The 288,358-nt window shown below is 45.7% G+C and overlaps 7 protein-coding genes and 1 long non-coding RNA gene across 11 annotated transcripts; 5 read left to right on the forward strand and 3 right to left on the reverse strand.

Annotated features, from left to right (window-relative positions):
- Positions 1–2,551: 2,551 nt before the first annotated feature.
- On the reverse strand, positions 2,552–3,564 carry LOC119179602 (zinc finger HIT domain-containing protein 3). Its single transcript, XM_037430718.2, has one exon. It carries the CDS (start codon positions 3,395–3,397, stop codon positions 2,993–2,995), a length of 405 nt encoding a protein of 134 aa, XP_037286615.1. The 5' UTR covers positions 3,398–3,564; the 3' UTR covers positions 2,552–2,992.
- Positions 3,565–5,881: 2,317 nt separating this feature from the next.
- LOC119179212 (uncharacterized) lies at positions 5,882–13,920 on the reverse strand. 3 transcript variants are annotated; one of them, XM_075869197.1, is made up of 3 exons: positions 13,741–13,920; positions 8,480–8,889; positions 5,882–7,386 (listed from the first exon to the last, which is right to left on the reverse strand). In XM_075869197.1, exons 1-3 carry the CDS (start codon positions 13,787–13,789, stop codon positions 6,124–6,126), a joined length of 1,722 nt encoding a protein of 573 aa, XP_075725312.1. In that variant the 5' UTR covers positions 13,790–13,920; the 3' UTR covers positions 5,882–6,123. The 3 variants fall into 3 exon arrangements, with proteins under 3 accessions (XP_075725312.1, XP_075725313.1, XP_075725314.1); XM_075869198.1 differs by lacking the exon at positions 13,741–13,920 and adding an exon at positions 10,904–11,047; XM_075869199.1 differs by lacking the exon at positions 13,741–13,920 and adding an exon at positions 10,867–11,010.
- A 740-nt stretch (positions 13,921–14,660) lies between these two features.
- Positions 14,661–62,197, reverse strand: LOC119180342 (protein HID1). The gene is made up of 19 exons (XM_037431524.2): positions 61,954–62,197; positions 58,418–58,634; positions 56,076–56,206; positions 51,850–51,888; positions 49,299–49,352; positions 46,633–46,801; positions 45,323–45,377; positions 42,627–42,828; positions 41,172–41,381; positions 38,885–38,975; positions 38,593–38,744; positions 37,081–37,159; positions 36,172–36,233; positions 34,791–34,893; positions 33,813–34,076; positions 30,391–30,479; positions 22,994–23,166; positions 21,113–21,271; positions 14,661–16,080 (listed from the first exon to the last, which is right to left on the reverse strand). The coding sequence occupies exons 1-19, from the start codon at positions 62,017–62,019 to the stop codon at positions 16,017–16,019; spliced, it is 2,379 nt and encodes a 792-aa protein (XP_037287421.2). The 5' UTR covers positions 62,020–62,197; the 3' UTR covers positions 14,661–16,016.
- RpS11 (ribosomal protein S11) lies at positions 19,458–65,708 on the forward strand. Of its 2 annotated transcripts, none has more exons than XM_075869201.1 (3): positions 19,458–19,463; positions 62,732–62,922; positions 65,394–65,708. In XM_075869201.1, the coding sequence occupies exons 2-3, from the start codon at positions 62,739–62,741 to the stop codon at positions 65,678–65,680; spliced, it is 471 nt and encodes a 156-aa protein (XP_075725316.1). In that variant the 5' UTR covers positions 19,458–19,463; positions 62,732–62,738; the 3' UTR covers positions 65,681–65,708. The 2 variants fall into 2 exon arrangements, with proteins under 2 accessions (XP_075725316.1, XP_037287420.1); XM_037431523.2 differs by lacking the exon at positions 19,458–19,463 and adding an exon at positions 62,368–62,510 and having other exon boundaries at positions 62,734–62,922.
- Positions 65,709–80,766: 15,058 nt separating this feature from the next.
- Positions 80,767–99,554, forward strand: LOC142767767 (uncharacterized). The gene is made up of 3 exons (XM_075870002.1): positions 80,767–80,809; positions 97,509–97,652; positions 99,144–99,554. The coding sequence occupies exons 1-3, from the start codon at positions 80,767–80,769 to the stop codon at positions 99,467–99,469; spliced, it is 513 nt and encodes a 170-aa protein (XP_075726117.1). The 3' UTR covers positions 99,470–99,554.
- A 7,670-nt stretch (positions 99,555–107,224) lies between these two features.
- On the forward strand, positions 107,225–131,031 carry LOC142767768 (lysosomal alpha-glucosidase-like). The gene is made up of 17 exons (XM_075870003.1): positions 107,225–107,437; positions 108,752–108,894; positions 109,803–109,968; positions 111,261–111,357; positions 112,302–112,672; positions 114,642–114,752; positions 116,283–116,399; positions 116,532–116,734; positions 118,528–118,661; positions 121,714–121,865; positions 122,616–122,764; positions 123,726–123,810; positions 125,381–125,562; positions 126,870–126,958; positions 128,135–128,184; positions 129,516–129,662; positions 130,899–131,031. The coding sequence occupies exons 2-17, from the start codon at positions 108,827–108,829 to the stop codon at positions 130,962–130,964; spliced, it is 2,187 nt and encodes a 728-aa protein (XP_075726118.1). The 5' UTR covers positions 107,225–107,437; positions 108,752–108,826; the 3' UTR covers positions 130,965–131,031.
- A 5,199-nt stretch (positions 131,032–136,230) lies between these two features.
- Positions 136,231–186,688, forward strand: LOC119179211 (lysosomal alpha-glucosidase-like). The gene is made up of 21 exons (XM_075869202.1): positions 136,231–136,481; positions 147,211–147,325; positions 151,916–152,212; positions 159,081–159,387; positions 160,106–160,349; positions 161,724–161,866; positions 163,026–163,191; positions 165,633–165,729; positions 166,673–167,043; positions 170,049–170,159; positions 171,689–171,805; positions 171,938–172,140; positions 173,934–174,067; positions 177,125–177,276; positions 178,293–178,441; positions 179,387–179,471; positions 181,049–181,230; positions 182,539–182,627; positions 183,804–183,853; positions 185,178–185,324; positions 186,556–186,688. The coding sequence occupies exons 2-21, from the start codon at positions 147,217–147,219 to the stop codon at positions 186,619–186,621; spliced, it is 3,219 nt and encodes a 1,072-aa protein (XP_075725317.1). The 5' UTR covers positions 136,231–136,481; positions 147,211–147,216; the 3' UTR covers positions 186,622–186,688.
- A 4,879-nt stretch (positions 186,689–191,567) lies between these two features.
- Positions 191,568–215,069, forward strand: LOC142766934 (uncharacterized). The gene is made up of 2 exons (XR_012884670.1): positions 191,568–191,785; positions 213,736–215,069. It is a non-coding gene; the product is annotated as an uncharacterized LOC142766934 (long non-coding RNA).
- Positions 215,070–288,358: the final 73,289 nt, after the last annotated feature.

A 288,358-nucleotide genomic window follows, 5' to 3' on the forward strand; every position in this document is an offset into this window, starting at 1 on the left:
TCACGAACTCTCAACGACGCCGATCGCGACCTGAAGTCGTCCATGTCGCGCGCCTCAAGCCGTTTCATGCACGTTAACAAACTGAAACAGTGTTTTTTGTATTATTGTTGTATTGTAATTTATTCATTGTACTTTCTTGCATTATTATTGTACCTTCATCTTTATTTAAAGCATCGGGACGATGCCTTTTTTCAGAGGGGGGCAATGCCACGTTCTATTTCACTAGTTCTTGTTATCGTTCCGAAACAACACACGATTCTCGGCGCAAACCGCGCCTGCAGGTTTCGAGAAGGTTCCGGACTGTAGTAGATCATTTGGATAAGATCACGCCCACTGTGCGAACGGTACAGATCGTTCTGGAACCTACACCACCGCCAGCGATAACGCTAGAACATTCGACGGCAAGGGTATAAATGCCGACGCGCTTCGCCGCTGGTCAGTTGTTGATCGAAGGCCGACGCTGCGTTCGCCGCTATCAGTCCGAGACTGCTATCTGTGCAAGACTGCTGCTGTAATTAGACTTCCCTTTACCGGGCACAGGTTCGCCCAAATAAACAGTTAAATCCCGACACGAAGTTTTCTGTCTTTGGCCACGTCACGACCCCGTGACAATATGTAGGGTTTAACGTCCCGAAACCACCATATGATTATGAGAGACGCCGTAGTGGAGGGCTCCGGAAATTTCGACCACCTGGGGTTCTTTAACAAGCACCCAAATCTGGGCACACGGGCCTACAACATTTCCGCCTTCATAGGAAATGCAGCCGCCGCAGCCGGGATTTAAACCCGCGACTTGCGGTACCTCACTGGGTACCTACAGCAGTTTGCGTGCTGCAGCGCGGTTTGTTGAGGGCTCGTCATCTGTTGCTGTGCGCGATGTTTGAAGAGAAGCCGTGCGGTTTTTCGTTGTCATGCTTTAACGAGCTCATCTGGTCAAGAAGGCCTCGCTTGTTCACTCGATACAAGACCGGAAAATCAAAACGTGTGACACGTGTACTAGCCACTGCGTACACCGGCTGCCCACCACGATCTACGAAAGCCCATTATCTCGCTTTCACTACAAATTGCATGGTCTAAGAACAAGTGAAAGCTCAAAGTCTCTCGAGCAGCAATTTTAAAAGTGGATGAGCAAAGCGCACAGCTCCCGTCAAAAACGAGTCATCGTGCAGAGCTAGGCAAGTTTACAGGAGATATATAATTAATACAAATTTTAACATATTGCTGCGGCCCACACCACCAAAGTGGCAGTGCGGCTCCCCGAGTGTTTTAAACAGTGCTGATGCTGAGCATCCTTGATTGGAATTTGTGGAAACAGCCAAGGCATATATTATGCAAGGTAGAGACTTTGCGTGGTGCATGCCGCGGTGATGTTGGTCACTTCTTTTTTGCGAATGTTTTAACTCATTTTTTACCTTGTATATTACTTTTGTTGTGCGCTAATGTACAATATTGTCCCTGAAAATTATGCAGACTGTTTTAGGGAATCAATCGACAAATTCTTAAAAAAGCTGACCCCCCAACCTGAATCGATCGGCTACACTTCAAATCCCGAGTGAACGAATATTGTTTCACATCCATTTTTACACTTTGTTTGAATGCAATACCCGAATTTCCGTGATAGCCTTCACAATTTCAACCGCCTCCCTGCCACGCTGATTGCGCAGGCAGCGGTCGCGGACAAGTTTGTATATACAGCACGTATCTCTGTTTGCAGGTACGTGCTTCAGGTGTAACATCATTATTTACCCGTAATGAAGTTACACCTGAAGACTCAAATATTACCAGTTCTTCAAGTCGTTTTTGTTAATCTGTGCCAGCCAAACATGCCGGTGCTTTTCTTTTCAAAAAATCGCAGTGTGCGTTCTCAATTTTAGGTAATAACTTCCGGCAAAGAGAACACCCCGAAGCTCTGCTCGCTCTTCGTGGACTGTTATATCAACTTGCCTCACCAGCAGCTGATAATTGCTCCAACTTGCATCGTTAGGCAAAACTGAACGGGTGCATGCACGAGGAAACAACACAGCAGCGGTTGGCCACGCAGTCAGTAGGTACCCAGGCATGTCGGTGGCACATTTCGGAAGTGACGAATCGGCGCTGCGTGACGCACGTGCACACTATGTATAGGTGCCAAATGGAGTGTATGGCATAGTGGACACTTATCAACTATACTTTCAGCAGCCATCCTAGGATACTTTGAAGTAGCCAATGTTGCAAAAACAGTCGATCGCTTTCGCACAGCATGCTTGAGGCAACCATAGAGAATCGAAGCAAGTTAGCAGTTCAGAATATGATGCATACGTGACCCAATTGTGCTATTGCTACCTTCTCTTAAAGGCAAAGCTCAAGCATCCTGCAATTTTTATGTATTATGACTCACAGGTCTAAGAAAGGGCGGGTACTATGTACGGTGTGTCAAGTTTGCAGATAACAGTGACGGTAAAAATAAATTGGCCATACAAATGGCAGAACAACACATGTACACGTCATGTGAACAGTAAAAAAGTGATAAAACTTTGAGATACTGAAATAACACAATAGAAAGCGAACAGGCTCTAAGTGACAGATATTTATGTAGTAGCCATACAATGTGCGTAACTGATCGCCAACAACATCGCACTAACATAACGCCGTGATACAATCGCGAAAGCACTTCCACAGAGCGACGACGCCTTGAAAACTCGATGAATCGAACGCTTTTGATTCAACAGAAAACACGAACCGAAGTGAATATTATGAAGGCGTTTAGACGCCTGTTTGAGCGGTAAAGGGGCAGATAGTACGATGTGCCATAGTAATCACAACGCGCACTGTCAGAGGAGAACCACCAAGGAATGGGAAGAAGCGGGTGACAAGAACACACACGCTGAGCAGTGGGTGCCGTAGCCAGGGGTGGCACATTGGCCCCTCCCCGGAAAAAATTCTGCCTACGCCTCCCCACGCTGAGCAACGGCCGGGTGCTGGATCCGTCGGTGAAATGCAGAGCTCCAAAAGGCTACTCTTCCTGGACACCAACTGCGTCTAGGCAAGCGTTCGCGAATTCCAGGAAGATCGGCTCTCGCATCAACGAGTCGAGCATGCTTTCGGGGTCCTTGCTACGGTCCAGGTCTCGTAGCAGCTTCCGCACGTGCACGTTGCGAAGGGTCTCCATGACGGCTTCGGATTCGCGCAAGCGGCGCAGCGCCTCCGGCGGTACCGTGTGTGGTGTCGGGTACCGGTACCCGGGCTCTTCTTCGCCGTTCCGTGCGGGTGCAGACGCCTCGGGCTCGCGGCAACGGCCCTCCTCTTGCTTGTGATTGCGGTAGCAGTTGCACGAGCAGTACCGCGTGAGGCAGCGCGGACAACGATACCGCGGCTCGCCGCTACTGCACACGCCGCAGACCAGCTGTTCGCCAGCCATTATCAGCGGCGTTTGCAACTTTACCGAATTCTACTTGCAGACCGGGCGACAACCCAAAGGCGACAAGCAGTGGATGTCTCAACGCGCTCGTTCTAACTACCACGACGCATTAAACCACGCATTTAACCTTAACTGACTCGGCACCGCCATGTTGGATACGTTTCGACCTTCCCTGTTGCTGGCTCGTACTCGGCTTTGAGGTATGTTCGGCTTCCTGAGTATCCCTAGTGCCAAATTTGAACGTGAGAGACTGAGCAGTGATGAATTTGGTTAATTATTGAACAAACTAAAGCAGTCTGCATGTAACCTGGCGTCCGCCATAGCCAGAGGGCAAAAATAAACCTATACAAAGTCACCTTAAAAGTTAAAAAGAAAACAATTTGACTTCATTAAGTTATACAAATGCACACTTCGGCGCACTTCCATTTACCAATGGTGCGAGTACCACTACCTACCTGTGCAGTCAAGTGTGAATGTAAACAAGCACCATTTATATTCATTTTGCTGTGGCATGTAAACATACAACTACAACTCTATGCAAGATCTAAGCATCTACGACTGAAGTGAGCTTCAGTGAGCTTTTGGTTGGCAGCCCATATCCCTGAGCGTAGCCGTGTCATGTTGTTAACGGTGCTTCGCAACATCGCGTGTAAATTGTTGTGTCGTAAACTGTGCCTATAAATAGAACTACGCACCTTGAAGAAATTTCAGTTTTCCGCAGTGGCCATATGCGTTAGACACCGACGGAAGCACTGGATTAGTGCGGGCCTCGTGAATCAAGTGATCCCGCAGGCACGATTATGAAGTACACTGTCGTCCTTTATGAAAGGGAACACGTGAACGCTTGGCCTGCGCTCTGCGGCGGCTGCCTACAGGACCATCATAAACCGACAGCAAAAGACGTCGGCTTTTGGCGTCATCTATTGGCAAACAAAACAACGAGTTATGGCCGCTGGACAAGCGCTGCGAGATAATGTGAGCAGGTCACGTGATCGCATGTTCCCTTTCACAAAGAACGACAGTGTACATGCTTGCTGTTGCTAGTTGACTTTTTACACTCCACGCAAGTTTAACCGATATTTTTTTACTGTGCTGTAGGAACCGAGGGGCAGTCGGCAAAGCGATCTAGAGATTGCGACAGATCCAAAAATCTTCCTCATACGCTGCTGAAGCTTTTTCCGCCGCATCGCAGTTCGTCCTGCATGCCCAGAAAAAATGCCTCTAGGACCGCGAGAATTTAAATATATTCCCCGTGTACTGCCAGCAACACTGTAAAAAGTCTTGATACGCCCTTTTATTTTCATTTTTGTTAACTTTCAGCAATCACGTGATTGATGAGAGAGAGTAAGGGGGAGAGTCCACAGGTGTGCCGGCGCAACCGTTGCTGTGCAAGTTGAGCCATCACGTGATTGCCGAGACCACAGCTCGCACCATTGTAGGGCACAGACAGAGAGGCGTTTATGCGAGCATGAGACATTAAAGGCCTTAGAAAACTATTACTGTAAATGCTCCTTCATACCGCATTGGTCACAAAGTGATTGCTTTGGCTCAATCGGTCAATTTTTCAGTTGTGTGACTGCAGTTGCACACCACTTAATCACTAGCACAGGAACATGAAGTCTGCTTATTTGCGGGACAGTGGTAATGCCAGACATTATCAGCCATGGTTACAAGGCTGCTGTTGGTGGTGTGAATGAGGCTTTAGTCTTTGCCTAGCTTTATTCTATAGCTTAAATTTCCACAACGCCTACCTGCATGATAATTTTATGATCACTAATTACATTTAATGTCACATGGATCATATTCATATGAATGGAACAATACACTGCCTCACCAGAAGCTGTCACGAATAGCTTATTCTCCAGGACTTGTTGGAAATGGAACCACCTTCCCAGTAAGGTTGTCGCTACCAAGCACAACTCTGTCATTTACGGCCACTACAGGTGTCATCACTCGCGGGTTTGGCTAATCAATCAGTTTATACATTAACTAGCCACTTTTGCTGTTTTGGTATGCTTCCTTATGTATTTTTACCCAATCCCTTCAGCAACAGTGTGGTACTGAGGTTACAAGAAAATCGTATGGAAAATGCTAGTAACTAGCGATAATAATGCAACACCAAGTAAAACCTTTAATTCAAACTGCACAGTGGTGGTAAGCCATATGTTTCTGCTCGCATCATCCGACTCACAGGTGAGGTAGTGAAACTTCGACTCCTGCGTACAATACAAATGTAGACCAAGCAAGTTAATGTGAACTGTAACTTCTGTGTTCACTGGATAAAGTAGGCTACTGATAAACCATGTAAGCAGAGAGCCTGGGTCCTGAATTAGCTTGAAGAAATAAGCTGTTAAGTGAATGACAGTTCATCGAAGAAAAAGCAAACTCTCAAGACTTGAAACATATGTTTGTGGCTTGCTTGTACTCTATCCTTGGTTGATGTAAGTAGTCTTCAGGGACGACAATGTAAGGAAGAGGAAAAAATAACCATTCCAGTTAATTTTATTTGGGTAATAAACATAATCCTGTACATAGCATAAAAGTATAAAATAGATAAAACAGACAATATGCAACACTTCATGCTGACATATCAAGCCCTTTGTACAAAAGCTGCAGTATGCTTATTTAGCATTAAAATAAAATGCACTCAAAGATGACAGGAAAAGGCTTGACTATGTGACATGCACTGAAGAGCGGCACTGCCAATCCTCGTTAACGCAGATACTTCAGGATGCATTTCCTGGCTTACCCAGGATGCCGCTCAAGTCCGCAGAAAGAGAGTCCTCAATGCAAGCGTGCTCATCAAATGACGCACCCTCATTGCGAGTCTGGGTCACTCTCCGCAGCGGATTGTCACACGCGTCGAGCTCGAGCCGTTGAATGAGGTCTTCCAGAGAGTTGTCCTGGCCCGAATTTTCCGGCAATTTCGGCGACGAACAGCGGCGTTCCTGTAGCATCGCTTCAGGAAACGCTTTGTCCACCAGCGACGGACTGCACAGGAGAGCCTTGGATTTTGACTCGCACAACTCGTTGTAGAGTGACAATAAGTAAGCACTCGTGTCCAACTGCTCTTGCCCGGCGGAATCGGCCGTGTTTTCCCGAGCACCACTGGAGTGTTGTTTCTCTATTATCTGCTGGTACAGCATTTCCATGCGTGCACTCAGATCCAATTCAAAGGTGTCATTCTGCGCAAGGCCGCTTTCTTCAACGATACAAATTGCATCGTTCAAATTGGCCGAATCCTTGGCCGAATCCTTGGCCTCGACCTTCAAGCTGTCTTCAAATGCCGCACTTCTAGGCTCCAAGCTGTCCTCAAACGTAGCATTGACAGTCGCCTGAAGATGCGAATTGGCTCCTGTGCAAGGCATATCTCCTTGAATCTTTGAGTCACCAGATTCATTTGGAAGAAACCTGTCAACGAGGGCTCCGGCGGTTGGCAAGGGCTGCTGAGCTTGGACGGCCTCGACGCGACTGTGGCTGCCCTCAGACGAGGGGCTCATGGTTTCCAGAATATCGAAGCCACCACTGAACGTTTCTCTTCTGATTCCTTCTGATGAAACGGCCTCAGTTGGAGGTTTCTCTTCCTCAGGTTTAGGAGTGGGATCTGACGCGAGAGAAACTCCAGCCTGAGCAGCACGGTTCCTGGGACAAGCGTTGCTTGTGGGTTTGTTTTGAGCGGTTCGACGAGGTGGGCAATAGCGCTGGCTGTTGGCTTTCGGGCGGGCGCCACATGCAGATGAGCTCGAGGAAGCCTGCCTGACGGGTGCAGTCGGCTGCGTGGTTGTGTTGCGTGTGTTCTCACAACCGGTGCGCTTCTTCGGACGCGTCTTGAATTCTACTGGGACAGTGATCCTTGGGGGACCAGTAGGCTTCCTGGTGGGCTGCGCTGCGTTCGGTGCTACTTTTTTGGGCATATCCTTTTTGGCAGGCCCAGGGGTCTGGTTAGGCTTCTGAGAAGTTGTGAGTATACTCGACCGTGGTACTCCTTTCTGCAAAGAAGCATAGGGTTTAACTAAAGTAGTGCTGTGCAAATAACACACGAGTGCCTCGATGATAATGCGGCAATAGCCTGCACGCAACCAAGCCCACCCCACACACACACACACAAAGTTTTTTTTAAGTTGGACTAATTTCTTGTCTGCTGCAATTAAAGCGATCTTTATATATAACAAAAAAAAGATTGTTGATATCTCTGTCATAGGAACTTGTATAACATGAAAATCAACGTCTTCACAGGAGTAGTTGACTTGATTGTACATTGATGTATGCACACACAATGATGTATGCCTGCATTGATGTATGCCTGCACAATGCGTATTGGTGTTTGGCAGCTATAGGACTGTTTGATGTGAATGAACTAGCATTGACGCCTAGTGGCACATCTCCATCCCATTGACTAACACCCGTGATCTTGACTAAACCCTTGCGGTAGCTATAGTAGTTAACGTACACCCCAGCACAACATCGGGTGAATGCCACGCAAAGATGGCATCAACAAGCATGCGATGAATGGTGGTACTCGATATGCACCGATCGAAAATGTCATCTGATGCCACAAATGCCAGGCTAACGCTCCCCAGTACCTACACCTGGGTCAAGAGGTCGTGGGTTTGATTCCGAAGTCATTGAAATTAACGACTTTTTTTCTGTTTTATCATAATCACATGCTCGTGTATATTTTACTGATGTCACTTTTGTGACAGAAATAATGTCAATGAAGACATGAGGACCCTGGCATGAAACACTTTTGTCTTATGACACAACCAATTAATCAATCAAATCTTCATTACCACTGGATACCTTACAAATAGAGGACAATGAAAAAAAAAACGAAGCTGCGTAAAGGTGGCTTTTTGAATGACCTTATTTTTTTATTTGTTTCTTGTCTTTTGTCTACTTCTTAACCATCAATCCTTTAAACAACTCTTACATATTTTTACAATAGATCCATTTACAATTACATTTTCGTCGCTAGGACCCAACGCTTCATGAAGGCCCGTGCACAAACATACGCTCTGGTGCGTACATCCACATTAAATTACAGCACGTCCGCCGCACCCTTAGCCTTCCCACAGCATGTACCTTGTTGATTCGCAGATGAACCTCCTGTCTGACTGTCCCGAGCAAGACAAACTGGCTCCTGACCCCTTTGTCCGTGGACACCGAGACGGCCACTCGGGCAGCTGTGGCCTTCTCGTCTGGTTTCCAGGTGAAGGTGACCATTTGCGACTGTCCGGGACGCACCGTGAATGTCTCGGTGTCGGAGGTGAAACCTTTGCCACGTGGAACGCCCAGCATTACACGCTGCTCGGCGCTGGTTGTGTTCAAGATGCGCAGCTGGCGTACGGCGTCGCGGTTTGCGACGACATTTTCGAAGGTGACCTGTGGTGGCTTGGCGAAAGGCTGAAGGAGCAGCGTCTCCACTACCGCTTCGCCTTCGACGGGCTTGGTCGGTGGTGAAAAAGTGAGCACCTGCTTGGCCATCATCTTGTCTGCGGAGTTAAGACAGAACACAATAAGCATTGTTAATTCTTGACTATCCTCTTTCCATGTTGCTGCGATTCAGAGTTCTTGGTATACTAATGTTGATCGGGCTTTTTTAACAATTTCATTGGGTCCCTAATGCACTTTGCAAAAGACTGCAATAAACTTTGAAAGCAGCGAATTGTGTGGCTTAGATAAGGTGGTCATCTTAATGATATCCAACTACACGGAGCATTGTTTTAAATCAGATGGATTAACAAAAACTTGCATAATGACGTTGCTGGAAACAGTGAAGAAGAGTAGAACAGCAGCAAGTAGAGCTACGCTAAAAGACTGGACGTGCAAGCACATGAGAAGCCAACACACCGCTGTATACAGGCCAGCGGTGAGCAGATTACGGAGTTTCCACTCTGGAATTGGAATGACAACAGAATCGCTCCACATTTTCACGATCCCGGAATGAATGGGGACAAGGTTTGGAGGAATAAAATGAGAATTAAATTACGCTTGTCCAGAAAATAAAGCATGATTTTGTCTAGGGGCTATTTTTCAGACTTGAAACATTACTAACTCAGAGCCTCAAATTTAACAATAAAGCATCATTTTAAGAATTCCTGGCGCCGCCCCTGGGTGCATACCAGGGGCGTAGCTAGGGGGTGGCACACCAAGCCCGTGCCCTCCTCTTAATTTTTTTTTTTTTTGTTTGCTAGGGCATAGACAACAAAATGATACGACTATATCTGCCTGTCCAGCCCCCCCCCCCCCTCCTTCAATTAAAGAGGTCCCCCCTCCCCCGCTTCTCCCAAAACAAATATGCCTACGCCCTGGTCTTCCCGGAGTTCGTGGCGTCCGGAATTTCTCGTGAGGGCCATGTTTGCAGGGCCAGTCTTTCAGCATGAATACGTACCAGCCAGTCCAGCTCTGTTATTCAAATTTGAGCCAATCAGTGATTTGGTAATCACCGCGAAGCAGGGTGTGCGCGAACACCGACATAAAAACGGAACAGGACCACACAAACACCGACTCCTCGAGTCGGTGTGCAGGGACAGAAGTATAGGGAAGACAGAGGCTTTGAGATGATAAATTTGTAAGCGCGGGTTGTCACTTGAGCCGACGTTTCTACAAGCGGACTATATCTTCAAAGCTCCAAGTGCTTGTCGCAACGTCGGCTCCGGCACAACCACTCTTCGTAAATGTTTTCATCACAAAGACGGACTCCTCGAATCGTCGTTTGCGTGGTGTCTTTTTCACGTGTCAGCGTTCGCGCGCCTCCGTGTTCCAAAATGGACGAACCAGGCATGTTGAGGCGGCAGCTAAGCGCTGGATGGCACTGGCGAAGACGCTGGACACACGGGCGCTGTCTCTCTTCCTTTCATCGTCCTCGTCTCTAACGGGCCTAAACCATCACCTTTCGTGATGCAGCAACAAGCTCACATCGCCTCGCGTGACGCGTTAGTCCATTGATTGATTGATATGTGTGGTTTAACCTCCCCAAACCACCATGATTATGAGAGACGCCGTAGTGGAGGACTCCGGAAATTTAGACCACGTAGGGTTCTTTGACGTGCACCCAAATATGAGCACACGGGCATACAGCGTTTTCGCCTCCACAGAAAATGGACGCGTGAGCCCAGGATAGCCCCTTCCAAAACCAATTATCCTGGATAAACTCCAGCGTGCTCGAGATTCGAGTGGTGCACGCAACTGTCCGAACGTAAATATTTCGAGGGAACTGTGCTCACGGGAGCTCTTGTCAAGATTTCATGCTGTGAACGCTACGGTATATCGGGGAACTTGAACATCCTACTGCAAATATATCCTACTAGTTCACAAATGCCGCGCTTGTTAGCTCGACGAACGCCGCCGCTCAGACGGGAGCGGGTGGTTGCCGCTGCCTGTGGCACACTGGCATCGAGCAAACGCCCACTAAAAATACTTCGCGCTACCTCCATTACAACGTCAGATTGAAAGTACTGACTGCTCACCGCACAAATTCGGGAGTTTCAAGTAGTCGGTACCCACCAGATTTCTCGGTTCACAGTCCGTGGCAGAACACACCGACGTTGAGCACACCGACGCCAGATTTCAAACCGAGCGCACCCGCAAATGCGCTGCGGCTGGTCCAATCAAATGACACGTCAAACGTTGCGTCAAAAAACACTGTCACGTGACTAAACAATCATTGATGCCTACACCGATGCGACAGGGTGCATTTCGTGAGAACCCGCTATTATCCCCTGCGTTTTACTACTACTATTAATATTTCTTTAACCTGGCTTTCATGTTAGTAAAAGCAATTTGTAACAGTTTTGACCACACGCCAAAAAAGCCCTATTTAGGTGAACTTAGCACAGTTTTATGGAACCTCTGGAGTGGCAATCCTGGTCGCCGTTAACGGGAGCAAGTGAAGCCGTCGGCAGCCATATTGCTAGAGGAAAAACAGGGCGGAGCCGCTTTAGACCGCGATAGAATACGCGCCTAGGCAACACGGCTCCCGACCTGGTGTATTCTACGTAGATATAGCAGGGCCTTCGCCCACGGGATTTTACACGGCCTCTGTAGTTCACCGGGAAAAGCATGTCAATGGGCTCTCGTTCCGAGCACAAAATCCAGAGCGCGCTGAGGAAGTCGCGATAGCGCTTGCTGCTGCGGACCCCAACTCGAAAGTTATCATCACGGACTCCAGGAAAGCATGTACTCATTACTTGGTAGGAGAGATATCCCCCCTAGCCAGCCAAATTCTAAAACGGGCTCTCGCTGATCCAGCCCCGAAACGCATCGTATGGGCTCCTGGCCATCAGGGCCTACGAGGTAATGAGGCCACTGACGCGGCCGCCCGAGCGCTTACCCACCAGGCTCCTCACCTTGGCTCTTATGACTCGGAGGCCAATACACCGCTGCTGCGGTTCAAAGAAATTCTCACCTATTATCGTGACACTCACCGTCTTTACCCGGCTCCTGCAAAGGGGCTGAGTAAGGCGGAAGAGCGAACTCTAAGGCGCCTGCAGACAGGTACTCTACTCTGTCCTGCAATCCTAAAGCATTTCGATGCGAACACAGATGGGCGGTGCCCACACTGTGGGGAGACGTGTGATATCTTCCACATGGTATGGGCATGTACGAAAAATCCCCACCTACTTCCTTCCCCTACCCCTTCCCGAGAGGCATGGGAGACTGCCCTCCTCAACTGCTCATCACTAGAGTCTCAACGGGCTCTGGTGAGACGGGCGCGAGTAGGGGCCTCGTCATGCGGTGTCCCGGACTAAGGACGCCGACCATGTAGCAGGGTCATGCTTTGGCCCCGTACCTCTCTCTTTTGTAATAAATGTTTTTCATCATCATCAATACGCGCCTGACGATAGTTATAGCGCGAGAACAAAACGACGACACAGAGACAAGAGGGACACGAAGCTCCTTCTTGTCTCTGTGTCGTCGTTTTGTTCTCGTGCTATAACTATTGTCATGACATACCAACTAGCCCAAGCTGCCACACTTCTAAGGAATACGCGCGTTGCACGTGTCGGTTTGCAGTTCCACCAAGAAAAAGTGAGATGGAAACCACTTTTAAGTTACACCATGCAACGAACAAATGCCTCTTCTTGTTTATGAAACAAATCATTTTGTCCACCCACTGTGAGCTGCAAGCTTTCAGATCAATCTGTTGTCGAGGGATGCTCCGCATATCGAGCTTGCTGGTTATAGTATATATTGGGTGTTTTAAGAAATGCGCCTGCAGATACCCAAGATCCAGGGGAATGCGACTTGTGTGTGTGTCGACAGATTACCAGAGAATATTCATAAGGAAGTTGAAAGAATTAGAGGTAAAATTATAAAAAAGAGGTAATTAAGTGAACTGGGAGTCACCAGTAATGTTTCTAGAGTTATCGAATTCTAATCATTTTACAGGTGGAACCAAAACCGAAGCACCGATGTCGCGTGCAACTGACAAAGTCCAGGAGACGTACCCCAAATGAACCGTTTATAAGAACGATTGCAGTGGCGTTAGTTATGCATAATATTTATCAACTTCCGTTGGCGACGTGCGTTGTCATGGCAAGCGCAGCCTTCAGAGCCCAGAAACGAGGTAGCTCGATGTTTGATATAACGCCACTCCCTCATTTTGACAACTTCGACTATCGGCGTTTTGGTTTCGGTTTCGTCGGCAAGATAAAACAGCTGGATTTCAAAGGTGTCTCATCTTGTTTAAGATGCAATTGCTTATTTTTGTGACTAAATTATATTGAAGCTTCGTCAAGGAGGTAGAAACTAACAGGTTTTTGCAGATGCGCTCGGAAAGCAGAAAAAATCGAAGGTGCACTGCTAGGCCGCAGTCTGGTCTGCCCCGTTCTGTCGAAGCAGCATTCTTCGAAGTGAATAGAACAGAGGTGGTCACCGTCCGTAGCCCTCGAACTATTTCTTCGGACAGCACGTTCCCAGGCAGAACTCAGTGCACTGTATTTCGGAAACAACTGTCATTCGGACTTATTCTCTAAGTTTGCGAATTCCTCAATAAACATTCACCGAATTCGATATTCACTCGCCAAAAAAAAAAAAAAAATATGCACGGTCGCCGTCAATTTTGCCTTGTAAGACAACACCAGAAAACTTGGAATTCAAAGGGAATCGTTCCAATGTTTGATACGTGCAGCCACAGGCGGCAAACGCTTCGTCCATAAACTCAAAACTCATAGACAACGTCGTGTCAGCGAGCATTTAAAGCATGTTTGAAGCTTCACGTTACCTTCCATAAAGCTATACGCATGCATTACATGCATGCGCACCTTTGAGGTTGTTTCTAATTTAACAGAATACGCGAAAAAAAACAGGCGATCGTCAACGAACGAAAAGAGAATCCTTACACGTGAAAAGTGATCCCAGGAGTCTTCTTGATGCGATTTGTGCACCCATAAGCGACGCACGAAGTCACCATGGCATTGTAAACTACTTAACTGCTTTACAAGAGCATGTCACAGTCTCCAAAGCACGGCTCCAAAGGCTACTGCGAGGGCGGAGCTACGAAGCGCACTTTGTCGTCTGCTTCCGAGCCTTTCCTTTTCCAATATGACGTCGACCGGCACCACTCACTTATCGGGGCGCACATTCACTCCAGGAGACGTAGTATAGAACCTCCTTGACTTAGCATGACCTCTGAGAGCTTCATGCGCAATGGACATCTCGGAGGGCTTACTCCAAGCAACCGGGGCGCCGCCATGCTTGATATTCTTCGATTCCTCCCGCCTCCGTCACTGGCTCGTAGTCGGCTTCCAGAGAATTCATGGTGCCAAATTTGAACTCGAAAAGCTGACGCGTATGGGACGTTTAAGACGAGAAACTGGTACATGATGATAGTACAGGCATCGTATATTGCGCCCATCCCTAGTAGAGGTCAGTGATATATTAGGTCGCTTTATTAGGCTTAAAGTAAATGTGTTTAATTTATTTAACAGCTTTAACATAATATAATGTAAGTATGAGCCTGAAGCACAGGTTTTCCCATTCCAAAGGGGAGGTGGGGATGCCACATGATGGAGCGTTGAGGTTGGGAAGATGAGATTCAAAATTGATCTCTCATCTTTGTGGACAAAATTTGATCTCTTGAGGCACGTTCGTGCAGGCCTCTGTACCTTCATATATATACATACAAAATGCAAATATGTAAAAAATGCGGAGGGGCCCAAACAATTTGGCCACAGAGCAATGCGTGTCCCACAGTGTAAAGTACCATGCATTCCTTTTCTTGTACGCCCTGCTGATGAATGAATTAACAAGTCATACAAGCTTTTGCATGTTTCCATGCTTACGCCTTGGTAAATCTTTATTCATTCATTTATATTAACATGAGTTCTGCAGCCATACCTTACCATTCACACGTTAAATTAGATTTGATACAGTCCATTTCATAGGTGGAATGTCAACACACACTAACAACTGGAACTTATGTTAGTAGCTCGTTCATATAGTAGTAAAATCGGTGGTCTAGAGCAGACGAAGAAAACAGCCATGTTATTCACCACATATTCATTTATAGCTCGATTCTCATTTGTTCAGCGGTGTCTACCGTATTGACCGCGCATTGTCACTGCGAGTCTTTTGCCGCCAGCAGTTGTGGTTGCCGTTATTCCTGCAGTGTCCATAGATTGTAAGGCATGTAAACACAGTTCTACAGTGCCATCTTTTGAAGAAGCACAGCACCACCACACCAATTGTAAAAACGAGAATCAAAACTCCCCACAGCTCAGCCTAAGCGAAACTGAAGTGCCACCACCTAACAAGCCGATGTCTGGTGAGATTGCATTTATGATCTCAGCAAATGCGGAAAAATTTTAAGCTTTCTCATCATCAAGATTGCTGGAACCTGTTCCATCATTTGTCAAGCCTGTTCTTGCGTCCCCTGCCAGTGCTGTACATGGCCATACACATTCGAGGTGAACGCCTCTTTATTACTCAAGGCCTCGTAGAAAGTGGCGCTCATTACATGAATAGGAAAACTAGTATCGTGTTAGTCAAAACCAAGATTTGACATCTCATAATAGGCATTCCACTCGCGAAGTATAACAAATGTTCCTAGTTTTACCAATTCGAATACGGATGGGGTGTTCACCCCACATGCTGTCTACCCAGTACATTGAAGCTTACTGAAAGAAGTAGACCGATTGGTACTCTAAACAAATGACGCAAAAAAGTCGTTGCATTGACTAATCGTTAATGCTGCCTGTTTGATGACTCTCACAGCATATGCAGTTGCGCAAACGCATGTGCGTTGAGCAGCTTGGCAAGAACATAGACCAGCCGCATTTAACAGCTTCAAAACCGGAAGCGCATGAGTAGAACAAACTGTTCCGCTTGTGAAACATGCAGGTCATGCAAAACAGGAGTCCGGAACACAGCGTCATCTGCATTCGACAGTGCTGAAACCAGACGATGCGGGCATGAAAATTTTCCAGCTCGCCAAGCGACACTGCATCCGAAGAAATCGTCACTTGTAGGAACACCATCCATCATTGGTGAGCCTGTCGAGTGTCCTACGGTCACTGATGTCGAACACGTGGACCACTGTTTTACGCGCTACGCTCGCACAGATTCTCTGATTCCCTATCGGTCTTGAGGCTGTCGATGAGGTCAAGCACTGACATGACTAGAGTCGCTGAATCTCGAACAGCCGTACTTCTGTGTCATACCAGATGGGGGGGTCCACATTCCTGGAAAAGATGAAACAAGGAGCCCTTCACTCAGTTCTGACATAATGAGGCACAGCAAGCTTATTACAGCTGAGCTGCATATGTTACACCTCCATGATTTCTTTGCATCTCTATCCATGAGCGAGAACTCCTAGTTCCCTCTAAGAACCAGTGGAAGAACTAAGTTCAATGCATTAGTCCTTCCTGGAGGGTCTTAGGGGCTTTACCACTTCAATGCATCATGTGTGTATTTGAAGCACTGAATTGGTGAAATCCCCAGTGCCTTCTAAGGAGCAGAGGAAGAACTAACGCAATAAGGTAATCAGAACCAGTTGGTATGGTATGAAGAATGGCAAGAGACAGAGGTACACCCGTCAACTCTGCTGGTCATCCGCCTTCTTAGAGTATTATGGTCTGAACGTTTACAGCGATAGCACTTATATGAACACTCCCCGCTCGTTTTAACTGTGTGTAAATGTATATAAAAGTGACAAAAAGAATAATTTGGAAAAAATATTTTCCAAAGCCCGAATTTGAACAGGTGCTTTCTCACTTTGCAGCGCGCTGTGTTAGACGACTTGACCATGAAAGCACATGTCCTTCAGTGTACTGACGGCTAGCTATTTATATACACTATTTATTGAAGATGGTAAGCCAATCCAGGGAGCTTTTCAGCATGTTCTCTGCATTAACAGCGAGATGATACAAAGGGGGTGCTTTAGAAGTTGGTGCCATGCTCGTTGCGACGCGTGCGCTTGTATAACGTGTACTTAGCCCTATGAGACATGCTCAACAGTGAGCATGCGCGATTCTATCATGGTGGGGATGGTTTTTACGTCTTGTGCTTTCAGCAGACAAATTGCTGTTACAGAGCGCACAAAGGACACTTCATCCACTGAGGTGGCCCTTTTGTCACAGTTTCACTGTGACGAAGGGGCCACTTTCCTATTAACAAAACACCTCCAGCAGGTTGTTGAAATGAAAGAAATTCTGGCTTGATGTTTGTTTATTGCACTCTAATTTCATTCTGGATCATTTGTAATATGGTGAAATAACATTTCAAAGGGTTTGTAAACCAATTTGCAGCACTATACTGGTTTGAGCACTGGTGCAACAAATTATACAAACTTCATGTTCCCTATGATGACAGGTTGCACAGTGCCATGCACTGTCGCTCATAACACATGCACAAGTTTTCTAAAAAAAGAAAAAAAAAACACAAGGAAAAAAGAAGAGAGAAAAACCCTCTGCACACAAAAGACGAGCGATTCACACCCGCACATAAATATAAGCGAAGTTTACACCAGGTTGCTGGTACAGCATATATTTGTGCTCTTGTGACACATAACCAAACAACTTAGCAACACGTAAACAAAGTTTAATGTTATTTAGCTGCAGTAGGTGCGCTCACAAATACTGGCAACTCAGGCAGTATACTGAAAGAGTGTGAAGACAGCAGCATGGCTCTTCGATGAGTCTATTATTACGCTCTATTTTTTCCACCTTTATTATTATTCATATTCATACTGAGTACAGAAAAACTACGAGCACTTATATATTACTTATTATTACAAGTGTGTATATATTACTTATGCAATATATACAATCTTGAGCATATTCAAAGAAAAGCTGCTAGATTTATATTCAACAAGTACTCCAAGTTAGACTCACCCTCAGATTTAATGCTAGCCAACAACATTCCCTTAGTGCAGACTCGAAGATAAAAAGCTAGATTAGAATTCCTTGATCAACTTTTGAACAAAAAACTAGCTCTAGACCCATCCCCGTATTTGACACCCCAGAGTAGCCGGCCCACCCAACACCACCACCCAAAGGCCTTGATCCCATATTTCGCTCACACAGACCTACTGAAGTATTCGTACTTTCCAAGAACCATATGTGAATGGAACTGTCTTACTAATACATGTGATGAATGAATTACCCTATCAGACAACCTTCTTCACTTTTTATTGTTTTGTTCTGCAATTATTTTATTTATATTTGTACATCTATTACCATCCTGCTTGGACCATGAGTCTGTGGTATTGAATGAATAAATAAATAAATAAATAAATAAGTAAAGGTGTTTGAGTGACAGAGTTTGAACAGTAAGGAAAGGAACAGTAGCTCTAGAGGAACTGGGTCAAAGATTAGTCACGCTGTTTTAGCTGTTTTCATGGCTTAAGCAGAGGTGTATCAACAAGGCTTTAGTGTACAGTCAACTCTTGTTAATTCAAACTCAGAGGGACCTCTGAACTATGTTTGAATTATCAGAAAGTTTGAATTATCAGAAGTTCTCAGATAGATGACACCACACATTATGATTAGGCATTGAGTTTATCATATTTGAAAATTTTTTACTGTTTCCAAGCCCCAACTGCACGCAGTGAACAGGAAGCAGAGGTGTAAAGTCCACAAGTTTATTGGCCACTTACTGCTGATTTACTGTTGATCAGACCTTTTAAAGAAATTGTGAATTGCCAACAGCTTCATTGCTGTAGGTATATGTCTTCAGCACAAAGACTTTTATGCCAGTTGAAAAGCATCAATGTTTACCTTGCGCGTGCTTCGTTTGAAACATTTGTTTACTTGCAAAGCCATTTTCCTTGGAGGTTTCAGGTGCTTATTTTTCATTTTTAGACTGTCAGGGTTATATAAGCACACAAATTTCTAAATAGTACCAAGAAAACACTCGATGTCCTGAGGTCGTCCTCATATGGTACAATCGTCCTGGCAAAGTTCTCATTGACCTAAGTACTTACTGAGGACGACACAAGCTGGTTTGACCCAGAAACGTCTTTTCGAGTGCTTTCTGAGGACAACGATTGGTCCGGAAAAGGTCCTGTCAAAGATCTTTTGGGGATGACAAAAGCATTGCACTGAGCACTTAGATATAATTCCTCAAAACCTTTGTGCACCAAGTAGATGCATTTCATATGTGAAAACTTTCTCCACACGTTCGTTTAATACAGTCATAAAGATATTGTATATTTTTTCCTCGCTTGTTTCTTATTTGGCAGAAAATTTTCAAAATACGTGTTCCGCTTAATGAGACATGCATAATTAATCGGCTTGGGTACCGAACCTGGTATTGCAAAATGTCCATTTGAAACAGTGTGTTCTTAAATGTCACAGCCTTAAATTAGTCATTATACGCCGCCGTAGCACGTAATAACAAACTAGCAGCTGGCAACCACTGACCATTCTGAATAGTCACGTAGCCAAGCCATTCCAAATCAATTGACTGTCAAAATGGGGTCTGTCAGGAAAGGTGCTGTGTATTAGTGAAGGTTCGTGTCCTTTGTTGTTTGTGTGCATGGTTAAAAGCGAGATATGTATGAGAGTTTAAGTCGTAGCTGACGACAGGAGGTAAATTGCCGTGTTGATGGGTGCACTGAGCTGCTCATTGTTCAGGCTGATCATGGATGTACTGTCACCAGCCGACCGCGGCGAGGTGTGGTACGAAGCAGCCTGGAACACCAGTGAATCGCGATTAACTGTGCTTCGAAGCAGCCTGGTCCCAACGTGAAACGATCGACTTCTGCATCTGACACACGACCCGACCTCGGGCAAGTCAAGTCAAAGCCCATGTAGAGTGTACTGGTAGGCTGTCATAGCGGAGCCTCTAACACTAGTGAGTGCATTGGGCATGATACATGTGGTGATGAGTACACTGTGTCACACTTTTGAGGAAGGTTACAAACGTGATTGATTGAGCTGTGTTGAATGCCTTGATACTACTTTTCTTTTTTCAGACTATACCTGGACTCGAATGCCTGACAAAACTGTCAGTTGTGATTAATTACTGTTACATAAATTTCAGTCAACAAACTTTGTTTGTTTTGTCACCTCTCTGTTGATTGATACAGTATATATACACGAGACCTCGCAGGTGTTTTTCTTTTGATGTATAAAAATATCATGAAAACAAGTAAATCCTAAGTAGTACCGCTGCCCACAGTACCGAACCGGCAATGCAATCGTTGTTCTGAAAAGATACCGAAAAAGTCCTGACGTGTTGTTTTGAGGATGTGCTGAGGTTGTTATGTGTATGGACAAGGGGATGGGATTAGTGCCATTCTAGTACCATAAGAGGACATTCTGAGGGCGTCGTATTGTCCTCACAGAGGCATACTGAAGACGTCCTGAGGTTGTGTTTGTGTTGTCTAAGAAGTGGGAAAGCAGCTTCAAAAAGCAGGAAGGAACTAGAAATGGAAGGCGGGGGTGGGGGCATTGTTATGAACTTTGGGTGTGATTACTGGCACTCACGCTAATTCGGCAGGCATTAAAGACGGCTGTTATGCCTTTCTAGCTTTTACTCTCAATGCAAACAGACTGTTGGTATTGCATTCATTGCTAAGATCCTAATTGAAACTAAGAAATAGTATCTCTTGGACACGACGTCGCATAACTCAGATGAACGCTGGCTAAAGGGAGAATGATCACTCCAATCGCCGAAGTGGTTTTTGCACTGTCAGTTATCTAAACTCGAAGCATGTGCTACAATAGCACAGAAAGTTTACGAGCATGTCTCATAAGGCCTCGAAATAGCGCGGACTTACACAACAAAATTTGCGTCGGCACCAAATATCAGGGATAACTTGGGATGCACGCGCGACCACTGTTAATTCAGCGCAATAACTTTAGGCACGCAATTGTGGCTCTGGTGGCCCCGAGAACAAGATGCACGTGTTTCGATGCGCCGGAGTGGCTATTGCCGCTGATAGACTCTCCCAAATCCGACTTTGGCACAATTTTTGTTGATTTTATCAGGATGGCGCAGTAAATCTGATTTGGTGCAATTTGGTGTAGTTAGTGCATGAGTGGGATCCCTGAGCTGTTATTCCCTGGTACAGACCCGCAAAAGGTATGAATTAACCGAATGACGGAGTTCGACTTAAGAGGCTTCCAAATACATTGAAAGAATAGAGGGCCAACCAAAAAAATTGAATTTTGTTTGAAATAACTGATAGTATGAATTGTCAGAGTTTTAATTATCGCAAGTCTACTGCATTAAAAAGGTGATGAGATCATAAAGAACATGACAGTGCACCTAAGGTAGATGAGTCCCCACATGTAGGTACGGAACCACATTGTGGTGCCTGCGTTGGACTGGTACTTGCGTATCAGTATCGGATGCGGCACAGGCAGGAGTCCGACAAGTGTTCCATGCTGCAGGAACTTGAGGATCTCGCTCTCATCCGTCAGACCTCTGCACAGCACAACACATATAGAAGTAACAGTGAGGGAAATGCAGGGAGGTCAACTGCAACTGAAACTCCTGGTTTGCTACTCTGCACCAGAAGCATGAATAAAGACTAAAGGCAGTTTCACAGTGTGCTTTTCTGGGCCAGTTGGTACATGATGACAAAGTGATGAGTACGTCGCGAGTACATGATGACAAAGTGACCAGTCTTGTCCTGTGCGTTTTCCTTCTTCTTGTGCTCTCGTAACGTGCTGGAACCAATCACTTTGAAAGAAAAGCAGGCATATAAAAATAAGAAGCACTATGGCATGTTCAATCAGGTCTCCAGTAACTGATACTCTAATGGATGTTAAAAAGAGAAAATGAAAAGGTAATGTTATGAGAAGGACAGACAAAAACAGATGGTCAGTTAGAACATGGGAATGGATACCACGAAATGGGGAGTTTAGATGGGAAAGGCCAAGGGCTAAGAGTAGTGATGAAAGTAGAAAATTCAGCGGCATAAAATAAAGCTAGAGATCATTAAAAAATGCCTTTGTCCTGCAGTAGTCGTAAGCCAGGCTGATGATCATGTCAAAAATTCTATGGCATTGGCTGAGCCGTTCCTGTGTGAACGCAGAGTGGACAGAGCAGAAAGGATATAGTTATCACTTGCGCAGGCTTGGAACGGTAGACTTATTTTACATCATGTCTATTTTAATTATCATTTGATGCTGTATTGGGCTCCTTCAAGGCGGTGTCTTCCGTCAGTGTTTTATGTTTGATGTACTTAGTGAAATTCTGAACAGCCTGAGACAATAAAACTAAAAGGTACAGTGCAGCCATTAGCTGATTTGAAATTACATAAAGGACTAAAAGCAGCCTATGACCAATTTGTCAAACTTGCCTCCTAATTTTTATGGCTCTTATAAAAATTTGTAGAGATTTTGTGGCTCTGCCATAAAAACATCCAAATAAAGTCCCACAGAGCCAATTCACATGAACATTTTATATATTTAACTTCTATACTTTGAAATCCTTCACCATCCATCTTTTCAGGCTTTTTGTCATAAATACAGACAGATATTCTATTGCTGTGACTGAATAATTTAATCCTGTTGGCTCTAAGCTTGTATGCCTCGAATCACTAAATCGCACACCCATTTGCCTTGTTTTAACCTGCCATATTTTTCGCTCTACATTTGTTATTAAGCGTACTATTAATATTTTTTTGTGGGGGCTTAATGTCATATAATCACAATATGACTATTAGAGATGCCGTAGTGGTGAGCTCCTGAAATTTCGATCACTTGGGGTGTTTTAACATGCACCATAATCAACGTACATAAGCCTCGAGCATTTCAGACTCCACTGAAAATGTGGCCGCCATGCCCGGGATCGCATCTCATGACGTGCAGGTCAGCAGTCGAGCATTATAGCCGCATGACCAGTGCGGCAGGTTTGTTGCCAAGTTACTCGCGGTATTCATTGCTAAGGCGAGAACCATATTAGCCAGGTAAGTAGGTAGGTAGGCAGGATGGTGAGTAGTCAGTTACTCACGGTATTCATTGCTAAGGCGAGAACCATATTAGCCAGGTAGGTAGGTAGGTAGGTAGGTAGGTAGGTAGGCAGGCAGGCAGGAAGGTGGGTGAGTGGGTAGGCAGACAAGTGATCAGGTAGGTAGGCAGGATGGTGAGTAGTCAGGTAAAGTAAGCAGGAAGGAAGGTAGGTAGAGAGTAAAGCACTGACTTGTCGATGCAGATCTTTTCGACCTGGGGCACCAGGACTTGCAGTAGACGCATGATGGTCTGCAGAGGCAGCTTCTGCTTCCACGATGCCACCCACTCAGGCGTCGGGCCTCGCCATTCCTCGTCGCTGCTCCCAGCACGCACAAGCCCTCCACCGCTACCCTTGGAAATACTCTGTGCAAGAGTAGTCGATGACAATAAAAAAGTTGGGGACATCCTAGTTTCATTGCATAATGACCGATGCCTTTCTAAAACAACTAAGATATAGTGCTGTAGCTTCACCCGAATATTGCATTATTTTAATGAATTAAGCTTCCTGGCACTGCAAGCTGATACCACCGTTCCAGCAAGTGCCACGCTGCGGTGTATATGTCGGGACTACCTTCGACCACCTTGGACGTGCACTTATCAAACACACGGGTGTTCTTGCATTTTGCCCCCATCAAAGTGCAACTGGTGCTGCTGCAATCGAACCCACGGCCTGGCGTTTAGTAGAGAAACACTATCGCTACTTGAGATATCACAGTAGACTTCTAATGTAGTGGGTACTACGGTCAGCTAAGCACAGCAGAAATAGTGTATGTCATGGTATAACACTTGCATGACACCACTAGGCTCTAGAACTGAAGAAGCAAGTTCTCAGACTTTTTGGAAGTACCAAAGACATGGCTACTGTCGAGGTTTCACGACACAAGTCTAAAACTATAGTGCAAACATCAGTTTTGAACTAAATGGCCAATAAGCACACGGCAGTGTAACTGGAACTGGCATGCTCTAGCGTGTTGTGCTACGATGGAATCTTGTTATTACGTAGCTGCCATGAATGTGGCACAACTACACACCAAATGCTAAAATGCACTAGCCACCAGTACATGTTTGCATCTTCTGGTGAATTCCAATGCCATCAAGAATAAATTAACTGCAATGCCACGTCAAACATCACGTGGAATGCATTTGCATTGTTGCTCGACAGAATTGCACAGTACGCTTAAATCTTCGCTACGCTTGGTGTACCACGCGTACATGCGTTTGACGCGACAGCCGATGATTGTCAGTGTAGCGAAATTTCACCAGCCACACAATTGGAAGTGTTCCCACATGAGGTGGTGGCAGTGTGGCCCACTCGAGTTGTTGCCTATTGAAAGCTTGCAGTATGTGTTCAGAATGGCGCCATGCGACATAAGCAGAAAAGCAGACAGCTTGATTACAAAAGCAGACAGATGATTAGTGTAACCCGACTGTCCGTGATAAGTCATACAGGCTATTTTCGTCGGTGGTTGCTGTTACACCTTCATCCTTTTCTTGCGCTGAACTATAAGGGCACCGCCACAGTCATGTGGAAGTCAGAATCGTTGATCGGCTAGTCTTTGCAGTCACGAAAAAAGTGGAAGACCATTTGCGACCCACTGTGATGTGGGCGAGTTGGCGGGGGGGGGGGGCACATTGAACTTTAATGCAACAAAAAATTATCCTAGTACACACTAACTAACCGGCATAAGACGAGGCACTATGGCTTGAGCAGTCAGCCAATACATTCGTTTCCACGTGACTCAGTAGTGAGTTAATCGCAACTGCATTTTAATCATTACTACACTTAAAATGTGTACGTATCAACGAGGTTTTCCTGTACGCATCATGCACTGCCATGATAATGTGAAACACAGTACAAATGGTACTTCTTGCTGAAATGATTTTCATGCTGGAAAGTACTCAGTCAATCCAAATTAATCTTACTGCGTTAGATTCAGGAACATATTTTTTCAGCTTTGACACATTATCATCATCATCAGCCTGACTACGTCCACTGCAGGACAAAGGCCTCTCCCATGTTCGGCCAGTTAACCCGGTCCTGTGCTTGCTGCTGCCAATTTATACCTGCAAACTTCTTAATCTCATCTGCCCACTTAACCTTCTGTCTCCCCCTAACTCGCTTGCCTTCTCTGGCAACCCAGTCAGTTACCCTTAATGACCAGCGGTTATCCTGTCTACGCGCTACATGCCAGGCCCATGTCCATTTTCTTTTCTTGATTTCAACTGTGATATCCTTAACCCCCATTTGTTCCGTAATCCACTCTGCTCTCTTCTTGTCTCTTAAAGTTACACCTACCATTTTTCTTTCCATTGCTCGCTGCGTCATCCTCAATTTGAACTGAACCCTCTTTGTAAGTCTCCAGGTTTCTGCTCCGTAGCTAAGTACCGGCAAGATACAGCTGTTATATACCTTTCTCTTGAGGGATAGTGGCAATCTACCTGTCATATTTTGAGAGTGCTTGCCAAATGTGCTCCACCCCATTCTTATTCTTCTAGTTACTTCAATCTCGTGGTTAGGCTCCGCGGTTATTACCTGCCCTAAGTAGACATAGTCTTTTACAACTTGAAGTGCACTATTACCTATATCGAAGCGCTGCTCTTTTCCGAGGTTGTTGTACATTACTTTCGTTTTCTGCAGATTAATTTTACGACCCACCTTTCTGCTCTCCTTGTCTAACTCCGTAATCATGAGTTGCAATTCGTCCCCTGAGTTACTCAGAAATGCAATGTCATCGGCGAAGCGCAGGTTACTAAGGTACTCTCCATTAACTTTTACCCTAACTGTTCCCATTCAAGGCTTCTGAAAACCCCTGTAAGCACGCAGTAAATAGCATTGGGGAGATTGTGTTTCCCTGCCTTACACCCTTCTTGATTGGTATTCTGTTGCTTTCTTTATGAAGCACTATGGTAGTAGTTGATCCCTGTAGATTTCTTCCATGATGTTTATATATACTTCATCGACCCCCTGATTCCGCAGTGTGTGCATGACAGCTGATATTTCTACTGAATCAAACGCCTTCTCGTAATCTATGAAGGCTATGTATAGTGGTTGGTTATATTCTGAGCATTTCTCTATTACCTGATTGATAGTACGAATGTGGTCGATTGTTGAGTAGCCTGTTTGAAATCCTGCTTGTTCCTTTGGTTGATTGAATTCTAATGTTTTCTTTACTCTGTTAGCAATTACCTTTGTAAATAGCTTGTATACTACAGAGAGCAAGCTGATCGGCCTGTAATTTTTCAAGTCCTTGTCATCTCCTTTCTTATGTATTAAGGGGGGACGTGCCTTTGAGAATGAACTTTCTTGTTTCTGGTCGGATAATGACGAAAATTGCCACAGACACTAAGAATGGCCTCACTGTGCATCCACAAAAATTTCGAGGCGATAGAACAAATACCTAATGAGAGACAAATTATTTTTCAATTGAACCTCGTGGAGGGGTTGGAGGATTTATAAAATGAGAAAAATGGTTGGTAATTGCTGTACCCACAGCCAAATGTATGTTGAAGGGGGCTGCGTTCTCAAGATAATATATTTGCAACACTAAAACTTGTAGTTATTGTTTTCTCTAGCGACATTGCAATGAGCACACTTGTACTACAAACAAGAAACTCTATAAAAAATTCTTTAAGGAGTAAAATGAAAAACTAAGATCGCAGCACCCTGAAGCACAGTTCAAGGAGCATTACAAAATAAACGGAATCAAAATCCGTACAGTGGTTGCCCAGATATCTGCTCCATGAGCTGAGTATAATGCCAAAAGAACAGTATTGAGAAAACTGCGTTTAAAGTTTCAACTTCTTTTTACGTCTCTAAAACACCTAAAGATTGTGATCTTAGGTTTGTCTTGTGATATTTGACTTTTCAGGTATCCGGTCTATGACCAGTGTGCCTTGGTTGCCCTTTTTTTTTCCCCCATAATTTCCTTTTCATGTTTTACAAAGAACAAGTATGGATTTCAAACCAAGTTCTTTGTATGAAGGAGTGATGTGATAGGTATCACAGAGAAGATTGTAATTGAATAAAACCATATACTAAAATTATTACACATACTTTTTTGTGCTGATGTTGTAATTAGCATAATTAAGTACTTGATTACAAATATTCACTGAACTTTTTTTATTTGGAGAGAGGTTTATTGCATCAGAAAAGTGGATCACACCATGACGGCCTATGCCTTCTTTCTAAATAACAAAGTTATGGGCGGAAGACGGGTGGCACGGGAATTTATAGCAGTATAATTAATGACACGAAACGGGCATATAAAATTTCGTGCCCCTGATTCACACATGCTCTTTCGCCGCTCTAGCCGTGAAACGCATCATCATACAGCCGGTCGCGGAAAACTCTAATCTACAGCAATTCATTAACCTCGGAACATTCATAGCCGTTCGTGGCGATACCAAGCACGGCTCCCAAACACGTCTGAATCGCATCACAAAAGCTCACTGACAGCACTCCATATGACAGTGGGGTGCGCGGCCGGCGCGTAATGCACTTGCCGGCGGCGTTCTATGACGATGCGCGAAATGTGTAACTACGAAGACAAAAAATCGGCACGCACTGCAGTTGACATCGCATTTTCGAATGACGACGCGCGGAACTGCTAGCCGCTGTTCCGAGCGATCCTTGGCAGTGAAGGGGGGGGGGGGGGGAGGGGTGTGACGAGCTTGACTGTGTTGTCTGCTGCCGATGCGTAAAATGCCCGTACGAGATTCAGAGGAGCTAGCGAGTGATGTGGTACATTCTTTGCGAAGAAGCACGTCGCCAAGAGTGCGCTTGCGCGTCGTTCCTGCCCGCAGTCTCGCTGTCAGCGGAGTTAGGCCTAAAGCCGACTCCGATGACGTGCCGCTCTCGTAGACCGCCACGCGCCCGCTCGTAGTAATCTGATCGAGCATCCAGTGCGGCCACTCGTAGTAATCAGATCGTGCCGCCGCTTACAGCTTCGTTGCTTGCGAAGAAGCACGTCGCCACGAATGCGCTAGCACGTCGTTCCTGCCCGCAGTCTCGCTGTCGGCGGAGTTAGGGCTAAAGATGACTCCGATGACGCGCGGCGCTCGTAGACTGCGCTCCCGCTCGTAGTAAGCTAATCGCGCATCCGCTTACTGCTCGTAACTAAAGCGTAGTTATATCTTAAGTGATTATCACGCCGTGAACACGTCACGAAGTGGCGATTTTCGAGAGCCATGTCCTCGCGACGCACAAGCAGCAGACGACGATCTCCCGGAGCGAGCATCGGGCCAATGGCGAGGCGAGCTGAGGCAACATGGCGGCCACGGCCAATCAAGGGCCTCAAAACGACCTTCAAACATTTGCTTTTTGCTCGCTTGTTGTTAAAGGGAGGAGCCAGCTGAGGCGGGAAAGTTAAACACGGAAAAACGCTCTTTCCGATGAGCCCAAGAAGCCGGCTCCCGGCCCAAGCATCGCGAAGCTATAATTTTTTGAAAATCGCCGTTTTCTTGCCATTTCCAGAAAAAGTTTTGCTACCTAGGTGGGTGAAACGAATTTTCCGAAGCACTTCTGCACGGTTTTCAGTGTAGATATTCTGGAACCAGATAGAAAAAGGGTTCCACAAACTGAAAACTTGAGTTTCAAAAAATCGATTTTTTTGCCATTTCTCGCGATCCCAAAGCCGCGTCCCCCCTCAAGATGATGTTAGCGTTCTTCCAAGACTCTAATACTCTCCCCGTCAGGAGACACTTCGTAAACAGGGTGGCTAGTTTTTCTAATTCAATCTGTCCTCCATCTTTCAGCAGATCTGATGTTACATGATCCTCACCAGCAGCTTTGCCTCTTTGCATGCTTTCCAAAGCTTTTCTTACTCCTTCTATAATTACTGGTGGGGTGTCATGTGGGTTACTGCCAATTCTTACAGTATTAAGGTCGTGGTTGTCTCGGCTACTGTACAGATTTCTGTGAAACTCCTCCGCTATTTTAACTATCCTATCCATATTGGTAGTTATTTTGCCTTCTTTATTCCTTAGGGCATACATCCGATTTTTGCCTATCCCAAGTTTCCTCTTCACTGCTTTGACGCTTCCTCCGTTTTTCAGAGCGTATTCAATTCTCTTCATGTTATACCTTCTTATCTCGCATACCTTACGCCTATTAATCAACTTCGAAAGCTTTGCCAGTTCTATTTTGTCTATTGTACTTGAGACTTTCATGCTTTGACGCTTCCTAATGAGATTCTTTATTTCCTGGGAAAGCTTGCCAGTGTCCTGCCTAACTACCCTGTCTCCAACTTCCACTGCACACTCCAAAATGATACTTGTCATATTATAATTCATTGTATCTACGCTAAGGTTGGTTTCCTAACTAAGAGCCGAGAACCCGTTCTGAAGTGAGACTCTGAATTCCTCTGCTTTCCCTCTCAGTGCTAGCTCATTGATTGGCTTCTTGCGTATCAGTTTCTGTCGTTCCTTTTCAAGTCTAGGCGAATTCGAAACCGTACCATTCTACGGTCACTGCATTGTACCTTGCCAAGCACTTCCACATCCTGCACGATGCCTGAGTGTGCACTCATTAAAAAGTCTATTTCGTTCTCATTTTCGCCATTAGGGCTCCTCCATGTCCACTTGCGGTTTCCTCATTTTCGGTAGAAGGTATTCAAAATCCGTAAATTATTGCGTTTTGCGAATTCTACTAGTAGGTCTCCTCTGGCATTTCTAGTACCGATGCCATAATCTCTTACTGCATGGTCTCCAGCCTGCTTCTTCCCTACCTTTGCATTAAAGTCTCCCATCAGTATAGTATACTGTGTTTTTACATTACTCATTGCCGATTCCACGCCTTCATAGAAGCTTTCAACTGAAGTGTCATCATGGCTGGATGTAGGCGCACAAGCCTGTACCACCTTCATGTTGTATCTTTTATTCAGTTTAATTACAATACCTACCACTTTCTATGTTGCCGGCTATGTTTCTGTGAATTAGGAACCCCACTCCCAGTTCTCTTTTGTCAGCCAAGCCCCAATAGCAAAGGACGTGTCCATTCTGTAGCACCGTATAGGCCTCATCTGTTCTCCTAACGTCACTGAGCCCTATTATATCCCATTTAGCACCCTCTAGCTCTTCGAATAGTACAGCTAGACTTCCCTCACTAGATAAGGTTCTAGCGTTAAACTTTGCCAAGTTAAGGATCCAACGGCGGCCTGTCCGGATCCAGAGATTCTTAGCACCCTCTGCTGCGTTGCAGATCTGACCGCCGCCGTGGTCAGTTGCTTCGCAGCTACTGGGGACTGAGGGCCGTGAGTTATTTGACGTATGCATGTGAGAGGTAGTGCCCAGATACTGCACCAGGGTGGCCAATCCTTCTCTGGTGAGGGAGTGCGTTCCCGGCGATGGTTACCGGTGAGGCCGCACTCCAGGCCTCTTAATGCAGTTCCATCACCACGCGGATTTTTTTTATCCGGTTGGGAACTGAGCGGCACCGGGATTTGAACCACGGACCTTTTGCATGCGAGGCGGATGCTCGAACCACTACGCCATCGCCGCTTTGACACAGTTGTGGAAAAAAACATGGTGTGAGATGTACCACACATATACTGATGGTTGCCCCAAGCTGGGTATGTAACACTCACTCACCCGAGGCGGAGACTTTTCCACGGGACTTGTGGCTGTGCTGCCTGTTGGCGAAGAGGCCGGATGTGCCTGCTCGGTCATTTTATCTAGACCTGCACAGAGTCACACATCTTGGTGAGTCACTGGTAAACTATCCAAGCAAGCGAGCCACTGTTCTACAAGGTGGTGCTAGGCTAGCAGGGACATCTTAAGAGGCCAGGATAGCGCAAAACATGCCATACAGGTGCCGAGACAGAAAAACAAAACAAAGGTGGCACGACCAGTTTCATCTTGGTATTTTATGCACACATTTACAGGGACTATCCTGCAGACTCTTTTCTGTTCACCAAAATGCGCCTCTATAAAAGGACTCGACCCTTTGATGATACAGTAAACCCTCGTTAACTCGAACTCGCATATCTCGAAATCTCGGTTAAGTCTAAACTTTTTTTTGCCGTGCATTAACCTCCCATAGGTGCTATGTATTTGCCCCCTCTTATCACGAAATATTTTCCGGAGGGAACAGTGGATATCTCGAAATCTTGACAGGGAGGGCAGAAGGCAAAGTCTACTCCCAACAGGAAACGAGGGCTCTGTGCGAACGCTTAGCTCTTACTATACGTGTCGAACGCAGTCGTGAAGGGCGAATTTGAAATTCCCGCGGACGCAGCCATTTCCTATCAGCCCTGTCAGGCAACTGTGGGAGTGATCACGTGTGCGCACCTGCGCGCGACTTATGCGCGGTGGGCGGCATGTGCAGCATGCGCCCGTTAGTACGCAACCTAGCCCTTGCATGTGCGAGCTGGTATTCTTTGTTTTCCTCGCGATCTGTGCACGACGCATCTTGAGCTCAGTTTTGCTGAGTAGTGAGTGGTCTGTGCAACAGACGCTTCCGAATATCGACCAAGATGTCCCGCCCAAAGCAGTGCAAATCTCTGACGTTGGAGAGAAAAGTCGCGCTAATCAAGGAAGTGGAAAAAGCAAGTCGAAGCAAGTCGTGCATCGCCAAAGAATTCGGCATCCCTTTGTCAACCCTCTCGACAGTGCTTAAGAACAAACAAAAGGTTTTGGAAGGCTTCGAGCAAAGTTTCTCAAGCAAGCAGAAGCGCATTCGAACGTCCAAATTCCCGGACGTCGAAGCAGCACTTCTGTTGTGGCTCCAAAACGTTCGAGCAGCCAATCTTCCCGTGACAACCCAAATGATGATGGAGAAAGCAGACGCTTTGGCACTGCAGATGGGTCACGCGGATTTCAGTTGCAGCAATGGCTGGTTCGAGCGGTTTAAGACGCGAAATAACGTGTCATCGAAGCCTATCCACGGCGAAAGCGGCATTGTTGACGAACAGGCTGCAGACGCATGGCGCAAGCTACGCCTAGCCGAGCTGCAAAAGGAGTACGCGGACAAGGACATCTTTAACCTAGACGAAGCCGCTCTCTTTTACAAGATGCTGCCTAACCGCACATACACACCAAAAGGCGAAGCGTGCTCAGGCGCTAAGCAACGAAAAGACAGGATAACAATTCTTTTTGGTGCCAACGCTACCGGCGATGAAAAGCTGCCCCTCCTCATCATTGGCAAGTCGCTGAATCCCAGGTGTTTCCGAAATGCACGGCTCCCGAGGGATGTGAGCTACCGCGCAAATAAAACAGCCTGGATGACGGCGGCGCTTTTCGAAGAGCATGTCCGTGCGCTTGATCAGAAGATGGCAAAGGACGGTCGGAAAGTGTTGTTTGTTGTGGATAACTGCCCCGGCCACGGAAAAATCGACAACTTGGCGGCTGTTACGCTGGAGTTCCTGCCGGCGAACATGACGTCCGTTCTCCAGCCAATGGATCAGGGAGTCATTGAGATGGCCCGCAAGTATTATAGGAAAAGCCTGCTGCACCGAATTCTGCTGTCATACGACAATGGGAAAAAGTATGAAATCGTTCTGCTGGGTGCAGTCAATCTGATGGCCGCAGCCTGGCGCCAACTACGCCCGCTGGCGATTGCTAACTGCTTCGCACATGCAGGGTTTTCTCGCGCTCCGGAATCGATCGCAGAAGACATTGGCGCAGAATTCAGCGGCTGTGATGAGCTGTGCAATGAAGTGCGCAAGGCAACTGGCTGCGTGAGCGATACTGAAGACGGCGAGATCGCCTTTGAGGAGTATGCGCTCTACGAGGCCGACGTCCCCGTTACCGGAATGCTGTCGGACGCCGATATCGTTGAGATGGCCGTGAACGACGCAGATGACCATGCAGACGAGGAAGAGCCTCGAGAAGTGCCTACGACGACAGAAACACGTAACATGCTGTGCTTGCTCCGCAACAAGGTCGAATGCAGCGGTGGCGACCAACGGCTCATGCGATGTGTTGAGCAACTGGAGAACGCCTTTCTCGGACCGAACGCTAAAGCGAAACAGGCGAGCATTACGCAATTTTTTGGTCCTCGGTAATAAATTTTTTTCCCCTCCGAATTCTTGTGCCTTTACTACGGTAGCTGTTTTGTGCAGTGGAGCTTTTCCTAGCAGCACTGGCGTTTCTTTTACAGCGACCTGGGCGAACATTTTCGGCGTTTTGCTAAACTCGAAATACCGCCTATCTCGAAATTTTCCCCGGATTTGATGGCTTCGAGTTAACGAGGGATTACTGTATAAGCTTGGAGTTCTGGCAGGGGTAAACTTTGCTCGCGCATTATTCTGCTGTGCTGAGTCGAACATCGTCGTTTTTGCAGCTTGTTGCACTGGCATGCTGTCAACTGAATTATTCAGAAAGAGGTCTTTCTATGTAAAGAAAGGCGCCAACAAGTGCCATTTTGTTTGTTTGCATTAGACGTATACTGTCACCTTTGTTCCTTGAGCTCAAGAGACCCCACAAGTGAGAAGCGAACGACAGAGCTGAAGTTAGGAGTTCAGTGGACGTCTGATTTCTTAGACTTCCTAGGGCCGGCAAAATAAAGAGGTAAAATTGCCATAGCCACGCCCAAAATAGCTCTGAAGGCCTACCAGACATGAAACACATTACAAAGAAGCGGATTCTCAGTATGTTTCACCCCTTCATATTGGGGCAGAGCTGACTAGTGGAATCGGTGACAGTTGCAAATGGACCGACTCACAGATGTGCTGGCTTTCATGTCAGACATGGAGTTTCATCAGAAAGTCCAAAAAATCAGACATTAAATAGTTCTAGACGCAATGTGGAAATATATGAGCGCATAAAGTAGAAGGAAAAGCACTTGACAGGAAAGACGCTGTCGCCACTGTCAAGTGCTTTTCCTTCTACCTTGTGCGCTCATATATTCCCACTTTATGTTGTACCAACTGGCCCCGCATTCCACTTAATTGTTCTAGACGCTCTCCTACATTGACTTGATGGGGCTTCTGGCAACAACTCAAGACTGTCATATTTTTCAGGCAAGTCCAAAAAATTTGGCACCACGAAAATTCGCAGTTGATTGTACGTACGTGGGGTCGCGGCTAGAGTGGCATTGAGGTTTGACGAGGGCGGTGCTTCCTCTGGCGGTGGTTGGGTTTCGGACTCTGCAGTGGGTGTGGCCGGAGGAGGGACGGCCTCCTCGGAAGGCGTGGTGGGGACGCTGGGAGTGGGGCCCTTGCTGCGGGAGCGCCGGCTCAGGGAGCGTTCGATTGTGCCTTGCTCGGTGGGCAGGTTTGCGAGTGCGTGAAACACGTGCCGTTTCCGAATGACGGTGTACACGAGGTTTGAGTTGCCTGCATGGGAGAAAGAATCCACTAAACATGTAAAACGAAAGCGCAAACACGTTCCAAGCTGCCCCACTTGAAATGGTTACCACCACATGACGAACTGCACCAAAATGTCCCCACTATTGCCGAAGCAAGAGGAATGACTGATTGTTAAAACTAATTTCAATAGAGTAAGATTAGCCGAATCCCACTGCACAGATACTCTAATAATGGTCTCGCAACTACATTAACTGCTTAACGAGGTAACATTTATGCAGCTGCACCTGGAAAAGTAATTGCTAAAGTGAAGCGAAATAATGACTTTCATTAAAAAGTACGTGTAATGACGTTCTGTTTGCATTCCTCAACGTTGTAGCTCTTACACAAGCTTTTGGTAATTAACATATTATTGGAGAATGATTATGGCCTACGCTCGATCACTTCAGCGACACGACATTTATTGTCTTAAAGTATACAGGTAGCAGCAACTTTCCAAATATTAACGACATTGAATAAAATTATCTCAGTCACATCACCAGGAGGAAGGTAAGCGAGCTTTGTGCCTCTCTTCAACCGATTCTTTTTCTTGTTTTAAAACATGTTCTCTATTACTGGGATTTCGTCAATACAAACATTTAAATGCTCATTCTAGCCATACTTGTGTGCCTCTCAAGTATTTCACATTTAAAAAATTAAGAAGAACAACAAGCAGCATAGAGGCTTCTGTTGCGCTGCGCTCACCGTCAAACTGGTACTGGATGATGTTGTTGAAGATCTCGAGCAGAAAGAACACCAGGTGGTGGTTGGTTGGGTTTGAGTAGAGGAACCACGGTGTGCTGAACGCCTGCACAATGCCGTTTGACACCAGCGTCAATCGATTAGGCCTACTAGCTCCCTTCATTCGTTTATTTAGCTTACTCTCAATTACTAAAGCATCAAGGGTACCAATGTGGGATTGTTGGTTTATTGTTCATTATGAAAATAAAATTTTCATTCGTGAAAGTTAGTGCTTCCATTTTCTTCCTGTAATTCTTCTTTGTCGTTCTTTGTTGCTGTGCTATGCTACAAGCCAGTTCACTGAAGCATTGCAGGGAGGAGCGGGCGATGTCACATATAACCAAAAAAAAGAAAGGTTAGAAAACGAAATGTGTGATGCATTATTAGTGACAAACTAGATATGTAAAATGAAATGTAAATAGAATGAAACACAAGAATACGAGACAAAATAAACATACGTTGTACAATATCTTTGGCAAGTTATAAACACAACAGGAATATTCAAAATGGGGATAAGGAACCTGTGGGCATCAGCACACATCTTTACCGATTAAGTCTCTAAAAAAAAAGAATACAAACAGATTAACGATGCAGAAACATGAAGGCACAAGCAGGAGAGATCACAGCTTTGAAGATAAAGATAGAGAAAAAGTAAAGACCGAGTAAAGTTAGAACGATAAAAAGTATTTGTTAACAATGGTGCTTTCAGAAATTTCATACACTAGCATTGGTACATTAATGCAACGCCACAAGTTTTAATGCACCCCTTCACGAGTTTGAGCCACTGAGGTGAATTAAGTTCTTCAAATTTGCCAGATTTATATTCGGGCTCTCTTTCAATGCAACGAGCCACTGAGGTGAATTAAGTTCTTCAAACTTGCCAGATTTATATTCGGGCTCCCTTTCAATGCAACTTGATAGATCTCAATCAATAAAGCTGAACTACATACGAAGAGATGGCGTTATCATTTTCTGTTTATATTATTGAATAACTACCCATTGAGCTACTATCAAATTTGGCATTGGGGAGCTTTAATTAGCTGAGGCATCTCAGCTAGTTGGTACTGACTGAATGCTTCCATATTAGTTTCAATTGAAGAGTCAGTGATCCGGTTTTTATGGAAGGCTTAAATCTCGTTATATTGAACCAGGGTATAGCGAAATATCGATTATGACAAAGAAAATAGAAAATATTGTTGCAATAACTATAGTGTTCAAAACAAAATTTTATAACGATTTTTTGGATATAAAAACGTATTTTTTTGTGCAGGATGCATTTTTGTTATAATGAGGTTTGAGTGTAGATTCATTAAAGATCCGGATCCCTTTAGTTCCATGTACTTACCTCAAGTAGATGAAGCAGCTTGGTGCTGGCCACCATGGACAAAGTCTTGAGATAAGGTGAAACTACAAGAAAACAAAATTAATAGAAATACGAAGCAACAATGAGAATTGTCAGGCACAGAAGCTTGCAGTGACTTTAACCTCCCAGCTTTTTAAATGTTTTTTTTTTTTTACCGTCATTCACATTTTCCCCGCAGTAATGTCTTTATTAGTGCTCTGAGATTAAATATCGCCAAAGCTACACAGTGCTTAAAGATAAACAAGGCTACAGTGAGTAAATATTGTAAATATCGCTAGGACAATACCACGACTGAAAATCACCGAGGTTACACCAAGGCTACCCCGGGTGAATTACTGAGGCTACGTTGTGATTAATGATCAGCAAGTAGACATCAAGATTAAATATCACCAAGGCTACACTGTGAATGAACATCACCCCGACTACGCTGTGTAAATCACCGTGGCCACATCGTGATAAAATGTCACCATGACTATATTGTAATTAAGGATCAATAAAACTACGCTGCATAGGAATAGTAATCAGTTCAGTGATACCACAGTTCATACCCTAGTTAGAAAATTTCTTTAACAAATTTCATTCATAAAAACACAAACAAATTTAGTTCAGTCTGACACCTACAGAGCAAAGAGTATATCACAGCCAAACCTTATCACGACAAAGTCACGTGTTGCACTAACGCATGTTCGTTAAATATGAAAGTTTATTACAAATGTGCATTTTCAGCACTGATTCAAGGACACGACTATTTCCTGTCCCTTCATTATAATCAGTAAATCATCATAACGAGGTTCGCCTGTACTTGAATTCAGAAACTGTGGTTCGCCAGAAGCTAGACTCTGCTTTTGCACACTTCAGTGAGACACAATTAACTAATTAACCGGCTCTTACCATTTACAATGATGGTGAGAAGGCAATCAAAGAGGGGCTGCAGTCGCTGGTGACCGGTGGTGATTATCTTGTGGAAAACCTGTAAACAATAACGACAGTAGCTATGATTTTGTGCGTAAACTCAGCCAATTAAATTATGTTCCCTGGCCATTAAATATGAGTGCTGTTTGTAGTAATAGTTTACCTAATTAAAAAAAGGCAGCAATGAGGAAGGTAGCAATAGTACAGGGGCATCGTAAGTTTCTCACTTGTGGGAGATCGCTAAACCCTATACTGTTCCGTGCTTGTGAGAAAGGCAAAAGGTGTAAGAACTGACTGAATGCACTGAACCTGCAAATTCATGGCATCAAATGCCATGCAAGAAATGCTTCAAATGCCATTTGCCACAGAAGGCACAGAGGGGTTACCCACACATAACAGTGTTCCACAAGGAGGTGCTGGCATAGTCAACACTTGCAGCACAATGATCAAACACGAAGTAACAACAATGACAATTGTTAGTTCTCGTGGGTCCAGTGTATACTAGGTTTGCGCGAATATTCGTAAGCTTCGAATATTCGAGTGAATATCGCAGTATTTGAACTTGCTTCGATTTGAATTTAAATTATTGAAAAATTGAAAGTATTCAAAATGAATTAATAGATGTATATTGTCTAGCATGTAACCCCGTAAAGGCGGTTTCACTGCAGTGAACGGGCACTAAACAGTGAAAGCAATTATTTAAATGTATGTTAATGCGAGTGTAACTTTGTAAAGGTGGTTTCACTGCAGTAGAGGGATGCTAAGCCATGAAAACATCTACTTATTGATAATCTACACTGTCGCGAAGTCCCATTTTACGATTAAATGAACATACCAATCTCACATCGATTCATCGTTTTTGATGTTTGAAAGCTTGTTATACCGGCTTACATGCTCCATGTATAGTAAATATTGAAATGTGACACATTTTACACGTAATCATTTGCATTGTACCAAGAGTCAAATCCTGCTACTGTTCAAAGTTGTTTCCACATTGTTTGAATAAAAAATTGGCGTTCCCACAGGCCTTGTATTATATATACTATCTGAACCCAATTAGAAAATATTCGACGAAAATTGCTATTCCCTTCGGGTTCACTTCAAATCTAAAATTTGCTATTTGCAAAAGCCTAACGTATAGGTACTTGTGCACTGTTTTCGAACATTCTCCTTTGTCTTTGAGCAGCATGGTGCAGGTGTCGAGTTGTGGCAGTTGATTGTTTGCGCTCATCTTGAGTGTTTTCTTTTCGTGTGTCCTCTACGTAGGACGGATGTTCCGCAAGTATCAGGTTCCTCCCTGTTCATTGTGCGAGTCTAATTTGTTGTCATCGCATTCACTGATTCCCACCTGCGGTGAAACTATGGCTTATTTTGCCAGCCAGCATAGTTGCGAGGTATCGGCAGTTCCGAAGCTGCGCAATGTGAAGTAAGATGCTGTGAATTTCCGCAACATTCTAAAGCTTGACGGAAAGAGAGGATGAATAAGCGTACAATGATGAGCAGGTCGGCGTGGGTGCCCGTGAAGATTGGAATGTCCATGGGTACACTCGCACAGTACGGCTTGTTGAGCCGCACGCCAAAGTTTCGTTCCCCGCTCAGCAGCAGCAGGATGAACACGCCAATGTGCACCAGGCCAACACGGGCTGCATGAAGATGGCAGAGAGGGAGGAGGTTCGGCATTGATTACATCAACAAATAAGGCTCAACTAAATAACCAATTCAGCAGATTGAGCCCCTCAGCAAAGAATGTGTGTTCCACAATGTGCACCTAAACACTACTCACACTGATCAGCGCGGGCGTCGTTCAAGTGGTACAGCGTGGGCACCAGGATGTCCAGCACTTCGGAGCTCTTCAGCACGTAGAACAAAAATTTCTGTGTATGCAGACAGTGAACCAATACAGATAATTAGTGTACATAAAAATTACCCAGCAGAAATGTCAGCATAAAGTGCAAAACACCGGAAACGATCTACTATTTCACATTCTGCTAATAACCAGAGATGGTACCACAGCTTTCCTCCCCAGAAATGCAACGCAGCTTTTGGTAGGCATGACGCACTGTCACTAAAATTCTGCCTACAATACCGTATTTACTTGCGTAATCCTCGTACTCACATAATTCTCGCACCCCCCAGGTCGCCCAACAAAAATACGATTTCTTTTTTTTTTTTCTCGAGTAATTATCGCACCCCCGAAAACTGCTGCAATAATGTCGTCTGCTCTTTCCAGCCACTGATGATGATAGCACATGCCATTTGGCGCCACCTCTTAAGCATCAAGCGTACTATTGCATGGAGATTCAATCCAATTCAAGCCAAGTCGAAGTGGCCAGTGCGCGTTGCGGTGTGTTTTGTATGTTGTGTCGGTAACCTTGTCAAGTTATGAGGTGATACTGAAGCTGTACGGCAGCTTTCAAGTTGCAAGTGATAGATCATGCACTAAAGAATGGCAACAGGGCTGTCGGTAGGCCCTTTGGAGTCTACGAGTTTTGTGTTCGCTACTGGTGATGGCTGCTGAAAGCCATACAGACCTGTTGGGCCTGTCGTATGCCTAAAACTGGGATTGATGGTAAACTTTATTTTTTAAGAAAAATGCGGACAATTCTGTTAAATAGCCATCAGCCCAACACTGACGTCCCACGCTTACCTTTTGAGGGCTCCGGTTAGCAAACTTATGACTTCATGCTTAACAGCAGGACTCATCCGCTACAGCAGGCCCTTCATGGGTTTTTTCTTCCAACTTTGCAACGTGATCACAATAACAGTGAAACTTGAAAAGAGGATATAGTGATATGAGGGTCGAATTTCAGAGATTTAGTTTGCTACAAAACCATACGAAAGTGGCTGACCCTTCTTGCAAAAGAAACAATGAAAGAAACCAGCATGAGTTTAGTGGCAAATGCAAAACAACTGCACAAGCACTATGTACATGGTGGCGCAGTAGTAGGACTTACTTAGTTTCACGGACATTTTGCATCGTTCACTTCAAGCTTTGCTATACCACTTGATGTCCCCCAGACTTCCCTGACGTGATTTTTGTCATCCTAAGCTTGGCACACACTTAAACGCAGCCAATGGTGGGAAGGGCCACAACAATGCCTCTGACGCATAGCACTAGCACCTCATGAAGAGCAACGACTGGTCACCGCGATCACCTAAATGAAACACACCACTTAGGAGGCTACACATTTTAAGTCAGTGGCAGAAAAAAAATTAAAATAACAACACGCTTGATCTCTTCAGCCCTTCTTTCTCAATAGTTTTTATTAGCAGGCGTATCTGCAGCTGCCCATGAAAGCCGAGAAAAAAGGCCATTTCTGCATTACTGCCCTTTTTTTCTCTTTAACGATTCTGTAGTGTCAAGCCGTTGCATGCACCTCTTACTGACTTTCCAGTTCTACCAATAGCACACTACTGTGAGACCCGAGGATGTGCGCAGCACAGGCATCCAGCGATTCCCATTCGTAAAGCTACCACTGCTTCGTTTACCAAGGCGTCAATGACTCCAATGTTTGAAGTAAGCATGCAGGGTTTCTATGACACGAGCAGATTCTAGCTAGGCAGATTGAATTACTCAAAGCACGACATGCGCGCTACTTCTTCCGGCGCATCGACTACCTGTTTGTTGCGGTAATCGAGATACCCGTAGTCCGCAGCGAATTCTGTCAGGTTGTGCAGCGCCGACGTCGAGGCGGCGCCAAGGTGCAGGCACTCGCTCACTTGGTAAGGCATTGGTGCCCTCTCTCACGTTCCCTCGAGTCAACCTCATCTTTGTGAAAAGGCTTAGCATTTTTAGTTTATTTACTGCAATTAATGCTTTATTTCGGTTAAATGTATCATTTTAGACCTTGTTTGTTCCTTTTAACCGCGTTTAGAGCATCGCTAGCATTGTTATGGCCTGTAGTGAGCACTTTGCTGTGAGTGCAATCACACCACGCGAGATACATGGGCGACAAGCTGAGCTCCTCCTCCCCGCACTTAAAAAACATGACGAATTGTTAGAACTCTGCTGTGCTGTCCTTGACTCGACCATCTCCAGATTTTGCCGACACGGGTTTCTTTTAGCTTGCCTTGTTGTAGTCGCACATCTTCCAGAAGAAAACGAGCAGCTCCTGGTGGCAGGCGATGCGCTTGGCCGAGTGGGGCAGGTAGGTGCGCATCAGCGGGTTGTTCAGAAGCCGCGTGAAGCCCTTCAGCACGAATGCGAAATCTTCCTCTCGGTGGATGCGCGACAGGTAGTTGATGAACAGGTTCTCGCACCAGGCCTCGCCTTCGGGACCCTGCATCGGCAGAATAGCTAAGCTTAGCTGCACAGCTCACGTATCAAAACTGCGATTTGGCCTGATTGGAACATATTCATCTTGAAGGTTTTGCGCCCATTTGGGTTTCTCATCTTTGCCTCGTGTGGTTGCACAAGAACTTCAAGAACTCCGTGTATGCTTCATAAGCATGCACAAAAGACTTAACAAAGAAACGCCTCAATGCATCTACAGTGACAGGGCCCGCAACAGACACTAGGGATTGACAAAGGTATGCTTGAAGTACGAAATCGCAATGTTCGAAATTAGCATTTTTATTATATAGGTACACAATTCATCATTATTATAATCAATCTCTGCCTCCTTTTTATGTTCCCTGCATCAAAAAGGCCTCTACCAGTAATCTTGTAGCCCCGCCGTGGTGGTCTAGTGGCTAAGGTACTCGGCTGCTGACCCGCAGGTCGCGGGTTCGATTCCCGGCTGCGGCGGCTGCATTTCCGATGGAGGCGGAAATGTTGTAGGCCCGTGTGCTCAGATTTGGGCGCACGTTAAAGAACCCCAGGTGGTCGAAATTTCCGGAGCCCTCCACTACGGTGTCTCTCATAATCATATGGTGGTTTTGGGACGTTAAACCCCACAAATCAATCAATCAATCAATCATCAGTAATCTTGTAATTTACCCCCTCTAGCAAAGGTTGATTCTGTTTCATTCCTAAAATCTACCTAATTTCATTGCTTGATACACTTAGCTGTCTTCATCGAATGCGTTTCCGATTTTTTAACTATTCTGTTGCTTTAACTGACGACCAGTTTTTGTCTTATGTGAACGGGCCAGGTACACCTATACACCTGGCCTGCCACATAATCACACTGTAATCTAAACTCTAATCTAATCTACCTCTGTTTGTTCTCCAACTTGCTTTGCCACCTTCTGATGTCTTAATATTATGTTTATCATTTACCGCTCAATTGTGAGCTACACATTAATTTTTCGTTGAGTTGTTGTCCCCCACCAGGGGCAGAGCCAGAAATTTTTTTTTTCAGGAGAGGGTTCAACCGTGCTTTATGTATATTAGTGTGTACATATGTACCGGCTCGTATATTTACGCAAGCAATATTGAAACACTTCGAGGAAGGTGGTTGAGTCGCACCCCCTCTGGCTACGCCCATGTCCCCCCCATTTCAACCTTGTTAGAACTGGACGAGCATAAAGTTGCTGACTCCTAATTCAGGCTTGACAGAAACCGCCTGACACTGGATACGCACTGCGCCGTTGCTGCCGGCATTGTTCTGCTGCTGGGGTGGCCGGAAGTCGTGGTCCAGGGTGACCACAAGTAGCTGCAGAGCCACTTCGACCAGGGGCTCCCGATGGTCGGCAAAGAGGAGGTGGTTGAAGGGAAGGCCGTAGCCGACGGGATCGTAACCGCACACGATGTTCAGCAGCGAGGTGAACAGTGGCAGCGCATGCCTGCAAGTCAATCCAGAGCAATGTATTTTTCGCTAGAAAGCATTTGCCCATTTCCAAGATGTTAACACATGATTTTATCCATACAAGTAATTGTGCTTTGTTCTCGATCGCATAGCTAAGGAAGTCGATGAAATGGCAGGAAGACCGCTCGTGCGTCATTACACCAATGAATGAATTAACAAAGTACGCAAGTACCTATCATATCTTGAAGCCGACGCCATCCTGCTCGGAAGTGCACCGATTCGATGAGCTATCTGACCGATGTGAAGTAACCCGTGAAACCTCATCATTAACCTCTGAAACCGCATCGGAAATTTCTCCACATGCAACTAAACTATCAATATGGAAGAAGCAGAAAATAACCTTTCAATTTCTAGTCTACCCTATGGTGACTTACAGGGGCAGTTTTTCCACTCTACACAGAGCAAAGCTGTCCTAATGACAGATTGAGTAAGTTTCGTAAGCAGATGTGGAGCAGCTCCTTCGCCACATGCACTCCAAGGAGCAGCTCTCTCTACTTCGCGAAAAGTGGCAGGATCTAGAGGGAGTTGCAAGCGCACTGTGTGTGCGCAAAGTGTGGCGTAACACGTCAAAAACACAATGTGTTGCCTGGCCCGCCGGTTCTATCCGCCCGTGGTCGCTGAGGCGAGCCATGACTCGAAAGCGACGAGTGGTGCATTGCTGCATTAACTTGCACATTCACTGCTTCATAGCTCTCTTTTTGAATCAACCAGCGAGGGCTCAAGTGATATAGAAGCTAGCGTGTTGTCGTTCACAGCGTAACTTTCATCAAAACAAAGGAGACAAAAATTTTAATGTGTTTAACTTCAAATACAGCTCACATGCGAGTTCAAGCTGAAAAGATTGAAAACTAAAAATGGCACAAGATACGAGAAATGCTGGGCACTTCCAGAAGCGGATTTGTGCTAATGGCCCTTGCCATTTGCTCTGGCAAAAGCCCGCCCGCGGAGACCTCATCAGCCACTTCGAATATGCGATTGGAACTCACCATTACACACCCTCTACAGGCATAAAACTATATGACCGGATAGCCCAGACAGAATTCCCTAAGATTTAAATTTCATGAGTTATTCAAGCCTAACCGGTAGAGCAAGAGTAGAGTGTTTAACCAGCACAGTGTTGCCACTAGAGCGCTGCCATTAGAGTGTTACCGTACAGTGAGAGTGCTACTAGCAAAGATGGTGAAACAACTTATGAGATCCGAGTTTCTTAATCTCGTTTATTTTTAAGGACCTAACTGAATGGGTGCCTTAGTTATTCAGCACCAGCACAGGATGCAGATCTACTCCTAGGCTGATTCAGGTACGGGCTGTGAAAATACTAAGCTTCTTCTAAGGTCTTGCACCCTTTTGGCTTAAGGTCCCTACACTGCTTCTTATAACGTTGTTTCGAGAAAGACAGCTAGTTTCATGTCATTAGGCAATCACCAATCGATGACGATTAAGATGAACACAGAGACGTCACGTGTTCTGACGTTGTTCTAATCTCATGCCTTTGGCATGTTGTATCGTATTTTTTTTTTCTTCTATTATCTGCCCCTGCGTAAAACAAGCATCCCCAACTACAAACCATGGAAAAATGAAAATGTGAAAAAACGTTCCAGGATGCAATACAATGCAATGGTGAGAAGTCAAGCTTTAGAATCGGCATATAATGTGCATTCCTCCTCTATCTCTGAATTCTCTGTATATAAACGCAACAGGGTTAAAGAGCTCATGATCTTATGCGTGACCTAAAAATCGAGAACGATGCAAATAAAATAAATAAATGATGAAAATCCCTGGAGTGAAGTGGGGATCGAACCCAGGTCGTTTGTGTGGCAAGCGGATGTTCTACCAAACAGCCACACCTCCGCTTGTGAAAACAGAGAAAAGAGCTCCCTCTGCCTGGAAATTCAGTGAAAGTAGCTTTCATGCTTCACAAACAGACGTGTCCTGTATATATGCTTCACAATGAAACATGAAATATTGTAGTTGTAATGCGTGGTACAAGCGTCCGTTGCCAACGGGGCGTCAGAATGTGTGATTATCATAATGGCTCCGTGGCTGAAAGCCGGTACTCCACTACAAAAGGAACACATGCTACTGCTCCTATTCCCCTAGGGCCACGAAGAGAGTGCATAGTAAATTCAAAAAGGTTTCATGCACTAAGTGTTTGAAGTACGCACTACGAACAAGATGTCGCAATCGCGTTAGACTCCTAAAGGCGAAGCTTTAGGATCATTTAATTTTTCTACATAGCACGCATAACAGACAAGCCCAAGAACACGCAACCAGGACTTCGTCTCCATTTAAGGCACCGCTACTAGTCGGGCGAATGTGCAGCGTAGGAAAGCACACTTGTGTATTTTGAAAACAGTCTATTGCAGGATAAATTAAATTGTTTACGCATCGTGAGTGCCTATGCCACATAAGCAGTTGTCGTGATAGACTTCTGGACCTATGTAACAAAATAAAGAAACTTTTCTATGCACCTGTTGTCGGCTGATGTGAAGAAATGAATCCACTTGTTGGGCTGCTGGTGGGCCTCTGGGCAGACATAAACAATGAGGTGCAATCACTTACCAAGGTGTGTGCAAACAGACGTAAAGGTTGAATTCTAAGAATTGCACATAAGCTGGCACTGTGAAATTTTTTCAGTTAGCTTGTACTACAGAAGTTTCACGAGAACCTCATATTCTCAAAGTTTTACACAAGTTTTGGATAGGTTCACTGCGAAGTTATACAATAAAAAATTTTCTCGTAAAGTTCACATTTAAATATTTCTGTGTCAAGTTTGCATTAGACAGTTCATGCCACATTTTAAACTATGTTTCTTGTACTGAAACATCAATACAACAAACCCGGATATAACGAAATACCAGTTATAAGGAAGTAATTGAAAAATAGTCTTGCAATTGATACAGTGTCTGGAATGAACTTTTTTAACAAATTTTTGGGTATGGCAAACTTATTTTCATTTAAGATGCAATTTTGTTATAATAAGATTCGAATGTATCATAGTATACAATTATTACCGATGTAACAGGGACATTTTGATCGTGATCACGACCAATCTGCATTAGATTTCTTGACAGCGATCAGCAACGGTCACTGCAAAATGGCCCAATCTATTATGCACTGAGTTTTGTGTAAAATCGACTCAATCGAAATCTCGGGGCCAGAGTATGCACATCTCAATTTTCTTTATTCTGATCAGGCCTGATTATAATTATGATATACCTGCTCAAAATCGAGCTTAATGAAGATAGCCCGTAATCGCAATCAAAGGTGCCCATGAGACACCAGTAAAACAAATTGCAATTTGCCATGAAAACAAAAATTTTTTGCTTGATAAGCAGAAACCATAAAAAGTCTACTTTGCTGAAACTTTTAGCTGTAGAGAATAGCTATTAGCATACTAGAAGGTGTTCATTAATCATTAAAGTTGTACTAAGTAGACACTGCACAGACGAAGAAACACAAGACAACATGTCGAGCACAAACTACCGACTGGTTTATTCTCTAGAAAAGATGCAACTTTTACACAGCACCCTTTCACCAAGCCCCCATCTCAATCTCTGCTCTGAGCATCCGCTTATGTTTGTTTGATACAAGCCCGCATAACCGTTGTGTTCTTTTAAAAGAATAAACCAGTTTTTGTTTGCACTCAGCATCTTCTAGTTTTTTGTATTGCCGTGCAACTTTAACAGTGTTGCAACTGTAACAGGGTTACTTCCTCACTTCAGGTCACTGAAATGGAGTTACTTTTTTTTGTCGGTAATGTGCCCACGACTGCTCTCACCCTGCGAAGTGAGGTACATGGTCTGCGAGAAGCAGGTGAGTAGCAGCTTGAGTAGCTCAAGCCGGTTCTGGTCGTGCTGTGGCACGCAGGGCGGCGAGTGGGCGAAGCCGACGCCCGACGCCCAGATGTACTCACAGCTGTCCAGGGACCACGGCTCCTCCGGTTGCTCCTGCACCAATCAAACAGTGGGTGCCAGTCGTTCGTGCAATGACTGTCGAACCGCTCGCTGCAAGCCAGTGTACTGGCTAACGTACCATGGTGGCGCAAATGTCATCGAGATAACTGGAGCGTACAACAGTGGACGTACGGAAAGGTCCATGTATATTCAACGGGATGCTTTGTAACTTTGTGGCATGAAACAAACAAAAAAGAAACGAACCTGTAGTAAGCAAAGATGAGAAAGTGTTGGTCTGATGTCCCAAGGCGACTCGGGCTATGACAGATTCCGTAATGGAGAACTACAGGTAACTTTAACCACCCAGGGTTCTTTGACAAGCAACGACATTCACACTACACGGGACTCAAAAGCACTGCCAGTGCTTAAGTACACGCCACAAGCCTGAACGAAACATTGTAAATAGCCTAGTTCACGTGTGTGACTGTATGTGTTACGTGTTTATCGCTGTATATATCACATTAACTGGAGTAGCATGTCAGGCAAAAAAGCCAGACAAACAGCTCCAGCTCCCTATTAAAAGAATCCTCTCTCTCTCTAGCGTTTCGACTCCATTGAAGTGCAGCCACAATGGATGGGATCGAACTGTGTTCTGGCTCAGCAGCCGAGCACCACAACCACTGAGCCAACGCAGTGCACATTGCGAGGACACCCAATTTTTGCTCTCAATCGGTGTTATGTACAATCCTTGGGTGTTTGCGAACAAGCTGGTGAAATTTCAGCGCATTTGGCGGCAAACTTAGTTTATGACAAGCATTTTTATAAATGCGCGAACAGCCCGAGAGCCCGACAGAACATCCTATGGGCAGTGGCCCTTTCAGATTTTCAATATGCTTCACCCCCACGACACTCTCGTATTACGGCAGAGCTGCCTTTCAGGCTTTGCTACAGTCACAAATGTATTGACTCGAGAAAATGCAGGTTTCAACATGAAGGTGATAGATGCGGCAAACGTGGGGGCCCAATCAAGGCTGTTTTATAGCTGAAATATTGGCAGAAAGTTCAAAAAATTGGATGACGAACATTTTTAGCACCCAAAATTTCAGATGTTCTTATATATTGACATCTACGAGGCAGATTCGGAACTACAGACTCTGTGGGAGCCACCATGTGGTGTCTGCCACACCAGTTTGGCTTTCACAGAAGTTGGAAGAAGAGAAGAGGCCGAAGAAATAGAATTTGTGCCTTTCACTTGCAAAGTGTTGTTGGCAACACTTTGGCTGCAGCAAAGCATGTACATAATATAGGTCGGCCTCTGCACTGTGTCATTCTTGATAAGACAACTATGAAACGCCTCCCTGCCAGCGCTTCATCAACCTAGGCGAAGAAATACTTTCATATTGCTAAGTCATAAGAATATGCTTAAGAATCCTCTGCAACTTTTTTTTCAATGCAATTTCCCTATGAAGTATTCAAAAGATATTTTGTAACTATTCCAAACTTATTCGATTTACTCTCACACTTTAATATGCAAATTTCCCTCGCACCCAAAGTTTTGCTATTTGCACAGCTTTATTCATAACGCATTTTATTGATTTCAAAGGTGGATTTAATGAATCTACAGTATCACCAAAAGCAATGCAGCCTCGATAAACATACATCCCATGTAAACATACTGTAACTATGCAATGAACGGAATGGTGTACTTTTTCGTCAGTAGAAGTTTGCATCTCTTCGCAATCGAAGCAAGAAATCAAACTCACACAGAAATGCTGCCTAAAGTATGCATTACGTTTTTTTTTTACAGCCATGAAAACCAACTTCACCTCTCTAGCAAGACGATAAAAGCAGTGTTAAATGAAGCTTCCAGAGGATGTACAGTGGGAAAAAGAACAATGTGCTGGCTGGTTGTGCTTTTTTCTCAGTGCAGGTATGTTTGCGTTTTGAGACTTGATGTTTCTTGTATGAGACATTATACCGGTTACGAATGAACCGGTACAATTTGCATGCATCGCGTTGACTACTACAGTTTAACCCCCTTTATAAGAGACGTGCACTGGGGAGCAAATCTTGTCTTTCATGCAAGGTGTCTCTTATGAACAGAGCACCATGTATGCATTTTCTTATCAATACCAATTTCAATGTAGGCACACTGGTGTTCCTTATACCCTACTGTCTTTTACATCAGTGTCTCTTACAAAAGGGTTCGACTGTACGTGCGGTCTATTTTGAGGCACAGATGCTTGCTATTCAGATGAACGTTTGCTGACTGGCTGCACACGTATTTCGTGTGAGAGCCAACGCAGTGAGCTGCTGTCTTTGTGGTTTCACTGTTGTTTTGCTGCGAGTGGAGAATGCAGAGAGTTAAGGCAATGCAGGCTACAAACAACGAACACTTCTATAGGCTATGTTTCGATTATTGCCCATAACAAATGTGCAGAACAGTTCCTATGCCGCCATGCAGGTTACAATAATGGCAGTGAAAGGTTTGCGTCCTGTCACCGTGGTTTCGGACCTACAGGTGTGAAGAGGCTAAAGTTTAGTTACTTACAGGGCCAGACTTCTTCGAACAGGACACTGTGAAATCTGGGCAGAACAGCAAATCCTGCAAAATATATAAAGAAAAGTCCATAAGCAACTGCATCCACGAATAGAAACAAACAAAAAAAAACATAATTCCTCGAACCCTTTATCACGGCAAAAGTATAAGGTTCGAGTCTGAGTTTTTGAAGAACACGGCACATGCTACGAAAAATCATTGCATCTCTCAAGAGGATAGACTGGTGGGATAGTTGGGAGAGCATAATTCAGAAGAGTAGCGCAAAGCAGCACACGAACGACAACAGATGACGGCTATGTGTTCGTTGTAGACTTGTGCACAACTGCAACACCACAACCAAATTTTGACTTCTTTTTGGTATAGGGGCCCTATAACTGACATAAGCTTACATGGCGGAAATTTCGACTTGCAGCAGGCATAACACCGTGTGAATAATGTAGGCTAGTGTGAATATTTGAGCATTTGGAATACTCGAACAAGTATAACAGTATGAAAATTCACTTTAAAAAAATTATAGACCATCTCCTTGAAGAGAACCCTGATGGAATGCGAAGAAGCAGTGGTGCGCAAGGCGTTGACCCGACTGAAATGGGCATCGACACGGTGCTGGAAGATTGATTTGAAGCAAAACTTGGCGTATTGTTTACTCGAGTGAACATTTGTTTGAAATGCAAAGACACGAGAGGCGGGTTAGGTTTCCTGTAAGTTTCATCACAGAAAGACTGTTCGCTTCATGTGCGCTCGAATGTTGCGAGTGGTGGAGAGGTTAAAGCGAGATGGGATGACATGCGGCGAGCGGCGACAGGATCGAAATGTGCAGTGCGCTGCTCACGAAAAGAACACACACAGGACGAGAGCTAACAACGTTTACAGCTTAACACTTAATGCGCTGTTGAAGCAAAAACAATGCATAAAACGTAATCACAGATATGAGTGCAATCTAACAAGTGTCCCAGTTTTTACTTTGCTGGGTTTGAAAAACGTGCTCTTTCCACAAACCGGACATGTGCAGCGAGGGAAGTGAATTTCGTGTGACCGGCGACTAAATGCAATTGTTCCAGTGAAAGCCGAAGGCACGCGATTCTCCCCTACCACAGGATAAGTGTGCAAGATATGGCCTCTCTCTTTCCACAGCGCAAAGCACTCGTGAAAGATGAGCGTGCATCAGCGCATCGCAACGAACTGGGCGCCAAGCTTTACGCCAAGTGTGCTCACCACCCCATCTCTCTGGTAATGCTGAAAACACGCTATTTCCTCCGAGATAGGCGCCATCAGTGCTAAGTGGCAGATATAAATAGCTTGGGGTTTCGACGTTGAAGGAGGTGCTGCTTCATGGCTCGTGGCTGACGTTGCGCACTCAGGAACGAAAGATTAGACCTTCGATTCTGAGTGCCGGAGTGTTTTTTTTTTGGATTATTATTCTTTCTTGCCTATTCATATATATAGATACGTATACATAGAGGGTAAACAACGACGGTCATCAACGTCGATGCCAGCGGCAAAATCCAGCCGAGAGTGCCCATATAGTAATTTCTATCATAATAACATCAATATTTCTGCATGCCTTGTTTAAACGAAAAATTATAGTGTAGGTTAACTGGACCATGGCAAATATGCCCATGTTCAGTAATAGTATACAATATGTGCAATTCAACTTTGATTTGAATTTATTAGACCAAATCACTATTCGATTTGAACCTAAAATTGATTATTCCTACGATCCTAGCATTGCATAACGAGTGAATGGTGTAAAGCTTCCAACCCAATACAAAGTGCTAATGCATCACTCATAGGTATGAAAATCAGCGACACTATCCTCAAAGAGTGAAGCTACATGGGCATCTGTACCATGCAATATTACTGCGATATTAGAAGTTGTATTGTGAAGCCTGTACTCAGGACTCATGAGTTTGCAAAGCACGCATTATTTTCACAGCATTTCTAAGCAGAGGAAGTTATTTTAACTGCATTTCCAAGCAGGCGGGTGGCTGTGTAACAGAACACCTGCTTGCCACGCAAATGGCCTGCGGGGTTCGATCTTCACTCGAACATGAAAATATTTATTTTATTTGCATCGTTTCCCATTTTTTAGTCATGCACAAGATGATGATTTCTCACTCAAAACCAATGACACAGACGCCAGAATTTCGACAAAACAAGCTTTTTAATGTTACTGTGTTAAAACATATGAATTTGGTGAATGCAGCTCATTTGTCTACTATGAGCGCAGCCATGCTTTCCCGTTTACGTGTTGCGAGAGTGTAACACCTGCCAAATTTTTTTTTTTAGATGTACTAGGTTTATGGCACAATATTCAGCGGGTGTTCTCTTTCATAAACACACCACACCACACACCAGCAATACGAATGAATGTCACCAAGAACTTAAAAAAGAAACAGAGACTGATTAATGAAAGTGGACACAGATCAGCATTATTTCAAAAGGCAATAATCATGCTAATAATTTCCACAGAAATAAACTTTGTTGCCCAGGTAAGGTAATGCACAAATTATTAACAATGATGAAACTGGTCTGTACTCACACATAGTGCTGTGATAAGTGACTGGGCCAGCGACTCGGTCTGAAACAGCACAAGAGACAGCACAGCTGCTGTAAGCAATAGAAATTTGAATCGCCAGTAAATTATGACTCTGCCGTGAGTCATTGAAGCTTGTGTGAGATTTGGATAATCACACACGCCCAATGCACTAATTAACTGCGTGTATGATGTCTCATTCTACATCATTAAGCTGCAATGACGATCCCACCTAAGGTACTGCAGTGGGTGACTTAAACACCGAATTTCGTAGGACCGAGAAAAAATTTTATGCTGCGCCTATTTCATATCTGTTAGCAGCAACGGGGCAGGATTCGTAACCCTGTACTACAAGCTCGTAGCCAGGAATTTTTTTTTAAAAAGGGGGGGGGGAAAGGGTTTACTTTTTGAAGGCTTCGACTATTTATAAAAATTGCCCTTTTTTACTAATTATTTTCCATAAAACGCCCCCCTCACAGAATGTTGGAGGGGGGGGGGGGCTGGGCCCTTGGTGCACCTTCTATCTATTTTTATTTTATTTTTTATTTATAAAATACTGCAGGCCCAAACAGGGGCCCAAGCAGGAAGGGCAAAAGGACACAAACAAAGCAAATAAAGGCAAAGAAATCGCATACTCAGCAAAAAAAAATGACACTGGGATGTGTACAAAAAATACTGCAGCAAAAAATATGGCAAAAACTACATAATTTTTTTAAAAGTGGTACATCAAGGTGAAGCAACAAAAGTAGAAGCATCAAACAAAAAGTTTTCACACACTAAAATAAGACCATGAGGTAAAAGCACGTCAGACATATATACACAAAGAGGCATGAGATAAGGCAAGCGACATTGGCTTTTTAAACTAAGGATCAAGGAACAGAAGGATAACATATAATGAAGCTATAAAAATTGGTACATAATGGTCAGAAGTTCAAATAGCAACATGTTCTAAGAAATCGTCGTTATGTAAGGGGGGAAATGGTAGGTTGTTCCAGTCGGTGATAGTTCTTGGGTAGAAGGAATATTTGAAAAGATTAGTGCGTGTCCGATAGGGTGTTAGAGAGTCAGCATGACGATGCCGTGTTGTTTGAGCAGTAAGCGACAATAAATAAGGATTTGGGTTTATGGCAAAGAGTTTATTTTTCAGTGCAAACAGGAATTTTAGTCTCGGTATTTTTCTACCCAGGAGTAGTGTTTGAATACTATTCTGCATCATTAAACTAGAGAGAGAGTCACTATCACGATATTTAAAATAAATGAACCTGACAGCTTTACGCTGAATGATTTCCAGTCTATCAATATTAATTTTTGTATACGAATCCCAGACAATGCTGGCGTATTCGAGTTTAGGCCGAATTAGTGATGTATAAGCCGTTAACCTTGTACTAGAGGGTGCATCCTTTAGTTTATGTCCGAGAAAACGAAGTTTTCTGAACGAAGAGTTGCATATGTTGGTACTGTGTATATCCCAATTAAGGTTATTAGTTATTGTGATTCCCAGGTACTTGTACTCCTTCACTTTTGCAAGCATTACGGAACCCAGCTTGTACCCAAAAGAAAGTTTTTTAGATTTCTTTCTAGTTATTGACTTATACACTGTTTTACTGAAATTTAACTGCATGCTCGACCGATCACACCAAGAAAGAATACTTTGGAGATTATTGTTGAGCGATACTTGATCTTCATGGCTTTTAATTTTATTATAATGTACACAATCATCTGCAAATTATCTAATTTTAATAGGGGAATGAATTTCGTTGGTTATGTCATTAATGAATATCAAGAATAATAAGGGGCCAAGGACACTGCCCTGAGGCACACCAGATGAGACTGGTAGCTTCTCAGATGAGTGGCCATTAATAGAAACGACCTGACTGCGGTTGGTCAGATAGGCAGCCACCCAATTAACTAAATAAGCAGGAAGATTAATCCACTCTAGTTTAGTAATAAGCTTGCTATGTAATACAAGATCGAACGCTTTCTTGAAATCTAGAAATATTACATCAACCTGGCCTGACCCATCAAGAACACTAGCAAAATCACGAACAACTGTTGTTAACTGTGTGATAGTAGAGAAACCTTTGCGAAAGTCATGTTGACAGGACGACAGTATGCAGTTGTCCTCTAAATACTTATTAATTTCCTTAGCTATGATATGTTCAAGTAGTTTGCAACATGACGAGGTTAGTGATATAGGGCGATAATTTGTTACTAGTGTGGAATCACCTTTTTTTAGTACGGGTACAACACATGCCAAAAGCCAATCATGAGGCAGTGTAGCTCAAGACAGGGACATTTGAAATATACGAGCTATGAAAGGTGCTAACGCTTCTGCATATCTTTTCAGAAAAACATAAGGTATATCATCTGGACCTGAGAAAGATTTAGTTTTAAGGTTAAGTAGCATAGAAACGACATTTGGCATTGATACAACATCGGGAGCAGGGAAGTATGGTCTATGGTTATGAAGTGTAGCAGCATCAAAACTCGAAAAAACACAGTGGAAGTATTCATTAAAATATTGCACAATGTTGTGCCTTTCGTTAATGATGATTCCCTTGTGTACAATGTGGCTAATTTCCTGGTTCTTTTTTCTTAGAAAGCCTCAAAATTTTTGTGGTGCGGAGCGAACAAACTCTGGTAGCGTATAAACTCTGGTAGCGTATGCTGGAAATACCAACGCTTAGCATGGCTCACTTTTAGATTTAACTGCACTATAGCTGTACTTATCGACAGAAAACGCGACCCTAATTCCAAAGTCAACCTGTATTGCACTTGAGTGTATTTTGTGTCATACTTCTGCTCCCATCAGTCATCAAGTCACTGTTCCTGCTTCATTCATACTATATCAAAATAATGAGGCACTCAATGCTCGTTTCCGAGCACTGATATTGTACAGAACTTGTGCCTCTTCAAGCGCTGAGTCATATCGGACGCCAAAGCCATTCACTCTGCACCACACTGTTTGTGCGAGATGTCGCTGCACCAGTTATAACAAATATGTCGTCTGCAGTCCGCAGTGCCACTCATGTGTACTCATCTAGACCGCGTGCCACAACAACTGCGCTGACGACCTCATTCTTAGCACTGTGCCAAATTTTATCGAGAAGCTTCATGCACACGCATCCCAAAAGCTCAATGTGAGGGCATACGCGCCCACACGTAATTAACCTTCTGAGTTATACAGTACGCAGCATGCTAAAGTTTGCAGCCAGCAAACGTCAAAGAGTACTTGCGGTGCACAAGTCTACTCATCATCCGACAACTCCAACCACCCAAATAAAATGTCATATCACAGGGCAACTATTAAGAAGTGATATTTCAGAAGAGAAGTGCTTAAAACAGAAGTGTGTACTTGAATTACTTGAATGAAATATCTGTACCGAGTGTTAAATTTTAGTTTCATTTTTTCTCTCCTTAGCAAAATGTTTTTGACCCGGCACACACATTATGTAAAGTTAGAGTCTCTATATCATGATCTGCACAAAAAACAGCGTATTAAGAAACGCTGAATTTCAGAGCGGTTTGCAACTGTAGCCAGCAAATATAGCCCTGCAACATTTTTCATATATGAACATACAAACATAAATATAACAGGCTCTATACTTAAGCATAACAATAATAAGCTTTCACTCAGACTCTGTGGTCTGCAAATCTTTGATGGTGACTGCGTGCTCTCTCGTTCACTTAGCAAGCTACATTTGTAAGCCAAACACGAGGCGCTACAGCAACCTTTTGTTCCTAACGATCAATCCTGTATCTAGAGCTCAGAGGCCTTAATTGTTATAAATGAGTCACAATAATTTTTTCGCATTAATACTGCCCCGCCTGTTCCTTGCTTCAGTTTTTCACCCACAAAAGTTTTCAGCAACGTTCGGTGCACATCATGTCACAATGTTTGGGCGGCTTCGTGAGTGCCTGAGATCATTTTGTTAAAACTACGTGCAGGACTCGAATGTCAGAGTTTATTGGTGAGCTCACGCAAACGCCAATTACAACTCTTGAACCTTCAATGTCATATATAAATGCAGGCGCGCCTTGGCGCAAATCAGATTATTGATGACCGGCGCTCCGTTCACCGCAACCTCTGTGCATAGTTTGCCTGCGGTTTGACCTTCCGTATTTCAGCCCCAAGCCCAGTAAAATAGTCTCATTTTGGACATGCCGACTGCCACCTTCGTAAACGGCGCGACCCCATGACAGTACTCTGGCACTGACGCTCCTGCTAGTACCTGTGCTCCCCCATTGGCGGCTGTGTCGTCCTCGGCTGATCCTGGAAGGCTGGACCAAAAGAAGCCTCTCCAGTCCGAGTCCTCGAAGATGTACGGCAGGATGCGTGTCAGCAGCCGCACACAGTTGAGCACTGCATGTGATAACTGACTATATAATTTAAAAACACACATGAATGAATAGCCAATTCTACCCTTAATTTAGTCTTTGTGTAAAATACAAGCCCACAGTGTTACGCTCTCACTGTCGTGATAATTCTCGATTAATTGAGTGTTTATTCTGAATAAGTCTACTCTCAACTTATTCTCGATCGATTTTACCTTATTCTTATGCATAACAATGTGACAAAGATTTCATTGTATGTTTCCAGTATACATTACGCTTCTTCCGCCATTGTGTTCAGCTAGTACATTGTGTACACCTTTAGTTCTTGTTCAACTGTAATATCTTTGTGTTCTTAACGTTCACCTGATCCATTTAAACACATTTTTAAATAACAGCCTGTGCTTGGTTGCTCAACTATGTGGTTGCAAACTGCTTTTGCACACATTTATCTAAACTGAACATGCACATGCCTTTGACAAATGCCCGTGCAGGCTGTCAGTGTATTAGGCCTATAAATTTTTTGAAGCACATCAGTTATCTTAATATAAATTTTATATCCTGCTATAAACTAATGAACCAATATCCTATAAGGTCTATCACATGCCAGAGTATACTAATACGAGCATTATTAGTGTACATCGTGTCTCTAGTTTTATAACCCAGATGAATGAAAGTAATTATATGGAGCAAAATATTCCTGTAGTAATTTTCTCGATATGAGGTATGTTTATTCAATATTGTGTACATTCATTATGTACTTTGCCGTTACCTCAACATGATCATCATAATATGCTTCCTCTGCTTCATCAATGGTTGTGGATACACTTCTTTGACATTGCTCATCACAGCGACTTTTGTTGCACCCCCGTACCTCAGTAAAGGCTGGCCTAACTTCTACATCAAACGTGGCGGAAGCGTAGGGTTTACAATCTCATACAATACAATATCTTACACGAGATGCACTTAAAAAGATTTTGAAGCAATAGTCCAGCATGCTAATGTGGCAACCAATAACAATGCTTCCTAAATCCACCTTGAAGCATGACCCCTGCAAGCTGACACACTTGCTTTACGGATGTTCTACTGCTTGGAGCGCAGCAATAGAAGGCTTTTTTCTGAATACGCCAGAGTTTAGCTGTCCCGTAAGTACTTGTAATGCGCCAACCCTTACATCGCTTGTGCAGCAATTCCCCGCAGAGAGCAACATTCCAGTTGTCATTCTGAAAGACAGGGCATGCAAACACGAACAGAAGAAGGAAGCACTAACTATTCTGACGCTGTCTTGTGGTGTCTTGCTTTCTGTCTTGTGTCTGTGTTTGTATGCCCTGTCTTTTCGAATGAATACTTACCAACTGGCTGCGCTCTCTGCTATAATAAAGTTCCAGTCATCCCTCAACCACCGCATTCTTCGGGTCTCGCTCAAAGTTGCACTTGGCTGCTCCCTGCTCTAGAAATCGGCCTCCAGGAAATGGATTCTGCGGCCACGGCAGACGACAAAGCGAATGAAACGGCTAAGCTCCAACAGATTCTCAGAAATAACTTCAACCCTCGCATCCAGCAAAGGCGGGAGCCACAAAGCAAGTCTGCGAGCACAAGAACCCTGCTTCAACGGTGATTAGGTTAGCATTGCCATAGAGCGTATGACTAGCACAACGAAACATAATTCCAGGGACCTCTTGAGTGGCCCTGGCATTTATTTACACTGTTTTGGTGGTGACACTGTTTGGAAGTGACACTAGAATTGCGTGATGAGTTAGGCATTGCAATTGCCACAGAAAAAACAAACATTCAATTATGAGGAGTGATGCTAAATATGACTCGCAATGCTGGAGCGCTTGGCCATAAATGTTCCAAGACCAGCTGTGGCTTAAGATTCCCTTCGTTAACACAGATAAACTACATTTTCTTATTTGAGATAATCCCCAAATGAGACAACTGTGTTTGTAAACCGAAACTGGGACTAGTCATGACTGCGGGCAACCTCTCATTTCGTGCGACCCCGCCGCGCTCCAGTGTTTAAGGTCATATTGAGTTTGAGTGTAGGTATAAAGTGTAAACTTTTCGCGCACCGCAGTGAAAGCAAATGGGACAACACAAGCATGATTTCTTTTACCAATTTTCTTTCATTGTAGCGCACAATAAGTTTACACTATGTACAGCCAACTGGCCCCTATCCTGGCTCATGTAGGACTACATCTAAAGCACAATTAAGGCTAAGAAGTTAGAAGGTTGAGGATACCGGCTGTTTGCTGGGCGGCCGTGTTGCAGAGGGAGTCGGCGGCACGCACTAGCCTTTCGACCGCCTTGTAGCACAGGGTGGCCAGGTTCGAGGGGGCCTCCTCGCGCAACGACCGGATCTCAGCCGCGGGCACCAGGGCGAACACATCCTGGACGCTCTGCAGCCCGGACTCACCCCAGAACTGCTCCCAGAATGCCTCGTCACGGGCCTCGATTGGCTGAACCCACAAAATATGTTTCAGTGCGATACAACAATATCAAGATTGTGGAAAAACTTGAAAATATCAAGGTAAATAATGTCCTATTCAGATCAGTCTTTGGTACAGTCAATGCAGGTACATATGCTTAGAATGCATCACTTACATTTCCCAATGTCAACTACACACGAGTAAACACAAGATTGATGTGTAAGTATGACAAATTTCACGCCCAAGTGTGCAGTATGTGTACACCAGGCTAGAAGACTCTCAGAAGTGGATCTATCGCCTGTGCCACAGGTCCGTTTTCAACATTACAAATGAAACAAAACTGCAAAATTATGTACAGAGTGTATTGATGACATAGGGCAGAATAGACGAAAATTAATTGATGTGTAATTCGCTTCAAACATACGTTTTCAATAATAACTATTCATGTACTGTTAATATCATGAATCACTTGTATAAATTGGTGCTAATTTTGACGTTCCTGCATTTTTCCGAGTGAATGGCACGTACACATAGATACACTTTTTTTTTATATCTCTTATTCACAGACCACATAACATATCTGTGATAAAAGTTTTTGGACTGTTGGGAGCAACACCGTATTTGCAGTGCTAATGCAATTTTTCTAAATTTTTCGTATTTTCTTTTGATATGCTACACAGTGCAAAACTGCCATGACATTTCATCCCATTGAGGGAACAGTAACATTTCGAGATGTAGAAAAAAAAAACCGTTGAGAAAGGTTTACGTTTCCATTGCTGTAAAACTGAAATTTCAAAACGTCATCTAAAATACAGACAAGTTCAGTGAAATATCTATTGCATGCAGAAAATGTAGCTGCTTAACTTAAGCACTCTGGCTGTAGTATTTTTTTGAGGGGGGGGGGGGGGGAATTTTGCTGCACAACTTGAAAAATTACATCTGCACATCCGCGATCAACACAAGTGAGTGAGTGTATATTTGCTAAAAACTTTGTGCATCAGGAGTCAATTACAAGAACAATAACATAATCATAGTAGTTGTGTTTTTACATCCAAAAACCACAATATAATCAAGGAGGATGCATAGTGAAGCTCCAGAAATTTTGACCACCAGGCGTTCTTTAATGTGCCTCCTTCGAAATGTGGCTCGAATTCGATCCCACAATTTGCAGGTCAGCTGCCAAAAACCATAACCCACAGACAGCGGGTAATAACATCGATGTTTTCCTCTCGGCACCGATCTCCCACTGCATATATATTCTCAAAAGCATGTGCTATCACCATCTGTGGCAGTTGATAGCACAGACTAGTCTTACGCTACATAACCTCTTTTCATGGTATCGTGTTTCACTTATCTAAGCAGCTTTATCATTGTGCCTGGGGTGGGTGTGTTATGATGGGCGTGAACTGCAAACACAACTATGTAATTAGATTCAGTCTCACGGTAAAGAACCCAAGTGGTCGAAACTGTTCTATACTCTGCCACTATGGCATACTGTGGTTCTGACATGTATAATTGTTAGAGTTCAATGTTCCAAAACCACCATAAGAATATGAAGGAAAGTGGAAATTCTATGGGCCAATTTTTTTTTCAAGTTCTCATACATATGATTCAGAGAGAGGCCATAGTGGACGGCTCTAGCAATTTTGACAGGGTTCTTTAACGTGCACCTAAATCTATGTACACAGACCTCTAGCATGGTTTTGACATGTAAGACCCTGGAAATTAACTTTTAAATTCAGTCTTGGGTTCCCTAAAACAAAGATCTAAGCAAGGAGCTTCATGACAATAGATAGCGCAAGAACAGAACGACGACAAAGACACAAGAAGGACACGAGCGAGTTCGTGTCCTTCTTGTTTCTTTGTCGTCATTCTGTTCTCACGCTATAACTATCGTCGTGTCATACCAACTAGCCCAAGCTGCCACACTGCCAAGGAGCTCCAATGTAAGAAGTTTGTAAATCTTTACAACTCTGTCATTTTGCTTTGAAGAGAGTGCATTGTGTCTCTGTACAACAATATATGCTTCTGATGTTTGATGATTGAATGCTCAGAAGGTTTGAAACCTCGAACGTCATCAGTGATCTTTCGGTATTTACAACTGTCGCCTATGTTTTTCCCAAAAAGAATTAAGAATACAAAAACAATTATTCAGCTGTCACTGTGAAACTCTTAGAAAGGTAATTTAAACAATATAAAAAACAAAAGAAAAACTATTTAAGCCCAATGCAATTTTTGTTTCCAGTTCTTGGGAACATGAAAACGATTATGACTATATACCTCTAATTCACAAGCCTTTGGACACATTTCCAGGTGTGACATTACCAGTGAAACTCCTAATTAGCGAAATCAACTTTTTCATTTATTGAGAAGTTTTCAAGTAACGCCTCTCTCTGAAGCATAAATGAATGAATGATGCTGACAATTTCGGAATCTAGATATCATATAAGTTCCACTAGTCCATTCATTTGGCCAGCCTAATACCAAAGCACACTCAAATACTGACACACGGCTACGACGTACAATTTTCGAAATTAACGTACGCCTAAATTTCTTGTGACTGAGTCGGTTTTATATATTCGAGATCAAAATACCACGATGTTAAGAGCCTTCCATATATGCATGTGTACACGCATGTGCGCACGTATACACTGTACGTAGATATACAGAGATATGCACAAAGTGTGAACGCCATGTGCGTCTTGCTTGGTTAATCATCGTCGATACTAACTACAACGTGGAATTTTCTGCAATACCATTTCGAACTCTGCCGGAGGTCTACGTACGCATGCTGCAGTCGGTTAATTGTTTATGTAATATTAGTCACATCCCAAGCGCACTACACAAACCAAGCATACTACTGCATCGTCCGGATCATCACAAACCCTCGACAATACGCATACCACAAAGCAGTCCTATGCTTCGCTACAGGGATCGATTTTTCTTTCTTTCAAAGGCCGAGCGCGAACATGCTGCTATCTCCTGTCCGAGTACGCACGCGATTCTTGGCGAGCCCGCTGTGCTACCATTCATAGACAAAAACCCCGGCGAAAGCAAGACCATGAAGTCGCGAAAACGGGCGAGAGCCAGCGAGCGATCTAACAAATTACGCGAGCAGTGGGTCACAGGCGCGCCCCCTTACTTTCGGGTGCCGTCACGATCTGTCGCGCGCGGCTAGATCCGATTGTTTTTTCGGAAGCACCTGCTTTGACTCAAAAGAGACGGTGCAGCTGGCTCGTACAACCGATGAATAACGGAACGGCTAACGACGATCAAAATCGGCGACGGCCGCGCGATATGGCCGCGTCTTCACGCGCCGTGCCGCAGCATATGCCGACTTCCAACGCACCTGCGTCTTCGTCGTCAGCTGTATCACGGCCTTCCTGAAGTTGAGCTTGGAGTCGGTGTTGCCCATGGCGCCGGCCGCCGCACAGTTAGCGGTGCCTGGACGAAAGGCACCACGGCGTCGTCAAATCACCAACCCGCACGCGGTGAGCCGCCAACCACCACCCGAAAATCGGAAACCAACTCCGGTACGGCGCGCCGAGAGATGCGCGGACGACTTCGGTGTGATTTACGGCGCTTGAGATAATAAATTTAACACCTCACCATAACCTCAACTTGGCTCGGCTTGAGTAGACTTGATACAACTTTTTAAACAAGGCAGTCATTTACGTCAGAAGTGTAGCACTTGCTTTAGAAAATTTGTGAACTAAAGAACCGCAACTGTAAAGCTCAATTAGCGCTTCAACCAACAAAAACTTTGCAGCGTGTTTGTTTTTTAACGTATTTGTTTATTTTGTAATTACAACAACTTAGTAGTTGGCTTTGTGGATTTGTTTCAGAATGTACTGTAGCCGATCCAGGACAATCCTTCCTTTCTCCGGTCTTCGTCTGAGCTGCGAGGTAAGCTACCACGTGTGTCGTCGATGTAGGCTAGTTTAGTAAGCTTTTCGTCGTTTCTTCCTCCTTAATCTACTGTAAGAGCGCCATTGAACCAACCCACCGAGCGAACTGACCTTGTCGATCCGCTTAGCTACTCGGCAAACGCCAGATGTTGGCGGTCCCGGCGAGCGGTTAGGCCTCGCGTCACGATCGCCTGTCCAGACGTGTCGTTCTGTCCGTGCAGGCACCATGGCCGAGCAAGTAGAGCGAGCCTTCCAGAAACAGCCGACGGTGTTCCTCAACCGCAAGGCGGGCCTGCCCAAGGGGAACCCCAAGCGCGTGCTGCGGTACTACAAGAGCGTCGGCCTGGGCTTCAAGACGCCGCGCGAGGCCATTCACGGCACCTACATCGACAAGAAGTGCCCCTTCACAGGTGCGCCCTCCATTCCGATGTGTTGAGCGATCGTTTAGGTTGTTTGGCGCCAGTTTGTTTAGTATGTCGAAATTGACGGAAGTGGCTGTGTACGGCTTTACATTGCTTAAAGGGACACTAAAGAGCAGAACGCTCTTTTTCGCGTATAGGTAAAGTACGATTTCACAATACCGAAAACACCGTTCTTACCGTGACACGTTCTGTAAGCGAGAAAACACGCTTGAAGAAACTGCCGATGAAGATGCCACCTTGAGATTCCCATATCAAACACTGACGTCATCAATTTTTGAAGGCGTCTGCTGGGTCCTACGTAGATTGAAGTGCAGTGTAATCTGTTCATGTCATAGATGTCTCAGAAAAAGGTCATCGAGCTAATGTCGCGAAATAGCGAAAAATACACTTTGGGATTTCTTCACGCGCGGAGATACGGCGCGAAATTTAAAATGAAACTTTGACATTAATAATAAATCTATGACAGTAGAGTTTTATCAATCTAAAAGAACTAATTGTTTCTCTTTAGTGTCCCTGCAAGTGTCGCTCATTTGTCACTGTCAATAGTTGGATTGTGTCACTGGGAAGCCGGTACCTGTGCCGTGCCACTTCGTCGTTCTCCCTGGCTTTGCCAGAGCCAGGTATGATTCCAACGGGCCCCTGACGCCAGTGTGATTATATTATAAAGCTACCTGACATTTATGGATGGTTAGACCAAGCAGGGCTTGGCCTGAAAAGGTAGTTGCTACTTTTTATAGTGCGTGAATGTTCTAGGCCTTCACTGCTACCGTGTCTAGGAGGTGGCCATGTCAAAACTTCCTGCTACTCAGTAGTGACTTGAACTCTTCCATGCTGATCTTTGTAACAGCAGGTTGTGTGGTGCAATAAGATCCACGTCGATGGCTGTTTAGAAAGATGTTTGGTTTCTAAAATGCATCGTTGCATGCATTGCAGTTTCTGGGCTTTGGCGAACTGACTTGCGGTGCGCCAATGACGAGAAAAAAAAGGGGGGGGGGGGGGTAGTGTTACCATAAGTTTGACAAAGATTTAGATGTGATGCCTGTGAGCTGTTAGTGTAATCTGAACTCAACGCTGTCGACAGGGGAAGATAGCGATGGCGGCTTGCAAATGGGAGCAGTTATTGTGCATGTTAGGAATAGTTAAATTTTATTTGTCAGTTAAAAAGGCTTTTACTAAGTAATATTACTAAACTCTGCAGCTACGCAACCAGGCTATGGAACGAGCTAAAAGAGTCTTGGTTTGAGAAAGCTGCTGACTCGTGCGAGCCTGTGTACTTCATAGCCAAGCAAATGTGAACATGTGAAGGCCAGAGGACAATGAGGATTACTGTATTTTTTTATTTGAAAACGCATTTAAGAAAGCATTTGATTCGTGGCTTGGTGAGTTGAGATCCTTATTGCATTTACACTTTAGCACCCTCGCACGAACCAGTAAATGTAGTGGAGCATGTGGCCTTCAGGATGTGACAACAATCACTTGCCTAACACCATCTTGAGACCCGCTTCCTGGTTGCACACTCCAGCAAATAATTAAAACAAAGCTGCAACGCCGCTTTTATTTATGCGCTACAAATCAGCTACCATGTCTTTTGCTTTTGTCTCACCTCATTTTTACAGTTCGCAAGGGGCTAAATTAATAGTGTCTAGATCTAGTGGAGTGCATGTCATTTGCCCCGATGCAGGGTTTGAATAGCTGCACCATTGTACGCCAAGCTTTCGTGCGTGTGCCGAACCAACTTTGTTGTGCAAAACTCCTTTATCGGCGCCGTACTATGCTGCAGCACCCGAATTTCGCCTCTAGGTGCAGCAGCCATCAAGCCCTGTGCCCGAAAGCATGGCTGAAGCTGTGTTTTTGGTTTTGTTATAAGTGTTGTACTTGCGGTTTTGTCAAGGTGACTTGTCCATTTGTACGCACGCAATCGACTGAAAAAGCTGTGTATTCAAAGAAAGAAAAAGTGCTCAAAGGTCACAAGGCGCATGTGACGTATTTGCTTTCCCCGTGCCATCTTTCCCTGCTTGGCTTCCAGCGCTTTTGTCGGGACGAGAGAAGAGAGAAAGCAAATGCACCGTGCAGCAATTGGCAACTACGCTCGTACTGGATGGATTCGAAAAATTTTGCTGTGGCAGATTTGTGAGGCAATAAGCTCCTTTAGAGAACTTATTCCATGGCTACTTGAAAGAGTTGCAGGGCCCCTTTAAAGAACACCAGTAATCAAAATTTCTGGAGCCCTCCACCTCAGCCACCGTCAGGATCATATGGTGTTATTCTGGTGTAAAGCCCTCACAGTTATTGTGCTGTGGCATGCAAGCACATATTACTGGTTCACTTTTTTGTTGCTTAGCTTTGTTGTTTCAGTCCAAGCATGTTTGGAGGGGTGTTACGTTAATCGTTGATAGAGAGGTTCATGCCCTTATTTCTAAGTGTGCCAAACTCAGCATTTCTCACTCCTCACTGTGCAGGTAACGTGAGCATCCGGGGTCGCATTCTTCGCGGCGTGGTTGTGAAGATGAAGATGCAGCGCACCATTGTTATCCGGCGGGACTACCTGCACTACGTGCGCAAGTACAACCGTTTTGAGAAGAGGCACCGCAACATGTCCGTGCACTTGTCGCCAGCCTTTCGGGACGTGGCCGTGGGCGACGTGGTCACGGTAGGCGAGTGCCGGCCCCTCTCCAAGACTGTGCGCTTCAACGTGCTCAAAGTCACCAAGGCGGCAGGCTCCAAGAAGCAGTTCTTGAAGGCATAAAACATCATTAAAATTCGTCAGCCAAAAATGACAGTATTCCCGTCTGCTTGCCTCGCCTGTGCGTGAAACCAGCAAGCCAGCCAGTCTGTTTCTGATCCGCTTAATTGCAATTTTTATCAGGTCAGGTGTCATGCGAGTTCCGGACAGTTGCCTTATTTGCATATTCTTGTCTCTTCCGAGAAGCTCACATAATGACATTATAGCGAAAGCTCTAGTTCTAGGGCATTGTTTAGGAAACATTTTATGAAAAGCGAATATGAAAATTTCACCAACGCTTGCATTGAGCTTATTTGCTATAATCTTCAGCGTCAGTAGTAGACTTTGCATCCAAAACACAACTAAAACAATACATAGACTAAAAGGGCACTCACCACCACTGTTTTTGAAAGTGTACACATGCTGTGTTAGTGTCTTTTCGGGCTCGTGCTTTTGGCACTAAGTATATTGTTGCCACCGCAAGCACACTTTCAGAATTTTGATGGATGTGTGCTGTTCCGCTGGAAAGAAAAGCTCAACGCATTGGCAAATGGCACTTGCAGAGTTTTTAACACGAAAGTGTTTTATGCCGGGGTCCACCATGACTCCGCAATGTATTTTCGTCATGGATATGACGTAAGATATTTGCTAACAAACGCAGTGAAAAAAACGAAAAAACTTCCTAGCAGCGTTTCGAAACTGCGATATCTCGCTCCTCAACGCATGACGCTAACCACTAAGCCACCGAGCGACCCTTCTCCAACATGCTAACGGCAAGCCATTTATGTACTCAAATGTACTCCATGTATCGCTGACGGTTCACAGAGCTCGGCATTTGAGCGCGTTTTCATCATTGGTAGCAAGATGGCACGAGTGCGCATTGTGTGCATGCTTTCTAAAGGTCGTTTTATCGCGAACCCCTCACGTCATCTTGCTTGCGTGCCTCCACATGGCTAGTCAAAGTGCGCATAGATGTTATCTAGCGTGGTAGCTCATTCATGCACACACTTATCTCAGGATTTGGGGGCTATGTACCTCTTGTGCATCCACCGCAAGTTTGCTTGGAAGTTGCAGTAGTTAAAGAGAGCACAAACGTCGTTTCGCTTGCTGTCATGGCCGCATTTACCAAGGAGTGCGTTGCTCACACACGAAGTAAGAATTGTAACCTTTGTTCACGCTCGTCCAGGTGTATTGAGCACGAGCACATACCGTGGCGCTACCATGCGGAGGCATCCCTGTGACGAACGTGGTTGAATTGCCCCACCGCCCTCTTGTGCACAGCCACTTTCGTGTCTCCTCCTTTTATTATTTTCTTGTACTTCACTTTCGAAATCAGTAAAACACTGCTGCAGCTTCTTCCTTGACTTTACTAAGTGCTAAGTAATTGCCCTGAAAAAGTTTTGCGCTTCTCATAATGCCTGACTGCGGGCGTCGTCTGCTATGGCCACCTGAATAAAAACTAAAGGGCTTAGCGCGTCGCCTTTGTAAAAAATGGCGACTCGTTCCGTGTCGAATTCAAGTATCAAATGGGTAATAACGGTAAAGAAACTTATTTTTGCTGCAAGAAATGCACGCAACTATGCTACTTCATTCCTTGCAAGTTTTCGTTTAAAGAGAGATCGTGGTTGACATGACAACCATTCGCAAATTACGTTTTCGTTTAGCGCACATAGCCGTATATAAAGCACAGTGCAAGCGGATTCTGCGCTTTGTGGAAAGTATTACAGCATTCTTACAGTCACATACAACCGCAACCTTTCTGTTATTATAGCGGGCAAATAGGAGAATCACGCATGCACGTGCCTCATATATATATATATATGCAGCACGATTATAATATATATTGCGCTAAATTTTTATGGTGGTCACACGTTGCACATTCAATCATTATCGAGCCACACTTTGGTAAAATGAAAATTATGAATGATTGGTTCAGTTTCACAGGGTCTATAAAGGGGTAAATCATGATAAAGAATGGGATCAGCCAGACGTATCATTTCGTGCCCTTGATTTTGCATGCTGCAAGGTCTTGTGTACCGTGATACAAGCGGCAATTTCATGTTTCTGTCAGATGGCCAATGTCCATTTTTAACACGGCTTCATTCATAAGCTGTGTTATATTTCATGGCAGCTCTTAGAAGATCAATCAGTTCTTGAAGCTGACCACGTTTTCGCCTGTAGGTCAAAACAACATTGATAGGAAGTGGCAGTGGCTATGGGCCCTTTCTACAATATATAAGCAAAAAATTAAATCTGTGAGCTGAAGTCACGGACTACCTTGATTACAGTTGAGTGCGGGCAGGCAGAGGTGGTAAACCATTATATTTTGTGCCATATACCATGAGAAATAATTTAGAGGAAGCGGAGGGGGCATGGGCTGGTGTGCCAGACCCTGGCTACGTCACTGGAGGATGGAAACCTGTGTAGTATGTTACACGCACCGGGACGGACACCCGAGGAGGAGTGTTGGGGGGGTGGCGCAGACTGCGGTAAAGGTTACCTTGGCGAGAGAAGTAAGCTTTAGCAAAGACTAGAGCGGCACATGAATGATGTAAGAAGGAAGGGTTCGTCGAACGCACTCGCCCAACACGCAGAAGCAACTGGCTGAAAATAAAGGAATTTAACTTTGGCGCTAACTTGACTGTCTGACAATTCAGACAATGGCGCACATTTTTTTTAATGTAGTAACGACAACTTCCCCCACATGTACACTACTGCGTCATATTTTAAAAATAAAGATAATTGGATTGTTGGCACATTAATTTTTCTTTGTGAACAAGGCTCCCATGCAAAAACTGAAATGATCTGATTTTACGTGAACGTTCATGATCTGTGCTCATATTAACCCCATGGGCTCGAAACAACAACCACAACAAAAAACAGAGAGGTGACAGTAGCATTGCATACGCAGTGAACTGTGGCACGCTGCTGGTAACTTTTACTGCGACTCTTCGCATCGTGTGGTCTGCATAATTCTGTGCACATGAAGTCAAAGCAATAGAATGTTGTCCAAAATGTAAACACCGCTAGTCGCGGTTAAAAATAACTCATCCAACTGCCAGCTGTCCTTCGCCAGAGCAAGGTGAGACCACGGAATCCAACCCTGCACATCACAGCGATTGCAGCGCTCACGCCTCTAGTGGTAGGCCTTGTTCCCAATAGTTGTGCATTTGTTTCGTATGTCTTTCTTTTTGTTTGAACATTGTGCTATAAGTGTCGAGTTTTGACACTTGTTTGTCCGCACTCGTCCTGTGTATGCGCTCCTTTCGTGCGTGCTTTCTGCTTTAGGTGTGCACTGCAAGTTTTGAGCTGCTCGTCATTCTTTGCGTGACATTGCAATTTGTCACTGCAGCACTCATTCGTTCGCCCTTGTGGTGAAACGATGCACAATCAATGCTCAACCCTCTGCGAGGACACGTTTCACTTTCGTGTTATACCAATTCCAAAAAGGGGGTCACCACGATTTTCTACATTGGTGCGCTGCGTGTTCATGTGCATGCCCTGGGCTCTTCAAGTGCACAGTTGTTCCTATAGGATGAAAGTTATAGGCTCATATGGACTGAAAGCTGTAAAAGGCTAGTCAGATACCAATCGGGCAAAAACGTTTTGCTTATGCACTTCACATCTTTGTACAATCGTTCATTGAATAGTTTGTGGTTGCTATTGTTCTTGCAGCAAGCATGGTTGTCCGCAGGATTTTCTTTCTTTGGGGGGATGGGGTGTTTGCAAATTAGTGTTACATTAGGGCTGGGGTAGGGGGAGTACTGATGTAGCTTGGGGGAGGAAAGTGCTGGAGAGGCCTGCGGGGACAGGTTCCCCTTTTGCACCCTCTTGCAGGCGCCCATGGCAACAAGCTTGAAGTGTACCGGGAGCTAAAAATGCCGATAGTTTGGCCACACTGAACACGCCCTTCACAGCTTCGCATATGCGTGAACACCGCCGTGGTCACTTGCTTGGCAGCTGCTAGGGACTGTGAGCTAATTCGTGTGGAAGGTAGCATCAAGATGGCCAATACTTTGGTGAGGGAGTGCATAACCGGCTGTCGTCGCCTGTGAGGCCGCACCTGAGGCCCCTTTTACACAATTTCACCATCAAGCGGATTTTTAAAAGAAGTACAGTCGGGCACAGAGACGCAAGCTGTCAAGCTCACAATGCAAGCTGACGTAAGCTATTTCTCTCATGTCGCCCCACCCCGAGTGGCATCCTGTGTCCTCGTGAGCCCCCTACTGAGAGAACTTGGGGGGGCTGAGCCGCCCAACTTTCGACAGTGGTCACTCTTGGCTGAACGCCGGGGAAATCAACAAGTAAGGCGTAGTTTTCCATCGCAACAGTAATCACTCCATTATGTTCTTAGGGGAGAATGAAATTGTTACGGGGCTATGTTACAACATAGTAGAATTTCGCCAACATTGCTGCAGTGATGATCTTTCTTGCATATATATATATATATATATATATATATATATATATATATATATATATATATATATATATATATATATATATATATATATATACATATATATATGTGATATGGCACAACGGGAGCATTGTCAACAAGGATAAATATATTTATTTCCCAACAGTTTCGGGAGGGGTCTTCCCTTCATCAGGGGATGAGAATTATTACTCCCACTGACAATATATATATATATATATATATATATATATATATATATATATATATATATATATATATATATATATATATATATATATATATATATATATATATATATATATATATATATATATATATATATATTGGTACGCCACTGAACAAACAAACAACAAAGCAAACAAATGATAAACAGCAAGGTGCAACAAAGTTACACAGTAGAAAAATGCAACGAAACCAGGTTATCACGAAAAGATTGATGGTTAGAGCTGCCAGTGTGTGACCATTAATGCGCATGAAACTATACTTGCATGTGAATGCGTCGAGATGTGCGCAAAGAGGCATGAAGTAACAAACAGTGGCATTAGTTACTGTAGATGTACCTATGAAATGAACATAAAAGGGCAATTACGTGGAATTGATCCAGTGACATTATTGCAGGTCTTGTTTTACTAGGGTGATGCTTGAATGATAGTCGCAGCTACCAGCTATAAATCTCGCTGCATCATTTTGGACGGCTTTTACGTTTCTGTGAATCGTAATAAAATCACGTGCTACGTGACGCCAGAACACGCATAAGTGTTTCACACTCGCCGTCATAGTTACAGGCGGCGCTGACAGACGCTCCCACGTTTAATTCGTATATATACCCAATAAAATAGACAGCGGGATAGCCGCCATGGTAGCAGTTGGTAGATCATCGGACGCGTTATCCGAAGGTCGCAGATTCGGTCCGTGCCCACGACACGTTATATTTTAAACTTATCTCTCTTCACATTTACATTACAATTGGTCAATAACTTCTCTATACTTTCCTTGGCGTGACTGTCTGTTAGATCTCATTAATATTGGGTCTAACAAAGCAAAACGAGCCATTAAAGGGAGGCTAAAGTCAAGTAAGAATTTACATCATAGTGAAAGCTCAATGTATGACAACGTCTGAAACGACAATATTGTCAACAGCAGTGCCATATATACTGAGAAATTAAGGTAAATGCACAAGATTACTTGCGCTGCAGCAGGACATCTTCAAAATCGTCCCGATGACGTCGGACGAACCACATACAATTAATCGCTAGTAATAGAACTAGCTGCACTAAATAAGGGACCTTCCGTGAATCAAAAGACGTAGTAAAAAAAAAAGGCTGCTTGTTCGTTTATGTTTGATTCATGGAAACAACCGCCGGACGTTACCATGAGGAATGACGAGAATGGTTGAAAAATTCAATTTTCGCCTGGTAAAACTAGGCAGGTCGTGACATCTAGTGGGGCCCAGCTAAACCAATAACGTTTGCGTATGGCCTCCGAGGTGGCGGGCACGCGGCAGGTTTCTCGCCGGCCGTTCCAATCGCACGGAGAGAGCGTGTTTCCAAAGGTGGGCATGACCCGCTCTTCACACGGCGGCGCTGTTTCGTATGGTGAAAAGGCTGCCACACTGTTGGCGAAGCTTGCATGTGGAGAGGAAAAAATTGCGCCGGCCATTTTAGAGCACTTATAATTGCGACGTCTCTGCAAGAGATCCGCATGTGATGGAAACTTACTGTGCTTCGAAATTTGCAGCCTGTACAGTATGGAAGGGGAAGGCCCTGGTAAAGAAAAAAAAAATGACAGCCCGATGAACAAGCGAAGTCATAAGTGTCCCGCGTTCTGCGCTCATGGTTTACACTCGATTAAAAGGGTTGCTTTTTCTTTCCTTCCATGAAACTAGCACTGCTTTTTATTTTAGTGCCGTTTCAAGAATCTTCCCATCGAGCTGCAGAAGCAGGATACAGGGAGGGCAATGCAGGCGGTCGTCATGCGTCTAGACTATGTCTAGGCTGAACGTAACCAGTTCCGCGACGACCACGGGCTGGTTGCAGGCACATTTTGGTCACTTATGGCCACCAATTCGCAGTGTGAATTTTACGGTGTTCAATGGATACGTTGGGCTATGTAAGATTGAATATCGCAATGTTTTGCTTGTTCAGCGAGAACGCAACACGCATTCACTTTGATGTACCTGATATGAAACACTGCGGTGTTACATAGCAGTGACAATTGGCAATTTAACTGCGCTTCGGTCGACCACCTCACAAATTTAAATATCAGTACGCGATATAATAGTAAAATTATGAGTCAAGATAGGGAAGAAATATGATTCAATGACAATCATTAGTCTACTTTCCCCCCCATACAAGTGTCCAGAAGTATGGAGGAATACTAGAATGCCTCTATATTTCTAAAATTGAGGTATTTAGCACAGAGACAAAATGGACGGTAACGAAAAAAAAGTAGTATGAATTCATACCTCTTTACAATAACCTATCAGGAAAATGCAGCAGTTGCCACGCTTTTCTTCGCAAATTGAACCAAAAGAAATGAAGTAAGAGAAAAAAATAACATTCCTTCAGTTCAGCCAGAAGATTCTGGCTGAATCTTGCTTGTAGGGAAAAAAAAAAAAAAAAGGCCATGCGCACACCGGAATCTCATGAGCTCTGCTGTATGCCATGCTCTGAGCCGCCGCTGGAACCCTCACTCAATGCGCCCTCTCGCGGTAGCCAGGCGCGTGAGGAGGTGCTTGTTGGTTTTGTTTGGAAGCGTGGCGATTGGGACGGCCGGAGAGACGATAGTTATAGCGCGAGAACAAAACGACGACACAGAGACAAGAAGGACACGAGCGCTTCTTGTCTCTGTGTCGTCGTTTTGTTCTCGCGCTATAAATATCGTCATGCCATACCAACTAGCCCAAGCTGCCACACTTCTAAAGCCGGAAAAAAACACGCTGCGCGCTCATCATCTCGGAGGCCATGGTCTGCTCACGGCTGCCTGGATCAGGCGCGTACACCGCTGCGCCGCGCCCGCCCGATCCAGGCGGTCGTGGTCTGCGATCTCTGAGCGAATGACAGGAAATTGTTTGATTGCCGTTGTTGCTGCTGTGGCTCCCGCTGCTTTCGTTCTGCTGCTACTAGAGTCGGCGGCCGCTCAGTAAAGCCGGTCAACGTTGCGCACTGCAACAGTGACGTGAAACGTTCCGTTTGGGCGGATAATTTGAAGTGCGCTAACCCGATGTGGATCACTAAAAAGAGATTTTATTTCGAAATAAGCTGTTTCTTGGCACAAAAGCAACGCTACAAGGTTTCTGAACCGCCATTTCAACAATCAACGCCAACAAAATGGCAGAATTTAGTGTCACTTCAAGTATACACTTTTTTCCTCCAGGTATACGCTTGTCGTTTCAAAAAATTAATTGAGTGCAAACGTGAAACATTCACGCACACACACACACACCCAGGCATCAAACATGAACATTCACGCGCGAACGAGTTATTTTACAATACGCTTGTCGGGTTGCCTCGCACTAAATATTTTCCGTGTTTATTCACAAATACACCACCATGCTGCCTCCGTGGAACTGTATCTATTGTTTTTTTCGTTCCATTCAGCGAAGAAAGCACACTAAGCACTGGTGCGTGTGATATGCATGGTTATCCAGTGTATTAGCGACAATCGAAATCAGTATGCTGAGAGACGAAGAAAACAACAAAACGTAAGAAAGAAAAAAAAGGACAGAAAGAAAGAATGAAACGAAACAAAAAAAGAAGAAAGGAAAGCCTAAAAGCAAAGGAAAGAAAAAAAAAAGCACAGAAACGTTATGATTGACTGTCATCCCAGTGTGTCATATGCGGATGTAGTGGCGCTCCATTTCCGCGATGAGAATGCCTATAAAGAAGCCCGATCTCGCAGCGAATGCTTTTTGAAACTCGCACGTATACGCTTAGCGCTTCGGAACGCTATCGAGAGAGCTGAAAGAAAGGCGTTAAGTGCACAACGATGTCATGTTTTGTTGTTGTCGACGTGTTTCGCTGCATTTTCTCCGAGTTCCGAAACACGGTGGTTTGAAGAAGATCGAAGAACGCGTTACAATGCGTATTGTAAAAAAATAAAAAAAAGTACGTCTGCAGGACGGTGGGAACAGAAAGGAATTGACAGGAAAGCCGGTATAACAGTCCCGCTTATCTTGTCGACGATGGAATGATGTTGCCGCACTCGACGCTGCGCTCCCGGTGAGAAAGGTTGTGTGGGATGGAGCTGGTTGTCGAAGAAATGAAGTTCTCTTCCTGCCATCTTCCGTTCGTACTTTACGGTGATTCTACGAGAGATCGAACATGCGTGTTGGCGGACGATATATTCTGTTTTGTCTGTTTTTTACACATGTTATGTGGCTATATTTAAGATGCACGGAACCGAAAATTTTATTTTAAAAAATGGACTCCCAGCGCGCGCTCCACAAAAATAAAAAATAAAAAAATGAAGGTGTTATGGCACTCATGCCCCGATTTCACAGGCGAATCAGGTGCACACTGTTAACGTTGTGCCGAATTTTTTTCTTCTTGTTTTAATGCGCATCGCAGGGAATTACATCCATGCTTTTCTTAAGTTTCTGCAGAACCAAAAGATTCTGAAAAAAAAAAAAGGCAAACAGAGATCGGCGGTGAAAAGGCGTTTTCACCCCCGTACCTCAGGAAGCGGATCAATGCTGAGGCGAGGCCAACAAAACATTTTGCTCACAGCAGTGGTAATGCAAGGCGCAGATGTGAGACTGATTATAAAGATGATTACAAAGATGAATTTTTATAATTACAAGGCGCAGATGTGACACTGAAACAGAGGATGTAATATGCCACTTATCTGAGCCGATGGGTGATATTACTATTAGTCGAGAAGGAGTATTGAATAGTCTATTGTCTCTTGATTCCAAAAAAAGCATGCGGACCTGATGAAATACCCACCCCTTTTTCACAGCATTATGCGGAGTGAATATCTTACTACTTAGAAGTTATCTCTCAAAAATCTATTTGTACTAGTTCAGTGCCATCGGACTGGCGCACAGCTGTAGTTGTCCCCGTGTTTAAGAGTGGTTATCGGTTGTCCGCCAATAATTACCGTCCCGTATCGCTCACATCTATCTGCTGCAAAATATTGGAACATGCCATTGTCAAGCATGTCATCACATTTCTAGAAAATAAAAATTACTTTTATCCTTATCAGCATGGCTTTAGGAGTAAAGTTTCGACTACAACACAGCTTATCGAAACTATTCCTGCCTTTGCGACAGCTTTAGATATGAATGAACAAATTGATGTCATCTGCATAGATTTCGCTAAGGACTTCGATAAGGTACCTCGTGATAGATTACTGTATAAGCTTCACTGCGCTGGACTAAGTCAACTTTTACTTAATTGGATTAAAGCCTACCTAAATGACGGGAAGCAATTCGTGAAAATTGATAACTCTATGTCTAGCTCACTAGAAGTGTTTTCTAGGGTTCCACAAGGCTCGGTTCTTGGGCCCTTATTGTTTCTGATATATGTCAATGACATCGCAGATATCGCAAAACCCCATGTTAAGCTCAAACTGTTTGCTGATGATTGTTTAATTTACGCGCGAGTGACTGGTAGGAAGGACCAATTGAACATTGCCGAATGTCTAAAGGAATTACACTCATGGTGTGAAGCTTCGGGAATGGAAATCAAATATTCGAAATCTACCGTCACCCACATTTCTTGAAAAAAAAACAATAATTCCATTTGAATACTGTATCGGGTATCACACCTTGTTGACAGTTAATGCGTTTAGGTACCTAGGCCTCACAATAACGCATAACTTAAAGTGGCACACACATATTGATTATGTTTGCTCTAGGGCCTCACAAAAAAAAAATTGTACACGTTAAGAAAAAAAAAGAAAAAAAAACTGCAAGGTGCTAGTATGGACGTAAAACTTCTTGCTTTTTTAAAACTTTCATACGGCCGATACTGGAATATGCCAGTATTGTCTGGAGTCCCCACCAAAAAGTGCTTGTAAATAAACTTTTGGGACGTTAAACTCCACAAATGCTTGTAAATAAACTTGAACGCATACAACGGCACGCGGCTCGCTTTATATGCTCGAGATATAAGCAGAACGACTCAGTAACAGAAATGCTACAACTATGTAATCTGGAGACGCTCCACAAGCGCAGAGGCAAAAATAGATTAAAGTTTCTTTTTCAATTATTAGAAGGTGAGTTTAAAATTAACAGAAATGACTACATAGAACAACCTGGGAAACGAAGCGAGAGGGCAAACCATACACGAGTACTGCCCCCTTATTTTGCACGAACGAAGGCATACCGTCATACTTTTTTCCCCGATGTCATTGAAGATTGGAATGGGTTACCGAGTAACATAGTCAATGCGGATGATGTTAATGAATTTGTGCATTTACTTGATTTACATTTATGCGATTTATTGTAAATATTATTGCGATTGTTATTTGTTGCATTGCGAATCAGGGTGTGTGTTTTTCGTTTGAAATGAAGAGCTTTCACGGATTTGTATATATGTATACCTGGTTTATCATTGGGAGATGTATAGTTATATCCCCAATTCGTTTGTACAGTGTGTCGTACTTTTCTTGTAATGAGCCTCAAGAGAGGGTTGACAGTATTTCTAAATAAATAAATAAATAAATAATAATAAAAATAATCATCAGCATGACTACGCCCGATGCAGGGCGAATGCTTCTCCGATGTTCCACCTTAATTTTTTAACTTAATAAGTGATGGTTAGTCCAATGAGTTGATTGGTTCTTGTATTATGTATTGTTAGCAGGGTTCCTTCAATAAATCTGTGAGCTCGAAACCCGGTATTTGGGCACTCGAGTTGGATAGCGAAAAAGATTCTCGACGAGAAAAAGATTGTAACAGGCAAGCAAAAAAAAAAAAAAAGCGACAATGGTACAGTTGTTTTTGCCTGCAAACACACTTGCTCACCGCAAAGCAAGCTTTACAGCGTTCTACCCATTTCATGGTCGTCTGAGCACATCGCGAACCATTCTTAGGCTAGGTGATAAAGTTACGAAAATCCTCCTATTGCGAAAATAAGTAGCGAAGCTTGGCGTGCGCTTGGCTGACGTACCAAATTTTTGTCCTATCACATTCCACAATGCCCTCTCATAACGTTTTCGTCCTTCCGGTCCAAGAACGGGACCCCCATCCACGTGATTAGCAACGTTTCTTTTGTTACACGCAACAGTGACTGGCATGCTTTAATATTCAGTGAATCGTGACGCTTTCATTTTCTGAGACAGCCTTCTCAGGGGGAAACAAAGTTATTCAGTCAGTCATCCAGCCTATTTAAAGAAGCCTGTGTTCACTCTCTTCTCATCTGCCAGTGCCTGCTCTGCAGAGTCACCCAATACAGATATGGCAGGCTATTTGCGAAGAGCTTGCGCTTGGATCTGGTGTGCATATTACTGCAGATTACTGCCAAATGATGTCGCCGTGCCTCATAGTGTGTTGAAATTACACAGTAACCGCACTAGCGCAGACAGAAATAAAAATAGCGTAGCGCGATCACATTGTGAATCACGTGCACTTAAAGCCATGACAAGTGCGGGCGTGATACTTTAGCCTCGTTTCATTTCTTCCTGCGTCATTTGAGCTAGTCATGACGAGAGAAAAAAGAAAGCGCTCAGACTAATCCTCGTAATTTCGAAATAACTTAAACGCCTGTTTAGGTAAATAAAAAGAAAACCTTTCGCTTTCACTAGAGGTGTAGCAATGTACATCTTCCTGCACATTACTGGTGTTTACAGTTTCTGTACAGTTCGTTATTATTCGACATCAATAATATTTTTTCAGATGGGTGCTTGTCGGTTGACCTGTAAACTAAAATCTTCAGAGGTCCTTCGCGAAGACTTCGTGAAGTGTCGCTTCGATGGAACTGTATCTTGCGCGTTTTGTCATCGCATTTGACGAAGGGAACACATGAGACATTAAATACAGTAGAAAAGCGATGCTAGGGGTACTCCACCCAAACGCGTTTGATATGCAGAATTTTAAACGATCAACGTCCGCATGTTTAACGCGAAATCAAATGTAAAAAGGAAGAAAGAAAGAAAGAGAGAGAGAATGGATGTTTCCACCGGCTGTCATCGGCTGTTGGTCACCTATCGCATGCCGATGTAGAGGCGTTCCATTTTCGTGGTGAAAAATGTCGACGTGCATGTCTGTTCCCGGTGCATACATTTATTGTAACTCGCACGCAGGCTTATCTTCTCGGAACGCTATCGATAGAGCTGAAAGAAGGGCATAGCGATGTAATGCTTTGTTTTTCTCGACGTATTTTGAGGAATGTTTTGACAGCTCTGAAACGCAGCCGTTTGAAGCATATCGAAAATAAGAATCATTGAGGCATTTTAAGGTTAATTGATCCTGACATGTTCTAGAACGTAAACATACCAATGAATTGATTGATATGTGGGGTTTAACGTCTCAAAACTACCATATGATTATGAGAGATGCCGTAGTGGTGGGCTCCGGAAATTTCGACCACCTGGGGTTCTTTAACGTGCACGCAAATCTGAGCACACGGGCTTACAACATTTCCGCCTCCATCTGAAAGGCAGCCGCAGCTGCCGGGATTTGATCCCGCGACCTGCGGGTCAGCAGCCGAGTACCTTGGCCACTAGACCACCGTGGCGGGGCAAACATACCAATGGAAGGCAGTAGTAACGAAAAAAAAAAAAAAACTGACAGAGCAGGAGCACAACTTTTCCGAGCATATCGCCGATGCGATGAAGTTGCCACGCGCAAAGATGCTCTCACGTGGACGGCAATAGTTGAAGAGGAAGTGGCGCCAGAAGAAGCTTAGAATAACCGCGAGCTGATTTATACTTGGTAGGTATTCATTGTCATGCACCAGAGTCATGCCACATTTATCTGTACATATATACACAGAGAAATACGAAAAAAAAAATAGTAAATCAACCGTTTCCCTCACGTACCTAAATGCGAGCAATATAGTCCAAGATATAGTCACTTCGAACTAACGCTTTGTAGAAATAAATACGAAACTAATCAACCTTAAATACGTGATACCTTCTTTTTCTAAATCAACATTCCGAAGTTATAAATAATGATATTGAAACCATGTCAACTTCGCTGTTTAAGCGTGTCGTAAAGTCATATTGGTTGTCCTGTGTGCCTTCAAAGCATGAGCAAGACCTTAAACACTATGTCATGTCGGTATTTAAAATATACTTTTGTTTAAAATATTTTATGTGTGTCATGAGCTGTTGCTGATAGTGCTATGTCATTTTTTACAGTGTTTCCGCCTTCTATTTCATTGTATATTTTAATCAGATGTTCAAAACCCTGTTGAACAGTGCTTGGTTTGTGGGGTCATTGTCAAGCAGTTAATCTGCCTTTGACCGTGTCATCCTTTGACACGTAACATGTTAAGATGGAACAAGTTGAAATAAGCAATATTCTATTCTATTCTATTCTATTCTTATTTCCGCCACAGGGGGTAGGTAACGAAGGCGTTTGTGGCGTCTCAACTACCTTCTTGCGTGTTTCCACGCCCTGTCTTTTAGAATCTATCGACATGAATTTCATTTCATGCTGTGTTATGCTCATAGCTTTTAAATATGTTTCATTCTATAGGCTTCGCAGATTACCATCAAGGTCTTGGGCATTTATCAACGCGACTTCTACTCTAAGACAAATATGAAAGGTGCGCAGTGGTCTCCACCCATTCTATCCGACTCGTCCTGCTTTGACTTTGCCCATTCATTTTACCTCGTTTTATTACCATATAGACGTAAGGGGTGGGTTAACAAAAGAGGGTTACAGAGAGTGACCTTCATGAAGAACGATATCCTGTTACGTTGTCCCCCAAAAGTTGATGAACACACGATGGCGGTAATTCCACGAGGGTGGCCATTGCAGTCCACTGCTGTGCGAAGAAAAAATGTATAGTGGTGGCAGTGCGAGCACGCGCGTGTGAAATTTAATAAAGATTGGTCGTGCACCCTTATATATGCACCCTTATAAGATGAGGTAACTGTGGAAAAAAAATTGAGGTAACTGTAATTGAGGTAACTGTAACTGTAATTGAGGTAACTGTAACTGTAATTGAGGTAACTTGATTGAGGTAACTGTGGAAAAAAAATCCGAAGCAAACAGACGCTGGAGATGGGGTGATGCACAGAAAGATTAGCAATAATAATTTCACGTTTTAGGGATGATACGATTTTGTTGAGTATGAAGTATGACTAAACGTAGGGACATGATTTTGTACAGATTTTGTAGAGATTCTAGCATACTGGAAAGAATTGTTGCCACGTATTAACAAAAACGCCTTACGCTGAACTTTTCCGTGAAAGTATACCGCAGGCAATCAATATGCGAAACACACCATTAATGAAGCCGGCTGACCAATGGGCTAGTGCACTTACGAAAGAGAAACTGTGAATTTGTGCTTTGGGGGGAGTAACTCGGAAACTTGAAAAGTCATGAGCGGCCCAGCGCTCGATCGATAGAAAAGTATATGAAGTAACTCTAGAAGATAGGATAACGGCACAGTGGATCAGTTAGCAAGGGTATACGATGTCCTAGCTGATGTTAAAAAGAAAAAAAAAAGAGACCTGGGCATGTTCTGGACAGATAACAGATGGTCACATCGGAATGGACACCAGGAAAGCACGGCTGGCTGACGGCAAAGCGTTAGGTGAGTTTGCGGGCATAAAATGAAATAAGCTCGCGTAAAACCAGGTGGATTGGATAATATTTGGAGAATTCTTCGCACCGCAGTGGACATAAGACAGACTGATCACGATGATGATGACGACAGCGACGGTGGTGACCCGTGTGACTTAGTAACATTATTCTAAATAGCGATATCAGTGTTGCCAGATGCTACCGAGCAAACAAGCAGACTCAACACAAAAGAAGCTCAAAATAATTGAAAACACTAAAAATTTTCCCATTTTAAAAATATCTTTAATTATAGGTAAAAAAATCTCCACCAAGTACAAAAGAAACATTGAATAACGATCACCTCAGTGTTTCGTACAGGAACGAACAAAAACATATAACTACTTTTTAACACTGTCTCCATGGTAGCCTCTATTCGGTTGAAGACACGTTTGCCAGTTCATGATTTATGTTGCCTACTTGTTGATTCGACCAACGCACGTTGGACTTTAGCAGTCTACAATAGGCGTGTGTATTGGAAGCCCTGTCAGGGCGGGGGGGGGGGGGGGTGGCTCTCCCTTTCCCCAGTCACCCAAAGCGGGGGAGGCACTAATTCTGCCCCGTAGATTGACTAAGTAGGACGGGGAGGAGGGGGGGGGGGCACTGCGATCAACCTTCACCCCACTTGATGGGGAACCCCTGCGCACTCCCATGCACTCAACTACTCAAAGTTTATTTTTATTTATTTATTTATTCAATTATTCACCACAAAGTTGTCACGATTTGTCATGGGGGACACGACAAAATTCAGAGTAAACGCCTGACTAGGTCGTGCCACCCTGGCAGCCACCCTGGCAAGCCATCGCCACCCTGACAAGGGCCATCCTGGCAAGTCATGGACAAACATTTTGTTAGTGAACGACTAACGCTCATTGGTAGACGCGATGATCCCTAAATAACTTCATTTGCCAAAAAAATGCAAGCAAGCTCCCTCAAAAACGCCACAAGCGACTGAGAAATTGCACAATTGACTCGGCGTAAAAATAAGCACAAATCCGCCTAATATAAGCAGGACTCGTAACTCTGAGCGATATTTATCTTCATTATTGACTCGGAGAATTCATTTATTTCAAAGGAGGGTTCTATTATCTATTACTATTTATTTATATCACTTGGCGGCTCAGAATAGAAGGCTTAAGAGAAGCAGAAGGAATTAAGCGTGTATTGATAAAACAAGGGATTTGCAAATTGCAAGAAATGGCTGCAATGTACCAATTTCGGCCCTATACTTTCGAAACAAGTTAAGTTGGTGATGCAGTTAATGCAGAATGATTAAGGTGTCCAGGTTAAAAAATAAGTGGAAAGTGACCCGCGACATACAATCCAGAGTACGCAGTGCATTAGGCTCAGTGAGTTTAAGTATATTTACTACAATGATGATTGTTAAGTAGCGTCGTAAGAAAGCACGCTTGAGCATATCATTTTATGCATAACGCCGTTGGCGTGACGCCACAGTCTGACGCTGTTCAATGGCGCACCTGGTTCCGTTCTGATTTACATGATTAAAGAAACACAAAGAGGTGGCAGCTCTCGGTAACAGCAAGTGCATGCTGTGATCCTTGACATGTTCTGAATTTTTGCCGTTGGTGTTGTCATCGTGGTGTCATTATTACGCCGCCAATTGCTTCACGCGTTATTTAGTTAACTCATTCAGCCTTGAAATTTTCGTTTTGTCAGGAAAACTTTTTTCTATTTGTTTTTATAGTTAGAAGCTCACGAGCGTGCAGACAAACAATGGAGCTATCTGTAGTGGTGGAATTATTGAAGGACTTACATACACGTGTCATTATGGCCATCATGGCTCAGCGATTGTGAAATGAGAAAAATGCCTTCTTTATTCCTGCTACTCGCTATGAAGTGCACAAAAACAGAACCAACGACTTGTTCGGCAATGTGAAAGTCCCGAAAAAAAAAAAAAAACTTTAGGTCTTCGTTTCTAAAACGGTGCTTATCTACCTCAGCTTACCCACCTCGGCGTCTCCCTTGCCTTTGGTCAGGCGTCATCTTTTATTTATTTTGTTTTTTTTGGCTCCCAGCTCCGCCAAAATATCCCAATGACAATGTGTATCGCCGCGGGGATCATTAAACAAATGCTCTCCTGGAATGATACTTTTGATCTTGTTTCCGATTTGCCAAGAGAAATGTTGTGTGATAGCGCCAACCAACACCATCACACGCAATTATCACACACAACCTCAAAATAAAATTCTTTTCCCAATTAGTCAACTCAATTCTGAAGTGCAGACACATCCCCCCGAAAAGAGTATAGTGGTTTTGGGACGTTAAACCTCACATATCAATCAATCAATCACATCCCCCGAATGTAACCACTAATATTCGCACAAAAGTGATAAATTTCGCATGGGTTAGCTAACACGGCCTGACGCTCTGAGGCGCTTATTTCGCAGGACGGGACGCGAGTGCCGTTCTTCAGGAGCACAACAGATTTCTTATTTTTGCTACTGACAGTCCATAACTCAGCTTTTCAGGTGCCCTGATTAACGCAGACACTGGCTTGATTCACTTACGTTGCATTCGATTCGACCAAGGCATAACGCGATGCGAAACAGAATGACAAAAGAAAAATCAGACGAATTTTCAATGCTAGTTAGGTGGTTGGTGTGTTTTATGTTCGGCTATCTTATCAATGACTAGTTCACGCTTTGAATTTGGACTGCCGCTCACGTAAGGAAGAACGATCGTACAGTGATTTAGGTTTTTTTTTTTTGCCTCAATGTACTGAGGGAAGGAAATTACACGCGAAGGAGCGATTGCAACGGCGTGCTGTGTGTTTAGAAAAAAAAGTGAGACGATTCAGAGAAGGACGTACGCTATATATACTATGGGAGAGCACAATGGCTCACTGCGTCTGCGCTTAGCCCTGAGTGGTTTGTAGAGGGGACATGTGAGGCGTCCATTGCATGCTGCTATTCTCTACATGGCAAGAAATCTCACACAATGCGCAGTGTTACGTCAGCTTTGCTAGAGCTTGGCGCTTTCAGTGGTTGCATTCACCCGCGCAGCTCAACAAAACTGTTTTTCTTACTGTATTGGAGAGAAACATTGCGTTGAATGTATGGACCACGTATGCAAGAGAACACCGACTGCAGGTACAAGACCATGCATGCAAATCAACGCAGCGACATTGTGAAGGGTGCCTCAAAGCAATGATTTGAGCAAAATGTTTAGGTTTCACATTGTGGGTGGGTTTAGTGTGCTAAAAAAGCTACAAAAACGACAGGCTGACGTAACGAAGCGACCCTGCGAAACATACATCGCCGTACCATATAAAAAGCAAGCAGGAAATATAGTTTTGGCTGGGTACAGAATACCGACGGAAGATTGCAGGGTATTTCGCGAAGTAAGCAATGTTCTCACCAGACACCGTGTGTTGTTCACCTTTCAAACTATCGTGTGACACACACGCGCACATAGAAAAGAGTAGTAGCATTATAGGTTCAGTAGAAATACCACGTTACGATGCTTAGCAATGTGCGAATAAACGCAGTGATGCATGCTTCGTCGCCGTAAGAAAAGTGAAAAAAAGTTGCGTGAAAGACGTTCGTGTACGGAGGCATAGTATTGTATAACATGCTTTTTCCTTACGCGTACGTTATATAAAACTTTTTTACACCCATCGTGTTTGTTTTGCATATAGAAGAGGTGACGATGCGCTACGGGGCGCTTTTTATACAACATCGCCTTGCTTGTAAACAGAACGCCATCCCTGACGCCGCAAAAAAACGAAAATAAAAGGCGACGGAAAGGCCCAATTGATGTTTTGGTAAACCCCTGGATTGGACGTGTTGCGGCAACAAAGCCAGGTTTATGGAAAACAGGGAAGCGTATTGCAGCGAAACAGGGAAGTTACAAAACAGGGAAGCGTTTTTTGTTCGTCGTATGTTATGCAATGTTTTTTCTGTTTTTTTTTCGCATTGTGCCAACGTCAACAGAACTGCAACGTGTCACTGCATGTAATTTATTGCGTACAGTCTTACTTGCCATGGGCGTCTGCAGACTCTAATGAAAGAAAATGGAGGACAAGGTGACGCGCTAAGGCTTTTATCATTTTGAATGCGTGCTGGTTCTCAGATCCTTATTTTTTGTCTCATGATATTGGATACAAACGACTGAAGCACATACCGTCATTTGCTCACCCTGACAAATACAATGTCATTGCAAAGTGATATTGTAAACGCTGTCAAGTGTGCGCATAAACTATTGCATCAATCGGGGCCGTAAACAGGGGTGGTGGTGGTTATAGTGTTCTTGACACCCCCGATATTTTTTTGTGCTTCAAACTTTCGGGGTATAGTAAAGTGGTTGCGCACATTCACAAAGCCCACGAGTTTCCAAAGTTAGTCTTATACCTATGAACGCCCCCCGAAAAAAAAAAAATACCGGGTAAGGCGCTGGAATCAAAAATTCGTATTCCCACGAATGCCTAACGGTAATATGTTCGTATATAAGAGGATATTTACGTTTGCCAGGACTAGGAACGTGTCATCAGAGAGGCCGATCAAACAATGACAATAAATAATTTGGTAAAAAAGTTTTTTAAGGAGTGGGCGAAGCTCCTCTTAGTCAAACGTTGTCGCACGGACTTACAGAATGATGGACGAACGGACGGACGGACAGACCGACCGACCGACCACCGACCGACCGACCGACCGACCGACCGACCGACCGACCGACCGACCGACCAACCGACAGACCGACCGACAGACAGACAGACAGACAGACAGACAGACAGACAGACAGACAGACAGACAGACAGACAGACAGACAGACAGACAGACAGACAGACAGAATGATAGAAGTTTCGCCCCATTCATCATCATTCACTCCATGGATGTCGTGTGCTTTTTTTTTAAATTTTGCCCATCACGATTAGACAGGTGTGCATTCTCAGCGGCAGTACTCAGCTTTCTCTCCTTTTAGTTTTCTGTTCGTGCTTTGTGTAATTGTTTGATGCCCGCCGCGGTGGAGCAGTGGTTCTGGTGCTTGGCTGCTGAGCCGAAAGTCACCGGTTCGATACCGGCGGCGGCGGTCGCATTTCAATGGAGACAAAATCATTGAGGCTCGTGTACTGTGTGATGTCAGAGCACGTTAAAGAACACCAGATGGCCTAAAATGTGGAAGCCCACCACTGGAGCGTCTCTTCATCATAATCATATCATGGCTTTAAGAAGGAAAACCCCAGATAATATGACGATGATGATGAATGAAACTTTATTTTAATCCAGAGAGGGTGCATTATTGTTATAATTCTGTCTGAGTATAAGTAGAAAAAAATGACGATGTTCCAGAGAAGATGAATTACTGTTGCTATTCTATCTGACCATAAATAGAGAAAATAACGGTGGTAATATTCATACAGAGAAGTTTTGTTGAGCAGCTCCTTGGATAGAGGGAAAACTATTTCTATCGAGAGCGATTATATGAACGGTCCAGGCATATTTCTGCCATCGCCGTGGGTGGTGGCGTGAGATTCCGTATAAAATCCACGGACCATAACGATTGCCGCAAGATCGTCATAATTTCTATGAGCGAAAGCGTGCAAGGGCAGGCGACGATCGTGGCTCAAGTGGATAGAAAGCACACCGGCCCGTCATCCATCATGCGAAAGGCCAGGGAAAGGGTTCGAAGGAAAGGGGGGGGGATTCGAGGTTCCGCAGGAGCCCAACATTTATAAGCAGACATCTTAAGTCCTAACTACACGTGCGCGTCACAACGCGTCAGTGGGAGGCACGGAGGAAGGAAGTTTTCCTTCCTCCGTGGTGGGAGGCGTGTAGACTGGGCGCCACGTCGCGTCGGAAGGAGAAGGCGCGCAACTATAGGTGCATGCCCTCTACCTCCACAGGAAGAGGGCACGCCACGTGCTGAGGATTTGCAGCGCGTGCATGTGGTTAGGGCTTAACACTATTCTACGTTCTCCGTTCTCACCAACCAGTTTGCGTGTGGACGGGTCTCGTTGCATCGATGTTTGGTTGATGTTACCGTGTCCTTGTGGTGAAACTGTGGCTCTTTGTTGAGTTCAAATACGTCGTTCCTATTCGAATGATAAATCCAGTCTAGGTCAGTCAAGTCGATCAAATTAAGGTATTTTCAGGATAAAAAGAAACGCAAGACATGCCCGAAACGTAAGGTGGGGTAATCCTCACGATCAAGAACTTTACCTTGCTGAAGCATCATGTGTAGCAGCTGGCCGGTATCGAAGATATATACAACAAAAGTAGTGCAGTGACTAATACATGAAAGCATGAAAACGTGACCACAATCAATCAATCAATCAATCAATCAATCAATCAATCAATCAATCAATCAATCAATCAATCAATCAATCAATCAATCAATCGAGCTGAGCATACGTGATGGGAGAAAGCCGCGCACAGCTGCTTGAGTACCATACCTGCCTTTCGATGACTTTTGAATAACTTTTCGAAGAATGACAGTCTGTGAGATCAAACATGTAGTTCTTTTCGCAAAAATAAAAATAAATATGTGATCGATGACCCAAACTCATTCGAAATCTATGGCAACAGCATCACAAGAGTGAAAACGTCAGCTTAGGCGCCGCTGCTCCAATGTCAAAGAGGCGTGTGTGAAATCTGGGAACTGCTCGAGCACGCGTATGATTTCATCGCTCCGCAGAGGCCAAGGCTAAGCCGGAAGTGAAAGCTGAGGTCTTGGGGTGGCTTGTCTCTGCAGTGGTAATTACGACGCTCCGGGGCCACGGCTGTTTATACTTGAAGCTTACGGTGCAGAGTGGTAGCGTACGGATGACAAACAAGAAAGCAATATTCCCGTCGTGCCCTCAGGCACGACGGGAATGCTTTGACCTTTTCGGCGTTCTGGTCTGCCGCGGCGAGCAATTTTATCGAACGACAACCTCTCGCCATTGGTGCCATAGTATGTGTGCACTGGACCAATGATGATGGGAAAACACAGGAGGACTTCCACGCCGAAATGCCCCAGCTTGTAAGGTGAGCACTTCACTTCTGCCTTACGGCTTCGGCTCTACGTGCTCTCGTTCGCGTTAGATCGTGACTTGCATTTAGATCTCAATGTTGCTCACACTTTTGTGAATATGACGATTCTTAGCGTTGAATTGTGTTCGATCATGTGTCACAACGTGTTCAGTCGTTTTCTGTTTTTTGAAAGCCGTACGAAGGAATATAATGCCCTGGAGTTTCATAGATGTTTCATATTTAACTTGCATATATATATATATATATATATATATATATATATATATATATATATATATATATATATATATATATATATATATATATATATATATATATATATATATATATATATATATATATATATATATATATGACGCTATGCTGAATGGGCGACGTGGCCTGGCGCATACCCCATGTTTATTCCTTTCTGCACTTCTTCCTCATATACTTCTACAAACCATCACTACCTTCATACGTCACATGACTCCCTCTCCCCCCGAAAGAATGCGCGAGCTACAAAGTATGAAGCATGAACAAGTGGTGTGTCATCATAGGAAAAAATATCACAAAATAGAGTGGTTCCATGTACCATGGCAGTTCCATGCACTTGCACAAAAACATTCACAGGGAAGGCAGTCCAGTGACATCTAGGAGACCTCAGGTGGGCGAGGTTGGCTGTTGCGTTCTGGAGAGCATAACCATGCATTCGACGTGGAAAATGATGATGACACAGCCTGGATAGTAGCGAAAAACGAGCAAGGTTGGGAGTCCTTGTAGAGTTGGAAGGTTGGATGTCAAATGCGTTGGATGCTGAGTTGTGGCTGCGACAGATGCATTGTATCTAGTATGCGTGCTTTTTGAGAGATGGTGACGGCTAAGTGTCTGTGTGCTGGCGGCGTGCAAGAAGTTGCCCCGCGTATTATTGGGTGTTTTCCATGGTGTTGTCGTCTGTGCAACTGCTGGCACAGACAGCGTCTTTGACGATGTTCCTTCATTCGGAAACGTCTTTTTTTTTTAAGTGACCCTTGGATCAAAGTCCGTAATTTTTTAAGTCGTTCAAGTTGGGAGCGTGCTTCCGCTGAAATTTTCATTCGTCGTCGTCTTTTCTTGGTTTGGTGATGGTGTTGAGAAAATTGCGGGTGGTCATCGTCGTCGACAAAGGAGACGCGGTCGGTAGTACCAGCATTATTTACGAGTGGGATGCAAGCATGATTTGTGTAAAGGAAAGCAGTAGATACATTTTCGTTTTTATCGGCGAGACTTGCATACAATAGTGACTCCGTACTGCTTCGACTTTCAGTTGTTCCGGTTTCTGAGTACAACATCACCGCAAACATGGCTTGACGTGGTTCCGATTTCGTATGTTTGTTTTTCTTTGCGGGAGAATTGGGCCAAGCGTTCCTGAAGTACAACCGCTTTCGGAATGGCAGTGGCTTGAAAAGTTATTTGGCCGATATTTCAGGTGGTCTGTTGCGTATGTGGCTATATCTTGAGGGGTGCGATGAGAGTGGCGAGCACCAGACGAGCTACTTGGCACAGAACCAAATGATGGCTTACGTAAGCAAGATGAAGAGTCAAGTACTTTGGGTGCTTGAATATTGTCTTGATTTATGTTTTGCAGGGAAGAGGTTAGCGTTGGCGATATTTGTACAGATGCGAAACGAGGTGGAAGGTTGGGCCTTGCAGAAAAACGGCTCGGATGTCTTTCTATCAGCAGATGACTGACTTCGCCTGACGGGAATTGTTAACTTCTGCTCTGTGCTCGAATGCGTGAAGGCTGCGTATGAATGTGATTACTGAATTTGAATGCATCGATATGGCTGGTTGTAACCGAATCTTGATTATAGTCTTGAAACCAGATGGTCATTTCTTCTTTTATCTTTTGCCAAGACTCATCGTTTTCGAAGATGTGGGTGAGGTAAAACTTGAATGCCTCACCTTAGATGTAGTCAGTGAAGTTTATGATCATCTCCCGTTCCGACCAGGATGCAGCGGCGGCGTGGAGCTCGAAAAGGTTGAACCAGTCCTGTACTGGTCCGTCGTCCGCTGATCCGGTGTACTTGGGGGTGTCAAAGTCGTCTGATGGCGCTGTCATGATGATGGTTTTGGTGTAGTGTTGGGATGTACTTTCGTGGTCCACGTTCGGTCACTGCGTCTTGCTGAGACGTTCGAAGATGGTGGCTGGTTGATGAAGTGGCCGCCAGGTCTTCATCCTGCCGACTCGTGTGACGCTATGCTGAATGGGCGACGTGGCCTGGCGCATACCCCATGTCTTGTTCTGCCTCCTAGGAGATCTTGGCTCATACCCACATGGGGGATTGGCCACACTGTACCTCATAATAGATCATTTTTTACAACGCTTGCTAAAAAAATAAAGAGAAGTTAGATAGAAACAATAATAATGTTCCTTTGAAAAAACGTGAAAAATTGCAGAAGAATGCGATAAACCAGAATATATAAAACAAATTAACAAGAATGAAGAAAGGGGGAGAAAGAATTGGATATATTTGGCAGTACCACTAGCGCGTATCCTTCCGGTTGCCTGAATGAATTTATGTAGCGCTGACAGAATAGCACTGCGGCGCACACCCAACTGACTGGCTCCAAACGATAATAGGGTGGATGTATTGACTGGCGATCCGAGCATACCAATCAGTCTTTCAAGAATTATTCAGCGCAGTGAGGCGAAGCGGCGGCATGTGAGAAGAAAGTGATCTATTGTTTCCGGTTGATTGCAAACTAGAGATAGGTTAGTAAATGAAAATCCTGAGTTGTTGAGATAAAAATTTAACAGAGGAACTCTACAGCGAAAGCTTGTGAGGGTCACCTCACATTGACGGGAAAGGCATTTTGCGGTGTTCCATGTGAATTGCAAGTGCCGAAATTCTTCAGATTGTATAAGCGACGTTTCGTTGATTTTTAAGATTAACAGGCGTTTGAATCGTTTGGCAGTAATAAAAGGAAACTGTGGAGCTACTAGCACCACCGGGAAATTTAAAGATGCCGAAGCGAGCGAATCAGCTATTTCATTTAGTTCAATTCCAGCATGCCCGGGGACCCAAATAAACCGAACTTCTGATAGGCTATGCGGTACGAGACCCCATGTTTATTCCTTTCTGCACTTCTTCCTCATCTACTTCTACAAACCATCGCTACCTTCATACGTCACACACACGCACACACACACACACACACACACACACACACACACACACACACACACACACACACACACACACACACACACACACACACACACACACACACACACACACACACACACACTCACACACACACACACACACACACACACATATATATATATATATATATATATATATATATATATATATATATATATATATATATATATATATATCTATATATATATATACTGTTAAACTCGCTATAACGAAATCACCGAGGAAACCGAAAAACTTCGTTTTTGCTAGAATTTCGTTGCCGCGAGTGCGAGACATAAAAACGTTGATACGGCCAGCAGAACAAAAATTCATGCCTCATCGAAGCGACCGAAACATCCGCTTTTTGGCTGGCGGGGGTCTCTTAGCAAGAACCGATGTGCCGGTAGCCACCCACAGCACTTTCACGCAAACAGGCACGCACAACACAACTCGCGGTGCTCACGTGTGTGAGGCTGCGGAAGTGACAAAATGACGGAAGCAATGCAGGAGGGGATTGTGTCCCCCCTAATGGTGTCGCTGCAAAGCTGCTTAACATGGCGATGACATTGTTGCCGTTCTTTTCTTTTTCCGCAATCAACGGAGAATCCGCTTGCGGCGTCAACCTTTTCTCAGGCGCCATTGTAACTTTTCTCTCAGGCACCATTGTAACAAGTTCCAGTCTTCTCTTCGTCGTTTTGATTGATTCAAACTGTTGGTGTTGCTTCGGCCTGTTGGGCTCGTCCGACGGCGCCATCTGCACTCCAGCATAATCATTTGCCATTGTTGCCTGCTGCAGTGTGGCCAGGCATGTTGCCGGACACAGACCCCATCGCCGATTTAAGTAAACAAAAATGGCGGTACCCACGCTAGCGTGGCAAAAGCAGACGCTTACAAATTTTGAGTGCGCATAACACGCATACGAGCGTATTTTTGACAGTTAACTTTTGGCGGGAGGGTAAAATAAGGCCCGCACCGTGGTAGAAAATTTGTTAATGTGGGATCGCTGTCCAAAAACATTTCGTTGCTGTGAGAACGTTCTCCGGTGATCCGGAAATATTGCGTTGCCGTGGGGTTTCGACTATATATATATATATATATATATATATATATATATATATATATATATATATATATATATATAACACTATCATGATTACAACTCACTAGTCATGAACGATTCTTGGCGAATTTGCCAGTGGGAGTGGGAGTTTTTATGGTGACGACGATAATGACACCTCAAATATGGCTTATACCCATTCACAGAGATCGGCCAAGAAATGATGGAAAGGAAATCATAAACAGCGTCATTTTCTATTGGATTATGTGGCTGTGTATATGGGACAGAGACCGGAAGAAAGCCACTGACATCATTGGAAAAATACTGCTGAAAGAGTACGTTGTATATGTAGATCCTTAAGGTGTCGTGGCATTGTTCCAGATGCTAAGTTGAGGATGATGCAACTGTCCAGGCTAGCGCGAGGTCGGAACGTACTAGATCTATTGTCTTAAAGGGTAAAAATGTCCAGCACCTCACATTTCCGTGGAGTAGCAACTAGTTTGAGGCATAAAGATTACATATGTACTCCTTTGATACAGCTGTCACGTCGGGTTAACTTCAATTGTGGTTAGTTGTCGTGCGTCGAAGTTGATTTATCTAGCAGTGTCCAGAACCAGGATCCTCGCGAGCATCAGCGCTTTATATCACCTTCTGGTGTTGCTAATACGCACGTTCCAGTTGGCATCGTTGCGCAAGTGCAACCAATCGGTTATATAAACATTTGCAACTATTCAACATATGTCTGTGCGTGCAACATTTGTACATATATTTAGCGTCATTTCATGACGTGCCGTGCAATAAAAAAATTACAACACGGTCACTTTCTCTCCGCATGATTCGCACAACGTCGATTTCCAGGTACGTGGGATCTGCCAAATTTTTTTTTTATTTGCACATGCCTAGTTTTGTAGTTTTGTTACTTCCCCTCAATACAATTATTGCGATCAAACAGAAACAAGAGAGCGTAACTTCAATGAATGTCGCAGATACAAAAATATCAGGCACAGATTGCTGAAACCACTTTTTAAAAGCATGACCTTGAACTACTTGGTGATTTGATTTTATTGATATTTGGCGTTTAACGTCCCAAAACCACCATATGATTATCAGGGACGCCGTAGTGGAGGGCTCCGGAAATTGACCACCTGGGGCACCTTGAACTACTGCCTAAGCTCATTTACCATATGCTTCGGAGCTGATCCCCCATAGTGGGCTGTGCCAGTCTTCTAGGACGCAACGAGCCAACCAATTCGCTGGTGCGTGGTTCGTGGTTAAAGGAAGAAGAAGCCGTCCAGTTTAGAACCGTTCACACAGACTGAGGTATCCAACGTGATTAAACATTTACCCTGTGCATCTCCTGGCCCAGATGGAATCACAGTACCCATGATTAAAATTCTGTTCAATTTATCGCCTCGAGACGTCGCCAATGTTATTAACTACTCCTTAAAAAACTCATGGGTGCCGCAGGATTGGAGGATAGCAAAGGTGATTCCTATACTAAAAAAGCCGGGTGGAGGATTAACAGTCGATAATATCAGGCCAATCTCTTTAACATCTAACATGGTCAAACTAGTAGAGAGGGTCCTACATAGCCGAGTAAGTATCTGGATGGCAGACAATTTAGTAATAAAACCGAACCAAATCGGCTTTCGTAGTGATTTCTCAATTTGGTGTGCCCATGCTGATTTAGAGAGCCGAATACAGCTCGCGCGTAAAAGAAGGCAATACGCTGCTTTAGTAACGCTTGACATAGCCAAGGCGTATGACAGTGTGGAGCACTTCATATTGTTAAATACGCTAGAGAGATTGAACTTCCCACAATATTTTATTGAGTGGGTGGCAGAATTCTTAAAATCAAGAGAATTCTACTGCGTCAAGGATGGATGTTCCTCATCTAGATTTAAACAAACGCGCGGAGTTCCCCAAGGAGCAGTCTTATCTCCAGTATTATTTAATGCTTTAATGAGCACAATTCCAACAGATCAAGAAGTTACTGTCTACATTTATGCTGATGACATCGCACTCTTTGCTGCTGACTGTGGTATTTACTCATTACAACTTAAATTACAAAGATATATTAACATGTTGGAAATTTGGTTGCAGTCGATTTCGTTATCGTTAAATGTCAACAAAAGCGCGCTCATGGCGTTTCCGCTTGCAGAACCATTTTCAATTTCAATTCTATATAAACAGGAACCCATCCAGCAAGTAGACTCTATAAAATATTTGGGAATCATTTATAATGACAAACTTGACTGGAGTCCACACATAGAGTATATAACTACCAAAGCACAGCGGGCTTCAGGCTTACTACACAAGCTAAGTAACCGGAAATATGGGTTACGGAGGCACACCTTGATAACGTTGTACAAGATGTACATGCGCCCCATCATGGAATTCGGCTGCATATTATTCTCGGGTGGCCCTGCTTATAAAACGAAACCTCTAGTTGTCTTGGAGCGAGAAGCACTGCGAATGTGTCTGGGACTCCCTAGATTTGTGGCTATCAACGTACTGTACCAGGAAGCGCGCCTGCCTACACTACTTTGTCGATTTCGAATTTTGACCGTACAAGCATTTTTAAAATTTTATAGCTTACCGGCAAGAAGATCTCAATATGCTTTTATCGCAAACCCAGACGCCTTCTTCCTTGCTCATTGGCCACGGTTTCACACACCTCAGATAATGTTTGTACAAAAAAATCTACAAAGTATAAATGTGAACATTAGAAATGTAATTGAGACTAATGACTCGAATTGTCATGTTATTATTGAGTATGATGATATATTCCCGCAAAACGCCAAATTACAATCCCTCAAATTTTTAAATAGCATATTATTAGATTACTTAGAGCATGCAAAAACTAAAAATATAATAGCCACAGATGCTTCCGTAAATAATCAAAAGGCAGGTGTAGGCATTGCCTCTGATTTGCTTGACTGGTCCTTTTCAGTGAGACTGCCTGATTTTACTCCAGTTTTTGAAGCGGAGCTCTTGGCGATTATTTTAGCTCTTCGAAAACTTCCATCAAATCAAAACAATGCAGTAATAATGACGGATTCTCTTTCAGTTTGTGCAGCTCTGACAGCTTCAGAGAACTCTCGAATTCTAAGCACATTCAAAACATTAGTACCGCCGCAGTTGAGACTCCTGAGATTACTATGGGTTCCGGGTCACTGTGGATTAAGATTAAATGAATTGGCCGATTCCTTGGCTCGAGCCGCACTTGATGGGCCAGTTTTGCCCATACTGCCAGATGTAGAATATATCACGGCTATAAGATATCGAAAATCGGCAATCTCCACTGATACGATAGAAAAAGTAATTACATGGACAGACTATAACCACCTCATGTTTCCATGGCAACCCCACTGGAGTCAGTCCAGAAAGATCGAAGTCTTAATCACTAAATTTCGATGTCGTGTCCCCCCCCTAAACCTATATCTACACAGAGCTGGTCAGACAACATCACCCCTCTGCGCATTCTGCGGAGAAATGGAATCACTAGATCATTATTTTTTGTATTGTCGCCGCTACGAAATACTTAGAAAAAGGTTACTAGTTATGCCATTTCGGAAAATAGGTCTTACATTGACGGCGGAAACGGCGCTAAGCTTTGGCGCCTCAACTTTGGGACATTGCCACAGGGATGCTTTCAATGCCGTTTGCGATTATATTCAGGCAACCAAGCGTATACCTTTGTGATCTTCAATCAAAAACAAAAAAAAAATTATTTATTACTCCCAAGGGCAGAGTGAAGTAAACGCAGCTAAGTGGTAAACATAACACCTCAAATCTCAAAATTGCTCAACTTGATTTTTTTTTTTCGTTTGCTCTTTTTATGTTGTTTTTATTTTTACATTAGTCTTATTATAATACCAATTCATTACACATAGTTAAAACGATTATAGATAAACTGCACTACACTTTCTTGGCCAATCCCCCTAAGTGGGTATGAGCCAACCTCCCAGGGAAACAAAACAAAACAAAAACCGTTCATCGGTCGGCCCCCGCATTGAATAGGTGAGCATTTACAGCGATAAATCCGCTGTGGAACAGTTTTGTGGAACTCAGTTCAGTTACTATTGTCGGAAGTGCAGATGTGGTGGAAGAAAAAATTCGCGGATTGTGTAGAGTCGCGCAATGTTGGGGTAGAGCAGAGCTGGTCGACCCTTTACTGGTCCTGCCTTAACTGGGCACATGTGCACTCACATGCCGATGCACGAAGTGCTCACGTGATCACACAGTCAGTGAAGAATGTCGCCTAAGTATCGATCGAGTTTGATTGCGTAATGTATGACAATAGCCGCACTAAGCAGCCTAATTAGCCTAAGCCAATTAGCCGTAATAGTCTAATTTGCTTATGCGAAGCGCGCTGTTGATGAGCTCGCATCCCAAGTTGGCCTAGCTAGTATATATAGTCTAATTAGTTCAATTTTGGTGTTACTGTATTTGTTTTCACTTGGCACAATAGCAGAGCTCCGAATAACTAGGCATGCCAAAATATCAGCTCTGGGTAATTGGAACTAATTCCGTCTTAATTCAATAACTTGAATGATGTTACTTAGCTTTTACATGCTTACGTGGTTTATTTACGCTACGCTATAATGAGCATGTGTTAACTAGGTGGAGCTATGCTCAGTGCGCATAACTCCACCTGGTTAACACATGCTCTCTCTCTCTCTTTCTCTCTCTCTCTATATATATATACATGTGTGTGTGTGTGTGTGTGTGTGTGTGTGTGTGTGTGTGTAATGAGCATGTGAGCTGCATATATATAATCAGCCTATTTTTGTCCTTTTTGGGAGTCGCACAAACAGCGGGCGTAGAAGCTCTGCTCTAAAAACCTCTTTCAGGATAGTTAGGCTCGTCTGACAGCAAGCCTGACTGAGTCCTGTTAGAGACGTCTAGGTGAATAAATGAATCGGTCTATATCGGCAAATCGCACTCTTGAGAGTTGTAATGTTGGCAATATCCGCATAATTGGTTTTTTAACCTCACACAAAATGCAGGTCAAACACTAATTTTTAAAGTTAACGACGAAATCACGCGTGACATCCCGAATTTTAAAGTGGATTTCTCTTATGTCTGCGGTAGTCACTCGACCAAGTTTCTTGAAACTTGGTAATGTGGAGTATATGGCCCCCTGAAACGAGAATGTACGCACTTCACTTTTTGCCATATAAGAACTTGGTAAAACGCGGTAGATGCCGTGAATATTGTAGCGTGGTTGTGACGTGGACCAAGACAGCAGCCGGTGTGTCTGAGATGAGCCTCTTTTTGTTTGACCGAACTTGTGGCCGAGAAATCCAAAGTCAGACTACAGCAAAAGCACTGCACAGTGAAAGCGGCAAATGGGGCATCGGTCATCGATAATCTGATCAGCGGCAAAGCATGGCGGCATTTATACATGAGTCAAACGTTAGAGCATCTTCACTAGTGGCCACGTTTGTTCCATAGAATCAGCTCAGCTGTTCGCGTTTGCGCAGGAGCAGATGGAGCTCAGGGCGTCTCGACGAAACGTTGAGGACGCCAACGAAGGCGAGATCTTCCAGGAGGTACGCCTGGATGACAATGGCAACATGGAGGAGACACCCATCACTGGTAACGCTGGCGTTGCGTCTGCTGCAATATTGGATGCTCGGCGAGTCTGCTGAAGTCCCGTTCCCCAAAGCACTATTTCCATCAAGTAATATCCTTACGCGAGGGCCACCAGCCCTTCTTTCCCTCAAAGAGCTTCTCGACGTTGAGGTAGTTATATACGAAACTACCCAAAGAGGAGGATTAGTTGCTTCCCTCTTCCTTAGTCCAAATTAATGTCTGTAGCCGGTGGATGGAAGCACGATGTGATACAGACATTGGGCGCGATAAGCTAGTGCGTTTCGAACTGCTACGGAACATGCTTGAATGCGCTAGAGGGCGACGGCCGCGGAGCTCAGCTTAATGACGATGGGGCACGAAATTGTTACATAGTGAATGTTACGTTGCTTACACTGTAGGAACGAATGGGGAAGAACACACTCGTCGGAGGAGAGGGTCAGAAACACGCCATTCAGTCGCAAACACGTCCCAGGGCGAGCTCTCGCACCGGCCTTCATGCACTGTCTTAGGGCTGGAGCGTGTAGAGTTGCGCTTTGTAATTCACGTGCATGTTGAATTGTAATTGAAATTTATTCGAAATTGAAATAGAAGTGGTGAATCGCATGTGCTAGTTGATTGGAAATACATAAGGAGGTCGCACCGGAAGTCGCTTTGCAACAGTTAGGTTTACAAGAGCGCGCTGTAACTCAACGCGCCCATTGCACGAACCGAAATTGGGCGCCCACACATGCCGACGTTTGGAAATGCGAGCCTACCTTTGTCATATGCGACTTGTAGTTCTCGGCGTCGGTCTTTCTTGCAGGTAGAAAGGATTGTAAGGGACACCAATTAGGTTACGTCCACGGCTACGTACTGCACCTGAAGGAAAAAAAAAATGCCCTAGAGGCACTGCCATGCTTGTATAAACAGGGCTACACATAAGCAGGCGCTTGAGTCTTTAATGTATCTGCGCTAAGGATGTCGCTTCCAAGTTGTTTTAACGATGATAAAAGAGATCCCGAGCCGAGTCATTATGTCCGGCTTAAGGCGAAAACCTTCACAATAGTAATCTTTATTTTTAATAATGTATTATTTATTAATTATAGTTATAATAAGTATAAACAAATCGATAATTAGCGATTTGCTATACTCGGGTCTGACCATCCGTCCGTCGGTTTCTCGGAATAGTGTCAGCTGTGCCATCACACTCTCACAGCAATCACGAGATGACACTGCGGCGCATAGCAACAGTTACACCTCCACAGCTGTGGCCTCTCCCTCCTACACTACTTTACCAATCACGTGATTGCTTAGTGCAAAAACAAAAAAAATAATATGAAAAGACATGACCTCGTCAGCCGAATGGACAGACGCTTTCGCCGAACGCACGTTCGAATTTCTGAAGTGTAATTTTTATGGAGAGAACTCGTCATGCAGAAATCCATTGCAGACACGATAAGAACACGACAACTTAGACCGATCAAGGCACTTCTGAAGTAATCTCGTTCCATCCAGGCAAGCTGATTTCCGGCGACGACAAAGCGGGCGGGGCGCTGCGCATTCCGACGGCGGTGATGTACTCGTTCGGCGTCGTCATGCTGCTGTCGTCGTGCGTCATTCTCGTGTCGCTCTTCTACATCATGTCGGCAGGCCGGCCCTTCTCCCCACGCGACAAGCCGCTGCCCAAGCCGGAACCCACGATGACCATCAAGCTGCGCGTGGCCGACCTGCCCGAGAGCTTCCTGGGAGTGCTGCGTCAGAGGGGTGCCGGACCGGGTGCAGCCAATGGGTCAGCGGCCGCCATGGCACCAGGTGGGTGCAGCTATAGGGGTACGCAGTGAGATAGTAAAGAGCGTAGGGGGCACTGCAACTCAGGGGGGTGGGAGGCGCGAAGTCCACCCCATACATTGACAAAATAGTGAAGGAGCCCGCTGCGACGAACCTTCGCCCATCCCCCCCCTGAAGGGGAAAAGTGCGCACGCAAACGGGTACAGTTTTTTTTTATTTACATGACCTTCCGCAGCCCCTCAGAGGCATGTGTAAGAGGGGCGGTAAGGATTATACGTGATAATGCTACACACCCAAACACCTCCACTCGGCTGTACTGCATGAACTTCCCGACGTTCCTACTACCGGTCACCTCGGCGTGTCCCGCACATACGACCGGATTCGCCGTCGCGTCTATTGACCAGGTCTCGCATGCTCCGTTAGAAGATACGTCACCGCGTGTGAAGAATGTCAGCGCCGCAAAACACCGTCGACGCTTCCGGCTGGGTGCCTTCAACCGCTCCACATTTCTTCTGAACCTTACTTTTGCGTCGGCTTGGACTTACTCGGCCCCTTTCCCCTGTCTTCTGCTGGCAACAGGTGAATAGCTGTGGCCACAGACTACGTCACAAGCTATGCCATCACAGGAGCCCTTCCAACAAGTTGCGCCACAGACGTCGCCGATTTCTTCTACGCGACGTGATCTTGCAACTTGGTACTCCATGCCAGCTGCTTACGGACCGAGGCCGCACATTTCTATCGAGAGTTATAGCGGAAATCTTACGCTAATGTGAAAAGCGCCAAAAGCTCACTACCTCGTACCATCCGCATACAAATGTCCTCACGGAGCCTCTGAAACGAACCCTAACCGACATGCTTTGAAAGTACGTTTCCTCAGACCAATCTGACAGGGACCTCACTCTACCATACTGACATTTGCGTGCAATTCTTCGCGCCATGACACAGCTGGTTATTCCCCATTTTCCCTGTTGTTCAGCCGCGAGCCCACATTGTCCCTCGATACAGTCATTCCGTTGCCAGCAGCTTCGACAACAGAATATACTACAAATGAATGTACAGAAGCAAAAAAAAAGCACGAGGAAAAAAAAACATTGCTAACAGTCCTATAGGCACAGATGATTACGAAAATGTGGCACAGCACTTTTAGGTGCATAAATAATTTGTAAGAGTGGGGCAGAACTTTGAGTTGTCTTGCTCTGACTCATCGTAGTAGTTACGTTTATGCGTAAGTACTTGTAATGCTCAGTTCGTTCTACAGTGCTATTATCAATTATGTATTGACCATTAAAGTTATTACATTAGCGACTAATGGTGATTAGTTTGCATATGGAAACATTTATTGTCATTTGCCATGTTTTGCTCCACCCATTAATACGCTCGAGGTCTTTTTGAATGGTGAGGTGATTGCTATTGTTGCGGATGGGACGATAGATAATGTCATCAGCAAATATACGCATACGTGAGTATAAGTTGTCGGGCAGGTAATTATACTGTAGGCGAGGAAAAGTAGGGGCCAAGAACACTGCCTGGTGGAACACCAGAGAAAAGGTAACAAAGTAATGAAGAGCTCGCGATAGTCTGTTCTTGCCAAAGACGAGTGTTGAATTGGCCATGTTGGGATATCGCTATAGCGAATTCTTAACAGCGCAAAAGACTGGAAAATTTGGCCGAAGAGAAAACACAGATCGTTGCTTGGAATTGAATGTTTGTTTCTAAGCACTGTACATTAAATGCAGTTGCATAATCGCCCGACAACCACGCGTGACACACAAGCAATTGCCACTCAACACATGACTACTCCCGATGTGTTATCACGGAAAGCAACAGAACGCATGCTGACCCCTTTATTAAAAAAACAAACAAACAAAAACTGTTTTCCGCTTCGATGACATCGCTTATAGAGCCATCTGGCCATGCACTTCGCGACATTGTTGCGTTCTGAAAACTTCGATTCCCGCTCTATTTGCTCTCATCTGCCCCCTCGGGTTTTTGCGGTGTTTAGAATTGGTAATCTTGTCAAAGAAAACATATCCCCCCCCCCCCCCCATGACAGTTTAGCGGCTAAGGTGCCACACCGCTTAGCTGGAGGACAGGAGTTCGATGCCCGCCAAGTAGCCAGGGCCGAATTAACATTGCGGAGGGCACGGTTAAAAAAAAAATAAGGTAGGCCCCTCCCATCTCACCCCACCCGCCCTCTTTCTTTCCAGCTTTGTCATCTGGTCATGCTTGAGACTTGAAACTTTTTAGAGTTAGCTGCAAAGAACACAAGCAATATATTTTTTGCGACTCTCCGGAGTGTTTTATATTACCTAGGCGTTTTCTTACATGCGGATCACGTGGATGGATTGTCATCGTAACGATTAAGTATATCAGGAGACGAACACACAAGAACCGCATAAACATTTGCCTGGTTAATTGGATCGTACTGAAAGAGGACTAAACTTTGCAAGAATTAAGACTAAAATAAGGAGTGCATACTGCTTGTAGAAGTGCAGTCCAAGCATCGTTTGTGTTTCTTCTATTCGTCTTAACCTATAGCGTTGTTTACCCTTATCGGGGAGTGCCTTTGTCAAAAATAGCTTCCTCTATCTGCTACAGCTTCATTGATTATGTTGCCTGCATGCGAGTACTGCCTAAGTTGACTGGTGGGCTATTTTCAGAAATGGTTCGCACGTACTTACAGTCAATACGCTGCCAATCGTCTAGCTACTTTTGATTTCATACAAGAACACCTATTTAAGCTTTTCTAAGGCAGCATTGAACCCGGCAGCGGTGTTGGCTGGTCTCGGACAAGCTGCGCGCCTCCGCTCGGCTCAGAGAATAAAGCATCATGTTCACATGAGACGCCCGTGGTTGCTTGATATGCAGGGCATTTCGTAAAAGCTCATAAGTGATGGTCGGTTTAACACCATCACCAGAACGCTGAAGCAACTGCGGTGAGAGTCTGCTGGCGGCCAGATACTGGATACACGTTGTAGACGTTTCCTGTACACAACCTCTATCAAGCGATGGTCTCTTGAGGTTTCCTATATGACCACCAATCAGGAATTAGGACACAACAGCACTGCCAGAATCGAAAAATCAAACCATTACTCCTTCGGAGTCCTGGCATAATCAGGAAGTTAGTTCTGTACCAATACATAGTCCATTGTTTAATATAGAATGAAAGCATACTACAGCATACCTATGCGTCAGCTTCATACCGGTTATTTTCATTCAGTGCATTAAGCGATGTTTCGAACAGGAACCACCCTTAATGCGCCTTCGCATTGCTTGTTGGACCGTAGCTGCTAAAATCCTGGTCAGGCAGCGCTATGCGTCTATCCGCTGGATCAGCTTCTTTCATCTGGGAGGAAAAGGGTTCTTACCACAGACTGCAGAAATATAAGCTAACTTCAAGATTATGCACGTTATGCAACGAACGACCTCTTGGAAGTGTGTATATTGATTATTGAATTAGGTGGTCGGTTTCTATCAGGGGAATTCAGCAGGAGAGATAAACTTTTTCGAACAAAACAACGAAATCGGCAATTTTTTTTCTGGCCGTTTGGGGGGGGGGGCTAAAACTGGAAGGCCTGGTTCATTGGAACCCTTTGAATCAAGGATAATCTGCCGCAGTACGCGGCGGCCGCGTTTAAAAGGGGGTGGAAGAAAAAAAAGACGCTGTCATTTACTATCGGGAGTAATATGATTGGGAAGACGCGAGCGAATGGCTAGTACTTTCGAGTATCGATTCAATGATGCTCAGATGGCGTTGTTAGATATTCAGTGTAGAATAAGACACAACGGCCTTACTACCAACACGCGTCTTTTTTAACTGCACGCGGAACGTATACCAGATACCTGCACTTCGGGAAATACGCAACTCATCTCCGCGAGTGGCTGATGGCACGCAAGCAGTTGCCGTTTTACAGAGTGCCAACAGTTAGCAGGAATACGGCTTTCTTTGAACTTTGGCTCAGGAATCACTCCACATCGCGCCTGATGCGATTGGCCATGCAGTCACTCGTTCCCGCTAAAATCGCTCGAAATAGTACTTGCACGCAAAGAGTGTCCTCTGAATGCACTAGCAAGAACTGTGATATCAGTGTATATGGGAGCTGCAATGTACAACGCCTCAGACAGCATGACAATGATGGACAGTACACGGATTTTTCTATCTTCGTTCTCTTGGCTCCTTTTGGATTGCATGGCCTGAATCTGCTTGTCGCAAAACGAAGTTCAGCAAAAGTTCAACAGTTACGCTTCATCATCTTGACCTTTCTAGACTAGCGATTTCAAATAAGCTCACAAAGTTCGGAGAAATTCGTTCTCTTCCTTGAAACAAAACGAAAACACAGCAATAAACGAAGCCGCAAGTGAGCTCGAAGCCCGCAAGAACGAAGACCGGGGCAGATCCGTGTACTGCCGTTCATTCCCATGGTAGCCCAACAAGTGCAGCGCCAGAGTTCCCTCTTGTAAATATTGTAGGAACATGACTCTATGCTTGCACGCCGGTTTGATCACTCCCAGGAAATTCCGCAAGGTGGTGGCCAAGTATGATAGAAAAAAGTTGTCCCACTTTCTTAATAATAATAATAATAATAATAATAATAATAATAATAATAATAATAATAATAATAATAATAATAATAATAATAATAATAATAATAATAATAATAATAATAATAATAATAAAGCCACAGCTTTGCCGCAAAGGCGAAGCAATGAACGCGATAGCAACAATTTCAAAGGTCACGGTGCAGAATCGAAACCCGATCGAAGCGTGTCCCACGTTTCTCGCGCACAAGTTACGCACGAAAACGTACTCACAGGTACGAATGCACGCGAAGAAGCGTCCCATTTGTTACTTCGCTGAGTCTGAAAAGCGTGCACTTTTCGCCAACGGAGACTGCAATGAGTGCAATGACCTTTTCGTGCCCGGTAACTACAGCAGAATCGTTCCACGTAAAGCGCGAGGCCAGCGAAGGCGTACGATCCTCCCCTCCTCGCCACAGCGAGATAAGGGCGCGCGAGGAGCGTAGCTTCCCTTTAAGCCGGGCAGACTACGCGTAGGAGATTTGAGCGGGCGCCGCTGCGCGATGTGGCGACGTGCGCCCATTGCGCCATCTTTCTGGTAATGCCGAAAACATAGCAGCGGTAAGTGGTAGATATAAACAGCTTGCCGTTTCGAAGGTAAAGAACGTTCTTCGGGGTGGCTCAGTGGTTAACCCCTCGCTTTCACGACGCAAAGGTCCCACGTTCGAATCCGTGCGCCGGAGTATTTTTTCTGGACTGTGTTCTTTCTCGCATTTTCACATATATAGACACGTATACATATACGGTGCATGACATCGACGTCGACACCGGCGGCAAAATCCAGCCGAGAGTGTCCATATAATTGCTATCGCAGTAATATTGTCGGGGTTTAATGTCCCAGAACACCCATATAATTTGTCCCCCTTTCGTTTGTAGCGAAAATTGACGGTGACATTAATCCTTGCTGGGAGCTCTGACCCTGGGGTGGGAGTGCCCCTACCAGACGCCTAAGTTAAGGATTTGGGTTGCCTCTACCTTTTAAACGTTTTAAGTGCAGAGTATTTTAGGGCCCGGGCCGTCGTATGTTGTCGTGCGCTGTGATCACTTGGCGTAACGCAGGCAAAATCACCCATAAAAATAGAAAGAAAGGAAGTGAGAAACAGAGTGAGAAAGAAAAGGGAAAAAGAGGAAGAAAAATAGAAATAGAGAAAGCACGAAAAGAAAAAGGAAAAAATAGCACTGTATCTCCACGTTACACTGCAAATGTCGTCGAAAGATCTTGCGTCTGGAGAAAGTGAACAAACCGTTTATTTGATGTGCTGCGCAAGAAAATCGGTGAATGATATTCTGGAGGCGCTGTGTTAGAGTGCCTCGAGCGTGCAGCGATGGCGAACGAGCGCATCCAGTCACGTCACACGTGAGACATGAGCGCTATCTGGCAGTTATCTTGGAAAACGGGGCTCGCGGCGTGCGCGCCCGTCTCTGAGGTGATAAGGTGTAGAACGGAAGGCGACGGATAGGTACCACCACAGTGTCGTCTTATCAAAGCGTTGGAAACATTTTCCTTTTCGTGCAAGCGTTGCATGGTCAGCGCAGCGTGATAAACACTATGGTCCTTAGAATTACTTATGTATACCTTTTCAATTGAAAATACTCACAAAGAAAATATTGACAGGTTGTTATGGTGCCTCAGATATGCGCAATAATTGCTTTTTAATTGACAATCGCACAAGCATGAACGCTGAATCGCGATCAATATCGGTGGGCGCTGTGGGTAGGGTCGGCCGTTTGGGGTATCGTCTGGTGCCTTTTAGGGTACCGTTAAGGGTGGACAAATAGACAATCGTACAGACAGACAGACAAAAATTTTGCGTCGAAGATCCCTAAGAAAGACTATTGTCCTTAAAAGGCAGAGAGCAGGAAAGAAAGAGAGAACAGAGAAGAAACGAAGAAGGCTGGCCAGCTCGCATCGACTTCAGGCTTGTCATCACTTGTGCAAAGCTCCCTTAACTTTGAATATGGAATATGATAGCTGCAGTGTATATGTGGCGCACTTGAAGGTAAAACGCTGTGAGTATAAGGACACGGTCACATGGAAGGGTACGGGAAAGGCACATCTCCGTGAAATTGTCCCCGTACCCTTCGATGTGATGTTTTCTTTGCCACGCAGCTTAGCCTTTTACGTCCTCCAACGTTTAACACTATATAGCAAATAACAAGTTTTACCACGCGTGACGCTTATTTTCAATGTGACTACAGGCAGTGACCTCAGCCGTCGTCAAGGCGACGGTCGGCGCCATTCGCCAGCAGCGCCCCCATTGCTTGCCGGGAACGACCGTCGGGCCACGCTGCAGCGCCCGGGCGAACCGAAGATGTCGGCCCAGATATACGGCGACAGCTCCTTGGCTGAAGAAGGCAACTTTCACGTGGGAAGAGTCGTCCCTGGGTCTTTTAGCAGTGGCGCCAAGGAGATCGTCGTCATCCAGAGCCCAATTTGCAGCGAAGTGTGGGAAAGCCAACGCGTCGACTGCCATCCCGAGGCGGCACCGACTCTCGAGTCGTGCCGGTCAGTAAGACTCTTCAAGACGTTCTGTTACGACTGCTGTGGTACAGGTTGTCGCTGTAGAAACGATGCTCAAGACACATGTTTTGGAATTGCTAAGACTGAAGCACACATAGCTTTGTTATATATCAACTGTGACTCACTTCATACTCCTACCATAAACAACCTATGGCAGTATTGGTTAAGTAGTTATTACTACGGCTCCGGCGCTTGCATGTGGGCAGGACATTCAAAAGTTTGTGGTCATGTAAATGTAGCGTGCATCGGAACGCCCTACTCTGAATTTGGATCTCAAACTTGTGGGTGCCTGGATTGTGTGTAGCTGTCACTCTTTTCCTGCAACATATAGTACGTTGTACTGTATAGGAAAGCAGGAAGCCATTTACGATGGCCACGCGTTACAGAGGTTGTGGATTGACGGTGCCATAAACTGAGGCCAAAGTGCAAACAAAAAACACTTAGTGAAATCTGGGTAATTTAAGTAGATTAAGGGTAGTTTGTGGAGTTAACCTAACCTAACCTAATCTAATGCTGTGGTGTCTTCTTATCACCTGTAGTTAACTCTTTTGTGTGTTACGTTACCTCTTGAGTGTGGTCGTTACCTCTGGAGTCTAGGGAACAGTATCCACGAGTCGGACAAAACGAGATCTCCGAATTAGTTAGTACCTTTGATTTCACGGAATCGTGTGGTCACAGAGTGCGTGGCTGCTGCTTCGAACCCGTGAACGCGTCCTCCGAGAACTTGGAGCCCGGCTTCCAGTTGCCGCCAGCCTGCTTTTACCCGGCCAACTACCTGGGCTACAAGGTGGACTCCATTCAGCGGTCCCCGACGAAAATCGTGGCGCGTGCCGTGCGTGTCACTCCGTCCGGCCTTCCGGATGAAATTCGCGCCATCCAGGTGGAAGTCACCAACTACAATGACAACACTGCCCGCATTAGGGTACGCACATACGCGAGCACGTATGCACACTGGAGCATGAAACTGCGAGCAAAGACACAGAAAACGTCGAGTTGAACACAAAAGCTTATTCGTAAACTAATTCGTAAATGGGGACTCTGCAGCGAGCGAAGTGACCTTCGTGTGCTATGTAACTACGACGCATTCTTTCCGGCGAAAGCACATGGCATACAAACCTCCCCTAACACAATTATATATGGTTATGTCGAAATAGTGGTTTTATTATTCTAGTAAACATTAAATTGAATTGATTGATTGATTGATTGATTGATATGTGAGGTTTAATGCCCCAAGACCACCATATGATTACGAGACACGCCGTAGTAGAGGGCTCCGGAAATTTAGAGCACCTGGGGTTGTTTAACGTGCACACAAATCTGAGCACACAGGCCTACGGCATTCTCGCCTCTATCGAAATTGCAGCTGCCACAGTCGGGATTTGATCCCGCAATCTGCAGGTCAGCAGCTGAGTACCTTAACCACTGGACGACAGTGGCGGGGCAGTATAGACTAAAATGGAAGACAGGAGAAGATACCCACAAAAGCCTATAGTGGAATAGTGCAGCGTGACTCTCGTTTAATAACACTTGAGAAAAAAAAAGAAAACAGCGAGCAGTGAACCAAAAACCACGAAACGCATAAAACAGCACTAATATGCAATAGTTATGGTAGCCCATCTGACAGGAAACGTTAGAAACATAATATTACAAATGTTCTCTCATTAAGGCAGTAATCAAGCTTTCCACGTAATTGACCTAACCGAAGAATGATTTACAACGGAAACTTTATTTTATTTCAAAAATATTTCCTTTGATGCTTCTGTATAGTATAGTAGTAAGCCTACTTCATCAACGCTAGCATACACGGGTAGTATATAGTAAAAAAAATATGCGTTATGTACGCCAAAGTAAATTAGCTTGTCGTAAGCCTGACCTATCGTGACGTTTCCTGCATTTAGCATTCAATTTGAGTAAACTATGACCGCTTGAATGTAGATTAATGCTTTCGCGAACACATCGGTCAAGTATGCTGACTCGAAGCAAAATAGTAGGCTACAAGGAGTATCTTTCAATCGTGCGTTAATTGTAACAGTTCTGTTAACTTTTAATCTGTTTTAACCAAGACAGCGTCGTTCAAAATCACTGGCCAGTGGAGCCGACGTCCCGGCAAGGAAACTGGCTTTAGACAAGTGCCTGTGGCAAAGTATTTAGACTTGGTCCTAAATATTTTAACTGTGTTGCATGTGACATGGCTTGGGACGCACACCTTCTTTTGATTCCGTGGCTCGTGTCACAGGTGTACGACCCGAGCGCTGCGCGGTATGAAGTGCCGCTGCCTAACGTGCCTCAGAAGGACCACTACTTTCCCGTGATGTACGAGACTTCGGTCAGCCCGGCAGGAGACGTTGAGATCATCCGGCCAGTGTCTAGGAAAGTTGTGTACGTATCACGCTTTCAATTGCAACGATTTGAAACGCGAAGTGCACGAAAGAGAGAGAGAGAGAGAGAGAGAGAAAGGACATGCGCTGTACGTAGACTTCATCCCTTTCAATCACTGACCTTATATCACTGACCTTGTATTGACTGATCTTACAAGAATACGCACTCGTGTACTTAGTAATGAACACTTAATAAAAAATGTGTGCAGAAACACGTCGATGCTGAATGCCGCTGTCACATCAATACACCTTCCCTGTATTCTAGTTGTTAATTAGCTTAAAACACCTTCTCATAAAGCGCTGCTTTGTACAAACTTATTAGGAATTGTTATGTACTAGTAATATTAGATACTATGAGAACGATTGAAGGTTGAGTTAACAAACGTTTTGTTCAGTGCACACGAGTTCGCCGTATCACCCTCTGTACCTTGGCAGTGAGCGGAAGGCTTATAGAATCTTTAAAAAATTGATTGATTGATTGATTGATTGATTGATTGATATGTAGAGTTTAACGTCGCAAAACCACCATATGTTTTATGAGAGACGACGTAGTGAAGGGTTACGGAAATTTCGACGACCTGTGGTTTTTTAACGTACACCCAAATTGAGCACACGGGCGTACACAGCATTTTCGCCTCCATCGAAAATGCAGCCGCCGCAGCCGGGATTCGATTCCGCGACCTGCGGGTGAACATCTTAAAAATGGTGCAGAAGGTTGGAATGTGTACGGGGAATAGAAGTAAAGTTTATGTAAAGGGCGGTTTCTAAGGTGTAAGTTTTTAACTTCTTAGCCGACGGGATTCTGCTTATGTCAAGCAAGAGTACTGTCCCTTGAGACGTCTGTGACTGCACTGTGTAGGAGCATGTGAAGAACATCATGGGAATGTAAACACTTAAGTGTTTCCGCAGGTTCCACACAAACATCTCGACACTGGTGTTCGCAGACCAGTTTCTTCAGATGTCAACGTACATACCGTCACGTTACGTGTACGGAGTCGGAGATGTCAAGTCACCGTTACTGCGAAGCACGGACTGGCAGAAGATAACCCTCTTCAACGCCGGAAGGTCACCCACGGTGAGATTATTTATTACGGGGCGCCATTCAGTGCACGGTCTGCATGCTGTAAATCTTGGTGAGATGGTCCAGAGGTGTGACGGTCTACGGTACTTGCGAAGAGCGCCAAAGAGCTCGTTTCGTGGAAATTCTGGCGTCAGCGGCGTCGTAGGTTGTGAGCGAGAAATCGTGATCGTGTGCGTGACCAAAAATTGAAAAAAGAAGCAAATAAAGTAAATAATAAAATAATTTTGACCTAATTGAGGTTGGAACCAGCGTCCTTCGCGTGGCAAGCGTGTGTACAGAGCCAAGCGCCTGCTTTAAAATAGAGTCAAAATAACTTAATGTGCTCGGAAATGCAGTGAAAGTAACTTGCATGTTTTACAAACACGCGCGTCTTGTATCCATGCTTCACAATGCAACATGTAATGTCGCATTGATAACGCGTGGTACAAGTGTACTTCGTGAATGGGCGTCAGAGCATGTGATTACCACGACTTCGTGGTTTAAATTGAGCCATCCACTACAAAAAGCGCACACGTTACTGCACCTTTTCTCTTAGGGCCAGGTAAAGGGTGAATAGCAAGCTCAAAAACATTTCACGCGTACAACTGCCCGTGATTTAAAGCATGCTACCCATTACACAGAACGCAGCCGTATGTGAAAGCTTCGTTAACTCAAGTCATTTTGAACTGATGACAGGACAGGATATCGCCGTCGCGTTCAACTCTTGAGGGTGAATATTAAAGGTGCCCCAGTTTTTTGTGGATTTTTGTGGGGCTGTGAGCTACTCAAGCTTTTTTATACACGGTTTTTTTACACTCCCTTGTATGTGTACGAGAGAAAAAGAAAACTTGACTTCATTTTGCTTTAAGTTGTAGTTTGAAACACGCACCGCAGCTGCACGTGCATGAAAAAGTGTCGAATATGGCGAGTTCTTTTGTGGCCTCTACAAACGCTGCATAGGTATACTGCTGCGATACATCTATGAGAAGTTTCGAAGTTCGATTTCAAACTCGAGGTGATTGATCTTGTATAAAGCCAAATACACCTGAGATCTTTCTGAACAACAGATTCATGGCTACCGATTGAAATGTTGATACTCTTCACGGCTTTGGAATGTCTACGTTGTAACTTATACTCAATTATCCCAGTAATGATAGAAAATTAGACGGCGAAAAGACAATGCACTTCATTTAGGCATTGTATTGGGTGTAGGAATCTAACTCGGCCATATCAGTCCAAACTCTTGCTTTAAGATGTCCCTCTAGTATTTGCTCATGCCGGTGCGAATGAGTCTCTTGTGTTCACAGGAGGGCAAGAACTCGTACAGCAGCCATCCTTTCGTGTTGGTCCACGAGGAAACCGGCGAGAGTTGCGGCATCTTTCTGCTCAACAGTAACGCCATGGGTGAGTGCCAAGTTGGCAGAATGGCGAGGCGCCATCGTCACAACAGCAAAAAGCATCCTTGAAAATCTGTTACCGCTATACTTAGTAAGCACAATCATAATTATGTTCATAACGCAGTGCGTGAATTAACCAGTATGGAAAGGAATTAGAAGATGGTTCACATGGGCATAGCAGACGTGTTGAAGGTAACTTGAGTTAAGCACCTTGTAAACAAGCCTGGAAGAGGTTAGCCTGCGAAGAATTGTAGGCTGGTGCTACAGTTCTTTTTGTTTTTGTTACTGTGAACCTTTTCGATTGAAAGGCTGGTGATTTGATTAAAAGATTTATACAGATATGTATGCATGTATGCATCTGTATGTTTCAAACATACAGGTACAGAGAAGAAGAAAACTTGACTTGATTTTACTTTAAGTTGTAGTTTGAAACATGCACCACAGCCAAACGTGCATGAAAAGGTTTCGAGTATAGCGAGTTCTTTTGTGACTTCTACAAATGCTGCATGTATCTGTATGTTTCAAACATACAGATACATACTGTTTCATATAAAACACCTATTGACTTTTTGCTTTATAAACTGCTGAGAAATGTTTTTTTTTCGTTTTTTTTGGCAGAAAATGGCCCATAATGACAACGTTCCTCTTAACAACGAACTATTCGGTAACTATTCTCCTAGTAGGCTGCAAGTTGATGGCCTGGGGCAGAAATGGAATGAACGAGTGGAGTGGCTTGATTTACTCTTCTTCCATTACAATGGGTTGAGTTTTAAGACACCTGGTCTATAGAAGACGATGAATAAAAACAACGTTAACGCATCCCGCCTTTATCCGCTAATGTCGTCAAAATTGCCCACATATTTAGAAGTGGAATGCTCCAGTTTTCGAGCTTACCAGAGCTCTAAGAAGAGTAATTCCCGCGAGTAACATCTCGATACTTTTGCCTTGCAGACATCCTGCTCAAGCCGAGTCCCTCGGTCACCTTCCGCACGACCGGTGGGATTCTGGACCTCTTCGTGTTCCTGGGTCCCACGCCGTCCGATGTGGTGCAGCAGTACACGTCGCTGGTGGGACGGCCAGCGATGCCTCCGTACTGGGCGCTCGGTTTCCACCTGAGCCGTTGGGGCTACGCCAGCATCGATGAGGTCAAAGAGACCCGTCGTCGGAACCTGCGGATCGGAATCCCTGTGGAGGCCGTGTGGCTGGACGCTGACTACATGGAGGCTCTACGGCCCTTCACGTACGACAAGGTCCGCTTCGCCGGGCTGCCCGAGTTCGCTCAGGACCTGCACAAGCGTGACATGAAATTTGTCCTGACGCTGGTTAGTATGGCGCCCCTGACTTGATGTGCCTGGGCGAGCTTCACGTCGATATTAGAAGCATTGTAAGATTTTATCACGTGCTTCACGTGAACGTTAGAAGCAATAGAACACAGAGTTTTTTAAAGTAAACTAGAGCGACCATGGGAATGATGAGTGGTACGCGAATTCGCCTAGTCTTCGTACTTGTGGGTGGCGAGTCGCACTTGTGGCCTCGTTTATTGCTGTGTTTTGGTTTCGTTTCGAAGGGAATAACGAACCCTTTTGAACATTGTGACCAGATTCAAAATGGTAAGCCTAAAAGAACAAGATGGTGAAGTGCAACCGCTGAACATTTGCTAATCTTTCTTTAGTGAGAAAAGAACTTCAAGCCACACGAACACACACGGAGCCAGAAGTATGAAGATAAGACAAATCCGTATACCCACCATTCCCATGCTCGCTGAAGCGCCGTGCGTTGCAGCTCCCGTAGACACTATAGCCAGAGTTTCCTCTAGGGCATATTTAGGAAACTCTATGCATTGTAAAATATTATCACGTGGACGAAGGCCGCAGTAGGCTTCTTTGAGGTGAAACTCTTTATTTGAGTGAACTTGTGGCCGCGTAACGTACAAATTACAACAAACAATGCACACTGTACCCCAATATCGGTCCACATTGCGTCAGTCACCGATAAACCGATCATCGTTGGAACGCATCGTCTTGTGCGCAATGCGCGTAGAATTTACCAGCCTTATCAGTGGTGGGCCCGCAAGGTTCGGGAATAATCTTGAGTGTTCGCATCCTGTGCACTGTTTGAACAAAACGATCTACCACAAAATAGAAGCTTCTCGAACACCAAGGTGCGATCTGCGACGAGTATCACTCACAGTCCTTGTTGATGTACACCGAGCACATAGTTATGACACGCATGGCAATATGTTTAGCGACAGAAAGCATTTCAGTAATAGCTTATCGTGTATTGGCGCGTGCTCATGTTTTATTCCCCTAATGGTCCCTTGGTTCTATATTCTATAGTTTGATCAAGATGGACAGCGAAGCTAGTTGGTATGATTCCACATTTAAAACAGCGCAAACTACAGGACAAAAAAAAAGAGAAAACAAAGAACGAATGTGTTCAATTCTTCGTCCCGTAGTTTGCGCCGCTTTAAACAAAATGGAACCATACCAACTAGCCCAGTCGTCAACCTTGCTTCAATATATTTTTTTATTTTACATCGGGCTCTCTTCTAAGCATAAGTCGAGTCTGCCTCCTCGTGTAGCTTGCTCTGTTTTAAATAACATGGAGCCATACCAACTAGCCAGGCCGCCGAACATGCTACAATATATTTCTTCATCGGGCTTCCTTTTAAGCGTTTGTTGTGTCCGCTTCGTCCTGTAGTTTGCGCTGCTTTAAATAATGTGAAATCATACTTTGACTCTTACGTGCTGTCACTCGGTGCGGGCTGAACCTTGGTGGTTAACACGCGTACAAGTGCGTATGTTTCTTTCATTTGCATAAGTTGACGGAAGCTTGGTTACTTCTTACTGAAGTAAAATTTATATAAAAGAACCTGTCGAATGACTTTAACACCGAGATATGTGGAATGCCGTATAGTAAAGACAAATTAACCTTGACGACATGACACTTCTTTTTTCCTTTTTCGCGCTTTATTTTTCTGAGCATCCTTCTGTCTTGCATTTCGAGACACTCTCACTTTTTCTTCCAAGAAGGGCCAATAAAGCACGTAAAGCAACAATCAAGCTTTCTTCTGTTGAGTTTTTTTTACCAAAATAACAGCACAGGCCCGTTGGTGTGCTATCCGAAATTTGACATCGTGGCCCGCATCCTCCCGTTGCAGCAGTTTTGGGGCATCAGATCTGGAAAGTTGGTACTGGCCAGACTCCTTCACAAAATGGCTCTCATAGCTGTATATTGTAAATGGATGAATTGGCCGTGTCAATAAGAGACGAGTGCGTTTTTCTCCTCCAGCATCCCGGAATAGACGCGAACATGGAAAATGGCTCGTACCTTCCCTTCGACGAGGGTCACAGGGCAGCCGTGTTCGTGAGATCGGAAGCAGGTGACTACAACTACGGCATGGTAAGTGGCCGCGGAAGTAAAATTCTGCAATGTTCATTCATTATGGTTAAAACTGAAATACGTGGCAGACACTGCTCTGCCGCTGTTAAAGCGTGATTTTCACCGTAATTACCCCCGTCAGTCACGAAGTACGATGTACGGTCAGAAACTAGTCAAATTTGCGTAGCACGATTCCAAGGCACTCAGTATTACATTCTAAGTAAAAAAAAATATGAAAAACGTTGTTCTGATTGAGTTTTAGTAATTAGTACAATGAGAGTTTAACTAATTATCTAATTATCCAGCCATGAGGCAGATTCAGTACTTGACATAAAAAGCATCTGCTATTAGGCCCGAAATGCATGCACAGTTTAGTTTTTTGGTTGTATTTCTTTCGAGCGAAGAAAAAAATATGTTTCACGTTGTCTTGGAATGCGCATTCCAAGACAACGTGAAACATTCCAAGACAACGTGAAACGATTGTTTAACGAGACACGCGTCTCGTTAAACAATCGTCGAACACAGCAATGCAGCCAAATAATCCTCTGCAGCAATACGCACCAAAATGAGGGTAATTGATCACCAGTTGTCCGCTCAGGAGGCCTGCACGAATCAAGCCATTCGATGAAACACGTGCTGTGTGACCTTCCATTGAATTTGACTTCTTCATTTGTACACACCGTCACTGAAAAGGGTTAATTGAGGTTGCTGGTATCAATCGTGTAGGTCATGTGTTTCGCAAGTGGGTTTTTCATACTGTCGCTTGAGGCGGGGATGCTTGTTAACGATGAAATATATTCAACAACTTTTTGTGCTTTCATACCTCGTCAGTGTAAGACAATGCAACGTGAGGTCGCATTCCTGCGAACGAGCAGCAGGCATTGCACACCGAGTGAAGCCGTTGCAGAGGTAAATATAAGACGCCGTGGGTTACGGGGTGTAGAATCACAACGCATGCATAGTGTGGCCTCTTTAATGTCCTCGTGCAGTAGAAAACCCCTGAAGCCTAGATTCTCCAAAGGGTGCGAGAGCTCGTTCATGTAGCTTAACCACGTCGTTAACTTAGCTAGTTGGTAATTCATGCTAAATAGGCAACAGCACGAAACTAGTCTGATAGGGAAGAACAATAGACTGTAAAAGCGATGGCGTCGTGCAAACAAGTTTGTCATACATAAATAGGATGCGTATGCTCCAGCGAAGAAAGAAATATTAAATAATCACAAAAGTTCACCTCCCGTGCTCCCATTAAAAAAAGTTGCTTCATCCTGCTTTCGTCCACTGGATTTGATGTCCATGAGCACTTCGAGTGTATGATCCCTTGTTATTTGTTCGAGCATTAGTTTGACGCATTCAGGAGATTCTACGGCAGACATTTTACTGTTTGGTTTACTCGAGTTCTCGTACACTGGCGACCGGTGAACCTTCTGAACAGGCGCAGACACAAAAACATTGCGTTTCTATTCAAAGAGAGTTCTGTAATGCGTCAAAGGCGTAGGAAGCGAGGTTCTTACCCATTTGTCGCCCCGCAATGAAATTTTTTCGAACTGGCAGGTGGGAAATCGTAGCCAGCTCGTCTATCCGGACTTCACACACCCGGCGAGCGGGGAGTACTGGACGAAGATGCTGTCTTACTTCCATGACGTGATGCCGTTCGATGGACTGTGGCTGGTAAGAGATTTAGCGTTTACTTATTCGAGGCGTTGTTGAAAACATGTCGTGAAGCTAGGAGTGGCGCTGGTGTCATAGGCGAGTTGTCTGCCGTTCAACAGCATGCTGTGACCATTGCTGTTTTATTGGCAGGACCTGAACGAGCCGTCGAGCCTATACAACGGTTCCGAGCGTGGATGCCCGGCGTCTACACTGGAAGAACCACCGTACCTACCCGGCGAAGGAAAGGAGGCGCTGCGAACCAAGACACTGTGCATGACGGGTCGCCACTACCTGTCCAGGCACTATAACCTGCACAACCTGTATGGGCTGACGGAGGCACTACGCACATATGAGTAAGCCAAGCGATTTCGACTAACTCTGTTCCACGAGGAATATTCTCGTTTGCCCATGTCCTTCAGTTCATCTTCACGGTCATCTTGAGTCTTTGTCCTTGTGTTATATTATAGCCATCAACGTAGCGTGTATTAGCACAGTACATGAAGAAAGGGACACGACACAGACGTAGAGATAGGTAGGCGCTTTCTTTTATGTACTGCGCTAATACACGCTACGTTCATGGATGACCAACTGGCCCGATCAGCAACCCTTCTTAGCATACCTATCTCTACGTCTGTGTCGTGTCCCTTTCTTTTATGTACTGCGCTAATACACGCTACGTTCATGGATGACCGACTCGCCCGATCAGCAACCCTTCTGAACTTCTATTATAGCATTTGTATAGACACTCCAGGCGCTTTTACAGCGAAAAATGTTATGAGATCACAACAAGGGTCAAACGCACTGCAGTTGTCCACCACCGCCGCTACCGCCATTCATAACTACCATCGCGCTCCGTAATGGGATTTGAACGCGGATCTCTTGCGTGTGAACTCAGTATTCTACCACTGAGCCACGCCGATGCTGGGAACTCCACGGTGAAATCGCCTTAGGCAGGCTTGATGTCGGGATAAAAAATGCGTTATTATGAACAATAAAGTGTTTTGGAACAGCAAAAGAACAACCAGGTGTCACACACTGCGAATTGCGCAACGAGTGGGTTGTCGAATGCTCATACCCATTACATAAGCTTGATATAGTTCACCTATTAACTGTGGCACATACCAATGTGAGTGGGATTGGGGGGGATTACAAAAGCTTCTGGCATAATTATCCATTGCCGTCAGTCACGGCACAAAAATTTGCCCAGTGTTCCTTACAAGTGTGCAGCGGGTACCACGCTTCCCCTAGAATGGTGAAGGATGGCGCAGTGAATGTCTGCCGACTACACAATGATCTATGGCGTAGTGGGTACCCTGCAAGTGTACTTGCAGCAGCTACCCAAAGTGTCTTAAAAAAATCGCCAGGCCTGCTCGGAACGTGGAGCACTGTCACAGCGAAAGCTCGAAGAGCGGCCTTTCAGAGCCTTTTCTTAACACTCTTTGAATAACTGCTACAAGCACACTTGCTGGGTACCCACTACGCCATAAATAATCATGTGTTGTGCAGTAGGCTGGCATTTATTATGCTATCCTTCATCGTTCTTCAGAGAAGGGTGGTATTCTCTACACACTTGCTAGGAATATTTCGCATTATTTTTATGCATGCAGTGGCTGACTACGATGAAGGATGGTGGAGGGGTTCCTTTGTGACTACGGCGGAAACTGCCTACTTTGCTGGTTCGTCTATTACACGCCTGAGAACCAGATTTATATTTCACGGGATTTTTCTTGTAACGCGCCGAAGTAAGCGTACGTAGGGTGCACCATATAAAAAATTGACTAGTTTTTTTTCGAAGGTGCTCTATAAATCCGCGTTCATACTTTGGACCTTCAGGCAATAATCAGAGATTTGAATAATTTGATACATTCGAGTCATGTAAAGACACATGAAATAAAGCTAGAACAACTTTATAGGCTAGTGTGAATAGTATTGTGTTCGATTTTGTTCAATTTTGACGCACCTTTAATTTTTTAAAGAAACCTGGCTACAATTACGGAGGGCACCCTGCAGATCCAGCGAAGTTGTAATGGAGACGACTATGTGTTTGCAGCGTTCTGCGTTCGTTACATTTTATGGCCTGCTGATTGGCCTGTACCATGTTTTTCTAAGGGCCAAAAATTATATTACCTGGTGCCTGATTTCTCAGCTCCCTGCGCCAGATTCTTCTGCGGAGACCATTCATCATATCGCGGTCCACGTTCTCGGGTCAGGGCCGGTACTCGGGCCACTGGAGCGGTGACATCGAGTCCGACTGGGACGCCATGCGATCATCAATTTCCTGTACGTGAAAACATAGTTGTTCAATCATACCAGTTCCGAAAGTGCGTTCCGAAACCCGAATACACCCATGTCCTTCTTATTCGGATGGGGGGAGAGGGGTTTGCCAATGATAGCGTCATCTAGGAGCAGCAATACAGAACACTGTTGCGGCGCGACACCACCTTTGTGTGCGCTCCTCGCACGCTGCTCAACGCATCAGGCAAGACTGACTTCATTGTGAGCCTTTTAATTTCTTTAGTCGACAGATGACGCCATACTCAGAAAAACCCCCTTCCCCCTCGATCGCGATCAGTGGAGAGTTCAGATTACAGTACATGTGGTCTATGAGGAGCTTCGCAACTCGAAATATTGAAAAACTCTGCATGAGGGAGACAGTGCTTGCACACTCAGGTATACATTACGCATATTGACCACTTGTTTGCATGCAGTTAGCGTGTCAAGGTAACCATATTAATTATACCAGTCTAATATGCAAGCGCCATCTTCGCACATGTCTAATATACTCGGGGCAGATCTCCGCCTCGGCTTAATCCAGGTGTGTTTTGTCTCGCACGTTTATGGCGGTATTTCTTCCCGTTCACGATACACTGCGAGACGCAAACAGGGGCAAAGAAACAGGGTACACGCACAGTGGCGTAGACATTAACCTGTATCGGTGGGGGTGTAGAGTTTGCTATAATACACTAGCGGGAATTCTGGCGCTAGTGCCTGTGGGAGCTGCAACGCACGGCTCAACAGCCAGCATGGGAATGATAGGCAGTACACAGATTTTTCTAAGCTTCGTTCTTTCCGTGTGGCTAAGTGTGGTCAAAATTCACTTTGTTGCAAGGGGAAGTTCAGTAAATGTTCAGCTGTACCACTCGACCAACTTGACCTTTTTGGGCCCACCAGTTCAAATAAGCTTACGAAGTTCACAACAAACCATTGTTTTACCCGAAACAAAACCGAAACACAACAATAAACAAAACCACCAGTGCGTTTGAGAAGAAAAAAAAAACGTGTGGTCTGTGCTTGTTGTTGCCCTGCTCTTTGTACCGGGTGATCACCAGCGATTGTTGCTGCTGCAGCTGTTGGCTCTTCCCGTTAAGCAAGGAAGTCAACGCCGCGGCCGCAGCAGATGGAGCGACGGCGAAGGCCTTCGGCTTCAGTGCGGGGCATTGTAGTAGAATATGCTCTACGGTTTTCTCCTCCAGGTTGCATAGAGATTTGGCAGGTACTTCGCCTTCAGCGATCATGTTTACAACATGCCGCATCCAGTTTCTAATAGAAGGCCGCTTTCCCTTGAATTATCATACAGCAATCTTTTGTCAATAGATTGTTTGGCTTAGCGTATAGAATCAAAGTGGGCTTCCCTGCTGTCGTCGTCCGCCAGCTTGCATTTTGGGCCTCTTGAGCAGGTTCGCGGGTCTTGCTCTTCTTATCCTGTTGAGGCTTCACTGTGAGTCGGCATAGCACAACACCGTACCACTCGGACAAGTGTTTGGTGGTAGCACCGACATTGTACTGATGCACTCGAGGTAGATGTACTGATACACCTCACGCGCCCAACGCACGTCTCGAAGTTAGCTCATCCGCCTCTCATTGGCGAGTTTTGCAACTGCCTCCCGAGCCTCGAAGGAGCACCATCCCACATGGCCCTACAGCACCTCGTTTGGTACGCCTTTGTGAACCGAGAGCGCTGCCCTATCATTCCCAGTGGCGCGCTATCATTGCTGAGTAGTACCCATTACTCCCATGGTTTCTGAAGGATCTCAGTGGCAGAGTTGCCTTTAGTAAATATTGTAGGAAATGCTACGGGTAGGGCACAACCTTCATATGAACTGGATGCCGGCCAGGCCAGTGATACCAGTTCTCATTTTGTGCAGTATCTCACATAGAATAAGTAAATTACGGGAGGAGTCCATGCCCGGTATGTCACACCCTGGATGCTCAGTCACACGAGCATAAGCAGTCAAAAAGTGCAGAAGGCCAAAGCATGTGCAACAATGTATTAGAGAAGCAGCACATACTCAAGGTATAAAGTCAGCATGAAAATTACATGTACGGAACTACTCATTGTAAGCAATTCTAGGTGTTAGTATGCTTTCAGAGGAAAAAACGGCGAGATAAGGAACTATTAGTACTGCTCAGTATCAGTATTGGTATGAAACTGTCACCAAAGAAACAGTTCTGCTTTTGAAAAGCAGGTATATCACAAGGGGATGTGTGCTGACACTATTTTGGGGCGGTGCAGTACGTGCTTGTTAACATCTAATACGTGGAATACTGTATAAGTGAAATTTAGTCATTCGTGGAAGAGGCGTTCCCACCACTCCCAGGAATGTCATCGTTGATGGCGTTTGAATCCCCGGCGTTTAAATGGAGCTACTGCGCTAAAACGACAATGCAGCCATGTGATTTGGACCAACGTAAAACTTGTACGTGTGGTAGAGATTTACATAATAAAGGTGTAAGACGTGCACAAAATGACGCAAGTACAGAATCAAACAATACTAGTGTTGCCTCTGTTCTCATGGACATTGCTACAATATTTACGAGAAAAACTCTGGCAATGCGATCACTAATCACAATCGGAACGATGGGTAGCACACGGATTTGCCTAGTTTTCGTGCTCGCGGGCTTCGAACACACTTGTTGCGTTGTTAATTGTTCGATTTTGGTTTTGTTTTGAGTAAAAGAACGGATTGTTTTTAAGTTTGGAATTTCATTTGAATTAGTGAGCCTAAAACGTTCAAGGTGGTGGTGCGTAACTGCTGAACTTTTGCTGAACTTAGTCTCGTGACAAAGTGGATTCAGGCCACATGGAAGCAAACGGAGGCGAAAGAAGATCGGACGTGTCTGCGTACTACCCATCATTCCCATGGTGGTTGAAGCATCGTGCGTTGCAGCTACCGTAGACATAGTGACAGAGTTTGTTCGAGTGTTTTTATAGAAAACCCAATGCCTGTTCCAACACTGTGTCAAAATTTACGCGTGTACTCCTCTTCCGCAGTATTGTTTTCTCAGTGAATTAACGTGCAAACAAACGTCACATTTTCCGGGCTGCTCTCAGCGATGCTGACGTTCAACATCCTCGGCATTCCCTTGACTGGCTCGGACATCTGCGGCTTCTGGGACAACACAACCAGCGAACTGTGCAACCGTTGGCACGCTCTTGGCGCCTTCTACCCGTTCGCGAGGAACCACAACGCGAAGGGGAACATCGTGAGTTCTTAGCGGGAGCCCCTTCTTCCCCGAGAAGGGCTGCTTTAGAATATCCCGATTAGAAATGTGTAATGTTCATCAACGTGGATGGCTTCGTAGATAAATGGGCGAACAGTGGTTGCCATAACTCTTTCATGCCCGAAATAGTTATGTTGAATTTAAGCTACGGAGCAGAAACGTCAAGGCTTACAAAGAGGGTTCAGCTGAAATTGAGGACGATTCAGCGAGCGATGGGGAGGAAAATCCTGTGTAACCTTAAGAAACAAGAAAAGAGCAGAGTGGGCAAGGGAACAAACGGGGGTTAAGGATATAATAGTTGAAATAATAAGAAATGGACATGGGTCGGGCCCGTAGCGCGTAGGCAGGATAACCGCTGATCATTAAGGGTAACTGATCGGATCCCGAGGGAGGACAAAGACGCGAAGGGGAGACAGAAAGGAAGGTACCAATGAGAATAAAAAGTTCGCAAGTATAACGTGGTAGCTCTGTGTGTGAGCAGCGCGCTTTATGCGCCGAGCTGTGGCAGTTATTCGCGCTAGTCCTGTATGTATTCTCTTCATGCGTCCTTTGTGCTGGATGAGAACGCTGCACGTTTCGATCTGCTTGTCGTCCTTCGCGTGACATTCCAATCGGTCGATAATGCATTCGTTGCTTCTCCCTTGCGGTGAAACTGACTTTTATATTAACGTGTTTGCATAGCTAAGCTTTGACTGTGCGAGGAGGTTAACCACGATTGGCTTTCCGTTTCAGGATCAAGATCCCGCAGCCATGGGAGGGGCCGTAGCGGCCACCGCCAAGAAGACCCTCAAGATCCGTTACTGCTTCCTGCCGTACCTATACACCTTGTTCTATCGAAGCCACGTGTTCGGCGAGACTGTCGCTCGGCCTTTGTTCTTCGAGTGCGTAGCGACTTGTTTTCTTGCTTTTCTTGGGTAAATTAAGGGTGCAGTGCAGTATTTACTTATGAGGAACCTCCAGACATCAACCTTCCCTCGTAACCACAAGTTCATAACAGGTTCGCACATTTTCAGAAGTGCTTACACATCTCCCGAAAATCCACGGTAGAGACCTGTACAAAGGTTCTCGGTGAAAGGCAATAAGTGTGCAACAGGTATCGGAATTCTTATCGTCAATAAAAGATTAACGTCTTAAAGAGCAGCGCAATCGACTTAAGCAGGTCTTCAGGTTTCTTACAGTAAATAGCTGTGTGTGTCAACGACCACTTTTCGAACTATTCGAAGGACATATCTTTACCTAGGAGGTTTCAGCGATGACCTTTCACTCTAGTTTAGTTACTGAGCCTTTTCATGCTCGTGGTAACGCGTGCGGGAAGGGACCATGAAAATCATTGCTGCAGAGGTGACACACAATAGAGCTACGTACAGAAGAGAGGAGCGAGATTGTTATGCCCGAATATTATTGCAATAGCAACATGTATATAAATTCCTAGACAACTTGTAGCCCTGATGAAGTTGAGACGGTTAGATTATCGCATTGTACGGAAAAGTATTAAGGGGTAACGTGTCGCGATGCCAAACTACAATAAGTATTGTGATGGAAGCTATTTAAGGTTTTAAAATGGCCGATACCCTTGTTATGGTTCTCTAGCGTGCTGAGTATAGGCACACAACCTTTACTGCAATTTACGCAGTTTCAGATGAAGCATAACATTGCGCCTCAGTAGTCGGAGTGCTTGTCCGAGAACTAAAGTTTCGCCCAAATTTGGCGACACGTGGTACATTCTAAGGCCTCGTTATGGCAACTTAAACTGATCATTTTTTTTTGTCTGGTGTAATTCGCGATGCCCAGTGGTTATAAGAACGACCTGTCTATTCTGGTCCACTTTTGTGCCGCACTCAGGTTTCCTAAGGATGTCAACACCTACGCCGTGGATACGCAGTTCCTGTGGGGCAGCGCTCTGCTGGTGCTTCCTATCCTGGAGCCGGTTAGTTGCGTGCATGGAACTTGACATGCGTGGTTAAGGCCAAACGGCGAAGAGCGATGAGCATGCGCATGCCTTACCGAGCAGCCGCATTTGTTGCGTAGATCTATTTTCAAGGACGCTTCCGTACAGGGAGTTTTGTGCTTCGGTATGGATTCCACCCTTACACTGGGGTCATATTTTGAAACAATTGCAAAAGGCGGCAGTCGCGAATGTGTCGCTCTTTGTGTGCGCCGATTGACGATTGAGCAAAACCGGAAAATTCCGTGCGCCCTCTAGTATTTCCGTAAGCATGACGATGTTCTATGGGGCTCCTGACATGCCTGGAAAAAGTTAATGCGCTTTATCAGTGCCTGGAAATTCCGTGACCTAGACGGCAGATTCTAGTATTCAATCCTGATTGGATGGGCGCAGCATTTTTACTCCGGAGTTTTCAGCGACCATTACCTCTGTGTTTTCGGTACGCGTTTTTTTGTAGCCAGTGCGTGTTTTCGGGTAGTTTGAACGTTGAAGTTTAGTGAAACGTTCATTGCTCGAGTGCTGGGCTTATCGTGCGCCGGCAACATGCGGAGATGTTGGTGCGATGTCACTGTGGTGGCAGACTACAGCTGACCTCTCCGAGTAGGCTTGGCTGAAACAGTAAAAAAATATTTAACACAAAGCGACTGCATTCAACTGCTGTACTGCACTTCAAACAATCGCACAAAACACGTTCAAAGAACCTTGAACACGTTTGGTATTTCAAGTAGCCGCTGCCAATCCTAGCTGCTGCGTAGAAGCCAGCATACGCTCGAAAAGGCCACCCTCTGTCATTCTGGGCTCGTACAGTATACGCTTACTCCTGTGTTTTCGGTGATTCGTAGACTAACGGTGAGCGCAACAATGACATCGCACCGGCTGGTATTGAACACATCAGACTCTACGTCAACAAACGTGATGCTGTCGCCTTTCGCGACCGCTTCTGCATACGGGTTCTGTAAAATCGATGGGCTCATCAGCAATGACTTAATCGATGATTCTAGAACAGCAATGTAAGAAAGATGTCGTTACAGCTACCTGCACATAGGATAGCTAACACTGTATTTGCGTGCTGTAGCATATCAGGTAGGAGGTTACACCATAGTTGGTGTTCGTGCCTGGGAGGAATGTAAACGTTGGGTATCTCGGAAATTTTGGCTATAAACTGTATCCAACCTACACAGCTGGAACAAGCTTGGCTGTAAGAGCGATGAAACTCCACATAGCCAGAGCAATAATGGCTAATGCATGTGGCCGTGCTTAATCAGCTAAAACCAGAAAGAAGCCAGTCTTTAGCTTGTGCACCTGCTAGCCGTTACCTCTCGTGCTGCTTGCAGTATGTGAACTGCGTGTCGATTTGCAAGACGCTCTAACGCATCGTGGGACTTCCCACTTTTGAATTCAGGCAAAGCACAAAAATTTCGTAGGGTTTGCGCTTGGACTAAGGGAAAGAAGGCTTGCGTTATGTGCGTTTGTAACATGTCTGCGTCATCTACAAGCACTCATTTTACCGTATTTTCAACAGATATTGCCCGAACTTGTTGCACCTTTGCAGAACGCGACGAGTGTGAAGCCGTACCTTCCCCGCGGCATCTGGTACGACGTGATGCTGGGTCTGCCCTACCACAGCGCCGGCGAGGACTTCCAGATGTCGCCGCTCAATGACTCCATCTGCCTGCTCATTCGCGGAGGACACGTTGTGCCCTCCCAAGAACCGGCGCAGACCACCGCTGCCAGGTGGGCCCTTCTTAGTGACCTCTCAAAAGATTTCCGTGCTTGCTGTGAAAAAACCGAGGAAATGACGAAGCATATATTTCATTGAATTTGGAGCTATCTCCGTGTTAGTTTATGTCTCGAAAAAGGACATGAAGTCCTGCATTTTAGGGACCGTGCAGGGAAGAATTGAGAGCTGGAACGCAAGAACTGTGCGGACAAATTCACTGTCCATAATTTACCTGGAAAGAAGATAAGCAGTCGTTTCTCAAGTCGTACGTCCCTCGTGTTCATTTCTCTTGTTTATGTTTTTTTGCATTGGTACCTGTTCTGTCTATAAGGTGCTTGAAATGTACCTAAAAGAGTTTTTCGTTGGGCGAGCTGGTGTAGGTGAATAATTGTTTTTTAAGGCTCAAAAAATACACTCCCAAGAACAGACATTGGATCGTTGTTAGTGGCGATCTGTCGCGTGCCTTTTCTTGTGAATGTGTTATTTAGCGCTTTTCAAAGCAATGAACGATCAAGTTTACAATTTATACTCTACAAGATTTCCGCTGTAGCAGAGTCAGTGGGCCCGGCTGCTAGGCCACACGCACAGTATGTAGCTTAGATAATTATAGTGATTGTCATTGCCAGTGGAAGCAAACAAAAGTGGGAGTCTTCTCGTCACTGCATTGCGCAGCAAGAATCTCTCGAAGTGGTTAGGGAAGGGTTCTGTATTTTTTGCTATGCGTGTACCTAGCTAAAGCAAAATGAACAAATGTGTTCTATTTCCACCCTCGTTAGAATGCAAAGTTGAAATTAGCCCAACCTAATGCTCATCCTAATAAAATTAGCTCAACTTAATGCTCACCCTAATGAAATCAGCTCAGCCTAATGCTTACACTAATGCTCAGCCTCACAATACTGGGATAATGATAAAGGCTACTACACGTTAGATGGTGTAAAAATTCTAGAGATCCGCCCGGGAGGTCATGTGTAAAAAAACTAAACGGTGTAGGCCGTGAAGAGTTGATTGATTGATATGTGGGGTTTAACGTCCCAAAACCACCATATGATTATGAGAGACGCCGTAGTGGAGGGCTCCGGACATTTCGACCACCAGGGGTTCTTTAACGTGCACCCAAATCTGAGCACACGGGCCTATAGCATTTCCGCCTCCATCGGAAATGCGGCCGCGGCAGCCGGGATTCCATCCCACGACGTGCGGGTCAGCAGCCGGGTACCTTAGCCACTAGACCACCGCGGCGAGGCTAGGCCGTGAAGAGTGTTTACCTTTAAAGCTGGTCTTTATGTGTCGGCAACCTAACCCGATCCAAGCGTACTTGCAGTCGACTCAAGCCATTCAACCTGCTGGTGGCTCAAAACCATGACGGGCTGGCCATGGGTGAGCTCTACTGGGACGACGGCGAGTATATCGGTAAGCACTGCACTTGCGCAAGGGCACCAGGGACCACGACCCCGGTCCCGCAAATTATGATGGTAAAACTGAACCGGAGTACATTCTGGCTATTGTGTCGTGTTGTACAGCTCCATAGAGAATAGAGATGGCGCGAACAGCAAAGAAAGAGAGAGACGGACTAAGTGCTGTCTTACACTGAGTGCCTTATTGCGTACAAGGCAGTACTATACCAATACGAAAGCATATTAAGAGAGGAACAACGATTGTTAGTCGGAACGCCTCAAAACGTATCTGCGTACAAGGTATCTGCAAGAAGTTCTGACAAGAACTGTGGAACAAGTTTTTCCTCTTCAACTGTGTGTTGCATTCTGCAGGGCTTTTACTTTATAACTGCTAGAACGGTAAAAACGAACAATAACTTACGTGAATAAAGCATCGAGTGGAAATCATAGTTCATATTGATAGCAGTTTGCAACCGTGACGTCGGTAATTTAAAAGCAATTGCTGCATATAATTCCATAGACAACACTGCTGATGCTGACGAGAATCATTCGCAATCTCAATGTAAAGGCTAAAGGACACTTTCGGACGTGTTTATGTCGTCACATCGTACACAGTTTAAGCCAGTGGCATTAAGGAAGAAAAGCTATCTTGTTCGCATTCTTGTCAACCTTGCGTGCGAGGGTGCCATCAACCCTGAGTGCGTTGAAAACATCGAAGAGTTCTAACCCAGCGCACCACATTCGCTTAAAATTGCCAATTGTTGGAAACTTGTTCGCAATTGTGCACAAGGGTAGTAGTTGCAAGTATTCTGTATCTCTAGAGCCTGCACACGTAGCAGAATAGGTTGAAAACCACCTCGATGTCCGCTCTATTCGTGTCTGATATACCTCTCGCGATTCAATGAACAAAAGCAAAGCAGGCTTGGTTAATGTAATCGATTCAGCAACTCATCTGGTCAATAACTTAGAAGAAAGAAGTACACTTGTCGATTTGATTCAGTAAATCCATGACAAACAAAGCGCGATGTCTTTGCGCCCTGCACCTCACTTTTTCTTCACAATGAAGATGAGATGAATACAGTGCAATTCGTTGAATTATCCACGTTTCAAGTCTTTGCTTCATATGTCTAAGAAATATTGATTTCGTTACAGTGCATATTCAAGAACTATTCAACTTTGGATTACGTTACAGGTTCCTATGAAAAGGGCGAGTACAGCCTCATCAAGTTCGTCGCAGTCAAGGTAAGAACATTGTTGTTTGGGCCCCCAGGATGGTCGCGAAACTCTGTCGGCACCACACAGCCCGAAACCGCGAATTTCAAATGGTGTCGTGGTGATTCCAAGCATCTGCGATGTTGAGACACCCGCATCGCTATTAATCCGCACCCTGTAGTGTGTTCGAGACCAGGAAAGTACATTTGTTGTGGCGCAGTGGCTACATCATCCGTAATTACTTTAATCATTTATTTATTTATTCATTTATTCATTCATTCATTCAGATACCTACAGCGCCCAAGGGGATCATTGTGCTTGTTTGCCTAAGGGCCGTATTTGGGCTTGTTGGTATGACATCGATAAAGCCTCAGCGCGAAATGAGGAAGTTAAAGGTATACACGTAGGGCGTGCAGGCATGCATTCGCATACATTTGATTTTGCGATCGTGCGCGTCAAGTAGCTTTTTTGTGTTTTTGTTTTTGTCCTGTTCATGCGTCATTTAGTGACACCATTTCCGTGACGGAAATGACGGCAGTCAATTCTTTGGTGACTGCAGCGTAGTGGACATTCTTCTTAAAAATTGTGGGTGCATAGTGAGTGCATGGTCTCACGCACTGGAACCCATGAGAACTCTCCTCGTTGGTACCTGGGAAGCTATTCTCGATATGTCTCCTTTGCGCACATGTCCACTTTTGTAAAAAAAAAAAAAGAAAGCGGACGAAGTGTAGAGTAACAAGACATCTTACAAACTTGTCAAGACTAAATTTGCATATGATCGTGTCCACATGTTTGCAACAGATGCAGCGGATGCACGCCAACCTTCCAGGTACGTTTGGCGAGCGGCTGTGTTCAAGCTAACTTAAGGGCTAACGTGATGAGAGTTTACACGAGGCCTCCGAGATGTATATTTAAATGCGGATCTTTAGGCATGCACTCGTTGTGGTGAAGCGTATTCCGTCCTTCTCATTTATGTCGAGAGTTGCGAAAACTTCGCGATGTCAAAGATACGTCACGGATTAGCCACAAACAAGGAACGCGCTTCTCGCCGAGTTCAAGCTAATCGATGGTGGACGAAGTGGACAGCCCACAAGGTTGACATACTCAGAATAGATCCCTTGCTGAGACAGCTTTAAAAAAAAAAAACATCCTTTTGCACCTTCTCTTGCATAGTCCTGAATAGACTTAACTGCATGCGGTCATACACTACAGATATGCTCGATCGTGTTGAAAGCGAATAGAGGCAGTAGTGATTAGAACACTTACACGCTGTAGATTACACCTTCGCTAGCACGTAGCGCATTGACGCACATATGCTTCGTTTATTTGTAAACGCTATCTGCGTCCTCTTTCGAATGCAGAACACGGTGTCGAGCATGTGTGTGCATTGTGGCTACGACAGTATTATGTTGCTGAACGCCGTCACTGTTTACGGTGTCACGGACAAGCCGCGGGAGGTGCTCTTCAACCGGCTACCCACCAACTTTACCTACAACCCGGCCGGACAGGTGGGTGGGCGTTGCGTTTGGACATAAGTGCCAGCTAAGCGCATTGCGTGATGGACCTCAGTCCGCCAAATATCTGTGGACTCACATATGAGGGGCCAGGGAGCACTTTGAACGGTCCTGAGAGCGCTTTGAACTGTTCTCTTCTAGTTTATTTTGCACCACAAAATTTCATTGAACCTGCGCCACTAACTTAATCAGACTAATGTTCTGTTTAGAGGAATAACACTACTACATACATAGCGGAGTCGCCACGTGATTGGCACCAGTGACGGTGGTAGAATTGTGCTACAGAATCATGAGAATGTGACGGAAATCGTTCAGAGAGTCAATTTCGCGGGCCGCACACTGATCTTGCTGCAATTCGCACAGTTCGTTAAGAACGTCTACATAGATACATGGGTACATACATGCTTTCGATGTCGAATGAAACGCGAACCACGGCAAGCATTTGCTCTGGTACAGTTGGCCCAATGCAGGCACGCATGTGCACAGTTTCTTCCGAGCCAGATGTGCGCGTCTTTCCGTGGTGATGAGTGGGTGGCACCCACTAACATTATGAATTCGTGTTTTTTTTTTGACGCAAACAGTACATACTATGAGGTCCTAGGCGATCTTTATTTGGGCTGAGAGCGCGATGACCAACAGCTATGATCCGCCCAGAATGATGATGATCATACACGACAACGATGAGAATGCATTACGGCCGCATTATGATGGTGATGCCCTGATGAAAAAGATTGGCCTTATAAATGCCCACAAAACACGCACATGAACATACATATAAAAGTTTTGGTTGGTTAGCATTTACCTCTTACCATTTTCTATTTCATTTACTCAATAATGTAAGTAGAATCGAAACGTAAGATTGCGAAGATTGAATGATTGCAGCTGTAGACCAGTGGGCGCCAATTATTCATAACGTAAGCTGGAGAGCGCACTTAAGGCGAAAAAAAACATAGCTTCTTTTGAACTTAGTTTAATTGTCACCAAGACCAATTGGTTGGCGCCTGGTTTTTCCACCTGAAACTTTCCCTACCAGACAGGTTTCTATCGAACCCTAGATTTTAGTGTGAATATGTCTTGGCTGCGCATCCAGGTGCGAGCGTGTGTGCTCTCGGAAACTTTTGCTGGTGCACTCTTCAGCAATGCAATTTGTCACGTGAATGTCGACAAAATGCTTCCCGGGTACATTCGAGCAACACTGAAAAAAGTTACGGTTGTTCGTTTCCATTACAGTTCATGAAAGTGTCGAGCCTGCATTACCAACTGACGAAGCCGTTCGTGCTGACATGGAACCGCTGAAGATACGTTGCGTGCGGCACTGTTGGTCCTTTAATAAAGTTCAGTGGGCACCACTGACAATGTCAAAGATATGTTCAGAATGGTTGAGACACATACAAGACATTCTATTTCGCCATGTAGTGGGCACATCAATTGTGATGTAGCGATTTTGGTTACTCGAGAAAGCAGCTGGTCATGACATCTACGATCTTTTGACCAGGTCGACGCATCGAACTCACGTAACACGTTTCCTACGTAAGAAGAACCAGCTAGACGAAATGTACAGGTACAGAATAATGCAATATACATATCATATACATGCGAACAGGGCTGAGAATAAATACCGACCGTCCCTGGTCCACTAAACGGGAGGTCTCATGACACCTAACTAGAAGACTAAATGATCAAAGAATTGGAGGTAATGCACAGTCTTGGCGAGTACAGCAGTCAAACTTCGGCAGATCGCACGTACCTTGGGAATCGATGTTATGCGGAGCATGCGGAGGGAAGGTGACTGCGTTGTATTTTTTTAAGGGGCGAAGCTCCTAAGGCCGTGGGTCATCCCTCCTCTGTAGTAGTAGTAGTAGTAGTAGTAGTAGTAGTAGTAGTAGTAGTAGTAGTAGTAGTAGTAGTAGTAGTAGTAGTAGTAGTAGTAGTAGTATGTCCCCACTTCCATTTTATGAATTAGCCAATAGATAGCATGTCTGTATATGCCCTTGAGAATAATATAACTGGATGACGTTAGTGGTTTTCACAGCATATCTACGGAGTGAATGTTGATAAGTGGGTTGAAGCGTCCATCCGTGTGTGCATCCGTCTATTCGCTCGTCCATCGCCCCGCCGCGGTGGTCTAGTGGCTAAGGTACTCGGCTACTGACCCGCAGGGCGCGGGTTCGAATCCCGGCTGCGGCGGCTGCATTTCCGATGGAGGCGGAAATGTTGTAGGCCCGTGTGCTCAGATTTGGGTGCACGTTAAAGAACCCCAGGTGGTCTAAATTTCCGGAGCCCTCCACTACGGCGTCTCTCATAATCATATAGTGGTTTTGGGACGTTAAACCCCACATATCAATCAATCGTCCATCCATCCGTCCATTCATCTGTCCGTGCTTCCATCCGTCCGTCCGGACGCACGGGCGGATGGATGGACGGACGCATGGACAGATTGACACACGGATGAATGGATAGACGCTTTGTCCCACTCATCATCGTTCCCTCCGTGGGTACGCTGTGATTTTTTTTATTGAGCGAAGCGTTAGGAAATGACGCTGAAAATATGCCAGAATGTTGTAGGCTCAGGGATATTTTGAACACTCGAATATGTTTTATACAACACGTTCTTTACAGTTGCGGTGACAATACCAACAGCAACATGGCTATTAGCATCACCAGAAGCGATAAGCTGATATGTAGCACTTTTGCTCGTGATGATTGCGGTTCTTTACAAGACTGCATAAATCGACTACAGTTGCTGGCACTTAACTGCAACTGGCACTAACTTGATGTGATGGTCGTATACTACAGAATCGCATCATAACCGAAGAAAATGCCAGACCACTCCGTCAGAGTCCGTACAGGGTTTCGACGCGAGAACGTGAGGCCATGAAGAGACAAGTTGATGAAATGCTGCGGGATGACATTATCCAGCCGTCCAAGAGTCCATGGGCATCCCCCGTGGTGTTAGTGAAGAAAAAGGATGGGACCCTACGTTTCTGCGTCGATTATCGCCGCCTGAACAAAATCACAAGAAAGGACGTGTATCCTCTCCCACGAATAGACGACGCACTTGATTGGCTCCATAACGCCAAGTACTTTTCGTCAATGGACCTCAAGACTGGCTATTGGCAAATCAAAGTCGACGAAAGAGACCGAGAGAAGACAGCGTTTATAACACCGGACGGCCTCTTCAAGTTTAAGGTGATGCCCTTCGGCCTTTGCTCAGCGCCTGCAACTTTTCAACGCGTTATAAATACAGTACTGGCAGGATTGAAGTGGCAGACTTGCCTTGTGTTCTTGGACGACGTCGTCGTGTTTTCCACGAGTTTCGACGAGCATCTTCGGCGCCTTGAAGCTGTACTTCAAGCCATCAAGACTTCCGGACTCACACTGAAGCCAGAAAAGTGCAGATATGCGTATGAGGAGCTCTTGTTTCTGGGGCACGTTATCAGCAAGTCTGGAGTTCGTCCCGATCCACGGAAAACAGCCGCCATCGCCGACTTCCCGCAGCCCACTGACAAGAAGGCCATGCGCCGATTTCTGGGCCTGTGTGCCTATTATAGGCGGTTCGTGAAAAACTTCGCCCGCATCGCCGATCCTCTCACTAACCTTACCAAGGCCGACATGGAGTTCAAGTGGGAAACGCCACAGGAACACGCTTTCCAGGAGCTTAACATCGCCTCCAGACGCCGCCGTTACTTGCCCATTTCGACGAATTCGCCGAGACAGAAATACATACTGACGCAAGCAGCGTAGGTCTTGGCGCCGTTCTTGTGCAGAGGGCTGACGGATTTGAAAGGGTTATTAGTTACGCCAGCCGACCGCTATCCAAAGCAGAAGCAAATTATTCCACAACAGAAAAGGAGTGCCTCGCCATAATCTGGGCTACGTCGAAATTTCGCCCCTACCTCTACGGCAGGCCCTTCAAAGTTGTGAGCGACCACCACGCCTTGTGTTGGCTAGCCACCTTGAAGGACCCTTCAGGTCGCCTCGCATGATGGAGCCTGAGACTTCAAGAATATGACATTACTGTCATTTACAAGTCCGGCAAAAAACACTCCGACGCCGACTGTCTCTCTCGTGCGCCTGTCGACCAACCGCTACCCGACGACCCGGATGACGACTACTTCTTGGGAACGATAACTACCGATGACGTTGCTGAACGACAGCGGGCCGACCCGGAACTTAAGGCCCTAATAGAATACCTCGAAGGCAGGACCGCCGAAGTCCCGAAGGTATTCAAGCGCGCACTTGCGTCGTTCTTTCTACGAAACGGTCTTCTACAAAAGAAAAACTTTTCACCGCTTCGAGCTAAGTACCTCCTTGTGGTGCCTTCAGCTCTGCGACCAGAACTCCTGCAGGCCCTGCACGACGATCCGACGGCAGGGCACCTCGGTGTTTCTCGCACGCTCGCGAGGATACAAGAAAGGTACTACTGGCCAGGTCTTACCACCGACGTCACTCGTTATGTGAGGACATGCCGGGACTGTCAGCGACGCAAGACACCGCCGACAAGGCCAGTGGGACTTCTGCAGCCAATTGATCCACCTTGCCGACCTTTCCAGCAGATTGGTATGGACGTACTGGGGCCGTTCCCGACGTCGGCTTTCGGAAACAAGTGGATCGTGGTAGCTACCGACTACCTCACCCGCTACGCCGAGACAAAAGCCCTGCCAAAAGGTAGTGCATCCGAGGTAGCTAAGTTCTTCGTCGAAAATATCGTCCTACGTCACGGCGCCCCGGAGGTCCTTATCACCGACAGAGGAACGGCATTCACTGCCGACTTAACTCAAGCGATCTTGGCATACAGCCAAACCAACCACCGCCGGACGACAGCGTACCACCCACAGACCAACGGCCTCACCAAGCGTCTTAACAAGACGATCGCCGACATGCTGTCAATGTACGTCGATGTCGAACACAAGACGTGGGACGCCATTCTTCCGTACGTGACCTTCGCATACAACACGGCGGTGCAGGAGACGACGCAGATATCTCCATACAAATTGGTCTACGAAAGGAGCCCGGCAACGACGCTCGATGCCATGTTACCCAACCTCACCGATGAAGAAAACCTCGATGTGAGCGAGTACCTTCAACGCGCCGAAGAAGCCCGACTACTTGCGCGTCTCCGTATCAAGAATCAACAGATGACCGACTGCCACCGTTACAATCTTCGACGGCGCTTCGTGGAATACCAGCCCGGTGAACGTGTTTGGGTGTGGACGCCGATACGCCGACGTGGACTAAGTGAAAAGCTTCTGCGACGGTACTTCGGACCGTACAGGGTGGTTCGACGTCTCGGCCCACTTGATTACGAGGTTGTCCCCGACGCCATCACGAACTCTCAACGACGCCGATCGCGACCTGAAGTCGTCCATGTCGCGCGCCTCATGCCGTTTCATGCGCGTTAACAAACTGAAACAGTGTTTTTTGTATTATTGTTGTATCGTAATTTATTCATTGTACTTTCTTGCATTATTGTTGTACCTTCATCTTTAGTTAAAGCATCGGGACGATGCCTTTTTTCAGAGGGGGGCAATGCCACGTTTCATTTCCCAAGTTTTTGTTATCGTCCCAAAACACCACACGATTCTCAGCGCAAACCGCCCCTGCAGTTTTCGAGAAGGTTCCGGACTGTAGTAGATCATTTCGATAAGATCACGCCCACTGTGCGAACGGTACACATTGTTCTGGAACCTACGCCACCGCCAGCGATAACGCTAGAACATTCGACGGCAAGAGTATAAATGCCGACGCGCTTCGCCGCTTGTCAGTTGTTGATCGAAGGCCGACGCTCCGTTCGCCGCTATCAGTCCGAGACTGCTATCTGTGCAAGACTGCTGCTGTAATTGGACTTTCCGTTTACCGGGCACAGGTTCGCCCAAATAAACAGTTAAATCCCAACACGAAGTCTCCTGTCTTCGGCCACGTCACGACCCCGTGACAATATGTAATGTTTATAGTCAGCACTGCTTCCACAATTGATGTTTTACGAACATTAGGGTCTATTTGAAAAGCAGTTCTGAAAAGTGGCGTGACTTTGTGCTAGAATACTTGATTGCCACGCAGAATGCTGGTGTTTCATTCATTCCGGCACCCAGGCATAATCGTCTGCTGCACATACCAGCTAACCTGTGGCACACATACACCCGCGGTATATGGGTTGTGCCACGATTGTCTGGCGGAAAGGGTTTGACGACATGCGCGATGAGATCGCCACATTACTGATGTTATGAACAGTAAGTCATATTCGTCATGCCATCTTACCCTCGCATACTAATTTTGGTTTATCCCAAGTTAAAGGGGGGGGAGGATCACGGGGGCACCCAGTGTAGGTGGCTAAATGGATAGATAGATAGATAGATAGACAGATAGATAGATAGATAGATAGATAGATAGATAGATAGATAGATAGGGGAGCCTCTCACGCTGCCGGAGGGGGGGGGGGTGCTCCCCGATGAGCTGCGCTCGGAGGAAGCTTTTGCAGCTGCAGTGACTTCTGTGCCAGTTGTCACGTGATAATAGAGGGCGGTGGCGAGCTTTAGGCTGAGCTCGGCGTGCCCGCCGCTACTTCAGTACAGCTTCGTTTCGGTTCCGGCACAACGCGACTTCAGTTTCGTACGTGAGTTACCTGTGGAACCGCATAAGTTGGTCAGCAGCCGCAAAATGTGTGTGGGCAAGACAACAAGGACGCATTTGGTGTGCTGCGCGGCCTTCGCAATGAACCGAATAGCCCATTCTTTCCTTTCCCAAGAGTAACAAACATAGTGTGTTACATCGTTCGCAGTTGATGCTGAAGACAGGAGTAAATCTGACCTACAAGTAAGCAATATTCTACCTTTAACATTTTAATTGTGTGAGTGAACCTTTGTGCCGTGTGCAATTTCCAGAATTCCTGCTCATGCTTACCTTACTCTTCAGACGTGGGTGGCTTCAGAATAAGAGATTGCAAGTTTATCTTTGTTGGTACACATTAAAGCTTAAGTATGCCTTCCTACATACGTGGCATTACAGGTACTGTTGCCTTTTGCATTATGCTGTTTGCGGGACGGCTGCTTTATACTGATGCTTATCAGGCATCCATGAAAATCAGCATTATGATTCGCATCTATGTGGAAAGCGAGGCAAGGAATGCTATTAAGTGTTCATGCAATCGCATTCATGGCCCCGCGAACAAGCTTGACAATGGCTAAAATTACTGTATACGATACGGTGACGTGTGAAGGGTGATGCGATGCCTGGAGCCAACACATTTTCCGTCTAGGTTCTTGCATGCAGCTAGCACTTTATCCGGGACCTGATTACAAATGTATTATCAGCGACAGTAAGGGAATAAGACAGACGGCATGTCTTTATTAGGTCGCAGCCAGTTAGTATGTGAGTCTGCCACGGCGGCGAGTATTTGTTCAGTGAGTTGCCGTTGCCGTTCTCTTAGCTCTGGATAGAAACTGTCGCTGGTGCGAAGAGTACCTTACGAAAGCGCGGAATGTGGCGCGTTACTCTTCGATGTGGTACACAACCAAACGCTCAGATATAATAACCAAGGTTCAGCGTCCCAAAAACATGAAATGATTATAAGAGCCCCGCCGCAGTGGTCTAGTGGCTAAGGTACTCGGCTGCTGACCCGCAGGTCGCGGGTTCAAATCCCGGCTGCGGCGGCTGCATTTCCGATGGAGGCGGAAATGTTGTAGGCCCGTGTGCTCAGATTTGGGTGCACGTTAAAGAACCCCAGGTGGTCAAAATTTCCGGAGCCCTCCAATACGGCGTCTCTCATAATCATATGGTGGTTTTGGGACGTTAAACCCCACATATCAATCGAAATGATTATAAGAGACGCCGTATAGCGGGGTGCTTTGGAAACTTCGACCACCTGGGGTTTTTAACATGCACCTAAATGTAAACACACAGGCCTCAAATACTTTTGCTTCCATCTATGCGGCCTCTGGTGACAGCCTTCGCGCGCGCTGGGAAGCCGCAATGCTCAGCCCCGTTCTAGAAGACCAAATGTGGGCCGTCCAGCGGGCCGAGGAAGCCGCCAGGATCCAGGGACTCCTGGCAGTAACCTAGGCGGGGCCATTCGCCCACCCCATCTACTCGCCGAACTCTGAATAAAGTTCTTTCCTCCTCCTCCATCTAAATGCAGCCGCCGCAGCTGGAATCCGATCCCGCGACCTCGGGGGTATATCTGTCGAGTGCCGTAGACACTAGACCACCGCGGCGGGACAACCAGAGACTAAGAGAGAAGCCGAATCGCTACAGCGGCGTGTGTGATGAACTGTCGGTGGTGAAAGGGGCGTGGGATGCTTCAGCTAGGGGGCGCAGATAACACCTGCTCTTCCTTAATTATTATTTACAATATGAATTTCGCCATAAACTGTTCGGTTCATTCAGCCAAGCCCATAAAGTGGGTGAGTGTGCCACTAGTAGAGAAAGCTCCATCATCATCAGGCTCATAATAATTTTTATTATCGTGATAATCAGTGTACAGTCTCACACGGACATGCTGATGTGGGCCTTTAGTGGGGGTCTAAGATTACGTGAAATGAAATGAAAGTTCATAAATTTAGAGACGCTTCTCGTTCTTCAAACACATGTGGCTAAACGTGACACAACCTTACGTGTTGCGCAATCACGGCGTTTATCACTAGTGCTGTCAAGTGTGATAAGTGGGACGAATGAAGGAGGCAGAGACATGCAATATTTCTATTCTACACAGTCCCTCTGGCATCCAGAGAGATTACTGGCTGTTCAACATTAAGCGTTTTGTCAAGATTAGCAGCGACTAATTCCGAAAGAGTGCTGTCGCTGCAGCCAACCACCTGCAACGTCGATGTAATGGTGGTTAGCCCGCCCCCCTCCCATTCCCTCTTTCAGCTTCTGGTCGAGTCGCAAAGAAAACATGCTTCGCAATGAATGTAAAAATTACAATGAAGTCACGCCATGCTTCGCGCTGCAGTGTGCCTTTGGTTTTCGCATTTCGAGTGGTAAAGGTGTGGAGTGAACAATCTTTGCAAAGCATAGTTAGTGGTTCTCGACTGCCGTAATTGCCAAAAACATGCATGGTTATAACACTACACAATAGACAATGGAGGGAGGGTTCGTCTAATGAAAGGTATGACTAGGCGCCCCCATGAAGTGAATAAAGGCTGAACACTACCTCCCTTCATACTCATGCAGTGCGAGCGCCTATGGCTGTTGGAAGAATAGGTTCCTGCAGTACTCAAGTTTGAAAACGACAAAAATTTAAAGGTCATTTTAAGGACCCTTCAGCTAACGCATGTACATTTGATAAAAGTTCCTGAACGTAAACCTTCTCGTGAAACTCCTGAAGTGAGAAAAAAAGACTCCTTTTGAACGTCAGTGAGTGTGATTCTTAGGTTTATGTCTTTCAAGTTTCGACGATCAAGTGCTCGTTCACTACGACCACCGTAGTAAGCAGTTAGACAGTGTCAACATATTCATCGACAAATATCCATAACTGCACTCGACTTTCGTCATCAAGCTTCAAAGAGGAGTTCATATCTTTCCACACAGCTTGACTAATCGCACTGAAGCTTGGGATGTGGGGTCATCAATTACGCATGCGCGGAAGCAATCACGGTGGCAACCTTTATTCAGTGTGGTCCATGGCCTCAGTGGTCCCACTAACCCTCTTGCAACGACCTCGGTCGCAGCTGAATCCCTCCAGTACGAAGGGATTTCGAGATTAACGTTCCTTTTCCGGGGTGATGCAGAGACCAACCGGAGCTCTAATCTCATGCTTTACGCCACTCTACCATAATCCATGCAGCGAGTGCAAAGATTACAGTCTTTTGCGACAGTGTACGCAGTTCCACCTCCTATCTTGTGAAATACGCGTCGCTGCACAGCGGGAAATGTTATGGGTCACTGCTATCGGAGACCACCGGTGTCTTAGCTATTCTTCTCGCTAGAGGCCTATACACCACCGCGCTGTGTTCCAGCTTGACATTTTCAAATGCTTTATGCTATTTCATTTGAATAGCAAGAACTTATATTAATCGCCGAGGTGAAAAATCCTTGGAACCGGGGTGTCGCTGGAGCCGTCCTTGAATGCAAGCTGTCACTGGCTGCTAGTCGCAAATATTTGAGCATTTTTGAGTGAGGACTTTCACAGAAGGTAAGAAACAGACGTTGGCCAGTTTTAAACGTTACCGTCAAATAATACTGCTGGGGCTGTTCAAGAATCTGAGAAGAAAGCGTTGCAACAAAAGATCCTATGGCATGGACGGCATTTCGACTCCTTGTTTGTTTCGTACTGCAGAGATTGAATGTTCCAGTGTCTGCCGTAGTGAACTGCTCTTGAAGGATCATTTTGGACAAATCCTGCGTTTAGCAATTCCCTTTCTGTGATGGCGTGCTTAACGTTACAGTGCTTTCGAGTCATTCAACTTATTTGCCACCACGCATAAGCACGTGCAGAGTAAACAAGATATATTCATTCAAGGTGTTCATTCTGCAAGCCTGACAGGAGACCATGATCAGAGCAAGGGGTCTTTCAGCTCCACTGACAAGAAACCCGGGGGTGGGGGACGAAACAGGCAGTGTTTTGAGAGATGTCCCAGCTGAGGCACTAGTGGTGGCAAGCTGAAAACCATGGCATGCAGGAAATTGTGTTTCCGCTCTTGTAATGTCGTCGAAAAACTTTCTCAGAATGTGGCTTTTACCCTGAGGTGGTGCTTCTTCTTCTTCTTCTTGTTCCCTAAATGCCCAGTTTAGTTCCCTATGGTGTATAGGGAAGGTTGTTTATGCTCCACTAATGACGCTGACTTTTCATTGGGTGAACTGTCGTCTTTTTGCATTTTTAGTGGGCTGGTAGTGAGTAGCGACATTTATCAATTTTGGCACATACACACTTTTATGATGCCCTGTAACTACATGGAAAACCATGACAACAGAAGACGCCGACAAGATGAGAACCTAAGGTGCTTAAAATCTAAAATGCAGGCTTGAGGAAGAGAGAGAAATAAACGTTTATTTCAAAACAGTGTTCCGACCGATGCCCGGTATTTCACTATGTGGGAGGGTTCTCCAGTCCAGGAACCCTCTGGCTTCGATTGCCCTCTTGGCCCGGGTGATGAGTGGTCGCTGGATAAAAGATTCTTGAAGAGATGTCTGTTGCGGCTTGGAGGGGGAGAATGCCACTTGAAACTAAAAGGCTGCGCAAAAAAAGACACGTTATCAAGCCAGGGTTCAGGGACAATGTACAACATCGCGCTTGTCCTTGTACCCTCGCTTGCAGGGGCATCGCCAGAAATTTTTGTCGGGGGAGGGGACTTCTATAATTTCCGTGAAGGCACCGGCTAAGAGGGCCATTTTTCTTTTTGTATGTCATGACAAAAAATTTCGGTGTAGGGGGAGGCGCATGGGCCCGGTATGCTATTTCCTGGCTGCGCCCCTGCTCGCTAATAAACGTGTCTTTTTCTCTCGTAACTTTTCAATTTGAAGCATGTCGAACGCACTAGGCCAAGCACAGCTTCCACTAGAACTAGAAGACCACTTGTCGAAACGGCGGCTGCGGTGATACCTCATGTTGCCGCATTTTTTCATCGCACTTGCAGCATGACTGACATGAAGGCGAGCGGCTGCGTTTCGGTGGACGCCGAAAAGCGAAGCGCTTACGTACAGTGACGGACTGGGTGTGATAGAGAACTCGAAGTGGCAAAACAGTCAAGCACTCTCTACTCGCAATGAGATTCTCGTTTGTGTATGGACGTACAAAGAAATAAAAATAGTGGCAAAAAACTCTATTCCCCGGTGTTCATATTCATCGTGCTTTTCTGGTGCTTTACCTAGGTGGAAAATGCTGAATTAAGGAATGCAGAAAATGTAGAAACTCTTCGAGATTCTCGGGATTAGCGCTAATTACGCTATGATTCTTTCTCTACTCCCAGTCAATCGGGAATAGCTTTTGGTCTTCCAATTCCGGAGATAGACTAACAAATTTTCTACGCGCAATCATAACAGAAGTCGAGTGGTGACATTGGTTACAAATACATCTGGAATGACTACACAAAATGATAGATCATGTAGAGGATACACCACCTCAAACACCCCACACTCTTCTCCAAACCTATAAACACAAAAGACAATGACTGCACACCCGCGCATCAAACGCGAAAACTGCAGACAATCTCGTTACTCGAATTTAATGCTCACTAGAAAATCTAACAGTTGCAAGTTGAACGGTAACGGTATGAATATGCTTCAACAGGTGTTAGACGATGCTGCACTGTGGTATGTTGCCACTTTCGTACTATATTAGACAGTCAACGCTCGATCATAGTTTGCCGTAATATTTTATTTGAACGTGCCGCTTCACGATCATAAGCGCTGTAAACTCGAGGAATCTGATTAACACATATTGCCGAGGCGTCTTTTCTTTAGCCAAGAAAGTATTGATAATAATATCTGGGGTTTTACGTCCCAAAACCAAGATAGGAATATGAGCGACGCCTTAGACAAGAAACGAGCAGAACGTTTCAAGAGGTTTTTTGTAGGCGGGGTGTTATCCCTGTGAAAGGTTGGGCTAATTAGGCGTTATCTGCAACAGCTGCAATCAATGTCTGTTGCCTCGCTTGGTTAGCCTGTTCCGTGTATAGCGACGTTGTCACTGTTCACCAGCTCAGCTATGCATCGTCTCTCCCTTTTTAATTACTCCCTTTTCGCATACCTTCGTTTCACCGCACTTCGTCAACTTACTTTCTGCCTTCTTCCTTTTACTTCATTACCACCGTAGCGCTTGTATGAAGCAACGCCGGTACCACACGAACAAGTTTCTAAAGCATCTTAACAAAAGCGTACTTTGTGACGAGTGAACTGTGACAAAGTCAGTACAAAATTTGTGAACAGTTTCTTTGTGAAAAGTTGCTAACTCTTTCGAGCCTTTGTAATTATTTGGTTATGACCCGCTTTAGTTTTGCACAGAGGAGGCTGTTTCATCTGATACATGGAGAGAGTCTGGTCAATAACTTGGATTGAACAGCCTGTTTATTACAGGTTTTATATTCATTTAATTTTTTTTTGGCTGCAGGGGATCTTGTTCACACGAGAGAAGTGAAAGTACTGTAAAGATTCCAAATAGGGGATATTAAAGGAAGTTACATTTTCTTAGTCTCGCACGCGAATGAGCGAAGTGGTGAAATATGCCCCGCTCTCCTTTCTCATGGCTACAGAAGTAGTTGCCTATTTATTTACTAGATATTTTGTCGAGCTCACTTACATTGTCGACCAACACAATTATAGTAATATACGCGAAGAGCTTTCATGAGCTTTTCAAATTCGCGAGCTTCGTCAGGCGACCTCTTGGCCCGACAGAGGTGCAAGACGCGAAATGAAGCAATGAAAAAAATGCAAACTAACCAGGAAACCAAACGAAACGTGCAAGACTAAAGCAATTAGCTATGCCTCAATAGCGCCCTTCCACCGCAAATTTGCAATAACAAAGATGTTTCCTCGGGCATTCCTTCGACTTACATGTGTAAAGCGCGGAAGGAGGTAAGTTCCTCCTTTGAGCGAAGCCGATGCTTCTTTTCATAAGAAACGTGTGGTGTAATCGCAACGTTCGTTTGAGTGCTCGGATATTTAATATTGAACGATTAATCGCCATTCATCGCTCGGTGCTGTTTTGAAAAGGCTTCTTATATGGAAAACACTCCAAGTTCTTGCTCGAGGTGAAATTGCATTTCGTTGTTGTTGATCCATGTTCTTCAATTCATTCACTTACTGATTATATACAGTTGAAACTCGCTATAACGAAATCACCGAGGAAACAAAAAAATTCGTTGCCGCGTGTACGAGACATAAAAACGTTGATACGGCCAGCAGAACAAAAATTAAAGCCTTATCGTGAAGCGACAGAAACATCCGCTTTTTGGCTAGCGGGGGTATCTTAGCAAGAACCGGTGTGCCGGTATTCGCCCACAGCATTTTTACGCAAACAGCCACGCACAACACAACTCGTGGTGCTCACGTGTGTGAGGCTACGGAAGTGACGTAATGACGGAAGCAACGCTGGATGGGATTGTGTCGCCCCCTAATGGTGTCGCTGCAAGGCTGCTTAACATGACGATGACATTGTTGCCGTTCTTTTTTTTTTCCGCGATCAGCGGAGAATCCGCTTCCGGCGTCAACCTTTTCTCAGGCGCCATTTTAACTTCATCTAGATTTCGCCACCAGTTCCAGTCTTCTCTTCCTCGTTTTGATTGACTCCAACTGTTGAGCACGTCCGACAGTGCCATCTGCAATCCAGCATAATCATTTGCCATCGCCTGCTGCAGTGTGGCCAGGCGTGTTGCCGGACACAGACCCCATCGCCGATTTAAGTAAACAAAAATGGCGGTACCCACGCTAGCGCGGCAAAAGCAGACGTTTACAAATTTTGAGTGCGCATAACACGCATACGAGCATATTTTCGACGGTTAAACTTTGGCGGGAGGCTAAAATAAGGCCCGCACCGTGGTATAAAATTCGTTGATGCGGGGTCGCTGTCCAAAAACATTTCGTGGCTGCGAGATTCGTAATACATGGGCTTCTATGAACGTTCGCCGGTGATCCGGAAATCGGAAATATTTCGTTGCCGCGGGGTTTCGACTATATATATATATATATATATATATATATATATATATATATATATATATATATATATATATATATATATATATATATATATATATATATATATATATATAAACTATCTAAATTACAACTCACTAGTCATGAACGATTCTTGGCGAACCTGCCAGTGGGAGTGGGAGGAGTCAGTTTTTATGGTGACGACGATAATGGCACCTCAAATATGGCTTATACCCATTCACAGAGATCGGCCAAGAGATGATGGAAAGGAAATCATAAACATCGTCCTTTTCTATTGGATTATGTGGCTGTGTATATGGGACAAAGACCGGAAGAAAGCCACTGACATCATTGGAAAAATACTGCTGAAACAGTACGCTGTAGATGTAGATCCTTAAGGTGTCGTGGCATTGTTCCAGATGCTAAGTTGAGGATGATGCAACTGGCCAGGCTAGCGCGAGGTCGGAACGTACTAGACCTATTGTCTTAAAGGGTAAAAATGTCCAGCACCTCAGATTTCCGTGGAGTAGCACATAGTGTGAGGCATAAAGATTACATATGTACTCCTTTGATACAGCTATCCCGTCGGGTTAACTTCAATTGTGGTTAGTTGTCGTGCGTCGAAGTTAATTTCTCTAGCAGTGTCCAGAACCAGGATCCTCGCGAGCATCAGCGCTTCATATCGCCTTCTGGGTGTTGCTAATACGCACGTTCCAGTTGGCATCGTTGCGCAAGTGCAACCGGTCGGTTATATAAACATTTGCAACTATTCAACATATGTCTGTGCGTGCAACATTTGTACATATATTTAGCGTCATTTCATGACGTGCCGCGCAATAAAAAAATTACAACACGCTCACCTTGTCTTCGCATGCTTCGCACAACGTCGATTTCCAGGTACGTGGGATCTGCCGAATTTTTTTTTATTTGCACATGCCTAGTTTTGTAGTTTTGTTACTTCCCCTCAATACAATTATTGCGATCGAACAGAAACAAGAGAGCGTAACTTCAGTGAACGTCGCAGATACAAAAATATCTGGCACAGATTGCTGAAACCACTTTTTAAAAGCATGACCTTGAACTACTTGGTGATTTGATTTGATTGATATTTGGCGTTTAACGTCGCAAAACCACCATATGATTATGAGAGACGCCGTAGTGGAGGGCTCCGGAAATTTTGACCATCTGGGGCACCTTGAACTACTGCCTAAGCTCATTTACCATATGCTTCGGAGCTGATACCTCATAGTGGGCTGCGCCAGTCTTCTAGGACGCAACCAGCCAACCAATTCGCTGGTGCGTGGCTCGTGGTTAAAGGAAGAAGAAGCCGTCCAGTTTAGAACCGTTCATCGGTGGGCCCCCGCATTGAATAGGTGAGCATTTACGGCGATAACTCCGCTGTGGAACAGTTTTGTGGAACTCAGTTCAGTTACTATTGTCGGAAGTGCAGATGTGGTGGAAGAAAAAATTCGCGGATTGTGTAGAGTCGCGCAATGATGGAATGGAGCAGAGCTGGTCGACCTTTTACTGGTCCTGCCTAAACTGGGCACATGTGCACTCACATGCCGATGCACGAATTGTTCACGTGATCACACAGTCAGTGGAGAATATCACCTAAGTATCGATCGAGTTCGATTGCGTAATGTATGACAGTAGCCGCACTAAGCAGCCTAATTAGCCTAAGCCAATTAGCCGTAATTGTCTAATTTGCTTATGCGAAGCTCGCTGTTGATGAGCTTGCATCCCAAGTTGGCCTAGCTAGTATATATAGTCTAATTAGTTCAATTTTGGTGTTACTATATTTGTTTTCACTTGGCACAATAGCAGAGCTCCGAATAACTAGGCATGCCAAAATATCAGCTCTGTGTAATTAGAACATATTCCGTCTTAATTCAATAACTTGAATGATGTTAACTTAGCTTTTACATGCTTACGTGGTTTATTTACGCTACGCTATAATGAGCATGTGTTAACTAGGTGGAGCTATGCTCAGTGCGCATAACTCCACCTGGTTAACACATGCTCTCTCTCTCTCTCTCTCTCTCTCTCTCTATATATATATATATATATATATATATATATATATAGAGAGAGAGAGAGAGAGAGAGAGAGAGAGAGACACACACACACACACACACACATATATATATATATATATATATATATATATATATATATATATGTGTGTGTGTGTGTGTGTGTGTGTTTGTGTGTGTGTGTGTGTAATGAGCATGTGAGCAGCATATATATAATGAGCCTATTTTTGTCTTTATTGGGAGTCGCACAAACAGCGGGCGTAGAAGCTCTGCTCTAAAAACCTCTTTCAGAATAGTTAAGCTCGTCTGACAGCAAGCCTGACTGAGTCCTGTTAGAGACGTCTAGGTGAATAAATGAATCGGTCTATATCGGCAAATCGCACTCTTGAGAGTTGTAATGTTGGCAATATCCGCATAATTGGTTTTTTAACCTCGCACAAAATGCAGGTCAAACACTAATTTTTAAAGTTAACGACGAAATCACGCGCGATGTCCCGAATTTCAAAGTGTATTTTTCTTATGTCTGCGGTAGTCACTCGATTAAGTTTCTTGAAACTCGGTAATGTGGAGTACATGACCCCTGAAACGAGAATGTGCGCACTTCACTTTTGCCATATAAGAACTTGGTAAAACGCGGTAGATGCCGTGAATATCGTAGCGTGGTTGTGACGTGGACCCAGACAGCAGCCGGTATGTCCGAGATGAGCCTCTTTATTTGACCGAACTTGGGGCCGAGAAACCCAAAGTCAGACTACAGCAAAAGCACTGCACAGTGAAAGCGGCAAACGGGGCATCGGCCGTCGATAAAGTGATCCTCGGCAAGGCATGGCGGCATTTATACATGAGTCAAACGTTAGAGCATCTTCACTAGTGGCCACGTTTGTTCTATAGAATCAACTCAGGTGTTCGCGTTTGCGCAGGAGCAGATGGAGCTTAGGGCGTCTAGAGGAAACATTGAGGACGCCAACGAAGGCGAGATCTTCCAGGAGGTACGCCTGGATGACAATGGCAACATGGAGGAGACACCCATCACTGGTAACGCTGGCGTTGCATCTGCAGTAATATTGGACGCTCAGCGAGTTTGCTGAAGTACCGTTCCCCAAAGCCTTATTTCCATCAAGTAAAATCCTTACGCGAGGGCCACCAGCCCTTCTTTCCCTCAGAGAGCTTTTTGACGTTGAGATAGCCAAATACGAAGTCACCCGAAGAGGATGATTAGTTGCTTCCGTCTTCCTTAATCTAAAGTAATGTCTGTAGCCGTTGGATGGAAGCATGAAGTGATTCAGACATCGGGCGCGATAAGCTAGTGCGTTTTGAACTGCCAAGGAACACGCTCGAATGTGCTAGATCAACACCCCCTAGACTAGAATCTAGGTGGTGTTGGCTAGATTCGACGACTGCGGAGCTTGGCTTAAGGGCGATTTCCGCCGACTGATTTGTGGGCCACGAAATTGTTACATAGTGAATGTTACGTTGCTTACACTGTAGGAACGAATGGGGAAGAACGCACTCTCGGAGGAGAGGGTCGGAAACTCGCCATTCAGTCGCAAACACGTCCCGGGGCGAGCTCTCGCGCCGGTCTTCATGCACTGTCTTAGGGCTGGAGCGTGTAGAGTTGCGCTTCGTAATTCACGTGCATTTTGAATTGTAATTGAAATTTATTCGAAATTGAAATACAAGTGGTGAATCGCATGTGCTAGTTGATTGGAAATACAAAAGGAGGTCGCACCGGAAGTCGCTTTGCAACTGTTAGGTTTACAAGAGCGCGCTGTAACTCAGCGTGCCCATTGCACGAACAGAAATTGAGTGCCCACACATGCTAGCCGTATAGGCCTCATCTGTCCTCCTAACCTCACTGAGCCCTATTATATCCCATTTAACACCCTCTAGCTCCTCGAATAGTACAGCTAGACTTCCCTCACTAGATAAGGTTCTAGCGTTAAACGTTGCCAAGTTCAGGTTCCAATGGCAGCCTGTAGTGCAGAGATTCTTAGCACCCTCTGCTGCGTTGCAGATCTGACCACCGCCGTAGTCAGTTGCTTCGCAGCTGCTGGGGACTGAGGGCCGTGAGTTATTTGACGTATGCATGTGGGAGGTAGTGGCCAGATACTGCACCAGGGTGGCCTATCCTTCTCTGGTGAGGGAGTGCGTTCCCGGCGGTGGTTACCGGTGAGGCCGCGCCCCAGGCCTCACGATCTCGTGTGGCTCGGGCGCCACACGTTTATTAGCGGTTCTCGTTATATTCTTTCTAACTCTGTATCTTCCGGTTACCTTAAGCTATCAAAATTATTCTTACACGGAAAAACTGGACTGTTGTGTTCTAAAATAAGATATTAGCTATTTGTCGGTGGCGTTTGTAGCTACTTCAGTTGAAAGCTTCTATGAAGACGTGGAATCGGCAATGAGTAAGGTAAAAACACAGTATACTATAGTGATGGGCGACTTTAATGCAAAGGTAGGGAAGAAGCAGGCTGGAGACCAGGCAGTAGGAGATTATGGCATCGGCACTAGAAATGCCAGAGGAGAGCTACTAGTAGAATTCGCAGAACGCAATAACTTGCAGATTTTGAATACCTTCTACCGAAAACGAGAAAACCGCAAGTGGACATGGAGGAGCCCTAATGGCGAAAATAAGAACGAAATAGACTTTATAATGACTGCACACCCAGGAATCTTGCAGGATGTGGAAGTGGTTTGCAAGGTACGATGCAGTGACCATAGAATGGTACGGTCTCGAATTCGCCTAGACCTGAAGAAGGAACGACAGAAACTGATACGCAAGAAGCCAATCAATGAGCTAGCACTGAGAGGGAAAGTACAGGAATTCAGAGTGTCGCTGCAGAACAGGTACTCGGCTCTTAGTGAGGAAACCAACCTTAGCGTAGATACAATGAATGATAATCTGACGAGTATCATTACGGAGTGTGCATTGGAAGTTGGAGGCAGGGTAGTTAGACAGGACACTGGCAAGCTTTCCCAGGAAACGAAGAACCTAATTAGGAAGTGTCAAATCATGAAAGTGTCAAGTACAACAGACAAAATAGAACTGGCAGTGCTTTCGAAGTTGATTAATAGACGTAAAGTATGCGATGTAAGAAGGTATAACATGGAGAGAATTGAACACGCTCTAAAAAACGGAGGAAGCTTCAAAGCAGTGAAGAGGAAACTTGGGATAGGCAAAAGTCGGATGTATGCACTAAGGGACAAACAAGGAAAAATAACTACCAATATGGATAGGATAGCTAAAATAGCGGAGGAGTTTTACAGAGATCTGTACAGTAGCCAAGACAACCATGACCTTAATACTATAAGAACTAGCAGTAACCCAGATGACACCCCACTAGTAATGATAGAAGAAGTCAGGAAAGCTTTGGAGAGCATGCAAAGAGGCAAAGCTGCTGGTGAGGATCAGGTAACATCAGATCTGCTGAGAGATGGAGGACAGATTGTGTTAGAAAAACTAGCCACCCTGTTTACGAGGTGTCTCCTGACGGGAAGGGTACCAGAATCTTGGAAGAACGCTAACATCATCTTAATACATAAGAAAGGAGATGACAAGGACTTGAAGAATTACAGGCCGATCAGCCTGCTCTCTGTAGTGTACAAGCTATTTACAAAGGTAATTGCTAACAGAGTTAAGAAAGCATTAGAATTCAATCAACCAAAGGAACAAGCAGGATTTCGAACAGGCTACTCAACAATTGACCACATTCATACTATCAATCAGGTAATAGAGAAATGCTCAGAGTATAACCAACCACTATATATAGCCTTCATAGATTACGAGAAGGCGTTTGATTCAGTAGAAATATCAGCCGTCATGCAGACACTGCGGAATCAGGGCGTAGATGAAGTATATATAAACATTCTGAAAGAAATATACAGGGGATCAACTGCTACCATAGTGCTTCATAAAGAAAGCAACAGGATACCAATCGAGAAGGGTGTAAGGCAGGGGGACACAATCTCCCCAATGCTATTTACCGTGTGCTTACAGGAGCTTTTTAGAAGCCTAGAATGGGAACAGTTAGGGATAAGAGTTAATGGAGAATACCTTAGTAACCTGCGCTTCACCGATGACATTGCATTGCTGAGTAACTCAGGGGACGAATTGCAACTCATGATTACGGAGTTACACAAGGAGAACAGAAAGATGGGTCTCAAAATGAATCTGCAGAAAACGAAAGTAATGTACAACAACCTCGGAAAGGAGCAGCGCTTCGAGATAGGTAATAGTGCACCTGAAGTTGTAAAAGACTATGTCTACTTAGGGCAGGTAATAACCGCAGAGCCTAACCACGAGATTGAAGTAACTAGAAGAATAAGAATGGGGTGGAGCACATTCGGCAAGCACTCTCAAATCCCTTAAGAGGAAGGTATATAACAGCTGTATCTTGCCGGTACTTAGCTACGGAGCAGAAACATGGAGACTCACAAAGAGGGTTCAGCTTAAATTGAGGACGACGCAGCGAGCAATGGAAAGAAAAATGGTAGGTGTAACCTTAACAGACAAGAAGAGAACGGAGTGGATTAGGGGACAAACGGGGGTTAAGGATATCATAGTTGAAATAAAGAAGAGGAAATGGACATGGGCCGGGCATGTAGCACGTAGACAGGATAACCGCTGGTCATTAAGGGTAACTAACTGGATTCCCAGAGAAGGAAAGCGGGTTAGGGGGAGACAGAAGGTTAGGTGGGCAGATGAGATTAAGAAGTTTGCGGGCATAAATTGGCAGCAGCAAGCACAGGACCGGGTTAACTGGCGGAACATGGGAGAGGCCTTTGTCCTGCAGTGGACGTAGTCAGGCTGATGATGATGATGATGATGATGATGATGATGATGATGACATGCTAGCCGACGTTTAGAAATGCGAACCTACCTATGTCATATGCGACTTGTAGTTCTCGGCGTGGGTTTTTCTTGCAGGTGGAAAACATTGTAAGTGACACCAACTGAAGTGACGTCCACGGCTACGTACTGCGCCTGAAGGAAAAAAAATGCCCTAAAGGCACCACCATGCTTGTATAAACAGGGCTACACATAAGCAGGCGCTTGAGTCTTTAATGTATCTGCGCTAAGGATGTCACTTCCAAGTTGTTTTAACGAAGATAAAAGAGATCCCGAGCCGAGCCCTTATGTCCGAGTTAAGGCGAAAACCTTAACATTAGTGATCTTTATATTTAATAATGTATTATTTAGTAATTATAGATATAATAAATATAAACAAATCAATAACTAGCGATGTACCATACCCGGGTCTGACCATCCGTCCGTCGGTTTCTTGGAATGGTGTCAGCTGTGACCTTTACCCTTCACACTTTCACCGCAATCACGAGATGACACGGCGGCGCATAGCAACAGTTACACCTCCACAGCTGTGGCCTCTCCCTCCTACACTACTTTGCCAATCACGTGATTTATGAGTGAAAAAACAAAAAAATAATATGAAAAGACAAGGCCTAGTCAGCCAAATGGACCGACGCTTTCGCCGAACGCACTTTCGAATTTCTGAAGTGTAATCTTTATGGAGAGAACTCGCCATGCAGAAATCCGTTGCAAACATGATAAGAACACGACAACTTAGACCGATCAAGGCACCTCTGAAGTAATCTCATTCCATGCAGGCAAGCTGATTTCCGGCGACGACAAAGCGGGCGGGGCACTGCGCATTCCGACGGCGGTGATGTACTCGTTCGGCGTCGTCATGCTGCTGTCGTCGTGCGTCATCCTCGTGTCGCTCTTCTACATCATGTCGGCGGGCCGGCCCTTCTCCCCGCGCGACAAGCCGCTGCCCAAGCCTGAACCCACGATGACCATCAAGCTGCGCGTGGCTGACCTGCCCGAGAGCTTCCTGGGAGCGCTGCGTCAGCGGGGCGCCGGACCGGGTGCAGCCAACGGGTCGGCGGCCGCCACGGCACCAGGTGGGTGCAGCCGTAGGGGTACGCAAGCGCAATACCGCCGCCCCAACGTCATGCGTACGCAAGCCGCTTGGGTACCCAGCACCAAATCTCCCTAATAAGGAGCGTAGGGGGTGCTGCGACTAAGGGGGGGGGGGAGGTGCGATGTCCACCTCATACATTGACAAAATAGTGAAGGAGCCCGCTGCGACGAACGTTCGCCCATCTCCCCGGAAGGGGAAAAGTGCGCACGCAAATGGGTACAGTCTTTTTTTATTTATTTACATGACCTTCCACAGTCCCCGAGAGGCATGTGTAAGAGGGGCGGTAAAGATTATACGTGATAATGCTACACACCCAAACAACTCAGACAAGTGGCTTTGAACCGAGGAAAAAGGAATATCGAGAGTTATAGCGAAAATCTTACGCTAATGTGAAACGCGCCAAAAGCTCACTACGCCGTACCATCCGCATACAAATGGCCTCACGGAGCCTCTGAAACGAACCCTAACCGACATGTTTTGAAAGTACGCTTCCTCAGACCAATCTGACAGGCACCTCGCTCTACCATACGAGACATTTGCGTGCAATTCTTCGCGCCATGGCACTGCTGGTTATTCCCCATTTTTCCTGTTGTTCAGCCGCGAGCCCCCATTGTCCCTCGATACAGTCATTCCGTTGCCAGCAGCTTCGACCACAGGATATATTACAAATGAATGTACAGAAGCAAAAAAAAAAGCACGAGGAAGAAAAAAAAAACATTGCTAACAGTCCAATAGGCACAGATGATTATAAAAATGCGGCACAGCACTCTTCGGTGCATAAATACTTTGTAAGAGTGAGGCAGAACTTTGAGTTGTCTTGCTCTGACTCAAGATCTTGGAAGAGCCGACTTGTTGAAAGTGTCAGTGTTACCCTATATGCGTGATAAGCTAAAATATGAAGTTGGCTTGAAGTTTGATGTGCTAGTTTAAGGTGAACGGATGACATCATGCTGGTGTGGATGAGTTTGTGGAATAGTGATCAAAGTGAAATGTCGCAGTGGCTCGACTGCAAGACTCTGTTTAATCCGTGTTGCGCTGGATGGCTGGCTGTAACTAGTACGCGCTATGAATCGACTAGCTCTGTTCTGTATAGATTCTAACTTCTCTATGAGGTGTTATTAATATTGTGACCAAATGGAGGAGGCGAACTCGAGTTGAGGATGAATTAGACCAAGATAAGCAGGTTTACGTACACCGGTGGGAGCACTGTATAGGTTACGGCACAGAAAATCTAATGATCATGAAGTGTTAGCACAGGTGGAAGGAATATGTGTGGACCAAGATAGTGTGGGAGTTACGTTTATGCGTAAGTACTTGTAATGCTCAGTTCTTTCTACGCTGCTATTAGCAATTATGTATTCACCATTAAAGTTATTACATTTGCAACTATTGGTGATTAGTTTGCATATGGAAACATTTATTGTCATCTGCCATGTTTTGCTCCACCCATTAATACGCTCGAGGTCTTTTTGAACAGTGAGGTGATCGCTATTGTTGCGGATGGGACGGTAGATAATGTTGTCATCAGCAAATGTACGCATACATGAGGATAAATTGTCGGGCAGGTGATTATAATGTAAACGAGAAAAGTAGTGGTCAAGAACACTACCTTGTGGAACACCAGAGAAAAGGTAACAAAGTAATGAAGAGCTCGCGATAGTTTGTGTTTAACACTCGCCAAAGACGAGTGTTAAATAGGCCTTGTTGGGATATCGCTACAGCGAATTCTTAACAGCGCAAAAGACTGGAAAATTCGACCGAAGAGAGGACACAGATCGTTGCTTGGAAGTGAATATTTCTTTGTAAACACTGTACATTAAATGCAGTTGCATAATCGCCCAACAACCACGCGTGACACACAAGCAATTGCCACTCAACACATGACTACTCCCGATGTGTTATCAGGGTAAGCAACAGAACGCATGCTGACCCTTTCATTAAAAAACAAACAAACAAAAACTGTTCTCTGCTTCGATGACATCGCTTATAGAGCCATCTGGCCATGCACTTTGCGACATTGTTACGTTCTGAAAACTTCGATTCCCGCTTTATTTGCTCTCATCTGTCCCCTCGTGTTTTCGCGGTGTTTAGAATTGGTAATCTTGTCAAAGAGAACATATTTGCCCCCACCATGACAGTTTAGCAGCTAAGGTGCCACACCGCTTAGCTGGAGGACAGGAGTTCGATGCCCGCCAAGTGGCCAGGGCCGGATTAACATTGCGGAGAGCATGGTTAAAAAAAATAAGGTGGGCCTCTCCCATCTCACCCCGCCCGCCCTCTTTCTTTCCAGCTTTGTCATCTGGTCATCCTTGAGACTTGAAACTTTTTAGAGTTAGCTTCAAAAAACACAAGCAATATATTTTTTGCGACTCTCCGAAGTGTTTTATATCACCTTGGCGTTTTCTGACATGCGGATCACGTGGATAGATTGTGATCGTAACGATTAAGTATACCAGAAGACGAACACACAAGAACCGCATAAACATTTGGCTGGTTAATTGGATCGTACCGAAAGAGGACTAAACTGCGCAAGAATTAGGACGAAAAGAAGGAGTTCATACTGCTTGTAGAAGTGCAGTCCAAGCATCGTGTGTGTTTCTTCCATTCGTCCTAACCTATAGCGTTGTTTACACTCATCGGGGAGCGCCTTTGTCAAAAATAGCTTCCTCTATCTGCTACAGCTTCATTGATTATGTTGCCTGCATGCGAGTACTGCCTAAGTTGACTGGTGGGCTATTTTCAGAAATGGTTCGCACGTACTTACAGTCAATACGCTGCCAATCGTCTAGCTACTTTTGATTTCATACAAGAACACCTATTTAAGCTTTTCTAAGGCAGCATTGGACCCGGCAGTGCTGTTAGCTGTATTCGAACAAACTGCGTGCCTCCGGTAACCTCGGAGAAGCATCATGTTCACGGGAGACGCCCGTGGTTTCTTGTGATATGCAGGACATTGCGTAAAAGTTCAAAAGTGATAGTCGGTTATACACCCGCACCACAACGCTGAACCAATTGCGGCGAGGGTCTGCTGGCGGCCAGATACAGGATATACGTTGTAGATATTTCGTGTACACAACCTGGAGCAAGTGATGGTCTCTTGAGGTTTCCTATATGACCACCAAGCAGGAATCGGGACACAACGGCACTGCAGCCAGAAGCGAATAATCAAACCATTACTCCTTCGGAGTCCTCGCATAATCGGGAAGTTAGTTCTGTACCATTTCATGTTCCATTGTTTAAACTATAATGAAAGCATACTACAGCATACCTATGCGTCAGCTTCATACCGGTTATTTTCATTCAGCGCATTAAACGATATTTCAAACAGGAACCACCCTTAATGCGCCTTCGCATTGCGTGTCGGACCGTAGCTGCTAAAATCTTTGTGAGGCTGCACTATGTGTCCATCCGCTGGATCAGCTTCTTTCATCTGGGAGAAAAAGGGTTCTTACCACAGACTGCAGAAATATAAGCTGACTTCAAGATTATGCACGTTATGCAACGAACGACCTCTTGGAAGCGTGTATATTGATTATTGAATTAGATGGTCTGATTCTATCAGGGGAATTCAGCAGGAGGGATAAACTTTTTCAAACAAAACAACGAAGTCGGCAATTTTTTTTTCTGGCCGTATGGGGGGGGGGGGGAGCTCAAACTGGAAGGCCCGGTTCATTTGAACCCTTTGAATCCTGGACAATTTGCCCCTGTACGCGGTGGCCGCATTTCGAATGGGGTGGAAGGAAAAAAGAAAAACGCTCTCATTTACTATCGGGAGTATTATGATTGGGAAGACGCGAGCGAATGGCTAGTACTTTCGAATATCGATTCAATGATGCTCGGATGGCGTTGTTAGATATTCAGTGTAGAATAAGACACAACGACTGTCACTACCAACACGCATCTTTTTTAACGGCACGCGTAACGTATACCAAGATACCTGCACTTCGGGAAATACGAAACTCATCTCCGCGAGCGGCTGATGGCACGCAAGCAGTTGCCGTTTTACAGAGTGCCAACAGTTAGCAGGAGTACGGCTTTCTTTGAACTTTGGCTCAAGAATCACTCCACATCGCGCCTGATGCGATTGGCCATGCAGTCACTCATTCCCGCTAAAATCGCTCAAAATAGTACTTGCACGCAAAGAGTGTCCTCTAAATACACTGGCAAGAACTCTGATGCCAGTGTATATGGGAGCTGCAATGTACAGCACCTCAGACAGCATGGCAATGATGGACAGTACACGAATTTTTCTATCTTAGTTCTCTTGGCTCCATTTGGATTGCATGGCCTGAATCTGCTTGTCGCAAGACGAAGTTCAGCAAAAGTTCAGCAGTTACGCTTCATCATCTTGACCTTTCTAGACTAGCGATTTCAAATAAGCTCACAAAGTTCGGAGCAATTTGTTGTCTTCCTTGAAACAAAACTAAAACACAGCAATAAACGAAGCCGCAAGTGAGCTCGAAGCCCGCCAGCACGAAGACCGGGGCAGATCCGTGTACTGCCGTTCATTCTCATGGTAGCCGAACGAGTGCAGCGCCAGAATTCCCTCTTGTAAATATTGTAGGAACATGACTCTATGCTTGCACGTCGGTTTGATCCCTCCCAGGGAATTCTGCAAGGTGGTGGCCAAGTATGAGAGAAAAAAGTTGTCCCCATTTCGTAATATAATAATAATAATAATAATAATAATAATAATAATAATAATAATAATAATAATAATAATAATAATAATAATAATAATAATAATAATAAAGCCACAGCTTTGCCGCAAAGGCGAAGCAATGAATGTGATAGCAACAATTTGAAAAGTCACGGTGCAGAATGGAAACCCTATCGAAACGTGTCCCACGTTTCTCGCGCACAAATTACGCACGAAACGTACTCACAGGTACGGATGCACGCGAACAAGCGTCCCATTTGTTACTTCGCTGAGTCTGAAAAGCGTGCACGTTTCGCCAACGGAGACTGCAATAAGTGCAATGACCTTTGCGTGCCCGGTAACTACAGCAGAATCGTTCCACGTAAAGCCCGAGGCCTGCCAAGGCGTACGATCCTCCCCTCCTCGCCACCGCGCGATAAGGGCGCACGAAGAGCGTAGCTTCTTTTCTCTAAGCCGGGCAAACTACGCGTAGGAGATTTGAGCGGGCGCCGCTGCGCGATGTGGCGACGTGCGCCCATTGCGCCATCTTTCTGGTAATGCCGAAAACACAGCAGCGGTAAGTGGTAGATATAAATAGCTTGCCGTTTCAAAGGTAAAGAACGTTCTTCGGGGTGGCTCAGTGGTTAACCCCTCGCTTTCACGACGCAAAGGTCCCACGCTCGAATCCGCGCGCCGGAGTGTTTTTTCTGGATTGTTTGTTCTTTCTCGCATTTTCGCATATATAGACACGTATACATATACGGTGCATGACATCGACGTCGGCACCGGCGGCAAAATCCAGCTGAGAGTGTCCTTATAATTGCTATCGCAGTAATATTGTCGGGGTTTAATGTCCCAGAACCCCCATATGGTTTGTCCCCCTTTCGTTTGTAGCGAAAATTGACGGTGACATTCATCCTTGCTGGGAGCTCTGACCCTGGGGTGGGAGTTCCCCTACCAGACGCCTAAGTTAAGGATTTGGGTTGCCTCTACCTTTTAAACGTTTTAAGTGCAGAGTACTTTAGGGCCCGGGCTGTCGTATGTTGTCGTACGCTGTGATCACTTGGTGTAACGCAGGCAAAATCACCCATAAAAATATAAAAAAAGAAAGTGAGAAACAGAGCGAGAAAGAAAAGGGAAAAACAGGAAGAAAAATTAAGAATAGAGAAAGCACGAAAAAAAAAGAAAAATAGCACTGTATCTGCACGTTACACTGCAAATGTCGTCGAAAGATCTTGGGTCTGGAGAAAGTGAACAAACCGTTTATTTGATGTTCTGCGCAAGAAAATCGGTGAATGGTATTCTGGAGGTGCTGTGTTAGAGTGCCTCGAGTGTGCTGCGCAAGCGAACGGGCGCATCCAGTCACGTCACACGTGAGACATGAGCGCTATCTGGCAGTTATCTTGGAAAACGAGGCGCGCGGCGTGCGCGCCCGTCTCTGAGGTGAAAAGGTGTAGAACGGAAGGCGACGGGTAGGTGCCACCACCGTGTCGTCTTAGCAAAGCGTTGGAAACATTTGCCTTTTCGTGCAAGCGTTGCATGGTCAGCGCAGCGTGATAAACACTACGGTCCTTAGAATTACTTATGTATACCTTTTCAATTGAAAAGACACACAAAGAAAATATTGACGTGTTGTTATGGTGCCTTAGATATGCGCAATAATTGCTTTTTAATTGACAATCGCACAAGCATGAACGCTGAATATCGACCAATATTGGTGGGCGCTGTGAATAGGGTCGGCCGTTTGGGGTATCGTCTGGTGCCTTTTAGGGTACCGTTAAGGGTGGACAATTAGACAATTGTACAGACAGACAAACAAAAGTTTTGCGTTGAAGATCCCTAAGAAGGACTATCGTCTTTAAAATGTATAGAGCAGGAAAGAAAGAGAGAACAGAAAAGAAGCGAAGAAGGCTGGCCAGCTCCACATCGACTTCAGGCTTGTCATCACTTGTGCAAAGCTCCCTTAACTTTGAATATGATAACTGCAGTGTATATGTGGTGCACTTGAGGGTAAATTGCTGTGAGTATAAGGACACGGTCACATGGAAGGGTACGGGAAAGGCAAATCCCCATGAAATGGTCCCCGTACCCTTCGATGTGATGTTTCCTTTGCCGCGCAGCTTAGCCTTTTACGTCCTCCACCGTTTAACACTATATAGCAAATAACGAGTTTCACCACGCGTGACGCTTATTTTCAATGTGACTACAGGTAGTTACCCCAGCCGTGGTCAAGGCGATGGTCGGCGCCACTCGCCAGCAGCGCCCCCACTGCTTGCCGGGAACGACCGTCGCGCCACGCTGCAGCGGCCGGGCGAACCGAAGATGTCAGCCCAGATGTACGCCGACAGCTCGTTGGCCGAAGAAGGCAACTCGCACATGGGGAGAGTCGTCCCTGGGTCTTTTAGCAGTGGCGCCAAGGAGATCGTCGTCATCCACAGCCCAATTTGCAGCCAAGTGTGGGAGAGCCAACGCGTCGACTGCCATCCCGAGGCGGCACCGAGTCTCGAGTCATGCCGGTCAGTTAGACTCTTCAAGACATTCTGTTACGACAGCTGTGGTACAGATTGTCACTGTAGAAACGATGCTCAAGACACATGTTTTGGAATTGCTAAGACTGAAGCACACTTATCTTTGTTATATATCAACGGTGACTCTCTTCATACTCCTACCATAAACAGCCTATGGCAGCATCGGCGAAGTAGCTATTACCGCCGCTCCGGCACTTGCATGTGGGCAGGACAATCAAAAGTTTGTGGTCACATAAATGTGGCGTGCGTCAGAGCGTCCTGCTCTGAATTTTGATCTTAAACTTGTAGGTGCCCGGATTGTGAGTAGCTGTCACTCTTTTCCTGCAACTTATAGTACGCTGTACAGTATAGGAAAACAGGAAGCCATTTACGATGGCCACACGTTACAGAGGTTGTCGATTGACGGTGCCATAAACTGACGCCAAAGTGCAAACAAAGAACACTCAGTGAAATCTGGGTAATTAAAGTGAATTGAGGATAACTGGTTGAGATAACCTAACCTAACCTAACCTAACCTAACCTAACCTAACCTAACCTAACCTAATTCTTTGGTGTCTTCTTATCACCCGTAGTTAACTCTTTTGTGTGTTACCTCTTGAGTGTAGTCGTAACCTCTCGAGTCTAGCGAACAGTATCCACCAGCCGGACAATACGAGATCTCAGAATTAGTTAGTACCTTTGATTTCACGGAATCGTGTGGTCACAGAGGGCGCGGCTGCTGCTTCGAACCCGTGAACGCGTCCTCCGAGAACTTGGAGCCCGGCTTCCAGCTGCCACCAGCCTGCTTTTACCCGGCCAACTACCTGGGCTACAAGGTGGACTCCATTCAGCGGTCCCCGACGAAAATCGTGGCGCGTGCCGTGCGTGTCACTCCGTCCGGCCTTCCGGACGAAATTCGCGCCATCCAGGTGGAAGTAACCAACTACAATGACAACACTGCCCGCATTAGGGTACGTACATACGTGAGCACGTATGCGCACTGGAGCATGAAACTGCGAGCAAAGACACGAGAAATGTCGAATTGAACACAAAAGCTTACTAAGATTTTGTGTTACTAAGCTTTTGTGAACACAAAAGCTTACTAAGTTTACGAAGTTCGTAACCTAATTCGTAAATGAAGACTCCGCAGCGAGCGAAGTGACCTTCGTGTGCTATGTAACTACGACGCATTCTTCCCGGCGAAAGCACATGGCATACAAACCTCCCCTATCACAATTATATATGGTTATGTAGAAATAGTTGTTTTATTATTCTAGTAAACATTAAATTGAATTGATTGATTGATTGATTGATATGTGAGGTTTAATGCCCCAAAACCACCATATGATTACGAGACACGCCGTAGTAGAGGGCTCCGGAAATTTAGACCACCTGGGGTTCTTTAACGTGCACACAAATCTGAGCACACAGGCCTACGGCATTCTCACCTCTATCGAAATTGCAGCTGCCACAGTCGGCATTTGATCCCGCAATCTGCAGGTCAGCAGCCGAGTACCTTAACCACTGGACGACAGTGGCGGGGCAGTATAGACTAAAATGGAAGACAGGAAAAGATACCCACAAAAGCCCATAGTGGAATACTGCAGCGGGACCCTCGTTTAATAACACTTGAGAAAAAGAAAAAAAGAAAACAGTGAGCAGTGAACCAAAAACCACGAAACGCATAAAACAGCACTAATATGCAATAGTTATGGTAGCCCATCTGACAGGAAACGTTGGAAACATTATATCACAAATGTTCTCTCATTAAGGCAGGAATCAAGCTTTCCATGTGATTGACGTAATCGAAGAATGATTTACAACAAAAACTTTATTTTATTTCAAGAATATTTCCTTTGATGCTTCTGTATAGTGTAGTAGTAAGCCTACTTTATCAACGCTAGCATACACGGGTAGTAGATAGTAAAAAAAAAAATATGCATTATGTACGCCAAAGTAAATTACCTTGTCGTAAGCCTGACCTATCGTGACGTTTCCTGCATTTAGCATTCAATTTGAGTAAACTATGACCGCTTGAATGTAAAATAATGCTTTCGCAAACACATTGGTCAAGTATGCTGACCCGAAGCAATACAGTAGACTACAAGTAGTCTCTTTCAATCGCGCGTTAACCATAACAGTTCTGTTAAATTTTAATTTGTTTTCACCAAGACAGCGTCGTTCGACGTCGCTGGCCAGTGGAGCCGACGTTCCGGCAAGGAAGCTGGCTTCAGACAAGTGCCTGTGGCAAAGTATTTAGACTTGGTCCTAAATATTTTAACTTTGTTGCATGTGACATAACTTGGAACGCACACCTTCTTTTGATTCCGCGGCTCGTGTCGCAGGTGTACGACCCGAGGGCTGCGCGGTATGAAGTGCCGCTGCCTAACGTGCCTCAGAAGGACCACTACTTTCCTGTGATGTACGAGACATCGGTCAGCCCGGCAGGAGACGTTGAGATCGTCCGGCCAGTGTCTAGGAAAGTTGTGTACGTATCACGCTTTCAGTTGCAACGATTTGAAACGCGAAGCGCACAAGAGAGAGAGATAGAGAGAGAGAGAGAGAGAGAGAGAGAGAGAGAGAGAGAGAAAGAGAGAGAAAAGGACATGCGCTGTACATGCGCTTCACGCCTTTAAATCACTTGACCACTGACCTTAGAAGGATGCGCACTCGTGTACTTAGCAACGAAGACTTAAAAAAAAATTTGTGGAGAAACACGTCGATGCTGAGTGTCGCTGTCGCATCAATACACCTTCCATGTATTGATTGATATGTGGGGTTTAACGTACCAAAACCACCATATGATTATGAGAGACGCCGTAGTGGAAGGCTCCAGAAATTTCGACCACCTGGGGTTCCTTAACGGGCACCGAAATCTGAGCACACGGACCTACAACATTTTCGCCTGCATCGGAAATGCATTGCCGCAGCCGGGATTCGAACCCGCGACCTGCGAGTCAGCAGCCGAGTACCTTAGCCACTAGACCACCGCGGCGAGGCCGCCCTTTACTGTAATCTAGTTGTTAATTAGCTTTGAACACCTCCAGATAAAGCGATGCTTCGCATAAACTTATTAGGAATGGTTATGTACGAGTAATATTAGATAGAATGAAAACGATCGAGGGTAGAATTAACACACTTTTTGTTCAGTGCACACGAGCTCGTCGCCTCACACTCTATACCTTGGCAGCAAGTGGAAGGCTTACAGAATCTTAAGAAATTGATTGATTGATTGATATATGGAGTTTAAAATACCAAAACCACCATATGACTATGAGAGACGACGTAGTGGAGGGCTCCGTAAATTTCGATGACCTGAGGTTTTTTAACGTACGCCCAAATTGAGTACATGGGCGTACACATCATTTTCGCCTCTATCGAAAATGCAGCCGCCTCAGCCGGGATTCGATCCCGTGGCCTGCGGGTGAGCATCTTAAGAAAGGTGCAGAAGATTGGAATGTGTACGGAGAATGGAAGTAAATTTTATGTAAAGGGCGGTTTCTAAGATGTAAGTTTTTAACTTCTTTAGCCGACGGGATTCTGCTTATGTCAAGCAGGAGTACTGTCCCTTGAGACGTCTGTCGCTGCACTGTGTAGGAGCATGTGAAGAACACCATGGGAATGTAAACACTTAAATGTTTCCGCAGGTTCCACACAAACCTTTCGACACTGGTGTTCGCAGACCAGTTTCTTCAGATGTCAACGTACATACCGTCACGTTACGTGTACGGAGTTGGAGATGTCAAGTCACCGTTACTGCGAAGCACGGACTGGCAGAAGATAACCCTCTTCAACGCCGGAAGGTCACCCACGGTGAGATATATTTATTAGGGGGCGCCACTCAGTGCACCGTCTGCTGTAAATCTTGGTGAGATGGTGCACCAGATAATTTCTGAAGTTATCTTGAAAGCAATTACTGTAGTGGCTATATTGAGACTATGATGAAACAGTTCCACATGTTCTGCGATCTGTACTGACTACACACGGACGACACTGCGGCATCTTTTTATACCCTAAAGAGCACGATATCAAGATTGCCTAAAAATAAAAGCAGAGCGCAAATAAACACGTGACACAGGAAACAAGTAGACACAATAGAACGCTCACTACCAGCTGATTTATTTACGAAAGAATTGTGGGGAGAAATGCAGAACATACGTCACAAACGCGGCTGCGCACATCGCAAAGCATGCGGCTCATATCAAAAGTAAAGCATAGTACCATGGCAACTGAAATTCGTGCTGCCGCAAATACACTGACGTCTGGATGACGCAATCATCGCCCTTCAATTTTATATGAAACGCCTCTAACAGTTCACGTGAAACCATTTCCGTACTGCGTCCCAGCACCTTCAGTTTATCAAACTGAAGGTGCTGGATGCAGTAGGGAAGTTTTCTCTCCACAATTTTTTCGTAAATAAATCAGTTGGTAGTGAGCGTTATATTCTGTCTACTTGTTTTCTGTGTCCCGTCTTTATTTGCGTTCTATATTAATTTTTATACATGCACGAACTCACTCGGCAACGCATTATATAAGCATTGCCCTTCGCCACGTCATGGCCCCATAGTTGACGTGACGTCACGAATGATGTCATAGCACTACCGTAAAACTCGACTCACAGGAAAAGGTGGGACCTGGAGTGGCGCAAGTATAAGCCCTTTTCCTGGCCAACTGAGAGGGTCTGTAGCTTACACTGTGCATCGTCGTTGTTCTGGCTATATTGCCAGCTTAACTATACTGCCGGAAGCCGAGTCGACAGAGACCAGCTTCTCTGCCAATGTTGTCAAAGAGGACGTTCGTTCTCATCTCACGTGACTCGCGCATGTGACTGTTACAGTGGCCTGTTCTATATGCAGTGTATTCTGTCCAATATCGTTGTTTCAACAGGTGTCAGGTCATCATTTTTCTTAATTTCTTTTGTCACTCAAGATAATTTTGTACTGAATCTTCTATACGTATGCACGAGAATTAGATTTACTGTGTAGGCCCTGTTGTAGCACACTGCCCATGAAATAACATGTTTTTACCGCACTGGAGTTACCGCTCTGGCTTTTTAACGCTAAAGCTTTAAAGAGCTCGTTTCACAGAAATTCTAGCGTCAACGGCGTCGTAGGTTGTGAGCGAGAAATCGTCATCTTGTGCGTGACCGAAAATGGAGAAAGATGCAAATAAAGTAAATATATAAAAAAGTTCAGCCTAATTGAGGCTCGAACCTGCGTCTTTTGCGTGACAAGCGTGTGTACAGAGCCAGGCGCCTGCTCTGAAACAGAGTCAAAATAACTTCACCCTGCTTGGAAATGCGCTGAAAGTAACTTGCGCGGTTTACAAACACACGCATCTTGTATACATGTTTCACAATGCAACATGTAATGTCGCATTGGTAACGCGTGGTACAAGCGTACATCGTGAACGGGCGTCAGAACATGTGATTACCACGACTTCGTGGTTTAAATTGAGCCATCCACTACAAAAAGCGCACACGTTACTGCACATTTTCTCTTAGGGCCACGTAAAGGGTGTATAGCAAGCTCAAAAACATTTCACGTGTACAATTGCCCGTGATTTAAAGCATGCTACCCATTACACAGAACGCAGCCGTATGCGAAATCTTCGTTAACTCAAGTCATTTTGAACTGATGACAGGACAGGATATCGCCGTCGCGTTGAACTCTTCAGGGTGAATATTAAGGGTTCCCCAGTTTTTTGTGGTTTTTTGTGGGGCTGTGAGCTACTCAAGCTTTTTTATACACAGTTTTTTTACACTCCCTTGTATTCCTACGAGAGAAAAAGAAATTTTGACTTCATTTTGCTTTAAGTTGTAGTTTGAAACACGCACCGCAGTCACACGTGCATGAAAAGGTGTCGAATATAGCGAGTTCTTTTGTGACCTCTACAAACGCTGCATAGGTATACTGCTGCGATACATCTATGAAAAGTTTCGAAGTTCGATTTCAAACTCGAGGTGATTGATCTTGTATAAAGCCAAATACACCAGAGATCTCTCTGAACAACAGATTTGTGGCTACCGGTTCAAATGTTGATACTCTTCACGGCTTTGGCATGTCTACGTTGTAACTTGAACTCAATTATCCGAGTAATGATGAAAAACTAGATGGTGAAGAGACGAACCATTTCATTTAGGCATTGTATTGGGTGTAAAAATCTAACTCGGCCATATCAGTCCAAACTCTTGCTTTAAGATGTCCCTCTAGTATTTACTCATGCCGATGCGAATGAGCCTTTTGTGTTCACAGGAGGGCAAGAACTCGTACAGCAGCCATCCTTTCGTGTTGGTCCACGAGGAAACCGGGGAGAGCTGCGGCATCTTTTTGCTCAACAGTAACGCCATGGGTGAGTGCCAAGTTGGCAGAATGGCGAGGTGTGCCATCGTCACAACAGCAAAAAGCACCCTTGATAATGAGTTACCGCTATACTTTGTAAGTACAATTGTAATTATAATCATAACGTAGTGCGTGAATTAACCAGTATAGTAAGGAATTAGACGATGGTTCACATGGGCATAGCACACATGGTTGAAGGTAACTTGAGTCAAGCACCTTGTAAACAAGCCAGGAAGAGGTTAGCCTGTGAGGAAATGTAGGCTGGGGCTACAGTTTTTTTTGTTACTGTGAACCCTTTCGATTGAAAGGCTGGTGCTTTGATTAAAAGATATATACAGATATGTATGCATGTATGTATCTGTATGTTTCAAACATACAGATACAGAGAAGAAGAAAACTTGACTTGATTTTACTTTAAGTTGTAGTTTGAAACATGCACCACAGCCAAACGTGCATGAAGAGGTTTCGAGTATAGCGAGTTCTTTTGTGACCTCTACAAATGCTGCATGTATCTGCATGTTTCAAACATACAGATACATACTGTTTCATATAAAACACCTAGTGAGTTTTCGCTGCATAAACTGCTGAGCAATTTGATTTTTTTTCGTTTTTTTTGGCAGAAAAGGGCCGTTAATGACAACGTTCCTCTTAAAAACGAATCATTCGGTGACTATTCTCCTGGTAGGCTGCAAATTTATGGCCTGGGGCAGAAATGGAATGAACGAGTGGAGTGGGTTGATTTGCTCTTCTTCCATTACAATGCGTCGAATTTTAAGACACCTGGTCTATAGAAGACGATGAATAAAAACGACGTTAACGCGTCCCGCCTTTATCCGCTAATATCGTCGAAAATGCCCACATATTTAGAAGTGGAACGCTCCAGTTTTCGAGCTTACCAGAGCTCTCGACAGAGTAATTCCCGCGAGTAACATCTCGATCTTTTCGCCTCGCAGACATCCTGCTCAAGCCGAGTCCCTCGGTCACCTTCCGCACGACCGGTGGGATTCTGGACCTCTTCGTGTTCCTGGGTCCCACGCCGTCCGATGTGGTTCAGCAGTACACGGCTCTGGTGGGGCGGCCGGCGATGCCTCCGTACTGGGCGCTCGGTTTCCACCTGAGCCGTTGGGGCTACGCCAGCATCGATGAGGTCAAGGAGACACGTCGTCGCAACCTGCGGGTCGGAATTCCCGTGGAGGCCGTGTGGCTGGACGCTGACTACATGGAGGCTCTACGGCCCTTCACGTACGACAAGGTCCGCTTCGCCGGGCTGCCCGAGTTCGCCCAGGACCTGCACAAGCGCGACATGAAATTCGTCCTGACGCTGGTTAGTATGGCGCCCCTGAATTGATGTGCCTGGGAGAGCTTCACGTGGATATTGGAAGCATTGCAAGATTTTATCACGTGTTTCACGTGAACGTTAGAAGCATTAGAACACAGAGTTTCTTAAAATAAACTAGAGAGGACTCTGGCGCTGCGATCGTTCAGCGACCATGGGAATGATGGGTGGTACACGGATTTGCCTATAGTCTTCATACTTGCGGGTGGCGAGTCGCACTTGTGGCTTCGTTTATTGCTGTGTTTTGGTTTTGTTTTGAAGGAGAGAACGAACACTTTTGAACTTTGTGACCCGATTTGAAATGGTAAGCCTAAAAGAAGAAGGTGGTGAAGTGCAACCACTCAACATTTGCTGATTTTCGTTTCGTGAGAAAGGAACTTCAAGCCACACGAACACACACGGAGCCAGAAGTATGAAGTTCAGAGAAATCCGTGTACTACCCACCATTCCCATGCTCGCTGAAGTGCCGTGCGTTGCAGCTCCCATGCACTATCGTCAGAGTTTCCTCTAGTGTATGTTTGGGAAACTCTATGCATTAGAAAATATTATCACGTGGACGAAGGCAGCAGTAGGCTTCTTTAAGTTGAAACTCTTTATTTAAGTAAACTTGTGGCCACGTAATGGACAAATTACAGTAAACAACGCACACTGTACCCCGATATCGGTCCACATTGCGTCAGTCACCGATAAACCGATCATCGTTGGAACGCGTCGTCTTGTGCGCAATGCGCGTAGAATTTACCAGCCTTATCAGTGGTGGGCCCGCAAGTTCTGGAATAATCTTGAGTGTTCGCATCCTGTGCACTGTTTGAACAAAACGATCTACCACAAAATAGAAGCTTCTCGAACACCAAGGTGCGACCTGCGACGAGTATCGCTCACAGTCCTTGTTGGTATACACCGAGCACATAGTTATGACACGCGTGACACGCGTTGGTATGATTCCACATTTAAAACAGTGCAAACTACAGAACGAAGAAAAGGAAACAACGAACGCTTGGGTTAATTTCTTCGTCCCATAGTTTGCACTGCTTTAAACGATGAGGATCCATATAAACTAGCCGAGTGTTGCCTTGCTTCAATTATTTTTTTTATTTTACATCGTGCTCTCTTCTAAACATAAGTCGAGTCCGCCTCGTCCTGTAGCTTGCGCTGTTTTAAATAACATGGAACCATACAAACTAGCCAAGCCGTCGAACATGCTAACAACTAATGGCTATAACTCACCTCTTTCTAAAGTAACATCTGGCGTACCCCAAGGTTCCGTATTAGGCCCTTTACTCTTTCTTATATATATTAATGATCTCCCAGACAGCATTAACTCCGCTATAAGGTTATTTGCAGATGATTGTGTAATTTACCGCGAAATAAACAATGAATATGATAACCAATTTCTACAGTCAGACCTCGACACTGTCTCAACCTGGTGCAATAAATGGCTTATGACTCTCAACTCTAACAAATCTAAATGCATGTCAATAACCCGGCGATCTATTTCTCCCCCCTGTACCTACAGAATTAACGCCGTTCCCCTCCAGCATGTCTCTTCATATAAGTACCTCGGCGTTTACATTACCAACAATCTATCTTGGCACACGCATGTTACCTACATCTGTAATAACGCTAACCGAACGCTAGGATACTTACGCCGCAACTTTTCTCGCGCTCCGCTGTCCCTCAAACTTCTATTATACCGATCACTAATTCGCCCAAAGCTTGAGTACGCGTCCGCTATATGGGATCCCGTGCAGCAAAATTTAATTAACGCGTTAGAATCTGTTCAGAACCGCTCAGTTCGGTTCATTTGTTCTAATTATTCCCGTACTGCTAGCATATCAGAAATGAAATCTAACCTTGACCTACCCAATTTAACTGTCCGGAGGAAACTGGCGCGACTGCAGTTTTTTCATAAGATATTTTTTCACAATCCATCAATGAAGCGAGACCTCATTTCACAACCGTCATACCACTCATCGCGCATTGATCATCAGCATAAGGTTGCCATTCCGTTTTGCCGCACCAAATTCTTTTCAGCAGCCTTCTTACCGAAAACAGCCGCCGATTGGAACCACCTTCCCTCTTCCGTTGTATCAATAACAGACCCTTTGTTATTCAAGACTGCAATTTCTCAGCAATGCTTGTAACTATACGCAGTTTCCATTATCTCTCTTTGTCTTGTATGTGCTTGAATTCTTATACATTTTTAGTTGACTTATGTTGCCTTCCTGATTTGCGCATCTGATACTTGTTTCTTTATTTTGTCTTTTTTTCTTGTGTGTTATATATGTTGTACCCACCCCCTCTGTAATGCCCTACGGGCCCTGAGGGTATTCTAATAAATAAATAAATAAATATATTTATTGTACCTCGGGCTCCCTTCTAAGCGTTCGTTGTGTACACTTTGTGCTGTAGTTTGTGCTGCTTTAAATAATGTGAAATCATACTTTGAGTCTTATGTGCTTTCACTCTGTGCGGGCTGCACCTTGGTGGTTAACGCGCGTACGAGTGCGTATGTTTCTTTCATTTGCATAAGTTGACGGAAGCTTGGTTACTTCTTACTGAAGTAAAATTTATATAAAAGAACCTGCTGAATGACTTCTGCATCGGAATATGCGGAACGCCATATTGCAAAGACAGGTTAACCTTGACGGCATGACACTTTCCTTTTTTCCTCTTTTTTTTTCTGGGCATAGTTCCGTCTTGAATTTCGACACCCTCTCAACTTTTCTTCCAAGAAGGGCCCATCATACGTGAAGCAACAATCAAGCTTCGCTCTGTTGACTTTTCTACCAAAATAACAGCACAGGCCCGTTCCTGTGCTGTCCCAAATTTGACATCCTGGCCCGCACCTTCCCGTTGCAGCAGTTTTGGGCCATCAGCTCTGGAAAGTTGGTACTGGCCAGACTCCTTCACGAAATGGCTTTCATAGCTGTATATTGTAAAGGGATGAATTTGCCGTGTCAATAAGAGACGAGTGCGTCTTTCTCCGCCAGCATCCCGGAATAGACGCGAACATGGAAAATGGCTCGTACCTTCCCTTCGACGAGGGCCACAGGGCCGCCGTGTTCGTGAGATCGGAAGCCGGTGACTACAACTACGGCATGGTAAGTGGCTGCGGAAGTAAAATTCTGCAATGTTCATTTATTATGGTTAAAACTGAAATACGTGGCAGACACTGCTCTATCCGCTGTTAAAGCGTTATTTTCACTGTAATTACCCCCGTCAGTCACGAAGTACGATGTACGGTCAGAAACTAGTCAAATTTGCGTAGTATAATTTCAAGGCACTCAGTATTACATTCCAAGAACAAAGTTATGAAAAGCGTTGTTTCGTATGAGTTTTAGCAATCAGTAATAATGCGCATTTAACTAGTAATCTAATTATCCATCCAAGAGGCAGGTTCAGTACTTGCATAAAAAGAATCCGCTATTAGGCCCAAAATGAATGCACAGTTTTGATTTTTGTTTGTATTTGTTTCGAGCGAAGAAAAAAAATATGTTTCACGTTGTCTTGGAATGCGCATTCCAAGACAACGTGAAACATTCCAAGACAACGTGAAACGATTGTTTAACGAGACACGCGTCTCGTTAAACAATCGTCGAACACAGCAATGCAGCCAAATAATCCTCTGCAGCAATACGCACCAAAATGAGGGTAATTGATCACCAGTTGTCCGCTCAGGAGGCCTGCACGAATCAAGCCATTCGATGAAACACGTGCTGTGTGACCTTCCATTGAATTTGACTTCTTCATTTGTACACACCGTCACTGAAAAGGGTTAATTGAGGTTGCTGGTATCAATCGTGTAGGTCATGTGTTTCGCAAGTGGGTTTTTCATACTGTCGCTTGAGGCGGGGATGCTTGTTAACGATGAAATATATTCAACAACTTTTTGTGCTTTCATACCTCGTCAGTGTAGGACAATGCAACGTGAGGTCGCATTCTTGCGAACGAGCAGCAGGCATTACACACACAGTGAAGCCGTTGCAGAGGTAAATATAAGATGCCGTGGGTTACGGGGTGTAGAATTACAATGCATGTATAGTGGGGCATTTTTAATGTCTTCGTGCAGTGAAAAATCCCGGAACCCTAGGTGCTCCAAAGGGTGCGAGAGCTCGTTCATGTAGCTTAACCATGTCGTTCACTGAGCTTGTTGGCAATCCATGCTAAATAGGCAACAGCACGAAACTAGTGCAATAAGGATGAACAATAGACTGTAAAAGCGATGGCGTCATGCAAACAAGTTTGTCATACAGAAATAGGGTGCGTATGCTCCAGCGAGGGAAGAAGTATCGAATAATCACAAATGTTCACCTCCCGTGCACCCATTAAAAAAAGTTGCTTCATCCTTGTTTCGACCACTGGATTTGATGTCCACGAGCACTTCGAGTGTATGATCCCTTGTTATTTGTTCAAGCATTAGTTTGAAGCATTCAGAAGATTCTACCACAGACATTTTACTGTTTGGTTTACTCGAGTTCTCGTACACTGGCGACCGGTGAACCTTCTGAACAGGCGCAGACAATAAAACATTGCGTTTCTATTCAAAGAGAGTTCTGCAATGCGTCAAAGGCGTAGGAAGGGAGGTTCTTACCCATTTGTCGCCCCGCAATGAAATTTTTCGAACCGGCAGGTGGGAAATCGGAGCCAGCTCGTCTATCCGGACTTCACGCACCCGGCGAGCGGGGAGTACTGGACGAAGATGCTGTCTTACTTCCATGACGTGATGCCGTTCGATGGACTGTGGCTGGTAAGAGATCTAGCGTTTACTTATTCGAGGCGTTGTTGAAAACATGTCGTGAAGCTAGGAGTGGTGCTGGTGGCATAGACGAGTTGTGTGCCTTTCAACAGCACGCTGTGACCATTGCTGTTTCATTGGCAGGACCTGAACGAGCCGTCGAGCCTGTACAACGGTTCCGAGCGTGGATGCCCGGCGTCTACACTGGAAGAACCACCGTACCTACCCGGCGAAGGAAAGGAGGCGCTGCGAACCAAGACACTGTGCATGACGGGTCGCCACTACCTGTCCACGCACTATAACCTGCACAACCTGTATGGGCTGACGGAGGCACTACGCACATATGAGTAAGCCAAGCGATTTCGACTAACTCTGTTCCACGAGGAATATTCTCGTTTTTCCATGTCCTTCAGTTCGTCTTCGCGGTCATCTTGAGTCTTTGTCCTTGTGTTCTATTATAGCCATCAACGTAGCGTGTATTAGCACAGTACATGAAGAAAGGGACACGACACAGACGTAGAGATAGGTAGGCGCTTTCTTTTATGTACTGCGCTAATACACGGTATACGTTCATGGATGACCAACTGGCCCGATCAGCAACCCTTCTTAGCGCCTACCTATCTCTACGTCTGTGTCGTGTCCCTTTCTTTTATGTACTGCGCTAATACACGCTACGTTCATGGATGACCAACTCGCCCGATCAGCAACCCTTCTGAACTTCTATTATAGCATTTATATAGACACTCCAGGCGCTTTTACAGCGAAAGATGTTATGAGATCACAACAAGGGTCGAACGCACTGCAGTTGTCCACCACCGCCGCTACCACCATCCATAACTACCATCGCGCTCCGTAATGAGATTTGAACGCGGATCTCTTGCGTGCCAACTCAGTATTCTACCACTGAGCCACGCCGATGCTGGGAACTCCACGGCAAAATGGCCTTAGGCAGGATTGATGTCGGGATAAAAAATGCGTTATTATGAACAATAAAGTGTTTTGGAACAGCAAAAGAACAACCAGGTGTCACACACTGCGAATTGCGCAACGAGGGGGTCGTCGAATGCTCATACCCATTACATAAGCTTGATATAGTTCACCTATTAACTGTGGCACATACCAATGTGTGTGGGATTGGGGGGGATTACAAAAGCTTCTGGCATAATTATCCATTGCCGTCAGTCACGGCACAAAAATTTGCCCAGTGTTACTTGCAAGTGGGCAGCGGGTAACACGCTTCTCCGTAGAATGGCGAAGGACGGGGTAGTGAATGTCTGCCGACTACACAATGATTTATGGCGTAGTGGGTTCCCTGCAAGTGTACTTGCAGCAGCTACCCAAATTGTCTTAAAAAATCGCCAGGCCTGCGCAGAACGTGCAGCACTGTCACAGCGAAAGCTCGAAGAGCGGCCTTTCTGAGCCTTGTCTTAACACTCTTTGAGTAACTGCTACAAGCACACTTGCTGGGTACCCACTACGCCACAATTAATCATGTGTTTTGTGTAGTAGGCTGGCATTCATTATGATATCCTTCATCGTTCTTTGTAGAAACGTGGTATGTTAAAAATATTGTGCATTATTTTTATGCATGTAGTGGCTGACAACGATGAAGGATGACGGAGGGGTTCCTTTGTGACTACGGCGGAAACTGCGTAATTTGCTGGTTCGTCTATTACACGCCTGAGAACCGGATTCATATTTCGCGGGATTTTTCTTGTAAGGCGCCAAAATAAGTGTACGCAGGGTGCACCATATAAAAAATAACTCGGTTTTTTCGAAGGTGCTCTATAAATGCGCGTTCATACTTTGGACCTTCAAAGAATAATCAGAGATTTGAATAATTTGATACATTCGAGTCATGTAAAGGCACATGAAATAAAGCTAGAGCAACTTTATAGGCTAGTGTGAATAGTAATGTGTTCGCTTTTGTTCGATTTTGACGCACCTTTAATTTTTTAAAGAAACCTGGCTACAATTACGGAGGGCACCCTGTAGATCCAGCGAAGTTGTAATGGAGACGACTATATATATGTGTGTTTGCAGCGTTCTGCATTCGTTGCATTTTATGGCCTGCTGATTGGCCTGTACCATGTTTTTCTAAGGGCCAAAAAATTATGTTACCCGGTGCCTGATTTCTCAGCTCCCTGCGCCAGATTCTTCTGCGGAGACCATTCATCATATCGCGGTCCACGTTCTCGGGTCAGGGCCGGTACTCGGGCCACTGGAGCGGTGACATCGAGTCCGACTGGGACGCCATGCGATCATCGATTTCCTGTACGTGAAAACTTAGTTGTTCAATCATACTAGTTGCGAAACTGCGTCCCGAAATTCGAATATACCCATGTCCTTCTTATTCGGATGGGGGGAGAGGGGTTTGCCAATGATAGCGTCATCTAGGAGCAGCAATACAGAACACTGTTGCGGCGCGACACCACCTTTGTGTGCGCTCCTCGCACGCTGCTCAACGCTTCAGGCAGGACTGACTTCATTGTGAGCCTTTTAGTTTTTTTAGTCGACAGATGACGCCATACTCAGAAGAACCCCCTTTCCCCTCGATCGCGATCAGTGGAGAGTTTAGATTACAGTACATGTGGTCTATGAGGAGCTTCGCAACTCGAATTATTGAAAAACTCTGCACGAGGGAGACAGTGCTTGCACACTCTGGTGTAAATTACGAATATTGACCACTTGTTTGCATGCAGTTAGCGTGTCAAGGTAACCATAATAATTATACCAGTCTCAAGCGCCATCTTCGCGCTTGCCTAATATACTCGGGCAGATCTCCGCATCAGCTTAATCCAGGTGTGTTTTGTCTCCCCTGTTTATGGCGGTATTTCTTCCCGTTCATGATACACTGCGAGACGCAAACAGGGGCAAAGAAACAGGGTACACGCACAGTGGCGCAAACATAACCCTGATTCAGGAGAGGGGAATGGTAGAGTTGGCTATAAATACACTAGAGGGAACTCTGGCGCTAGTGTCTATGGAGGCTGCAACACATGGCACAACAGGCAGCATGGGATTGATGGGCAGTACACATATTTCTCTAAGCTTTGTTCTTTCGGCTCCGTTTGGCTCCGCGTGGTCTGAATTCACTTTGTTGCAACATGAAGTTCAGTAAATCTTCAGCTGTACCACTCGACCAACTTGAACTTTTTGGGCCCACCAGTTCAAATAAGCTCACGAAGTTCACAACGAACCATTCCTTTACCCGAAACAAAACCGAAACACAACAATAAACAAAACCACCAGTGCGTTTGACAACAACAAAAAAAACGTGTGGTCTGTGCTTGTTGTCGCCCTGCTCTTTGTACCAGGTGATCACCAGCGATTGTTCCTGCTGCAGCTGTTGGCTCTTCCTGTTAAGCAAGGAAGTCAACGCCGCGGCCGCAGCAGATGGAGCGACGGCGAAGGCCTTCGGCTTCAGTGCAGGGCACTGTAGTAGAATTTGCTCTACGGTTTCCTCCTCCAGGTTGCATAGAGATTTGGCAGGTACTTTGCCTTCAGCGATCGTGTTTACATCATGCCACATCCAGTTTCTAATAGAAGGCCGCTTTCCCTTGACTTATCATACAGCATCCTTTTGTCAATAGATTGTTTGGCTTAGTGTATAGAATCAAAGTGGGCTTCTCTGCTGTCGTCGTCCGCCAGCTCGCATTTTGGGCCTCTTGAGCAGGTTCGCGGGTCTTGCTCTTCCTATCCTGTTGAGGCTTCTCTGTGAGTCGGCATAGTGCAACACCGTACCACTCGGAAAAGTGTTTGGTGGTAGCACCAACATTGCACTGATGCACTCGAGGTAGATGTACTGATACACCTCATGCACCCAACGCCCGTCTGGCAAATGGCTCATTCGCCTCTCATTGGTGAGTTTTGCAACTGCCTCCAGAGCCTCGAAGGAGCACCATCCCACCTAGCTCTACAGCACCTCGTTTGGTACGCCCCTGTGAACCCATAGTGCAGCCCTATCATTCCCAGTGGCGCGCTATCATTGCTGAGTAGTACCCATTACTCCCATGGTTTCTGAAGGATCTCAGTGGCAGAGTTGCCTTTAGTAAATATTGTAAGAAATGCTACGGGTGGGGCACAACCTTCATATGAACTGTATGCCGGCCAGGCCAGTAAGACCAGTTCTCATTTTGTGCAGTATCTCACATAGAATAAGTAAATTTCGGGAGGAGTCCATGCCCGGTATGTCACACCCTGGATGCTCAGTCACACGAGCATAAGCAGTCAAAAATGCAAAAGGCCAAAGCATGTGCAACAATGTATTAGAGAAGCAGCACATACTCAAGGAATAAAGTCAGCATGAAAATTACATGTACGGAACTACTCATTGTAAGCAATTCTAGGTGTTAGTATGCTTTCAGAGGAAAAAACGGCGAGATAAGAAACTATTAGTACTGCTCAGTATCAGTATTGGTATGAAACTGCCAGCAAGGAAACAGTTCTGCTTTTGAAAAGCAGGTATTTCACAAGGGGATGCGTGCTGACACTATTTTGGGGCAGTGTAGTACGTGCTTGTTAACATCTAATACGCAGAATACTGTATAAGTGAAATTTCGTCATTCGCGGAAGAAGCGTTCCCACCACTCCCAGGAATGTCATCGTTGATGGCGTTTGAATCCCCGGCGTTTAAATGGAGCTACTGCGCTAAAACGACAATGCAGCCATGTGATTTGGACCAACGTAAAACTTGTACACGTGGTAGAGATTTATATTATAAACGTGTAAGACGTGCACAAAAAGACGCAAATACCGAATCAGACAATACTAGTGTTGCCTCTGTTCTCATGGGCATTGCTACAATATTTACGAAAAAGAACTCTGGAAATGCGATCACTAATCACAATCGGAACGATGGGTAGTACACGAATTTGCCTAGTTTTCGTGCTCGCGGGCTTCTAACACACTTGTAGCGTTGTTAATTGTTCGATTTTGGTTTTGTTTTGAGTAAAAGAACGGATTGTTTTTAAGTTTGGAATTTAATTTGAATTAGTGAGCCTAAAAAGGTCAAGGTGGTGGTGCGTAACTGCTCAACTTCCGCTGAACTTAGTCTCGCGGCAAAGCGGATTCAGGCCACATGGAAGCAAACGGAGGCGAAACAAGAACGGACGAGTCCGCGTACTACCCATCATTCTCATGCTGGTTGAAGCATCGCGCGTTGCAGCTTCCGTAGACATAGTGACAGAGTTCGTTCGAGTGTATTTATAGGAAACTCAATGCCTGTCCCAACACTGTGTCAAAATTTACGCGTGTACTCCTCTTCCGCAGTATTGTTTTCTCAGTGTATTAACGTGCAAACAAACGTCACATTTTCCGGGCTGCTCTCAGCGATGCTGACGTTCAACATCCTCGGCATTCCCTTGACTGGCTCGGACATCTGCGGCTTCTGGGACAACACAACCAGCGAACTGTGCAACCGTTGGCACGCTCTTGGCGCCTTCTACCCGTTCGCGAGGAACCACAACGCGAAGGGAAACATCGTGAGTTCTTAGGGGGAGCCCCTTCTTCCCCGAGAAGGGCTGCTTTAGAATATCCCGATTAGGAATGTGTTATGTTCATCAACGTGGATGGCTTCGTAGATAGATGGGTGAATGGTGGTTGCAATAACTCTTTCAAGGCCGAAGTAGTTATGTTGAATTTAAGCTACGGAGCAGAAACGTGAAGGCTTACAAAGAGGGTTCAGCTGAAATTGAGGACGATTCAGCGGCCCCGCCACGGTGGTCTAGTGGCTAAGGTACTCGGCTGCTGACCCGCAGGTCGCGGGATCAAATCCCGGCTGTGGCGGCTGCATTTCCGATGGAGGCGGGAATGTTGTAGGCCCGTGTACTCAGCTTTGGGTGCACGTTAAAGAACCCCAGGTGGTCAAAATTTCCGGAGCCCTCCACTACGGCGTCTCTCATAATCATATGGTGGTTTTGGGACGTTAAATCCCACAAATCAATCAGGACGATTCAGCGAGTGATGGAAAGGAAAACCATAGGTGTATCCTTAAAAAAACAAGAAAAGAGCAGAGTGGGTAAGGGAACCAACCGGGGTTAAGGATAACATACTTGAGAAAAAGAAGAAATGAACATGGGCCGGGCCTCTATAGTGCGTAGGCATGCAGGATAACCAGTGGTCATTAAGGGTAACTGATTGTATTCTGAGGTAGGGCAAAAACACGAAGGGGAGACAGAAAGTTAGGTACCGATGAGAATAAAAAGTTCGTAGGTATAACGTGGCAGCTTTATTTGTGTGTGAGCAGTGCGCTTTACGTGCCAAGCTGTTGCAGTTATTCGCACTCGTCCTGTATGTATTCTCTTCATGCCTCATTTGTGCTGGATGAGAACGCTGTATGTTTCGAACTGCTTGTCGTCCTTCGCGTGACATTCCAATTGGTTGATAATGCATTCGTTGCTTCTCTTTGGCGGTAAAACTGACTCCTATTCTGACGCGCTTGCATAGCTCAGCTTTGACTCTGCGAGGAGGTTAATGTTATGCGGCTATTCCGTTTCAGGATCAAGATCCTGCAGCCATGGGAGGGGCCGTAGCGGCCACTGCCAAGAAGACCCTCAAGATCCGTTACTGCTTCCTGCCGTACCTATACACGTTGTTCTATCGAAGCCACGTGTTCGGCGAGACTGTCGCCCGGCCTTTGTTCTTCGAGTGCGTACCGACTTGTTTTCTTGCTTCTCTTGGGTAAATTAAGGGTGCAGTGCAGTATTTATTTATTAGGAACCTCCAGACATCAACCTTCCCTCGTACAGGTTCGCACATTTCCAGAAGTGCTTACTCATCTCCCGAAAGTTGACGGTAAAGCCATATACAAAGGTTCTCGGTAAAAGGCAATAAGTGTCCAACAGGTATCGGAATTCTTATCGACAATAAAAGATTAACGTCTTAAAGAGCAGCGCAATCGACTTAAGCAGGTCTTCAGGTTTCTTACAGTAAATAGCTGTGTGTGTCAACCACCACCTTTCGAACTATTCGAAGGACGTATCTTTACCTAGGAGGTTTCAGCGATGGCCCTTCACTCTAGTTTAGCTATTTAGCCAATTCATGCTCGTGGTAACGCGTGCGGGATGGGACCATGAAAATATTGCTGCAGAGGTGACACACAATAGAGCTACGTACGAAACACAGGAGCGAGATCGTTATGCTCAAATCTTAATGCAATAGCAACATGTATATGAATTCCTGGACAACTTGTAGCCCTGATGAAGTTGAGACGTTTAGATTATCGCATTGTACGGAAAAGTATTGCGGGGTAACGTTTCGCGATGCCAAACTACCATCAGTATTGTGATGGAAGCTATTTAAATTTTTTAAATGGCCGATGCCCTTGTTTTGGTTCTCTAGCTGGCTGAGTATAGGCACACAACCTTCACTGCAATTTACGCAGTTTCAGATGAAGCATAACATTACGCCTCAGTAATCAGAGTGCTTGTCCGTGAACTATAGTTTCGCCCAAATTTGGCGACACGTGGTACATTCTAAGGCCTCGTTATGTCAACTTAAACTGATCATTTTTTTTTGTCTGGAGTAATTCGCGATGATCAGTGGTTATAAGGACGACCTGTCTATTCTGGTCCATTTTTGTGCCACACTCAGGTTTCCCAAGGACGTCAACACCTACGCCGTGGACACGCAGTTTCTGTGGGGCAGCGCTTTGCTGGTGCTTCCTATCCTGGAGCCGGTTAGTTGCGTGCATGGAACTTGACATGCGTGGCTAAGGCCAAACGGGGAATAGCGATGAGCATGCGCATGCCTTACCGAGCAGCCGCATTTGTTGCGTAGATCTATTTTCAAGGACGCTTCCATACAGGGAGTTTTGTGCTCCGGTATGGATTCCACCCTTACACTGGGGTCATATTTTGAAACCATTGCAAAAGGCGGCAGTCGCGAATGTGTCGCCCTTTGTGTGCGCTGATTGACGATTGAGCTAAAGCGGGAAATCACGTGCGCCCTCTAGTATTTCTGTAAGCATGACGATGTTCTATGGGGCTCCTGACATGCCTGGAAAAAGTTAATGCGCTTTATCAGTGCCTGGAAATTCCGTGACCTAGACGGCAGATTCTAGTATTCAATCCTGATTGGATGGGCGCAGCATTTTTACTCCGGAGTTTTCAGCGAGCATTACCTCTGTGTTTTCGGTACGCGTTTTTTTGTAGCCAGTGCGTGTTTTCGGGTAGTTTGAACGTTGAAGTTTAGTGAAACGTGCATTGCTCGAGTGCCGGGCTTATCGTGCGCCGGCAACACGTGGAGATGTTGGCGCGATGTAACTGTGGTGCCAGACTACAGCTGACCTCTCCGAGTAGGCTTGGCTGAAACAGTAAAAAAATATTTAACACAAAGCGACTGCATTCAACTGTTGTACTGCACTTCAAACAATCGCACAAAACACGTTCAAAGAACCTTGAACACGTTTGGTATTTCAAGTAGCCGCTGCCAATCCTAGCTGCTGCGTAGAAGCCAGCATACGCTCGAAAAGGCCACCTTCTGTCATTCTGGGCTCGTACAGTAAAGGCTTACTCCTGTGTTTTCAGTGATTCGTAGACTAACGGTGAGCGCAACAATGACATCTTACCGGCTGGTATTGAACACATCAGACTCTAGGTCAACGAACGTGATGCTGTCGCCTTTCGCGACCGCTTCTGCATACTGGCCCTGTAAAATCGATGGGCTCATGAGCAATGACTTAATCGATGATTCTAGAACAGGAATGTAAGAAAGATGTCGTTACAGCTACATGAACAAAGGATAGCTAACACTGTGTCTGCCATTTTCGTGCTGTAGCATATTAAGTAGGAGGTTACACCGAAGTTGTTGTTCTTGCCTGGGGAAGAATGTGGGCGTTGGGTATCTCTGGAATTTGTGCTATAGACTGTATTTTACCTATACAGATGGAACAAGCTTGACTGTAAGAGCAATGAAACTACACATAGCCAGAGCATTATGGCTAAAGCATGTAGCCGTGCTTAATCAGCTAAAACCAGAAAGAAGCCAGTCTTTAGCTTGTGCACCTGCCAGCCGTTACCTCTCGTGCTGCATGCAGTTTGTGAACTGCGTGTCAATTTGCAAGACGCTCTAGCGCGTCGCGGGACTTCCCACTTTTGAATTCAGGCAAAGCGGAAAAACTTCGTAGGGTTTGCGCTTGGACTAAGGGAAAGAAGGCTTGCGTTATGTGCGTTTGTAACATGTCTGCGTCATCTACAGGCACTCATATTGCCGTATTTCGAACAAATATTGCCCGAACTTGTTGCACCTTTGCAGAACGCGACGAGTGTGAAGCCATACCTTCCCCGCGGCATCTGGTACGACGTGATGCTTGGTCTTCCCTACCACAGCGCCGGCGAGGACTTCCAGATGTCGCCGCTCAATGACTCCATCTGCCTGCTCATTCGCGGAGGACACGTTGTGCCCTCGCAAGAACCGGCGCAGACCACCGCTGCCAGGTAGGCCCTTCTTAGTGACCTCTCAAAAGATTTCCGTGCTTGCTGTGAGAAAACCGAGGAAATGACGAAGCATATATTTCATTGAATTTGGAGCTATCTCCGTGTTAGTGTATTTCTCGAAAAAGGACATGAAGTCCTGCATTTTAGGGACCATACAGGGAAGAATTAAGAGCTGGAACGCAAGAATTGTGCTGACAAATTCACTGTCCATAATTTACCTGTTAAGAAGATAAGCAGTCGTTTCTCAAGTCGTGTGTCCCTCGTGTTCATTTCTGTTGTTTGTTTTTTTTCATTGGTACCTGTTCTGTCTATAATGTGCTTGAAATGCACCTAAAACAGTTTTTAGTCGGGCGAGTTGGTGTAGGTGAATAATTGTTTTTTTTAGGGCTCGAAAAAATACACTCCCAAGAACGGACATTGAACCGTTGTTAGTGGCGACCTGTCGCGTGCCTTATCTTGTGAATGTGTTATTTAGCGCTTTTCAAAGCAATGAACGATCAAGTTTACAATTTACACTGTACAAGATTTCCGCTGTAGCAGAGTCAGTGGGCCCGGCTGATATGCCACACGCACAGTATGTAGCTTAGATAATTATAGTGATTGTCATTGCCAGTGGAAGCAAACAAAAGTGGGAGTCTTCTCGTCACTGCATTGCGCAGCAAGAATCTCTCGAAGTGGTTAGGGAAGGGTTCTGTATTTTTTGCTATGCGTGTACCTAGCTAAATCAAAATGGACAAATTTGTTCTATTTCCACCCTCGTCATAATGCAAAGTTGAAATTAGCTCAACCTAATGCTCACCCTAATGAAATTAGCTCAACTTAGTGCTCACACTAATGAAATCTGCTCAGCCTAATGCTAACACTATAGCTCAGCCTCACAATACTGGGATAATGATAAAGGCTACTACACGTTAGATGGTGTAAAAACTCTAGAGATCCGCGCGGGAGGTCATATGTAAAAAAACTAAACGGTGTAGGCCGTGGAGAGTTGATTGATTGATATGTGGGGTTTAACGTCCCAAAACCACCATATGATTATGAGAGACGCCGTAGTGGAGGGCTCCGGACATTTCGACCACCAGGGGTTCTTTAACGTGCACCCAAATCTGAGCACACGGGCCTATAGCATTTCCGCCTCCATCGGAAAGGCAGCCGCCACAGCCGGGATTCGATCCCGCGCCCTGCGGGTCAGCAGTCGAGTACCTTAGCCACTAGACCACCGCGGCGGGGCTAGGCCGTGAAGAGTGTTTACATTTAAAGCTGGTCTTTATGTGTCGGCAACCTAACCCGACCCAAGCGTACTTGCAGTCGACTCAAGCCATTCAACCTGCTGGTGGCTCAAAACCATGACGGGCTGGCCATGGGTGAGCTCTACTGGGACGACGGCGAGTATATCGGTAAGCACTGCACTTGCGCAAGGGCACCAGTGACCACGACCCCGGTCCCGCAAATTATGATGGTAAAACTGAACCGGAGTACATTCTGGCTATTGTGTCGTGTTGTACAGCTCCATAGAGAATAGAGATGGCGCGAACAGCAAAGAAAGAGAGAGACGGACTAAGTGCTGTCTTACATTGAGTGCCTTATTGCGTACAAGGCAGTACTATACCAATACGAAAGCATATTAAGAGAGGAACAACGATTGTTAGTCGGAACGCCTCAAAACGTATCTGCGTACAAGGTATCTGCAAGAAGTTCTGACAAGAACTGTGGAACAAGTTTTTCCTCTTCAACTGTGTGTTGCATTCTGCAGGGCTTTTACTTTATAACTGCTCGAACGGTAAAAACGAACAATAACTTACGTGAATAAAGCATCTAGTGGAAATCATAGTTCATATTGATAGCAGTTTGCAACCGTGACGTCGGTAATTTAAAAGCAACTGCTGCATATTATTCCATAGACAACACTGCTGATGCTGACGAGAATCATTCGCAATCTCAATGTAAAGGCTAAAGGACATTTTCGGACGTGTTTATGTCGTCACATCGTACACAGTTTAAGCCAGTGGCATTAAGGAAGAAAAGCTATCTTGTTCGCATTCTTGTCAACCTTGCGTGCGAGGGTGCCATCAACCCTGAGTGCGTTGAAAACATCGAAGAGTTCTAACCCAGCGCACCACATTCGCTTAAAATTGCCAATTGTTGGAAACTTGTTCGCAATTGTGCAGAAGGGTAGTAGTTGCAAGTATTCTGTATCTCTAGAGCCTGCACACGTAGCAGAATAGGTTGAAAACCACCTCGATGTCCGCTCTATTCGTGTCTGATATACCTCTCGCGATTCAATGAACAAAAGCAAAGCAGGCTTGGTTAATGTAATCGATTCAGCAACTCATCTGGTCAATAACTTAGAAGAAAGAAGTACACTTGTCGATTTGATTCAGTAAATCCATGACAGACAAAGCGCGATGTCTTTGCGCCCTGCACCTCACTTTTTCTTCACAATGAAGATGAGATGAATACAGTGCAATTCGTTGAATTATCCACGTTTCAAGTCTTTGCTTCATATGTCTAAGAAATATTGATTTCGTTACAGTGCATATTCAAGAACTATTCAACTTTGGATTACGTTACAGGTTCCTATGAAAAGGGCGAGTACAGCCTCATCAAGTTTGTCGCAGTCAAGGTAAGAACATTGTTGTTTGGGCCCCCAGGACGGTCGCGAAACTCTGTCGGCACCACACAGCCCGAAACCGCGAATTTCAAATGGTGTCGTGGTGATTCCAAGCATCTGCGATGTTGAGACACCCGCATCGCTATTAATCCGCACCCTGTAGTGTGTTCGAGACCAGGAAAGTACATTTGTTGTGGCGCAGTGGCTACATCATCCGTGATTACTTTAATCATTTATTTATTTATTCATTTATTCATTCATTCATTCAGATACCTACAGCGCCCAAGAGGATCATTGTGCTTGTTTGCCTAAGGGCCGTATTTGGGCTTGTTGGTATGACATCGATAAAGCCTCAGCGCGAAATGAGGAAGTTAAAGGTATACACGTAGGGCGTGCAGGCATGCATTCGCATACATTTGATTTTGCGATCGTGCGCGTCAAGTAGCTTTTTCGTGTTTTTGTTTTTGTCCTGTTCATGCGTCATTTAGTGACACCATTTCCGTGACGGAAATGACGGCAGTCAATTCTTTGGTGACTGCAGCGTAGTGGACATTCTTCTTAAAAATTGTGGGTGCATAGTGAGTGCATGGTCTCACGCACTGGAACCCATGAGAACTCTCCTCGTTGGTACCTGGGAAGCTATTCTCGATATGTCTCCTTTGCGCACATGTCCACTTTTGTAAAAAAAAAAGAAAGCGGACGAAGTGTAGAGTAACAAGACATCTTACAAACTTGTCAAGGCTAAATTTGCATATGATCGTGTCCACATGTTTGGAACAGATGCAGCGGATGCACGCCAACCTTCCAGGTACGTTTGGCGAGCGGCTGCGTTCAAGCTAACTTAAGGGCTAACGTGATGAGAGTTTACACGAGGCCTCCGAGATGTATATTTAAATGCGGATCTTTAGGCTTGCACTCGTTGTGGTGAAGCGTATTCCGTCCTTCTCATTTATGTTGAGAGTTGCGAAAACTTCGCGATGTCAAAGATACGTCACGGATTAGCCACAAACAAGGAACGCGCTTCTCGCCGAGTTCAAGCTAATCGATGGTGGACGAAGTGGACAGCCCACAAGGTTGACATACTCAGAATAGATCCCTTGCTGAGACAGCTTTAAAAAAAACATCCTTTTGCACCTTCTCTTGCATAGTCCTGAATAGACTTAACTGCATGTGGTCATACACTACAGGTATGCTCGATCGTGTTGAAAGCGAAGAGAGGCAGTAGTGATTAGAACACTTACACGCTGTAGATTACACCTTCGCTAGCACGTAGCGCATTGACGCACATATGCTTCGTTTATTTGTAAACGCTATCTGCGTCCTCTTTCGAATGCAGAACACGGTGTCGAGCATGTGTGTGCATTGTGGCTACGACAGTATTATGCTGCTGAACGCCGTCACCGTTTATGGTGTCACGGACAAGCCGCGGGAGGTGCACTTCAACCGGCTACCCACCAACTTCACCTACAACCCGGCCGGACAGGTGGGTGGGCGTTGCGTTTGGACATAAATGCCAGCTACGCGCATTGTGTGATGGACCTCAGTCCGCCAAATATCTGTGGACTCAAATATAAGTGGCCTGGGAGCGCTTTGAACGGTCCTGGGAGCGCTTTGAACTGTTCTCTTCTAGTTTATTTTGCACCACAAAATTTCATTGAACCTGCGCCACTAACTTAATCAGACTAATGTTCTGTTTAGAGGAATAACACTACTACATACATAGCGGAGTCGCCACGTGATTGGCACCAGTGACGGTGGTAGAATTGTGCTATGGAATCATAAGAATGTGACGGAAATGGTTCAGCGAGTCAATTTCGCGGGCCGCACTCTGATCTTGCAGCAATTTGCACAGTTCATCAAGCACGTCTCTATAAATACATGGGTACATACATGCTTTCGATGTCAAATGAAACGCGAACCACGGCAAGCATTTGCTCTGGTACAGTTGGCCCAATGCAGACACGCATGTGCACAATTTCTTCCGAACCGGATGTGCATGTCTTTCCATGGTGATGACCCACTAAAATTACGAATTCGTATTTTATTTGACGCCAACAGTACATACTATGAGGTCCTATTTGAGGCAATCTTTATTTGGGCCGAGAGCACGATGACCAACAGCTATGATCCGCCCAGGATTATGATGATCACACACGACAACGATGAGAATGCATTACGGCCGCATTATGATGGTAATGCCCTGATGAAAAAGATTGGCCTTATAAATGCCCACAATACACGCACATGAACATACATATAAAAGTTTTGGTTGGTTAGCATTTACCTCTTACCATTTTCTATTTCATTTACTCAATAATGTAAGTAGAATCGAAAGGTAAGATTGCGAAGGTTGAATGATTGCAGCTGTAGACCAGTGGGCGCCAATTATTCATAACGTAAGCTGGAGAGCGCACTTAAGGCAAAAAAAAAAACATAGCTTCTTTTGAACTTAGTTTAATTGTCACCAAGACCAATTGGTTGGCGCCTGGTTTTTCCACCTGAAACTTTCCCTACCAGACAGGTTTCTATCGAACCCTAGATTTTAGTGTGAATATGTCTTGGCTGCGCATCCAGGTGCGAGCGTGTGTGCTCTCGGAAACTTTTGCTGGTGCACTCTTCAGCAATGCAATTTGTCACGTGAATGTCTACAAAATGCTCCCCGGGTACATTAGAGCAACACTGAAAGAAGTTACGGTTGTTCGTTTCCATTACAGTTCATGAAAGTGTCGAGCCTGCATTACCAACTGACGAAGCCGTTCGTGCTGACATGGAACCGCTGAAGATACGTTGCGTGCGGCACTGTTGGTCCTTTAATAAAGTTCAGTGGGCACCACTGACAATGTCAAAGATATGTTCAGAATGGTTGAGACACATACAAGACATTCTATTTCGCCATGTAGTGGGCACATCAATTGTGATGTAGCGATTTTAGTTACTCGAGAAAGCAGCTGGTCATAACATCTACGATCTTTTGACCAGGTCGACGCATCGAACTCACGTAACTCGTTTCCTACGTAAGAAGAACCAGCTAGACGAAATGTACAGGTACAGAATAATGCAATATACATATCATATACATGCGAACAGGGCTGAGAATAAATGCCGACCGTCCCTGGTCCACTAAACGGGAGGTCTCAAGACACCTAACTAGAAGACTAAATGGTCAAAGAATTGGAGGTAATGCACAGTCTTGGCGAGTACAGCAGTCAAACTTAGGCAGATCGCACGTATCTTGGGAATCGATGTTATGCGAAGCATGCGGAGGGAAGGTGACTGCGTTGTATTTTTTAAGGGGCGAAGCTCCTAAGGCCGTGGGTCATCCCTCCTCTGTAGTAGTAGTAGTAGTAGTAGTAGTAGTATGTCCCCACTTCCATTTTATGAATTAGTCAATGGATAGCATGTCTGTATATGCCCTTGAGAATAATATAACTGGATGACGTTAGTGTTTTTCACAGAATATCTAAGAAGTGAATGTTGATAAGTGGGTTGAAGCGTCCATCCGTGCGTGCATCCGTCTATTCGCTCGTCCATCCATCCGTCCATTCATCTGTCCGTGCTTCCATCCGTCCGTCCGGACGCACGGGCGGATGGATGGACGGACGCATGGACAGATTGACACACGGATGAATGGATAGACGCTTTGTCCCACTCATCATCGTTCCCTCCGTGGGTACGCTGTGATTTTTTTTATTGAGCGAAGCGTTAGGAAATGACGCTGAAAATATGCCAGAATTTTGTAGGCTCAGGGATATTTTGAACACTCGAATATGTTTTATACAACACGTTCTTTACAGTTGCGGTGACAGTACCAACAGCAACATGGCTATTAGCATCACCAGAAGCGATAAGCTGATATGTAGCACTTGTGCTCGTGAGGATTACGGTTCTTTACAAGACTGCATAAATCGACTACAGTTGCTGGCACTTAACTGCAACTGGCACTAACTTGATGTGATGGTCGTATACTACAGCATCGCATCATAACCGAAGAAAATGCCAGACCACTCCGTCAGAGTCCGTACAGGGTTTCGACGCGAGAACGTGAGGCCATGAAGAGACAAGTTGATGAAATGCTGCGGGATGACATTATCCAGCCGTCCAAGAGTCCATGGGCATCCCCCGTGGTGTTAGTGAAGAAAAAGAATGGGACCCTACGTTTCTGCGTCGATTATCACCGCCTGAACAAAATCACAAGAAAGGACGTGTATCCTCTCCCACGAATAGACGACGCACTTGATCGGCTCCATAACGCCAAGTACTTTTCGTCAATGGACCTCAAGACTGGCTATTAGCAAATCGAAGTCGACGAAAGAGACCGAGAGAAGACAGCGTTTATAACACCGGACGGCCTCTTCGAGTTTAAGGTGATGCCCTTTGGCCTTTGCTCAGCGCCTGCAACTTTTCAACGCGTTATGGATACAGTACTGGCAGGATTGAAGTGGAAGACTTGCCTTGTGTTCTTGGACGACGTCATCGTGTTTTCTTCGAGTTTCGACGAGCATCTTCGGCGCCTTGAAGCTGTACTTCAAGCCATCAAAACGTCCGGACTCACACTGAAGCCAGAAAAGTGCAGATTTGCGTATGAGGAGCTCTTGTTTCTGGGGCACGTTATCAGCAAGTCTGGAGTTCGTCCCGATCCACGGAAAACAGCCGCCATCGCCGACTTCCCGCCACCCACTGACAAGAAGGCCGTGCGCCGATTTCTGGGCCTGTGCGCCTATTATAGGCGGTTCGTGAAAAACTTCGCCCGCATCGCCGATCCTCTCACTAACCTTACCAAGGCCGACATGGAGTTCAAGTGGGAAACGCCACAGGAACACGCTTTCCAGGAGCTTAAACATCGCCTCTAGACGCCTCCGTTACTTGCCCATTTCGACGACTTCGCTGAGACAGGATACATACTGACGCAAGCAGCGTAGGTCTTGGCGCCGTTCTTGTGCAGAGGGCTGACGGATTTGAAAGGGTTATTAGTTACGCCAGCCGATCGCTATCCAAAGCAGAAGCAAATTATTCCACAGCAGAAAAGGAGTGCCTCGCCATCATCTGGGCTACGTCGAAATTTCGCCCCTACCTCTACGGCAGGCCCTTCAAAGTTGTGAGCGACCACCACACCTTGTGTTGGCTAGCCACCTTGAAGGACCCTTCAGGTCGCCTCGCACGATGGAGCCTGAGACTTCAAGAATATGACATTACTGTCATTTACAAGTCCGGCAAAAAACACTCCGACGCCGACTGTCTCTCTCGTGTGCCTGTCGACCAACAGCTACCCGACGACCCGGATGACGACTACTTCTTGGGAACGATAACTACCGACGACTTTGCTGAACGACAGCGGGCCAAGCCGGAACTTAAGGCCCTAATAGAATACCTCGAAGGCAGGACCGCCGAAGTCCCGAAGATATTCAAGCGCGCACTTGCGTCGTTCTTTCTACGAAACGGTCTTCTACAAAAGAAAAACTTTTCACCGCTTCGAGCTAAGTGCCTCCTTATGGTGCCTTCAGCTCTGCGACCAGAACTCCTGCAGGCCCTGCACAACGATCCGACGGCAGGGCACCTCGGTGTTTCTCGCACGCTCGCGAGGATACAAGAAAGGTACTACTGGCCAGGTCTTACCACCGACGTCACTCGTTATGTGAGGACATGCCGGGACTGTCAGCGACGCAAGACACCGCCGACAAGGCCAGCGGGACTTCTGCAGCCAATTGATCCACCTTGCCGACCTTTCCAGCAGATTGGTATGGACGTACTGGGGCCGTTCCCGACGTCGGCTTTCGGAAACAAGTGGATCGTGGTAGCTACTGACTACCTCACCCGCTACGCCGAGACAAAAGCCCTGCCAAAAGGTAGTGCATCCGAGGTAGCTAAGTTCTTCGTCGAAAATATCGTCCTACGTCACGGCGCCCCGGAGGTCCTTATCACCGACAGAGGTACGGCATTCACTGTCGACTTAACTCAAGCGATCTTGGCATACAGCCAAACAAACCACCGCCGGACGACAGCGTACCACCCACAGACCAACGGCCTCACCGAGCGTCTTAACAAGACGATCGCCGACATGCTGTCAATGTACGTCGATGTCGAACACAAGACGTGGGACGCCATTCTTCCGTATGTGACCTTCGCATACAACACGGCGGTGCAGGAGACGACGCAGATATCTCCATACAAATTGGTCTACGGAAGGAGCCCAGCAACGAAGCTCGATGCTATGTTACCCAACGTCACCGACGAAGAAAACCTCGATGTGAGCGAGTACCTTCAACGCGCCGAAGACGCCCGACAACTTGCGCGTCTCCGTATCAAGAATCAACAGACGACCGGCAGCCACCGTTACAATCTTCGACGACGCTTCGTGGAATACCAGCCCGGTGAACGTGTTTGGGTGTGGACGCCGATACGCCGACGTGGACTAAGTGAAAAGCTTCTGCGACGGTACTTCGGACCGTACAGGGTGGTTCGACGTCTCGGCCCACTTGATTACGAGGTTGTCCCCGACACCAGCACGAACTCTCAACGACGCCGATCGCGACCTGAAGTCGTCCATGTCGCGCGCCTCATGCCGTTTCATGCGCGTTAACAAACTGAAACAGTGTTTTTTGTATTATTGTTGTATCGTAATTTATTCATTGTACTTTCTTGCATTATTGTTGTACCTTCATCTTTAGTTAAAGCATCGGGACGATGCCTTTTTTCAGAGGGTGGCAATGCCACGTTCCATTTCCCAAGTTTTTGTTATCGTCCCAAAACACCACACGATTCTCAGCGCAAACCGCGCCTGCAGTTTTCGAGAAGGTTCCGGACTGTAGTAGATCATTTCGATAAGATCACGCCCACTGTGCGAACGGTACAGATTGTTCTGGAACCTATGCCACCGCCAGCGATAACGCTAGAACATTCGACAGCAAGAGTATAAATGCCGACGCGCTTCGCCGCTTGTCAGTTGTTGATCGAAGGCCGACGCTCCGTTCGCCGCTATCAGTCCGAGACTGCTGTCTGTGCAAGACTGCTGCTGTAATTGGACTTTCCGTTTACTGGGCACAGGTTCGCCCAAATGAACAGTTAAATCCCAACACGAAGTTTCCGGTCTTCGGCCACGTCACGACCCCGTGACAATATGTAATGTTTATAGTTAGCACTGCTTCCACAATTGATGTTTTACGAACATTAGGGTCTATTTGAAAAGCAGTTCTGGAAAGTGGCGTGACTTTGTGCTAGAATACTTGATTGCCACGCAGAATGCTGGTGTTTCATTCATTCCGGCACCCTGGCATAATCGTCTGCTGCACATGCCAGCTAACCTGTGGCACACATACACCCGCGGTATATGGGTTGTGCCACGATTGTCTGGCGGAAAGGGTTTGACGACATACGCGATGAGATCGCCACATTACTGATGTTATGAACAGTAAGTCATATTCGTCATCCCATCTTACCCTCGCATACTAATTTTGGTTTATCCCAAGTTAAGGGGGGGGGATCACGGGGGCACCCAGTGTAGGTGGCTAAATGGATAGATAGATAGATAGATAGATAGATAGGCGAGCCTCTCACGCTGCCGGAGGGGGGGGGGTGCTCCCCGATGAGCTGCGCTCGGAGGAAGCTTTTGCAGCTGCAGTGACTTCTGTGCCAGTTGTCACGTGATAATAGAGGGCGGTGGCGAGCTTTAGGCTGGGCTCGGCGTGCCCGCCGCTACTTCAGTACAGCTTCGTTTCGGTTCCGGCACAACGCGACTTCAGTTTCGTACGTGAGTTACCTGTGGAACCGCATAAGTTGGTCAGCAGCCGCAAAATGTGCGTGGGCAAGACAACAAGAACGCATTCGGTGTGCTGCGCGGCCTTCGCAATGAACCGAATAGCCCATTCTTTCCTTTCCCAAGAGTAACAAACATAGCGTGTTACATCGTTCGCAGTTGATGCTGAAGACAGGAGTAAATCTGACCTACAAGTAAGCAATATTCTACCTTTAACATTTTAATTGTGTGAGTGAACCTTTGTGCCGTGCAATTTCCAGAATTTCTGCTCATGCTTACCTTAATCTTCAGACGTGGGTGGATTCAGAATAAGAGATTGCAAGTTTATCTTTGTTGGTACACATTAAAGCTTAAGTATGCCTTCCTACATACGTGGCATTACAGGTACTGTTGCCTTTTGCATTATGCTGTTTGCGGGACGGCTGCTTTATACTGATGCTTATCAGGCATCCACGAAAATCAGCATTATGATTCGCATCTATGTGGAAAGCGAGGCAAAGAATGCTACTAAGTGTTCATGCAATCGCATTCATGGCCCCACGAACAAGCTTTACAATGGCTAAAATTACTGTATACGATACGGTGACGTGTGAAGGGTGATGCGATGCCTGGAGCCTACAGATTTTCCGTCTAGGTTCTTGCATGCAGCTAGCACTTTATCCGGGACCTGATTACAAATGTATTATCAGCGACAGTAAGGGAATAAGACAGACGGCATGTCTTTATTAGGTCGCACCCAGTTAGTATGTGAGTCTGCCACGGCGGCGAGTATTTGTTCAGTGAGTTGCCGTTGCCGTTCTCTTAGCTCTGGATAGAAACTCTCGCTGGTGCGAAGAGTACCTTACGAAAGCGCGGAATGTGTGCGTTACTCTTCGATGTGGTATACAACCAAACGCTGAGATATAATAACCAAAGTTCAGCGTCCCCAAAACATGAAATGATTAGAAGAGACGCCGTATAGCGGGGTGCTCCGGAAACTTCGACCACCTGGGGGTTTTTAACATGCACCTAAATGTAAGCACACAGGCCTCAAATATTTTTGCTTCCATCTATGCGCCCTCTGGTGAGAGCCTTCGCGCGCGCTGGGAAGCCGTAATGCTCAGCCCCGTTTTCGAAGACCAAATGTGGGCTGTCCAGCGGGCCGAGGACGCCGCCAGGATTCAAGGACTCCTGGCCGTAACCTAGGCGGGGCCATTCGCCCACCCCATCTACTCGCCGGACTCTGAATGAAGTTTTTTCCTCTTCCTCCATCTAAATGCAGCCGGCGCAGCTGGGATCCGATCCCGCGACCTCAGTCGAATGCCGTAAACACTACACCACCGCGGCGGGACAACCAGAGACTAAGAGAGAAGCCGCACTGCTACAGCGGCGTGTGTGATGAACTGTCGGTGGTGAAAGGGGCGTGGGATATGGGGCGCAGATAACACCTGCTCTTCTTTATTTATTATTTACAATATGAATTTTGCCATAAACTGTCCGGTTCATTCAAGCCCATACAGTGGGTGAGTGTGCCACTAGTAGAGAAAGCACCATCATCATCAGGCTCATAATCGTTTTTAATATCGTGATAATCAGTATGCAGTCTCGCACGGACATGCTGATATGGGCCTTTAGTGGGGGTCTAACACTACATGAGATGAAATGAAAGTTCAGCAATTTAGAGACGCTTCTCGTTTTTCAAACACATGTGGCTAAACGTGACACAACCTTACGTGTTGCGCAAACACGGCGTTTATCACAAGCGCTGTCAAGTGTGATAAGTGGGACGAATGAAGGAGGCAAAGACACGCAATATTTCTATTCCACACAGTTCCTCTGGCATCCAGCGAGATTACTGGCTGTTCAGCATTAAGAGTTTTGTCACGATTAGCAGCGGCTAATTCCGAAAGAGTGCTGTCGCTGCAGCCAACCACCTGCAACGTCGATGTAATGGTGGTTAGCCCGCCCCCCTCCCATTCCCTCTTTCAGCTTCTGGTCGAGTCGCAAAGAAAACATGCTTTGCAATGAATGTAAAAATTACAATGAAGTCACGCCGTGCTTCGCGCTGTAGTGTGCCTTTGGTCTTCGCATTTCGAGTGGTAAAGGTGTGGAGTGAACAATCTTTGCAAAGCATAGTTAGTGGTTCTCGACTGCCGTAATTGCCAAAAACATGCATGGTTATAACACTGCACAATAGACAATGGCGGGAGGGTTCGTCTAATGAAAGGTATGACTAGGCGCCCCCATGAAGTGATTAAAGGCTGAACCGTACCTCCCTTCATACTCATGCAGTGCGAGCGCCTATGGCTGTTGGAAGAATAGGTTCCTGCAGTACTCCAGTTTGAAAATGACAAAACTTTAAAGGTCGTTTTAGGGACCCTTCAGCTAACGCATGTACATTTGATAAAAGTTCCTGAACGTAAACCTTCTCCTGAAACTCCTGAAGTGAGAAAAAAAGACTCCTTTGGAACGTCAGTGAGTGTGATTCTTAGGTTTATATCTTTCAAGTTTCGACGATCAAGTGCTCGTTCACAACGATCATCGTATTAAGCAGTTAGGCAGTGTCAACATATTTCTCGACAAATATCTTATAGCTGCACTCAACTTCCGTCATCAAGCAGGCTATGGGCTTAAGCTTCAAAAAGGAGTTCATATCTTTCCACACAGCTTGACTAATCGCACTGAAGCTTGTGATATGCGGTCATCAATAACGCATGCGCGGAAGCAATCACGGTGGCAACCTTTAATCAGTGTGGTCCATGGCCTCAGTGGTCCCACTAACCCTCTTGCAACGACTTCGGTCGCAGCTGAATCCCTCCAGTACGAAGGGATTTCGAGATTAACGTTCCTTTTCCGGGGTGATGCAGAGACCAATCAGAGCTCTAATCTCATGCTTTACGGCACTCTGCCATAATCCATGCAGCGAGTGCAAAGATTACAGTCTTGTGCGGCAGTGTACGCAGTTCCACCTCCTATCTTGTGAAATGCACGTCGCTGCACAGCAGGAAATGTTATGGGTTACTGCTATCGGAGGCCACCGGTGTCTTAGCTATTCTTCTCGCTAGAGGCCTATACACCCCCGCGCTGTGTTCCAGCTTGACATTTTCAAATGCTTTATGCTATTTCATTTGAATAGCAAGAACTTATATTAATCGCCGAGGTGAAAAATCCTTGGAACCGGGGTGTCGCTGGAGCCGTCCTTGAATGTAAGCTGTCACTGGCTGCTAGTCGCAAACATTTGAGCATTTTTAAGTGACGACTTTCACAGAAGGTAAGGAACAGACGTTTGCCAGTTTTTAACGCTACCGTCAAATAATACTGCTGGCGCTGTTCAGGAATCTGAGCAGAAAGCGTTGCAACAAAAGTTCCTGCGGCATGAACGGCATCTGGACTCTTTGTTTGTTTCGTACTGCAGAGATTGAATATTCCAGTGTCTGCCGTATTGAACTGCTCTTGAAGGATCATTTTGGGCAAATCCTGCGTTTAGCAATTCACTTTCTGTGATGGCGTGCTTAACGTTACAGTGCTTTCGAGTCTTTCAACTTCTTTGCCACCGCGCATAAGCACGTGCAGAGTAAACAAGATATATTCATTCAAGGTGTTCATTCTGCAAGCCTGACAGGAGACCATGAGTAGAGCAAAGGGCCTTCCACCTCCACTGACAAGAAACCCGGGGGTTGGGGACGAAACAAGCAGTGTTTTGAGAGATGTCCCAGCTGAGGCACTAGTGGTGGCAAGCTGGAAACCATGGCATGCAGGAAATTGTGTTTCCTCTCTTGTAATGTCGTCAAAAAACTTTATCAAAATGTGGCTTTTAACCTGAGGTGGTGCTTCTTCTTTTTGTACTTCCCTAAATGCCCTGTTTCAGTTCCCTATGGTGTACAGGGAAGGTTGTTCATGCTCTACTAATGTCGTTGGATTTTCATTGGGCGAACTGTTGTCTTTTTTCATTATTAGTGGGCTGGTAGTGAATAGTGACATTTATCAATTTTGGCACATACACACTTTTATGGTGCACCGTAACTACACGGAACACCATGACAACAGAACACGCAGACAAACTGAGAACCTAAGGTGCTTCAAATCTAAAATGCAGGCTTGAGGAAGAGAGTTTACTTCAAAAACAGTGTTCCGAGCGATTCGCGGTATTCCCCTAAGTGGGAGGGTTCCCTACTCCAGGAACCCTCTGGCTTCGATTGCCCTCTTGACCCGGGCGATGAGTTGTCGCTGGATGAAAGGTTCTTGAAGAGATGTCTGTTGCTGCCTGGAGGAGGAGAATGTCACTTGAAACTAAAAGGCTGTTATAAAAAAAAGACACGTGCTCAAGCAAGGAACAATGTGCAATGTTGCGCTTGTCTTTGTACCACCGCCTGCAGGGGCATCGCCAGAATTTTTTTCAGGGGGGGGGTGGCACCTCTATGATTTCAGGGAGGGCACCCCCTAAGAGGGCCATTCTTTGCGCTTTGTATGTCATGACAAAAAATTCGAGGGGGGGGGCAAGGGCCCAGTATGTCATTCCCTAGCTGCGCCTCTACTCGCTAATGAACGTGTCTCTTTCTCTCGTAACTTTTCAATTTGAAGCATGTCGAACGCACTAGGCCAAGCACAGCTTCCACTTGAACTAGAAGACCACTTGTCGAAACGGCGGCTGCGACGATACCTCAAGTTGCCGCATTTCTTCATCGCACTTGTAGCATGACTGACATGAGGGCGAGCGGCTGCGTTTCGGTGGACGCCGAAAAGCGAAGCGCTTACGTACAGTGACGGACTGGGTGTGATTTAGAGAACTCGAAGCGGCAAAACAGTCAAGCACTCTCTACTTGCAATGAGATTCTCGTTTCTGTATGGACATACAAAGAAATAAAAATAGTGGCAAAAACTCTATTCCCCTGTGTTCATATTCATCGTGCTTTTCTGCTGCTTTACCTAGGTGAAAATTGCTGAAATAAGGAATGCAGAAAATGTAGAAACTCTTCGAGCTTCTCGGGAGTAGCGCTAATTACGCCATGATTCTTTCTCTACTCCCAGTCAATCGGGAATAGCTTTTGGTCTTCCGATTCTGGAGATATACTAACAAATTTTCTACGTGCAATCATAACAGAAGCCGAGTGGTGACATTGGTTACAAATACATCTGGAATGACTACACAAAATGATTGATCATGTAGAGGATACCACCTGAAACACCCCGCACTCTTCTTCAAACCTATAAACACAAAAGGCAATGACTGCATACCCGCGCTTCAAACACGAAAACTGCAGACAATCTTGTTACACGAATTTAATGCCCACTAGAAAATCTAACAGTGGCAAGTTTAACGGTAACGGTATGGATATGCTTCAACAGGTGTTAAACGATGCTGCACTGTGGTATGTGGCCACTTTCGTACCATATAGACAGTCTACGCTATATCAGTATCAGTATATCATTTCAACGTGCTGCTTCACAATTATAAGCGCTGTAAACTCGAGGAATCTGGTTAACACATCTTGCCGAGGCGAGGCGTCTTTTCTTTAGACAAGAAAGTATTGATAATAATATCTGGGGTTTCACGTCCCAAAACCAAGATATGAATATGAAAGACGCCTTAGACAAGAAACGAGCGGAACGTTTCAAGAGGTTCTTTGTAGGCGATGTCTTATCCCTGTGAAAAGTAGGGCTAATTAAGCGTTATCTGCAACAGCTGCAATCAATGTCTGTTGCCTCGCTTGGTTTGCCCGTTCCGTGTATAGCGACGTTGCCACTGTTCACCAGCTCAGCTATGCATCGTCTCTCCCTTTTTAATTACTTTCTTTTCGCATACTTTCGTTTCACCGCACTTTGTCAACTTACTTTCTGCCTTCTTCCTTTTACTTCATTACCACCGCAGTGCTTCTATGAAGCAACGCCGGTACCACATGAACAAGTTTCTAAAGCATCTTAACAAAAACGTACTTCGTGACGAGTGAACTGTGACAAAGTCAGTACAAAATTTGTGAACAGTTTCTTTGTGGAAAGTTGTTAACTATTTCAAGCCTTTGTAATTATTTGGTTATGACCCGTTTAAGTTTTTCGCAGAGGAGGCTGTTTCATCTGATACATGGAGAGAATCTGGTCGATTACTTGGATTGAATAGCCTGTTTATTTACATGTTTTATATTCATTTATTTTTTTGACAGCTGGGAATCTTGTTCACACGAGAGAAGTGAAAGTACTGTAAAGATTCAAAATAGGGGATAGTAAAGGAAATTACGTTTTCTTAGTCTCGCATGCGAATGAAGGAAGCGGTGAAATACGCCCCGCTCTCCTTTCTCATGGCTACAGAAGTAGTTGCCTATTTATTTACTAGATACTTTGTCGAGCTCACTTACATGGTCGACCAACTTAATTATAATGATATACGCGAAAAGCTTTCGTGAGCTTTTCAATATCGCGAGCTTCGTCAGGCGACCTTTTGGCCCGACGGAGGTGGAAGACGCGAAATGAGGCAATGAAAAAATGCAAACTAACCAGGAAACCAAATGAAACGCGCAAGGCTAAAGCAATTAGCTATACATCAATAGCGCCCTTCCACCGCGAATTTGCAATATCGAAAATGTTTCCTCGGGCATTCCTTCAGCTTACGTGTGTAAAGCGCGGAAGGAGGTAAGTTCCTCCTTTGAGCGAAGCCGACGCTTCTTTTCATAAGAAACGTGTGGTGTAATCGCTACGGTCATTCGAGTGCTCGGATATTTAATATTGAACGATTCATCGCCATCCATCGCTCGGTGCTGTTTTGAAAAGGCTTCTTATATGGAAAACACTTCAAGTTCTTGCTCGAGGTGAAATTGCATTTCTTTGTTGTTGATCCACTTTCTTCAATTTATTCGCTTATTTTCTGCAATTTTCTTCGAGTCCACGAACCGATCAAAACACTGGCAAAAATTGCGTCGTTATTTTTCACTGTAGATGGAAAAACTAATATTCTGTGAGATTGGAAGAACATGCTTCTGTATGTTAAGTTAAAACGTGCAATGGGAGAACACTTGTAAGTGCAATATATGTTTACAGCAAAGCACCCTATCTGGTGTAATTGCCGAAGCTAGGCATAATTTTCGGAAGGGGGGAATAAATTTCACCATTCTTCATGCATGTTAGTGCGTCCACTTATATGTGTATACTTGTATATGGGTATGTGTGCATATAGAATCCGCACGAATAACAAAAAAGTTATTGAACCCCTGTAAGCAGGCTACGCCAGTGCGAGCTCCCATAGAGAGACACAAATATTGAAACATCAAAGGTCAAGTGTCTCCGCACACCTCCTCCTCTCATCTCAGTCAAGTTAAAAAAAAAAGAGATTACTACTGCGAGTAGGAACGGAAATTAAGTGGTGACGTGCTTCTGACAACCACGTATCTTCTGTTCAACACTTTCTGGGCATAAAAGGGAGAGGTAAAGGGAGGTAAAGGGAGAGTGATTCGTCCGCAACATCAAAAGCACTAGGCACAACATCAAAAGCACATCATGCACAAGTGTGTGTCCCTGCCACACACTTGTGCATGAATTTCAAGAAAAAAAAGAAAAAGGAACGGCAGGACACGTTTGAGTGAGTAATGATATGAGGTGGGGGTGGGGGGGGGGGCGTCTACATTTCCCTGTTACCCTGTTCACAAACCTACGGCAGGTCTCATACAAAGCAGTCTGGTGAGCGTCTAGTTTCCTTCAAAGCCGATAGTAAGACGGCTAGGTGGGCCTGTTTGCTAAGGTTCATTTTGAACTCCGTTACAACCGCGCCAGCATCTGCAGTCGCTCGAGGCGCAGTTACTTGCCCTGCCTTTGGTTTCGTGTTCGTGGATGACGGCTAGTTGTCGGAGCATTGCGACTTCCACATGCACCGACGGTGACTATCCACGCTACCACTACTTCGAGTGTGATAGTTCGAGTGTGAAAACTGCACGAAAAGGCAATGATGTGGACGGGCGAATGTGTTGTCTTCGTGGAGCGAGAGAGAGGCCTGCGAGACGTGGAAAGCCTGCGCACGTTCGCAGCTCAAGCTGCGAATCTCTGCCGCCCGTGTTGCTGAAGCGGAGCGTGATAGTGTGTGCAAGATAGTGATGCAGAACTATCAATAATTATACTATCGATAGTATCGATAGTAAAAAAGCTATCAATACTATCGATAGTTCATTTACCGATAGTTCTGGGGAGAACAGTCACAATAAGCTACTATTCGCAGTACTCGGTTCGTTTAATTTACGAGCAATTTTTTTTTTATTGCGATAGCAATTTATTGGACATTCTCGGCTCGAGTTTCGGCGTGGGCGTCGGCGTGGGCGTGAATGTCATGCATCGTGTATATATATATATATATATATATATATATATATATATATATATATATATATATATATATATATATATATATATATATATATATATATATATATATATATGTTAGATCTAACAGACAGTAATGCCAAGGAATGTACAGGGGAAGTTATTAGAACCAATGGAATGTAAATAAGAAGGAAGAAAAGTGGATGAAAAAATAACCAGCCGTGAGCAGGAATCGAACCTACGACCTTCGAATAACGCGTTCGATGCTCTAATCACTGAGCTACCACAGCGGCCTTCCCTCCATCCACTTTTTTTGGTCTATATGTGAATTTAGAAGTAGGAGTGATAGTCAGCGCCATCTATAAGCCAAACGACGAGTGTGAAAACACTCTTATACGCATGTTTGGCGTCACGTAGCACGTGAACTTATTATGAGCGGGCAGCTGATTAATTGTCCCTCTTATACAACCTAAACACACCAAGTCTGCCAGTACGAGACCCTCGTTCAATGAAATAAGGGAAAGAAGTGTATACCTAAGGGCTCGTTTTTTCGTGTTTTAACACAATATTATTTAGATCTAACAGAATGTAATGCCAAGGAATGTACAGGGGAAGTTATTAGAACCAATGGAATGTAAATAAGAAGGAAGAAAAGTGGATGAAAAAATAACCAGCCGTGAGCAGGAATCGAACCTACGACCTTCGAATAACGCGTTCGATGCTCTAATCACTGAGCTACCACAGCGGCCTTCCCTCCATCCACTTTTTTGGGTCTATATGTGAATTTAGAAGTAGGAGTGATAGTCAGCGCCATCTATAAGCCAAACGACGAGTGTGAAAACACTCTTATACGCATGTTTGGCGTCACGTAGCACGTGAACTTATTATGAGCGGGCAGCTGATTAATTGTCCCTCTTATACAACCTAAAGACACCAAGTCTGCCAGTACGGGACCCTCGTTCAATGAAATAAGGGAAAGAAGTGTATACCTAAGGGCTCGTTTTTCCGTGTTTTTTTTTAACACAATATTAATTAGATCTAACAGACAGTAATGCCAAGGAATGTACAGGGGAAGTTATTAGAACCAATGGAATGTAAATAAGAAGGAAGAAAAGTGGATGAAAAAATAACCAGCCGTGAGCAGGAATCGAACCTACGACCTTCGAATAGCTCAGTGGTAGCTCAGTGGTTAGAGCATCGAACGCGTTATTCGAAGGTCGTAGGTTCGATTTCTGCTCACGGCTGGTTATTTTTTCATCCACTTTTCTTCCTTCTTATTTACATTCCATTGGTTCTAATAACTTCCCCTGTACATTATTTGGCATTACTGTCTGTTAGATCTAATTAATATTGTGTTAAAACACGGAAAAACGAGCCCTCAGGTATACACTTCTTTCCCTTATTTCATTGAACGAGGGTCTCGTACTGGCGTACTTGGTGTGTTTAGGTTGTATAAGAGGGACAATTAATCAGCTGCCCGCTCATAATAAGTTCACGTGCTACGTGACGCTAAACATGCGTATAAGAGTGTTTTCACACTCGTCGTTTGGCTTATAGATGGCGCTGACTATCACTCCTACTTCTAAATTCACATATAGACCCAAAAAAGTGGATGGAGGGAAGGCCGCTGTGGTAGCGCAGTGGTTAGAGCATCGAACGCGTTATTCGAAGGTCGTAGGTTCGATTCCTGCTCATGGCTGGTTATTTTTTCATCCAGTTTTCTTCCTTCTTATTTACATTCCATTGGTTCTAATAACTTTCCCTGTACATTCCTTGGCATTACTGTCTGTTAGATCTAATTAATATTGTGTTAAAACACGGAAAAACGAGCCCTTAGGTATACACTTCTTTCCCTTATTATATATATGTGACGTATGAAGCGATGATTGGTAGAAGCCGAGAAGGAAGAAGTCAGAACAGAATAAACATGGCGTATGAGCCAGGCCACGTCGCCCATTCCTCATAGCGTCACACGAGTCGACAGGATGAAGACCTCGTAACCACTTCATCACCCGGTCATCATCATCGAAGACGTCAGCGAGACGCAGTGACCGAACGCAGACCATCAAGACCACCAAGCATCATGACAGCAGCATCAGACGACCTTGACATCCCTAAGTACACCGGATCAGCGGACGACGGACCCGTACAGGACTGGTTCAACCTGTTCGAGCTCCAAGCCGCCGCTGCATCTTGGTCGGAACGGGAGATGGTTACGAACTTCAGCGACTATGTCACCGGTGAGGCATTTAAGTTTTACGTCACCCACATATTCGACAACGACGAGTCTTGGCAAAAGATAAAAGAAGGAATGATCATCTGGTTTCAAGACTATAATGAAGATTCGATTAGCCCACGCACTCTCAGTGCATTCAAACTCAGTCATCGCAGTCATAAGCAGCCTTCACGCACTCGAGTACAGAGCATGAATGTACAATTCCCGTCAGGTGAAGTTAGCCACATGCTCACGGAAAGACCACGTGGTCGTGTTCCCAACCTTCCACCTGGTTCCTCATCCGCGGATATATCACCAATGCTCAACTCACTGCTGCATAAAAGAATTGAATCCGCTATTGATGACCGAGATGCATTTAATACCTCATGCCGCATGCGTACTTTGCAAACTGACTTGGCATTCAGCTCAGCAGTGCCACAAAGACAGAAGCATTCACAATCAGCATCTTGTGAAGGAAAGTCTTCTGCAGAAGCGTCTAGTGTTAATCAATTACAAGATCGAAGTGACGTGAATCCAGTATGCAACCTCACTGCCAACAATGAAAACAAAAGCACAGGTGCGACTTCTGATGACACAAGTAATCTTCAGGCAACCACCAACAATGAACGATTTATGAATACAGAAGATTCAAGTGCACGAAACCCCGTACATTGTTTTGTGCCGGAAACATCTGCATTGGTTCACGTCGTAGAAGCCTGCGAAGGACTTGCTAAGAATCCTGACACAGCACGATCAATGTCACACCACAAGCAAGTCGACGAAACCAAGAAACTACAACGTCAACGTATACTTCAACATTGTCAACGACGAAAGGAAACCTCATCGAAACCACTTTTAAGGCTCAAAGAACATTGCAAAAAGACCCATCGTCGTGGATACATTCTCCACCAAAGATCAAGAATGTGCCTTCCATCAAACCATCTGCGACATCGCCATAGGAAAATCTCCAAAAGCCACAAAAGCACCCCTTGTACTCGGCAGAAACACAGGCAGCACCCAATCAACCTCGATCAACGCGCACGCAAGCTGCCTGCACGACCTGTGCCAAGACGAAGAATTCCATGCCTACGATATCCGAACTGTCCATTCTGCAAGGCGTTCGAACCTCGTTTGTTCTTCACAAGAATGCCAGCTGCGATTTTCGCTATCTCCACGTCCAAAGCATTCTTGTGTTATCCAGGACGCAACCATCAGCCTCGCCCACCTGAACTCCTGCGTTAACCGGACTGCTGCACTCTTTCCTGAAGTTTTGCGAGTTTACGGAACACCACGGGGCCATGAAACCAATTGTGCATTTTGACATTTGTGACTTCTCAACCTCTCCTTGTGTACTTTTCCTTGTTCGTAATCCATGCCTTCTTTCGGGGGGAGGGGGAATCGTGTGACGTATGAAGCGATGATTGGTAGAAGCCGAGAAGGAAGAAGTCAGAACAGAATAAACATGGCGTATGAGCCAGGCCACGTCGCCCATTCCTCATAGCGTCACACGATCGTGTGACGTATGAAGCGATGGTTGGTAGAAGCCGAGAAGGAAGAAGTCAGAACAGAATAAACATGGCGTATGAGCCAGGCCACGTCGCCCATTCCTCATAGCGTCACATATATATATGTATATATATATATATATATATATATATATATATATGAAAACGCAAGAAAGAAAAAAAAATCCAGAAAGGAGACTCTGGTTTGCGGAATCAAACGTGGGATCTCCGCGTCGGGGGGGGGGGGGGGGAGGGCTATCATGTTTTAGCATTATCAGCAAGATGGCGCAATGAGCGCACGTGGGCTTGCACTGGAACAATTCTGTTGTACGTACGGGGCGCACAAAGGTCCCTGCAATTGTGGCACAGCCTCCGTTTTCGAAAAGGCATGCTTTTCAGACACGGCAAAGTAAAAACTGAGACGCTTATTCACGTTCATCTGTACCTGTGAGTACCTTTCGTGCGTCATTTGGGCGTGAGAAACGCAGGGCACGTTTCTATCTGCTTGCCATTCTGCGCGTGACCTTTCAAATCGTTCCTATCGCGTTCCTTGCTTCGCCTTTGCGGCAAAGCTGCGATTTTTTTGTTCGAAATTATTTCTGTTAAAATGCCGGAATATATCCACTAAGAAAGTAATGCTCAAAACAATGCAGTTAGACCTTATACCGACAGCAAGTTTGTGATTTTTGAAATTTTAAACGAGAAAACAAAACATAAATTTGACGTCTTGCAGTCTCTAGACATGTACGGGTTTCTTGCCGCTACAACCGAACCGTTAAATTTAGTTATCATTAGTAAGCCAAGCATTTTGGTGAAGGAGCACAAGCAAGTCAACCTCCTTTCCCTTCAGCCGGCTTCTTCCTGAAATGAACTGTTCAGCAGCGGAGAACACCTTTTCTACAGATGGGACGTTGCTGGGATGCACAAGTACTTCCTAGCCGTTTGAGAGAGCTGCGTTGTTGCGCACTACTAAGAGTGCCAGAATTCTAAAGGTTTGCTCTTCCTTTCCTCTGGAAACAACTACAAGTTCCGGCGAATCATTAGTTCTGCGTTTAAAGTGGTAGTCGAAGGGTGCAGTTGTTGCCTTCCAAAGAACCGCAGAATTCGGATTCCTGTTGGAGCTTCGTTATGAACCACATGATCTCTATAGTTATTCAGCTGCAGGACCAACTGGCTTTGTAGACAATCATACACTTAGTTCACCAATAAAACAAGCTATGGCGCGTCCTTCATTGGTTCGATTTGAAGGCGCCCGCTCCTTTAGTAGTGGGCCCAGTAGCATTGCCATAGATGTTAGCTACCTTTCTTTACGAGTGTACATTCGATTGGGAAACGAGGAGTAGCATTCTCGAAGAACGTCTTCCGGTTGACGAGCAAAGTTAGCTAGCCCCCCCCCCCCCCCGCCCCTCTCATGAAAGAGTTGGTACTTCACTGTCAGCAACCTTATCTTACCTTCACTTTCAAGTTTCTCGTCCTTAAAACACAAGATTTCTTTTAGAGCACTTAATTTTTCGTATATTTTCATTTGCCTCATTGTGGGCTAATACTTCGCTTATTATTAGCGCAGAAGATATTGTTAATACCACATTTTCATGTCACCTGCTCACTCATTTCTAAGATTACTGATCGTGGGTCTCCCTATAGTGGGACCATAGCTTGATAACTAACCCTACTTGTGTATCGCTACTTTGCTAAGTACTTCAAATGGATACTTCAAACATTATGCATATAGAAGATGCTGAGAAGTTTTCATTTAATGGGACACTCAAAGCATCGCTCATAAAAAGAAATATTGACAAAAAAAGAAATGCAGTGACGCCATTTCGAACGTACTCGTGGGAAGAATATGAACGTTCACAATACCTATATGTCCACTATGTACTTCTGCACCATCACATCTTGATCACAAGTTCTTCCTTGCTCGACGTCCGTCTTAAAAGCTGTGTTGAAGTCGCATTTGCAAGCGCGGATGTTTCAGCATCAGACGTAAGACGGCACTTCATGTATGATGAACACAACAGCAACATCAAGCACGATAACAAGGACTACTGCTAACCCAACAACTACAACAACAAGGACAACAATAAGAGCAACAAACGCTCAAAGGGTCCCGTATGCATTCGCCTAAAGTCAATTTCATTGATTCCAGACGCTCCCCCCACCCTGGCCAAGCAATATCTTTTTGCACCCAACACGGCTTTTCCGCACTTCTGCATCCTCGGCATTGCAAGCATTCAACACATCCCATGTTTTCCATGCCCATATATATGATACAGCGACGATAAGATGTCATTACGAGGCATCACTATGATGTCATGTTGACGTGAGATGATGTCATGACACGATGCCTTTCTTCTTTAGGCATGTTGAGACAGACGTCGATGGTCTTTTCTCGTACTTGGTGGTGCATCTAGGGTTTTTCCTCTAAAACAACAACCTCCACAATAAGCAATAGAAATCCATTGTTCCAGAGGCTTTGGTTGTTAAATGATGCTCGTAGTTTCAGAATGCGCCGGGCGTTGTCGCCTCGATCGCTTTCTCAGTAAGGTCCCTATATAGTAAGGTCCCTAGATAGAGGGACTTTATTTCTCAGGACGGCGCGTCGGGACAGGTCGATTGTTCGCGCACACCCTGATCTGTAGAAGTGCGCGTGGGCGCGGATGCGAGCATCGGCAGGCGACGATGACGACAGCAAGCATGGCAGCCGCCGCCGTTGCAGTATCTTCTCTAGGAAACATACGGTGAAGAGAGCGAGAGGTGTGAGACACGGGGATTGACGCTACAACTGAAGTGCGCATATGATGGGTGCCCTCGTTCCGGCACGTATTTGAAAGTGCAGCCCCGCACGGACACCAGAGATCGACGAGTCCGCTCTGCTTTCTCGCTGAACCGCTTGACAGATGATTGACCTCTGCGCCGACATCTGGCAGTGCGCATGCGGAAATTTCATGGCTTCCGAAAACGAACGAATCGCATGGGATGGCTTCGCAGTAACCAGTCGCACTCTGTTGGAGGAGAATCGTGACCTTTTCACAATGTTGCATATATTGTTGATGTTAATCTAGTTCTCGAACATTAGATTACCACGTCTATGTAGGAACTTTTTGGAGTAACTTCGATAATAGTTATCTTTGATTATATTCTAAAATTGTATGATGAGTGCTAAACTAGACCAAGCGTAACCGGCACCACATTTTTGTGCCCCCTCTAGCTTCACAGATATACCGAAAGAATACATCGATGCAGCCTGAATTCCTATTTGCTTGTATCGTCTTTTTAACTTTCAGGGGCCGCTGACAAACCTTATTTCACTGAAGTTTATTGTCCGGTATGAATTGCTAAAGTATTCAGTTACGATGTTTCGCATCGCATGTCGTCATCACATTACACGCCATGCGTACAAAACTCTCGGGTCTCCGATGGAATGGCGACAAATAAACAAGGTTAAACAATGAATTAAACAATGCACCCTATTGTGCATTAAGATAAAGCGTTTGCCAAATCGCCAAAAAGCGTGCTCGTGGGAGCATGTTCATTAAAACTTGTAGTGCTGGAGATAATGCTACCGAAAGTGCCCAACAAACACAAGACAGTGTCTCCAAATGCCCCGCCGTGGTGGCCTAGTGGCTAAGGTACTCGGCTGCTGACCCGCAGGTCGCGGGTTCGAATACCGGCTGCGGCGGCTGCATTTCCGATGGAGGCGAAAATGTTGTAGGCCTGTGTGCTCAGATTTGGGTGCACGTTAAAAAAACCCAGGTGGTCGAAATTTCCGGAGCCCTCCACTACGGCGTCTCTCATAATCATATGGTGGTTTTGGGACGTAAAACATCACATATCAATCAAATCAATCAATAGTATCTCCAAAAGAAAAGCTTCGTAAATACGGGCTGTGCAGTTCTCTGGGTGGCAACGCGGCCGACCGTGATGACGTGGTTAATTTATCGCTGTCAGTGATCACTGGCCAGCCACTAAGGTAGCTTACTCAGAAACTGCTATAGATCGTGCAAAAATTGTCTTTTTTAAAGACGATAGTCTTTCTTGAGGAACTTCGATAAAAAAAAATTTGGTCTGTCTGTCTGTCTGTCTGCCTGTCTGTCTGTCCGCCCTAACGATACCTCAAACGGCACCAAACGGCCAACCCCATTCGCAGCACCCACCAATATTGCTCAAGGTTTAGCGTTCATAGTTGTGTGATTGTGTATTAAAAAGCAATTATTGCGCATATATAAGGCGCCATAACAACATCTAGAAGTTTTGTATGTCTACCTTTATACTAGAAGAGGCACACACAAGTAACTCTAAGGAATGTAGCATTTAATCACGCTGCGCTGACAGTGCAACGCGATGCTCGAAAATGTGTTTCCAATGCTTTGCTACGACATCACAGTGGTGGCACCTGCCCGTCGCCTTGCGTTTTACACCTTATCACCTCCGACACTGGCACGCATCTTTTTCCGCAGGCTGCACGCCTTCGTTTTCGAAGATAACTGCCAGATGGCGCTTGTGTCTAACGTGTCTAACGTGTCTCGATGCGTTCGTTCGCCTCCGCTGCACGCTTGAGGCACTCTAACGCAGCGCCTCCAGAATACCATTCCACGATTTTCTTGCGCAGAACATCAAATAAACGTTTTGTTCACCCTCTCCAGACGCAAGACTATTGTCTTGCGACTACATTTGCGGTGTAACATGCAGATTTGGAACCAATTTTTTTTGTACACAGCAGTAACCATCATCTCTATTTAGTGCTTTTCCTTGCATTATTGCCGCGCGCCCATGACTTTCACGCCGCGAATGGTATGCGCGTTATCAACATGACATTACATTTTTGATAAAAAAGTAACGAGTGCTGACCTTTAGGAAACAGAAGCAAAACGGATGACGGTTATTGTCACGAAAGAGAAAAATGCCCCTTTTGATGTATAAATGTTTCCAGAGGTGAATACTCGATAAGGAACAGGCTGGAAGGCACCAACACAAGGGGTTAAATGCCTCTTCATAATTCCCGAATGAGTGGGTATAACGATAGAAATGAAAGGTGCACATACATGGATGATTTAAAGGGTCAAGTTGTTGGCTAGTTAAATCGTTGAACACATTTTAGGGAAACCACACGAAAAACGAGGACATAAAAGACACACAGACAACCACACAGAGCTTCATGTGGTTATGTGTGTGCACCTTTCGCGCTGTTTCTCTAAGATGAAGATGATATAAAAAATGAATAAGAGAGAAATAACTCGTGCAGCACACACACTGCACACAACTGGATCGTGAGTGTCGGAAGCGGTCAGCCACGGATGGAAGAACACAGAATCGCCTGCTGGGCCGTGATACAGAAGAACTATTGGGTCTCTGAGGGGTCGTCGAGTTGTTCGTATGGACAGCATAGATGTTCTAAGGCTTTTTATTTCATTAGGGCAGCGGAATGCTCGGAAATTCGGAGAAAAATTGGGGCACCCTCAAGCCTGTCATTAAACTGTTAAACGTGATAGCGATATTCTTTCCCTGTGCATACTTCGAAAACTTAGCGTATGAAATCTTTTCCAACTTGCTAGGCACCCACTACGTGGCCATAAGGGTGCAGTAGCGTCTGTGTTTTTTGTAGTGGGTGGCTGGCTTTAAAATGTGAAGTCATTATAATTCCATGTTCTTACACCCGATGGCAACATACGCTTGTCCCACGCATTTTCATGGCACTATCTCATGTTTCATTGTGTACATATACACAAGATGCGCGTGTTTGTAAAGTATCGAAGTTACTTTCACTGCATTTCCAGGCAGAGGAAGATATTGTTACGTAAGAATGACACGAGGCGTGTCTATTCAGAATCTATATTCACACTGATGCGTATGGCATCGACTAAGATGGAGGACAGCACACACAACCGACAGACCACTTCCTTGTTGTCGTCTTCTGACCGCTCATATGTCAGCTACGTAAGCAATATTTTCACTGTATGCACAAGCAGAGGCGAGCGGTATGGTATAGAACACCCGCTTCCCACGCAATTGACTGGGGTTAAATGCTCTCTCAGACCTGGAATTTTCAATATTTATTTCATTTGCATCTTTTCTGATTTTTCATTCACGCAAAGATGATGATTTTTTGCTGAGAACCTCGGACACCAACGCCGACACCAGAATTTCTGCGAAACGAGCTCTTTAACGCTGTCGCGCTAATAATTCGGTGTGGGGGTTACACACTGGAACTGTAGTCCTGCACTTTAATTATTAGTCAGACTGCAGAACATAACCGCCATCTATCTATCTATCTATCTATCTATCTATCTATCTATCTATCTATCTATCTATCTATCTATCTATCTATCTATCTATCTATCTATCTATCTATCTATCTATCTATCTATCTATCTATCTATCTATCTATCTATCTATCTATCTATCTATCTATCTATCTATCTATCTATCTATCTATCTATCTATCTATCTATCTATCTATCTATCTATCTATCTATCTATCTATCTATCTATCTATCTATCTATCTATCTATCTATCTATCTATCTATCTATCTATCTATCTATCTATCTATCTATCTATCTATCTATCTATCTATCTATCTATCTATCTATCTATCTATCTATCTATCTATCTATCTATCTATCTATCTATCTATCTATCTATCTATCTATCTATCTATCTATCTATCTATCTATCTATCTATCTATCTATCTATCTATCTATCTATCTGTCTGTCTGTCTGTCTGTCTGTCTGTCTGTCTGTCTGTCTGTCTGTCTGTCTGTCTGTCTGTCTGTCTGTCTGTCTGTCTGTCTGTCTGTCTGTCTGTCTGTCTGTCTGTCTGTCTGTCTGTCTGTCTGTCTGTCTATCTATCTATCTATCTATCTATCTATCTATCTATCTATCTATCTATCTATCTATCTATCTATCTATCTATCTATCTATCTATCTATCTATCTATCTATCTATCTATCTATCTGTCTGTCTGTCTGTCTGTCTGTCTGTCTGTCTGTCTGTCTGTCTGTCTGTCTGTCTGTCTGTCTGTCTGTCTGTCTGTCTGTCTGTCTGTCTGTCTGTCTGTCTGTCTGTCTGTCTGTCTGTCTGTCTGTCTGTCTGTCTGTCTGTCTGTCTGTCTGTCTGTCTGTCTGTCTGTCTGTCTGTCTGTCTGTCTGTCTGTCTGTCTGTCTGTCTGTCTGTCTGTCTGTCTGTCTGTCTGTCTAATCATTAAACCTACTTGTATGCTTCGATAATGATGCAGCCAGCATCGATATTGGCTCACCTTTTCTTTCATGAGCGATTACAGTCTAACGCAGCTTAGCTAATGCCGGCACAAGCCTCTCGGAAGACACGTATGTACATTTTGAAAACGATGCTGATTCAGTTATCATGGTCCGCCGTGTTGTAACAGTAGCTACACTGCTCGGCTGCTGACCGGGCGGTCATGGATTCAATCTCGGCCGCGACGGTCGCATTTCGATTCAGGCAAAACGGTAAAGGCCCGTATACTGTGCGCTGTCAGCTCATGTTAAACAACACCAGATGGTCAATATTTCCGGAGATCACTACAGCGTCTCTCATATTCATATCTCTATTTTGGAAAGTAAAAGCCCACAGATTATTGTCACATTTCTGTTATTGTGGTCTATTGTGGCCAAGTTAAACAGATTATTTAGGGGTTCAAAACGATGAGTTGCAATATATGACAGATCTCGCATGTATAGGCTTTATGCTGGTGAATCGTGGGCCTGTTCCTCCATGCTCGTGTAATTACGAATGCACTGGTTTCTGCGAGGATTGTAAGAAACGAGGCAAGAATGACTTCTTTCATACCTATCTGCTCAATCCATGAGCTTCCTCTCTTTTGACGTCACATCAGATGGCAGAGCTAATGGGCAGTGCTGGTTGTTAACGACTAGAGGCATTCGTCGGCCCTATTTATGGGGACGACAGCGGGTAATTAGCTCACCATAGAGACAAGCCTCTCAGAAACGATTTGCTCTCGCCAGGCGTCCTTGGTGCGCATCAATTAACTCTTAATTAAGGCGGAATACTGAGAGCAGAATAGGACTGCATCAGGGGGATAATGATATATAGCTCTTGATCAGGCGGATCACGACATCGTCAGTGGCGGAATGCCATCGCATCTGGGCCTTTCGAGTGAGCATGGATGTTCTTTTGAAGTAAGGTTGCAATTGCGATCTGCCCGGAATATGCTTTAGCTGCAAAACAGGTAATGCATATAAAACACGCTAAGCTTTAAACAAAGGCTCATTGTTGCCGTATGTGTTGTTTCTTCTTCTTTTTTTTTTGATAAAGCGCGAGTGCCAACAACTCTAAATTTGAAAAACAATTTGCTTCATGAGAATAATACTTTTGTTGTTATATGTTAGTAAACAATAAATGATGGAGTTTGACGTTCCAAAACCATGCTACGATTATGAAAGAAGCCGTAGTGGAGGGCTACGAAAATTTTCTCCCCCTGGGATTCTTTAACGTGCACCTAATTAAATCTAAGTAATCGGGCCTCAAGCACTGCCTTCTCTATAAAAAAACGAGGTCGCCACGGCCACGTTTCTATCGCGCTACCTGCGGCTCAGCAGTCGAGTTGTATGTAAATACCTACAAACGTTAATGACCAGTCGCACATGTGCACATGATTATGTATTTTATGGCAATGTTAATACGTTGCTCTCAAACTACTGATCTACATGGTGCTGTAGGCATTGTAAACAAAGGAATAAATAAATAAATAAATAAATAAATAAATAAATAAATAAATAAATAAATAAATAAATAAATAAACATAGGTCGGCAAAACTAGTGAAGCTTATTCAGACTCACTCTTGAAATATATTTTGTGCTTCGGACTCGCTCGGACTCGGGCTCTGCGAAATTTTTCCGAGTCGGAATTCAGTTGGACTCACACTCACGAAAATTTCCTTCTACCGGATTCACTCAGACTCAAACTCACGGCTCTATGCGAGCCTGAGCGAGTCGATTGATCAGTCCGTTAGCCTAGACTCGTCTTTTTCGACCAAGATGTCAGTGCTCTATTACACAGGTATTTCACGTTAATTCGGTGCTTATCTTTGCACTTGTTGATATAGTACCTTCGAATACGAGTTGTGAGTGCTCGCAAACCAGTACGGTCGTCTTTTTTTTTTTGAAAGAGATGACAACATAAGACATATGTAACAAGAACTACTTTCGAAGAGTTGGCAGGGTGAGATGAAGGCTTTGCCCTACGCGATACGCGCCTCTGATCAATAAATAATGAAGTGGATTATGAAAGACATTGCTTTGGAGTACATCTGAGAAGATGTGAGGTATAAACGTGAATTCAGGTAAGGCTGGATAGTGATGCTGAAGATGAATAGATATGAAAATAGGTCAGCAGAAAAATTGGAACTCACTCAGACTCACTCAGACTCACGGCTCGGTCTGAGTATGAGTAAGTTCGAGTGGACCCATCAGTGAGTTCGCCGACCTTTGTGAATAAATAAATAAATAAATAAATAAATAAATAAATAAATAAATAAATAAATAAATAAATAAATAAATAGGGCTTCTTTGAACTTCAGTTAATGTAACTAACGAATTGTTGAATGCTTTTTCAACCACACCTCAGAAAGACATATCAAATAATTTTTAAGCAAAAGGAAAAAAAAATCGGTGATACTTTAGAGGAACTTCAAACCGGACTTGTCGAGCAGCTGAACAGGTAACAAAACCGTTCGTCAAAAACAGTCATTTAATTAGGAAGATCTTGAGTTACTGAAATTTCCTTGAACACCTGCACTTGGTTGTAATATGGAGTAAAATATGCTGCGTAGTCACACTTGTTCTTTTTTTTTTTGCTTTTTGCCTACATGATGGAAGTCTCCTGCATCTGGACCTAAGGTATAATTTGATGCTGTCGTTCACCGGTAGAATATATATATATATATATATATATATATATATATATATATATATATATATATATATATATATATATATATATATATATATATATATATATATATATATATATATATATATATATATATATATATATATATATATATAACGAATGCCAGACGTGGCCTGGCTCATACGCCATGTTTATTCACTTCTCTCTTCTCTCTCATCTGCTTCTTCTAACCATTCCTGCCTTCTTACGTCACAGGATTCCCCCTCCCCCCGAAAGATGGCACCGGTTACAAGCTACAACAAATTGAAGAAGAGAATAAACAAAATAATGGCCAAATTCACAGTTTCACGTCCCGACAGAGTTCCACAATCTCACTAAATCTTCAAGGCCGAGTAAGCAGTCCAGTGATTTTTATGACGACTCTGGTGGACGAGCTTGACTGTTGCGTTCCAGACAGAGTGTGCTACACATGGATACTGACAATACTGCTTGAACTGTTCTGGGGACTAAGCAAGGTTGGATCGCATTGTTGCATCGGCGGCTCGTATGTCGTAGGGATTGTATTTTTCGACGTGAATGGTGCAACTCCCGTGCTTCTTGCTTTCGTGCTTTTTGACAGACTGTGACGAAGTGCCTGAGTGCTTGTGGTGTGCAAGCAGTGCTTCCGCGTCTTTCTCGGCGTTTTCTGTGGTGGTGCAGCGCCGACTTTAGTTTTTTAGCATGACTAGTGTTATAGCATATATTGACTTGGTTTGGCTAATGGCAATGAAATAATGACTCCTGGCTAAATAGGTATTCTTAGGTATTTACTCACCTTAAATGCGATACAATTGGAAAGCACGCCATATAGTAGAAAGATCCGCAAATTCCCGCCACTTGGGGGCTCTTTAATGTTCAGGCAAATGTAAGTACACGCGCCTCTGGCGTTTCGCCTCCGCCAGAATGCGACCATCACGGATAAAGATGGTTAAATAATCGCTAATGTAGTGATCAATGTTGACAATTAGCAGTTAAAACCAGCACTGTCTCCATACAATCTATTTATTTATATAGAATAGCCTCAGAGGCAATAACATCTCGTTCGAGAGAGGGGGGAAATGGACAGGATGGATGAGCGAATGAGAATTTTTGCGGCCTCGTTTCATTGTTGAGGCACCACATTTAGTTCCCTTTTTTATCCTTTTTACTTTCTTTCATCTCTCTCCTCTTCCCCCTTCTTCAGATTTGAGTCACAGTTATTACAATGCACTTGAAAGAGCACGATTAACGTCCCCTATGCCATTGTATGCTTATAGGCCGTCTGAGACCGGACAAAAAGCAGTGCTGTTAAACGAGTCTTCGAAACTGGCTTCGAATTCACGCAGAAAAATGAAGAAGAAGAAAAAAAAAACCTTGCGGTATGCAAATGTAAATGGTCACTAAAAAGAACAAACAAACGAACCTGTTTGCCAAAAGCAAATGGAAGACCACTGAAAAATAGTTTTCGCATGCCTCTTACATTGCACTTAGCAATCACCACCTTTCGGAGCGAGTATTGGATGTAATTTTATGTTTCTTATCAAGTTATTACAATATTTTCTTGCTTTCTCTTTCTCGACTTTTTTTTCTTTTCCGTGTTACGTACTTCGTGTATAGAAAGAGCCAAAAAGAAAGGAATACGAAAGGACAAGTATGAAAGACGCCTGGTATGAGTGAGGGAATGCGAGTCTGCCGCATCTTCAGAGAAACGCGGTCAGATGAGCGTGGGTCTCAAACAGTCGTATACCCTTTAATTATCGCATCTAACAGCGCAAGAAAGCACAAGGACAGGAAAGAAGCACAGAAAAGAGCCGACTTAGAGTTTAAGTTTATTTGAAGATTTGCTCTCTTCAGTACCATTTAAATGGCGTCACACCGAGCCAACTCTCTAAACAAAGGCGGTCAACGGTTTTCATTAATGAACGAGCGCCAGTACTGACAGTGAGAAATAAATTAAGGAAGTTTCTCTTTGCTACAGTGGATATGTTTCAGTTAGCCCCGGCCATGGCAGTTGCATTCTAGATGAAGGGGATAATGCTACAAGCCTGTTTACTTAGATTTATGTGCACGTTAAGGAAACATAGGTGGTAGTAGTTTCCGGAGCCCTTCCCATGAACAATTCTTAAATTCACGTCGTGATTTGAGAATGTTAAAAGCCCAACAAAATTTAGCGTTTAGCAGCAGCACGCTTGAACGTATTATCTCAATAACATACCGACGGGAATGGAGTATAAGTTGCGGGAAAAATTCGGCAGATCCCACGTACCTGGGAATCGACATTATGTGAAGCATGCGGAGGGAAGGTGACCATGTTTCAATTTTTTTATTCAGCGACACGTCATGAAATGACGCTAAATATATGCACAAATGTTGCATGCAGAGACAGATGTTGAAGAGTTGCAGATGTTTAAAGATGTTTACTGGAACGTGCATATAAGCAACACAAGAAGCTGATATGAACCGCTGATGCTCGCGAAGATGCTGGCCCTGAGCACTGCTACATAAATCTGTTTTAGCGCATGGTACCTAACCACAATTGACTTAAACCCGACGTAACGGCTGTATTGGGTAGGCAGCAATGCAACCACTATTGACGTTTCACGAAGATTAGCGTCTATTTGAAAATCAGTTCCAAGACCTAGCGTAGCTCTATGGTAGAATGCTTGATTGCCACGCAGAACGCCTAGGTTCGATTCCTGCTGAGACCCTGGACTTTATTATTAGCATTTGTCGGGGGTTCAGCGCTTCCTATGCCAGGTGTTTTTTTAACACTGGCATTTATTATATGCCTTCATTGGGTCGACGCTACCGTTGTCGGGTATTGCTTAACGCTCATGCATTCAAATTGACCTTGTGTGTTCTCGTCGTTTTTGGGAAGATATTGAGTGTCAATCACCTGCGGCACATACCCACTTACCAGCGGCACATACCCGCATACCAGCGGCACATACAGGCCCGTGGGTATGTGCCGCTGTGTGGCGGGAATCGTTTGACGACGTATGCGACGATATTGTGGCATTATTCATGTCTTGACCGATGCGTCATATTCATCAAACCATCTTACTCTCCCATGCTAATTTTGGTTCACGCCAAATTAAGGGAGTGATAACGAGAGCTCCCAAACGTAAGCGGCTAGATAGATAGATACGCGCAAAGTCACTGAAGTTCGCTAAGAAATGCTTCACATTTAAAAACGCATTATCTTCGCACCAATGAGGTGTTGGACGATGGCCTCTGCGACGGGTTTCTCGAGGTTTACCAGATCTTGGTTCAACGGGCCCCTCTCCAGTCGCCAAGATCATGGACTATGTACCCCCCCCCCCCCTTACTAGGCTTATTTCCCACTTTCTTGGCTTGAAGTTTAATAATAATAAAGTGTTTTCCATTTTGTAAGCAGATCACTTTCAGGCTTGAGTGAAGCCATCAATAGAATTTTAAATGCGAAGCCTTTGTTAGCGACCTTCGGTGACTTTGAGCGTATCTATCTATCTATCTATCTATCTATCTATCTATCTATCTATCTATCTATCTATCTATCTATCTATCTATCTATCTATCTATCTATCTATCTATCTATCTATCTATCTATCTATCTATCTATCTATCTATCTATCTATCTATCTATCTATCTATCTATCTATCTATCTATCTATCTATCTATCTATCTATCTATCTATCTATCTATCTATCTATCTATCTATCTATCTATCTATCTATCTATCTATCTATCTATCTATCTATCTATCTATCTATCTATCTATCTATCTATCTATCTATCTATCTATCTATCTATCTATCTATCTATCTATCTATCTATCTATCTATCTATCTATCTATCTATCTATCTATCTATCTATCTAGCCGCCTACGGCTTTTAGCTCTCCTGACCATTCGAATAATGGTATCTATACCAATTGAGGGAAGTCTAGCTGTACTATTCGAGGAGCTAGAGGGTGTTAAGTGGGATATAATAGGGCTCAGTGAGGTAAGGAGGACAGATGAGGCCTATACGGTACTACAGAATGGGCACGTTCTTTGCTATCGGGGCTTGGCTGACAGAAGAGAACTGGGAGTGGGGTTTTTAATTCACAGAAACATAGCTGGTGACATAGAGGAGTACTATAGTATTAAGGAAAGGGTGGTAGGTATCGTAATTAAACTGAATAAGAGATACAAGATGAAGGTGGTACATGCTTATGCGCCTACATCCAGCCATGATTACGCTTCAGTTGAATGCTTCTATGAAGACGTGGAATCGGCAATGAGTAAGGTAAAAACACAGTATACTATACTGATGGGAGACGTTATTGCAAAGGTAGGAAAGAAGCAGGCTGGAGACCAGGCAGTAGGGATTATGGCATTGGTACTATAAACGCAAGAGGAGAGCTACTAATAGAATTCGCAGAACGCAATAATTTACGGATTTTGAATATTTTCTACCGAAAACGAGGAAACCGCAAGTGGACATGGAGGAGTTCTAATGGCGAAAATAAGAACAAAATAGACTTTATAATCAGTGCACACCCAGGCATCGTTCAGGATGTAAAAGTGGTTGGCAAGGTACGATGCAGTGACCATAGAATGGTACGGTCTCGAATTCGCCTAGACTTGAAAAAAGAACGACAGAAACTGATACGCAAGAAGACAGTCAATGAGCTAGCACTGAGAGGGAAAGTGGAGGAATTCAGAGTCTTGATCTAGTACAGGTACTCGGCTATTAGTGAGGAAACCAACCTTAGTGTAGATACAATGAATGATAATCTGACGAGTATCATTAAGGAGTGAGCAGTGGAAGTTGGAAGCAGGGTAGTTAGACAGGACACTGGCAAGCTTTCCTAGGAAACGAAGAATCTCATTAAAAAGCGTCAAAGCGTGAAAGTCTTAAGTACAACAGACAAAATAGAACTGGCAGAGCTTTCGAAGTTGAATAATTGGCGTAAGGTATGCGATGTAAGAAGGTACAACATATAGAGAATTGAACACGCTCTGAAAAACGGAGGAAGCGTCAAAGCAGTGAAGGGGAAACTTGGGATAGACAAAAATCAGATGCACGCACTAAGAACAAAGAAGGCAAAATAACAAACAATATGGATAGGATAGCTGAAATAGCGGAGGAGTTTTACAGAGACCTGTACAGTAGCTCAGACCACCACGACCTTAATACTATAAGAACTAGCAGTAACCCAGATGACACTCCACCAGTAATGATAGAAGTCAGAAAAGCTTTGAAGAGCATGCAAAGAGGCAAATCTGCTGGTGAGGATCAGGTGACACCAGATCTGCTGAAAGATGGAGGACAGATTGCATTAGAAAAACTAGCCACCCTGTTTACGAAGTGTCTGCTGACGGGAAGGGTACCACAGTCTTGGAAGAATGCTAACATCATCTTAATATACAAAAAAAGGAGATGACAAGAACTGGAAGAATTATAGGCGGTTCAGAGAGAGAGAGAGAGAGAGAGAGAGAGAAGGAATGTAGAAAAGGTAGGGAGGTTAACTAGACTGTGCGTCCAGTTTGCTTCCCTACACAAAGGGAGGGGGAGAGGGGAGTAAAAGAGAGAGAGAAAGATCGACACATGTCACATCACACACACTCAATGCCGAGTTCCACAGGCGGTCCCTCAATGAAGTTGCTGTCAAGTATCTCAGGAGGGCTCGTGTGGCTTTCTGTGCTGATGGGCTGCGCGACCAGGCTCCTAAGATCTTTGCTTCATTAAATGGCCGGTCATCGAGTCTATTCAAGGCACACTGGAGGGTCCGGCAATCTTCATCAAATTGGGCACAGTGGCACAAGAGATGTTCAATAGTCTCTATACAGTTGCAGCTTTCACACATGGATGAATCCGCCATGCCAATGTGATGGCTGAATGACTTGGTAAACGCTACCCCAGTCCACAGCCGGCACAGCATTGTAGCGTCACGTCGAGAAATCTTGGATGGCAGTTGTTTCTGGAGTAATGACTTAGGGCGATGATTGGAGTTAGGTGGAGAATTCCAGTGCGCAAGCGTGGCATTATGCGCGATGTGACGAAGTTCTCTAGCTGCGTCGCTGCGTCTATTCTTGACAAGGGTATTAACAGTGTGGGTGCTCCATCGTGGGCACATCGGGCAGCATCGTCAGCGAGGTGGTTACCACTTATGCCACAGTGGCCCAGCAACCATTGTAAAACAATGTCGTGTCCTTGATCAGCAGCGCGATGACAAATTTCATTAATACGATACACCATCTGGTGGTAGTTTCCACGTCGTAGACTTCGCACGCATTGAAGGGCTGCCTTGGAGTCACCGAAAATGGCCCATCTACTAGGGGATTTTTGCGTAACAAACTCCACAGCGGCTCGAAGAGCGGCGAGCTCGGATCCCGTAGATGTCGTGACGTGTGATGTCTTGACTTTGGCGGTGATTGATCGAGATGGTATGACAAAGGCACCTGTCGAACTTCCCAAAACCGAACCGTCCGTGTAAACATGAATTTGGTTAGCATACGGCAAATGCAAAAAGGTCCAGTGAGATCTGCTTGAGGGCTGCAGATGACAGGCATGCCTTTTTATATATCCCCGGCACTTCAAGGTGCACAGTTGGTCTTTTCATGCACCACTCTGGAGATAGTGGTATGGTTGCGGGCGAGAATCTCCACGAGATGGAATTCTGGTTAGCCGCAACAACTTTGGAAAACGCTGCCTTTGGTCTTTCTAGTGGCAAGCTAGCAAGGTGGTGGTTAGGCACTCTGGATATGTGACGGCTATGTGTCCGGAGTGTGTCGACAGTTATATATGTCGTGATCGGATGGTCTTTAGCAATACCAATTGTTGCTAACGTATTAGCGCACCGAGGTAGCCCCAAGCATGTGCGGATGACTTGGCCTTGAATGCTTTGCAGGACACTGATGTTAGTTTTTCCGGCGTTGAAAAGCACGGGCGTGCCATACCGCAAATATCCCAAGAAAAGCGCTCTGTACAGCTGAAGCATAGATGACACTGATGTGCCCCACGTTTTACCAGCGAGAAATCTCATCACGTGTGTGATAGAGCTGAGCCTCTTCTTCAAGTGCGAGATGTGAACACTCCACAAGAGATCTCTGTCGATAATGATGCCCAGGAATTGGTGACGTCTCGTATACGAAAGGTTCACGTTGTCGTTAGAAACAGGATAACAGATCATGGGCTTGCGGATCAGCTTGCTCTCTGTAGTATACAAGCTATTTACAAAGGTAATTATTGCTAACAGAGTAAAGAAAACATTGGAATGCAATCAACCGAAGGAACAACCAGGATTTCGAACAAGCTACTTAACAATCAATCACATTCATACTATCAATCAGGTAAAAGAGAAATGTTCAGAATATAACCAACCACTATGCATAGCCTTCATAGATTACGAGAAGGCGTTTGATTCAGTAGAAATATCAGCCGTAATGCAGACACTTCGTAATCAGGGCGTTGATGAAATATATATAAACGTCCTGGAAGAAATCTACAGGGAATCAACTGCTACCATAGTGCTCCATAAAGAAAGCAACAAAATACCAATCAAGAAGGGTGTAAAGCAGCGGGACACTATCTCCCCAACGATATTTACCGCGTGCCTACAGGAGGTTTTCAGAAACCTAGAATGAGAACAGTTAGGAATATGAGTTAATGGAAAGTTCCTTAGTAACCTGCGCTTCGCCGATGACATTGCTTTGCTGAGTAACTCAGGGGACGAATTGCAACTAATGTATACGGAGTTAGACAAGGATAGCAGAAAGGTGAATCTTAAAATTAATCTGAAGAAAACGAAACTAATGTACAACAACCTCGGAAGAGAGCAGCGCTTCGAGATAGGTAATAGTGCACTTCAAGTTGTAAAAGACTATGTCTACTTAGGGCAAGTAATAACCGCGGAGTCAAACCACGAGATTGAAGTAACTAGAAGAATAAGAATGGGGTGGAGCACATTTGGCAAGCACTCCCAAATTATGACTGGTAGATTGCCACTATCACTCAAGAGGAAGGTATATAACAGCTATATCTTGCCGGTACTTAGCTACGGAGCAGAAACCTGGAGACTTACAAAGATGGTTCAGCCTAAATTGAGGACGACGCAGCGAGCAATGGAAAGAAAAATGGTAGGTGTAACCTTAAGCGACAAGAAGAGAGCAGAGTGGATTAGGGAACAAACGGGGGTTAAGGATATCATAGTGAAATCAAGAAGAGAAAATGGACATGGGCCGGGCATGTAGCGTGTAGACAGGGTAACCGCTGGTCATTAAGGGTAACTAACTGGATTCGCAGAGAAGGCAAGCGGGTGGTGGGGAGACAGAAAGTTAGGTGGGCAGATGAGATTTAGAAGCTTGCGGGTATAAATTGGCAGCAGCAAGCACAGGACCGAGTTATCTGGCGGAACATGGGAGAAACCTTTCCTTGTCCCGCGAATTACTCTCGCTCCGTTGCGGCACCCCCCGTGATGCACAGGATTTCCTCCTGAAAAAGGCCTGGGCCGTCCTCCCCACCAGACAACGCCTGCATAAATTTGGAATAGTCGCGGATGCACGTTGTCCGAACTGTCACGCAGTTGAATCGCAGGATCACGCGTTGTTACAATGCGTGGCGGTGAAACCCGTGTGGCGGATGGTAGCCCGCTCCTTTGGGATCCGCCCACCTCCTTACCACAAGCGCAACAAAGGTGCCTTCGGCCAACTTGTGCTGATCTTCACGATGCTAGCTATTTGGCAAAGGAGATCGCTAGCGGAGGCGCGTAGAAAGCCTGTCGGAGCGCGTTTCCGGTAGTCTCGCGTATCCGGCGGTTGCTATGGGCCCACCTATCCGGCGAACTCGAGGCCAGCGGCGAGGAAAACTTCCTTCGTCGCTGGCATACCAAATTCTTTTTTCTGAGGAAGGGCAAGCTAGCCGCCCCAATCACTACCTGGTGATCCCCCTCCCGCTGTCTAGCACATGCAGAAGGGGACTTGTATATATATATATATATATATATATATATATATATATATACATCTGTATCACCTTTTTCATTTCATCACCCCATTGTCATTGTTATTTGTAATCGATTCGGGCAAAGTGTGCTGGTCGACACTTGAGTTAAATTTTGTATAGCGCCTTCTTCATTGGTTGGCGCCTTCAGTCAGTTTTTTACGCGCAGATTGTTGCTGATGCTTTATTTGGAGGGAGACAAGAGCCCCCCCCCCCCCACTCCCTTGTACCCCCCCCCCCGGCGCCCCCCAGCCTCAAGGCCTCTTTTATACCTCCGGGCATGCACTTACTGTGTACGAAAGAGGCATTGTTTCAGGCGACAAAAAAGAAATAATACCTAGAGTTGTACAGCGCTAAGTCGCTACTTGTTCCCACCGCGTGTTGAGAAGACCTACCGCCGCGCATGATTAAGCCTTCTGGTGCACCACGCGCTGTACAGTAAATAGAGGGGTACATTCCCCCACATACATTGTACCTCGGTAGTGGTGCTTTCCTGATTGTACATGCACCCTTTGTAGTCGTGAAGCTCGATGTTTTTGTCATGTACTTTATCCTTGGTTGGAAGTCAATAAACTTCTCTTTGTTGCAGTGGACGTAGACAGGCTGATGATGATGATGATGATGATGATGATCGATAGCAAACTTGGTAAGGCACAACATGACTGAATTACGAGCATATTTGACTAGTCATAACACGAAAATCATGATATGCATGTCATGAATGTTATGATTTACATTTCATGTTCTTTCTGCTCTTACGGTGGTCTCGTTCACATGAATGTTGCAAACGTAGTATGGTATGACATGTTTGCATGGCGAACACAAGCGACAGACGCTGACATGAATATATGACAAGCATGTCATGTAACAACATGACTACATGCCACGCTCACGATGCGCTCGCAGCCATTTCACTAGCTTCACATATACAAAATTTGGTATTACGGTACGTAAAAGGATGACGAAGGTGTGAGCTGGTGCAAACATGATGAACATGAGATGTGTGTCATGTAACAAAATGAATACATGCTACGCTCATCATGCACTCGTGGCCGTTTCGCTAGCTTCACATATATTAAAGTTGGTATTACGTGACGCGAACTGACGGCATAGGTCAATTACACATCCAAACATGATGATCATGACATGCGTGTCGTGTAACAACATGACTACATACCACACTCATGATGCTCCCGCGGCCATTTCACTAGCTGGAGATATGCCAAATATGGTATTACGTGACGTCAATGAATGACGAATGCATGCGACTGGTGCAAACATAATAATCTTGAGATGTGTGTCATGTGAGAACACGACTACATGCGACAGTCAAGGCGCCAATAGATTTCGACGTGACGCGGTTCGCGTGCTCGTCGGCGTTCATTTTGTCGCGTCATGCCAGCGTTGCCACGCCTGGCACCGGTCCTGCCATAAAATCGCAGGAGCACGTTGCGCTGCGTTGCTTTGACGCATGCGCGTTTCAGTGCGTCCGTCGTCCCTCCATCACGAAAAGAGGGAGACGCAGTGTTTTCTGTGTGACGCATCAGCGAGAATTTGGCGCCGGTTGCCGTCGGGCCATGCCGACGGACGCTGGTCGCGTCAGTAGCACCTGGCGTCACACTATTTCCAAGTTCCGTAGACTGTCACGCCACCCCACGGCCGCCAGCGTAATTTTTTCAAAGAGTATCGGGGTAGCGGCGGGGCAGCGGCGCTCATAGCAAGTGCCTGTACAGTTCGTTTTGGTTGGCGTTGGGCCTTCATTAGAACATTTCTCTTGTAGTTACCCGGCACACAGCCTCCGTTTGCGAAAAAAGCACGCTTTTCAGACACAGCAAAGTAACAACTGAGACGCTTATTCGCTTTCATCTGTACCTTTGAGGACGTTTTGCGCGCCATTTGTGCGTGAGAAACGCGGCGTACAGTTCCATCTGCTCACCATATGGCACGTGGCCTTCCAATTTGATGCTATCGCGTTCATTGCTTCACTTTTGCGGCAGAGCTGAGACTTCTTTTAGGGGCGAAGCTCCTTGTTTAGAAAAAGTTTATTTACAGCATGTACAGAACACAAAGGCTTCATACCATTCCAGTAACAGGGCACATATACATCAGCACATCTATATTTCACGACTAACATCACTACGTTACAGTGAAGACATTTGCTCTAATATACATGATTATGTTGGCATACATGTACACAAATATTCAATGTGATATCACGATACAAGGGTATAACGATACAATAGATCCAAATGAAACACAATTGTAACAAATGAAATCATATATAACAACTCAACGGGCGCTGCTTAGCACCAAGTCGGTCGAAAAATGAGTTGTATCCTTTCGTGTTCCACCTTCACGAAAGGGCACGACCAATGCCGCAGAAACTCTTGCTCCCCGAGGAAGAAAAGCTCTTCGGAGAGGAACGCGAGGATCTCTCGTCTCATTCTCCCCAGTATCGGCCACAAGGCACGCCGGCGGCAATTGGCAGCTACGGCCTCACATCGGTTTCTCCAAAGGCTGAACAGCCCCGCAACTATTAAGAGAGCGGAGAAGCGGCTACGCGGAAATCGGCCGTTGGACACGAAAGTTCGCACACCCTGTCCCCGAAAACCAGTATTAACCGCACGCCAAAAAAAGCGGGAAACCACACATTCAAACGTCGCATGTCGATTGGTCTCTACCATGACGCAGTTGGGGCAAGTGGAAGTGCGAACTACCTGCCATCGCTGCAACCGATCTCGCGTGGGGAGCAAGCCCCAGCCCAACCTCCAGACAAAGTCTCTGAGGTGCCCTGGCAACACTGCGGCAGTTATTGGTTTCCAAGCGCGGTTCAATACAGATTGACGATGCTGGGGCACCAAGGGCCGTAGAAGGGCGGCCATTGTGTCCACCACTTTAGAATCGGCCACCTCTATCTCTGGGCACGTAGCTTCCAAACGTCGGTGAAATGCCAGAAGGGCTCGATACAAAGATGGTAATTCAGTTGATTGGGGACCTTTGTTTATTTGGCTATCCGGCAAGAAGGCACGTAGTGATGGCCCCAGATGGTAGCGAGCCAGTGTCTGAGCGGGCATGTCATCATTGCTTAGTATTCGCAATAGAGTGCGGAGGCACAATGTAGAAGCCGCGACGGAAACGTCAGGGAATGCAAAACCGCCTTGATCTCGCGGCTGAGCTAACGCTGGACGCGATAACAATTCTGTGCCACCAGACCAAAAAAATGAACTGATGCAGCTTTGCACTTTCCTGCAGACGTGGAGCGGTGGTTTAACAGAATGGCAAAGGTACCAAAATTTTCCTAGGTACACCGTTTGAGTTAAGTATCGGCGTTCCAAGAGAGGGAATTCGAAGTGCCTGGCTGCTTTGATATCATTTAGAAGAGTTTGTACAACGGATGACCAGATGCTATCCTGTATACCAAATACAGTGAAAGTAACTCCGAGTATTGAAATATCAGGAGACCACTGTAAAGGCGACGTGATGTTGATACGACCGCTGGGGTTGCCAATGAAAAAATACTGGCTTTTAGAAAAGTTTAACTTTGCACCGGAGATAATACCAAAATCATGAAACGTATCAAGAGCATGCTGCAGCGACTGTTCATTATGTACATATAGAGTGATATCATCTGCATATGCAGCGACCTTTACTTGAGTGTTACCGGGTAGAGGTAAGCCACGAATTTGCGGGTGATGTTCAATGGCCCTTAAGAAGGGCTCTAATGCAAGGATAAATAACACTGGGGAGAGGGGACACCCTTGACGGACCCCACGCGTGACTCTAAATGCGTGACTCTCACGGGAATCTAAGTAAAGGGTACTTTCTAAATTAGTGTACATCGCGCTGATAAGGTCAATGAACTTATCCGGGAATCCGTATGCATGTAAAACATTTAGTATGTAGCCATGTTCTATGAAATCAAAAGCTTTCTCTTGATCTAATGAAACCAACAGTCCTTGCGCACATCGGCTAATAGTGTATTGAATGATGTCCCGCGTTAACCACGTATGGGTGTGTATTTCTCGGCCCGGAACAGAACAGACCTGGTGGGGAGCGATTAATGTTGCAAGAAATGGACTGATTCGGCGCACCAAAATGTTAGCCAAGAGCTTGTAATCTACATTGAGCAGGGTAATAGGGCGCCAATCTTCTGGCCGCGTGGACATTGGGTCTTTCTTGGGAACTAGTGTTATACGGCCTTTGTGGAAAGAAGTTGGAAGTGTAATATCTTGGAAACACCTGCGAATGACGCGTGACATAGTTGGACCAATGATAGGCCAGAACTGTACATAAAACTCTGCAGGAAGTCCGTCAGGCCCTGGGGCCGATCCCTTTTTCATTGCGTCTAATGCGCCTTTGATTTCGTCATCGGATGGCGGTGATAGCAGGATGTCATTTGACATGTTGGAATCATGAGGTAAATCTGTTAGCAGTGGGTGCGAAGAAACGGATCCTGGGTAACGGACATTAGCACCAGATTTAGCCATTGACTCAAAGTGTTGAGTGAATTCCTGAAAGTCGCGCGTACCCGCAGCAGCTGGGGTGATGGAGTTCAGCGAGTGGGCAGGCGAGCCTGGTGGACAAAGCAGAGCTCTGCGTGCATATCTTAGCACCTCAGGGTGCGCACAGGGTGCACGTCTACAGCGCCAAGCTGCAGCCGAGAGCGAAGAAGCGCGCATAATACGCTGGTACCGTTCAACGAGCTCCTCTTGCCATGCCCGCATTACAGTGGAAGGACTGGGATCTCGATTGGCAATGCGTATCTTCTGGATTAACAATGACGCATCTTTCGACATACGGGTGCAAAGTCCTCTGCCCGACGCACTGCAATGATGCCGCCACTGTTCTTTGAGGCGATCCCAATCAGCTACATCGGCCCCAATAAGCGATGCGCGTAACGCTCGGGATAATTTCTCCGTAGCCTGAGAGTCCTGGAGGACGCGGCAATCGAGACGCCATGGTCTGTGAACCGTGGGCGTCCCCGCTGGCAGGCGGAGAGAGAACATAACCGGCCGATGGTCGCTAATGTATACTGGTGTCGGTGGAAATGACATTACCCCGGTGTCGTGAACGTAGGTAATGAGACCGGGGGATGCATACACGCGATCGATTCGGCTGCTCGACGCTGCTCGACGCCAAGTATAGGCATAATTATTGCCATGCACACTTTGATGAAGGTCACTCAATGCCAATTGCTGCACTAGACGTTCGAGTTCTCGGGCGTTCCAGTTTGACCGGCCGCGACCCGGACCTCGAACGTCTGCGTGTGAGTCTAAGACACAATTGAAATCCCCTAAAAGTACCACATGTCGGGAATTTAAAAGAAACGCATCAAGAGATTGGAAGAACGCGTTTGAGTTCTCGCGTGTTGCTGGGGCATACACGGCAACAAATCTTATTCTTAACGAGAAAAAGGTGCAGTCGAACGCCAGCACGCGTCCGAAGGCATCGAAGGAAACATGATGGTCACGTAAAAGACCTCGGTTAAAAATAACGACTCCGACGCCAGTCGAATGCGTGCTGGCGTACGAAAAGAAACAATCAATATTGAACGCGCGCTTGAAAGCGAGTACATCAGAAAGCTTGAAAAAATTTGTTTCTTGCACAAACAGCAAATCACAATGCACTGAACGTGCGAAAGCCAATACCTCAGCCTGTTTTTGTGGATTTCGGAAACCTTGAACGTTAAAAGTAATAACTTTTAGAGTAAGAGCCATGGGGAAAGTGAAAACATTCTATAGGATCACGCAAATGCAGGGGTACCTTTATCAGGTGCGGGAGCCAATGCCCCGCAAGTGGCTGAGTCATTTTTTCCGGCCAGGCGATCCACCGGAGGCTCGGGGCTTCCGGGATCGCGTCGAAGTCCGCAGGGGACTTCTGTCTCTGGTGGGGGCTTCTAAGTCACGAGTAGTTATCCGGTGGCGTTTGGTGTCCGGGTTTTTGAGCGAGGATGGTACAAAGACGTCTCCACTGTCCTGGCTTATGTCACTGGAGCTGGCGTCTTCGTCAATTTGTAGGGGCGCCTCACTCGTGGTGCTGTTGGAGTCCTCGTAGATGCAGGCGTCGTCGTCTTGAGGTGTAGACTCCTCGATGACACCTGAACTTGTTGTCGACTGAGCAGCAACGCGAGGAGCCTCAGATGCAATATTCCCATCCGAGACGCCGTCTTCACGAGGCGCTTCGTCTGACGAGGGCTTGGCCTGCGATTCCTCAGAAATGGCCACGGGACGCGGGGAACTTAAGTTTTCAGTACCTGGAGGGATTACCAGGCCCGGAATCGTTGGAAACGCAGTGGGCGTCTGGTGCAGCGTCGCGATTGGCACGCCTTGGTCGTGGTCGGTTACCACGGCTCGCGTTGACGAATCGTCGCACTTATTCTTAGATGGCGTTCCTGGTTGAAGTGGGGGGAAATCCTTGGATGCCGCCTCGGAATACGATGGCCTGATGGTGCAGGCCACGGTGGCATGCGGGTCCCCACAACGGCGACACGGCAGCGAGCAGCCTTTCCCGTCATGGCCATAAATGCCGCACCTTCCACAAAATGGAGCTGTGCAGTTCATGCGGAAGTGACCACTGTCTCCACATCGACGACACACTCGCTGGATGCCTTTGTAGTCACAGGTTACTCGATGGCCCGCGACTTTGAGGTAGTTGGGCACCGGTGACGAAGCCTTCATTTCCATGCGGACGTATCGCGTCCCAGTGGTCACGGTTGGGCGCGATCCCATGAGTCCTCTGGTGATGTGCAGCACCTTCCCGTAGGGAGAGAGTGCTTGTGCGAGGACTTCGCTGGGTACGCGGCACGGCAGGAACAGGACGGTCACTTGGGTCACTTGGGGTCCCAGGGGTACGATGGCGACGCGCTCTCCTCGGATGATGAGGTGCGACGCGTCTACGATTTGGGCCAGTGCGGCCTCACTGTTGACGGTAACTTGGTAGTTCCGGCCTCCAAAGTGCTGAACGCAGTATACTTCTTCGATTCCTACTATTGAAGACGTCGCGTCAACGACGTCTTCGGGACTAGTCCCCTCGGGGACGACTACGTCGAAGGCTAGCGCCTTCTTTGGGGGCTGGCTTGCCATGACGGGCGTCCGCCAGCCCAGAGACGCCGTGAGACGCTAACGACAACTTGAGACGCTAAGACGCTCCTTATGGCGTGGCTTGGGCGTCCGTCGTATGTAACCACCAGTGGCACATACCCGAAATAGGTATAACACTTGACCTCCAAGGTGGTGCCAGTGAGAGATTTCTTCTGTGCGTTGTTTAACAATAAAAAATAGTGCTCAATGTACATGTCAATGGCTGCTAATGGGGAATGAGAGACATGAGCATTCGGCTTTTACTCAACGCGCACGCTGCGATCCCCATTAGCAGCCATTGGCATGTACATTGAGCACTATCGGACAAGAAAGGGATGCTACATTATACTCGCTGGGTGTAATCTCCTTAGCTTTAGAAAGGTTTAGCGAGCGTTGAGCCGCAGTGCCATGAATACAATGAACTTGTATATACCATGAATGAATTCAAGGTGGTTAAAAATGAGAAGTAGATACGAAGCGCAAACCGTAAGAAAGTAAAAGCCGAATTATCCTGTCTCTCATTTCTCATTAGCAGCCATTGGCATGTAAATTGAGCCCTATCTGACAGGGAAAGGTTGCTACGTTATACTCGCTGGGCGTAACCTCCTTGGTTTTCGAAAGGTTTAGCGAGCGTTTGGTCGCAGTGCCATGAATACAGTGAACTAGAATATACCATGAACTCGAGGTGGTTAAAGGTGGGAAGTGGACCCAAAGCGCAGGCCGTAAGAAAGTGTGCGTGTGCCACCTCTCGTTTAGTCCTTGGAATGTCCGCTGGATGGCGGTGCTTCTATATGGGGAATATATGATAAAAAGATGCGAGATGGTGGGACTTGGAGTGTTGAATAGATGAACGAACGGACACACAAACAGATGCATGGATGGACGCATGAACGGACGCAGGGGCGGATGCATGAAAGAACGCAGGGACGGGCGCACAAACAGACGCATGGACGGTCACACAGACGGACGCATGGACGGACGAATGCTTCGCCTCACTCTCCATCATTCACTCCGTGGATATGCTGCCATTTTTTTAAATGCATCAAAAATAACACCATTGCGATAACTTAACGAAATCTTACTTCGGTAACTATCCGCTCATAACTGAGGACGTGAAAGGAAATACAGAATGTTATGACACTATTTGGGGTTATGCGTGACAAACAACGTAATGATCGTGAGGCACGGCTTAAGGAGAGGGAAACGTCCATGGACATCGCACGCCACAACAACTGATGTGTTTGGCATTCAGGAGCTCTTCGCCTTCAACAAGGCATCGTATCCAAGTTTCTGAAGCGTCTAGGGGGCGCAATGCGACTGCGAAAGAGAAAAAGCCGTCGCGAAGCAGAAAAAAAATTGCAGCATATCCAAAAAGTGAATGATGGAGAGCGGGGCGAAGCATTCGTCCGTGCATTCGTTCTTGCTTCCGTCCGTGCATGCGTCCGTCTGTGTGACCGTCCATGGATTCGCCCCTGCGTCCGTTCATGCGTCCATCCATGCATCTGTCTGTGTGTCCGTTTGTCCATCTATTCAACACTCCCAAGTACCACCATCTCGCATCTTTTCATCATATATTCCCCATATAGAAGCACCGCCATCCCGCGGACATTCCAAGGACTAAACGAGAGGTGGCACACGTACACTTTCTTACGGCTTGCGCTTCGGGTCTGCTACCCACCTTTAACAACGTTGAGTTCATGGTATATATTAGTTCGCTGTATTCATGGCACTGTGGCCCGACGCTCGCTAAACCTTTCTAAAACCAAGGAGGTTACGTCCAGCGAGTATAACGTAGCAACCTTTTCCTGTAAGATAGTGCTCAATGTACACGCCAATGGCTGCTAATGAAAAATGAGAGACAGGAGAATTTGGCTTTTACTTTCTTACGGCTTGCGCTTCGTATCTACTTCCCACCTTTAACCACCTCGAGTTCATTCATGGTATATATTAGATCATTGTATTCATGGCACTGCAGCTCAACGCTTGCTAAACCTTTCTAAAACTAAGGAGGGTACACCCAGCGAGTATAACGTAGCAACCCTTTCTTGTCAGATAGTGCTCAATGTACATGCCAATGGCTGCTAATAGGGATCGCAGCGTGCGCGTTAGCTAAAAGCCGAATGCTCCTGTCTGTCATTCCCCGTTAGCAACCATTGGCATGTACATTGAGCACTATTTTTTATTGTTCAACAACGCACAGAAGACATTTCTCACCGGCACCACCTTGGTGGTCAAAATGTTATACACGTTACATACTACAATGGCTACGGAGGACGAACGGGTGCCACTATAAAAAGTTTCACCCCTAAAAAAATGGCAGATCCCACGTATAGTGGGAGCCGATATGTGAAGCACGAATAAGAAAGGTTGATATGTCACTTTAAGATAGGTACAACGTTACGAGGTGGAAGTAAATGATGCCATACATGACTGCAGTGATATGATTATCATGTTTCGATGTGTCATTTATTTCTTCATCTATTCACGTCACGTGATACCAAATTTGGTATATGTGGAGCTAGCGAAATGGCTGCGAGTACACTATCAGCCTGGTATGTTGTCATGTTCTTACATGACACGCGTGTCATGATTATCACGTTTGCGCCAGTCATATATTTCGTCATCCATTGACGTCACGTAACACCGAATTCAGTATATGTCGAGCTAGCAAAACGGCCGCGAGCGCATAATGAAAGGCCCAATATACTCCAATGTAATGTTGACGCGCACGCATGCTGGGCGCAGCGACGCTACGTTAGCAAAACGCGAGCACTCTATAGTCTGAGAGGAGACGCGCTTGGACGCCGGAGCGAGCGGACGCGCGTCGCATGCGCTCCGCCGAACGTGTGCTCTCGTTGACCAGATTACTTCGATATCGTCGCCGGCACTGTGTCGGATCATCAAGTTTTAACTGTCCTGGGAACCGCACACCCTTCCCGAGGCTGTAGAGCATCTCCATTTTGCTCTATCGCCTTCAGAAGAACCCATGTGAGCGCTGGGCCGCTGGGCCTAAGTGTCGACCCAGCTCGCCTGTGCGAGTACGGGTGACTAGGCCTAACGGCGGGACCCCTTCCACAACAATATGGACGCTAGCACTACGCCAACTGCTGACGTGACTACTACCGGATGCGTTCAACCTGCATTCAGCCCCAACGACACCCATGTTAACAAGGAATCTCTCGACCTCGACGAGCTCACCTCGGCAAGCGAAGATGAAGTTGCCGTGCACCATCCTACATCGTCTGCATCGCTGGGACCGGCGAGCGACACCGACGCCAACTGGAAACTGGCGATTTCCCGTCGCCAGCGTCAACGCCAGAAAAAATTCGACAAAGCTCGAGCGGAATTGATGCAGCCGGCCGGTCCTGCAAGCACTCCGCCCAGCCACGTCAACGCCGGGGCAGCTGCGGGTGCGAGCGCTCCTGCTGCGCAGGCAGACGCGGCCGGCGTCGCACCGGCGCGAACACCACCACCCGTAACGAAGCCGCGCCAGCTACGACGGAAGCTGCCGCCGCTTCCACGCACGGACATAAAGATCATCATGCACCCGAAAAAGGGCCTGGCCATTCGGAACTTCACTACGCATCAAATCTCCCGAGCCGTAGCACTGGCGGGCAATTCACGACAACATTGTACTGGTGATCATTTCATTATACGTACTCGCCCCGGGTCGAACATCATCATTGCCAGCACGCCAGATGTTGAGACGGCCGAAATTCTTCGTCGGATCACCACCCTCACGCTTGAGAGGAAGACCTACGAATTCAATACCTATGTGGCGGCCCCTGAGGGCACCTTGCGGGGAGTTATTCATGAGATAGACCCTGGCACAACTCCGGAAGAACTCACCGCCAACCTCCGCGTGCGCACGCAGGGAGTGACAGTGCACAGTGCACGAATGCTTGGTGCTACCAAATCTGCCGTGATCACTTTTGAAGGCCCCCTTCTGCCCCGATATGTACTGTATTACGGTGGGGAGGTGGCCTGCCATCCGTACAAGCCGACGCGACAAGCCTGCCAAGTCTGCTTACAACCGGGGCACCGCTCAGACGTATGCCCCACACCAAACACTTCCGTGTGTCGGCAGTGTGGTATCCTCAACCCCGTTGACGGTCACCCCTGTGCTCCCAAATGTCACTTGTGTGGAGATGCCCACTTAACGGGCGCGAAAGAGTGCTCTCAGAGACTGAAGGCCCCGTGCCCACGGCCACCTCCTCGACCAGCAGCACCAGCCAGGGGTCGCAACCCCCATCGTAACCCACCCACTCCCAAACGTAGGTGGTTCAGCAAGGAAAACGAGACCTCATGCAGCCACTCCCGCTCACGCTCGAGGTCACAGTCCTTCCCGCCCCTCCCTTCTGTGGAACCTGGCCAACAGCAGCAACCACAGCAGCGACAACATCCGAAGAACCAGATGACCAAGGGGCAGCAGCAGCAGCAACCCACCTGTCAACAGTCCCAGCACGCCTCCAGCAAGCATAATGAGAAGCCCAATCCCACTCCATCAGCCGGTGCTGACAATAAGGTGAGCTGGTCAGCAAATGTAGATCCTCCCATCGCTCCACTCAATACCCTGTCCACCGCATACGAACACCTTCTCGCGGAAAAGATAAAACTCAAACAGGAGCTGGCGGCCGTCAGGGCACGTCAAGCAAAGGACAGTTCTCAACTTCATGCCCTAATGGCACGTCTTGGATCGCCGCCCGACTCCCTCGAAAAAAACCCCCCAACCTCCCCCAAGAGACAGAAGACCCCTAAAACGGCGCTATCAATTCCTGCTGCGTCGGGCACCACAGTCACACGCGAAGAGTTACGCGAAATGCTCTCAACGCTCGCGCAGCAGCTATCGCAACAATTCAGTGCTGTATTCACGCAGTTCGGAGAACGCCTCGACTCTCTCGAGACACGCTTCGAGGCGCAAATTGCTGAAACAGGCGAAAACATACGCAGGAAGAGGGCCACTCGTAGCTCGCACGCCACGACAGATCAAGGTTACCATAGACTAGGATTGGAATCACATGCATCCGAAATCCTCGCTACCCCCGCATTGACACCCAGCGCCCTCACCCTCACTCCTACATCGGCGTCGCAAGCCGAGATTCCGATACCCACGCCTTTCCACTCAACGAATTAACCATGGGCAGCACAGCCCCACTCATTGGCGAACATTTAGAAGTCTGGCAATGGAACTGCCGCGGCTTCCGCAGAAAGCGGAGCCTCCTCCAACAGTACATTAACACACACCTTGCTCGGCCAGATGTGATAGCGCTTCAGGAGCCCGAAACGCCACCCATATTTTCAGGTTATGAGTCCTATAATAGTCAAACAAAGGGCAAAGCGGCCATCCTGATTGACAAAGCGCTAACCGCAGTTGGCTTAGACAATATCCCAGACACCAACATAGAACATGTGATTGTGGAGCTAGTTCTCAGGCAAAAAAAGAAAGGAGAAAAGCGAAGTATCATCATTGTCAACCTATATAGCGCCCCAAAGCAAAAAAACACTGATTTCCATGCCCTCGTCCAAGGTGCCTGCCGATTGGCCCAGGGAAAAGAACTCTTACTGCTCGGCGACTTTAACGCTCTCGACGAACGCTGGTGTTACAACCGTTCGGATGTCAAAGGCAAACAGCTTGCGGCTTCCACTGAAAAATTTCAGCTTCAACTGCTTACGGATCCCGCGTTCCCTACCCGGATCGGCAACAGTGTGTGCAGGGACACTTGCCCCGATCTCACCTTCGCCCGTGGCCGTGCAAACTATAACTGGGACAACCTGCAGGAATCCTTGGGCAGCGACCACTTCATTCTCCGCACAAAAGTTACAGAGAGCGCAGCGCGTCGGTCTATTGGAGAAGCACGCATCACAAACTGGGACGCCTTTCGTCGTGAGAGCGAATATTCACTCGACAGCCTCACAAGCCTCACCGACTGGTGCACCAAACTTAAAGAAATTCGAGAGCGTTGGACCACCACCATTAACAGAACACCTGCACTGCCGGAAGTGGACGGCCATCTGCTACATCTGTGGGAAGCCCGAAGGAGCCTCATCCGCAGATGGAGGACGCAAAAACATAACCGACGCCTCAAGCTAAGGATTGCCACACTCACCACTCAGGCAGAGCAGTACGCTACAGAACTGGCGCGACTCAATTGGGCCCAGTTTAGCGACTCTCTTCGAGGCTCATTGGGCACGGCCCGCACGTGGAACATTTTGCGCGCTTTGATGGACCCCTCTCGCACAAAAAATGAGACGAATAAGTCAGTCATGCGCCTCATACACGCCTTTGAGGGTACTGACGATGAGCTGCTGGATCAAGTCCGGCGAAAAGGCTTGGCGATTTCTACCCACCCGCATCTCAAGCTGCGTATCGTGGACGTGCCAATGACACTCTTGACCGACCAATAACGGTGGACGAAGTTTACGCAGCCATTCTCAGCAGCAATCGCAACACAGCTGCTGGGGCAGACGGAATCACGTACTCCCTTATCAGGAACCTCAACGACAGCGCCGTACAAGAAATCACGGCGTTTTTCAATGATCATTGGCAACGTGGCACGCTTCCTCCTGAATAGAAGCACGTGGAGGTCATAATGATACCGAAGCCGGGCAAAAAACTTCAGATCGAAAACCTCCGACCAATATCCCTCACTTCCTGCCTTGGTAAACTCTTCGAGCGCGTCATCACTAATCGCGTGCAAGATTACCTCGAAGACAATGACCTTTTCCTGCACTCAATGTACGGGTTTCGGGCACATCTTTCAACGCAAGATGTACTGCTACAATTAAAAGAAGTCATTGATAACGCCCCCCAGCAAGGAGAAAACATTATCTTGACTTTAGACATTAAGGGCGCATTTGATAACGTTAGCCACCAGGCCATACTTGAGGGCCTCGAGGCCCTTCATTGTGGGCAGCGCGTCTACAGTTATGTTCACGCCTTCTTGTCGGACCGCACTGCCACAGTCGGTCTCGGCTCCATCCGATCAGATGTTATCAAGGTTCCGAACAAGGGCACCCCGCAGGGCTCAGTGATTTCCCCGCTACTCTTTAATGTAGCTATGGTTGGCCTGGCACATGAACTCCACCGCATCGATGGCATCCATCACGCAATGTATGCGGACGATATCACCGTCTGGGCCACGCGGGGGTCCCTTGGAGAAAAAGAATATAACCTGCAGCAGGCAGCCACATGCGTCGAACAATACGCGCAGGCACGAGGCCTGGCCTGTGCAACAGAAAAATCTGAGCTTCTACGAATTTATCGACGCAAGCTCCCACCATCGATGCAGAACAACCAAGGCTCCCGCCTCCAGGTTGTCCTTGCTGGCAAACAAATCCCAGAGAAATCCACCATTCGAATATTAGGCATGTGGGTACAGTCGAACCGCCATGTGAATCACACACTTTCCCTTCTCCGCACCACTACACTGCAAGTGGCCCGAATGATATCTCGGGTAGCCACTCGTCGCCATGGCATGCGCGAGGAGGACACCCTGAAACTCATACGTAGCCTCGTGGTCAGTAGGGTGACATACAGTTTGCCCTACCAACGCCTCACCAAGAGCGAACAGGGCCAGGTAGACGCAATGCTCCGTAAGGCCTACAAAGCGGCACTCAAGCTACCACCGGGTACTCCTTCTAGCAAGCTCCTCGCATTGGGCCTACACAACACCTTTGAAGAACTTTGTGAAGCGCAACTCGCCACACAACTGCAACGGCTCAAGCAAACACCTACAGGCCGTGACCTGCTCCTACGCCTCGGCTACATCAGCCAGTTTCACGACGCAGCTCGTCGCAAGCCCATTCCGGACCAACTTCGTGCCACTTATAAGGTCGCTCCCATCCCCCGCAGTATGGATCCCCGACTACATCAGGGCCGGAGGGAAGCCAGAGTGGAAGCCCTCGAGCGAACTTATGCACACAAAAACACTACGTACTATGTTGACGCCGCCAACTACGACCATGCAAACAATAAGGCTGTAGCCACAGTCGTGGACCACACACTCACAGAACGTACCAGCGCTTCCGTGCGGTGCCGCAACATCACCGATGCTGAAGAAACTGCCATCGCGCTCGCTCTCGCCCTCGGCTACAGACAACGAAGGTCGCTGACGGTTCTCACGGACTCTCAAGCAGCTTGCCGCAACTACCTACAGGGGCGCATCAGCCAACCCGCTCTCAGCGTCATCATGAGCGTTACAGACACTGGCGAGCATTCAATTACACATCCACTGAGAATTTGGCATCGGATTATATGGACTCCGGGCCACATGGGACTGGAGGGGAATCAGGCAGCAGATAGGGTAGCTCGAGGGTATGCGAGCCGAGCACCTTCCAACTCCGCCCCTGAGGAACTCGTTCCGGTCCCTTGCGACTATTCGGCCATCCTAAACCATTACAGAGGACTTAGGAAAGCTTATTCGCTACCACACCGAACACTAAATAAAGAGGAATCGGTCAGCTGGAGGCAAATTCAAACCGGCACGTTTCCAAATTTGCACATCCTGAGTAAAATGCACCCCTCGGCATACTCTCCTCTCTGCCCATGGTGTTCAGCTAAAGCCACTCTGTACCACGTCACGTGGGAGTGTCAGGCCATTACAGCCTTACAACCAGTACTAAATCCAACAGCGAAGCGATGGGAGGAGCTGCTGGCCAGCGAGAACCTGGAAGATCAATTGAGTCTGATCAACCGGGCCCGCAGAGCGGCTGCTGCAAGCGGAGCCCTGGACTACGGGCCCCCCCACCGCAAGCCAAGCATGTCCGACTACTCGGAGCTTCTCCGCAGAAAATTTCATGTAATTAAATAAATAAATATGTTTCCACCTATAGTCTGACGCCAGGCGCGGCCCGACCACAACCGGCACGAAATGCGACATGCTGCATTTCGCACCGATGCGTTACCCAGACAACACTGCGTCTACCTCTTTTCGTGACGGAGGGACGCCGGATGTGCTGAAATGCGCATGCGTGAAAGCGACGCAGCGCGGCGTGTGCCTGCGAGTATATGGCAGGACCGGCGCCTGGCGTGGCAACGCCGGCTTGACGCGACGAAATGAACGCCGGCGAGCACGTGCACCGCGTCATGTCCAAATGTATTGGCGCCTTGACTGTGGCATGTGGTCATGTTCTCACATGACACGAATCTCATGATTATTATGTTTGCGCCTGTCACATACCTTCGTCATCGGTTGGCGTCTTGTAATACCAAATTTGGCACATGTGAAGCTAGCGAAACAGCCGCGAGCACATCACGAGTGTGGCATGTAGTAATGTTGTTACATGACACGCATCTGATGTTTATTATGTTTATCACCAGTCCCATATCTTCGTCATCCATTCACGTACCGTAATACCAAATTTGGTATATGCGACACCAGAGAACCTGCCGCGAGCGCATCGTCAGCGTGGCATGTGATCATGTTGTTAGGTGACACGCATGTCATGATTTTCATGTTAGGGTCTGTCGCTTGTGTTCGCTATGCAATCATGTCATACCATAGCAGCTTTGCAACACGCCATGTCAACGAAACCGCCGCAAGAGCTGCAGGACTATGAAATACAAATCAAGGCATTCATGACATATATCATGGTTTTCAAGTCAAGAATAGTAAAATGGGCTCTTCATACAGTCATGTTATGCCATACCAAGTTTGGTATCGACACCATCATCGAAATGGCCAGGACAGCTAAAAGTCGTAGGTGGCTCGATAGATTGATACGCTCAAAGTCGCCGAAGTTCGCTAAGAAATGCTTCGCATTTAAAAAGGAAAACACAGCAGTGGAGGCCGCACATGCGCTGAGTGACTCCGATACTCTGTGTGGGCACCATATTGAACCACCCTGTGCGCCACCTACAGGCGACGAAACTTGCGAATAGAGTGATCGTTCTTTTGCTAACATAGCGTCACTGTGCCCAGCGTGCGCGCGTGTCAGCGCAATAATATAGTATATTGGGTCCTTCATGATGCGCTCGCGGCCGTTTTGCCAGCTCCACATATACCAAATTCGGTGTTATGTGACGTCAATGGATGACGATATATATGACTGGCGCAAACATGATATTCCTTGAGACGCGTGGAAGGTAAGAACATGACAACATACCACGCTAATAGCGTGCTCGTGGCTGTTTCGCTCGCCCCACATATACTAAATTTGGTATCACGTGACGTGAATAGATGATGAAGGTAAACGACACATCCAAACATGATAATCATGACACGGAAGTCATGTACGGCATAATTTACCCCTACTTCGTAAAGTTGTGATGATTTCAAAGTGACATATCAAGCTTTCTATTCGTGCTTCGCATATCATAGATTCCCACTTCATGTGGAATCTGGCAATTTTTTTCTCAAAAATAATGGATACACCAATTTATTATTAAGTGTTGGTCATATACATCTAAAGGATTTAATTGAAAGGTAATGTGCATGAAAAGATTTTTCTCTTGTTCTGCAAACCAACGATGCTAATTATTTACAGTGCAGAAAATGCTTGTCTGCCCAGGGATGTAATGATGGCTCCACAAAAAGATTATGTTAAAAGCGTCTATACCCTGCTGCGGCCTTCTAAACAGTGCACCAGTGTAGTTGCTCTGATCCTATAGCGGGACGGCTTAAAGCTCTCCCATAGTAGAGTACCCTGTGCTCTAAATCGTGACCCCCATTTTATACCTCTCCCCCTCCCTAGAGCGGGAGGGCTCTGTGCTCTTCATTTTTGAGTACGAAGTACTCGAAATCGTTAAACATTTTTGTTTCTTAACACATGGGACGTTGGGGGCTTCGCAGAACACCTACCAGTTTAGAGAACGGAAACTGTACCTTTGGGCTGTTGTATCAAAATAACATGCAAATACAATCGAAACCCTAATTTATTATTTAGTGTTGTTCATACACATCTAAAGGATTTAATTGAAAGGTAATGTGCATGAAAAGATTTCTCTCTTGTTCTGCAAACCAACGATGCTAATTATCTACAGTGCAGCAAAGTGCTTGTCTGCCCAGGGATGTAATGATGGCTCCACAAAAAGATTGTGTTAGGGGCGTCTATACACTGCTGCGGCCTCCTAAACAGTGCACCACGTGTAGTAGCAGCAATAACAATGCGTATGATACAGATGGAAGCCTCCGAGTGCGACATTGACAAAGATCCGCCCGTCAGCATTGCGGAGGCTCTTGTATAAAACCAGCTCTCGGAAGAAGAGAGAATGAAAGTCGGCGCATGGAAAAAGAAAACGCTACAAAGAGGCTGCCTTTGCGCAAGAGAAATGCAGGACTTCGTGTGGAAGTTGAACTGGGACGTCCTCCCAACACGGCAGCGAATAAAGAACTTAGGAGTGGTAGCATCAAACCAGTGCCCCAACTGTCGGGCTACTGAAACATCGAAGCACGCGTTGTACGAGTGCCCCGCAGCTATACCTGTCTGGCGGCTGGTGGCGCGAGACTTCAAGATCCGCCCCCCCCCCCCCCCCCACCAGCACTGGCCCGGAACAAGGGTGCGTTCGCACGACTGGTTATCGTATGCACCATGTTCATAATATGGAAGCGGCGTTGCCTGGCTGAGGCTCGGAAAACGCCAATGTGTGCAGCATTCCCCGCAATATCGCGAATCCGCAGACTTTTGCGGAATTCGCTAGCGGAAGAGCTAGAGGCGAGCGGCGAGGAAGCATTTCTTCGCCGCTGGCATACAAGATTCTTTTTTGTTAAGGAGGGGAAGATCCACCTCCCAATCACCTCATATTAGCCTTCCCCCCCCCCCCTTGGATAAACACGCAAGGACAAATATTTATTGAAAATACCTTACAGGCCAGAAGGCATTGAGTAAGGGGGGTTACAGTGAAAAATCGCATGTAAATTTCAAAATAAAAACGGTACAATGTCGGTTAGTAATAACAAAAAAATTAACAAAGCAATAAGTCAGCAATACGTAAACATGGCGATGAAGTATATAAGAACACTCCGTAACATAAAAACCCTCGGAAAAGAAGTAAAAGAACGTCAAGATGAAATATTAAGGAAATGCGTCTGAACTTTTTGCCGAAACGTGTTGGGGTTGCTATCAGAGGCGATATCGTCGGGAAGATCATTCCACATGCGGATGGCTTGTGGTAGTGCGGATGTGTTGAACGCGTTCGTGTTTCCAAAAATGCGAGTGAAGCTGAGATGGTTATGTAATCTGCGTGACGTGTAGAGCGGGCGTTGAAGGTGCAACGACGATGTTTTGTTACTGTAGACGTACTTATGAAATAGGCATAACAAGGACACGTGACGACGAACATTTAATGCTTGGAGGGAATGATGGAGTTTAAGCTGAGTCACACTGGAATTGATGTCATAGTTTCTAGAAATGTAACGGGTGGCTCTGTTCTGGATTGTTTCCAGCATGTTAATTTGATACTGAGCGGAAGGGGACCAAACAGATGAGGCATATTCAAGTTGCGGGCGGACGAAAGTTAGGTATGACATTTTGCGAATGTTAGTGGGACAACGACGAAGGTTTCGGCGTAAATACCCCAATGTTTTGGAGGCTTTTGCACAAACGTTAGTGATGTGATCAAACCAGGAAAGCCCTGGTGTAAGGTGGATGCCAAGATACTTGTAAGAGGTCGCCGTGGAGAGCCTGTCACATTGCATATGGTAAGTGAAGTTAGATATGACCTGTTTACGTCCAAAAGAAACAACTTTACACTTATTAGTATTCAACCTCATAAGCCAAGTGCTGCACCAGTTAGAAATAGTGTTCAGATCATCTTGAAGGATGGAGTGATCGTTAGGACAGTTTATAGGTCTGTAGAGCATGCAGTCATCAGCGAAGATTCTGATATGCGATGATATGTTAGTTGGGAGGTCGTTGATGTAGATAAGAAAAAGTAATGGGCCAAGAACGCTCCCCTGTGGGACGCCAGAAGAGACATACGAAGAGGGAGAGGAAGAATTATTAACGATTGTGAACTGCTTGCGAAGTGACAGAAAATTGCGTAGCCAAGATAAAGTGAGGGAGTCTAATCGGAGGGCAGATAATTTTGAAATAAGGCGACAATGGGCGACACGATCGAATGCTTTGGCGAAATCAAGAAATATGCAATCAGTCTGTAGGCCATTATTTATGTTGTAATGAATGTCTGTAGTGAATTCTAGTAACTGTGTTTCGCATGACATGCCCTTTCTGAATCCGTGCTGGTTTGAAAAGAAGAATTTGTTAGTCTCGAGGTGACTGTATACGTGGGAGGCGATTATGTGTTCGAGGAGTTTGCAACATATGCATGTGAGCGAGATTGGGCGATAATTTTTAGGTGAGTTCTTATCTCCGGATTTAAAAATGGGTACTACTTTGGCTATTTTCCAGTCGTCTGGAAGTTTTCCAGACGATAGCGACTGTCGAAAAATGTGGTATAATGTAATGCTAGATATGGAAACAGTATTTTTAATTACCTTAGAGTTGATATCATCTATACCAGCTGATGAGGATGCCTTAATCTGTTTAATTCGACACGCGATACACTCCACCGTAATTTCAATAGGCTGCATGTATTGGAAGTTGTAATCAGGGATATGTGGTACGTCAGAAGAATCTTCTTGGCTAAATACAGATGATATGCCTGTGAAGTGACATAAGCAGATGTAATAACACCGCTTATTGTGATCCTTTCGTGTGGCTTGTATAAGAATGCACCTGCACACTTGTGTGAAGTGTATACAGCATCATTTCCTCCTCGCGATTCAGTGTTGAGCGCCTTCTTATGCTCACCCCTTCCTTGTAACATTGTATAAGGATGTTATAGGGCAAGTGCATGGTTCACGTAGAAGATACAACGAGATAGCGTGCATCGCGGTCGCAGGAACACGAAGCAACAAGAGCAACAAGAAGATCATTGTCGGTGAAGACAGATGTAATAATTCCGAAACCTGTACAAATAAATTCTCTTTGTTGCTCTGATGATATAGCGTGCCCACAGTAGAGTACTCTGAGCTCTAAATCGTTACCCCCTTTTTATACCCCCCCCCTCCTATAGCGGGACGGCTCAGTGCTCTTCACTGTTGAGTACGAAGTACTCGAAATCGTTAAACACTTTTTTTTCTAAACACATGGGACGTCGGGGGCCTCACAGAACACCTACCAGTTTAGAGAACGGAAACTGTACTTTTCGGCTGTTGTATCAAAATAACATGCAAATACGTAGCGGCGGCGTACTGAACTGCAACACCGCGAGGCCAGATGGCGCTGGGAGTACTATCATCATCAATCAACAAACGCAATTTTTTTGTTGTAGGCGGGGGGAGGGGCCGTGGCTGGTTCTCGCTGCTCGCGTCCTCTTTTTTTTTTTTCGTTGCCCAATCGCGTTTCGCGTCTGTAAATATCGCCAGGGGACCCAGCTGGCCTCGACTGGCAAAAACAACGTCAATCAAGTAAGGTTTGCATCGTTTACTGCGAGTGTCTAAGCCGGTACAATCAATGTATACGGTCGGGTTCGAACAAAACAAGTCACTCATACATATCGAAAGCTTTCAACCCATGTATAAAGACTCTTGAAGGCTAACAAGCATATGCATATAACTGAACATCGAAATCGCAGAATGAACGTCGCTCTTATTGTGTTGCGGCGCTCGAGTTTAATAGCGTGGCTTCAGGACAAGGGTCCGATTCTGCCGTCAGATGCGGCGCTTGCCCCGTAGTCTTGATCTTGAAGCGAATGCATGATGTGGAATCGGGAAGGAAACTTGCACATTGCCGATAGGTAGCTCGCGCAGTTAGAGATATGTAGTTTTGCTAAATTTGTTAAATAAGCAATTGCGGATGCGTGCATCTCTGAATCATTCTTGCTCTGCAATGCTACATTGAGTACTTCACAATTCTGCAATGTCGCGTCGGGTCGAGAGGGTAGGCACTAGTTTTAATACTCAGCCGTGAGCCCATATCATAGGTATTATGTATTTAGGGGATGGGCCTAAAAATATTTCAGGCTTGCTACATTTATTGTTAGAGTTAAGTTACACAGTTACCACAGCTAGAATTTCTCGTCGCAGGTAATGACCAGTCTGCTGAGTATGCAGCGAACATGTATGCTAAAGGGACACTTATGAGGTGTGTGCTTACAGATCGAAAAGGCCCAATCCTAAGAAAATAAGTTTCAGGTATGCATTGTACAAATTTGTTGTCTGTACATCTTTGTTGGTACTCTTACATCACACTATCTGCTGAGCCCTGAGCACAATCTCTTTTTTTTTTGCATAGGCATATCCATAGAACTTGAGTACTCTCTTGCAAGCAAGCACTCCTGAAAACAATTGGTGGTACATGATGTGAATCTGTCCGAATACTGGATCAATAATGGTCACATTTATTACACACTTGTTATTATGTTTACTTTTTCAATATACTTGCGCTTGAAAATGAAGTTGCTTTCTCCCGGCTACTTTTAGAGGTTAGGACTTGAAATACGTACTATCTTGCAGTGTGGCTGTAGATAAGTGAAGATCATGTATGTTTCAACTACCTGTGCGATTTCCTAGATTTTTTTTTCATGACCGTAGTGCACAGAATTTGACTTCTTAGTGGTAGACACTATAGTTATGACAACTTAATTTAAACAGAAGCAGATGTGCACAAAGAAATCTGGAACATTTTTCTCCCCCCGCCCCCAAAAAAAAAAACAGTACCACATGCAATGAACACAATCTTGCTCTTCATGAAAGCATTCACATCTTTGAGGAAGCTGTGCTGCAACTGCTCATCACCTTTATGATTGATTATTTTAGGAGCCCATTGAACATATGTGCAAAGCTATAGCAATTGTGTGCAGTCTTATGAGCTTTGTTGCATCTTTTTGTAAACTTGTATGAGTTAAACACCGTTAATCAAGACAAAACAGTTCTAGGTGTTGTTGGTAAACTGTCACAAGGCACAACTAAATGTCTGAAAACCTGTTAATGCCCATCACTGTGTGTGTTCATTATGTAGTGCAAATAATAATTTCCGACGATTCACATGCCAACTATGAAGCGATCGTGAGTCGTACAGTAGTGGGCAAATTTAGATTGATTCTGGCTTCCAGGGATTCAAACAAATGACATTGTAGCCTCACAGGAGACAAGACTGCTTGTCGAAACATTTGCTTTGACCCCTTATGTTAACATGTTTTTCATACTTTCAAGCTTCCATCTTTTAAGGGTCAGTTTAGTTTACCTGCACTAATCCGAACTGGTTCACAGCTGTGCACGAGAAGTTCAGAACCTTTGCGGCAGGACTTCAGCGGTGCGGCATCACAAGTGAATGACAAGGTGCCGACAAGGTGGAATCCTTATTTTTGTTCACTTGATTTAATGAGATGCAAACATCTTGGCAAAACACGCCCCATTTATAGGGGTGGGTACAGCACCTACGTCTAATGTTATGTTGTTTGTTAAGCTGTGCGACGGCTGCACCAAAGCAGCGCCGTCAGAAGGTACAGTGTCATGAAATAGTTTTGGTGCTGTACCTCTCCTGCGCTTTTTGAAATGAATGGCAATATTTAGAAGATGCCATTGCTGCGTCACTGAAACGAATGGCGAGGTGCAGCACTTTGTAAAATGGATCGTGCGGTGCAGGTGAATCAAACAAACACTTAAGCACACAAGCGTATTAGAGTTTCACCCCCATCGAAACATGGCTACAGTGGCTGGGATCAAACAGTGTGTTGTTGAGCTCAGCAGCGCCACACAATCTAACTAATAGTGTTACAGTTTCAACATTATTAAAGTGTAGATTCCATGCCACGGTAGGCAGGCAATGCTTGTAGCCAATCTAAAGCACCTCTCCACGATATGCGCGGTAAAACATTCACAAATACAGCATTACATGTGTGAAGTTAGAGACGACTTGTTGTAGTGGGCATCCAGATGTTTCAACGTGCTTGCAGAGTGGACATTCGGGGGTAGTCATCCTGTCATTGCATGTCAGTCTGGAAAAAATAAGTAACATCACCAGATATCAATGCATGAAATGAATGCATAATCAATGCATGAAATTTTCTAAAGTAAACAAATAAACTCAGTTAATTAGTAAACAGCAGTATTTTATGCATATATGTAGTGGTACCTCAAAACACGTATATCACTCAGGGATGCTTCTTCACAAGGCGTGTCATGTAGCAGGTTCCTTGCCTATTGTACACATTTCTTCCATGTCAGGTGGGCCAGGAGGCTGTGGCAGAAAAAGAAGTATTTCTTATTTATGTTACGCTTCCTTTGTCACACTACCGTAAAACCAGACCCATAGTTATGTGATGTTTCTCCAACGCAACTGCACTAAACTATGAACTAGTAGGTTTTTTGCACTAATATATGGGCTAGCTAAGAAGACACATGTGAGGCGACAGTGATTCATTTGCCTTCTTTTATCGCAATGGCCTGGTTGGTGTTACCTGATGATAGAATTTTAGAATTAACTATTGAGTCAGCGACTCGTTCCCACGTTAAGCCATACACGCCGCAAGTAACGCACGTTTTTCCGGTTACAGATTGAGACGTTCAACAGTTTTAAAATTTAATACTGCAATGCGCTGCCACCATGTGACGCCTACGCAGTCATTGGCAAAAAAAAACGACATATTTTGAATTGAACCAACTAGCGCCGCAAGCAACTATCCTTAAAAGACTGAAGTGGTTTCTACTCACCGTCCCGGGCTTGCAACTGGTGTTCATCCGATGAAAGCTTCAACGGTCGCTTCGTTCCCCGAAAGTCACTTGAATTCCTTTCGCGAGAGCATTTGAACGAGTCAAAATAAACAGAATGAGAAGGAATGTGTCGGTCGGCAGAGGCTCAAAATATTTACAGCGAAACAAAACAGCCCTAGACACCTCCGAACGTACCGCGAGCCGTTACCTGCCGTCGCAACCGCTGGCCGCCGAAAACTTTGAAATGAGGATAATGATGTCGATAGGCTGCTACTGACATTGAGTCAGCTGGATCAAAAATTATTACAAAAAGTTCATGACGCAGCACATGTTTAAGAAAAACTACTTGCTAGAAGAACAAAATGTTTTTTTGTGTAGCAGTACGAAAACATGTAGTGTTTGATCATTTTAAACTAAAACTTGTCCCCAACGAAGGCGCCTCCACAAGAAAGTGCAATAGCGCGAGTGGCGAGAAGGGTCAGTAGATCCACTCTGGGTGTTTGAAGCAGAAACGCGCCGTGGTTGATTTTTTCGCCCCCTACAGGTGAGCACTTGAACTTGAGAGTTTCCGGGACCTGGGGGCTTGACCAAGGCACCAACAACTTTTACGCCAGGGAACTACAGTTCACTTAGTTAAAGATTTCAAGTTGGCAGATGGGTGGTTAACTCTACACGGAGTCAAGTTCGTTGCAACCCGCGCTTGCGGCATTCATCAAAGCCGAATCGACAGAGTTGATGTGCCCAACGACTTCTCACCGAACCTAGAAGCATGTGAGGTGGTTCAGCTTGCGCCAAGTCAGCAGAAACTCAGTGATGACGCTCCGTTACTCTTCACCTTCAGCGTGAGCACAACAACGAGAATACACAAACCATGGAGGATGGACCCAAGTATTCTTCATGATGACGAAATAATTTCTGTGCTTTATACAGAGCTGGTGGCCTGTCTGCCAGAAGTTGGTCGCATAACTCCGTCCACATTGGACCACTTAAAATCTTGCTGGCGCCTCGTAGCTCAGCAGGTAGGAAAAGCACGCCACACTCGCCTCGCAGCCAAGATGAATGAGATTCACCGACGAATTTTAATCATAGAAAGAGGTGGGTCAACCTCGTTTGCTACGCTCGAAGACGTTGAAGTACAAAAAATCAAATATCAAGATCTTTTAAAGCAGAGGTCTCAAGCTACAAGGCTCGCAAAAGAAATGCACTTATCGGCAGATGAAACCGAGAAATTGACTTGTGCGCAAAGAAACCGTGATCGTCGATGCCTGCCCCGCCACATCGATGAGGCGCTGAAAGAGGGTGGTATCATTGTTATTGACCCGGATGAAGTTCAAGAAGTTTTCCGAGGCCGCTTCGCAAAACTGTTTGCTGCAGAGTATGACGCACAGGACGACGAGTTTGCTGCCAAACTCTCAGCATTTTGCGAAGGTTTGCCATCGCAAGGCTCGGAAGACCGTTTTGGTATTTATGAAGAAACTGATAAAGAACAGGTATGGTACGCCCTAAAATCAATGAAGACGTCAACGTCACTAAGCCCAGAAGGAATACTCACGGGATTTCACCTGCATTTCTTCGATATCTAGGGAAATGCGATCACTGATCTCGTGAATATTTTGTTACGTGATGGCCAAAAACCGCAGTCCTTCTGCGAAGGAAAGGTGATTATTTTGCTGAAACGGGGTATGGAGGCGTCAGACCCAAAAACGTGGTGGTATATTACCCTGTTAAACACAGACTATAAGTTAGTAGTACGACTGCTCTCACGGTGTCAGCGGTCCTTCTTGGAAGAGATTGTGTCACCCTTGCAGTCATGTGCAGTACCAGGACGTTCCGTCTTCGTACATCTAACAATAATCAGAGACCTCGTCGCATATGCCAAAGAAAAACATATCACAGGAGTATTTATTTCGCTTGATCAGGCCAAAGGATTTGATAGAGTGAAACACGGGTGTCTTTTCGCTATTTTACGCATCTTTGGCCTCCCCGAGCAGTTTGTGCGACTGGTAGAAATACTTTATCAGGACCTGTCAAGCTGTCTACTTCAACAATGAAGTGACAAGAAGCTTTGCAATTCAAAATGGAGTGAGGCAAGGAGGCTGTCGGTTGTCTGCGGTATTATTGATTTTGGGTCTAGAGACTTTCATAAGAAAGGTTGCAAACTGCGAGCGTATAGTGGGGTTCTTAATGCCAGGCAAGAAATCCTTGAAAATTATCGTATACGCCAATGATATTTCGGTATTTTTTCGTAACTTGTCTGTCTTTAGTACATTCCTTGACATGTTTGTTCTGAATTTCTTTCTGTCTGGTGCTCTTTTAAACACCACCAAATTTAAGGCATTGCACCTTGGACACTTCAGAGAACTATTGCCAGGAGACATTCAAACAGTTAAGGTGGTATATGCATTTACTCTGAGGAAGCTGTCACAAAACGAGCACTCAAAAAGGGCGCGCCGCCCAATTCTCGCGACGAAGCGCCGAGAAGTCAACGATAAATAAAGAAAACGAGCATCCAAAGACTCCCCGTCTGCGCGTCTCTCTCCCCTCGGAAGCGTGGGTTCGCCGACGAACCTCCTCTCATCGGCGCCCGAGCAAGCCCTGGAACGTTCTAGATGGAAAGGGGCGTGGTGACGCAGGGTTGCGTCATCTGTCGCGGATGGCCCTCGTACCGTCTCGCGCTTTCTCCCAGCCTTCGCTGCGCATCGCGCCGACGAAATGATGAGAACTTTCTGGAATCTCGCGCGGAAGGTATTTAACCGAGCAGCAGAGATGGGAGATAAGCAGAAGAAGGAAGTTAATGCCAGAGTGCGTAGGGTATCCCGCCGCGTCTGTCGGTGAAGGTTTTGTCCGTAGTGACAAAGCAGGCGAAGAAGAAAGTATGCGCCAGAGTGCGTAGAGTGTTCCGCCTTGTGGGCGAAGTGTTTTGTCTTCCATGAAAAAGGAGGAGAAGAGGATTTCCACCTGAGGGGTGAAGACTCGAGCTACAGGCAAGAGTGTGTGTCTACCGCTATCGAGCGAAGACGCGTGGCAGCAGCTGCGTGTGTGAAGCCGACGAGACGTGTTTCCGGCGAAGAAGTTTGAAGCTTGGAGAGTGGCCAAGTGAAGACGCGAGGTTTCCTGGAAGAGAAACTCCGGGTGCAGCGGAACGACAACAACGCTGGACTTTGAGTGAGTGATTCTCGGAAGACTGTCATTCAGTCTTTTCTTCCATGGACTTTGGACTCAATAAGTTTTCGAACTCTTTAGTCTTTAAGTGTCTTGGTTCAATGCATGCGACTGCATTGTAGTGCGTATTGTTGTCTGTGTCCGTTATTTCGAGTGTGGCTGATTGTACTGTGTAGTACGTTGTTTGATTGGTGAGATATTGTATTCTACTATTGTCGAGTGTGCACATTTGTGTATCGTTTTTATCTGCCATTATTGAGAATATAATTTTGTTTTGTTTATCAACTCTCGGCTCTGACTTGTTCTTTGGTCGACAGCCGGCGTCCGCTGGCGCGCCAAAAAGGATCACTTCTAAATTGTCCATGCTTTCGTGGTGCTGTTTGGGGGGGCCGATACTTCGGCCCTTGGAATTAGCCCGGCGATTGCCTCCCAAATTAACGGGACCTGTGAAAATTAATCTGGCGTCCGCGACAAGGGCCTTTTGTTGCACAATGTGTCCAAAGTAGTGAGAAAGAGCCTCGAGTTGTTGATAGTGCTATCGGAACAATTTTGTGTGTTGTTCAGTGTTCTCGTTAACGAATGCAGGAGAGTGTTCCGATAGGCTGATTTAGGCAGATACTTTTTGCACACGGCCAGACTTTATCTGCGAGACACCATGGATCTCGAAAAGTTAGTAGCTCTTGGTGAGAAGATGGGTCTTTCTGGCGCCGAACTACGGAAGCGGGTAAACCAGAAGGAGAAAGAGGCGGTGGAGAGAGAGAGGTGCAGCTGAGAGAGCCAAGGAAGAAAAAGCAGCTGAGTTGGAAAGAGAAAGGATGGCCGCTGAAATGGCGAAAGAAGAAAGAGAGGCAAAGGAGCGACAGTTGAGGGAAGAAAGAGAGCAGCAAATGAAGTTGGAGCTGGAGAGAGAAAGACTGGCAGCTGAGAGGGTGAAAGAAGAAAGAGAGGAAAGGGAACGGCAGTGACAGCGCGAGATAGAGCTCGAGCGGCTCCGTTTGCAACAGCGAAGTGAAACTCCGGTCCAAACTAGAGTTGAAAGCAGCGAACGGGAGGACCACGGCTTCTGCTTGAACCCAAGCAAGCTACTCGTAGCGTTTCATGAAAGGAAGTAGGACCTTGACGCGTACCTTCACAGATTCGAGACGATTGCGAGGAGCCAGAATATCCGGAACATCAATGGGCAACTGCTTTGAGTACCTGCTTGAGTGGCGAAGCGCTCAGTGTGTACGGTAGGCTGACGCCGACTGATGCAGCCAACTATGCAAAGGTGAAAGCTGCTTTGCTGAAGCGATTTATATTTACTGTGGAAGGATTCCGGGACAGATTTCGGACAGGAAAGCCAGCTGATGGTGAGACGGCAACGCAGTATGCCGCCCGACTTTGCCATTATTTCGACAGATGGATTGAACTTTCAGGGACAGCGCAGGAGTATGATGAATTTAGAGAGCTCCTAATTAGAGAACCATTTCTTAATAGTTGCCACCCAAGCCTGTCGCTGTACTTGAAAAAGAGGAGAGCTAAGTCACTTGAAGACATGCTTGAATTAGCTGATCAATTCTTGGAAGCGCAAGGTGGCACTAATTTGGCCAAGGTCAAGAAGGAGTGTCCTGAAGATTCGAAGAAATCGGCTCCCGAAGATAAGAAGCGTGCACCGGAGAGCATTCCGCGATGTTTTCTTTGTAACCGTGTGGGTCACCGCGCTAACAACTGTCGAACTAACTTTACGAGTCCCATGGTCGTAAAATGTTTCAAGTGTGGTCAGACTGGGCACAAAGCAGACGCATGTCGTAACGGAGCGAGTCAAACTCACCAGGTATCCTGTGTGCTAGCAGCACCGAAATCCGATGATAATGCCGTGACCGACGGATTCGTAGAGTTGAAAACTGGGGAGAAACTTCCTACTGTGGGTGCTGTAATGACAAAGCAGCCAACTGGTGTTACGAAGGGAATGCCAACGCTGCCTGGAAATATTGCGGGCGAGAAGATTGCGGTCTTAAGAGACACCGGTAGCTCCACGGTTATCGTGCGGAGAAATTTGGTACGGGAAAGTGAGTTAATAGGCAAAACGAAACCAGTTTGCCTAATTGATAGTACGGTTCGGATGCTTCCCGAAGCAGAAATTGAGGTTGAAACCCCGTACTTCAGCGGGAAGGTTACTGCGCTATGCATGATGACCCCCCTGTACGACCTCGTCATTGGAAACATCGACGGGGCGCGAGGGCCGAATGATCCAGAATGTTTGGGAGAAGATCCAAAGATAGAGCCCTCGCCAACCCAGCGACCGCAAGATACAATGGAGGAGCATCCCGTGACGGATCTCACTCGAGCCCAAGGTGAAGCCGCGGTGCAAGAGACAGTGAATGAGAAGATGATCGTGTTGAATGAGTTCACGTGCTGGGCAACTGGACTTACGTTGGCACGACCTCAACCGACCGACAGTGTAAAGGTGCCGGAGTCGGCCAGCCAGGTGACATGAACAAGTGGGTGAATAACCGGGCAGGATCAGTTGAGCGTCATGACCCGTTAACAATATCGGAAGTGACAACAATGGCTGAGACGCCGCCTCAGATACCGTCGTTGGAAGGGGCTTGCCGGAGCAAAACGAGGAAAAACAATAAGGAGAGATCGATAGAGCACCGCAAGAAAGGGCGCAAGCGCCGCTCGAAATGCACAGGATAGGTGTCGAGGTCGATTCGGAACGTGTTTGACAGTGCTATATGTTAAGTTAATGTGGTTGTTATCCTGTGTCACAACTGTATGTCGAGTGAGTCAAAATGTTTGTTACGGTGATGTGGTTGTACTATTGTTGTAATGAGAGAACTTTGTACATTTGTATTGTCTGGAATCTGAGATGGAGTGTGGTACTCATGCACCTGTGGTTATATTCTATGTGTTGTGAGATTGAATTCAATGTACAATTGTATTGAATGATCTATATTGAATGTGACGTGTCATGAGCAACGGACTATGTTACAGTCTTTAAGTGTGTGCTGACTGTTCGCGCTCGTTTTTGTAGTTTTGAATATTATGAGATAATATTCTTAATGTGGGGGGCAGTGTCACAAAACGATCCCTCAAAAAGGGCACGCCGCGCAATTCTCGCGACGAAGCGCCGAGAGGTCAACGATAAATAAATAAAACGAGCATCCAAACAATCCCCGGGCGCGCGTCCCTCTCCCCTCGGAAGCGTGGGTTCGCCGACGAACCTCCGCTCATCGGCGCCCGAGCAAGCCCTGGAACGTTCTAGATGGAAGGGGGCGTGGTGATGCAGGGTTGCGTCATCCGTCGCGGATGGCCCTCGTACCGTCTCGCGCTTTGCCCCAGCCTTCGCTGCGTATCGCGCCGACGAAATGATGAGAACTTTCTGGAATCTCGCGCGGAAGGTATTTAACCGAGCAGCAGAGATGGGAGATCAGCAGAAGAAGGAAGTTAACGCCAGAGTGCGTAGGGTATCCCGCCGCGTCTGTCGGTGAAGGTTTTGTCCGTAAGGACAAAGCAGGAGAAGAAGAATGTATGCGCCAGAGTGCGTAGAGTGTTCCGCCTCGTGGGCGAAGCCTTTTGTCTTCCGTGACAAAGGAGGAGAAGAGGATTTCCACCTGAGGGGTGAAGACTCGAGCTACAGGCAAGAGTGTGTGTCTACCGCTATCGAGCGAAGACGCGTGGCAACAGCTGCGTGTGTGGAGCCGACGTGTTTCCGGCGAAGAAGTTTGAAGCTTGGAGAGCGGCCAAGTGAAGACGCGAGGTTTCCTGGAAGAGAAACTTCGGGGGCAGCGGAACGACAACAACGCTGGACTTTGAGTGAGTGACTCTCGGAAGAGTATCATTCAGTCTTTTGTTCCAAGGACTTTGGACTCAATAAGTTTTCGAACTCTTCAGCCTTTGTGTGTCTTGGTTCAATGCATGCGACTGCATTGTAGTGCATATTGTTGTCTGTGTCTGTTATTTCGAGTGTGGCTGCTTGTACTGTGTAGTACGTTGTTTGATTGGTGAGATATTGTATTCTACTATTGTCGAGTGTGCATATTTGTGTATCGTTTTTATCTGCCATTATTGAGAATATAATTTTGTTTTGTTTATCAACTCTCGGCTCTGACTTGTTCTTCGGGCCACAGCCGGCGTCCGCTGGCGCGCCAAAAAGGACCACTTCTAAATTGTCCACGCTTTCGTGGTGCGGTTCAGGGGGGCCGGTACTTCGGCCCTTGGAAATAGCCCGGCGATTGCCTCCCGAATTAGCGGTACCCGTATGTGTCAAAAAGAACCTGGGTTGGCGTACTAAGGAGATCTACCGATGTCATATCAGCAGCCACTCATTTTAACCTGTCGCTTACGACAAAAGCAACAGTCATCAAGACACAGACATGCGCTTTGGTGCTTTACATAGCACACATTGCCCTTCTACCTAGCTGTGTCACAGGACGCCTCGTCTACATTACGGGAACGTTCCTCTGAGGTGGAAAACCAGCAAAGATACGAAGGAAATTTTTGCAGCTTTTCACAAACCTTGGATGCCGGGGTCTCCACACATACCAACATTCACGAGAGCACTGGCTGCAAAAACAATACAGAAGCTCTTCGATGATGGCAACTACGCCGGGTACAGGTTCTTGATGTACAGAAGCAGTACACTACAAGAAAATTTAACGGCAAATCCGTACAATAGACCACGAACAGAAATTACGCTTATGATTTACAGAGCTGCCAGTGGCTTGAAACGAACAGTAGAATCAATAGGTTCATGCAGTCTGGAAGATGTTTCATCCCAGAAAATAAGCAAAATGGTGACAAGTAGCACACTGAGCAAACAGGAAGAAAAAGCATCCTGCAAAAAAAAAAAAAATGGAAACGATGGCGTTGCAATCGCGTACCTAACCAGGTGCGCAAGTTTGACTGATTAAGAAGATGGAGGGCATTGCCTACGCGTGACAGGTTAGCCCATTGGGGAGTCGTTCCAAGTGACTGCTGTCCAAGGTGTGGCAAAGTGGAAACGGCCCTACATGCTCTGTTTCAGTGCTCGGGGGCAAGGGGCGTCTGGCACATGGCACAACGCCTCTTTGGCTCTCGCACAGCGCGCTTGGGAACAGAAGCTGGGCTGTTTACAAGACTGGTATTTAAAGTGAACTTGCGCGTACTGTGGCGGCGACGCTGTTTAGCGAAAGTACGGCACAAGCATTATAGAGGTGCCTATCCCTCACTCTAAAAAATACGGCTCATCGTGTGCAATTACCTACTTCAGCAGCTGCAAATGAACGGCGCATAGTCTTTCCTTCGACGATGGCACACACGTTTTTTCAGAGTAAAACAGGGACAGCTGAAGTTTCTAGTTGTTCCGTACTAGCAATGCGCCCACTCTAGTATGCATGCATACGTGTTATTCTGTAAAATATGCTCAAGTTGATTAATTTTATTTTTCTTCAACATGTAACATTTGGATACGCAGTGATCAATTAGATTTTGGTGCTGATTTGCAAGTTGTATACACTGTCTTTACTAGTTTTCCATGTTTAGTTTGTGTGTGTACAAGTTAAGTGTACAATCAACTTCCTTTTTTCTCTGCACTAAATACACTACAGTGTGAATGGACTCGCATCTGCTTGAAGTAAAAGCCTTATCCATTATGTACGTTCTTACCCAGAAAGTGCACTGTAGTCGGTGCCAACAGGAATGATGCCATGAAAGTTCGCGAAGGACAAAATGGGGCACACCTTCATAAACGACGTCATGTGGCAACGTCATATCACATGCCATCATCACCTGGTCGAAGGAGCGATGACACAAGATGATGTGCAAAGATTGCTTCAGTGGAGGAGGGGAGGGAGGTGTAACAGTAGAATTGATAGAGAACGTTGGATTGATTCTATAACCACCTCGTGACAGCATGCTATTTGGCTGAGGGCTTCTTGAGACGTTGTCGACGCTCGGCATCAGCATGTGGTCTTCTCGCCTTCTATCAATTGTTCTTGTTTTAAAAAACGTGTTTAGTGATAATCGGTACTTCGTACTCGACTACGGGAGAGCCATAAGCTGCACCAGTGATGAACACTGATGACGCAGCAGTTCGAAGAAGTGTTCGTCAGCGTACGGAACGGCCTTATAGAGGCTGCACCTCACGACCTGCCGATGCATGTTTGGCCTTCAGTTTTTGAACTCTCCATACTTCCCACATGTGAAGAGCACTCCTTATAAGCTTTACACAATGTCTCAGAGGGTGGTCTTCGTTTACACACCGTGATGTTTTATCGAAGTCTTCATAGAAGCTTGTCTTTTTAGCATCGAATCTGTTCAATTGCGCAGTAGTTTGTCTGTCGGGGAATTTATGGGACCCTAAAACCTCGCCTTTGAGAGTTGAATGGGATAGCGATATTCTGTTCCTAGTGCGTACTTCAAAAACTTAGTGCATAAAACCTTTTTTAACTTGCTATGCACTCACGAGGTGTCCTTATGAAAACAGGCGCCGTAGCGTGTGTGCCTTTTTGTAGTGGGCTACCGACTTTAAACCATATAGTCATAATGTTAATCACATATTCCGACGACCAGTGAAAATAGGCGCTGGTACAACGCATTATTACTGCAATGCTGTATAGTTAAGCATATATAGAAGACGCGTGCGCTTATAATGCATGTGTTATTTTCACTGCATTTTTAAGCAGCGGAAGTAACTTTGTATTCACAAGGAGACGCTTGAGCGTGAATACACGTAAAAAAATAAAACTGATGCACGGCTGTGTGTTAGAACATCCGCCTGCCAAGCAAACAACCCGGGTTCGATCTCCACTCTGCCCCAGGATTTTTTATTATTTACATTATTATTTACATTATTTACATTCTCGATTTCTCGGTCACGCATAAGATGATATTTCGCTGTAATCCTACAACGCCGACACCTGAATTTTGCCGAGACGAGTTCTTTAACGCTGTCGCGTTGAAATAGCAATGCTGCTGCTGCCGATGCTGATGCTGATGCTGATGATAATGATGATTCTGATAACCTCGTATTGATGGCGCAACATCCACAAAGGTGTATGGGCCAAGAACCGGGTGGCAGGATATTAATAGTAAGTAACGAAACTAGAACCACCATAAAAATTATTGTAGAGATAAAACTGCGAAGAAATAAAAATGCTCGCTGAGCTAGCAGTCAAACCATATCTGCTTCCTGATAGAGATAACTATGAATACTGGACTAAGAATCTGAAAAAAAAGGATAGAATAACACGGTAATCTTTTCCTTGCCTTGATGTATAGTCGAACAGAGTAGAGCATACATCCCTGTATGAGAAAGTAGGGAGTGCGTGCGGTAACCTGCACGCACTTCCCATATTCTCCTTGTCATCCTCTCCCTGTTTTCCTTTTCTCCCGGAACACGTGCTGAGCTTTCTGGGCATGCACTGTCATAAAACCCAAATGGATAAGAGAACGAGTACAGAGAGAAAAAAAAAAACAAGATACAGTGTAAACAATGTATTCCACGTAGCTGCTCTGATGCTTTAGCGGGACGGCTCAGTGCTCTCCCATAGTTGAGTACAAAGTACTGGAAACATTTAAGCATTTTTTTTGTCTAAACACATGGGACGTAAGGGGTCTCGACCAAGGCACCAACAATTTTTACGCCAGAGAACTACAGCAATTAGTTGAAGATCTCAAGTTGGCAGATAGGTCGTTAACTTTACATGGAGTCAAGTTCGTTGCGACCCGCGCTTGCGGCCTTCATCAAAGCCGAATTGACAGAGCTGATGTGCCGAACGACTTCTTACCGAATCTACAAGCCTGTGAGGTGGTTCAGCTTGCGCCAAGTCAGCAGAAACTCGGTGATTACGCTCCGTTACTCTTCACCTCTAACGTGAGCACAACAACGAGAATCCACAAACCATGGAGGATGGACCCAACTATTCTTCATGATGACGAAATCATTTCTGTGCTTCAAACAGAGCTGGTGGCCTGACTTCAAAAAGTGGGTCGCATAACTCCGTCCACATTGGACAACTTAAAATCATGCTGGCGCCTCGTAGCTCAGCAGGTAGGAAAAGCACGCCGCACTCACCTCGCAGCCAAGATGAATGAGATTCACCGATGCATTCGAATCATAGAAAGAGGTGGGTCAACCTCGTTCGCTATGCTCGAATGCGTTGAAGTACAAAAAAGTCAAATATCAAGATCTTTGAAAGCAGAGGTCTCAGACTACAAGGCTCGCAAAAGAAATGCACTTATCGACAGATGAAACAGAGAAATTGACTTGTGCGCAAAGAAGCCGTGATCGTCGATGCCTGTCCCGCTACATCGATGAGGCGCTGAAAGAGGATGGTATCATTGTTAATGACCCGGATGAAGTTCAAGAAGTTTTCCGAGGCTACTTGGCAAAACTGTTTGCTGCAGAGCATGACGCACAGGACGACAAGTTTGCTGCCAAACTCTCAGCGTTTTGCGAAGGTTTGCCATTGCTAGGCTCGGAAGACGGTTTAGTATTATATGAAGAAACGGATAACGCCCTAAAATCACTAAAATCAATGAAGACGTCTCCGTCACCAGGCCCAGAAAGAATACTTACGGGATTTCACCTGCATTTCTTCGATATGTAGGGAAAGGCGATCACTGATCTGGTGAATATTTTGTTACGTGATGGCCAAAAACCGCAGTCCTTCTGTGAAGGAAAGGTTTCTATAGCTTAAAGAGAGTATGGAGCCGTCAGATCCAAAATCGTGGAGGCATATTACCCTGCTAAACACAGACTATATGTTAGATGCACGCTGCTATTACGGTGTCAGCGGCCTTTCTTGGAAGAGATCGTGGCCCCCTTGCAGTCATGTGCAGTACCAGGACGTTCCGTCTTCGTACATCTAACATTAATTAGAGACCTCGTCGCATATGCCAAAGAAAAAAAAAAACAGATCACAGGAGTATTTATTTCGCTTGATCAGGCCAAAGCATTCGAGAGAGTGAAACACGGGCAACTTTTCGCTATTTTACGCATCTTTGGCCTCCCCGAGCAGTATGTGCGACTGCTAGAAATACTTCAACAGGACCTGTCAAGCTGTCTTTACTTCAACAATGAAGTGACCAGAAGCTTTGCAATTTAAAAAGGAGTGAGGCAAGGCTGTCGGTTGTCTGCGGTATTATTCACTTTGTGTCTGGAGACTTTCATTAGAAAGGTTGCAAACTGCGAGCGCAAAGTAGGTTTCCCAATTCCAGTCAAGAAAACCTTCAAAATTATCGCATACGCCGATGATATTTCGGTATTTTTTCGTAACTTGTCTGTCTTTAGTACATTACTTGACATTTTTGCTGTGTATTCCTGTCTGTCTGGTGCTCTATTAAACACCACCAAATTTAGGGCATTGCGACTTGGACACTTCAGAGAACTATAGCCAGGAGACATTCAAACTGTTAAGGTGTTATTTGCATTTACTTTGAGGAAGCAGATGTGTAAAAAAAAACCTGGGATGACGTACTTAGGAGATCCACCAATGTTATATCAGCAGCCATTCATTTTAACCTGTTGCTTACGCCAAAAGTAACAGTCAACAAGACAGAGCCATGTGCTTTTACGCTTTACATAGCACACATTGCCCTTCTACCTAGCTGTATAACAGGAAGCCTCGTTTCCGTTGCGGGAACCTTCCTCTGCAGAGGAAAACAAGCAAAGGTACAAAGGAAATTTTGGCAGCTTCTCACAAACCGTGGATGCTTGGGTCTCCACACATACCAACATTCACGAGAGCACTGGCTGCAAAAACAATACAGAGGCTCTTCGATGATGGCAACTACGCCGGGTACAGGTTCTTGATGTACAGAAGCAGTACACTACAAGGAAATTTAACGGCAAATCCGTACAATAGACCACGAACAGAAATTACGCTTATGATTTACAGAGCTGCCAGTGGCTTGAAACGAACAGTAGAATCAATAGGTTCATGCAGTCTGGAAGATGTTTCATCCCAGGAAATAAGCAAAATGGTGACAAGTAGCACACTGAGCAAACAGGAAGAAAAAGCATCCTGCATGAAAAAAAAAATGGAAACGATGGCGTTGCAATCGCGTACCTAACCAGGTGCGCAAGTTTGACTGAATTAGAAGATGGAGGGCATTGCCTACGCGTGACCGGTTAGCCCATTGGGGAGTCGTTCCAAGTGACCGCTGTCCAAGGTGCGGCAAAAGGGAAACGGCCCTACATGCTCTGTTTTAGTGCTCGGGGGCAAGGGGCGTCTGGCATATGGCACAACGCCTCTTTGGCTCTCGCACAGCGCGCATGGGAACAGAAGCTGGGCTGTTTACAAGACTGGTATTTAAAGTGAACTTGCGCGTACTGTGGCGGCGACGCTGTTTAGCGGAAGTACGGCACAAGCCTCATAGAGGTGCCTATCCCTCACTCTAAAAAATACGGCTCATTGTGTGCAATTACCTACATCAGCAGCTGCAAAGGAACGGCGCATAGTCTTTCCTTCGACGATGGCACACACGTTTTTTCAGAGTAAGACAGGGACAGCTGAAGTTTCTAGTTGTTCCGTACTAGCAATGCGCCCACTCTTGTATGCATGCATACGTGTTATTCTGTAAAATATGCTCAAGTTGATTAATTTTATTTTTCTTCAACATGTAACATTTGGATACGCAGTGATCAATTAGATCTTGGTGCTGATTTGCAAGTTGTATACACTGTCTTTACTAGTTTTCCATGTTTAGTTTGTGTGTGTACAAGTTAAGTGTACAATCAACTTCCTTTTTTCTCTGCACTAAATACACCACAGTGTAAATGGACTCGCATCTGCTTAAAGTAAAAGCCTTATGCAATATGCACGTTCTTACCCAGAAAGTGCACTATAGTCGGGGCCATCAGGATTGATTCAAAGTTCGCGAAGTACAAAATGGGGCACACCTTCAAAAACGACGTCATGTGGCAACGTCATATCACATGCCATCATCACCTACCTGGTCGAAGGAGCGACCACACAAGATGATATGCAAAGATTGCTTCAGTGGAGGAGGGGAGGGAGGTGTAACAGTAGAATTGATAGAGAACGTTGGATTGATTCTATAAACGCCTCATGGCAGCATGCGCTTTGGCTGAAGACTTCTTGTCGACGCTCGGCATCAGCATGTGGTCTTCTCGCCCTTTATCAAGTGTTCGTGTTTTCAAAAAAAGTTTATAACGATTCAAAGTACTTCGTACTCAACTATGGCAGAGCCATGAGCTGTGCCAGTGAAGAACACAAATGACGCAGCAGTTCGAAGAAGTCTTCGTCAGCGTACGGAACGGGCTCATAGAGGCTGAACATCACGACCTGCCGATGCATCATAGCCCTTCAGTTTTCGAAATATCAGTACTTCCCGCACGTGAATAGCTTTCCATATCAGCTTTACACAGTGTCTCAGAGGGTGTTTTTCGTTTACACACCGTGATATTTTAACCAAGTCTTCATAAAAGCTTTTCCTTTTAACATCGAAGCTGATCAAGAACGCCGTAGTTTGTCTGCCGAAAAATTTAGGGACCTTAAAACTTCGCCTTTGAGAGTTGAATGCGATAGCGATATTCTGTTCCTAGTGCGTGCTTCAAAAACGTAGTGCATAAAACCTTTTCTAACTTGCTATGCACCCACGAGGTGGCCTTATGAAAACAGGCGCAATAGCGTGTGTGCCTTTTTTAGTGGGCTACTGGCTGTAAACCAGATAGTCATTATGTTAATCCCATATTCCGACACCCAATGAAAATAGGCGCTGGTACAACGCATTATTACTGCCTTGCTGTATAGTTAAGTAAGTATACAGGACGCGTGTGTTTGTAAAGCATGTGTTGTTTTCACTGCATTTTTAAGCAGCGGAAGTTAATTTCACGGTATTCATAAAAAGACGCGTCACTACGCGTGAAAAAAAAAAACAAACAAAAGAAAACCACCGTGTTTTAAAACATCCCCTCTCCAAGCAAACAACCCGGGTTCGATCTCCACTCTGACGCAGGTTTTTTTTATTATTTACTATTTGAATCGTTCTCGATTTCTCGGTCACGCATAAGATGATATTTCGCTGTCATCCTACAACGCCGACACCGGAATTTTGGCGAGACGAGCTCTTTAACAATGTCGCGTTGAAATAGCAATGCTGCTGCTGCTGCTGCTGCTGATGCTGCTGCTGAAGATGACTTCGTATGGATGGCGCTCACCCACAAAGGTGCATGGGCCAAGAACCGGGTGGCAGGATACTAGTGGTAAGTAATGAAACTAGAACTACCATAAACCTTAGTTTAGAGATAAAACTGCGAAGAAATAAAAATGCTTGCTGAGTTAGCAGTCAAACCATATCTGCTTCCTGATAGAGATAACTAGGAATACTGGACTAACAGGCTGAAAAAAAAAAGATAGAATAACACGGTAATCTTTTCCTTGCCTTGATGTATAATCGAACAGAGTAGAACATAGATCCCTAGCTGTATGATGAACTAAGGAGTGCGTGCGGCAACCTGAGCGCACTTCCTATATTCTCCTTGTCATCCTCTCCTTGTTCCCCTTCGCTCCTGGAAAACGTGCTGGGCTTTCTCGGCTTGCACTGTCATAGAGCCCTAATGAATGACAGAACGAGTACAGAGAGAGAAAAAGTAATCAAGAGACAGAGAAAGAGGGAAATTATAGGAAACAGAAATATAGCAAACTTTGGTGAAAAATTATTGGCCGCGCATTTACGTACTTCACCGCAAATGTCGTCGAAGGGTGATAGTCGTCTGTCTGGAGGCGCTCCCCGATACACGAGCGCCGTCTACCACTAACGCCCGGAAACTAAAGCTTGTGTAGAACGAAGAGCCAATGGTAGGTGGCAGCGCCGTGCCGTCTTCACGAAGTGTTGGGGACACCTTCTTTTCCGTGCATGGCGCTGCAATGTCAGCGCAGCATAAGTCTTGACCAATATCTTGACAAATATGGCAGAAATCTTGTCCATCAGAGAATCCCGGAAATCTTGACCATCTCGTGTTATTTACCGTGCACCGAGATCGCCCAGTACAAGGGCCATTTTGACTCCACCGAACTGACACCACCACGGCCCGGATCGAAGCCGTGGGACTATGGGGGCATCTGACCACGTGAAAGTAGACATAAAAATATACCCCATGGTAACCGCATATGTGATTTGGGCTACAGGTGATGCTTTGCGCTTTTCAGAAAAACAAAATCAGGCTGGTAATGACAGAAGTGCTTTGGGAAAATGTCGTTCCATTCGGTTGGCGCTCTTGCCATTCACTCTCTCTTTCCTCCTTCGCCCCACTCTCCCGTCCACTCGTTGTAAATATATATAATTAGAGTGAAGCGCGCGCCTCGCTCTCGACCTTTCACTGTCTAATGAATGCTTAAATAAATGGTTACGGTACAAGTCCTCGTTTCGTCATTAATACACGCGTTTAAAATGACCACAGATCAGTGCGCTCGCAATGCCAGAAATGCATTCGCATTTCTCCACGATTCCACTCGGGAAGGTGGGGCAATTCTTTTTTTCTATTTCGCGGGCTTTCTTTGTAGCTAGGAAAACAACACATTCGGGCCCCGAAATAATGATACGCAGCAAAAACAATGAACGAGTACATCGTATTCGCAGATGCCCTTTATAGCTCCAACATTTTTAGTGTTGTGTTCAACCGGTCCTGGCACTCGGAGTGCTGTCACATGGCAGTCACACACGTTTGGCTATAACGTCTATACCTTACATAGGCCAATGTCTGTTCTTCTCTGGTCTCAGCATAGAATGCACAGCGAGAACTTTACGAATAAAGCTGGTTGGACTTGTCTTTTTTTTTTCCAGTGATCCTTCTCCCGCAGAGTATATTCAAGGTGTTCTTTCACACTTCGCTTTCACACGAGCCAATTTCGAGCTGTCGCATTGATAAAGTGACAGTATAACAGGTTCTTTGCGGAGTCTTGCAAAGAAATCGGCTGGCTGTCGGTGACGAGCCGGCACGTGTGCCCTTGAAAGCTAAATTTCGTCGAACGAGAAAGGCGATACCCGGAAGTTCCTGACGTATCTTCTCTCGCGCCGTTTTCGCACTATTAAAGGTGTTCTCCGTATAGAAGTACATATATTGGAAATCCATCTATGTTCTGACACGCTCGCACTCACGTATAGTTATTTCGCCTTCCATTCCTGTTCAGCTCTGATGGCTTTAAGCTCTCTAGGCCTTGGTGATGCCGAGAGTGCTTGGGTGTTGGTGGTGGGTCAAATCTTTCCAGTATGACGTGGATTAACCTAACGGCTTTTGTTTGTAATCAATCCTGTTGCACATCATTAATTTACTGGGCTAGTTAAAAAAATGTAAACATATTCAAGCTTGCTCCTAATGCATGCGTCGTAAGATATTTTTCAGGCTTTTTAATAGCATTAAAGTTGTCTCTTCAGCAAACACCATTTCTTTGGGACCACATGTATACAGGGTGTTTCAAGAATCGCGTCCAATATTCTTAAAAAAAACATTAAAGGCGCTATTTGCTCGTTATCTTTACAGTTGCCTTTTCTATAGCGGCAGGCATCTTAAGAGGGTTGAATAAATCATTTCTAACAGTAATTAGGAAAGTTAAATTAACTTTCTTAACTAGTGGAGTTAGGCAGTTAGGTAAAAAGGAGCATTCATGCCCTTCTCGTGAAGAACCCGTGGCCGCTTCGAAATTTCGGAAAAGTGGCCTCTAGTAATAAGTGCGAATTCATCGAATTCTCGTCAATTCTCGTAATAAAATTCTCGTAAAACGCGTAAGAGACCAACTGCCATATTCGTTAGAGACGTCCGAAATGAGGGGGCGTTGTTATATCAACCATCATGGTAGTGTGGCTGTGTGTGCTGCGCTTGTAATTCCAGCACACATTACACACAAACGTTAACAAAATAGGAAGAACGTTGTGCAGCTCTGTAACCGCTGTTTAAAACAGTGACGTCATTGTACACGTCTGCTTGTTGCGCTCATCGGTCGTTTGCTTTCTCTTTCGTCGAAGAACTTAAAATTAATTAATTCGCAATGATTCTTAGAGGCCGCTTTTACGAAGTCTGAAAGCGGCAACAGGTTCTTCGCATGAACGACTTAGATTCTCCGATTCGGCTTAGCCGTCTAATTTCGCTAATTGAAAAGGTAATTTATTTAGCTTTTTATATTTACTGCTCCAAGTGATGTTCAGAACCTCCCCAAGGCGCCCTTCGCTACAGAAAAAGAAACTGTGAGGACAGCGAGCAAATACCGCCTTTGGCTGATTGTTAAAGAATATTGGACACATTTCTTCAAACACCCTTGCATATTGACGCGATAGCGGTAAAGAGCTCGTTTAGCAGAAATTCCGGCGTCGGTGTCGGCGTCGTTGCTTGCGAGTAAGCGAAAAATCATAATCTTCGCGGGAATGAGAATACAACAACCTTTGCGTGACTGTAAAATTGAGGATGCAAACAAAACTAATTACAAAGAAAATCCGGTCTCAGTGGGAATCGAACATGGGTCGTTTGCGTGACAAGCGGATGGTTCAGCACGCAGACACGCCTCTTTTTTTCTTTATTTCCGGTTAAACTTCACACACGGAGCACTAAGGCAAATATATTGCAATACACAGCAAACATGACAGAACAATGAGTAGGGCCGTCAAGCACTGCTAAAGCGCATCACACCTTAAAATTCCTTCATAGGAAGCATGGCTTGCACCCTTTCTAACAACAAAGGAACCGATTCATTTGTTCTTTATACCCCTAAAAACGTTGATATGATTTCTTTGAAAAAATGGTCAGATCCCACGTACAGTGGGAATCGATGACATGCGAAGCACGAATCAGGAAGGTTGATATGTCACTTTCAAATCAGCACAATGTTACGAGGTGGAGGTAAATGATGTGGTATAGGACTTACGTGTCATGATTATCATGTTTAGATGTTTCATTTACCTTTCTCATCTATTCAAGTCACGTGATACAAAATTTAGTATTGTGGAGCGAGCGAAACGACCGCAAGCACGCTATGAGTGTGGTATGTTGTCAGCTTCTCGGGATTATCATGTTTCCACAAGTCATATTCTTTCGTCATACATTGACGTCACGGAACACCAAATTTGGTGCATGCGGAGCCACCAAAACGGCCGCGTAAGCATCATGAAGGGCCCAAATGTTGCGTTGAGGCGCGAGCACGCTGGGCACAGCGACACTACGTTAGCAAAACGCGAGCACTCTGAAGTCTGACGCCAAGAGCGACCGGCACACCACCGTCCGTCGGCACGGCCCGAGGGTAACCGGCACTAAATTTTATATGCTGCATTTCGCACCGATGCGTTACCCAGGCAATATTGCGTCTCCCTCTTTTCGTAACGGAGGGACGCCGGACGCGCTGAAACGCGCATGCGTCAAAGCAACGCAGCGTGGCGTGCGCCTGCAAGCATATGGCAGGACCGGCGCCTGGCGTGGCAACGCTGGCGTGACGCGACGAAATGAACGCCGACGAGCACGCGCACCGCGTCATGTCCAAATGTATCGGCGCCTTGACTGTGGCGTGTAGTGATGTTCTCACGTGACACACACCTCATGATTATTATATTTGCACCAGTCACATACCTCCGTCCTGTATAGGCGTCATGTAACACCAAATTTGGCATATGTGAAGCTAGCGAAACAGCCGCGAGCGCATCATTAGTGTGGCATGTAGTCATGTTACATGACACGCATCTGATGTTTATCATGTTTATCACTACTCCCATACCTTCGTCATTCATTCACCTACCGTAATACCAAATTTGGTATATGTGACAGCAGAGAACCTGCCGCGAGTGCAACATGAGCGTGGCATGTATCACGTTGTTACATGACACGCATGTCATGATTTTCATGTTAGGGTCAGTCGCTTGTGTTCGCCATGCAATCATGTCATACCATACCAGTTTTCCAGCACGCCATGTCAACGAAACCACCACAAGAGCTGCAGAACTATGAAGTATAAATCATGACAATCAAGACATATATCATGGTTTTCAAGTAATGACTAGTAAAATGGGCTCTTCATACAGTCATGTTATGCTATACCAGTTTGGTATCGATACGATCATCGAAACGGCTAGGAGAGCTAAATGTCGTAGGCGGCTAGATAGAGAGATGTGCTCAAAGTCGCCGAAGTTCGCTAAGAAATGCTTCGCATTTAAAAAGGAAAACACAGCAGTGCAAGCCGCACATGTGCTGAGCGACTCCGATACTCTCTGTGGGCGCAATAATGAACCACCCTATGCGCCCCCTACAGGCGACGAAACTTACGAATAGAGTGATCGCTCTTTTGCTATCTTAGCGTCGCTTCGCCCAGCGTGCGCGCGTGTCAACGCTACTTATAAGTATATTGAATCCTTCATGATGCGCACGCGGCCATTTTGCTTGCTCCACATATACCAAATTTGGTATTACGTGACGTCAAGGGATTACGAAATATATGACCGGCGCAAACGTGATAATCCTGAGACGCGTGTAATGTAAGGACATCACAACATACCACGCTAATAGCGTGCTCGCGGCTGTTTCCCTAGCCCCACATATACTAAATTTGGTATCGCGTGACGTGAATAGATGATGAAGGCAAACGACACATCCAAACATGATAATCATAACACGGAAGTCATGTACGGCATCATTTACCTCCACCTCGTAACGTTGTGCTGATTTCAAAGTGACGTATCAAGCTTTCTTATTCGTGCTTTGCATATCATAGATTCCACCTTTGTGTGCAATCTGCCAATGTTTTCCTCAAAAATGATTGTAACCCCAATTTATTTTAAAGGGTTGGTCATATAATTCTAAAGGATTTTATCGAAACGTTATGTGCAAGAAAACGTTTTTCTCTTGTTCTGCAAACCCACGATGCTAATTATCTACAGCGCAGAAAATGCGTGTCTGCCCAGGGATGTAATGATGGCTCCACAAAAAGATTCTGTTAGAATAACGTGAGCACAACAACGAGAATCCACAAACCATGGAGGATGGACCCAACTATTCTTCATGATGACGAAATCATTTCTGTGCTTCAAACAGAGCTGGCGGCCTGAATTACAGAAGTTGGTCGCATAACTCCGTCCACATTGGACCAATCAGAATCTCGCTGGCGCCTCGTAGCTCAGCAGGTAGGAAAAGCACGCCACACTCGCCTCACGGCCAAGATGAATGAGATTCACCGACGCCTTCAAATCATAAAAAAGAGGTGGGTCAACCTCGTTTGCTACGCTCGAAGACGTTGAAGTACAAAAAATCAAATATCAAGATCTTTTAAAGCAGAGGTCTCAGGCTACAAGGCTTGCGAAAGAAATGCACTTATCGACAGATGAAACCGAGAAATTGACTTGTGCGCAAAGAAACCGTGATCGTCGATGCCTGTCCCGCTACATCGATGAGGCGCAGAAAGAGGATGGTATCATTGTTAATGACCCGGATGAAGTTCAAGAAGTTTTCCGAGGCTGCTTTTCAAAACTGTTTACTGCAGATCATGACGCACATGACAACGAGTTTGCTGCCAAACTCTCAGCGTTTTGCGAAGGTTTGCCGCCACTAGGCTCGGAAGACCGTTTTGGTATTATATGAAGAAACTGATAAAGAACAGGTACGGTACGCCCTAAAATCAATGAAGACGTCTACGTCACCAGGCCCAGAAGGAATACTCACGGGATTTCACCTGCATTTCTTCGATATATAGGGAAATGCGATCACTGATCTTGTGAATATTTTGTTACGTGATGGCCAAAAACCACAGTTTTTCTGCGAAGGATGGGGGATTCTATTGCTGAAACAGGGTATGGAGCCGTCAGATCCAAAATCATGGTGGCATATTACCCTGCTAAACACAGACTATAAGTTAGTAGCCACGCTGCTATCACGGTGTCAGTGGTCCTTCTTGGAATAAATCGTGTCACCCTTGCAGTCATGTGCAGTACCAGGACGTTCCGTCTTCGTACCTCTAACATTAATCAGAGACCTCGTCGCATATGCCAAAGAAAAACATATCACGGGAGTATTCATTTCGCTTGATCAGGCCAAAGCGTTTGATAGAGTCAAACACGGGTATCTTTTCGCTATTTTACGCATCTTTGGCCTTCCCGAGCAGTATGTGCGACCAGTAGAAATACTTTATCAGGACCTGTCAAGCTGTCTTTACTTCAACAATGAAGTGACCAGAAGCTTTGCAGTTCAAAAAGGAGTAAGGCAAAGGTGTCTGTTGTCTCCGGTATTATTCATTTTGTGTCTAGAGCCTTTCATTAGAAAGGTTGCAAACTGCGAGCGCATAGTGGGTTTCCCAATGCCAGGCGAGAAAACCTTCAAAATTATCGCATACGTCGATGATATTTTGGTATTTTTCGTAAGTTGTCTGGCTTTAGTACATTTCTTGACATTTTTGCTCAGTATAATATCTGTCTGGTGCTCTTTTAAACACCACCAAATATAAGGGATTGCGCTTTGGAGACTTCAAAGAACTATTGCGAGGAGACATTCCAACTGTGAATGTGTTATATGCATTTACTTTGAGGAAGCAGACGTCTCAAAAAGAACCTGGGATGACGTACTTAGGAGATCCACCGATGTCATATCAGCAGCCACTTATTTTAACCTGTCGCTTACGGCAAAAGCAACAGTCATCAAGAGCCAGGCATGCGCTTTTGCGCTTTACATAGCACACATCGCCCTTCTACCTAGCTGTGTAACAGGACGCCTCGTCTCCATTGCGGGAACCTTCCTCTGGGGAGGAAAACCAGCAATGGTACGAAGGAAATTTTGGCAGCTTTTCACAAACCGTGGATGCTTGGGTCTCCACACATACCAACATTCACGAGAGCACTGGCTGCAAAAACAATACAGAAGCTCTTCAATGATGGCAACTACGCCGGGTACAGGTTCTTGATGTACAGAAGCAGTACACTAAAAGGAACATTAACGGCAAGTCCGTACAACGGACCACGAGTAGAAATTACGCTTAAGTTTTACAGAGCAGCCAGTGGCATAAAACGAACAGTAGAATCAATAGGTTCATGCAGTCTGGAAGATGTTTCGTCGCAGGAAATAAGCAAAGTGGTGACAAGTAGCACACTGAGCAAACAGGAAGAAAAGGCATCCTGCATGAAAAAATGGAAACGATGGCGTTGCAATCGCGTACCTAATTAGGTGCGCAAGTTTGACGGATTGAGAAGATGGAGGGCATTGCAAACGCGTGACCGGATAGCACATTGGGGAGTCGTTCCAAGTGACCGCTGTCCAAAGTGCGGCAAAAGGGAGACGGCCATACATGCTCTGTTTCAGTGCTCAGGGGCAAGGGGCGTCTGGCACATGGTATACAACGCCTCTTTAGCTTTCGCACAGTGCGCGTGGGAACAGAACGTGGGCTGTTTACAAGACTGGCATTTACAGTGAACTTGTGCATACTGTGGCGGCGACGCTGTTTAGCGGAAGTACGGCACAAGCCTCATAGAGGTGCCTATCCCTCACTCCATAAAATATGGCTCATTGTGTGCAATTACCTACATCAGCAGCTGCAAATGAACGGCGCATAGTCTTCCCTTCGACGATGGCACACACGTTTCTTCAGGGTAAGAGAGGAACAGCTGAAGTTTCCAGTTGTTCCGTACTAGCCATGCGCCCACTCTAGTACGCATGCGTACGTGTTATTCTGTAAAATGTGAATAAAGTGATTAATTTTATTTTTCTTCGGCATGTAACATTTGGATACGCAGTAATCAATTACATCTGCGTGCTCATTTGTAAGTCGTATACGCTGTCTTTACTAGTTTTGCTTGTTTAGCTTGTGTGTGTACAAGTTAAGCGTACAATTAACTTCCCTTTCTCTCTGCACTAAGTACACTACAGTGTGAATAGACTCGCACCTGTTTAAAGTAAAAGCCTTATGCAATACGCATGCTCTTACTCGGAAAGTGCACTGTAGTTGGTGCCAACAGGAATGATGCAAGGAAAGTTCGAGGAAGACGAAATGGGGCACACCTTCATAAACGACGTCATGTGGCAACGTCATATCACATGCCATCATCACCTGGTCGAAGGAGCGATGACACCAGATGATGTGCAAATATGGCTTCAGGGGAGCAGGGGAGGGAGGTGTAACAGTAGAATTGATAGAGAACGTTGGATTGATTCTATAAAAACCTCGTGGCAGCGTGCGCTTTAGCAGAGGGCTTCTTGAAACGTTGTCGACGCTCGGCATCAGCATGCGGTCTTTTCGCCTTTTCTCAAGTGTTCGTGTTTTCAAAAAGAGCTTAACGACTTTGAGTACTTCGTGCGCAACTATGGGAGAGCCACAAGCTGTGCCAGTGATGAACACAAATGACGCAGCAGTTCGAAGAAGCGTTCGTCAGCGTACGGAACGGCCTCATAGAGGCTGCACCTCACGACCTGCCGATGCATGTTTGGCCTTCAGTTTTTGAAATCTCCATACTTCTCACATGTGAACAGCTCTCCATATCAGCTTTAAACAATGTCTCAGAGGGTAGTCTATGTTTAGACACCGTGATTTTCTAACCAAGTCTTCATAGAAACTTGTCCTTTTAACATCGAAGCTGTTCAAACGCGCCGTAGTTTGTCGGTCGAAAAAAAAAAAAAAAAAAAAAACTTAGGGGACCCTGAAGCTTCGGCCATCGGCCATACCATGCTGAATGCGCCGGTTCTTGTCCTAAGTCCGCAGATTTTCTATGGTTTTTCGGCGATTTCTGGTTGTTTGAAGTGCATCGGATTCGTGAAAGTACAGCGAACAGTGAACGTCGAATTTCAGCGGTGAGTGGCTGTTTTTCGGTTTTCTGCAAGCTGAAAACTTCGAGGCAGCGACCGTCGCGCCCGGCCAGACGCACCGCCGCACAGCGGCGTCTGCGTCGTGGTCGCGTCTCAAGCGTCGGCGGATGGACGCTCTTCAGGAAACACCGAGGTCTCCTCAGGAGCAGCCACTGGTTCACACAGATGAGGAGTCTGCTACAGAAACCACTCAAATGGACGTTCAGACCTGGTTACCGCAGGGTTCGTCCGAAGAAGTCGACAATGTGTCTGCAGGGGAACGCCACGATGGTGCCGCATGGACGGAGGATGGCTGGCACACGGTTTTGACACGCCGGCAAAAGAAGAACCAGAAGAAAAACCAGAAAAACGCGTCAGAAGCTGTGGAGTGCAACGCCTCGTCAAGCAGCCCACCGAAGCAGGGAAGTCAGGTGAAGCGCCGACGTCGTACGAGAAGTCGCCGTCCGCTCCCGCCCCTGCCAAAGGACGACATAAAGATCATCCTTAGGCCTCACAAAGGCCTCGCCGTAAAAGACATACTCGGCTATGAACTTTCCACCGCTGTGATAGACGCTTGCCACCGACACTTCGACGGTGGTAGCTTCATGCTGCGCGTCCACCCGGGCTCGAATATTATCATCGTATCGACGCCCCACGAGCATGTAGCCAAAGAGCTGCGAGAGATCACGCATCTGAATATCAGGGGACGAGTGCACTCATTCAACTCGTATGTGGCGGATCCTGAGGACGTCCTACGAGGCATAGTCCATGGTATTCCGTCGGGGACTTCTCAAGCAGAACTCATGGCGAATCTCCGTGTGAGAACACAGGGGGTCAAGATTGAGCGGGCACGCATGCTCGGATCTACGAAGACCGCCATCATTACCTTCACGGGCAGCACACTGCCTAGGTGCGTCTATTTCATGGGAGCGGAAGCCATCTGTTATCCCCACAAGCCTACGAGGCAGGCTTGCAAGGTATGCCACTCCACAGGGCATCGAACTGACGTGTGCCCAACGCCCGACGCCAATGTATGCTCCACGTGTGGAACACGTGAACCCGCACAAGGACACGCGTGTACCCCTAAGTGCGTGATATGTGGTGAGGACCATATGACAGGTGACAAAATGTGCAAGAAGAAGCTTAAACACGTTCCGCCTAGGAGGTCCCGAGTGGATCAGCCAAAACGGAGGCACCATCCACGCTGGTTCAGCTCCGAGCGGGACTCGTCAGTGGAATCACGCTCACGTTCAAGATCCAAGTCACGGGCTTCCTCAAAGGGTCGAGCCCAGTCTGCGTCCAGAAAACGACTCAACAAACAGCCGCATCAGCAGCAGCACCAACAGCAGCAACAGCAGCAGCAACAACAACAGCAGCAGCAGCAGCAACAGCAGCAACAGCAACAGCAACAGCAGCAGCAGCAACAGCAGCAGCATCAGCAGCAGAAGAAGAAAGCGCTGGTACAAATCTTGACGCCGCCCAAAGAGGGGACGGAGGCAGCCGCCTGCCAGCCAGCAAACACGGTGAGCTGGACGAGGATTGTGTCTCCATCTGCTCCCTTAATTGAGAATCCCGAATATCAGAAAATGGTTGCCGAGAATAAGCAGCTTGCTTTAGAAAACGAGAAACTTCGATGCCAGATTAAGGAGGAACGCCGGGAGTTCCACAAAATCATATCATCTTTAGAAACCAAACTTGAAGCCAGGCTTAACGCCTTAGAGGCGAACAACAACGCCACTCATGCTATCTCCAGGGCAACCGTAGCCCACTCTTTGGAGGGAGGAACGGCGAAAGTAGACATACCTCAGAGGTTTAGCGAGGAGGCCCACGTTAGCCAGTTACAGATGGGGGAACAGTTGCAGAGCTTGCGAAACTTAATGCGAGAACTCCAATCACAACAGCAACGAGCAGCGTCTGAACTCCGAGAGCAGATGATGCAGCAAATGCATCAAATGTTTTCGGAGTACAGGAAAGAGTTTGCAGCAGAAACGGAACAACAAAGACGATACGTTAATGACTCAGTTGTAGGCATTCAGCGTGCCATCAACAAGCGGGTCAGTGTTACCTCCGCGAGCAGTCCACTACCGAAGGACCGTCGAATCACGGAGAAAGCAGACACCCCCCAATAAAGGCAGTAGTCACCATGGCGCGAACTAATTCCACGCAAAACTCCGACCACCTAGAAATCTGGCAGTGGAATTGTCGCACGTTCCACAAACGAGCGGCGGCATTGCAGAATTACATCCATTCGGCACTAATCCCACCTGATGTAATATGCCTGCAAGAAGTTGGGAACCGTCCCGTCAAATTGCAGGGATATTACACATTATACGATCCAAAATACCCCCGCGTTGCAGCGCTGGTGAGTAACTTCATGACAGTTGCGCTAGACCATTACGATCAGACTGACATTAATCACCAAATTATCGATGTCTTCCCACAAAAACGAGGAAAAGTACGAACGAAAATTTTAAACATATACAGTCCTCCCAAAAACCGGAATGACGACTTCGGCCCACTCCTAAACGAGGCAGTTCGAGCCGTTGGCACCAGAGATCAATTAGTGGTGGTGGGCGACTTTAATGCTCCGAGCACCGCTTGGGGCTACGTCCGGGATTCACCCAAGGGAGTGTTATTAGAGAACACCACGTCTAAATTAGGTTTTACCCTTATCACTCTGCCAACAGCACCCACCAGGCTTGGTAATAGCATTAGCAGGGACACGTACCCTGATTTGACCTTCACCTTCAACATTAAAAATGCCACGTGGTCAAACCTCGATGAAAACCTTGGTAGTGACCATTATATTCTTAGCACCTCTATAGCATCACCAAAAGTTCGTCGTGTCGCTGGTGACGTTGTGATGACAGACTGGGTGACCTTTCGAAAGCGCCCTCTGCCGGAGCAAACGCCCTGTGATGTCAGTGGGTGGGTTGCTTTCATTCGAGAAACGCATGATGCCACCTCTAAGAAAATAGCGCGCACAGTTGAGGCGCCTGCGATAGACCGGCACCTATTGCACATGTGGGATAGTAGGCGACGCCTGATCAAGAGATGGAAAAAACAACGCCTCAACCGCTGCCTCTACAGGCGAATCGCTGCTCTGTCGGAGGAAGCGAATGAATACGCAACGAAACTTGCCACCGATGGTTGGGTGCAGTTTTGCGGTTCTCTCCGCGGTACACTAGGGACTAGCCAGACGTGGGCGATACTGAGGTCCATGCTGGAGCCGGACAAATCTAAGTCCTCCATGAACCGCATTCTTCAAAGAATAGTACACAGCTACCCCGGCACCGACGGAGAGTTGATCCAGGCGCTTAAAGACCGTTATATCGGTACTGATGTGGTTCCGCCATGTACATTAGAGTACATCGGCAGCGAGAATGCCACATTAGACGCCGCAATCACGAAAGAAGAGGTTTTCGCGGCAGCCCAGGCAGCCAATCGGAACTCTGCGCCGGGGTCGGATGGTATAACAAACGCTATGATAAGAAACCTCAGCACTGAGGTTCTTGAGCAGATAACGCAATTTCTTAACGACCACTGCTGGTCCCAAGGTCACGTTCCTCCGGAGTGGAAGGAAGCCAAAATAATAACTATACCAAAGCCCGGTAAAGCACCATCGCTCGGAGCCCTGCGGCCCATTTCGCTTACTTCGTGCATGGGCAAGCTCTACGAGCGAGTAGTACAGACACGGCTTCAAAATTACATTGAAAAAGAAAATCTGTTTCCCGCTACCATGATTGGTTTTCGCTCCGGACTCTCAACCCAGGATGCCTTCCTCCTTTTAAAAGAAGAGGTCATGAGTTGCGTACCCAGGGGAGGCGAACATTTGGTCTTGGCCCTCGACCTCAAAGGGGCCTTTGATAATGTTTCGCACGAGGCCATTCTCTCTGAACTCAACACAATCGGCTGCGGAAAGCGTACATTTAACTACATTAAATCCTTCCTCTCTGGGCGGACGGCAACTATTGGGATAGGCGACACGAGGTCGGTGCCGTTCTCGATGCCAAATAAAGGCACACCGCAAGGGGCAGTCATCTCCCCCTTGCTCTTTAACATAGCTATGCGCAGACTTGCTCACGAGCTCGAAGCAATCCCGCACCTTGGATATACATTGTATGCGGACGACATCACACTCTGGGCTACGAAGGGTTCACTGGCGCTGAAAGAGCAGACCCTCCAGGCTGCTGCGACAGCTGTGGCAGAGTTCGCAAGAAATAGTGGGCTGAGCTGTGCGCCTGAAAAATCTGAACTCATAAGAATACACAGTAAGTATTACAAAAGTAACGGTGCCATAAACTTACAGGTAGACGGCCATGCCATAGCCGAGGTTACTCAGGCCCGTATACTTGGCTTCTGGGTCCAAAGCAATGGCAAAGCCAGTCACACGATAACCACCTTAAAGACTACGGTTAAACAGATAGCTAGAATGATCCGTCGCATCACTTATCATAAAAAAGGCATGAAAGAAAAGGATACTCTCCGGCTTGTCCAGGCCTTAGTTTTGAGCAGAGTGACGTATGGCCTACCGTACCACTCACTCGACAGAAGTGAGGAGAGCCAGGTGGATGTGCTCATTAGAAGCGCTTTTAAGGCAGCACTTGGTCTACCCACCAGCACACCGACCGAGCGGCTCCTAGCTCTCGGTATACATAACACTTATGCTGAGCTCAGTGCCGCAGTCCTCATGTCTCAGAGGAATCGTCTAAGTGAAACTTCAGCAGGCAGGGCGATACTCACTAGAATAGGAATTTCGCCCCACCCACAGCACATTGATGAGGAGCTGGTCGACGTAGCCCAAGAGGTCCGCAGGCGAATCTCAATCGCACCGGTGCCCAAAAATATGCATCACGACTTTCACGCTGAGCGACGTACTGCGAGGGTAAACTGGCTTCGAAAGCAATTCGGCTCAGCTTCAAATGTCGCGTACGTCGATGCGGCCAGTTTCGATTGGCAGAGACACATAATTACTGTTGTCGACAACAACATGACGCTGCTAACGAGTGCCTCCGTACGCACGACCTCGGCTACAAAGGCGGAGACGATGGCCATAGCCTTAGCCTTAAGGTTTCAGGAGCGTAGAGGGGAGCCATCAGTTATTTTATCCGACTCCCAGGAAGCCTGCCGGCTCTTTTTAAGGGGCCGCCTTCCAGCAATGGGGCTGAGGTTGCTAGGATCCAAACTCACTCACCACCATCGCTTGATCTGGTGCCCGGGACACGCAGGTCTCGAAGGCAATGAAAGGGCGGACGCTCTAGCTCGTGCGTTTTGTAACCGAGCGGAGAATCCATCTCTTTCATTGACCATGCCAATTTTACCTAGGGAGATTCTAGCTCACCAGCGCTTCACGCGTCAAAAATGTGGAACACCTCACAGATCCCTTAATGGGGAAGAGGCCACTGACCTTAGAAAAATTCAAACGGATGTATTTCCGCACCTACTGAAGTTACACGCGATACATCCAACTCTTTACCCGGCTGTATGTCCGTGGTGCGGCGGAAGACCGACTCTCTACCACATATCGTGGGGGTGCGATCGTAAACCAAGTGACATAACCAATTTTCTCGGCGAACCTTTAACACCTAGTATGGAGCAGTGGGAGGCACACCTCGCTAGCTCGGACCCAGGAGTGCAGCTCGCACTACTGGATCAAGTCCGGCGGGCGGCTAAGGCCAGTGGAGCCCTGGACGTAGGGCCCCAACCATAAAGGCTCTAAAACGCCCCTCTCCCTTTCCCCTTCAATAAAGTTTTACTCTCTCTCTCTTGTCCTAAAGCTTCGCCTTTGGGAGTTGAATGCGATAGCGACAGATTCCTAGTGCGTAATTAAAAAACTTAGTGCATAAAACCTTTTAGAACTTGCTATGCACACACGACATGGCCCTATGGAAACAGGCGCAGTAGCGTATGTGCCTTTTGTAGTGGGTTACCGGCTCAAAATCCCGAAGTTATTATTATAATGACATGTTCCGCCACCGATAAAAATAGGCGCTATTACAACTTATTATTACTGAAATGTTGTACAGTTAAGCATGTATACCGGATGCGGTGTTTGTAAAGCATGTATTATTTTCACTGCATTTCCAAGCAGCGGAAGATACTTTCACTGTATTCACAAAAAGACGCGTCATGAAAAAAAATCAGATAAGCGGCACTTGTTAGAACACCCGCTTGCCACGTAAACAACCCGGGTTCGATTTCCACTCTGACGCAGGATTTTTCATTATTCACAAAATTTGAATCGTTCTCGATTTCTCGGTCACGCATAAGATGATTTGTCGTGGACGTCAACAACGCCGACGCCGAAATTTTCACGAGACAAGCTCTATAACGCTCTCGCGTTGAAAAAGCAATGCTGCTGTAGATGCTGCTGCTGCTGCTAATGATGATGATGATGATGGCCTCGTATGAATGGCGCTTACCCACAAAAGGGTATGGGCCAAGAACCGGGTGGCAGGATACTTAAAGTAATGAAACTAGAATCACCATTAAAATCAGTTTAGAGATAAAACTACGAAGAAATAAAAATGCCTGCTGAGCTAGCGGTCAAACCATCTCTGCTTCCTGATAGAGATAACTACGAATACTTGACTAAGAATCGCAAAAAAAATGAGCAGAATAACACGGTAATCTTTTCGTTGCCTTGATGTATGGTCGAACACAGAAGAGCGTACATCCCTGTTTGAGAAAGTAGGGAGTGGGTACGGTAACCTGCACTCACTCCCTACATTCTTCTTGCATAGGTGTATCAGCCGGGGAGGCAAGGGGGGCTTGAGCCCGCTCACTGAAAAAAAGTTGGGAGGGGGGCTGAGCCCCCCACTTTTGATAGTGGTCCCTCTTGCCACACGCTGGGGAAACCAGCAACTAAGGTGAAGTTTTCCGTCACAACAGTAATCACTGAATTATGTTCTTACGGGAAAATGAAAATGTTTCGAGGCAATGTTACAATATAGTGAAATTTTGCCAACATTTCCTCTGTGATGATTTTCCTTGTGGGCTCTTTGCAGGTGCTGGTCGCCTATGCGACGCCTTCGCGTCTTGTAGTATTGGAGAGCAGGCAAGCGCAGAACAGGGCTTCTATATTATTACATTATTTGTTCGTGCTTTTATTCCACTGTGACTTGTTGATGAAGTTACGGATGGGAACTAGCATACTTTTTTAAAGGCCGGTCAAAGCATTTGCTGATTTGACCAGCTTTTATGACGAGGAGGAACGACGACAAACGCCTTGCAGGTCAGTGACGGTTGGGCAGTGCTCCTGCCTGTGACAACGGACGACGCTGTTGAGCCCAGCAAGACGCAATAAGGACCATGTGCACATACGTAGTTTCGTGTTTTGTGTGTGCAGTAACAACTTGCATGTGCGTATTAAAACACCTTTTCGGTTCCGCTTCGTATACTTTCCCCCAGCATTGTATGTAATCTCAACGTAACAGCAACCGCGTTCAAGTGTAACTTGCACCGTGCTCAAAGAAACCATGGCCGCGGAATGCTGACGCCGGTGAGTGTCACGCGGAACACTGGCACAGTGGCCGGGCGCTGCGTCGGCCTTGATTCGAAATGTAACCGTAGAAGAAGGCGCACAACCGATCGTGATATCTGTACAGTTGCTGAATGAATGACGTGAAAACACTCGCCGCTGTCAGTGCATCTAGCACGCGTTCTCTTGTACTTGCTTCGTTGTTGGTGAGCAATTACTAGCTGTCAATACTCGCACGAAATGATTTCTCCAAAAGTGTCATGCTGGCCCAGAGTGTTGTGCCCCGTTCCATTAGTTTTAGATCGTCACGACACCCGCGCTGCGCAGCCCACGTGCCTTCCGAGCCGGAAAGACAGTCGTGCCTTCTGCTTTACATTCGGATGTAAACAAGAGAGGAAAAATTGCCCACTCAATATGGCCGACTTCCGGCTTCACCACGGTTTCACAACGAGTGACGTCAGGACCTCTCCCAAGTTTTTTCTTCCTCCATGTTTAACGTGCACCGAGATCACACAGTACATGGACCATTTTGCCTCCACCAAACTGCGACCACCGCGGCCCGCATCGAACACGTGTGACTATGCGGGCGCCCGACCACGCGAAAGTTTACATAAATTATACGTATGGCAACCGCATATGTCATTTGGGGTACAGGCAATGCGTTGCGCTTTTCAGAAAAAACAAACTTGGGCTGGTAATGACAGAAGTGCTGTGGGAAAAGCTCGTTCCATTCAGTTAGCACTCTCGCCATTCGCTCTCTTTCCTCACCGCGCCCCACTCTCCCGTCTACTCGCTCGTAAGTATATATAAATGGAGTGAAACGTGCGCGTCACTCTCGACCGTTTACTGGCTAATGAATGCGTAAATAAATGGTTACGGTACAAGCCCTCGTTTTGTCATTAATGTACGCCCTTAAAATAACCACGCAGTGCGCTCTGAGCGCAAGAAATCTATTCGCATTATCTCACCATTTCCTTCGGGAAGGTGCGGCCAATTCTTTTTCGCAATTTCGCGGCCTTTCCTTGCAGCTAGAAAAACAGCACACTTGGGCCACGAAATAATGATACGCAGCAAAAAGCGATGAACACAAATATCCTATTCGCAGATTCTCTTTATAGCTCCAACATTTTTAGCTTTGTGTTCCGCCGGTCCTGGCACTCGGAGTGCGGTCACATGGCAGTCACATACGTTTGGCAATAAAGTCTATACCTTACATAGGCCTATGTCAGTTCTTCTCTGGGCTCAGCATAGAATGCACAGCGAGCACTCAACAGCTAAAGCTGGTTGGACTCGTCTCTTTTTTCCAGTAATCCTTCTCACGCAGAGTATATCGAAAGTGTTCTCCCGCACTTCGCTGTCACACGAGCCAATTTCGAGCTGTCGCATTGATAAAGTGACAGTATAACAGGTTCTTTGCGGAGTCTTGCGAAGAAATCGGATGGCTGTCGGCGATTAGCCGGCACGTGTGTCCTTGAAAGCTCAATTTTCTCGAATGAGGAAGGCGTTACCCGGAAGTTCCCGACGTATCTTCTCGCGCGCCGTTTTTGCACTATTAAAGGTGTTCTCCGTATTGAAGTACATATATTAGAAATCCATCTGTGTTCTGACACACTCGCACTCACGCAGAGTTATCTCGCCTTCCATTCCTGTTCAGCTCTGATGGCTTCAAGCACTCTAGGCCTTGGTGATGCCGAGAGTGCTTGGGTGTTGGTGGGTCAAATCTTTCCAGTATGACGTGGATTAACCTATTGGCTTTTGTTTGTAATTTATCCTTTTGCACATTATTATTTCACTGGGATAGTTAAAAAATTGTAAACTTCTTCAAGCTTGCTCCTAACGCTAGCGTCGAAAGATATTTTTCAAGCTTCTTTATAGCATTAAAGTTGTCTCTTCAGCAAACACTATTTCTTTGCGACCGCACATGTATCCAGGGTGTTTCAAGAAGTGTGTCCAATATTCTTTAAAAAAACAGGAAAAGGCGCTATTTGCTCGTTATCTTCACAGTTGCCTTTTCTGTAGCGGCAGGCATCTTAAGAGGGTTGAAGACATCATTTCTAACAGTAATTATGAAATGTAAATTCACTTTTTATCTATTGGAGTTAGGTGGTTAAGTCAAAAGGAGAATTGATGCCCTTCATGTGAAGAACCCGTTGCCGCTTCGAAATTTCGGAAAAGTGGCCTCTAGTAATAAGTGCGAATTGATAAAATTCTCGTAATTTATGCGGTGAAACCGACACCGAAACACGTAAGAGACCAACTGCCATATTCGTTAGAGACGTCCGAAATGAGGGGGCGTTGTTATATCAACCATCATCGTAGTGTGGCTGTGTGTGCTGCACTTGTAATTGCAGCACACATTACACAGAAACGTTAACAAAATTGGAAGAACGTTGTGCAGCTCTGTAACCGCTGTTTAAATCAGTGACGTCATTGTACACGTCTGCTTGTTGCGCTCATCGGTCGTTTGCTTTCTGTTTCGTCGAAGAGCTTAAAATAATTTAATTAATTCGCAATGATCGTTAGAGGCCGCTTTTACGAAGTCTGAAAGGGGCAACAGGTTCTTCGCATGAACGACTGAGATTCTCCGATTCGGCTTAGCCGGCTAATTTCACTAATTGAAAAGTTAATTCATTTAGCTTTTTATAATTACTGCTCCAAGTGATGTCCTGAACCTTCCCAAGGCACCCTTCGCTACAGAAAAAAGCAACTGTGAGGACAGCGAGCAAATATCGCCTTTGGCCGATTGTTAAAGAATATTGGACACATTTCTTCAAACACCCTTGCATATTAACGCGATAGCGGTAAAGAGCTCGTTCAGCAGAAATACCGGCGTCGGTGCCGGCGTCGTTGCTTGCGAGTGAGCGAAAAATCATAATCTTTGCGGGAATGAGAAATCAGCAACCTTTGCGTGACTGTAAAATTGAGGATGCAAAGAAAATTAATTACAAAAAAATCCCGGTCTCAGTGGGAATCGAACATGGGTAGTTTGCGTGGCAAGGGCATGTTTCACCATGCAGACACGCCTCTTTTTAGATGCGGAAGCATCTTATACTCGCGCCTTGTAGTGCGCCGTCCGCGCCGCCCGCACCGCTTCTCGAACATTCGACAGCTGACGCGCGCGCATGCGCCGTCGCGCCGTCGCCCACCATCTGTGCCGCGCGCGCTTCTCCTTCGAGAACATTCGACAGCTGACAGCGCATGCGCCGTCGCGCCGTCGCCATCTGTGCCGCGCGCGCGCTTCTCCTTCGAGAACATTCGACAGCTGACAGCGCATGCGCCGTCGCACTGTATATATACTCAAGGTCGGCGCTCGCTCGCTCAGTTGCCGCTCGTCCGTTGGTTTGTACGGCGCGTCGACGTCCGAAGTCGCCGTGAAATGAATGCCAACGAATCCACAAACACAATGATCGACGTCCCTTCGACCAGCGCCGCCCTTTCGCATACGTGTGTACGTGTTCACTCATTTAACACCCCCTCCTACAACCACGTTAACCAATTTAGCCATCGACCCAAGTAAGTCGCAATTTAACACCCCATTTCACAACCACGTTAACCAATTTAGCCATCGACCCAAGTAAGTCGCACTTTAACACCCCGTTAACCAATTATATGCTCCGCATCCTCCTCAGTGTTCCCCCGAGGGAAGCTGCGGGCAATTTTTTTTCTTTATTTCCGTTTAAATTTCACACACGGGGCAATAAGGCAAATATATTGCAATACACAGCAAACATGACAGAACACTGTGTAGGGCCGTCAAGCACTGCTAAAGCGCATCACACCTTAAAATTCCTTCATAGGAAGCATGGCTTGCACCCTTTCTAACAACAAAGGAACCGATTCATTTGTTCTTTATACCCCTAAAAACGTTGATATGATTTCTTTGAAAAAATGGGCAGATCCCACGTACAGTGGGAATCGATGACATACGAAGCACGAATCAGGAAGGTTGATATGTCACTTTCAAATCAGCACAATGTTACGAGGTGGAGGTAAATGATGTCGTATAGGACTTACGTGTCATGATTATCATGTTTGGATGTTTCATTTACCTTTCTCATCTATTCAAGTCACGTGATACAAAATTTAGTATTGTGGAGCGAGCGAAACGACCGCAAGCACGCTATGAGTGTGGTATGTTGTCAGCTTCTCGGGATTATCATGTTTACACAAGTCATAGTCTTTCGTCATACATTGACGTCACGGAACACCAAATTTGGTGTATGCGGAGCCACCAAAACGGCCGCGTAAGCATCATGAAGGGCCGAAATGTTGCGTTGAGGCGCGAGCACGCTGGGCACAGCGACGCTACGTTAGCAAAACGCGAGCACTCTGAAGTCTGACGCCAAGAGCGACCGGCACACCACCGTCCGTCGGCACGGCCCGAGGGTAACCGGCACTAAATTTTATATGCTGCATTTCGCACCGATGCGTTACCCAGGCAATATTGCGTCTCCCTCTTTTCGTAACGGAGGGACGCCGGACGCGCTGAAACGCGCATGCGTCAAAGCAACGCAGCGTGGCGTGCGCCTGCAAGCATATGGCAGGACCGGCGCCTGGCGTGGCAACGCTGGCGTGACGCGACGAAATGAACGCCGACGAGCACGCGCACCGCGTCATGTCCAAATGTATCGGCGCCTTGACTGTGGCGTGTAGTGATGTTCTCACGTGACACACCTCATGAATATTATATTTGCACCAGTCACATACCTCCGTCCTGTATAGGCGTCATGTAACACCAAATTTGGCATATGTGAAGCTAGCGAAACAGCCGCGAGCGCATCATTAGTGTGGCATGTAGTCATGTTACATGACACGCATCTGATGTTTATCATGTTTATCACTACTCCCATACCTTCGTCATTCATTCACCTACCGTAATACCAAATTTGGTATATGTGACAGCAGAGAACCTGCCGCGAGTGCAACATGAGCGTGGCATGTATCACGTTGTTACATGACACGCATGTCATGATTTTCATGTTAGGGTCAGTCGCTTGTGTTCGCCATGCAATCATGTCATACCATACCAGTTTTCCAGCACGCCATGTCAACGAAACCACCACAAGAGCTGCAGAACTATGAAGTATAAATCATGACATTCAAGACATATATCATGGTTTTCAAGTAATGACTAGTAAAATGGGCTCTTCATACAGTCATGTTATGCTATACCAGTTTGGTATCGATACGATCATCGAAACGGCTAGGAGAGCTAAATGTCGTAGGCGGCTAGATAGATAGATGTGCTCAAAGTCGCCGAAGTTCGCTAAGAAATGCTTCGCATTTAAAAAGGAAAACACAGCAGTGCAAGCCGCACATGTGCTGAGCGACTCCGATACTCTCTGTGGGCGCAATATTGAACCACCCTATGCGCCCCCTACAGGCGACGAAACTTACGAATAGAGTGATCGCTCTTTTGCTATCGTAGCGTCGCTTCGCCCAGCGTGCGCGCGTGTCAACGCTACATATAAGTATATTGAATCCTTCATGATGTGCACGCGGCCATTTTGCTTGCTCCACATATACCAAATTTGGTATTACGTGACGTCAAGGGATTACGAAATATATGACCGGCGCAAACGTGATAATCCTGAGACGCGTGTAATGTAAGGACATCACAACATACCACGCTAATAGTGTGCTCGCGGCTGTTTCCCTAGCCCCACATATACTAAATTTGGTATCACGTGACGTGAATAGATGATGAAGGCAAACGACACATCCAAACATGATAATCATGACACGGAAGTCATGTACGGCATCATTTACCTCCACCTCGTAACGTTGTGCTGATTTCAAAGTGACGTATCAAGCTTTCTTATTCGTGCTTTGCATATCATAGATTCCCCCTTTGTGTGTAATCTGCCAATTTTTTCCTCAAAAATGATTGTAACCCCAATTTATTTTAAAGTGTTGGTCATATAATTCTAAAGGATTTTATCGAAACGTTATGTGCAAGAAAACGTTTTTCTCTTGTTCTGCAAACCCACGATGCTAATTATCTACAGCGCAGAAAATGCGTGTCTGCCCAGGGATGTAATGATGGCTCCACAAAAAGATTCTGTTAGAATAACGTGAGCACAACAACGAGAATCCACAAACCATGGAGGATGGACCCAACTATTCTTCATGATGACGAAATCATTTCTGTGCTTCAAACAGAGCTGGCGGCCTGAATTACAGAAGTTGGTCGCATAACTCCGTCCACATAGGACCACTTAAAATCTTGCTGGCGCCTCATAGTTCAGCAGGTAGAAAACAACGCACACTCGCCTCAAAGCCAAGGTGAATGAGTTTCACCGACGCATTCGAATCATAGAAAGAGGTGGGTCAACCTCGTTCGCTATGCTCGAATACGTTGAAGTACAAAAAATCAAATATCAAGATCTTTTAAAGCAGAGGTCTTAGGCTACAAGGCTTGCAAAAGAAATGCACTCATCGACAGATGAAACCGAGAAATTGACTTGTGCGCAAAGAAACCGGGATCGTCGATGCCTGCCCCGCCACATCGATGAGGCGCTGAAAGAGGATGGTATCATTGTTAATGACCTGGATGAAGTTTAAGAAGTTTTCCGAGGCTACTTTGCAAAACTGTTTGCTGCAGAGCATGACGCACAGGACGACGAGTTTGCTGCCAAACTCTCAGCGTTTTGCGAAGGCTTGCCATCGCTAGGCTCGGAAGACGGTTTATTATTATATGCAGAAACTGATAAAGAACAAGTATAGTACGCTCTAAAATCAATGAAGACGTCTACGCCACCAGGCCCAGAAGGAATACTCACGGGATTTCACCTGCATTTTTTCGATATCTCGGGAAATGCGATCACTGATCTCGTGAATATTTTGTTACGTGAAGGCCAAAAACCGCAGTCCTTCTGCGCAGGAAGGGTGATTCTATTGCTGAAAGAGGGTATGGAGCCATCAGATCCGAAATCGTCGAGGCCTATTACGCTGCTAAACACCATTCAATACGGCCACTCCCATCCAAATCACCCAGTGGAATTGTCGGGGCTTTAAGGCTCACACTAAGCGCGCCAACCTCCGGCTTTTCCTCGCAGCATTTCAAAACCTTCCTGCTGTGGTAGCCCTTCAGGAGCCAGGGAGTGCTGCCACACTCACAAACTATACTACGTTTCAGCAGGACCCTTTATCTTGTATATGCGTGCACAAAAATTATACGGCCAACCTTGTTGATCTCGACCTTAAGCCAGCTTTCTCGTACGTGATGGTGACACTCCTTCCGCTGCGTAAACAGGACCCGCCACTGCACGTGCTAAACATTTATTGCTCACCGAAACTAAGCAACATTACATTCGCAGACCTTTTTAGCCGCGCCTTAAAGGCTGCAGGCAGGGACCCTCTGGTAATCGTGGGTGATTTTAATGCCCCCAGCACACTCTGGGGGTATGCACGTGAAGAGAAACGTGGACGTAAATTCGCGGAACTTATGTCCACGCTAGGCTTAACTCTTCACACCGACCCTGCCTACCCAACTCGCGTGGGTAACTCCGTGACCCGGGACACATGTCCGGACCTTACCCTCACAAAAAACATCCTTACCCTCACAAAAAATATTGTTAACCCATGCGGATTGGGTTAACAATGAGGAGACCCTCGGCAGCGACCACTGCATACTCAACACCACCATTCGCACCTATCCTTTGGCAAGACCCTACGGAGAGGCAAAATTACCCGATTACACGAAGTTTCGGCAAATATACGCCAATTCGACACCCATTGAGGAGCAAGAATACCATGCTTGGTCCCAGCAATTCATTTCCTCATTACGGTCCACAGAAACACAAATTAAACTCTCCGAGGCGACGCCGGCGGTGGATAACCATCTCCTTCACCTCTGGGAGGCCCGGCGCAGCCTCGTCCGTCGATGGCGCCGGCAAAAACACAACCGAAAGCTCAAAATTCGCATCGCTGAGCTCACCAAGCGAGCAGCAGAGTACGCGGCCCAGCTCGCTGACTCTAACTGGGTGGACCGTTGCAACACGGCCGCTCGACAAATGTCCAGCCGGAGTACCTGGCGCCTCTTCCGCGCCTTGATTGATCCGACCCAAACTCGAACAGAGACACAAAAGCATCTGCAACGAGCATTTCACAGCTTCGACGGAGACACAGCCAAATTGGCATGTAAACTCCGAGACCAATATCTATGCACACAGCAGGACTCCCGAGGGCCGGCGTACTCGTATGCAGGTACCGAGAACGCGGAGCTGGATCAACTGTTCCAGTTACACGACCTGAAGGCAGCCCTAGCAAAAATGAGGCGAGGAACGGCGCCGGGAAGGGATAAAAGTACCATAAAATTACTTGCCAATCTTCCTGACTCGGCCTACACCATGCTCCTTGCCTACATCAATTCCATTTGGATCGGGAAAACAAGCCTACCAATTGAGTGGAAGACCGCCCTGGTCACCTTCATACCCAAAGCGGGCAAAGCCATTAACACGGACAACCTCCGCCCCATCTCCCTTACTTCTTGTGTGGGAAAATTAATGGAGACGATGGTGCGCGACAGGTTGTCCGCGTTCCTGGAGACCAAAAATGCATTTGCAGACATCATGTTCGGGTTCCGCCCACACCGGTCCGCGCAGGATGTCTTGCTTCAGCTCGACCATGAGATCCTCGATCCAGTCGAGTATCCCCTGAATGACAATGTTGTGCTCGCTTTGGATCTGAAGGGGGCCTTTGATAACGTGACCCACGAAATTATTCTAACACATCTCTCACAGGTGGATTGCGGCCAAAACACTTTCAACTATATTAAACAATTTCTCACTGACC

This window comes from Rhipicephalus microplus, chromosome 7 (assembly GCF_043290135.1).
Source record: "Rhipicephalus microplus isolate Deutch F79 chromosome 7, USDA_Rmic, whole genome shotgun sequence".
NCBI lineage: Eukaryota > Metazoa > Arthropoda > Arachnida > Ixodida > Ixodidae > Rhipicephalus > Rhipicephalus microplus.

Excerpts from the sequence above, each read along its gene's own strand:
- LOC119179602 (XM_037430718.2), bottom strand. The coding sequence starts at position 3,397 with ATGGCTGGCGAACAGCTGGTCTGCGGCGTGTGCAGTAGCGGCGAGCCG.
- LOC119179212 (XM_075869197.1), bottom strand. The coding sequence starts at position 13,789 with ATGGGTGCACAAATCGCATCAAGAAGACTCCTGGGATCACTTTTCACG. Across the intron at positions 8,890-13,740 it reads CCTGGGATCACTTTTCACGT|ACAAGATGATGGCCAAGCAG; the intron begins GTAAGGATTCTC and ends TTAACTCCGCAG. Across the intron at positions 7,387-8,479 it reads TTCATCTGCGAATCAACAAG|AAAGGAGTACCACGGTCGAG; the intron begins GTACATGCTGTG and ends GCTTCTTTGCAG.
- LOC119180342 (XM_037431524.2), bottom strand. The coding sequence starts at position 62,019 with ATGGGCAACACCGACTCCAAGCTCAACTTCAGGAAGGCCGTGATACAG. Across the intron at positions 38,745-38,884 it reads CGACGCCCGCGCTGATCAGT|CCCGTGTTGGCCTGGTGCAC; the intron begins GTGAGTAGTGTT and ends ATCTTCATGCAG. Across the intron at positions 34,077-34,790 it reads CATCCAGTACCAGTTTGACG|GCAACTCAAACCTCGTGTAC; the intron begins GTGAGCGCAGCG and ends TCTCCCATGCAG.
- RpS11 (XM_075869201.1), top strand. The coding sequence starts at position 62,739 with ATGGCCGAGCAAGTAGAGCGAGCCTTCCAGAAACAGCCGACGGTGTTC. Across the intron at positions 62,923-65,393 it reads CAAGAAGTGCCCCTTCACAG|GTAACGTGAGCATCCGGGGT; the intron begins GTGCGCCCTCCA and ends CTCACTGTGCAG.
- LOC142767767 (XM_075870002.1), top strand. The coding sequence starts at position 80,767 with ATGGACACCAGGAAAGCACGGCTGGCTGACGGCAAAGCGTTAG. Across the intron at positions 80,810-97,508 it reads GGCTGACGGCAAAGCGTTAG|AATCAGCTCAGCTGTTCGCG; the intron begins GTGAGTTTGCGG and ends TTTGTTCCATAG. Across the intron at positions 97,653-99,143 it reads GGAGGAGACACCCATCACTG|GCAAGCTGATTTCCGGCGAC; the intron begins GTAACGCTGGCG and ends CGTTCCATCCAG.
- LOC142767768 (XM_075870003.1), top strand. The coding sequence starts at position 108,827 with ATGTACGAGACTTCGGTCAGCCCGGCAGGAGACGTTGAGATCATCCGG. Across the intron at positions 116,400-116,531 it reads CGTTCGATGGACTGTGGCTG|GACCTGAACGAGCCGTCGAG; the intron begins GTAAGAGATTTA and ends TTTTATTGGCAG. Across the intron at positions 126,959-128,134 it reads GGACGACGGCGAGTATATCG|GTTCCTATGAAAAGGGCGAG; the intron begins GTAAGCACTGCA and ends ATTACGTTACAG.
- LOC119179211 (XM_075869202.1), top strand. The coding sequence starts at position 147,217 with ATGGAGCTTAGGGCGTCTAGAGGAAACATTGAGGACGCCAACGAAGGC. Across the intron at positions 159,388-160,105 it reads CCGAGTCTCGAGTCATGCCG|AGGGCGCGGCTGCTGCTTCG; the intron begins GTCAGTTAGACT and ends GTGTGGTCACAG. Across the intron at positions 160,350-161,723 it reads ACAACACTGCCCGCATTAGG|GTGTACGACCCGAGGGCTGC; the intron begins GTACGTACATAC and ends CTCGTGTCGCAG.